The sequence below is a fragment of the Euprymna scolopes genome, chromosome 43 (assembly GCF_053919585.1).
Source record: "Euprymna scolopes isolate OS-2025 chromosome 43, ASM5391958v1, whole genome shotgun sequence".
NCBI lineage: Eukaryota > Metazoa > Mollusca > Cephalopoda > Sepiida > Sepiolidae > Euprymna > Euprymna scolopes.
This window is the reverse complement of record NC_136524.1, coordinates 48106892-48346891: the sequence shown is the minus strand read 5'-3', so window position 1 is coordinate 48346891 and position 240000 is coordinate 48106892. Positions and strand designations below refer to the sequence as shown.

Genomic DNA, 240000 nt, shown 5'->3' with positions numbered 1-240000 from the left:
TTTGTTGCTGGCTATCTTGCTCTTGCTTGTTGCTGGATCTCAACATTTTGAACCGAGAGAGATATTTAGCTGTCGTACAAAGCTAAGACTCTGTAACATCATCTGTGTATAGATACTTCCTCAGGCATTTGTCGATAAAAATAGTCCTGTGGCGATGGAAAACTTGTGACGTGTGGAGGCTTGAAATGCTGGAAGCATGTAATAATTAATCTCGATGACCGTCTTCAGTGTCATGCCTGCTTAAACGTGTGAATTCACCGGTGGGACTAAAAAAAAAGTCATTTTTGGGCTCACGGATTTAAGTGTTTGAGGGAGTTGCACTCGTCTGACAAGACGTTGCAATCATCATATATATATATGTATATAATATATATATATATAATGTGTGTGTGCATTCTTTTTTTAATAATGTCCTATCTAAAATCTTTTTATTAATGATTCCTATATCTGAAATACAAGGATTAATCTAATTGTAGGGTTATATTATATGTGATATTTTAAAGTGTATGTACATATATATATATATATATATATATGTACATACACTATTATTATTATGCTATATGTGATATTTTAAAATTACAATTAGATTAATCTCTCCTTGTATTTCAGATATAGGAATCATTAATAAAATATATATATATATATATATATATATATAATGTGTACCATCTATATATATAAAAGTGAAAATGTATATATGTATGTTTGTGTGTTTGCTAAAAACTTTCGACAGACAGAACGAAAATTCACAAACTCGGTATCATATTGAAGCTCCATCCTTCGCCCGAAAAATTGGCCAAAAAGTCAATTTTTTCACCCCAGAAATCAACAATTTTCTACAGGGGAGGGGGTCAACAAAAACCGTCCTCTCATGACGACGACCGGTTCTACGCATGTGTCAGATGACGTCATGACCTGATTTAGTTTAAATAGTTGAAGAACTGACTAAATTTCATGTACGTCGTGTTAGTTCAGTTTGTTAGCACGTTGGTTCATTATCTAAACGTTTTGGGTTCGAATCGTGGTGTGAGATATCTTTTTTTTTTTCGATCTTTGTTAATTTAAATATTGAACCAGTGTTATTTAAGCCATTTTTCATGTAACGTTCGTTTTTCTGGGGTTTTTTTTTACTTCGCTTATTCTTAGGTTTTCATTAACACCCCCCCCCCCCCAACCGACCACACACACCCAAAAACACCCGGGTACCCACCGATTTTTTAAATTTTAATATCGAAACAGGCTTATCCAAGCCATTTTTCACATGTTTTTTTTTGGTTTTAACGTTCGGTTTTCTGTTTTGTTTTTTTATTTTTACATTTAACATCATTCGTTTACCTTATATTAGTTTTTTTTTGTGTTTATTTTTCGATGTTCTGATTACCCCTCCCCCCCCCCATCCGTTTTTCTGTTTTCTTTTTTTACTTCGCTTATTCTTAGGTTTTCATTAACACCCCCACCCCCTCCAAACACTCGGGCAATGCTGGGTACCCAGCTAAGCAGAGGTTTATTAACGTTCGTTTTTCTGGGTTTTTTTTACTTCGCTTATCCTTAGGTTTTCATTAACACCCCCACTATCATCACACTGCATCAAGGTTATAATCATTAATCAGAAGGGACCATATCATTGTCTTATCTGCATACCAGAAAGAGAAACTGATCGTCAAAAATAGCAGACAGTCTTGATTATAACCCACTCTTTAAATTCATCAATAAACTGAAATTTTTTTTTTTTTCTCACAGATGAAAACAAAACAAGGTTATTGTCGAGAAAAATTATTCCAAATTGAGCACGGCATTTGCCAGTTGTGTGGGTTGAATGCAGACTCACTTTTTCATGAAATAAGGTAAGTTTAATTTTTTTTTTTTTTTAAACTCATTTCAGCAGTAACGTTTATAAAAAAAAATGTTTAAGTATTATTTTTTTTTAATTAATACATATTTGGAGCTGACTATATTTTTTTTATCAATTTGTTATTAGTTAAAAAAATTAGTTTATTCAGCAAATGTATTATTCAACATTATGAATATTAAATTTTAATTTATGTTGACTGTTCAGTGTTGAGACATTATGTTGAACAGAGTGCAGTCTCGATACTGAGTGTGAAGTAATTTCCGGTAACAAAGATGGCGGCTAAGAATCAAATGCGGTTCATGACCTAGCCATCGGCGAACTGATTGAATCCAAAATTTGACAATTTTTATAGTAACTTTGGAACATTTTCATTGGTTGGTTATAAAAACTATTGTTGAAATCATTGGTGTAAAATACTCCCATTAGCAGTCAAAAACATTTTACACGCCCCCTTTTTTGATATAATGGAAAAATCCTTTCAGATTCAATTTTGGTTTGACTTGAGAAAAGGAAAAGAAAAATAAATAAAAATAAAAATAGACAAATAAATGAACAAATAAAAATAAACCAATAAAATAATTGTGTTTTTTTCGTTTTTTTTTTTTTGTTTTTTTTTGGTTTTGGGGGAATTAGTCTTTATTCTCACTGGTCAAAAAGAATTAATAATATATTGGTATAATGTGTGCAAAAAGAAGCCATTTTTTTTTTTTTTTAGCTAAATATTTCTTAGTGGCGAGAATAGTGTCGGTTTGTTTTTTAGAAAATAAACTATAATTAAACCGGAAAAATCATCACTAAGGTTCCAAACGTACCTTAGATTATTTCTCCCCCATCGAGCTGATCGGACCTGCTAAATCACAGTGCACAAGTGAGAGAATTTTCATGGCCTTTTTGTCTGGCGTTCTGCTTATATTTTTTGTCATTTTCCCCTGTGCACACACATCACAATTTGGGAGATCATCTGAAGGTACGAGTATTTTCATGCCTTCGACTACATTTTTTAATATCAGCTGTATTGCAATGTCCTAGAATTTTATGCCAGGTTTCCAAATTGTGACTGGCAGTTTTTGAGGGAACCATACTTTTTAAATAATATAGTCGGCCATTTTCTTTAATGTCAAATACAGTTCCATTGGGATATATCAATTTTGACTTGTTTTGGCCAAACTTTATATTCGCGCCTTGTTTAATGGCAGCCTGCACGGAAAATATCTCTTGCTTAAATGTAGGTATGAACAGAGCATTTTTTAGAATACAGTTACAGATTTCACCATTATTATTTTTTAGGGATATTTTAGCATCGCCTCTTTTCAAGACTATATCATTTATTTGACTACTGTTGGCAAGTTTGACAAAATGACTTTGAGGATTAAAGTTTGAATCAAAATTAATAAAATCATATTCCTTGGTGATAACGTGCGCTGTAGCACCACAATCTACAAGGAGGTTTTTACCGTTTGTGGTATTGTCAAAGTTACATGTGAATAGAAATGTATGTTCTTCCTCAAAGTTCTCAACGCTTTTTACGGAGTCCATTTTAGAGCATTTATATCGACATTGGAAACTTTTGTGGTTGGGTCATCCACAATTATAACAGATAATTTTATTCTTTTTCTTGGGAAAATTACTTTTGGGGAACACGTTGTGGTAGGGTGCATAATTTGGTGGTGTCTGTTTTCGAGAAGCATTTTGAACTTTATAATATTGCTGGAGTTATTATTGTCCACGAGCATACAATTAGTCTCTTCGTAACTGCGCAATGCCACTTTAAATTCGCTGAAATTTATGGGTTTGTTTTTTTTTTTGCGTTATAACAGTTATAAATGGTTTAAAATCGGCTGGAAGTCCCTTGAAGGTCATTGATATCAACAAGCTATCGCTTATTATTTCACCTGAGAGTTTTAAGGCATTGGTGGTTGTTTCTGCCCTTATAACGTAGTTGGTAATAGTTTCATCCTCGTTATGTTTCAGAGACGTTAGTTCTGTATATAGTGGTATAATTTTCGGTTTCCTTTTTGATAAATAATGTTCTCTTAATATGTTCAATGCTTTCCGTCCGTCATCCAAGGCGTCTCTTATAATCAGAGACAGACTTCTATCGTCTAAGCATTGAATCAGTTCTGCAAAAACAGTTGCGTTCTTTTTGAGAAATTCGGGATCGTTAGGATTCTCTGTTGGAGATTGTGTCACTTTGTGTAGTTTTCGAATCCTTAGATACCCCAGAAATTTTACCTGCCACAATTCGAATTTAGATTCCGATTTGTCAAAACAAAGACAATGGCTGGGCCCATAACCTGTTAAGTGTTGAGACATTGTGTTGAACAGAGTGCAGTCTCAACACTTTATGGTAACTGTGGAACATTTTCTCAACACAAGTAACTCAACACTTTATGGTAACTTTGGAACATTTTCATTGGTTGGTTACCACAACCGGTGGTTATAAAAACGATTGGCGAAATAATTGGTGTCATACTCCCATTAGGAGTCAAAAACATTGACTCTTGTTATTTTTCTAGTGATAATCATATTCGGTATGAGTTACTCCCCCTGAGAATTTAGGAAGAATTGTATCCCTTACAACTGAATAGTCGCCCCACAATTACGTTTTGTTCCCCTTACTGCCACACCTTGATTAACAATCCTATTTTAGCTTTCTTTTGTGTATTTTGATGAACAACTTCCTATACTTTTGTTCTGCTGATAAATTTATTTCCTCTTTTCTTTGATATTTTTTCTTCTCTTTTACTTCCTAACAGTTGGGCTGATAGTATCACAAATGCATCATCCAACATTATAAATATTAGATTTGAATTTACAGGTTTAGGAAAATCTTTTTTAAAAGCCTATGTTCGGAATGTCAAGAAGTTACAACAGATGGCCTGAAAGCAAGCTCAAGGCATTCCCGTGAATCATTTTTCGATCATTAGTATTCAAAATGCAGAGTTTTTCTTTTCAAAGTGTAGTATTGAAAAATCAAGCATTTTTAATTATTACTTTTTTTCAGTCATTACTTTTTTTCAATCATTACTTTTTTCCGTCATTATTTTTTTCAATCATTATTTTTTCAATCATTATTTTTTGTCCATCATTATTTTTTTTACATCATTACTTTTTTCAATCATTACATTTTTTCAATCATTACTTTTTTCGGTCATATTTTTTCAACCATTACTTTTTTCAATGATTATTTTTTCAACTATTTCTTTTTTTCAATCATTACTACTAGTAAGACCTGTGGGAATTCCATAACAACATCTTTCAGAATTAATATATTTTAGACCTTTTGTTAAAACTGTAAAAGTATTTATCTAAGTAATCTGGTTAATGTAGTATCAGAATATATCAGGTTATTCTCCAATATTCTTTATAGGAGTCTGTGACATATTTCCATTGGTGCAAAGTGAAAGAGATGTATTTTAAGGGACAGTTAGAATTTTAAAAAGATCTCTTGGTTGGAATGTATGAGAGAGAGAGAGATAGTGGTTGAATGTCTAGCATCCGGGAGGATACTCCATCTCCAGCTTTTTTTTCACCACTTATCAAGGCCCAGAGGCCACTCGAGGATAAGGATTAAAGAGTGTACAGTAGACAATTGGACAATAAAGTAATCATTAGTAATGGAAATTTGGTAAATTTGTTAACTTAAGTTGAATGGCTCATCAAGAACTTGTTTATGTTGGACTTGAAGACAACCATATTGTAGTCAACTGGAAAGCAGGAAAACGGAAGAAAAAAATGATGGACTTAGTCGTTTCTCTTTTTGCATGGTGCAAAACTTAAATTTACATATGTTAAGGCCTAAAACTGCACCGTTTGTTCATTTTCGCCAGGATTTGATGTCTCCTGGGAACTTTGGGAGGTAAATGGAGGGGGGGGGGGCAATGCTGAACTTAGTCATTTTTTTTATGCCTCGTTCACTGTGCACGCTTCACTTGTTTTATTTTTGTTTTGTCTGTTTTCTTAGAAATGTATCTGTAATTTGATTAGCCCCTACCCTTTCTTTGCTACCACTCTCTCAGAGATATGATGTTGCTCGTCTCAGTCTTTTCTATTATGTTGTGTTCTATCTGTCTGATCTATTCACTGCTTCATTTGACATTGGTCTTGTGGTCTCAATCAGTTTGCTGTTTTGATACCTCATTTTTAACGGGGTATTGTTTTAGACTGTCAAAGACTGGACCTATGATCTCTTGGAAAACTAAAAAGCAACAAATTGTTGCCCTTTTTTCTTGTGAAGCAGAATTGGTGGCCCTTACCCATTCTGCGCAGGAGGCAATTTTTCTGAACACCCTTCTGAAATCTATTTTAAAACCAGATCTAAGTAAAAAAAAACCTATAGTAATTCATTGTGACAACCAGAGTAGTATCTTATTAGCAAATAATTCTATGATTCATCAAAGGTCGAAGCATATTGATATCAGATATCATTTTATAAGGGATGAAATAAGTAGAAAATCTATTACTCTTAGTTATGTGACGTCTGAGAATAATATAGCCGACATTTTCACTAAACCTATCAAAAAGATAAAATTAAAATATTTTATAGCCTAACTTTTCGGAATCTAATTATGAATAAATTTCTTTTCAGAAACCCAAAAAGAGAAGCATGAACAGTTGTAAATTGTCACGGGCACGACGTTAAACTATGACCATTCCTATCTTATTAACTAAATTAACCAACTAATACCTAACATAATGTTTCCAATTTTTGTTAAACAAAAAAAAAATGTATATTTGTGTGAGTTTGTGTGCATATATGTTTATATGTATTTGAAGAGGATTCTATTTGTATGTGTATATATATATATATATATATATATATATATATATATATATATATATATATATGAAAAGTGTTTATTTTTATATGTATCAAAAAAAAAACTTAATATGATTTACAAAAAAAAAATAGCAAAAAGAAAAAAACAATTGTTATTTTATTTGTTTTATTTTTATTTTTATTTATTTATTTTTTTCCTTTTCTCAAGTCAAACCAAATTGAACTCGAAAGGATTTTTGCATTATATCATAAAAGGGTTTGTGTTTAATGTTTTTGACTCCTGATGAGGCGGGGGTGGGGGTGGGGGGTATGAGTCCAATGATTTCGACGGTCATTTTTATAACCACACGTCATGGTGAGCAACCAATGAAAAGCTTCTAAAGTTACTATAAAAGTTGTTGAATTTTGAATTCCATCTTTGTTACTGGCAATTACACTCAGGATCTGATCTGAACTGCACTGCTTCTTCGCCGCCATTTTTGTTACTGGCAATTACACTCAGGATCGTACTGCACTGCTTCTTCACCGCCATCTTTGTTCAACATAATGTCTCAACACTTAACAATAATATAGTTTCTTATTCCAGTAGCTTCTTTCCAATGTCTCTCTCACTGACGTGATGTTCCTAGTCTCAGTCTTTTTTACAACATGTGTTCTACAAAATTATCTGATCTATTTTCTGCTTCCTTTGTTCCCGTTCACTGTTTTAATGCCTCATTGTCATACAGCTTCCCATTCCAGTAGCTTCTTTCCCAGGAATGCAAGGTTGTGGAACTCTCTTCCTGCTCACTGTTTTCCTCCTATCTTGGTCTTTTCAAGACTATGTTCCTGTAGGCATTTTCTGTTTTTGTGATAATCATTTTTCATTCCTGTTAGCCCCATATATCAAGTGGCTTCACATCTTGTCTGAAGCGATTTCCATTGAAGAAAAATCTTCTTTCATTTGTTTATAGATATATTAACTGTTTTGTTTTTTTTTTAATTTTTTTTTTTTTATATATATAGGAGTCAACATGATCTAAATAAACGTGTGAAAATATTGCAGTCAAGTCAACTTAATGCATTGACAACGAAGCAAAAAGAAGCAATTATAAGGAATCCTTCTCCAGGAATGGTAAGAGAAGTTAATATTAAAACCAGAAATTAAAAAAAAACAAAAAAAAAACACCATTTCATTAATTAAAATACATCTCTATTTACATAAAGTTAACTATATATATAATATATTGTGCATATTTTTCAATGCTAAAAATGATTCTTTTATTCTTTTGGTTTTGTTTTTTTGGGGTTTTTTAACTTAATCTTATATGGTTAATAATAATGATGAAATGAAAAATATTTTTTATTATTTTCATATTTTGTAGTTTTTCTTTATTATTATTATTATTATTGTTATTATTTAATATTATTTTTATATTTGCTGTCTTTGCTGAATAATACAAGGATGTTGATGATTTTTGCTGACTTCTAATTTTGGTGTTCAGGAATCTGATGAAGAATATCATAAAGATCTTTTGTCTTGGAAACGATCGTACTTGAAACTGATATAATTTTGTTCATTTCTAAATTGTCATATAATAGCTTTGGTTTTTGCAGTATTTCCGAGTATTTAATGGTTCAAATTTGATTTCACCTTATCTCTAAGGTGTGATTAATTATTTGTCCATACATCGATACTGTCAGTTTCAAATTCTAATAAAGTGAACCTATTGTTGGTTTCCTTTACTGGAGCTATTAAACCTGATGTATTGATATGGGACTAGGAGGAGAAAGAAGCAACCTTAGTAGAAGTTAGTGTCCCCAATGATGCTGGTTAAACCGAGCTGAGAAGACAAAGATAACAGAATACCAAGGTCTTACGTACATCCTAAAAAGAAACTGGAATCTTAAGAAGATCTTCATCATTCCAGTAATTATAAAAGCAACCGGACCCAAGAAAAAGAATTTCAAAAACTATCTCGCAGTCAACCAAGTGCAAGAGAGATACAAACAATTGAACTTAAAGGGATGGTTAGAATCTTAAAAAGATATCTTGGTTGGCATGTATGAGATAGCGGATGAATATCTGATATCCAGTAGGGTGCCCCATCCTCAGCTAGAACAAAATGATCAGATAAAAAATAGATATATAATGAAATATGTATGGTATACGTTTATAAACTTATTTACAATGCAATATTTTGTAAAATAAACAAACATTTATTTGCTTAAAATTAATATTTCGACATAATACGCCATCTTCAGAATTTTCCTCGCCATAGTGGTAAATGGAAGAATACACTAGTGAGAGAATCTGAGTGTTTTTCAGTGGTGATATTTTCTAATGTCTGGAAGATTATGCTCAATATCATAAGGTGGTGAATGGAATAATCTAGGAAAAGGTAGAAGCACTTTCTTCTACATTCCAATGTAGTAACCTGACTAATCTGACAAGCAGCAAAATTCCACCCCTTCACTGTTGAAGTCCCCAAATGCCGAAAAGCCTTTAATGCTAATAGTTTCTTCTCTTGAAATGCTGGACTTTGGGATTCCCTCCCTGTTTCCTGCTTCCCTGACTGTACTAACCTGCAGAAGTTTAAACGTAATGCGAACAGACATCTCACTGCTCGTCCCTACATGCCCTTGTTAGACACGATACCAAATAGTAGCCGCTTATGGTACAAGTTTGGGGTGAAAAGGAGTTGTTTTTTTGTTTTTTTTTAAAGTAGTTAATGAAAAAGGAGACTTGACTTGGACCATTTTATTTTAAAAAAACATTTTTTTACATCTGGAATGTTTATTAAAAGTTTATAATAATCGGTTAATTAGTTTGTTTACTTAACTTTTTATAGGGAGATATTGTTTATTTTCCTTATTACATTACATTATTACATTTTTTCTTTTGTGTTTTTTTAGTTCTGGGAAGCCGATCATATCAAAGCCGTTCACAAAGGAGGTGGGCAGTGTGATATCGACAACTTCAGAACACTTTGCGTTTTGTGTCACAAGAAAGTCACGGCGGATCAAATGAAACAACGAGCAATAGAAAAGAGAAAATCGTTTGCAAGCGGAACTCGCGAAATTACAAATTTTTTCAAAATGGCTTGATTTAATTTTGCTGTGATTTCACGATTGCGTTTTACCGTCAAAGAACGATAACGCGAGTCCATAACACTATCCTGTAACAAATTATAAACTTTAGTTACTGTTCTTTCTTAGCTAACCTTTCTTTTTCTTTTTTTTTTGATGTTTATAAAAACTGTATTCTTTTTTTTATTTTTATATAAAATTTGCTATGTAGCTTAATTCTTTTTTTTTTTTTTTGATGTTTATAAAAACTATTCTTTTTTTTATATAAAATTTGCTATGTAGCTTAATTTTTTTTTTTTTTTACGGTTTTGATTTTTGAGATGAGGATTGATTATTTGTATTATTTACATTTTTTGGACTACTATTCTCATCTTGAGTGCTATTTTCACAATGTATCGGTTGATATAACCTTTGACCTTCTTCATGTGTATCTTTTAAAATGCTAGAATCTTTCTGTCAAACTTTGGGAATCTACATGAAAATTTAAACAGAACCCTATATTTAATCCACAGGAGTAGCTTGCTCTCGTCCATGTTATCATAACTTATTTGTTTTACTAAAACATCATTTAAGTACAAATAATAAATTGGGGGAGGGGATAATACAAAATCTTACTTGAAGTCAATTTTTTAAGTTATTGGGATGTGTACATAACCTGCTCATCCAGTCATTGTAAAATGATGTGGAAAGAAGTAAAATTAGAGCTTTAAATCAAGTGGAGGAAAAAGATAAAACAAACTAAAATATGTATGTTGTCATATAAATGCAGCAAGGAAAATAATAAGTTTAGCACATAGCTGTTGCTACATTCTTTCGACAGCTTACACATTACACACGCATGCTTATACATTACACACACATGCTTACACATTACCCACACATGCACACACACACACACACACACGTATATATATATATATATATATATATATATATATATATACATACATATATATACCAGTTTCTCCATTTTTCTTTGTGGCATCGATGGGTTCAGTGTCGTCTGAGGAAGTCTCATTGACTGAAACAGGTGGCTGTTTTTAGCAACCATACGTAACTGTTTACCCTCAAATGAATATATATATATATATATATATATATATATATATATATATATATATATATATATATATATATATATAGACTGATGTTGAAACGAGTAATTGGAATCAGAAGTCTGGAAAATCTGAACATTTTGCAGCATCAAAATCAGAAAATTTTGTGTCTATTTTCCGATACCAAAAATGATTCTTTTATATGTGTTTTTTGTTTTAAACTTAATTTCCTCATTCTAATGATAAAATGGTAAAGATTTATTGATTTTTAGCAATAAAACTAAAATAGATCACCCCATAAATGCATTATTTACATTTGTTATAAGATATACCCATATTAGATGGATTTTGTTTTTTGTAATCAGAAAATTTTAAAAAATTAAAAAAGAAAAAAAAATAGCTAAATATTTAGTTTAAACAGGATTTGGAATCAGTAATTGCATCGGAATCAGGAATTTACATCAGAATCGGTAATTGTATTGGAATCAGGAAAAAAAAAATATTGTAATCCTACCATCACTAGTCATAATTGAATATTTCAAATTGAAATCACATTTTTCTTGGAGACGAGGAATCATTATTATTTAATGTGTTTCTCTGGACTCTTATTAGCATTTTTAGCATTTTCAGCATTCACAATTTCATTTTTACCACTTTTTTGGCCGATGTAACCTGCAGCGTTTTTCACGTGTGATAGTACATTACAGTAAGCCAAGAACTTCATTCATAAATGCACAATACTCTTGGAAAAGTCTACAGGAGAAAATAAAAAATATCAATGCTATTAACAACACCTGATAAAAGAAATACGTTTATGTATTTTAAAACAAAAAATAATTGTCTCAGCCAAAAAATAGAAATTTGTTACAATATATACCCATATTACATGGGGTTTTATGATAATCCTGAAAAAAAACAAAAAAAAAAACGATTCTCTTGTCTGTGTTTTTCGTTTGTTTGTTTTCGTTTGTTTGTTTTAAACCTAATTTTCTCGTACTAATGATAAAATGGTAAATATTTATTGATTTTAACCTAACAATAAAATAAAAAATATAGATCACCCATGAATATAATATTTACACTTATTATAATATTTACCTATATTACATGGGATTTTATGGTAATCCGAAAATTTAGAAAACCGACTCTATAGCTAAATATTTGGAGGTTTTAAAAGAATTGGAATTAGGAATTTTGAATGGAATCGATAATTGCATCAGAATCAGAGAAAAATATTGGAATCATCTCATCACTACTACACACACTAACACATGTATACATCAATATATACTTGCACTTACAGATAAGTTTCATAAGGAAAACACAATTATCAACTAAATGTATACCCATCTCATCTAATGACACTTATCTAACTAGTTTGACTGGAAGTGTGAATACATTCGTAAGGAATATGGAAAAAACTAACATACAGAAATAAACCGACCAATTGATGTGCAACCCCACAAACTGGAAAAAAAAAAAAAATACCACTCTCAATGAAGATGAAACACAAAGAAAAGAGGCTAAATTCTACAAATTACAAACATATATAAACCTTAAAAAAAAAAAAAACAAGGACACTGAAAGTTTTGAAAATGACTTAATTAACCTAATTAAAAATATTAAATTTAAAAATAACAAAAAATATGTCACCCAAACCTTTAAAAAAACACAAATAAATTTTCTAAATACAATATCAAACACCCACCAAAATAAACTAATTGTTCCGGCAGATAAAACTAGCAACTTTTATACCATGGACTATATACAATATAAAAATCTAATATATAAGAAACTTGTTAAAAATTATAAAACAACAAATAGGTCTACACTAAACAAAATAAACAAAGAAGCAAAAAATATCTTAACTAAACTAAAATAGACAAATATACTGAAAAAACAGTACCAGGTACCTAAGATTTTCTTTAAAAGATCATAACGGTGACTTTTTAAAGAAAAATTTTTTTATTACATTTTCACCCCAAACAAGGCACATTGCCACTTTGGTGTAGGGGGCTACTATCAGGGGCAGCAACTGCTGGGGCACTATGTTGGGATTTGGGCAGCAAAATGTTGGTTCACGTTACACTTGAACTTCTGCATGTCAGTACAGTTAGGGAAGCAGGGATCTGGAATGGAATTCCAGAGTCTAGCGGTTCTGGGGAAGAAACTACTGGAGCAGAAAGATCTTTTACATCTAGGGATCTCTACTGTGTGGGGGTGGGATTTAGCTGCCTGTCGGGTTTGTCGAGGGTGTCTACGTTGTGGGGGCACAAGTGTCTGCAGTTCATCAGAGCATTCACCATTAAAATACTTGTAGAACAGGCAGAGGGATGCAACGTTTCGTCGATGGGACAGAGGCTGAAGTTTAGATGCCAGTTCAGGGCCTATCAGATTGGCGACTCTCTTTTGAACCTTGTCTAGGAGCGAGAGACTAGCAGCAGATGCACCAGCCCAAATGTGACAACAATACTCCATACATGGCGAATGGTGGCCTTATAGAGGTACAGGATACTTTCAGGTGTCAGTAGTTTTCTAGCACGATAGAGAGAGCCTACCTTTTTCGCAGCGGCCCTGGCAATGTTTTCAATATAATTGTTCCAACTCATGTTTCCTGTGAACGTTAGGCCAAGCAGTTTGAAAGATGTACTCTCAGACAGGGAGTCACTGGCCATTGCTATTGACTTTTATATAAACCTTTCAATAAAACTCATTTGCCCCTCAAAATCGCATATAGGCTTAGTAAGTAAAAATATCCACGATAGAATTATCCCTAAAATTAAATCTGTAACAAAATACCCACTATGGCAATCTTCTAGCCATGCCATTGAAGGGTTTTCTAACATGAACAAAGCTTCTTTCTTAGAACTGCACGCCTGTGGAACTCTGTTCCGTCTGCCTGCTTCCCACCGGACTACAACTTGAATATCTTCAAGTCCAATGTTAACAAATTCCTAATCAACCGCCCCCTTAAGTAAACACTTCATCAAATCTCCACACTAACGTAATGTACTTGCAATAACCCTTATCCCTGAGTGGCTTCCGGGCCTTGATTAGTGGTGATCACTGTAAAAAAAAAAAAAAAAAAAACATTCACAACAAAAAGAGTGTTAAGTTTCTTTCTTTCGGCATAGAATCATATTACCAATCTATATCACCAATCCTATTAAATAAATCTCTTTTAATGGCATGTAAAATAACAGATATAACTCCAGAAGAAACCAAACTAATACTATTGGCTAGAAAGTCTATAATAACCTTTGACAACAAATTTTGGACAAGAAACAATACCGCTGATCATTTCAACATTTTAATGGGTTCGACCATCTCAGGTCGTCAATCTAGTGGGCCTTTTGCTCTTGGGTGAAATTCATAAAATACTCCATAAACAATTCCGATTAGAGGGAGATGCACTTTTCATAACTAACTCAACAAATAAAAATTACGAAAAAGCAATTAAATCCCTACACAAACTCTTTTTAAATTATGGACTTACTATAAAACTCGACCCTAATAAAAAAAAAAAGTTGATTTCTTAGATGTAGCATTAAATCTTGCAAACTTTACTTTTTAACCTTATGATAAACCCAACGAATCTCTTCTATATGTCCATAATGAATCAAACCACTCTGTCAATATTAAAATCAATAGTCCCTAATGTTTCTTTAAGAATATCTAAATTATCTCCTAACAAATCTATATTTAACAAAAACACAAAATACTACAATGATGTCCTTAAAAACTCAGGATATAAAAACAAATATTATACCAAAATAAAACTGATAAAAATACAAATTACATTAAAAAACTACAATAATTATAATAAACCTAGCAAAAACATAACAACCTATAATATGGCCATGTCAACCCACAAAAAAATTACAAAAATAATCCAACTACAATACAAAACCAAACTAAACCACACACATCAGCCATTAACACCAATAAACCCCAACACCATGTCAAAAAACATAAAGACAAACAGAGATACCCTGTGGTTTTACCCTCCATACTCTAAGAATGTTAAAACAAACATAGCCAGAGAATTTTTCAAAATAATAGAAAATAACTTCAAACCTCCCATAAATGCAGTAAAATATTTAACAAAAACACTAAATATCTTATTCAACAATGCCAAATTGAAACTAACAAATAATTACAATAACAACAATAAAAGAAAAATTTAAGAAAATACAAATATACAAATTATGTCAAACTCTAACTGTAGAAACAAAAACACATGTCCTTTACAGGGCACCTGTAAAAGTAAAGGCGTTATTTACAGCTGCATGGGGAACAAAACTCCCAAATGTAAATTCTAATAATAACAACCATATAAATCCTTTGACACAGACTAACACCAACACACAATTAATGAATAACAACACCCCCATTAACCCATCAAACAATTTAGTACAACTAAACGTCTTGCATAACAATACCAGTATTAATCAAACTGAAAGCAACTATTACAACTCTTTTAAACAAAATGCCATATACTTTGGATCTACTTCTGGACCTATAAAACGCAGAATCTCCACACATAAAAACACTCTTTCAACAAAAGATCCTTAAGAAACCAAACAACATGAACGAAATATATTTGTCATCTCAAAGATATGAAAATCCCCTTTAACATAAAACGGAAACTACTAGGCTGTTTTAAAACGTATAAACCTGGTGAAAAATTCTGCACTCTTTGTAGATTTCAATCTCTGGCTATATTAAAATTCAATGACCATAAGTCAACATGTTTAAGCAAAACAGATGAAATATTATCAGGATGTGCATGCATAGGCGATGGATGAAATTTTACAGATTTAAACCCCCATAAAGAAATATTATTAATGTAATCATTATCGTTATAATTATTAATAATATTATTATTATTAATATAATTAGTATTATTATTATTATTTTACTATTATTGTTACTATTATTATTATTTTATTATTATTTTTATTATCACTATTATTATCATTATTTTTATATATATATATTATTAATATTATATTTTTTATTATCATAACTATTACCATCATAACATTATTTTATTATATATTTTTATATATATTATTAATATTATTATATTTTTTTATTATCATAACTATTACCATTACAATAAATAATTTATCTCTAAGATAATTACAAATATATTAAATACCAATTTAAAGTTATCTCACTTAGATAATTAAAAGATTTTTTTTATTTTATTTTTTAAAAAAATAACAGTTATGATAAAACCCTTGGATTTTAAAAATTAGCATCCACTAATAAGACAGTTTAACATCTCATCAACCCAGCATTTTTAAATTTAAAATAAACTGTAAATAATTATTTCAACCATTTGTGGCCAAAATACAGCAGCATGCCTACATATGTACTGACGGACATTTAAAACAATAAACCAATAAGGTATTCAATGAATTTTCTTTTTTCTATTTTTAATTTTCTCCTAATTTTCTATTTTAATTATCAACATAAAATTTACAACTTTTTTTCTCATGTTTTAAATATCCACCTTACTACGAAAATGCTTATTTATTTTGGAGTCTTAAACTTCTTCTCCCTCCTATTTTGTGCTGGTGAGGAGATTATATTCGAAAACAAAGAAAACAAACTCTTTGTTAATTATTGTCAATTTTAATAAAATGAATATCGTTTCCGAAAAGATCGTACACTGAATTTGATTTTGTTTGTTTTTTCTTTTGAAACTTATTCATAATTTACAATTATTAATCTTTATGCTCAATATTAATATAGCTCTAGGATAAATATACCTATTGAACTTATATATATTTACAGTAGTATGAGCACTGTTCTTTTAAAGTATTAATACATTAAAATAAACTTTGCTCTTTAGACTCCAGGTCTAATTCCCTCTCTCTCTCTCTCTCTCTCTCTCTCTCTATATATATATATATATATATATATATATATATATATATATATATATATATATTCCCCTCCCCTTCTCTCCAAGTTGAAATTTTTCTAGTAATTTTTAGATATTTATAAACAATTTAGTGTGATTATATGAATACCCTACTCATTGATTCATTGTAAAACTGTAACATGGGGGAAGAGAGAGTCTGTTTATATTGCGTGTCAGTGTTCACTTTCATGGCATATCAGCCCTTTTGAGGGGTTTATAAAAACGAAGCAGAACGTACTCCATCTTCTCTGAATCAAAGACAGACTAACTCTCGAAACAGACTCTTCCAAAATCTATACGAATCTCCTGTTCTGACTGACTACTCAAAAAAACTTACGTGTGTATCTTCCATATATATTGTGGTGGGGTGGCAAATCCAGTTAGCACAACTTGCACTCAACATGCACACACCTGCCTCGTGACCTCTTGTCAATCCTGCGATGTAATGCGTTTGCCGACCCAAGTCAACAACTTTGATATATGTCACTGATAACCCTTTGACTTCTCTGCACTTAACTTTAACACAAGCAAGTTGGTTTAAGCTTGTACTGTGTTAACCGCGTTATTGACACACAACAAAATAAATTAAGTGGAGGAAAAATATAAAACAAGTGTGAAGCTTTCAAATTTATTTTTTGGAGCTAACAAAAATATTGATTCTTGTTCAGAATTAAACCTAAATAAAAACAATACAGATAGATCTTTATGATATTCAGAACGAAAATGTCATATTCTAAAAATTATGTAAAATGATCAAGAAGTTTTATTTTTTACTAAGAAAATAAAATTTTATAATGAAGCAAAACATTGTGTTTTGATCAGCCATGTTTAATAACAGGAGAAAATTTGATTTGATTCGAACTACTGATATTTTTAAATTTACCTATACAGTATACTATAAATCACTGAAACTCATAAAAATGATTTTCTGTATTGAAAAAATTCTTGATCAATTTGCATGATTTTTGGAATATAACATTTTCATTCCATGATGGGCACATACACTTTTTTTTTTTTTTTTTTTTAATAAGGTTGAATTTTGGACTTGCACCAAAAACAAAAATAAAGAAAAATCATTGATCAAATAGTTTTATTTTTAAATAAGAAAATCAAATTTTATGAGTAACACAAGAGCAACTATCTTGTTTGCCATTTTGAAAACATTTAAAAAAAAACAAAAACAAAGGTTAGATAACTCAATAATTAAAAGTTGGTATATTTATGTTGTAATGCCTATGAATCCCCATTAATCGCTTAAAAATGATTTCCGTTATAAAAATAAAGCTACTTGATCAATTTATGTGATTTTTGGAATATGATATATTTGTCTCATCATGAGTATCTACATCATACATTTTTTATAAAAAGTTTTTTTAATTTTATTTGTTTTTTTAATATAGGGGGAATTCTGGACAAGAACCCAGAAAACATATTACTGCCTAAACACACACACACACACATGTATATGTACGTATCCACATGTGCATGCCAATATACATTAACAACTGTATTTACTCATATACTCAAATATATTTGATCTATTGTTAGCTCTAACTACATTTTTAAATAATTATACATATATATATATATATATATGTATATATATATTGATGAGAAGCATTTAATTTCGAAATGCCATGACCAAAAGAGATTTTTTTTTTACTTGCTTCTCATTTTTGTCCTTATTAATCTGATAAATAAAGTTCTATGTAACTTTTATTCCTTATCTTTGAAATTTAATTTATGAATTGCTCCTTTTAACCGGATAGATAACATCTTTTTTAGGTTCATTTATTATATATACATATATATATACGTGTGTGTGTGTATGTGTTTTATAACAACAAAAACCGTCCTCTCATGACGATGACCGGTTCTACGCATGCGTCAGATGACGTCATGATCTGATTTAGTTTAAATAGTTGAAGAACTGACTAAATTTCATGTACGTCGTGTTAGCTCAGTTGGTTAGAGCGTTGGTTCATTATCTATGTTTTGGGTTTGAATCATGGTGTGAGATGCCTTTTTTTTTGTTGTTAAATTTTTTAACTTTAAATATTGAACCAGTGATATTTAAGCCATTTTTTACGTAACGTTCATTTTTCTGTTTTGTTTTTTTTTACTTCGCTTATTCTTAAGTTTTCATTAACACCGCCACTCCCCGACCACACACCCAAAAACACCCGGCTACACACCAATTTTTTAAATTTTAGTATCGAAATAGGCTTATTTAAGCCATTTTTCACGTTTTTTTTTTCAGAAGTTTTAATGTTTGTTTTTCTGTTTTCTTTTTTGTTTTTGTTTTTTCAATTTTTACATTTAACATCGTTCGTTTGCCTTACGTTGTTTTTTTTTTATGTTTTGATTACCCCCCCCCAGGTACCCCCCCCCCCCAAGTTTTAACGTTCGTTTTTATGTTTTCTTTTTTTACTTTGCTTATTCTTAGGTTTCCATTAACAACCACACACACCTATAAACACTCGGGCAACGCCAGGTACCCCCCCCCCCGCTAGTATATATAAAAGGCAAAATAGGTGCACGCGTTTTCGTATGACCAAGAAAGGCTTTTTACGCAGGGCTTCTCAACGCGGTTACTATTTTGGAAAAGTTTCCTTACACTCTATAGATTATAATATCTACAATTTAAAGACAAACATCGTCTCTATCTTTATTTTGATCGACTTTTAAAAAATTGCCTCCTTTCCGTCCTTTCGGGTGTTTGTTTTTCATATAAAAACAAAACTAATTGAAACAAAGGCAGCAGTGCCTGGCTTTCCTGCCAGGGACGTACAGAAAGGCAATCAGCTTTGATCAATGTGGGGGAAACCCTTCATATCAGACAATTGCTATTCATTTTTGGATGCTGCCAGAGCTCCCCCCTTAAAAGGAGAGCTGGTTTTCCCCAACCTTCTTTTAACTGCAAGATATGTTAGGGGTTGGGGAGAGGTCAAGATGTTGCAACTATTAGGATTCATCATCCTGATCTTTTTCGTACATTTGTCTTTTGCTGGAATGGTTGGGGGCTTTTCAGCAGTCAGGTTGGTGATAATGTACCCAGGGACCTCTGGACTCTCCCTTCCTCCCATAGAATTGTGATTTTTTTTTTTGTTTTTAAATAGGCATCATCACTTATCAAGGCCCAGAGACCACTCGAGGACAAGGGTTATAGAGTGTACAGTAGTCAATTGGACAATATATCAATAGTTAGTAATGGAAATTCTGTAAGTTTGTTAACTTAAGTGGAACGGCTCATCAAGAACTTGTTTACGTTGGACTTGAAGACAACCCTATTGTAGTCAGCTGTAAAGCAGGCAAATGGAAGACAATTCCACAGACGTGCAGTTCTAAGAAAGAAACTTTGTGCAGTTCTAAGAAAAAAGCTTTGTTGATGAAATCTACATTTAGGTTTAGGTACAGATAAAGAGTGGGGGAAATTATTGATAGTCCCCTTTTCAGCCTGCTGCTATTGCTACAATTTCATTCTCAATACCAAGATTTCACCCATGCTGACCAAACACAATTTTTTGCACCTTTGTAATTTCAAGATATTTTTTGTTTCATTTCTCTTTAATTAAATAGCAAAAAGGCCTTACCAAAAAGGAAATAAAGTTTCAGAGAAATTACCCTCCAAAAAAGGACCTTTAATTTCCAGGAGAAAGAAAAAATCATGAGGACGAGAATGTCCTAGAAAATTCCAAGAAAGTAAATCACAAAGAAGAATCCCTTCTCAAAGAAAAAGAAGAGAGGTTAAACATCAAGAAGGGCCTTGAGAGAGAAGACAAAAAGGACATTTTCAAAGGGGTAATTCTTTTTTGGCACGCCAGCTCGCCAAAAAGTATGCCACACACCAAATTTCATTCCGTCATAAAAATAACTTTCTACAGAAAAAAAAAAACAACTTATATTTACATTATTATCTCTCGAATAAACATCAAATTATATATTAAAAACCGCGTCTATTATTTTTAAAATCAAACAACGGAGTTGAAGTCAATGTTTTCGATTTAAAACAAAACTATTTTTTTGATAAATTTCTGTGTGGCGTACTCATGAATTATTTTTTCTAAAGAATAAAATTGAATAAAGTTTATTTTAGCAAGAATGTTTAGACATTTACCTAGCAAATAAGCATAAAGATATATATGAAAAACCGCATTTATTACTTTTAAACAATCAAAATTATAGACCGGGTATGAAGTTCTTAAACGAAAGTGACTTTGTTTGATATTCATTTTTATATATATTTTTATGTTTATTCGTGGGATAAATGTATAAACATCATTGTAAGAATAAATGTTATTCAATTTTAAAAAATAATTCAGCAGTAGGCCTGTGGAGGACTGGGGGAAATATTATACATATCCTCCAGTCGTACAAAATAGGTAAAATGAATTGCTTTGAGGAAGGAACGAACAACGTGTTAAATTGAATTAAACGAATTAGGATTTATTTCGTGAAGAAACAAACGAAAAAAAGGGTACAGCACATGTTTAGTTTGGCATGCATCTCTCGCTATTAACTGGTGAGAAGGAAAGTCTATTGTTGTAGAGAGAGAGAGTGAGAAAGTCAATCCAGTTTGGCGTACGTCTCTCACTGTTAGCTGGTAAGAGGGAAAGTCTATTATTGTAGAGAGAGAGAGAGAGAGAAAGAGAAAATCAATTCAGGCCATGGAGATAGAAAGCATGTAAGGTGTACGTATTGTCTGTTGACTCTTGCCCCACACATAGTAGCAGGTGGCGTGAGGCACGCGGGCGCACATGTCCTGAAAGGGAGCAAATAATCCGTCGACTGCTCAGCTCGGGAGCTAAATCGAAAAGGGGGAAACCAAGTCAGGTCTCTTACTTTTATAGTTGTTTCCGGTGGTCTTTTGCGCATGTGTGGATTTCCTTCAAAGGGGAAGTGACGTTGCCCATGTGTGTACGTTAGTGTGTGTGTATGCACGTGAATTTGAGTGTATGTATGTGAACGTGAATATATCTACGTGTGTGTACGTGCGCACATATGTTTATGTGCGCGTATGTGTATGACAAGAAACGTGGTTTGAAATGCGAACGCGTGTTTTTGTGTGAGACTAAAAAAGGCTCGCACAGGCCAAACAATTTTATCAAACAATGTCAGTTTCGTTAAAGAAAAAAAAAACAAGTTCATACCTGGTGTATAATTCTGATTTTTTAAAAATAAAAACGCGTTTTTTCCTATATATTTTTATGTTTATTTACTCGGTAAATGTCTAAACATTCTTTTAAAAATAAACTTTATTCAATTTTTTCTTTAGAAAAAAAATTCATGAGTACGCCACACAGAGATTTATCAAAAAAAATAATTTTGTTTTAAATCGAAAACATTGACTTCAACTTCGTTGTTGGATTTTAAAAATAATAAACTCGGTTTTCAATATATAATTTTATGTTTATTCGTGAGATAAAAATGTAAAAATAAGTTGGGTTTTTTTTTCTGTAGGAAGTTGTTTTTATGACTGAATGAAATTTGGTGTGTGGCATACTTTTTGGCGAGCTGGCGTGCCAAAAAAGAATTACCGCTTTGAAAATGTCCTTCTTGTCTTCTCTCTCAAGGCCCTTCTTAATGTTTAACCTCTCTTCTTTTTCTTTAAGAAGGGATTCTTCTTTGTGAGTTACTTTCTTGGAATTTTCTAGGACTTTCTGGTCCTTATGATTCTTTCTTTCTCCTGGAAATTAAAGGTCCTTTTTTGGAGGGTAATTTCTCTGAAACTTTATTTCCTTTTTGGTAAGGCCTTTTTGCTATTTAATTAAAGAGAAATTTTTAGCATCCTGACGTACCAAAAAAGAATTACCGTTTTTAAAGCAAGATTTTGAAGAAGAAACTCTGGTCAAAAGACCCTGGGAAAGAAATTTTGTCAACCTAATCAAAAATTAATTTTTAAATGTATGTACTTTTATTTATTTATTTTTTTGGGTGGCCGTATCTTTTGACTTAGCTTTGCTGAAAAAGCCCGAAAAACTTGTAAATTGTAAAAAGAATAATTTTGTTCCATTATCATTGTGTACAACAACCTTATTTTTTAAGGACTCTTTTCTAAATTTCATTGTGTTTTTAGTTTGTGTTTTTAAAATTATTGTTATTGTTGTTGACTTCGTTAACAACAATAACTTAGGGAAATAAAAGCATTTTTTTTATGTTGATAAAGCTGAATTGAATTACAATCAAACATCCCTTTCACAGCGCTCATTTTTGTCCATATTATTTTCCTTCTTTTTTTGTTTCTTTCACCTTCATTACCTAAAAGTCGGATTTTGTTCACAACCAAAAAATTAAAACTCACTTCATCAACATCCATTATCATAATATAAACAAAAAAAAAAAACAATGGAATTGGCAGACTACGTCTCCTTCAGTACAAAAAAAAAAAAAAAAACACCAAATGACCACATCCCTATAGTTTTCCACATGTACAAAATCACAATCTTAAAAAAAAACTTTCAATAACCTACAAACTAATTCTACGATAAAGTCATCTTTAATCTTCCACTCATTAACGCAATCAAACAAACCATCCAATCTTACAGCCATTCTCACCTGCCCACGCAAACACACATAAAACACAAAAAACATGATAGTTATCAATGCAACAAACCACGATGCCCACATGTAAACACCACAACGCTGTTCAACATGCGTAAAATTAACATTCAGCTCCATCTATCACAGTTCTAAGGTAATTTGTAGCATTTTGATTAATTTTATTCATTCCATTTCATTTTTTGACAAAGAGCAGAAGACTGTTTGAAATATTGATACAAAATATAATAAATAAAAAACATCATTTTATGCTCCATACACCACCTGTAACCCGAATAAATAAATCTTGCATTAAAAATGCTTCTCATTTTCAATTATTTTTAATATTTCATTTATTCTATTTTGTCCCTAAAATCAGCAGATTAGATCATTCTGGTAATGATCTGGTCTCTGTTGATTTTGCGGTAAGATGTTACTTCTGTGCAGTTCTAGAAGGTCCAGTCTCCCAAGCCTTATCTTCTCTCTTTCAGAAGAGGTTAGTTTATTGCTAAACGCCTAAGACGCCCTTACTTGGAAATTCTGATGGGGCTGTCCAGGCACTTTTTTGCAGGTCAAAGTGCCCCTCCTCGGGGTGCTGACTTCTCAATCTAATTTTCTGAACATGGTGTCACAGTCCTTGTCAGAGGAGAGAACTAAATACCCTTTTCTGTTCATATTTGAATTAATACCAAGTAAATCCTTGTTAAATTTAACGTAAAAAATGTTAAAAAGTTTTCTTCTCAACATACATAACAGCGAATCTTATCATTAATAAGATTCGCTGTTATGTATTTTGAGAAGAAAAGTTTTTTTTGCTGTTTCTTTTATTTTATTTATTTATTTATTTTTTTAATGAAAATAAATGTTATTCACGTTAAGCAATTTTCTTCACATTTATAGGTCACACTGACCCATATTTTAATAACACCAAGATTTTTAAAAATACAAACAGAAAAATAATTTGTATTTTGGTGAGGCTAATTAATACTTGTTAGAGCTATCAATTCTATAATAATGTCGCCGCATCTGTATTCATCTCACTGAACTTGATTGAGATGCCGAAGAAGAAATAGGCTCATCAAGTTTCAGTTAAATTGAATCTTAGCTACCATAGACTCCCAAGATGTGATCCTCTCATGGACATGTGTTTTTTTCTCATGTATAGTGTAACCCGGATATAAGAGCCCCCTGGACGTATCCTTATGGCGCTCTTATATCCGAGGGTTTCTTATATCCGGATAACCCTGTAAATTAACACAGGCTCTAATTTGGGATCAGAGAAAATCTCTCTTATATTCAAGTGTTTTATATCCGTGCTACACTGTAATACTCAACGGAACGAAGATGTCCTATTAAAAAAGTCACGTAAATTGACTAAGTAGTTTTTTTATTTTACTAAGAAATTCACATTTTATGACTAAAGGAGACGTAATGTTTTACTCAACCATGATTTATAAGGGGGAGGCAACTCAATTCGAATTGTGGAGATTAAATTAAACCTTATAATGGATACAATTTCCTATTAAAATCTCTAAGAAATCGTTAAAAAAATGTGTGAAACTAAACATATTTATCAAGACTTCCAAGATGTGATTCTCTCATGTTTATCTTTTTTTCTTGTGCTCACATAACCTTTGACACTACTTGTTTTTTTGTTTTTAACTGAACGAACACTTTAAAATAAGTTAAAACAGCAAAAACCAGGTAGATAGAAAACGAACACTTATAAAAATCGATTTTATCTGTTTTAAAAAAATAGTAAATAAGTAAAAATATTTTCTAAAATTATTATGGAGAGGGGATAGTTTCTTTTGATAACAATATCTCCTTCAAGAATGCTCAAAAAATGTGTTTTCAATCGATATTTATTCAATAATGACCCACTTTTCCTACCTAGAAAAAAAAATGAATAAATCTTCCATCAACGAATTTTCCGTGGACAAATCTTCCTGGCACCACCAGTACCACATCCTATGAAAACTAGTCAAAACCAAGTGGGGAGCCACAGTACACACACTAAGATATACTGCCTTAGCCCTAAACAGCATTTCAGCTTAATCTGTAGTCCTGAATATCGCATTACAGAGTTCTCACAAGTATTACCACTGACTGTGGTGTGCAGTTTGAATCACACGTCTTCCATGAACTCTCCAAGAGTTTAGAGATCAAATGTATCCATACAGCTACATCATCCAGCTTCTAATTGGATGATAGAATGCTTCAATTACCAAGTGAAAGCCGCATTGCATTCGTATCCTGACCAACAACGATTGAGCGAGTACATATCTATTGTCCTTCTTAGCTGTCAAGCAACTATCAAAGATGACCGGGGATACTCTTTGGTCAAACATGTTTATGGACTATCTCTATTATTGCTAGGTCAGCTGCTGACCCTGATAGATTTAACGGCAACAGATGTGTAGCAGCCGCTACAAGCAGGCAGAAGCTACTTCTCACAACTTCGAGATTTGAAATCCATTTTTCCCTGGTTTGTCCAATCACAAGCTAGCTCTCAGTCACGTGACAGAGTATATAAAAGGTGAAACCTGAAACCATTAATTCTCTTTGATCCTGACCCTGCAAGCAGAACGTGAGTACAATGAGCTAGCTATGGCTCTCTTCAAACTAGCCTTTATTTCCACGTGCAGTACCCACATAAACTTTATTTATCATTCTACAGGATTACTCTTGTTGATATAACTCATACTCACACACGCCAACACATTAGTACACTGAAGACTTTGTCCTTTCTTTCTCTTTTGCCCTGGCGACTACTAGCTATAAACACACGCGCACACGAACACTGAACTATTCTTTTCTTCAACCAGCCGGCATGATATTAAATCGATCTTTAAACACATTGAACTCTTTTCTCTCTTTCAATGAACTCTCTTACTAATACTTTTCTCTCTTTTACCAAAGCTACTAATGAAAATGACAAATAAAGTTTGTTTATTAATATAGAATGAAACTCCATTTCGTTGTCTCTCATTTCTATAGATCCAGCTCTGTACATAAACAGACTGCAAGTTTACTTTGCTAAGCTCCCACCTATGCACCCTAGGGAACAGACCACTAAATGTTCGATCCCAAAAGGCATTTCATCATGGACTATTGTTTTTCTGAGAGAGGATGCTATGGAAACCTTTCTCACTCCATCTTATGTTTTTTTTTTTTTTTTCATACAAAAGAGTCACTACTTATTAAGACTCAAAGGCCACTCGAGGATAAGAGTTAATGAGTGTACAGTAGTCAATGGGATAATATCATAGTAATCGTTAATCTATAATAGTGGAAATTTGGTAAATTGGATTACTTAAGGGGACGGCTCATCAAGAATTTGTTTACATTGGACATGAAGACAACCATATTGTAGTCAGCGGGAAAGCAGGAAAACAGAAGAGAGTTCCACTGGCGTGCAGTTCTAAGAAAGAAGGAATTCCTTATGTGCTTTCATGTATCTATTGACATAAAAACACAAGAGACACATATTTCTCCTGCGTACACATTACATCAGCCCATTTTTATACAAAAAAGTGCATACACCACAAAAAGAGAATTATGTCACCACTGCACATAGTGGGCAGCGAGTACATTGGCCCCAAAGCTAGATAAGACTCTCTCTGTTTATATATATATATATAGAATGAGCTTTTTTGAGCTTTGGTACTCTTTTCTACAATTTCTACTTATCCCCACTCCCCACCTCCAAATATATATATATATATATATATATATTATTTTCACAAAATCAAGACAACAAAGGTTGGATTGATAGCAACAAGTACTGTATTTTCATTGTTTGTTACAATTGTTTCGCAACCATTCGGACAATTTCAAACCTTATATTGTTTGAAAATATTCACAAGAACGGCTTCTCATCAGACGTAGGGAAAACACTTTTTTAATGAACAATATGGAATCCATTTCACTTTTAAGGAAAACTATGCGATAAAAGATTGACCTACATTTCTTCCTTCAGAGGTTTTTCCGTTTTCTGTTTTTGTATATATATATTTGGAGGTGGGAGTGGGGATAAGCAGAAATTGTAGAAAATCAAGGAATCCATACTCAGCCATGGAAAACCCTTTATATTTATATTATTATTTATATTATACTAGCGAGGGGTACCCGGCGTTGCCCGGGTGTTTTTCGGGGTATGTGAAAAAAACCCGAAGCGTTGACGACGCGCAGTTGGAAAATAGTAAAGTGTTAAAAAAACAAACAGGTGCGCGTTTTTGATTGACGTGACGGCGATAGGTATTCAGCAGTTACGATTTTGTGTGGGACAGTTTTGAATAAATCGGTTTGTTTGTTTTTAAAAACCCGCTCCCTGTTTATTAGGAGGAGCGAAATGAAAGCTACAGTCTGATATGACGAAGTCGACATTGAACAAACGTTACTTCGCTCTCTTGAGACAAATGGCTTTCGGCCTATGGTTAGAGTCGAGTTTCGTTTTTTTTTATACCGAAAACCGAATGTAACGCGTGCCGATGCGGGAAATGTGGAATAATTAACGTTTGAAAGTCAATAAAATTAAATAGACAGGCGAGCTCCGTGGATCACTCTCAGATATTACAATTTATAGATGATATAAAACGTTTAAAAAAGTTGTGAAGCAAGCAAGTGCTTCTTTTGTGGACATCGAGGAAAAGCGAACATACATACACACATACATTTTCGCTTTTATATATATATATAGATTTTATATTATTTATTTTTATATTTATTTTATATTTGACATTTTTATTTATATTATTATTTATATTATATTTTATATTGTTTATTTTTATATTTATTTTATACTAGTGGGAGGGGGGTACCCAGCGTTGCCCGGGTGTTTTTGGGTGTGTGTGGTTGGGCGGAAGTGGAGGGGTGTTAATGACAACCTAAGAATAAGTGAAGTTTAAAACCCAGAAAAACAAACGTTGAAAAATCTGAAAAACACGTGAAAAAATGGCTTAAATAACACTGCTTCAATATTAAAATTTAAAAACCGAAAAAAAAAAAAACACATCTCACACGATTCGAACCCAAAACGTTTAGATAATGAAGCCGCGCTCTAAGCAACTGAGCTAAAATGACATCCATGAAATTAGGTCGTTTTTTTTTAATCTTTAAACTAAATCAGATTCCGACGTCATTTGCGCATGCGTAGAACCGAACTCGTCATGAGAGGATGGTTTTTGCTGACCCCCCCCCCTGTAGAAAACTACTGATTTCAGGGTGAAGGCATTAATGTTTTTGGCCAATTTTTCGATATTTGCCGGGCGAAGGTTGGAAGTTTAAAATAATACCGATCTGGCAAAAATCCGTGACCCATGTCGAATGTTTTTGCGAGACATACAAACACACATACATACATACAAACATACATACACACATTTTCGCTTTTATATATATAGATTTTATATTTTTATTTATATTATTATTTATATTATATTTTATATTATTTATTTTTATATTTATTTTATATTTTATACTAGCATGGGTGCCCGGCGTTGCCCGGGTGTTTGGAGATGTATGCTGAGCAAAAAAAAACAAACAAAACAAAACAAAAAAAACGGTCAATTTTTTTTAACTTTGACCCCTATTATGACCCCTTAACATTTATTGCTTTGGGCTCAAATCAAGTTATTAAGTTAGATCCATGTCCAAGGAAGCTATATCTAAAATTTCAAGTGTTTAGATCCAAAATTCTCGGAGAAGTTTGGTAGAGTTCTCAAAGGTCAAATCGTTGAACTTTGACAACCTTAACAGCCAAATTTCTGGCCGAACCCCGATCACTTAGATTTTCCCAAATCTCAGCACCCTGTATATCAAATTTCGAGTCTGTAGACTAAAAATTGACAAAGTTATTGCGTAGGGAGGTGTACACAGACACACAGACAGACAGACACATACACAGAGACGTTCACTTTTATAGATATATAGATCATTATTTATGTAAGAAATGGTAATTTCGTCATATTTTAAAGAGGAAAAATGTCCTCTCATGATGCCGATATCCTTCTAGAAAGAATTCTTAATATAAAGATGTTAGGGAGGCTTTGAGTTCGAGCCTACCTCCCTCCCAAAACATTTTTTTTCTCTTCTTTTACACCCGGGCAACGCCGGCACCCCCACTACTATAATAATAAATACGAAATCTGCATTAATCAAAATTTCATATTTAAGCATATTTTACGACCAGGCAATGCCAGGTGGGCTGCTAGTTTTACTAAAACTCTGAATTTTTTTGTCACTGTCTCAAATTTTAATGTCATAGCATCATTTCTAGCAAACTTAATGATTACGGCTGGAATGCTATATGTTTGGTTTCGATTCTAGCTGATAGCACTCAAGTCATATTTATTAAAAACTTTTGAAATCATTACTATATATAATGAATGGAGTATTGACTGTATAATAATAGATATGAAATCTACATGAATTAAAATCTATTTAAATATTTATTGTTTATTAAAATAAATTTTGCACTCGTCTGGTCTTTCAACTGTTAAATTTTAAGTATTGAGTGCTTCTGAAATTTTAAGTATTTTAAATTTTAAGTATTTTTAAGTATTTTAATTATTTTTAAGTATTCTTAAATTTTAAGTATTTTTAAGTATTTTTTAAAAAATTTTTTAAGTATTTTTTAAATTTTTAAAAAAATTTTAAAAGTATTTTTTAAGTATTTTTAAATTTTAAGTATTTTAAGTATTTTTAAATTTTTAGTATTTTTAAATTTTAAGTATTGAGTGCTTCTGAAATTTTAAGTATTTTTAAGTATTTTAAATATTTTTAAGTATTAAAAAATATTTTTTAAAGTATTTTTAAATTTTAAGTATTTTAAAATTTTAAGTATTGAGTGTTCCTGAAATTTTAAGTATTTTTTAAGTATTTTAAGTATTTTAAGTATTTTTAAATTTTAAGTATTTTTAAGTATTAAATAAAAATTTTTAAAAGTATTTTTAAGTATTTTTAAATTTTAAATATTTTTAAATTTTAAGTATTTTTAAATTTTAAGTATTGAGTGCTTCTGAAACAGTGGCTTTTCCTATTATTATTGATCCATGCATTCAACCAAACGTTTAACACTGTAGCTGGACATTTAGACATCTGTAGTGAAGCCAAGACTACTATTTCTCCATTACATGTCTCTTTCTCTCTACTCTTCCCTTTCCCCCTTCCTCCCTTCCTTCCTCCCTCCTTTCCTCCAAAATGTGACCAGATGTTCTAACCAATCAGGACGGAGAACAGTTCTGGTGGGAAAGACAAAAAGAGAGATACAAAAGTGTTGGAACCAAAAAGACGTAGACGTGAGTGGTTCCAGAGTCAGGGGACAAAAATGAAAATCACAAACTTTCTATAACCCGATACGACTTGTACGCTGAAATGAATATAAAACCGTTTCGTTTGGAAGTTCCATTGTTTCTTTATTATTATTCCCAGGTCGGTTTCTACTCCCGGCTTATTAATTTTGACGACTCCCCAAAAGGGGGACCCGCCGAAATGGTGACCTACCCAACAAGAATTACATTATGGTAACTGCCATACATCATTCAACCTCAACTCGTCACCTGTGAGGACATTCCGAGCGTTATCTTCACCATGACATGTAAGAAGAAAAAGAAGAAAAAAAAACTGTCTGTATTCCCTGGAGAAGAATATTGTATACTTCAAAAATTAAAGAAAAAAAAAAAAAAAAAATTCAATTTTATTTTAATAAATAGAAATGTTTATTAAAATCAATTTTGCATTCGTTCGATCTTTCAATCGCTAAATTTTAAATTCTTAATATCGAGTGCTTCTGAAACAGTGGATTTTCCTATTGTTATATTTAAGTAAAAGGGAACAGGCATTACTATATATATTGGGTGTAATACTTGGAATTGGCTCTATAGTAATAAATATGAAATCTTTATACATTAAAATATCATATTTAAGTACCTTATGACTGAATAATGTCATGCAGCCTTCTAGTAAGTACAAATGTTCGTAGTCTTCTATCAGATATCTATCACAGCTCATCAGTGCGGCTAGACAGGCACCTACCTCAAGCCAGGATCGAGACCCGACCGCTCGTACGACAGTTGAGGCTTCTCACCATTACGCTAAATGGCAGTTACTGTGCGGGTAGTGAATTAACAATGTTTTGACATCATCTGATTACCTAAGCTTGATTTGTTTACACAAAGAGCATCACTTAATATGCTAATGGCATATCATGTATCACTTCCCAAATGCTCAAGATAAGTTGAACACACTGACTGTTCCTTGTTGTGCCCACTTTTGGCATTTATAGGTGTTTAATTTCCCTTAATTCTCATGGTTATTGTTACTGGCCTGAAGGTAACGTCCTAGTATTAATAAAGGGTGGCCCCCCAAAAAAAACAAAAGCTAAATGGAGGCCATCTAGAACATATGCTGTAGAATGGAGAAAAAAGGCCGAAGACCCTAGTGTTTTAATGTGTAAAGCTGGCCAAACTTAGTACATTATTTTCTAAGAATTTGAAAACCAGTTTCAATCATTTTTTATTCGACAGTTTGCTCCCCTCCCCCCTATTATGGTGCTGCCGCGGGCAATGCCGAATTCAAACAGTTTGGACCATTCTTGAAATGGACTTTTCCCGATGACTTTAGTGTATTGTTGGTCCTGTGCAGTTCTAGGAAGTCCATTTTCTCAGGATTTGCTTACTGTCTTTGACAAGGGATTAGTCTAGTCTATTGCTAATCATCTGAAGCGCCCTTATCGGGGAATGCCGACAGAGCTACCCAGGTATTTTTTTTCCAGGCTAGACTGTTCCTCCATTGGAACGCTGACTCCTCAATCCCACTTTTACACCCCAGTGTCGCATTTCTAATATTAGGGGGTAACGTCCTAGTAAATGGAGTCAAAGGTGACTTTGTAGCTAGGTTGGAATCCTTTGACCGACAGTAATTATCACTTCCTGTACTGATAATTGTGAATGCATGATACATTAGTGTCTACAGGTGTGAAAATAAGTATTAATACAGGGTGGCCCCCCAAAAAAACAAAAGCTAAATGGAGGCCATCTAGAACATATGCTGTAGAACGGAGAAAAAAATGGCCAAAGACCCTAGTGTTTTGATGTGATGTTTTGAATATAATCAACTAGTTATGACCAAAGTTTCATTTCATTCGGACAAAGCACTAAGAAACGGGGGCCTAATTAGAGTTGGGGCCCGTTTTTTTGGTCATCCTGTATATATAATTATTTATATATTCTCGGTCATGCACCTGATATTTCTTCCCTTTTTCTCATTTTTTTTTCTCTGTCTTCTTTTAACTTTCCTACTTTTTTTTCTCTCCAGATAACCTCAATTCTTCCACCCCTTCCTCTCTACTGATTTTCTTTCTCTGCTCCTTTATTCATTTTTCTCAACTATATTTTATTTCTCCTCTTTCTCTTATTTTCTCCTTTTTGTCTAATAAATACAAAAAAAAACAAAAACAAAAAAAAACAATTGTAACTTTCTCATTTTTTTTTAAAGTCAGATGTTTAACCTGACCAGCTCTCCTCATTAGAAAAAGTCCGTAGAGGGTTGAAATAAATTTGAAATTGAGCTAAGTCTGTTTGTGTTTTTTCTTGTAACTAATATATATATATATATATATATATATATATATATATATATATATATACATATATATACATATATAAAAAAAACTTTGGAAGGATGAAATGCAGGTAAAATATTTTCCAATGTTTTTTCCACATAAGGAAAATGGATTTCATACTGTTCATTGTTAAAATGTTTTTTATTCTATGTGTCTGACGAAAGGCTGTTCCTGTGAAAATTTTCAAACGACATAATGTCTGAATTTGTTTAAATAGTCTTGAAACAATTATAACTAACGATGAAATACACTATTTGTTGCTATCAATCTATTCCTTGATTTTATTAAAACAATATATATATATATATATTGTTTTAACAAAATCAAGGAATAGATTGATATATATATATATATACACATACATACATGTGGCTGAGTTTTTTTTTCTCGGTCATCTCAAGCACGTTCATCTTCAGAGGGTAGTTTAGGTATTATTTTTTTCTCATGAGATTGTTGTTTTTTGTTTTATTTATTATTAGCCTAGGTGCCCGGATGTTTGGAGGTGTATGTTAAGCAAAAAATATTTAAAAAAAAAAAAAAAAAAAAAAAAAAGTGGTAGTAGGTACGCAGGCTTGAACCCATGCCGCGAAGGTGGAAAAGAAAGTGAAAGAAAATCTAACATCTTAGCTGATGTCTCCATGACGCGATCAGAAGTCCAAAGCGTTGAAATTAACCAAAGTCAATCCAATGGTGACGATGACTTGCTAAAATGTTGGTTGGAAAAAAAAAAAAAAAAAAAAAATCGACCCCCTTCCTTATACAAAACGGCAGAGTTTAGAGTAAAAGAATTAATGTTTTTGGACAATTTTTCGATATTTGTCGTTCAAGACGTCAAGCTTCAAAATGATACTGATCTTGTCAGGATCCGATGCTTCTGTCACAAATTTTTGTGAGACATACGAACATACATACATTTAAACAGACAGGTCAAATTTATATTATAAGCTATGATTTTCTCTAAATGTTCATCAGAGACCCGGAAACTTGCTGAAAGTAAGTACAAATGTTCATCAGATGTAACATTATGTCTGAGATGGGTATATTTATTGATATAATGCTTTTTAATAGGCACAAGGGAAAACTAATGTACACATATGTAAAGCAATGGCAGAATCATTAGAAAACAATCTCCAGTCCGTAGTGAAATGGAACCGTAAGTAGATGGTTCTATTTACTGCTACTAAGACTAAGCTGCTTTCCTTTAATGATTACAAGAAACCTTCTCTCAACCATCAATAGCCGTGATTCCTTGGCATAACATTCACTGGAACAAATATATTGAAGACATTGCGAAGGCTGTTACGAAGAAGGTAGGCTCCCTCAATCATGCTAGAAGATTACTCACACCTGAGAGTATTTTGTATTTCTACAAAGTCACCATCCACCCATGCATGGAGTATTGTTGTCGTATCTAGTTTCTCCTTCTTAGACAGGCTCCAAAGAAGAGTCTCCAATCTCATAGATCCCACACTATCAACTAATATCCAACCCCTGTCCCATCGCCAGTTTACAAATATTTTAATGGAAAGTGCTCTGACAAACTCATTGCACTTGTACCCTTTCGACATACAGACACCTGCAACAAAATCCCACCCCTTTATTGTTGAGATCCCTAGATGCTGGAAAGCCTTCTATTCTTATAGTTTTTTCTCCCTCAAACAGCTTTACTTTGGAATTCCCTTTTTGTTACCTGCTTCTTTGACTGTACTGATATGCAGAAGTTTAAATGTAACGTAAACCGATATCTCTGCATTCTCTCCTACTCAGTCCCAAATGGTATAAGGTGTAAAAGTTGCATGAAACTTTATCAAATCAGGTTAATGGTGAAAATGAAAGGAATATGGAAAAAGGACCTTTTTAGGTCATAGTATTTCAAAGTTAAATGCTTCTCATCAGAAGAGATAAACTGGCATTATAACTAGAGCTATGAACACAGCATATTCTTTTCATTGTTTTGACTCTCGAGTAGATATCCGACACAGTTAGACACAATTAATCAACCGAGGATCACATCACTCTGCATAAAAACATAAGGTATCAATGGATATATACCTGAGAATCAAAACAGGGAAAAGAATATGCTGTTGTTATAGACCTAATTATAACACTATATGGGTATACAAAGATAAAACCAACTTGAGAACATTTAGATTAGAAATGAAAAAGTTACAAAAAAAAAAAAATTGAGATGAATTAATGGAGACCATTGAAGAGGATGAGAATGAACAATCGAGGAATATTGGTAAGGGAAGGGGTAGATGATGGGGAAACTGAGAAGAATGAAAGAGCTTCGAAATGCCATGGCCTAAAGAGGTTCTTTTCCATCTTTATTGACCTGACAATTTAATAAAGTTCTGCATGGAATTTTAAACAGAGCCCTGTATTTAACCAACAGGGGTAGCATGCTCTCATTCCATCAGAGTGCCATCCTCAATGGAGGGAGAGAAGGGGGCCGAGAGCACACACTGCAACGAGATGTGCTGTCCATCTACCTTTCTTTCTTTCTCTCTCATACATGTGTCTCTTTTCTTTTACTGTTCTTTTTAAAACTGAATAGAAATCTTAAGTAATTCACAATTGTATTTTTGAGTGTTGCCCGCATTGAGAATTGAACCTTCAACCACTAGAAAAGTGTTAACTTAGAACTGAATTTTACCAAGTACTTTGCCCGTTATTCCACAGGTCCACTTAAGTAAGGTGTTTTAATCTCATTGTTAGCGAGAGGAATGAATACAATACAAACAAAATAACTGTCAAAAGTTTACTTTACTTTATAGGATAGTTAGCACATTCATGTATAAAAAATGAAAATTCATATATAAAAATATGAGTTGGTTATAAGAAGTATTTACAAAATGTTTCTTACTGAATAAAAAATAAAACTGATTGTATCCGTTCACTAGAATTTCACAGTATACTGAAAACCGAGATCGCGTTGTTTTTAATTTAATATCAGACAGTATGAGTGCAATGTTTGAAGGATGCTCCAATTTTTATGACTAAGCAACAAAATCCCACCCCTTTATTGTTGAAATCAATAGATGTTGGAAAGCCTTCCACTCTAATAGTTTCTTCCCTCAGACTGCTAGATTCTGGAATTTCTTTCCTGCTTCCCTCACTATACCGACATGGGCAAGTTTACCCTTTTTGATCTGGTTGAACTAATTTTTTCAGTCATACATAAATGAATATAACTGCATAAATAAAGTGGGAATTGATTTAAACACGCCTTGTACGTATTAGTTCAGTATCTGGGTATATGCCAGATACCTTTAGATTGCAACTGTTCATTGCTTACATTCAGTATGCCGTTATCTGTCTCACAGAGGGGAGAATTTCGTTTGTCATAAGCACTTTTCCCAAGCACTATGGATAATAATCAAAGTAAGTTTATGAAATGCAAAAATTCTCAGTGGTATTTTAACTATTGAACTTCAGAATTTTTCCAGTTTGAAGACAATCATAGTATCCTTTAAACCAACTAAAATTAACAAACATTTTTTAAATCATCTACATCATAATTCACGTCATAATACCTACTGGAGAGTACTTGAGTGCCTACAAGATGCTATCCCCGAGTGTCTAAGTTCTCTCAGCACAGAGGTTTGTCAGAATAACCTGACATGAGGATATTTTTACCTACAAGTAAACCCTGAATAAATATTCAAAATCACATTTTGTATTCGCGGCCCAAATAAGATCTCCTCACTATGGCTGACTCACATTAGCTTTTACGAGGAATGGCGCGCCTTCTCCAAGTGATGTAATCTCAAGTAACAGCACAAAGCTGGATACTCCACCAGACTAGATAAATTCTTGTCCTGGAATCCAGTAAGACCAAGAGACCAAAATTAAAGATATACTACAACGTATAAAAATGGTTAATTGGGGAGAGGAAAATTATGTTCTCAATTTCTTTACTAATTCATTGTTTGAGAGATAAAGAACTTTAATGGAACATTCGAATATCTATGTATCTCATATAGATTTCAAGTGTTATCCCCAGGTAGTGGGTCCCTTGATTTCTGAGAACTTCGACTGAAGTAAAATAAAACAAAAATGGTAAAATATAATGTGAACAGACATCTTGTTGCTCAACTCCCCTCAGCCTCCTGTTAAACACAATCCCGAATAATGTCCCCTTGCCTTCCAAGTGGTAATGTGCCTTATTTGGGGTAAAAAAAAAATAAAAAGAAAAAAACTATAAATATCTCGGAAAAATACAGATGCTGCTGAGATACGATTAATAATAAATTAAATTTTCTTTTTAATTTCTGCGTCCACTGGAAAAGTGTGTGTGTGTGTGTGTGAAGGGGGGGGGATACTTTGTTATTATATGTTTATTGTAATGTTACACAAGGGAAATTTTGAGTGACATCTAAGGGTCAGAGATGATCCCAGAATGGAAATTGCAAAACCATGTGAATTTCTGGGCAGAGATTTTCTGTTTGTTGGTCTGATCATACTTCAGGTAGAAAAAATGAGCGCTGGGGTGGGGTGGGGGGCAAGAGCGCAAAATGCAACAGGACGAGCTGTCCATCTATCTTTCTTTCTCTCTCACACATACGTGTCTCTCTCTTTTCTTTGACTGTTCTTTTTAAAACTGTTTCTTCTTTATTAAAAAGAAAAAAACAAAAACAAAAAAAAAACAGCATCCACATTATATCCAGAGACAAGGACCTGGGTTCCTGACAATGATGACATGGATGTATAATTGTTTATACATGCTTTTTAGAGAACCTGTCCTGCCATGACAAAGAACAAAACCAGTTTTAAAATCTAGTGGGCAAGTCTTTTCTCTTCCCTTACCACCTTTCTCATAGAAGAGACAGTCTTTCTCTATCGTTATTTTATGGCAGATGCTCGACTGAGCTTCAATGTATAGTCCCCTTCTGTAAAAACATTCACAATACTCGTCTAACTACAGCCATTGTTAACAATTTCCCTTACTCTATCTGTGCTTAAAACTAAATGAAAATTTGTGAGCAAAATTTCTTTCCTAGGACTGTCTGCCTGGGGAACATACTGTTTTCCAACTGACTAAAGTTGTTTTTATTTCAACTATTAACAAAATGAAAATGGCTGATTTATTTACGAAGAAACCAAAATGCAATATGATGGATTTAATCTTGTGATAGTATTCTGATTTATTTTTTATTATTTTTAAAATTTTATATAAATTTAAAAACATAAAACATTTTTTTTTTTTTGTCAAACTCAAACGCTGACAACACTTAAGTAAAATAAAATATACTTATGCAAGTATTTTGGGTAATGCAGGGTGAATTAGAACAGGAGACTCTAAGTCCGCAATGTGACAAAAAAAAAAAAAAATAAATAAATAAAAATAAAAAATCGAGGTTTGTATTACTATACACATAGATTCGAAAAAGTTGTCAAAAAACAAATATATAACAAATAAATGTTATCAAAGTTAAGATATGTTACTTTTCTACCTAACTGGGCAAGTTTTTAGTGTTTTTATTAAATGTAAAATGTGTATAAGTTTGGAAAACGAGTAATGTTGAATGCTGCTGGAGAACCAGAAAAGATATCCGCGATGGCTTTGAAGACTCTATAATCACTTCAAAATAAGAAATAAAATAAAATGATGAAACCTACCCAATAAATGTTACGGTAACATTTATGTTATATATTTGTTTTCTGACAATTTTTTCAAATCTATGTGTACAGTAAAACAAACCCAAAAATCGCAATATATATATATATATATATATACTCGGGTTTTTTTATTCAAAAGTAATGGACTAATGAATTCAACGAGGTTCTTAGATAGTGCTCAATAAAAAGAGCTGATAATACTTGTTTATTGTTATATAAACATGCTCACATCCCGCTGCTACAAATAGCCACTTGTTTCAATCAAACAACAGATATCATCAGGCAGCGACTTGAACTTTTGAATAGTCAAGTCGCTGCCTGATGATATCTGTTGTTTGATTGAAACAAGTGGCTATTTGTAGCAGCGGGATGTGAGCATGTTTATATAACAATAAACAAGTGTATATATATATATATATATATATATATATATATTGCATAAAATTAAATTTTTTTTTAATTTGTTTTTACTGTTATAAAAATATAGGTGCTAGTGCAGAGAGTGATCATCCGCGCTATTTTTTAAATCGTATTTCCAAGTTTAATTAAAGTTTTTTTTTTTTTTATTCAATTGTAAGGTTGAAGTATAGAATAGGTACAAAACACACTCCCCTCCCCATGTTAAGAATGGCTTTTTGAATAATAACATTATTTACGTCCGGATCACTCTCACTACTGCAGTGGAGTTACTGCACTGCACTAGTACCAAAATATATATATTATGAAATATTTATTAATATCTGTTATAGAAAAATAGAATTTTTTTTATCTGACACCGTTTAATGCGGATTCGAGTCGCCTGTTCTTCTGATTCACCTAATGTAGTTTCACAATATTGTTTCAAAATACATAACCGGTGCTCGTTAGTAGGTAGGTTGAAACATTGTCAAAGGGGTTGTGAGCAAATCGTGATTACCTCCCCTTGTCAGAAACTGCTCCGCAGAAAATAAGAAATTAAAAAATTATATTTTAAAAACTAAATATGTATTTTTAATATTAAAATAGCATTTAAAAAAATATATATTAATTTTCGACAGTATTTTGGGGTTGTTATTAAGATAAAAATACAAGAACAAAAATTCCCTCCAAAAACATGTTGTTACAATTTGATAATGGCGCGTCTGCAGACTAAATCCTTCTTTCTTGTTTGGAGAGACATCATGGCTGGAAGTCCCGTAAGTATGTCCTTTTCTTTCTTTTTTTTTTGTTTTTTTTTTAACAAAACAAAACGTTAAACAAAATCTTTTGGATAGGATGAAAACAAAACATTTAGGTTTGCGTTTTTTTTTAATAAATAAGTTTAAAGACGTTTTTAAAATGTGAAACAAAAAGAGCTTAGGGTGTGTCAATGAAGGAAAGAAGAACGAAAATCGTTTCTGACATTTTCTTTTTGCTTTTAATAAACTTTAAATCTAAATATCTATATTATTTATAAACAAAATAATTAAGTAATTTTGAAGGACAATAAATTTAATAAAAATTAATTTATAAACTATAATTTTGAGTTACGATTATTCCTATTTAAAAAGCAAAGTCTGAAAAATACTAATTTAGTCTATTTTTTATTTGTAGCAAACTACGTCTGACAGCAATAAAAACATGAACTAATCTATTTTAATTTTATTTCAATCATAAATATTTGATTGTTACGTTTACAAATAAACGGGCATTTTGTACTATATATACAACAAACCGAAAAAAAAAAAAATGTTAAAAAAAAAAAAAAAAAAAAATAACTAATGTTACTAAAAACAAGTTACTCTATCTTGATAAGTTTTTGGGTACCTATTTAAAATTAAATCTATTAAAAAAATACCGAAAATTTTTTATAATGTACGTAGCCGTCACATAATGAAGATGTTATATTCCAAAAATCACGTAAATTGATCCAACATTTTTTTATATAGAAAATTATTTTATGATGTTTTTAGCGATTTTTTTTAAACATTTAGATTTAAATCTAAATTGAAAAAAAATCATAACAAATTGTATCCATTACAAGGTTGATTTTGAGCTCGATAGTTCGAGTTAGGTTGTCTCCCCCCCCTATGTATAAAATATAGAAGTTCAAAATAGCGTCTGCCGTCTCGCTTAGTAATAAACTTATTTTCTTAGTTAAAATAACTACTTGATCAATTTACGTGATTTTTGGAATATGACATCTTCGTTCTGTGACAAAGATTTTTTTTCTGTATTTTGTTTAAGTGAAGTACAATTCTAAATAAGCACCGTTATTTTGTGTGTTTTAACTTATTTTAAAGCGTTTATTTAATTCGAAATAAAACTGCGGATTTGCAACAAAATGACGAACACGAGGCTGTTACTTTTGGAGTCTCGATAATGGGGGAAAAAATAAATAAAATGCTGATAAGAAATTCACTCAATAAAGGAATGTCACTGTGACATGAGTGGATTACTACCAGTATTTTCGTTTTGTTTACACTACAAAATGCCAAGTTCACTTAAAAGGAAAAAAAACGTCTAAGATATTAAATTTATGAATGATGTAGAATAAATCCTTTGGATAAACGAATACACAAATAAAGGACGCTTAAAAATAACGTAATTTAAATACAACAAATCGAATAATTACGTCTTTCGAAAACAATTTAGGGCACTATTTCCCACAGAATCCTTTTTGTTCGGTTGTTAAAAGAAAGAAAAAAAAGGGCGCCATTCGCTAGATGAAAATAAATAAATAAAAATGAAATGTACATTTCTTGTCAGTTTTACTGGTTTCAACGAAATTATATATATATAATTATTTGATCGTGGGTATTATATATATGTTTTTTACAAATTAGAAATGTTAAAAAAAGTGCGTCGATGTCAAAAATGTTTTTAGAATTTGCTATCTGCTGTTTTTTGTGTATTAAATTAAAAAATATAATTGGATTTAAAAAGTAAATGCTTCTACACAATACGGACCAAATCAAGCAGACTTTTATTAAAATCTATTACTATTCTATGCGGCTAAACATGAATTACTTCACATATAACAACAAACACGCATATACTCGCATATATAATGCATTCACAATAATTATAGTTATTTTACACAACTGATTAGAAAAAATTCAAATAGATGTCTCTTAGTTTCACTAACTTATTTCAACATTAGAAAAATATTATCACTGTTTGAAACCGATTATTTCTAAATATATATTGAATAATTTAATAGAAAATATCTTTGATGTGGAGTATGTTACCTACTTGGAGTCTTTGTTTTGCTTACTATTCGATGCTATTAATGTTTTGAATAATAATAATCAGTACATAATCGGATGAAATAAAACACATAAGTCATGTAGAAGCGAGAAACACAAATACAAGAACTGGTTATATAATTTTGATATAGAGATGAACTTTTTACAATGTTCATAAAGAATTAAAAGAATAAACAAATGTTATCAACAAGAAATATCGACTTTTACTGAAAAGGTGAGCCAGCAGAATTCAAGATTTAAAAGTGTTCATTTATCCCACCCCACAAGGACAGACACAAGGTTAGTTTTTTTTTAAGCTGAATATAATCCAGCTCCACAACAGGGGCACTAGCAGTGTCAGAAATTTTGTGAAAATAGCGAATAATTCCACCCCATCTTTCCAAGCTTATAACTCCTCGAAAAATGCAATTCAAGCCCTAATTTTTTTTTTCAATTAAAGGAGCAAGGGCCAAGATTTCATTAAAAAAAAAAAAAAAAAAAAAAGTGTGTTTTTTTTTTTAAAAAGGTTTTAAACTTCGAACTTTACAGGTAAAATTCTACGAGAACAATATGTTCTTTTTGTTTTAAATTTGAATATATTATGTATTGACCTTTTCTCTTCAATTTGTGAGTAAATAATTATGTACTTAAGCGAGTCTAAATTAATTATTATTAGACATTTACAAAATGGGAGGCGTGAATTATTCGACCCCCTGTCTTTCCAAGCTTATAACTCCTCGAAAAATGTAATTCAAGCCCTAATTTTTTTTTCAATTAAAGGAGCAAGGACCAAGGTTCCATTAAAAAAAAAAAGAAAAAACAAATAACGTGGTTTAAAAAAAAGGTTTTAAACTTCAAACTTTACAGGTAAAATTCTAAAAGAACACGATGTCTTTTTTTTTTTAAATTTGAATATATTATGTATTGACCTTTTCTCTTCAATTTGTGAGTAAATTAATTATTTACTTTCCAGGTGCTAAATTAAGTATTTACTTTTTAATAGACACTTAAAAATTGGGATGGGGGGGGGGGGTCGTAAATTAAAAAAAAAAAAAAACGTTTGTCTAAAATATTATATTCGATTTATTGGAAAGAACATAAAATTTCCCACTGACCCTGAAAATATCGTAAAAATAGAATCAATAGAAAAATTTTGATAGATTTTTAAAGTTTAAAGATTGAAAAATATTGAGTTCGGAAAATTCGTTACTGTTTAAAAAAAAAAAAAAAAAAAATATTTCTATTACTTTTAAAACAACTGTAATAGTTTATTTTGGAAGTATAATCCATAAAGAAAATAAATAACCCACTTTTAACAGAGAAATTCCGAGATTTTTATATTGTATTCGCAGTTTCGTGTTAGGGGTGTCAAAAATTCCTACAAAAATTCTGATACTGCTACAGGGGCACTGGATTGCAAATAAAAATTGTCTCAATCTAGAATCTCCTTCACTGACCGATGGCTGGCAGAACAGAGGAAGTGTAGTAGAATGTTCCAGCAAATATTGTGCAACAATTGAATTTCAAATATTTTGTTCAGAATTCAAATGGTCGTTTAAAAAGAACTTAGTGCAGTTGTAACATGAAACGATCTAATTATTAAATGGAGAATTAGTTTGTAAAAAAACAAAAACAAATCAAGATATTTTGTTTCAAACAATAATAAATTTTAATAGTTGTGCATTACTCAGGAATAGACCTTTTATTTTCACATTTGAATAAAATATAAAGTTTATCTCTCCAGAAAGAACTTTTTGGTTTAGTAAAATATTCCAAGATCTATCAAAGTTTGTTTCTAAATGCTTTTAATTTGAAGGTCAAGAAGGAATCTTCGACTTAATTTACAGTTTTTACTTTTTGAAAGATTAACATTTAAAATATTTTCTTAATAAAAAATTAAAACTGAATGGTATAAATCTCTATATTTCCAGGTTACCAGGTTGGTTAGTTGAAGACAAAGGATCCAAAGGTAAGTTGCTCATACTCGAATCTGTTTTCTATTCCAGTTACCTTGGAAAACAATGGTCTGAGAAGTTTACTATGGGAAGAAAACGAGCCATGGACTAAAATAGAAATGGTCATCTGCTAACCAAAGAAATCTGCAAATTTATATCCTTTTTTTTAAGATGAAAAGTTTTTTGTTTTTTTTTTGTGATAAGTTAGTCAAATTATCATGTTGACTCGACAATGAATTATTCCAAAAGAAAACCATATGATACGCAACTGATGATAAAAGCACAATTTATTTTCTTTTAAGCAACTACATTTAGTCTACCATAGTAGGAAGGCCTCACTAATAACAATCAATTTTCATTATTTTTAATACTGTTTTCACCAACACATTATATTGTACTGTCCTGTAATTCATTCGGATCATACACTGGATTCATTGTAAGAGCAGGTGAAATTTTACTTGCATCTTCAAATAAGGATTCCTATAAAATAAAAAATTTAAAATGTATCAGAAAATTTAAAAAAAATTTATTCACAGTAAAAAAAAAAATAATACAAATCAAAATAAGGAATTACCCCCCTCCATTTCACACAAATTTAATTGTTTAAGAAAAGCATATCATCCTTATCTCACTAGAATAAAATATAATTAAATTAAAATACATTTTATTTTCAAAATAATATGCATGATAGTTAAATTATTAGTAAAGTAAACAACAATATATAATAAAGTTTTAAAGTGTTTTTTTCTTTTATGTATAAACTTATCAGAAAAAAGATATTAGAAATTTGTATTATACCATAGAAAAGATCTGACGTCTATGAAATGTATGCATGTGTGTTTATGAGAGAGAAAATATTCTTCATGATAACAATATGTAAGTATTTGAAGCAAACAAGGTTTACTTACCTGGTTGGAAGCAAATAGCGGGTTATCAAAAGCCCGTTCATTGCTTGCTTCTCCCCCGATTTCACTGTCGTTTGTCAAGTAATCCAATTTCCCAGATTGATGCTGGTCAAAATAAAAGATTACAGGTAAGTAACTTTTTTCTTTTTATCTCTTTTTCACTCTTTTCTCTTCAACTACAATTTAAGGTTACAGAGGTTTAGTAAACCCACTTTCAGTTACAAGATCAAAACCGAATATTTATTCCGGAAATCAAATGTGAAATGTATCAACATCACCAAATTTACATAACCCCTTTAACCTTAAATTTTTATATTGTAATTTTGAATTTATTTTCCATTTCTTATATTAAAACAAACAGTAAATAAATATAAATAATCTTATTTAATTCCTTTCAGGATTCCTGACTGAAGAAACCCTCAACAGGTACTTTTTTTTTTCTTTTTTCAAACTGATTATTTTCAATAATATATACATATTTATGGATACACATATTTATTTATTTTATTTTTTTTTCAAGATCCAAAGTTATCAGATACATCTGGATATACATATTTTTTTAACATATATATATATATGTATACACATACATATGTATGTATTTTTAATATATATATATATATATATACACATACATATGTATGTATTTTTAATATATATATATATATATATACACATACATATGTATGTATTTTTAATATATATATATATATATACACATACATATGTATGTATTTTTAATATATATATATATATATATATATACATACATATGTATGTATTTTTAATATATATATATATATATATATATATATATATATGTATACACATACATATGTATGTATTTTTAATATATATATACACATACATCTGTATGTATTTTTAATATATATATACACATACATATGTATTTTTAATATATATATACACATACATATGTATGTATTTTTAATATATATATATATATATTCAGAATTCTTACTTTAAACCCTACCAAATTCTTAATTCTATATATGCGCAATTGTTTTGAGTAAATTTTAATTTTTTGATCAAATGACCGATATTGTTTCACTAAAGGGAATTATTTAGTTTGAGTTTATTATATAAATGCATACAAACCATGCATATTGGGTAAACACAAGGGAAGCAGTACTCCCAACAGATGAATAGAACTTTTCCTTGTAGAGCTACAGTTGCAGGATGTCAAAATGGCATTGGTTGGTATCACAGACCTTTTTTATGTGTACCTGGTTTTTTATTCGTCAAACCAACTAAATATTGACTAATTTTTTGTCAAGTGTGCAAGTCTAAATGGTTTGTAGGAATGTGTCACAGAAGTAGTACACTCGCTCAGTCAATTCAAAAATGATTTGGGATAAATTGTTAAGTAACAATCGGGGGTACATGAATATCTGTGACTCCAACTTCCACATGAAATCTTATGAGATTTTGCAACTGTTGATGTGTAAGAATATAAAGTCATATTTTATATCTTTTGCAAACGAACATAATTTTTGTGCAAAACTTTATTTAATTATATAACAAACTAGAAATGCTAACAATTGTTTTTTTCTTCTTTTCTTTTCTCTTTCCTCAGATTAAAATTGAAATCCAACAGAAGTGGTTTTCTTGAAATTGAGCTGTGAAAGTAAAAATAAATTCAACTTTTGTTAAAACGTCAAAAATATTAAATGATTTTAATGCTCACCAAATAAGTCTAATACCTAAAAACCTTTGTGAAAGTTTACCAGTTTAACTTCAAGAAAAATATAATTGTTTTCATTAAATACAAAATGTTGAAAAGATCAAAAAGCAAATGATCTGATAAAGAGTTCATTTACTTACAGTTGATGTTCCATACATTGGATTTTGAAAACCTCCATCATTATCAAAGTTAGCATTTGGAAGATCTTCCATTGGCACCGAATCTTGATTGACGAATCGCTTTTGGAGGTTGATAATTATTGGATTCATTCTCACATGATCAGCAAAACTAGCTCTAAAATAAATAAATAAATAAATTAATCAGGAATTATAAAAAAATCCTAAAACTACTTCCATTCTTGGTCATAAAGAAAGTGAATCAAATGTTCTTATTGATAAAAGCTTAAAAGGAATCAGCCAAATTTAAGCATCAGGTTGTAACAAACATTTTTTTTTAATTGTATGTAATTAGACTTAAACTTTACTATAAATTTATTATGAAAACATACAATTTTTAATTTACAAAGAAGTATACTTTATAAACACACACACATACGCGTAATTATAACTGATGGTCCTAAAGTAAAACACTGGTAAGTTTTTGTTTCTTTTTCTTTGAAATTATTTTAATTACTACATTTTCTTTATTATTAATGACTCAGGTTTTATTGAAAAAAAAACTAACTTAATTTGAGCTTTTATTTTTATTTTTCAGGTTATTTCATGCCGTGAAAGGAATGCAAAGCAACATCTAGACATTTTATACTTTAAGAATTTAGTAAACGTTTTTAATTTAAATTTATGCATTTTCTGTGAAGAATCATTCAATTTTCTTAAAAAAAAAAATAAATAAAAATACACTTACAGTTTTCCTCTTCTGTAAAGAATAACAACAATTATAAGCAACACTTGTAATGCCAAACCTCCCAGAATGATTTCAATGATTCCAATCTTGGTTAATCCATGAGCTGAAGTATCAAAAGAAAATGAAATGGATGTGGGAGCGGAAGGTGAAAGAAAAAATATATTTTACATCTAGTCATGAGAATGAATTTTTATGACAACAAAAATGCAATGAAAATAAATTTAAAAAGAAGCTGAAAGAAAGTTTAGAAAATCTGTATACATTTATTGAAAGTAAGTATAATTATTGCAGTGAAACAACATTGAAGAATGCATCCCTGGAAAAATGTCACCAGGTAAGATGACTTCTAACCTAAATAGATATTCAACTTTTAACAACAAAACTGGATACCTTATTAATACTGCTTTTCATTTATTTCAGATGGATTCATACTTAAAACGAGAAAAACATCACGGTAAATGATTTCTATGAATCCTAACCCAACAAATGCTTTTGATGTATTTAAGAGAATAATTATGCTTCATAATGGACTGTCTATGAAGCAAACGGTTTAGAATGAGTAAGAGACTTATATGTCTATTATTAGGAAACATCTTACAACTATCCATTGTCAATAGAACAAAAAAAAAAAAAATAATAATATCCTTTACCATAAAATAAATTTACAAAATATTTTTTTTGATAACCAAAAAAATATTAGGTCAATGTTGGTACATTTTGTGGCCTAAACCAATCGTGAACATAAAATTACATTTAGTTAATTCCTAGTTTATGGAACTTGACTTGATTTTACAATTTCTTCAAATCTGTGTACAAAACATTCGTTTCTTGTTTAGAATCCAAACATAAAAAAACAAAGATACTGAAAAATCTTCATGGAGTGAAGATGGCATCCAAAAACTGCGTAAATTGATCAATTTTTATTTATTTATTTATTTATTTTTTAACTAAAAAAATTTTATAAGTGAGCAAAAGACAAGGGCAGGTAAGTCTATAATATTTCAACTTCTTAGATCAGCCTAGTAATGCTAATGATTTTACATTAATCGCTTTAAATTGTTTAAAAATGAGTTTCTTTATTAAAAATAAAACTACTTGATCAATTTACGTGATTTTTGAAATATGACATTTCCGTTCCATGGCAAGTACATACATATATCATAAATATTTTTCTGTAGTTTTGTTTTTTAATTAGTTTAAATTCTGAATAAGAACTAAACATTCTTATGCACTTTTTTGTTTAAATAGCCATTCCCATTTGTAGCAAAAACTTCTGGATTTTGGCTTTTGCTATAATAGAACTTTAAAAATTCACTGCCTTGTACAGAGATTGAACTCAACAACTTTCTTGGTAGATAAAACTATTTTAAGATGAACAATGCTTTCAATAAAATATTTTACCAAATATCGAAACATTGATTTCTTCATTTATTTGTATAATTTACCGTTAAATATAATATTTCTCTTGCAATGTCTTTCAGGGTTTAGGGGGGGGGAAGAAATATTTTGTAAAAATGATTATTTTATTACAGAATATTGAAAGCTGTACTTAAATAGTATCTGTATTCATACTCTAAAAATAATTTTCAACTAAATATTCTTAAAATAAGATGAGTGCCACTTTGCATACCCAGAGAGCTTTGCCACATGCTTGAAAACAAAATTTCAGCCAGTCTTTCAATTGATTAGTGATGTTATCTAGTCAGTAAATTTCTTTGGTAGTCATTTTGATTTTACATGCATTAAAATTACATATATTTTTTTTTAAATCTAAAGAATAGGCTGTAAAAACTGATTAAGTCAGTGGGATGATAGGGTTCTATTTTATGACAGTTCTATTTGATTTGGGTTTTGTAAAGTCTAACAATAAAAAAAAAAAAGTAGTTGTGAAAGAGGATAATATACGGAGAAACGAATGTACGTACAAGTATATTGATACACAACAGATTAATAAAAGTAAAAAAACAAAACAAAAACATCTGAAGTTATTAAAAAAATTAATATATGCTCAACAAAAGCATAAATGAAACTAATAATTTCTTGTCTTATTAAAAATGGGCTTTTATTATTTTTCTTTCAGATTAAAAGAATATAAAAAGTGAAACCTGCTGTTGAACTAGTGCTGCTACTGCTATTGAAAGCAGTTAAATGATCTTTTGCCGTTGGTTTTGTAATCATTTTGGAAGTTGAAGTTGTTGATGTTCCAACTGAAGCACTTGTTTTTGTGTTTGTTGATGTTGATGATGGCGATGACGACGACGACGATGATGATGATGATGGTGGTAATGTAGAGATTTTGCTTTTATCATCTCCAGATATTTTTATTTCCACTTCTGAAAAAATATATTTCTGGCTGCCTCTTTTGATATCTACAAAGAAAATGTAGAGAAAATAGGAAACAATCCTGTATTACTTTTATTGTATTCAATCCATATCATGCTTGAATTCACTATTCAGACAATAAAATACTACCACATTTGTCGTCTTTATTTGTATATGGCAGCTCCAATAAGCTAATTAGTAAAGAAATCAAAACATTTTTTTCACCATGAAATGATATATTTCATTCAATTTCTTATACATTTTAGCTTATTTGAGTGTTAATAATTGTTTTGTATGCTGGTTGAATATCTTATGTTTATATCCATGTTTGAATATCTGTTGTGTGTATATGTGTGTGAGTGTATATGCATACATTTGTTGTAGACGTCAGAGTTACTATAAAAAGGTTTATTTTCAAATTGTTTAAAATACAATCCAACTAGTCATCCATAGAACTTGACGTGCAAATTAGAAACAGAATCCAAATATTTTGTATTTAATAAAACAGATTTTTAATTCTGCATATCTTTACTTTCGATTTCAACCATTGATTTATCCACATATGATGACATAGCTATACACGCTGTGAACAATATCTTGTTTTCGAAACTTCATATTAAACAAAATATATAATTTTTATTTTATTTTTGTAATTACTGTTGAAATACTTATATATATATATATATATATATGAATGAGATATTTCCACATTTCCACGTAAGTTATAGATCCTGACATAGATATGATTTACTGGAAAACCAATAAAATTTTCAGATATTTTTAATGAAAACATAAACATAACCAGTTGAGTGACTTTTGCAATCTCATATCTGTGCCCATTCGGTCAGCCTTTTTTGATAACTACCAAAGGGAAAGGAATTTTGTAACCCGACTGTCACGTGCCTATGTTAGTCACTTGTTAATATAAATGATTATACATTTTAAGATTTGCGATAAACTTTACCCATTTTTCTCGCTCAATATGTACATTTTTTTTATTTTGCTAATAAAATTAGATGAATACATCTTACCAATGATATCATTTAAATTTAAGGAAAATACACGAAATAAAAATCCTATTTCTACTAGGAGCATAAGGATGATATGTCACTTTTTCAAAACAAAAATCGATCAACTAAGCATAAACCTTTCAAATTTTAATAAACATAGCACTTTTTATTTTTATATAAAGCAAAAAATTTCTTGAACCAAAATAATTTAAAAAAAAAAAAGTGCATTTTTTAGTACTTGTACAGTTTAATCAAGACATTGAAAAATGAAAACATTGAAAAAAAAAAAAAAAAAAAAAGTTATATTGTATGTATCTGTTTTGAACTGAAGTTTTCTGGAAAAAAAAAAAAAAAATTCACTTATTTTGATCGACTATTTTTTTTTTTTTTTTTTTTTTTTCACAGCGGAAAAACATTTTTATGACAATGTGTTGAAGGTAGCTATGTTTGGATTTTTAGAACATGCCATGGGGAAATAACTGTCTAAAGCGCCGACATCTCCCGCTCCATCTTAATAGCTTTTCTTTCTAAAAATCGAAACATAACTACCTTTTGATCAGTATCATAACAAATTGTTTTTTTGCTGTAAAAAAAAAAAAAAAAAAAAAAACTACTCGATCAAATTAACTGATATATATATATATATATATTTTTTTTTTTTTTCAGAAAACATTCCTTAACGGATACATGTTTTTTTTTTGTTTTTTTTTATATTTTCATTTTTTAATGTTTTGATTAAACTGTGCAAGTATCAAATCTTTTTTTTAATCCAAGATTAGAAACGTTTCTTATAAATTTTTCCATAAAACACAGATACAGTACAATGGATAGTTATTTCAGGAATGACTAGGGTACTTACATGGAATAAGTAATCATTACTTATAGTGAAAATGTGAAAAAAATTAGTATAAAAAGAAACATGCAGAAGTAGTTTTACTGCAATCATGAAGTCTAAAAAACAGCAAACAATGCTGCAGTAGAATAACAATTTTTTTAATTCTATCCTGTAAAGTCTTGAAGAAAACGTTTATGTCTTTAGTCTCTTATAAAATGGTTTCCTAATTTAAAAAAAAAAAAAAAAAGACTGCTTTCATTATACCTTGAATATTAAACGTAGAAGTCACATATCAACATCACAATATATATCGCTGCTTGTAACTGTTTTAGACGGTGGAAGGAGGATAGTAGAAAAGATAATGAAGTAGTTGTCTGTCTGGTATACTCACTGTATCAACAAGGGTTTTGATTGGGTGAAGTAAATATAGCTTTTTTTCAGTAGCAGTAATTTAAAACTACTTTTTGTTGCAACTAACCTCTCCAACCCATTATTTATTAAATCTGACTTGTTTTTTAAAATTTAAAGCAGACTAACTTTCTTCACTTGTACCTAGTTAAGGACATTAAATGTACACACAAAAACATTGATCCAACAGGTTCCAGATCATTTAGTAGTTAGATATTTTATACTATTTGCATAAAATAACAGATTTTATATTTATTGTGATAATACACAAGCTTGCATTTGGGTGATTGAAGAGAGTGTATGTTACTCTCCCACAGATTATCAATCTAATGTCATATATTGATTTGTACATTACAGTAAGACCCAGTCAGCATAAGCAATTACTGCATTTACAATACAGATATACCAATGATGGGAGTTTGCATTTATAAATTTTATGGGTTCACTAACCCACCCCTACCTCAAATAAATGTAACAAAATAAATTCAGGGGCAATTGAAAAGAAAAAATTCACCACCCCCACATACACATGTAAAACTGAAAACACTAGGAAGTGCTCTTAATTGGGACAATATATTACAAATACATGTGAACTTGGTATCTCTATTACATAAAAAATTTTTTCTCTTTATAAACAAAAAAAAAAAAAAAAAATTTGTTGGATGATTGCTTTTTTTGCTAAAGCCATTTTCTAATAGTTACATTTTTCACCTTACACGTTTTTAATCTTTTTTTTAAAAATTTGCATAATTTTTTGATGTGTGATTTACTTAGCATATTTCCTTTTACATAAACATCTGGAATTAGGGGAAAAGCTTAATATTCTACACTATCATGCTAAACTAATGAAGATGCCTATTTAAATGATGATATGGTTAGATTCATCCAAGCACTTCTAGGATTTTCTTGTCACAATTAGATTTCAAATGGAAGGTTCACCACTAAACACAGATCGAGTGGATAGGTTCTTTTTCCTATTTATAAAAGATATATACTTCAAATGGAATAGTTGACATTACTGATTTATGGAGTTTGAAACAAAATGAATTTTTCTCTTATCTGAAAAAGTTGTTTCTAAGTGCATTCATTGTATTTACCCAAACATGGATCTGTATAGTCTTCAGAATTGTCTCGACAAATACTTTAATTTCCAATATTTGTATACATATATTCCTATCAGCCAGTTTTGTTTCTCTCTTTTAGAAGAATATATTAAATTTGCCTGTTCTTCATAATTTGATATTTTCTTTTTTATACTCATTATGTGTTTAGTGAATTTTATTTCGATTATATTTTCACTCACCCATTCATCCTTTAATCTATAGTTTTTCCCATTTAAAAGGGACGTTTTCACTTGTCTACCCATTCTTTATAAATAAGCGGGCATTTTTGTGTAGCTGTTCAGCTATTTGAAATGTTTTTTTAATTTTTTATCATTTACACCCGTTCAAAAGTATGTTTCACCTTCATGCTTTGCACCAGAATTTCTTTTTCTACAATTAAGGCTATTTTCATTCAACTTTTACTACGTGCCTGCTTACAAAGGCTATTTTCATTCAACTTTTACTACGTGCCTGCTTACAAAGGCTATTTTCATTCAACTTTTACTACGTGCCTGCTTACAAAGGCTATTTTCATTCAACTTTTACTACGTGCCTGCTTACAAAGGCTATTTACATTCAACTTTTACTACGTGCCTGCTTACAAAGGCTATTTACATTCAACTTTTACTACGTGCCTGCTTACAAAGGCTATTTTCATACATTGACATCACTTTTTTTTGTTTTTCCTTTTTATTGGTATAAAGTATATTTTCAACTGGTTGTATATGAAAAAAAATTGAACCCCTTTCATCTAGATGAATCACTTGAAATCTTATTAAGCAGGTATTTTCGTCCTGTGTGTTATTTGCATTTAACGTCTAAAATAATAATCTCATGTGTTTTCCATATTCTCACTTATCGTGCAATGCATTATTATTATTCCTGTCTTTTCCTTAAAAATACTTAAGGAGTCATTACATCCTTCTCATGTCTATACTTAGCAAAATGTATATTTTCAATCGCATTCTTTTCATTTTTAGATGCCAACACAAATTCATCTTCTGTTGTATGATGTCTGTATATTTCTTTTCTAATATGCTTATATAAAATAGTATTTTTCATACAAATTTCTCTATTTAATATGTGTATATTCTCTTTTGAATGATGTCCATATAAAAAAATTCTTGCATTCATCTTTTTCATATATTAATATATGGGTATGTTCTTATTTGAATGATGCCTTTATATAATATTTTTAAAATATCATGCACTTCTCTTTTTCATATATGATTACATTCTCTTTTGAATGATGTCCATATAAAAAATAATTCATTCACTCCCTTTTTCTACTTTAATATATGGATATATTCTCTTTTGAATGATGTCCATATATAAAAAAAAAAATCATCGATTTTCTACTTTAAAATATGGATATATTCTTTTTCGAATGATGTCCATATAAAAAAAAAATTCATTCACTCCCTTTTTTCATTTTTTAATATATGGATATATTCTCTTTTGAACGATGTCCGTATAAAAAAAATTCATTCACTCACTTGTTTCATTTTTAATATATGGATATCTCTTTTGAAGGATGTCCATATAAAAAAAATTAATTCACTCCCTTTTTTCATTTTTTAATATATGGATATATTCTTTTTCGAATGATGTCCATATAAAAAAAATTCATTTACTATTCTTTTTTGAACGATGTCCATATAAAAAAAAAATCCATTCATTCCCTTTTTTTCATTTTTTAATATATGGATATATTCTTTTTTGAATGATGTCCATATAAAAAAAAAATTCATTCACTACCTTTTTTCATATTTTAATATGGATATATTCTTTTTCGAAAGATGTCCATATCAAAAAAAAATTTCATTCACCCCCTTTTTTCATTTTTTAATATATGGATATATTCTTTTTTGAATGATGTCCATATAAAAAAAAAATTCATTCACTCCCTTTTTTCATTTTTTAATATATGGATATATTCTTTTTCGAATGATGTCCATATAAAAAAAAAATTCATTCACTCCCTTTTTTCATTTTTTAATATATGGATATATTCTTTTTCGAATGATGTCCATATAAAAAAAAAATTCATTCACTCCCTTTTTTCATTTTTTAATATATGGATATATTCTTTTTCGATGTCCATATAAAAAAAATTCATTCACTCCCTTTTTTCATTTTTTAATATCGAATGATGTCCATATAAAAAAATTCATTCACTACCTTTTTTCATATTTTAATATATGGATATATTCTTTTTCGAAAGATGTCCATATCAAAAAAAAATTTCATTCACTCCCTTTTTTCATTTTTTAATATATGGATATATTCTTTTTCAAATGATGTCTATATAAAAAAAATTCATTCACTCCCTTTTTTCATTTTTTAATATATGGATATATTCTTTTTCGAATGATGTCCATATAAAAAAAAAATTCATTCACTCCCTTTTTTCATTTTTTAATATATGGATATATTCTCTTTTGAATGATGTCCATATAAAAAAAAAATCATCGATTTTCTACTTTAATATATGGATATATTCTTTTTTGAATGATGTCCATATAAAAAAAAAAATTCATTCACTCCCTTTTTTCATTTTTTAATATATGGATATATTCTTTTTCTGAATGATGTCCATATAAAAAAAAAAATTCATTCACTCCCTTTTTTCATTTTTTAATATATGGATATATTCTTTTTCGATGTCCATATAAAAAAAATTCATTCACTCCCTTTTTTCATTTTTTAATATATGGATATATTCTTTTTTGAATGATGTCCATATAAAAAAAAAATTCATTCACTCCCTTTTTTCATTTTTTAATATATGGATATATTCTTTTTCGAATGATATCCATATAAAAAAAATTCATTCACTCCCTTTTTTCATTTTTTAATATCGAATGATGTCCATATAAAAAAATTCATTCACTACCTTTTTTCATATTTTAATATATGGATATATTCTTTTTCGAAAGATGTCCATATCAAAAAAAAATTTCATTCACTCCCTTTTTTCATTTTTTAATATATGGATATATTCTTTTTCGATGTCCATATAAAAAAAATTCATTCACTCCCTTTTTTCATTTTTTAATATATGGATATATTCTTTTTTGAATGATGTCCATATAAAAAAAATTCATTCACTCCCTTTTTTCATTTTTTAATATATGGATATATTCTTTTTTGAATGATGTCCATATAAAAAAAATTCATTCACTCCCTTTTTTCATTTTTTAATATATGGATATATTCTTTTTTGAATGATGTCCATATAAAAAAAATTCATTCACTCCCTTTTTTCATTTTTTAATATATGGATATATTCTTTTTTGAATGATGTCCATATAAAAAAAAAATTCATTCACTCCCTTTTTTCATTTTTTAATATATGGATATATTCTTTTTCGAATGATATCCATATAAAAAAAATTCATTCACTCCCTTTTTTCATTTTTTAATATATGGATATATTCTTTTTCGAATGATGTCCATATAAAAAAAAAAAATTCATTCACTCCCTTTTTTCATTTTTTCATATATGGATGTATTCTTTTTCGAATGATGTCCATATAAAAAAAATTCATTCACTATTCTTTTTCGAACGATGTCCATATATATATATATAAAAAAAAAAAATTCATTCACTCCCTTTTTTCATTTTTTAATATATGGATATATTCTTTTTCGAACGATGTCCATATAAAGAAAAAATTCATTCACTCCCACTTTTCATTTTTCCATATGTGGATATATTCTTTTTCGAATGATGTCCATATAAAAAAATTCATTCACTCCGTTTTCATTTTTTTTTAATATATGGATATATTCTTTTTCGAACGATGTCCATATAAAAAAAAAATTCATTCATTCCCTTTTTTAATATGTTGATATATTCTTTTTCGAATGATGTCCATATAAAAAAAATTCATTCACTCCCTTTTTTCATTTTTTTAATATATGGATATATTCTTTTTCGAACAATGTCCATATATATAAAAAAAATTAATTCACTCCCTTTTTTTCATTTTTTAATATGTGAATATATTCTCTTTTCAATGATGTCCATATAAAAAAAAAAAATCATTCACTCCCTTTTTTCATTTTTTAATATATGGATATATTCTTTTTCGAATGATGTCCATATATAAAAAAAATTCATTCGCTCCCTTTTTTCATTTTTTTAATATATGGATATATTCTTTTTTGAATGATGTCCTTATAAAAAAAAATTCATTCATTCTCTTTTTTCATTTTTTAATATATGGATATATTCTCTTTTCGAATGATCCATATAAAAATTCATTCACTCCCTTTTTTTATACTCTAATTTATGGATATATTCTCTTTTGAAAGATGTCCATATAAAAAAAATTTGTTCACTTCTCCTTTTCATACTTTAAATATATGTATAAATATATACTTATATATGGGTACATTCTCTTTCGAATGATGCCTATGTATATAAAAAAATCATTCTATTTTCTACTTTAATATATGGATATATTCTCTTTCGAATAGTTCCCGTATAAAAAAAAATCATGTACTTTTCTTTTTCATGCTTTAATATATGGCATGCTTTAATATATGGCATGCTTTAATATATGGCATGCTTTAATATATGGCCTGCTTTAATATATGGATATGTTCTTTTTCGAATGATGTCCATATTAAACGATTAATACATTTCTTTTTTTCCATACATTATTTAACATGTGTACGTTTTCTTGTACGATGCTTTTAGAAGTGTTTTTATACTTTATATGTGCATATACCCTTTTGTATGATGGCTGTATAAAAAAGTATTTTATACACGTCTTTTTATACTCTCATACATGTATATATTTATTGTCCTTTAACTGTTTAGATTTCCCTCTTAATCTCTTTATATTTCTTAAACTCCTTTCAAGCTTTCATATTCTTCTATTCTTCATTGTATTGCTCAACTTAAACCCTAACCTCTACACGTTTTTAGATATAATTTGATCACATTAACTATTCCTGCTTGTAGAAAAGTATATTTCATTTAGTTCTCTGTAGAGAAAATTTGTGTGCTTTTTTCCTTCCTGGATGTATAAATAGGTACTTTCTACCCGAACATATGTTGCATAGTTTTCTTGAAATGCTTAAAAATAAGGCTTTATTTCTTACCTGCATAAATGGAAGTTTTTGTTTGCTTTCATCACATTTATAAACTTAACCATATCAAATCTACCATGCTCAAAATTGCTGCCTCAGCCTTTTGGGTTTTCATTTTACGAGGTCTGCTCAGCTTTAAGCCCACCTATCTCCAGATATTTTCCCCCTATCCTATGGCCTTTCAAATTGCTAGTCTATCCATTTGCAGACGTTACTGACTCCCTATTTCATGGTGCTCTGCTTCAGTTCTTCCTAAGCTTATCTCATTCACTCTCTGCAGTTTCATACATCTTAGCAAATCATGTCTATTGTATCGTGTACCTGAACTACTTGTGTCTTTGTAGTCAAAGTAATGTTAATTATAAATAGAACTAAACACACGACCTGTTGGATCAGTATTATTTATATTGCTAGCAATGCTACACAGCATTTTGCAGTATTTTAATTTCCATAAATTACAGAAAAAAATAAAACAATGTAAAACATTTAAGATTTTAAAATCAAATCAGATTAAAAAAAAAAAATGTCCTGATTGAGATTCAAACTTAACATTTCGGTGTTCTTTCAACATCGATTAAGGCGATACTATTACCTAGGTGAACCAAGAACAGGGTTTCTTTTTTTCTCTTACAAGTGTTGGTGGATACACATAAAAAAAATTGTCCCAAATGTTTTGACATTTAAGAGTAAATATTGTTCTGTCTTCCTTTATGTATGATATATCTTGATTAAAATTAAATATTAATATAAACTTATTTTTAACAACAACAGATCCATATTTGGCATACAACTGACAAATTATCTCCCTGATAGTTTTGTATTAAAAAAGTTTATAATCACAGAAATACAAGGGGCGGGAAGGGTGCTGGTTTTATTTTATATACAATTAACTTTGACATTGGTTAACAAGGATTACACAACGTCAGAATACATTATGATATAATATTTACATCATTCCATTCCTCTCACTATTTTTTATTCACTCTTCCTCCTCCTCCTTCCACCACCATCTAAAATGGTCATGTACAGATGAAGAATACGCAAGATATCGTCCAAGAAATCTAGATACGTAGATTAAATATTGAAAAGTTCGTAAAAGGCTAGAAATGAATCCAGTGTTAATAAAAATTACAATCATAGTTGTGATGGCAAATCTATACCATTATTTAGAAGAATAATTAACCTAATTTGTCTGAATTTAATAGCCACTTATGTGTCTGACATTAATTTATTCTGAGGTTTTAAGAATAAAAAATTCCAATTCTATTAAAAATATTAAAGTTGAGTTATTTTTCCAATGTTAAAATTTTGGTGAAACAGCATTATTTTTGTATTTTATATAATATATATATATATATATATATATATATATATATATAATTATTTTTTTACTATAATAATTAAATACCTACAGACACTAGTGTTTCATCCTTTCGGGATTCTTCAGTGCAGGGTGTCACAATTACTACCAGTCGAACGATTCGAACCCCGCGACACGAGACATCTCTGGCTCGATTAGCGGAGACCGTATCCATTCGGCTACCATTAATCGTGTGAAATAGCGTTGAATTTTAAACATTTTAATTTAAATGTTCATTACGTCAGACAGACAGTGATCAAGTCGTTATACGACGATCTACGCATAAGAGCTAAATTGACCGACTTTTATTCAACAGAAAGTGCTCAACTATAAGAAACGTATTTCTTAAAGGGGCTGTCATAATTATTTTTTTACTATAATAATTAAATACCTACAGACACTAGTGTTTCATCCTTTCGGGATTCTTCAGTGCAGGGTGTCACAATTACTACCAGTCGAACGATTCGAACCCCGCGACACGAGACATCTCTGGCTCGATTAGCGGAGACCGTATCCATTCGGCTACCATTAATCGTGTGAAATAGCGTTGAATTTTAAACATTTTAATTTAAATGTTCATTACGTCAGACAGACAGTGATCAAGTCGTTATACGACGATCTACGCATAAAACATTTGTTGGTCAACATTTTAATTTTGCACTTCATATGCATAAAATCAAGCATACTGGCTTACAGCATAGCTGTGTAAAATATTTTTTCAACAATTAAAGTGCAATATTTTAGTTTCTCTAGATAATTCATAATTTCATTTTATTAGAATGTTTAAGAAGGTATCGACACATTTGTGCATTTCAATAACCATCTAATTTTTTGTTTCAGTGTTAAATATGCCAATTTAAAGCTAAAAGGGCCACACAAAAAAAATTAATGAATTACTGAAAATGGTCTCAAAGCAAAGCATTTATATAAATAACTTATTTGGTCTTCTGCTTAGTGCTAATAAAGAGTATATTTTGGAACAAGATCACTATTTGATTACAAACAATTACTAGAAAAAAAAAAGCATATATTATGTTGTGATCTGGTACACAGTAAGGGTAATATTGTGCTTTTATTTTCTTTTGCTATATGTTTTCTTTACTGACATTATCAGAGTCATAAAACATTTTATTTTTTAAGGAATTGCTAAATCTAACACATGATTAAAATGTTTACCATTATTTAAAATTGGTTTCCCGTCAACTAATGAGTTTCATCTTTTTCTAACAAAACATTTTGATGCTTATTTAGTCTTTCATCTCTTCTATTCAATTAGATCTTTTTTATAACTTGTAGCTTTTAAGCTTCAGCTCCATTTCTACATTTTCGTCTCATTTAGTTTTTTTTCCCCCTCATAGATTTCATTCCTGATTTTACTCTTTCTAATGAAGACATTCTTCATTCTCATAAACACTGATTTATGGTTATTCAAAACCTTTTATTGCATATTTTTAAAATATGCAGATTTTTCATGCTAACAGACCATTCTTTAAAAGAATGACCTTTTAGCATGACCTTTAAAGTTCTTTATGGAACTTCATAACTAGTTTTTAAAAAATGAATAGATCTTAAATATTTTTTCATCAAAATCTTTGTTTTCCTTATTCCTTCAATTTCAAACAAAATCCCCATTTTCTGAGTTATATACAATTCACGAATTGTTCTATTCTCTCTATTCACTCATTGAACCAAAGGAGATCCCTCCCCCCCTTCATTGTAAAAGGGGATTCATTTTCATCTCTCTTCAAGATCAACAGCATAGCATTTTTGGGTGTTTTAAAAGCTACAGTGTTATGTTTTTGTTGATATACAACACATGCACTTTCATGGTGCAGATCACTGATTAGTTCCTATCACAACATCCTGCTCATTTCTTATCTCTCTCAATCATCATACCTCTCTTTCCCATGTTGATAATTTATCAAGCTCTGCTTAACACACTCCCTGCTCTTTTCTGATAATTCTTTTAAAACAATACTGCTCAACTGCTTCTGTTAAAATACAACTTAGAAACAGATTTTCTTTGTAACATCATTTATTAATTGTAGCATCCACTTTCAGGAGCATGCAGTACCTGAAATATCGATTTTGTTTGGATCTCCCTTTGTATCAACTTTCAGTGATTTTTACAATAATAATCTTCAGTAACTACAGTGTAAACATAATTCTAATTTTGTTAAGCAGATTATGCAATAAGTGTATTTTTTTTTCTCATGCGAATAAAATCTTTATAAATTATTTTGAATGCTTGCAAGTTAAATTGCTAAGTGAACATAACTGATGACTGTCTCCAAATGTTAAAAGAAGAAAAAAAAAGTACTTAGAACTCTTCTCATATATTTACTATTGCTTTTGGTTTCCAAGAATTGTTATTTCAAGGAACACCAAAAGTTTTAATTAGGGGCATTTTTCTAATGATAAAATGCAATGAATACTAAGATCAAATGATTAGCATTCCTTTTCTGTTTCAAAAGCACACTACATCCTCTGCTAGTAAATGTCCTGTTTCAGTGTTTAATGTCTTTGTTGGGTATTATAGCATTTTCTTATTTCAGATCATCAAACGCCTCTGACATTTGTATCGCTTGCAATTCTATATCATCAATGGTTCTAGTCTCTAGCCATAAATAAAGAAATTGTCAAGCTGAGTTCAAGATGCAGCCGTTTTGGGGATAATGCCGATAGAAAATGTCCCAATCCTCCTGCGTATTACATAGTGTTACTTTGTTCAACTAACCCCAACACACTCTGCGTGGCAGTACATTAATTGATCAGAGGATTACATGTTTAATAAGAATCTCTCTTTAAGGGTTCACAATTTGTGTTCTTCTATTCGGCCTGCTATGTAATCACAACTATTTGATGGCCCTTCTATTGGATATCAACAGATATTTCTTATTTCCTCAACAAATTCCCTTCTCATTTTATTTCTTTTCTTACTGATTTATGCCCCCCCCCCCCGGCTCTCACAGGGTGCACTTCTCATTAGTAAATTGACCTCTCACCTCATTATGGTCATAAATTATCCGATATCTCTACATTCTTTTCGTTGCATTGATGTCCTTTTTAGATTTCACAAAGTCATTTGTCTATTTAAGCCTGCAATGTGCCATTTCTTTTTGTAAATGGTTGTCTTTGCTGGCCCCTATTTTCAGGGTTAATAATCCCACAGGTCTTTGTTTACCTATAACTCTTAATACAATTCATGCCCCCATCTCTTTTTTTGCAGGGCATCAGTCCTGTCTTTCAAGAGTTCACTATTCTATCTCTTTTAGAGCTATAAAACTCTGATACCGACCTACCACAACTAAAATAAAAAGTTGTCTTTTTTTTCTTTCCTTGCTTCTTTTTAACTTACATTTTATTTTCTTAGAACAGGTGGTCAGAGTAAGCATTCTTTTTTAAGAGGTCAATAATACCCCAACTACTATTTCTGCTGTATCATCTTTTTTGAAAAGATACAAAATCTTTCAGCATCACATGGTCCAACATTTTCCTCTCTAGAGGATTCATACTTTTGTCATTCTCTTTGGGTTAGCAGAGTCACCACTGTAATTTAACACTTTATAGAGTAAGCAGTGTTCGTGTCTCTTCTTTTGACATATCCTTTTAATTCTCACATACTCCTTTTTCTCTTAAGGATCACAAAGTCCTGTTTTCTGCAGGAGCTACATTTTAAAACAGCTTTCTCTTTTGAAAGCTCAGTGATCCATTCTTTTTAAGAAAACACTGTCGTTTGTGCTGACTTATGCACCCTTTCATGTCACCTTTTTAGGGGTCAGAGTATACCAATTTTCTTTCCTCTTTTGGAGATAAAAATGATCTGATTTCCCCTAGCTTCATGGTACTCCATGTATTGGAGTTGAATCACTATAAACCGTTTTCATCTCTTTTCACATCTCACTTTGGGTTGCAGTATCCTTTTTATAACTGCAGTATCCTCTTTCCATTTCATAAGGCCTCAGTGTCATGCCTCTTTTGGCATTTAACTTTTTTTATAGGCTTAAAGTGAACTCATTTAGAGAAATCATCACATTATGTGAACTCTTGAGTTCCAAAGCCTAACAGATCATCTTTCTATTTGGGTTTATATTGTTCCCATCTTGACTTTTCTTCTTAGTGGTCATACTGATCACACCCCCTTTTTTTTTTAAGGGTTCATTTGATCTGTCTTCAGCTCATACTGTACTCTTTGATTAAAAGAAGCACAGAAAGCTCACTTTTCTTTGGATCACACACTGCTTTATATCTATATCTTTCTACTTCACATGGGGTATCTTGTGTTTATCTTTGGATGAAGATAAAAGTACCCCTCCCCATCTCCACACATTCTTCTATAATATATCCTTTCTTTTTGGAAAGGAATCACAGTCTTTTTTTAAAGGAGTCACTTTAAATAGATATATTTGCTGTAACTCTAACCTTTCTGCTTCATGTTTCTCTATTAATGTTGAGGCAACAAACCATGACTTTTTTTATCTTTCTTTTGGGTCATTCAAATCTTCCTTTAGAGGATTTGGAATATCCCATATTTTCTTTCGCTGATGAGCTCTCCCACAAGTTTGGTGTTATCTCTATTTTTTGCTTCACTATCATAAATCTTTTCTTTCTAACAGAGCCTGAATTGCCACACGTTTAACCTTTGGCATTTTACCTCTCAGGGATGGAGCCTCCCACTCCTTCCCATACCACGATGCTCTCTTTCCTCTTGCATACTTATTGTCTTTCCTCTATATTTAGAGCTGCACTATTCAATCAAATCTATTTTTTTCGAGTTGCATCATTTTGACCACTTTTTTCACCTTTATGTGGTCATGATGCCATTTTTTTTTTTTTTTTACTTTAAAGTACCATGCCCTCCTTTGAAAGGATCATCTACTTTGTCATTTAAATTATTTCTTTTGTATTTTTTTCTGTCTCCTTTTCTTTGGATCACACACTGTTTTATATCTATTTCTTTCTACTTCGCATGGGGTATCTTGTGTTTATCTTTGGATGAAGATAAAAGTACCCCTCCCCATCTCCACACATTCTTCTATAACATATCCTTTCTTTTTGGAAAGGAATCACAGTCTTTTTGGAAAGGAGTCACTTTCTTTTTGGAAAGGAGTCACTGTAAATAGATGACTTTAGACATCTTCATACATATTCTGCCAAACTATTTTCATTTAACTCCTAATATCTCATGCAAACCTTATTCATTTGGTTTCTATTAAACCATTCTGATTCAATTGCTGCTATTCAGCATTGTACACATCTTCCAGACATTTTTTTCACTTATCTGAAATCATTTTATATTCATTGAATTCTCTCCCTTTTTTAAATCATTTTTGTAGTTTTATTCACTACAGGTTGCATTTATCAATTTTATGTATAATTTTTTTTTTTTAACTATTAGTTATAGTCATGTAATTTTCTGTATGGACTTCTAAAAATTGATGATAGTATCTCTTCCATTTTTATGAAACCATAATTTTTCTGTTTTTTTCTAGAAGTCAACAGATTAATAACTTTTTTTTTTTTACAGATTATAAGTTTTTTGATCATATCAAAACTCACTACAATTTATGTTAACTAAGTTGCCAAACACTATTAATTCTGTCAGCAATAGATAAAAAGTTGCAGCTGCACATAAATTAGATAAAAAAATGACATTTTCACCTTGAAGGCATTTTGTATCAATACCAAAGTGGTACTCATCCTATGCTAGTTAAACCGATTTCTTCCAAAGAAGGAAGTATCACAGAGGAATATTAAATTCACAAGTGGCCCCCAGTCACTTTTTATGGCCATTAATTACTGATTTGCCTAAATTAATTTTATAATAAAGCTAACTAAAATAAAACTTTTCTGCCAATCCCTGGATAAGTTTACAATTTTTTAAACACTGCTTATTCCTGGCCATTCGCAAGAAAAAAAAAAAAAGTGAAAAATCCTTAAATGTATAATTCAAATAAACTTTTTTTATAGAGAATTTCAAATCAAAAATATTTTCTTCTATTTGATGCACCTGATTGACACAAACGTTTGGCAAATCACAGAAAAACAAAAATGTATCTAATTTTAATGTACATAAGGAAATTGAAATAAATTTTTGAAAAAAAAAAAAAAAAAAAAAAAAAATGTGTTTTCTTTTATATTTTGAGATTGCATGTCCATACCTACAAGTTAAATTAATATGTAATATATATATATATATATATATATATATATATATATATATATATATACACTTTTTGTTTAAATGTAATGCTTGATTGAAGGTTACAAATTATTTTGGAAAATAAAATAAAAATTACAATTAAATTTACCAAAATGATCCAAGATGGTAAAACTAAAGTATATTATAAATATTAAAGAATTAATATTTATAAAATTATCTCAGCCAGATGTAAAAGCTCGATAAAACCAAATAGGAAATAGAGCAAATAGTTAATAAAATATGTTAAAAAACACTTTGAAATGAGTTAAAAACATATTTAATATGAAAAGGAAACACTAGATAAGTGGATTGTCCTTAATCCGCAGAGTTTCGAAGAAATACTTTCCTTCTCATCAGAGGGTAGAAATTAGCAAAATGCGGGATCGGATTTTGCATGCAGAAGTATTTGATGAAACAACAAGTCAAAGATCTTACTTGATAACAAAAAAGTGAAGCAGAGGGAATATGGTGAAGAAAAAGGTGATTACACATGAATGGATAGTCTGGTGGAAGATAAATAATCCAGTGACGGTAAAATCCAAATATATAATTTCAAGAAAGTTAATTGAATTTCCATTTACCTAGTGTTTCCTTTTCAGATTAAATATGTTTTTAACTCATTTCAAAGTGTTTTTTAACATGTTTTATTAACTGTTTGCTCGTGTATATATATATATATATATATATATATATATATATATATTTAAAACAAGATATCATTGAACAAAAAACCTTTGCTAATTTATTTATATACCATACTTTGGGGTAATTGCACCAAATCGGGGGGGGGGGGAGAGGGGAGTGTAATCGTAGCAATTAAAAGAAAAAAAAAAGTGCTCTTTATATGCATAGTTGCCAAGAGAGCACTTTTAGCTAGTTGGTACAATTACCCCCAATGTACGGTATATATTTTTTAACTGCACAAGATGTTAAGAATTTATAATAATAAACTATAATGAAAGAAAAGGTTGTTTCCTGTGGTCTATTAGCTTTTAAAACAATATTTGACATGGGAATGGGTTTGATATGCAGTTATATCTGGAGGAATTCTCTTGAAATTATCAAAAAGAAAAAAACCCTACCTGTTTGTATATCTCTGAAAATTTGCATAGCTACATCTCCACTTCGATCACCTGTCGGATCCATGAGTGTCAACTGGATCGATGTATCTATTCTTGAAACCACTAATTCAATCCCAGTCTGCAAGATTTTGAATGACAAGCACAAATGTTTTATAAGTTCATATAAAAAAAAGAAAGAAGCATTTTAATTAAATGCACAACGACACTCAAAGATTGAAAGTTATGTCAAATGTTATATTTCAAAGCGAGAACATTCATTTTATAATAAGACAATTTAAGAAAGTTCTTAAATTTAGAATTGGGCTTTTAGCAAAAGAATTTCCACATACCTCATTCTTAAGAAACTCTTGTTTAATTTGATTCACAAAAGTTTCATAGTTGAATCCACTTTCAAATTTACTTTTAATAACTGCACCTACAAAAAAATTAAAAAAATATCCTGTATAAATAAAATACTTATAATAAGAATATTAAGAGAATATATTTATTTACAACTGATTGATAATACTTAAGACTAAGTAAAGAGACTAAGTCATAATGAAATTAACTGTGTACATACCGGATAAATCCAAATAAAAGTTGTTTATGTAGGTTGGAACTACTCTACCCCTCCTCCTCCCAATCCTAGAATGACCTCTACTTTCGAGGCAATATTTCCATCAGTTCTAAAAATACTCATTGATTTTTAAAAAAGAAAATTCAAGTGATTTATTTCCCATACTGTGTTTGGTAAGCACTTAATTTTTTTAAAAACCTCATTTTACATATCTTTGAATTATTTATTAAAAAAAAAAAAAAAAAAAAAAAAAAATGGAAGACTTGTGTGTCTGTGGAAAAATCTTTTTTCTTCTTTTTTTTCATAATTTGGGAATTTCAAATTAAACATGTTATCTGTGCCTAAACCTAAACGTAGATTCCATGAACAAAGCTCCTTAGAACTGCACGCCTCTAAAATTGTCTTCCGTTTTCCAGCTGACTACAATATGTTTTGTCTTCAAGTCTAACGTAAACAAGTTCTTGATTAGACGTTCCACTTGTTAACAAATTTACTGAATTTCCATTTACTAATGATTACTATATTGTCCAATTTCTACTGTACACTCTTTAACCCTTACCCTCGAGTGGCCTTTTAGCCTTGATAAGTGGGGATGCCTATGTAAAAAAATAAATAAATAAATAAATAAAAATCTTTAATCTCTGGAAATGGACTCTTCCATATCTTAGAATATGTTGCATTAGTTATATCATTGTAATATTTTTTTTTAATGAGACAAAGAAATGGAATCACAACATCCAATCAGAATGGATTGAAAATATCTTTTGATCACTGAACATTGGGGACAGGAATATATCTACTTTGTATGTCTAAAGATGAACAGATAGGATATCTCGAATCATAGATTGCAAATGAGAAGATTTTACCCTTGAATAATGAATTGAGTGTGGTGTGCCCCCACACCTGGAAAAAAAAAAAAAAAAAAAAAATGGAGTGAGAAAACTGCATTAAACTTGAGAGGAAAGAGACTGCATTGAAGTAAACACTTTTTCAAATTTTCTGTAAAGATGAATGCAAGAACATTTCATAAAGGACATATGTACACTAGAACAAAATAGCTTTCCCCACTGCCTATCTAATCAACACTAACTAGGCTTAAAAACAAACAGCCTGGTAACAAAAAAGTCTCTTTGCTGCATCTTAGCACACCCAAGGTATTGCTGAATTATCTGAGCCAGAAGATTATTATTACCGTGTAGATTGAATTAGATTTGTTTTAAAGAGAAAATTGCAATACAAGGACAAATATGGTTACATGATGTTTTAGGAATTTAACTTAACTAGATTCTATAAACAATAACAAGGAATTTTAGATAAATAAAAACATGTTTTAAAAAAGAATGTTAAAACAAACAAAATACGTGATGAAGGTAGATCATTCAGTTTATGTCTTTGGTTACACAATGACGTAACGAAATGGAAATTAGGGGTTAGTTGGAAGTCTGGAGCGAATGAGTAGAACGGACAGACAAGTTCTCAGCTGGTTGGGAAGCATTCAGCTGGAAAGGCAGTAATATGTAATCTCTGAAAAATTAATGGCATGCAACCCCAGAACAAACAAAAAAATGTTGCAACAGAAATAAATGTAAATGTGGAAAAACAATTTGGTTGTCCGAGTAGAAAATGACTTACATTTTCAGAAGCACATCTGGAACAATACAGCAATGATTCCGACTTCTGTTGCATTGACAAACAGACAATAGTACTATTTGTCCCATTTACTGAACTATTATTGAACGTATGTTAAAAATGTACACACGCAACAAACATTACATAGATGACCATATAACACGTACATGGCTTGATCCCCTTGTTTATGCATACATATTTTATATACATTAGTTATAAACAAGTCCATGTTATACAGAAGTCTCCAGTATACAATGTCTTATGCTTTTTTAATTTTTTTTTTTATATGTCATGTCGGTGTTAGCTAGTTTATGTTGTATCACTCCAATGTGGTCTTGATATGAGATTTGTATGATTTTGCTGACTGCAGCAAAACATGAAATCTATCCTCTTATCTTATCAAGATAAGTTTTCATTACAATAACAGCCTCAAAATGTTGAGCCTCATGTGGGACCTTTTCTATCAAACTTGTGGGAATCCACTCGACATCCTTGATGATAGCTTGAAACAAGGGCAAAGACGTGAAAAGACCAGAGGGAACCATGGTAAAAACAAGCTCATCTGATATTATACCCAACACTAGAAAGTGAAGTTGATTAAAACTAAAAAACCCACACTTTTTTTTTTTTTTTTTTTTTTTTTAAATCCCTCTGTATATTAACATATTCAGTTTAATACAAAAAAGGTTCTATATAAATTGCATCTAGACATTTGAATTGCAATCATTTTAAAATAAACATAACACTGTAATCCACAATAAAATGAAAAAAAACAAAAAAAAAACACTGACATTTTATTTTCTGTTTGCAGATCTGGTGAAACATTCTCAGAAAGTTCTCATCATTCATTTTATAATTCTTAATTCAATGTTTATTAAAAAAAAAAAAAAAAAAAAAAAAAAAAATTAGTTTAGAATTGGTGATTATTCTTCAATCATATATTTCAAGACACTCTTAGTTTTGAATAGACCCAAGCCGAAAAAAGTGAAGACGAACATGTCATGTGATAAACAATTTTTTTTTTCTGTGTAATTCTGGAGAAGTAAAAAAATATTTTTCTTAGCCATTTTACAACTTTTAACACTTTTGATGATCGAAAACTTATTGCTCACCCACTCCTTATGGCTCTCCACTAATTAGCCAATCTGTAGCAGCAGTTAATCAAACCATGTGTTTTTACTAGTGTTGGGACGATTCCTAATTTTTATACGATTCCGATTCCAGGAAAATATTGATTAACGATTCCGATACCAAGTACGATTCCGATTCCTAGGGAATTATTGTTTTGAAATATACCAGGTAGTTTTATACTTATGGTCGGTAGTTCCCAAATATGTTCCCTAACTTTGGAAGAGATATTTTATGTCTACACCATCGTGTTTTGGTTTAAATAAAATTATTATATAGTAAACTAAACGGAAAAGTTAGCAAAATTTATTTTAGAGAAAATGTATTTTACTTAATTGGAATACAGAAAAAAAAAAACTCAAAGAAAATGGAATTTATCCTTCAGAGCAAAAACAAATAAAATAGAATTTATATAACAGAACAAAAACAAGAAAATTAGAGAATAAATTAACACGATTCATTATTTTGGTCCTCATAATTAACAGATTTAATGAATTAAATAAAAAAAAAAATATAGCGGAAGAGAAAGAAAATATATACTAATTAAATATAAAAAAGATAAATATTTAATTTAATAATTTATAAATGAACGTGCGCAATGAAAAAAACAATATACCACGTGACATGGCGCTGTAGATACACAATAACCCTTCCAAAGTTAACGATCATATTTGAGAAATACCATTAATCGAAATAAACATTGAAAAATTACTTATCTCTCAAATTAACGTCCAATAAAGTAGATCCAGTCTTCATACAGGAATTCGGTTATAATAAATATATCTTTCCCAAACTTAAAAATCAAATTTTTTTTTTTTTTTTTTTTTTAGAGAGAGAGAGAGTGCTTTAAAAATCGCCGGGGAATGCCACTTAAAATTTTTAAGAAATAAATTTTAAGAGTTTAGTGCCTTTCAAAGACGTTTATCATAATTTATTATCATCATTTAATTTCCTTTTTTCCTCCCCCCACACCTTTCCACGTTGTTCAGTAGTTAACAAAAAAAACTTATAGAATTTAATTTTTGAAACCAATGTATAAAAGTTTACATAATGAAATGCAAATATGCATTTTCTTTTGAATTTTTTTTTTGGTTGACTGTGTTCAATTCACACATGGTTGATGCGGTAGCAGTATCAGAATTTTTGTAGGAATTTTTGACACCCCTAACACGAAACTGCGAATACAATATAAAAATCTCGTAATTTCTCTGTTAAAAGTGGGTTATTTATTTTCTTTATGGATTATACTTCCAAAATAAACTATTACAGTTGTTTTAAAAGTAATAGAAATATTTTTTTTTTTAAAACTAATGAATTTTCCGAACTCAATATTTTTCAATTTTTAAACTTTAAAAATCTATCAAAATTTTTCTATTGATTCTATTTTTACGATATTTTCAGGGTCAATGTGAAATTTTATGTTCTTTCCAATAAACTGAATATAATATTTTAGACAAACGTTTTTTTTTAAATTCACGCCCCCCCCCCCAAAGTGTCACCCATTTTGAAATGTCTATTAAAAAGTAAATAATTAATTTATGTCGGGGAGTTTTATATATCACAAATTGAAGAGAAAAGGTCAATAAATAATATATTCAAATTTAAAACAAAAAAAAAATCGCTTTTTTAGAAATTTACCTGTAAAGTCCGAAGTTTAAAACCTTATTTTATAAGAACACATTGTTTTTTTTTTTTGTCTTTTTTGTCTTTTTTTTTTTTTTAATGAAACCTTGGTCCTTGCTCCTTTAATTGAAAAAATAATTAGGGCTTGAATTACATTTTTCGAGGAGTTATAAGCTTGGAAAGACAGGGGGTCGAATAATTCACGCCTCTCATTTTGAAATGTCTATTAAAAAGTAAATAATTAATTATGTCGGGGAGTTTTATATATCACAAATTGAAGAGAAAAGGTCAATAAATAATATATTCAAATTTAAAAAAAGAAAAAAAAAATCGCTTTAGAAATTTACCTGTAAAGTCCGAAGTTTAAAACCTTTTTTTAAAAAAAAAAAACACATTGTTGTTTTTTTTTTTTTTTTTTTTTTTTAATAAAACCTTGGTCCTTGCTCCTTTAATTGAAAAAAAAATTAGGGCTTGAATTACATTTTTCGAGGAGTTATAAGCTTGGAAAGATGGGGTGGAATTATTCACTATTTTCACGAAATTTCTGACACTGCTATTGATGCGGTTCAATATTGCTAAACTATAAGTCTTAAGTAAAATTCTATTTATAAATACTTTTTAAAATGAAATTATTTAATTAATCGTAAATATTATTTAGACATAAAAATTAATTGATTACAAAACCTTTTAAAAAATATAAATTTCTTTTTCGTTCGGCAAAAAACTGCGCCAAACACTTTTTTTTAATTTTCAATTTAAAATTCTAGAAAAAAGATTATATTATTCTGCTTTTAATATAATCAAATTCAGGGTTTTATCTTTCTGGAGAAAAAAAAAAAAAAAAATAATGGATTTTATTTCAATGAAATTAAAAAAAAAAAAAAAATAAACTTGACTGAATTGAATTAATTACCCTTAAATTAATGAAGGGGTTATTTAATAACTTTAGGTTTGGAAGAGATAGGTATGGGGTCGATTTTTTTGAAACTTCAAAAGAAACCGACTACTGTCAAAATTTTGCGAAATAATACGTGATCAATTTCATTTTAGAGATATTTCTTTCAAAAGCCTTCTTTTAAAAAAAGAAAAAAAAGTATATTGTTCTATTAAACCTTTTACTGTTTAAATAATTTGACTTTGCTCGTTTTATTTTAAGAAAATATAAGTTGAAAAAGCATTTTCATTCACTATTCGAAGATTTGTCAGTAAAAAAAACAGTCGCCCGCCAAAAAGATAAGCGTTTTTTTTTTGTTTTTTTTTTTACTCGCAATGTAGAGCCCTGCATACTTCTTTTCAAGTTAACGCTTTTGTAGTTTTGATTACAATAGATCTGAATGAATGAACCTTGTAAGGGAGGGGCACTAAGCATTGCCCTGTTAATAATGAATTTCTTTGGTTTCTTTTTATAACATGCTACATTTCTCTCTTGCGGTTAGAAATATCAGGAATTTTTTTTATTTTTTTCAACATCAGACTAAAAGAATCGTAATGAAGGAATCGGAAAATTAAGGTATTTTTTAACGATGCGATTCCGATTCCGATACCTCCGAAAATACACGATTCTTACGATTAACGATTCCGATTAATCGTCCCACCACTAGTTTTTACTATGACAGATAAATTCTGTGTGTGTGGTTTTTTTTTTTTTTTTTAATTTATTTTGATGGTGTCATGTCAGTAAAAAAAAAATTATTTCACTACCACTAACCATAAGTCTAAGTGAAAAAAAAACCTTAAAAAGAAAACTCATAAACCCTAAAATAGCCCCCCCACACACACACCTCTGCAGAATTTATCTCTCATAGTAAAATAGAAAAAAAAAAAACCCTACTGCGTTAAGTTTCACGAGAAAATTGCCTCATACGTTTCATCATCACGATTAAGGCTCTGCCACAAAAGTTATGTGCTGGTATCCCATGCTGATATTATTATAGAGAGAATTGCCGAATTGCTTGATGTTTAGCAATTTCAGTTATAAAAGAAAGCCATGGACTTAGGATAATTAAAGAGAAAAAAATGAAGTCATAACTTGTGTTGCAGATCTCAAATGTGAGTTCCAACAGATTTCAATCTCCTATCTGCCACACAGGTGTTAGCAGCAATAGCATTTTCTGTTTAGTATTGTATGTGATGAACTGAGGCACTTGTTAGAAGATCCAAGTTTGAGAGGTGCAAGATGTCATGGACAAGCATTTTCCCTTGATATAGCACAGGCAAGTGTTTGAGATAAGCTAGAGGTGGTAGCTTCCTTTTGCTATCTAGGAGACATGCTATCAAAACTACTCTGTAGAAGTTCTGTGACATGCAGCCATTACGTGTACAAAACTTTGGTCATGCTAGTGTTTGAATATATGGTAAAGTGGCAGTCATTTAAGTGGTTAAGTCATTTAGAACTGCTTTAAAGCTTTAACATTCACTCATTTTTCGACCAAATTTCAAACAATTATTACAGTTTATAGATCACATTCTCAGCTATAGTGTGAAAATAAAAATTTAAATTTTCGTTCAGTAAAACAACAATTATGATGAATTTTCTGGTGTTCAAAAATATGTAAGGAGGTGAGCAATGCTTTTTATGACTGGTTTCCATAGCAACCCTGTCGCTTCAGTGACTACTGTTGCTACTAATTCACTGTTGTCATGAAAAGAGAAGTAACTTCTTATTTGTCCCTCAGTCCTCATTTTTTTTAAATGAGTGATTTTTCGGACAAAGGGAGAAGAAAAAGCTGTTTTCTAGGTTGGCAGTATTTTTGCGAACAGTTGGCTGAGATGGCGGAAATTTTCTGTTTCTATGTCTATCCTTGTAGCCATGTCACTAGTAAGGGTGCTGGAGGTAAACGTTTTGTCTGGGCTGACGTTATCCGCCTGATAGTCAGGGACCCGAACCTTGGATTAACCACTAAGGAGGCTGTCCTATCAGCAGGTGCAAAGTACTGGGGCTGCTGTATTGCCATTTGGTGAATGGATTCTGGACCATGCAGTAGCTTCTGGTGGGGCCTCTCGATGCCATACTAGTGGGTAATTGTTACGGCTTTACCTTATCATTAACTACAAATAAAAAATAAAAAAAAATTCTTCGTTTCTTTTTCTCTCTTAATTTCCCCTCTCTGTCCTGCTCTAAGTAAATCTGTTGACCTAGTCCACAAATTCCAAAATTTCATCATGACAAGTTTCAAGAAAAAATACACGATTAAACCCGGTTCCCCAACTTCCAACGTAGACCCCTACTACCATGTCTCCTTCTCCAACATCAGGGGTCTTCGTTCTAACCTTCCAGAGGTTGAAACCCAATTACAGGAGACTAAACCAGACCTTTTATTTTTAAGTGAAACTGGCATTGGACAGGCTATTTCCCTAGATGAGTTTGCAATTTCAGGATACTCTAACTTAACTTCTAAATCTGACCCCCAAGATCGCCATGGGCATGGAATATGTGCCTATATTAAAGATAGCTTTCCATGTGGGAGGGACATCTCCAGGGAAGATCCTAACTTACCCTATATGTGCTTCCGGGTTGCTTTAGCTCACACTACTGCATTTATATTTACTCTCTATCGCCCCCACAACAGTGGAGTTACTATCTTTCAAAGCATATCTGAGAAAATTGACCAAGTCCTTTCTACTTATCCTTCAGCTAACATTCACGTATGTGGAGACTTCAATGTTCACAACGTTGAATGGTTGACCCACTCAAACAAGACCGATGATGAGGGGAGGTTCTGTCATGATTTCTCCATTGCCTATGACCTCACTCAGATTGTTCAGGAACCTACCCGTGTGCCCGATAATGATGGCCAGTATGCGAGCCTACTAGACCTTTTTCTCACAACTTGCCCTGAACTATGTTCAGTTTCTGTTCTGTCGCCTCTTGGATCTTCCGACCACTCTGTTGTATCAATTAAGATAAAAATGAAATGTAATAAGTCCCCAGATGTACCTCTTCATCGTACAGTATATCGATACACTAAGGCTGACTGGGATAGCTTCCGTACATTTATATCTGATCTACCTCTGCATTCCATGTTTAAAAAGGATGTGTCCTCTATAGTATTAGACCTAACTGAATGGTTAATTGTAGGTATTGACCATTTCATACCCTCTAAAAAGTTTCAGCAAAAACCTAACAGCCAGCCATGGTTCTCTCCAGTATGTACTGCTGCCATTGCGCACAGAAATCACTTTTTCCACTGCTTCAAACGTAATAGATGTATGGAAACTAAAGCCGTTTTCAGGACTGCCAGCAACCATTGTAAGAAAGTAATAAGGAACGCAAGAGTGTTGTATGCTCAATCTGTTAAGTCCAAAGTAGCTGAGCAGCGGCTTGGTTCCCACCAGTTTTGGCAAATAGCAAACAGAATCCTGAACAGAAGCGTGTGCTCCATCCCAACTATTATCAATGGACCTGAGGTAATCTCGTCAGCATCAGACAAAGCCAAACTCTTTGTCAAGAACTTTGCAGCAAATTCTACCCTTTGCGACCAAGACCGCCAACCCCCAATATTTCCTCCTGTATCAGAAAACACGCTATGTGATATACGTATATCTGTACGTGATGTTGCGAAGCTAATCAAAAACCTTGATTCGAGTAAAGCAACTGGCCCTGACGGTATTCCAATTATAGTACTCAAAAAACTTCAACCTGAATTAGCGCCCATACTTACAAAACTGTTTAAACGTTGTCTTAAGGAGAATAGTTTCCCATCTCCCTGGAAAACCTCATCAGTATGCCCTGTATTTAAGAATTCAGGTGATCGCTCATCCCCCTCTCAGTACAGGCCAATAAGTCTCCTGTGCGTCATGAGTAAGTTGCTAGAATCTGTGTTAAATACAGAAGTAATCAAACATCTCAACAAAAATAACCTTCTTAGTGACACTCAATATGGTTTCCGTTCTGCTAGATCTACAGCAGATGTCATTACAGTTATATCGCATAGGATTAGCAAATCTCTCGACGGTGGCAATCTTTCTAGAGCAATTGCTCTTGACATATCTAAAGCCTTTGATAGGGTATGGCATAAAGGTTTACTTCATAAGATCGCTAGCTATGGTATAGCTGGAAAAGTCTTCTCAATTATTAAATCATTTCTTTCTGATAGGTTCATAAGAGTAGTAGTTGAGGGGCAAAAATCAGAAGCTCACAGTATTAATGCCGGTGTCCCTCAGGGATCCATCCTGGGCCCAACTCTTTTCCTGATCTACATTAATGATCTTCCAAATCATATCCTTACATCATTTGTAGACATTTATGCTGACGACACTACCATTTATGGTACCACATCTAAGACAGTAAACGACCAAGTTCTCTCCAATTCTCTCTCCTCTGATCTTGAGCACGTAGTACAATGGGGAAAGGAGTGGCTGGTTACTTTTAATGCATCTAAAACCAAGCTTCTCTCTTTACATCATCAACATTCTAATCCACATTTGTCATCAATTGAAATGAATGGCTCTCGTCTTCAGGAGGCCTCAAGTTTTGACAAGCTTCTGGGCTTGACCATTACTCCTGATCTTAAATGGAACACGTATATCAAATCTGTTGCCAAGGCCGCTGGAAAAATGGTGGGATCTTTCTATCGATCCAGTAGATATCTCACTGCTGATGCTATTCTCTACCTATATAAGAGCCAGGTACGTCCAAGGATGGAATACTATTGCCACATCTGGGCAGGAGCTGCTAGAAAGGACTTGTCCTGCCTTGATAGAGTTCAAAATAGACTTCGTAGCCTCGTAGGAGATGTCCTTTTCTCCTCCTTGCAACCTCTATCTCACAGAAGAGATGTTGCGAGTTTGTCTCTGATGTATCGTTATTTTCATGGAAAGTGTTCAACTGAGCTTCAATCTTTGGTCCCCCCTCGCCAAACTTTCACAAGAAACACTCGTCTAGCTGTAAACACTATCAATAATTTCCCCCACTCTTTATCTGTGGCTAAACCTAAACGTAGATTCCATGAACAAAGCTTCTTTCTTAGAACTGCACGCCTGTGGAATTGTCTTCCGTTTTCCTGCTTTCCGGCTGACTACAATATGGTTGTGTTCAAGTCTAAAGTAAATAAGTTCTTGATGAGCCGTTCCATATAAGTTATTAAATTTACCAAATTTTCATTACTAATGATTACTATATTGACCAATTTCTACTGTACACTCTTTAACCCTTATCCTTGAGTGGCCTCTGGGCCTTGATAATGTGGTGATGCCTTTGTAAAAAAAAAAAAAAAAAAAAAAAAAAAAAAAAAACAAGTGAAACAGAGAGAATGAAAGCATGAAAGGGAGATAATTGGGGGATTTTATTGAAAGCAGACGAGTGCCGTACATTGTTATTACATATGTGTTTATGGGGGCAAGAAAATAAGACTGACATTAAACAAAGAACAAGCGAAAATCATGGATTACAATAGAAAAATGTGAGCATGGTTAAGCTTAAACATGGAAAAGTAAAGGACTAGTTGTTAAAACTGGAAAAGAAAAGAACAAGATATTCTAGTAGAAAATATAATAAATTTATAACTTAAAATATTGCAACATTAATTGATTATATAAGGTTATAAATTGTTTTTTTATAAAAATTCTTAATGCTGCAATATTTTAAGTTATAAATTTATTATATTTTTTACTAGAATATCTTGTCCTTTTCTTTTCCAGTTTTAACAACTAGTCCTTTACTTTTCCATGTTTAAGCTTAACCATGTTACTTTTCATGCTCAGATTTTTCTACTGTAATAAATCCTATATTTGCAGTGCAATGCTCTGTGAAGATGAAATCTGAGCTTTAGCCAAAACAGACCGACGACGACAGCAACAACAGCAGCAGGACAGAGATTAGACAGATTTGCAATCTACAATCAGAAGATGTGGCAATTGTATAATCACAAGATCTGCTGAACAGCTTGGCTTCATGGATATTAACAGACCAAAAAAGAAAAACATATTGTTCGTATGGACACCGTGAACACTTGGATGGTGCAAACAAGTTATTTTGAGATTTGTAAATCCCTTGTAGGTGAGAAAGAGAGACTAACCACAGTTGCTTTGGAAAGAGCTGCTGCAGAGAGTATAGGGTGGAAGCTCTTTGCAGTCTATACTCATGATAAGGATTCTTGGATATGTATAATGAGATCTGCAATGTGTGCAGCTAGCCAGCTACCTGGATGAGGGCCAACCAGCACAGTACAACAATACTTTATTTTAGAACGAACCAGGTTCCTTTACAAGTTAAGGATTGCATTAGGAGTAAGGGTTAAGGTTAGGATATGACAGTAGTACTTTACCGTAGAATGAATTGGGCTTTTTTTGAGGATTGCATTAGAAGTTAGTGTTAAGGTTAGAGTTAGGATTTGAGAGCAGCACTTTACAGAACAAATCAGGCTTTTGTATAGGTAGAGGATTACATTAGGAGTTAGGTACTTTCTGAAACGATTGAATGAGCCAACCATTTTTTTTTTTTTTTTGTTCTCCAGCAACCTTAGCAACAGATTTGAGGTGAGTCTTCCATTTCAGATCTGGAGTGAAAATCAATCCCAGAAGTGCTTACAAAAACAAGGACTTCTTCAAGAAGAGAGTCATACTTTTTGATGGGGCAAAAGAAAGAGAAGATTGGTTTGAAAAGTGTTAAAAGTAATAGACTACTCCCCCCACCCCCAATTACACCAGAAAAAGTGAGAGTCAATGTTAACAAGATCTTGATCACCAATGTTTTTCATAATTAATCATATTGTATGCATAAATGTCAACAAATGATCTCAGAATATTAGTGAGTAAATCATTAATGAAGATCACAAAGTGAATTCGGTTCAGAATAGATCCTTGATGTTTTAGACTTGACGGACACCAAAAAGTCTTATGAAAATAGACAAAATAGATTTGATGATTGTAAAGCAATTCCATAGCTAGCAAGCTTGTAAAACAACCCTTCATGCCAGCCAACCTTTGATATGCTCTAGAAATAAAGTCCCATCTTGTGATAATTATTAATCAGAAGGGACTTTTCCCAGGTATTCACCATAATGCAGAATGATCAGCTGACATAGAATGTAAACAAAGACAGGCAGAACTTTATTTTAATTCCCTTTCTTAATGTTTTCCTTATTTGTTTTATAATTTTCAAGTTATGTGTAAAATAAGTAAAATGCTGTATTTCCATTTAAGTTTTTTTGAATGTTAAGCAAGAATGCAGAGCCCGCCCCTCTCCCCGATCCCCAATATTATTGCACCTCCTTTGACCAAAATGAAACATATTTATATCAGAACATTGAATAAAGTAATTTCATAATATTGGGAAGGGATTAACAAGTGAGGTTAACAACTAGCATGTATCTTATTGTACCTATTTACTATGCCTCCCCACGAGACAGAGTTAGACACCAGGGTCGTTTTTTAACGTGGAGAAAAGGTACAAAAATAAAAATTGTCTCAGTCGTGAAGGATTTCTCCTCCACCGAAAGAGAAGAAATAGAAGTGCAGCATCTGAAGAACAGATACTACACTTTGATCTTGACCAAAAGGCCTGTATGCCAATTTTTATTTTTTAATAAACAAACAATTTTAGTTTAACCTTGTAGTGCACATGAAGAGTTATCTTTTCTTGCTCATTACTTTCAATAAGATCATTGGCGATTACTGAATTTTGTTTCAATTGTCATAAACTTATCTTCCCTTGGCTTCCGGTTAGATGTAGTTACCTCCCTTATTAGCATTCTTTAGTTTACGAATTGCTTAATGAGAAAATGCTTAATTTTGCGCATATTAAAAACGAAGACCCCCCCCTTTTTTTACTAGTAGGTTACCGCTTATCAAAGTCAGGTGCAATTTGAGGATAAAGGTTAAAGATCAATAGGATGAGGATCATCACCGATTTGGACATCAAAAAGTGCTGCAGCAACTACGATCCCGCAAAAGCTTTGCTACTTTTGTCACAGATCTCTGAAAAACAGCAACAACATCCTTCTGCTTGCATTGGTGGAATGAATTGGTCAAAGACAACAACAATGAGCCTCTGAAAAAAGACTTCTCACCAGGTTCTGAACTCCCCCAGAAAAGTGGATAACACTCAACACTATGATGACAATGAAATTCTATGATGACAATGACCACCAGAATAATGGGGTCGAAATAGGCAAAACATTAAGTTTTTTTTAGCACTTTTTTCATAATAAGAATAAACATTGAAAGTTGCAAAATTGAATTTTCATTAATATCCACTTAATTGCATGCACAGCATAATCACGTTGACACACTGGTTCTCGCCAGATCACTGAAGTTAAGCAATGTTGAGCCTGGTCAGTACCAGATAAGTGACCATTTGAGAAGGCTAGGTGCTGTATGTACCTTCTGGGAGGGTTGGGCGTGGGGCCAGCCCACTCACCCCGAAAAAAAGAACTCCTTACTACAAAAGCATCTACAAAGTTGTAGATGGCCTATGTATCTCCAGGGGTACAAGGATATGGGCTACTTAATTGCCATGTCGCAATTAATAACATTATTCCATTATTACATAAAACATACTTTCACAATTTATTGATATGCCATTATTATTAACTTAAACAAGGGAAGTAACTCAATTTGGAATTCTAATTATTATTATATAAATATAACTTGGGATTTTTTTGATAACTATTTTCATAAATAAGTAATTTTCTACTTTACTGTTTTTCGTAATTTTTGTATATTTTACTAAATTCAATATAGCAATTAAGTAGATAACATTGGTTTTAGCAGAAATTTAATTTCCTTTATTACGAAGTACCTTTTTTTAAAGATTTTTATTGATTTAAAACAAAAGTTTTTTTTGGGTTTTTTTTTCGAAAATAGTATACTATTTAAAAAAAAAAAAAAAAAAAACTAAGGGTTACAGAAAGAGAAATAAGGGAGAAACCTCTTAAGGCCATAGCATTTTGAAGTCCCTTTTAGCCATGCAAGGGTTAGAGGCTATCTTTACAGCCTTTATTGTCCATCTGCCCAAAAATGCAACCTCGTTTGAAATTACCAGGCGCTATTCTATCAATAGATATTATAATGAATAACCATAACATTGTATAGTAGTCGTCCCCCAGCAGAACTTTATAGGTAGATGTCAGGTAGTTAACATTATTTCTGTGTAGCAAAACCTGCACTTGCTGTTATTGCTGAGACCACTCATCTTAAAATTGTCAAACCTTGATCTTAATGTGTGCGTGCGTGCATGCATGCATTTAAGGAAAGAAAACACGGTCAACTTTAGTGCCAATGCAACATTTTAACTCCTTTCAATTCTTGTGTTAATTACTGGTGGCAGGATGCAAACAAGTCAAGTGTGGCTAGATTCGAATTCGAATCTCCCTATCAGTAGTAATAATCACTTTCTACACTGATGATTGTGTATAAAAATAATTTGAGTGCAGAAAGTCGAATGCTATTTTCTGGCCACTAGTGACCACAAATAAGCACAATACAATATTTGTCTCATTACTGAAACTAATGAATCAATTGTAACCATTTAAAAATAAACAATAGTCTGCATTCAGTATTAAAAAAATAGGCAATCATGAAGAAAAACGGATTCGTCTACGGGACGTAATTCTACGTTTTGCTAAGATTTTTTTTTTCATACAATAATTTGGGACGCTAATTATATAAGAAAAGAAAGGTGTGCGATTATTTTATTTTTTTTTTATTTTTTTTTTTTAAACAAAAATGTTTTCAACTATTTTATCTAATATAACAAATAAAAAAAGTAAATATCAGTGATGATGATTTATTTTATTAACATTTACTCGAATATTTTGTTTTAAGATAAAATACCTACTGGCAATCATGAAGTTTAAATCTTTGAAAAAACAAAATGTCTCATCTTAATACATTTACTTTGAAAACATACAAACATACATTTAAACAGTCAGGTGAGATTTATATTATAGATGTAGTTGAAAAAAACAAATAACATCTTGTTTGAAACAAAAAATAGTCGCATCTTTCAATTAGCGTCCCAAATTAGCGTAGGAAAAAAAAACAAACAAACAAAAAACCTAAACTCTTATCAAAGTAGAGTTACGCCCCTTAGACGAATCAGACGTTCCTTATTGCCAATAATTAAAAATAATGGATTATCCCCCTCCCTCCCCATATTGATGGTTCTAGATTTTCTTTTCGATTTATTTTTATTTTATTAATTTTCAAAATAAAATTAGCGTTTTAAAATACAGTATATACTAGGCGCTTGTTTGGGATTTGTTTTTTTCGTTTTTTTTTTCATCTAAGGGAGATAACTAGCATTTACTAAAATATTTTATTGCAAATAATTTAGGACGCTGAAATTATCTGTGAAACAAGGAAACAAATTTCTTTTTTATATACGAAAAAAAAAAAAAAAAAAAAACACAAATTTATAGAAATGTAAGATATACTGACAAATTCATTTTGACAGGAGGCTGAAATGGAACACTTAAAAATTATAAAGTTCATCTTTCAGTCAATGTTGAAAAAGTTGCCTCTGTCTAGAATGATTTCTTCATCACTAACCGAAGACTGAAGAGATGCAATGAGTAAATGATCGATTAAATGCAATACCTATCTTTTTGCAAAAAGAGACAATAAGTAAAATAAACTAATTTTTCTAATTGCAAAATATTTAATTTTAATAAAGTATTTTTCAATTTACAAAAATGAACTTTAAGAATTCTTCATTTTTAAAATTTCTTTGAAATAAAACGTTCATCATAAACGAAGTTGGGTAAACATTTCTCTTTGCCTAATCGAAAAGCAACTCCATCATTGGCTGTTCGAAATCTAGGGTTTGTTTTACTGTACACAGATTCGAAAAAGTTGTCAAAAAACAAATATAGAACAAATAAATGTTATCAAAGGCAAGGTAAGTTACTTTCTACCCAACGCGATATGTTTTTAGTATTTATATTTAATGTAACATGTTTATTCAGCTCGAAAAACATAGTGTTTATCGATGTATTAGAAAATTTAAAATGGTGGCGGCCGGCCGACTCTCTTTGAGGCGGTAAGTTTGGGAAAATGAGCTATAAATAAAAAACCAAACAAAATACTTTTAGAATCTTGCTCAATATGTTACCGTGACATAGGCTGACATATATTCGGCGGGTTTTTAACAGTATTTTGACTTTTTTTTTTTTTTTTTTATTATTTATAACTCATTTTCCCAAACTTATCAGAGAAAGAGTCGACCTCCGCCACCATTTTAAATTTTTCAATACATCGGTACGGTAAACACTGTTTTTGAAGCTGAATAAACAGGTTACATCGAATAAAAACACTAAAAACATATCCAGTTAGGTAGAAAAGTAACTTATCTTGCCCTTGATAACATTTATTTGTTCTATATTTGTTTTTTGACAACTTTTTCGAATCTATGTGTACATTTTTTCCTTAGCTTTTCACATAAAATTCAGGCTTTTATCTTTTTGGAAAAGAAAAAGTTGCCCAAGAATAATGGATTTTAATAGATTCTAATTTGTTTGATAAAAAAAACTTTTTTTTCCTTCATTTTTTGGCCTTGCCTAATTAAGACCATATCATGAACAGGCGCCATCTATTCTAGGAGCAAGTCCAGAATTCAGCCTAAAAATTTTAAATAATAAGCAGCAACTTCCCGACATTACCATGGCGCTACAATTTGGAGAGCCGTGATCGCCAGTTCGACTAGAGTTGCCTAACTCAGATTAAGACAACATTTTCGCTTCCTCATGAAATTTGATTTTCCTAGTGAAAACTCACTTTTGGAACAACATTTTCGTTTCATGATGGGTATGTAAAATGTTAAAAGCTGGGTTAAACTTTCGACTTGCATCCTATTCTGACACTATTTTCTTTTCTCTGCTAGATCAGTGAATGAGAAATCCTTCTAGACTGCGACAATTTTAATTTTTGTTCCGATTCGAAGAGTATGGGAGATGAATTTTTTACATTATTTTTAAGTGAAAATAATAAAAAAAAAAAAAAAAAAAAAAAAGAGAAAAAGAAACTTACATTTATTAAAAAGAAGTAGTCACATCTTTTTTTTTTATGAGCTGGCCTGGGCGTGGCTTATCACTTGTATTTGGCGCTGTTAGCCCCCCCACCCCCACCCCTCGTCCATTTTCTCCGTCAGATGGCAGCATGTGACGTCATTTTACGGAGAAATCCGAGCGAGTGATTAGCCACGCCCAGGCCAGCATGCACTAGTACCGAAAAATGTGACAACTTTTTTTTCCGACTATTTTTTCTTATTATATTACAAATGTTAAGATTTTAACTTACAAACAACGACAATTATTAAGCGTTTCTACTAATAGTTTGTTTACTTTTCTAAATAAGTCTACATTGAAGCAATGTGTATAAACTAAGACGTCTTGTAGTAACCTTGACGTTTGTTTCACGCAGTACGCGTTTTACATAAACACGAGTCACGTGATATATCGGTGGCCATGAAGTTTATGTTTCAACATAGAATACCTATGTGTTAACACTTAACATAACCTCCGATTGATGTAAGGCATTGATTTTATTTACTTTTTTTTTTTTGATTTATCAAATAGCGCAAGGTTAATTTCATAAAGTACCGGAATGTACTCTGATGAGTGCGTAGACCTTGTGCACACTGCACACCACACCGCACCGCCCCCTCGACGTACATACTCCACGATTAAACCGACAAGCAGCAAATCATTCCTCCTGTGCTCCCCTTACTGTTGTGATCTCTAGATAGTTTATTTCCTGTGACAGCTCGACTTTGTGTTATATTGTGAAACACAAGATCTCCATCGAGCCTATAACAATATGTAAACAATACACAGATTGCATCAGCAGGAGCGAAGACACGCAAACATCAGGAGCAGCCACTTAATATGACGACGTCAATACATAAGCGACAATGGTGACGACCTGTGCTTAACTATGATATTCGATCGATTGTTAACGACGCATTGTCAGAAACTATGTTTTTTGTACCCATCCTTTCACTACGATAGAATTATCGGGCAAAACACATCGACCAAGGAAATAGCTATGCCAAGAGAGAGAAGACCAGAAAAATTTAGACAGATGAGATACGAAAATATGTGATAAAATCTAAAAGGACTACAAGTGGCAAATTTAGTCTAAATTCATTCACAGACATACCAAATTTAAATAGAAACAAACAAATGCGAACTCCAGGAAACGAACATCCCCCCACAGGAAGGGTAATTGTGACATTGCAATTCAACAAAATGTTTCCTCTGATCGCAGCAGTAGCACAAACTGTTTTTCAACTACGTCTGCGTGTAGTATATAAGGGTTTACGTCATCAGCAGTTGGTGGAGGTTGTCGGGACGACTCACATGGATTACTCTTTCGCGTTCTAATAACGGTGGCAACAACTAACTCGAACGTCCTTGCCCTTTCTCTCTCATAGCAACAGAAGCCGTTTGCTCACCGTTGACAACAACTCTTAATGACAAAGACTTTGTTATTCTCTTCTCGGAAACTTCTAAACAACAAGAAACACTTCTAATTATTTTCACCCTAACAAACCTTGATGACAAGGACTTTGTTATTTTCTTTTTCTCGGAAACCTCTTGTCACTAAAAGATATTTTCATCTATTTCGTTTCTTAAATAAATATTTAATGCCTTATAACACCAAATACAACATTTGGAATTCTCTTCCTGTTTTCTGCTTCCCTGGCTATACTAAGCTGCAAAACGTAAGCATTACATTGTAATGTGAACAGACATTTTGCTGCCCAGAATCCTGGTTCCCTGTTAGACACGATCCACGTACAAGTTAAAATGTTCCACAAAAGATTCATACGCCATGTGAAAAGGCAGTTTGCTACGTAAAGGCACATTCGACAACCGTCGTTTATTACTGCGCGCTCGCGTGTAACGTAAACGGAAGCTGTAAAATGTCAGAAAGTAGTTTGTGGGTTCAGGGGTTAATACCATGCAAATGGTAAATTTGCCCCGGGTTTGATTATCAGATTCGTTGTTAGCGATCTCGATTACTCCTAAAAAAACAAATTAGAGTGGTCGGTGTTCTGTTGTAACGTATCTGAATATTTACCAAAAATTTTTACGGAAAATAAGGGGGATGGGGATTGCATTTTCACTAGATACAGGGAACATACTTTACTTTTTCGCCACCTTAATAGCTGGTGGGTTTCATGCTATAGCGATGGATTTTTTTAAAACTAAAAACTCAAAAGCAGTTCTACTCAATGAATTTTCGTAATTCTTAAATATTATTTTCGACATGACAAGTAAGTTGTTTTGCTTATTTAAAAAAATCGATCTGTCGACTACATCTTAACAAGTACAGATTATTTTAATATCCGCACAGAATTGTTTTCCTCGCAATGAACTCACGCCTCGATATTGTAATGGCTTTGCCGATAAAGCTTGGTAGAGTGATTAGCCAAAGATTGAACCTCAGCCCAACAACAAGGCCATCCTTGGACTGATTTTGTAGTAGTAATAATCATCTTGGAATTTGTCCCCTTGGCATCAAAAACCAACATTTCTGAAACGGAAACGGTCTTTTTCGTGTTGGTTGCGATACGATTTTGGCCCTGTGCAGTTCTAGGAGGTCCACCATCCCAGGATTTGCCTTCTCTCTTGGACAAGTTGTCAGTTTATTACTAATCGCCCGACGGAAATGGCAGGCCATGCATTTTTTTGCAGGCTGGAGGAGTGCCTCCTCCCGCCCACCTCGGCGAATGCTGACTCTTCAATCCCACTTTCCGTATCACATTTCTCAACGTTTTATTTTAGAAGCCTCAATAAGGCTTCAATATAGATAGTTTGAAGACACGAGTAATTCTAAAATACAAGAAGTAAAATCATTTTTTTCGGCTGACGTACACGAGTGACTGAGACTCCTATAGCGAAATACGCATCGGCTACGATGTTGTACGTAGTTCGATTGAGGGAGCAATTATTTTTTTTTTTTACAAGAATTTTTGCGTGTGTGGCCTAGATTTATTTATTTGGGCTTGAACTTTGCGCTTTTTCGGATTATTAGTTAAAGGCAACTTAAAAATAAGGTATTTTTTTTTTTTTTTAGATTAGGTCCACCTCCACAATTTTCTTTTAAATGACTTTTATAGGTTTTCGACTATGCTGAATACGGAAATCTTTTTATGCGCGTGCGTGCGCCATAAACAAATCTACGTGCGTAACAAAGATGGCCGCTAAAGAATACAATGCATAATACAACTTTTTATATCTCGATAACTACTTTCTGCAAAATTTCAATGCGATTTCCGTATTCAGCATAGTCGAACACCTATATAAGTCGTCAGTTAAAAGAAAATTGTGGAGGTGAACCTTATCTAAAAATTTACCAAAAATAATTATAAAAAAAAAACAAAAAAAAACAGTAGTGTTCTCGTTAAGTAGTTTTTTTTGGGGGGGGGGTTTGTATTACTGTACACATAGATTCGAAAAAGTTGTCAAAAAACAAATATAGAACAAATAAATGTTATCAAAGGCAAGATAAGTTACTTTTCTACCTAACTGGATATAATTCACGTGTTTTTATTCAATGTAACATGTTTATTCAGCTCGAAAAACATGCAATGTTTACCGATGTATTGGAAAATTCAAAATGGCAGCCGACTGTCTCTCGAAGAGGGTACGTTTAGGAAAAGGTATTATAAATAATAAACTAGACAAAATACTGTTAGAAAACAACCGAATACATGTCAACTTATGTCACGGTAACATATATTGAGCGAATTTCTAACAGTATTTTGTCTAGTTTATTATTTATAATACCTTTTCCCAAACGTACCCTCTCCGAGAGACAGTCGGCTGCCATTTTGAATTTTCCAATACATCGGTAAACATTGCATGTTTTTCGAGCTGAATAAACATGTTACACTGAATAAAAACACGTGAATTATATCCAGTTAGGTAGAAAAGTAACTTATCTTGCCTTTGATAACATTTATTTGTTCTATATTTGTTTTTTGACAACTTTTTCGAATCTATGTGTACAGTAATACAAACCCTTTTTTTTCTATAAATAATCACATTATTTAGAAAGCCATTCCTAACATGGGGACGGGAGGGTGTTGTGTACCTATTCTGTACGTTCACCTAACAATTTAAAAAACAAGCATCGTAAAACTTTAATTAAACTTGAAAATATCATTTAAAAATAATACGGATCAATAAGTGCACTAGCATCAAATAACATTTCACTGTGTTTCGATAAGTTTTTTGTTTATCGCCACCCACAAGTGCTAATCTGGACTTGCACCAATTTTCCTGTTAATAATTACCTATAACTATAACTCCCCCCCCCAATAAATAAAATAAAAAATTAAAAACAATCACAAAAAATAATTCGCAAAGTTCAAGCCAAAATAAAAAATATCCATAAAAAACAATCCGAACAAGCAAAAAAACTATGTGCTCCGTAAGTCGAACTGCGTACAACATCGGAGCCGATGCGGCGATGCGCATTTCGCTAGAGAGGTTTCACTAGTGTCTGTATGTCCGCCCATTTTTTTTTTTTTTTTTTTTTTTTTTTTTTGGTGAACCAACGTGAGATTTTTATGTGCAATAAGAAGAAAGTAAAAATAATTTTAAAGATTTCTATTAAAAGTTAAAAGTTAGGACGGGGGGGGGGAGAAAAAAGAGAGAAAGAAATGAAAAGCTAACGTTAAATTCTCACAAAAAAAAAAATAAATAAAAATTAAATTGCCTTGATAAGTTTTTAGAAAGAGATACTTTTTATAAATAGCAAAAGAAAAACAACAAAAACCGGGGGATGTATTTACGAATTAATTACTTTAAAATTTATCTTCATTTTGACTGTAAACTTAAAAAGAAAAAAGCTGAAAATAAATATGGCGGATATACGGTTGTAGATGAACCTGCAAACAAAGGGCACCTGCCGACAAGAAATTATAAAACGAATGTTATATTTATTATATCTATCTATAGATATATTGCTAAATATGAAAATATTAAGACTTATTAATATTTAAAATATATATTGTAGAAAAACACAAATAGTTTCATAAAGATTAATAAGAGCGCCAGTGTTTAAGACAATAGAACGTTACACAGTAACATTTAAGAATACGTACCTCATTTACTTTCAGCACATTTATAAAAGCACATTTGAGTTTAGGTGTGTAAATAATATCCGAAATTCATGTTATTGCCGTATTTAATCCATTTGATTTATATTTATCAAGCATATTCGTAAATTCCATGGCAAGTTGTAAAAGTCCCATCGACGTTTCACAAATCGAAAAAAAAAACTGTCCAGTGACGTCACAAGTCACATGACATGGCGAGTTTTTTGATCACGCGCATGCGCAAAAACAACTTTTAAAGTTAAAAAGAAAAGAACAAAATAAATAAATATGTGATAAAAAATAAATATGTGATAAAAAAGAAAGAAAGAAAGAAAAAAGTCCTATATCTATAGTTCCTATTTACAATGCCTCCCCACAGGACAGGTAGACACCAAGGTTTTTTTAACGTTGAGAAAAGGAACAAAAAATAAAAATTGTCTCAGTCGTGAAAGATTTCTCCTCCACTAATCTGGTTGAGGAGCCTTTATATAACGTTATCCTTGCAGGAAGACAAATAAATAGAGACTACATTTGATGCTTATTTAGAATTACATTCAATTAAAAAAAAAAAAATACAGAAAAAATGTTTATGAGCGCTTCTACAGAATTGAGACGAGATTTTGTAGTCAACGGAATTTCCAGATAAAAAAAAACAACAACGGTTTCAACGGATTTTTTTGTCAATTCTAATAAGTTACAATAGTAGCTTCGAAATTATGCAGTCGAAATTACCTGAATATTACTGAATTATTAAACAAAACGGATAAGTTACTTTTCTACCAAACTGGATATAATTTTCGTGTTTTTATTCAATTTAACATGTTTATTAAGCTCGAAAAGCATACAGTGTTTACCGATGTATTGGAAAATTCAAGATGGCGGCCGATTCTCTCTTTAACACGGTAAGTTTGGAAAAAGGTGTAATAAATAAAAAACCGGTTATAATACTGTTAAAAACTCGCTCAATATATGTTACCGTGACATAGGTTGACATATATTCGGCGGGGTTTTAATAGTATTTTGTATAGTTTTTTATTTATAACACCTTTCCCCAAACTTACCGTGTTTAAGAGAGAGTCGGCCTCCATTTTGAATTTTTCAATACATCGGTAAACACTGCATGTTTTTCGAGCTGAATAAATATGTTACATTGAATAAAAACACAAAAAATATATCCAGTTAGGTAGAAAAGTAACTTATCTTGCCTTTGATAACATTTATTTGTTATATATTTGTTTTTTCACAACTTTTTCGAATCTATGTGTACAGTAATACAAACCCGAAAAGCTAGTATTAAAGATAGGGGGGGGGGTATCAGCGCTTTAACTGGATTTATCTCCCTTTGGCGTTTCTCAACTCCAAACAAAAATTAAGAAAAAATCCAAGATGTCTATCATCAACGTGCTGTCATAAAAACGTGTTATTCAGCTGTAAAAAAAAAACAAAACAAAAAACAAAACCCCCCAAAAAACCAAAAAAACCTACTCGATAAAATTAAGGGAAATGTTTTTTCGGAGATCTTCAGTTCAGAACGAATACGTACAGTATAACCTTTTTTTTTCGATATTTTCATTTTTTTAATGTCTTGATTAATCTGTACAAGTACAAAAAAAACAAAAAAAAACAACTTTCATCGTGTTAGCAGGTGAAAAATTGCCGCCATCTTGTTTAAATCAAAGCAGAAAATTACCTCCCTTTTGAACTTTCCTGTGTCTTACGATCGTTTTCATCAAATTCTATTTTTTATTTTCTTTAATAAATAATTATCGATATCGATAGGCACTGCCAAACAAATGTGAAGAATTATGAAAAAAAGGAGCGCATGATTCCGTGACGTCAAACTTCTGTTAACTATACGAACTATGGAAAAGCAGAAGCGACTTAAAGATTTTAAAAAACCTTTGTTTATCTTCTGCAATTAATAATTAACCTTTGTTATAATTTTGTTAGGTTTTAAGATTTACACAGTTTAATGATTAATAATATTATAAACATTTGTATATTAAATATGAAATACGGTTTTACTGAATGTTCATTGTGTTAACTAACTACCGGCTTCCATACTTTTGTTCGGTAAAAAGACAAACAAATATCTGACAAGAGTCATGTTTATATTAAAACTTAATTTTAAAAAAATAAAAATTAAACACAATTAATTAAAAATCTATGTTGTAACGGAACATTTTGAAATAATGAAATTTTAATCTTTTAAAAATTAATTAATTTTAGTAAGTTTCTTTTTCTTGGCAATTCAACTGATTATAGTATATATTAATTAGAAAAAAAGAACGCTATATTAAAAAGACATAATATTATATTTATATTATTTTTTTAATTGCAACTTCAAGGTAAGTTTTTGTTCAATATGTGTATTTAAATTTTTAAACAATAAATATTTTTTACTTATTTGAACTCTTATGTTTCATAATAGAAATTTTGATAGATATAAATATATTTTGTTCAAATTTCAAAAAAAAATAAATAATGGGAGGGGCCCCGCACTAAAAAATATAATTCCCTTCGTATATTTTAGGAAATCTGCATTTTATATGTAATGTCATTCTAAAATGGACAAGTATTGAAAATTTCACAAAAATCTGATCATTGGTTGATTTTTGCTAGGTTTATTAAACACAGGTATATTTTCACGTTCGGAATGCTTACTACATGGGAACATTATTTTAAAGCGCCAATTATGTAAACACGGAACAAATCCATAAAAGGAACAGCAATCACCATTTTCAAAACCACACATAGACACAACGTCGTGAGCAAGCCACTTGCACGCATGGAATTAAGGAACTATGTTATTTTTCCACACGTAGAGATACAGCAAACTGGTTGGAATATTCGAGAACATCTCTATATAAGGATTTAACCGCTAGAATTCAAACAGTCCAGGATGTAGTTCTACAAGCAACCATCCACGCTGCCCGTGACCATCACATATACCTGGCTCCATCTATTTAGATGTAAAATTTGCTTAAAGAAACTTTTAAATAAAGTTTATTTAATTGTCAAGATGATGTTGGTATTTCACTTTAAACCAACTTTTGTACCATGCATTATAAAAAAAAAAAAATAAGTTAGGTAAATACAGTTGACTATGGAAACATGTATTGCAGCTATCCCAAAACAAAATTTTATTTTTATCATATACAGAAAACTTTACTGTAGACATATGCATCTTTGTGATCCATAAACAATGGTACCAAATTTATTTGGGTAGCTTAATAAGTCAGACTATCCAAAGTTTGTTGGAAATTAGAAATTCTCCGTGATCTGATACCTGTCTGTGGCTTGGAAATCGGGAACACTTGATTCAGAGGGAAGATCTTTTGTTATTTTTAATTTCCTACATCAAATGGTGCCAGGCTTTTTTCTGAGTGACTTCCATAGAAAAAAAAAAAATAGTCACTTAATCACCTGATCAGTCAAAATCAAAGATCGTTTGAAAATTATTATTTTTTTTTTTGTCTTCTTAATAATAAAACAACCTATAGACTGCCACAGGAGGATATGTAATCCGATTTTAAATTGTAAGTTTAAAATAAAATGGCTCTAACCTCTGTCCCCCGTTCTCTCTCTCTCTCTCTCTCTCTCTCTCTCTCTCTCTCTCTCTCTCTCTCTCTCTCTCACACACACACACACACACACACCATCACTCAAATGAATTAATTTCTTTCTTTTCATTTCATTACAGTCTTATTTTAAAGATAATAAATTTGCATCAAAATTACCAAAATGTTAATATATATATATATATATATATATATATATATATATATATATATATGAAAAACTTTGTTCAGTGTTTACCAGAAACTCATAAATATCGCTCTGTTAGTGGGGCTGTAGAATACGCTGACTGCCCCCCTGCAGAGAGTAAAAGATTGTGAAAAATGGCTTTAAAGAAATTCTCAAAACAACCCACAGCTTCAAATCTGATTGAATACAAGTTAAGCATAGCTAAATCTCATAAGGTAACTAAGGCATCTAAAAAAGAATGCTGGAAAAACTATGTCAGCAAATTGAATTTCTTGGGAATCTTTCTATTGAACTCCAAAATCTGCATGGAATTTCAGCCTAGTCCTCTATTTAATCTTGGGGGGGGGGGGTTTAGCATGTTCTCATTCTGTCAGTCATGACTGGATAAAAATCTTAAGTAATTCACAATTGTATTTTTTGAGTGTCACCCACACTTAGGATTGAACCTTTAACCTCCAAAACAATGTAAGTTTACAAGTGAATTTTACCAAGTACTTTAGCCACTATTCCTTACGAACAATTCTACTAAGAATTTTGACAGACACATTCTCAAGTTTGATAAGATATACCTGAAGAAGTTTGGAGGCTACATTGACCAAAACATTGAAAATAACATTCAAGATGAGAATAGTAGTCTAAAGAATTCAAATGATACAAATTATTAATCCTCATCTCAAAAATTTAGTAACATAATTACAAATGTTTGCAGTTTAAAATAGGCTTGCTTATGACACCTATTTAATCCATAAATGAGTTAATTTCTAAAAATAAATAAATAAAAAATAACTTTTATTCAAATTTTCTTACCACAAATGTTGCAGCAATGACCAGTTGGACGAACAGGCTGCTTGCATTGTGGCCGTTTGCACAAAGGAGAATGCATTTCACATATTTTTCTGAAAATCTGAAAAAAAAGCAAATGCATTATGACTTTGTAAATTATGGTTTTCTGTTCTCATTAAAACCATAGCAGAAATGTAAACTGTGTATACTAAATACAGGGTGTCCACAAAGTCTGGCTACATTATGTAGCCAGACTTTGTGGGCACCGTGTAGATTATGCAGCCAGACTTTGTGGGCACTGTGTAGATTATGCAGCCAGACTTTGTGGACACCGTGTAAATTATGCAGCCAGACTTTGTGGGCACTGTGTAGATTATGCAGCCAGACTTTGTGGACACCGTGTAAATTATGTAGCCAGACTTTGTAGGCACCGTGTAGATTATGCAGCCAGACTTTGTGGACACCGTGTAAATTATGTAGCCAGACTTTGTAGGCACCGTGTAGATTATGCAGCCAGACTTTGTGAACACCGTGTAAATTATGTAGCCAGACTTTGTAGGCACCGTGTAGATTATGCAGCCAGACTTTGTGGACACCGTGTAAATTATGTAGCCAGACTTTGTGGACACCGTGTAGATTATGCAGCCAGACTTTGTGGACACCGTGTAAATTATGTAGCCAGACTTTGTAGGCACCGTGTAGATTATGCAGCCAGACTTTGTGGACACCGTGTAAATTATGTAGCCAGACTTTGTGGACACCGTGTAAATTATGTAGCCAGACTTTGTGGACACCGTGTAAATTATGTAGCCAGACTTTGTGGACACCGTGTAAATTATGTAGCCAGACTTTGTAGGCACCGTGTAGATTATGCAGCCAGACTTTGTGGACACCGTGTAAATTATGTAGCCAGACTTTGTAGGCACCGTGTAGATTATGCAGCCAGACTTTGTGGACACCGTGTAAATTATGTAGCCAGACTTTGTGGACACCGTGTAAATTATGCAGCCAGACTTTGTGGACATCGTGTAAATTATGTAGCCAGACTTTGTGGACACCGTGTAGATTATGCAGCCAGACTTTGTGGACACCGTGTAAATTATGTAGCCAGACTTTGTAGGCACCGTGTAGATTATGCAGCCAGACTTTGTGGACACCGTGTAAATTATGTAGCCAGACTTTGTAGGCACCGTGTAGATTATGCAGCCAGACTTTGTGGACACCGTGTAAATTATGCAGCCAGACTTTGTGGACATCGTGTAAATTATGCAGCCAGACTTTGTGGACATCGTGTAAATTATGTAGCCAGACTTTGTAGGCACCGTGTAAATTATGTAGCCAGACTTTGTGGACACCGTGTAAATTATGTAGCCAGACTTTGTGGACATCGTGTAAATTATGCAGCCAGACTTTGTGGACATCGTGTAAATTATGTAGCCAGACTTTGTGGACATCGTGTAAATTATGTAGCCAGACTTTGTGGACATCGTGTAAATTATGTAGCCAGACTTTGTAGGCACCGTGTAAATTATGTAGCCAGACTTTGTGGACATCGTGTAAATTATGTAGCCAGACTTTGTGGACACCGTGTAAATTATGTAGCCAGACTTTGTGGACACCGTGTAAATTATGTAGCCAGACTTTGTAGGCACCGTGTAAATTATGTAGCCAGACTTTGTGGACATCGTGTAAATTATGTAGCCAGACTTTGTAGGCACCGTGTAAATTATGTAGCCAGACTTTGTGGACACCGTGTAAATTATGTAGCCAGACTTTGTGGACATCGTGTAAATTATGTAGCCAGACTTTGTGGACATCGTGTAAATTATGTAGCCAGACTTTGTAGGCACCGTGTAAATTATGTAGCCAGACTTTGTGGACACCGTGTAAATTATGTAGCCAGACTTTGTGGACATCGTGTAAATTATGTAGCCAGACTTTGTAGGCACCGTGTAAATTATGTAGCCAGACTTTGTGGACATCGTGTAAATTATGTAGCCAGACTTTGTGGACATCGTGTAAATTATGTAGCCAGACTTTGTAGGCACCGTGTAAATTATGTAGCCAGACTTTGTGGACATCGTGTAAATTATGTAGCCAGACTTTGTGGACATCGTGTAAATTATGTAGCCAGACTTTGTAGGCACCGTGTAAATTATGTAGCCAGACTTTGTGGACATCGTGTAAATTATGTAGCCAGACTTTGTGGACACCGTGTAAATTATGTAGCCAGACTTTGTGGACATCGTGTAAATTATGTAGCCAGACTTTGTAGGCACCGTGTAAATTATGTAGCCAGACTTTGTGGACATCGTGTAAATTATGTAGCCAGACTTTGTGGACACCGTGTAAATTATGTAGCCAGACTTTGTGGACACCGTGTAAATTATGTAGCCAGACTTTGTGGACATCGTGTAAATTATGTAGCGAGACTTTGTGGACATCGTGTAAATTATGTAGCCAGACTTTGTAGGCACCGTGTAAATTATGTAGCCAGACTTTGTGGACATCGTGTAAATTATGTAGCCAGACTTTGTGGACATCGTGTAAATTATGTAGCCAGACTTTGTAGGCACCGTGTAAATTATGTAGCCAGACTTTGTGGACATCGTGTAAATTATGTAGCCAGACTTTGTGGACACCGTGTAAATTATGTAGCCAGACTTTGTGGACACCGTGTAAATTATGTAGCCAGACTTTGTGGACATCGTGTAAATTATGTAGCCAGACTTTGTGGACATCGTGTAAATTATGTAGCCAGACTTTGTAGGCACCGTGTAAATTATGTAGCCAGACTTTGTGGACATCGTGTAAATTATGTAGCCAGACTTTGTGGACATCGTGTAAATTATGTAGCCAGACTTTGTAGGCACCGTGTAAATTATGTAGCCAGACTTTGTGGACATCGTGTAAATTATGTAGCCAGACTTTGTGGACATCGTGTAAATTATGTAGCCAGACTTTGTAGGCACCGTGTAAATTATGTAGCCAGACTTTGTGGACATCGTGTAAATTATGTAGCCAGACTTTGTGGACATCGTGTAAATTATGTAGCCAGACTTTGTAGGCACCGTGTAAATTATGTAGCCAGACTTTGTGGACATCGTGTAAATTATGTAGCCAGACTTTGTGGACACCGTGTAAATTATGTAGCCAGACTTTGTGGACACCGTGTAAATTATGTAGCCAGACTTTGTGGACATCGTGTAAATTATGTAGCCAGACTTTGTGGACATCGTGTAAATTATGTAGCCAGACTTTGTAGGCACCGTGTAAATTATGTAGCCAGACTTTGTGGACATCGTGTAAATTATGTAGCCAGACTTTGTGGACATCGTGTAAATTATGTAGCCAGACTTTGTAGGCACCGTGTAAATTATGTAGCCAGACTTTGTGGACACCGTGTAAATTATGTAGCCAGACTTTGTGGACATCGTGTAAATTATGTAGCCAGACTTTGTAGGCACCGTGTAAATTATGTAGCCAGACTTTGTGGACACCGTGTAAATTATGTAGCCAGACTTTGTGGACACCGTGTAAATTATGTAGCCAGACTTTGTAGGCACCGTGTAAATTATGTAGCCAGACTTTGTGGACACCGTGTAAATTATGTAGCCAGACTTTGTGGACATCGTGTAAATTATGTAGCCAGACTTTGTAGGCACCGTGTAGATTATGCAGCCAGACTTTGTGGACATCGTGTAAATTATGCAGCCAGACTTTGTGGAGATCGTGTAAATTATGCAGCCAGACTTTGTGGACATCGTGTAAATTATGCAGCCAGACTTTGTGGACACCGTGTAAATTATGCAGCCAGACTTTGTGGACATCGTGTAAATTATGCAGCCAGACTTTGTGGACACCGTGTAAATTATGCAGCCAGACTTTGTGGACATCGTGTAAATTATGTAGCCAGACTTTGTGGAGATCGTGTAAATTATGCAGCCAGACTTTGTGGACATCGTGTAAATTATGCAGCCAGACTTTGTGGACACCGTGTAAATTATGCAGCCAGACTTTGTGGACATCGTGTAAATTATGCAGCCAGACTTTGTGGACACCGTGTAAATTATGCAGCCAGACTTTGTGGACACCGTGTAAATTATGTAGCCAGACTTTGTGGACATCGTGTAAATTATGCAGCCAGACTTTGTGGACATCGTGTAAATTATGCAGCCAGACTTTGTGGACACCGTGTAAATTATGTAGCCAGACTTTGTAGGCACCGTGTAGATTATGCAGCCAGACTTTGTGAACACCGTGTAAATTATGTAGCCAGACTTTGTGGACACCGTGTAGATTATGCAGCCAGACTTTGTGGACACCGTGTAAATTATGTAGCCAGACTTTGTAGGCACCGTGTAGATTATGCAGCCAGACTTTGTGAACACCGTGTAAATTATGTAGCCAGACTTTGTAGGCACCGTGTAGATTATGCAGCCAGACTTTGTGGACACCGTGTAAATTATGTAGCCAGACTTTGTGGACACCGTGTAGATTATGCAGCCAGACTTTGTGGACACCGTGTAAATTATGTAGCCAGACTTTGTAGGCACCGTGTAGATTATGTAGCCAGACTTTGTGGACACCGTGTAAATTATGTAGCCAGACTTTGTGGACACCGTGTAAATTATGTAGCCAGACTTTGTGGACACCGTGTAAATTATGTAGCCAGACTTTGTGGACACCGTGTAAATTATGTAGCCAGACTTTGTGGACACCGTGTAAATTATGCAGCCAGACTTTGTGGACACCGTGTAAATTATGTAGCCAGACTTTGTAGGCACCGTGTAGATTATGCAGCCAGACTTTGTGAACACCGTGTAAATTATGTAGCCAGACTTTGTAGGCACCGTGTAGATTATGCAGCCAGACTTTGTGGACACCGTGTAAATTATGTAGCCAGACTTTGTAGGCACCGTGTAGATTATGCAGCCAGACTTTGTGGACACCGTGTAAATTATGTAGCCAGACTTTGTGGACACCGTGTAAATTATGCAGCCAGACTTTGTGGAGATCGTGTAAATTATGCAGCCAGACTTTGTGGACATCGTGTAAATTATGCAGCCAGACTTTGTGGACACCGTGTAAATTATGCAGCCAGACTTTGTGGACATCGTGTAAATTATGCAGCCAGACTTTGTGGACACCGTGTAAATTATGCAGCCAGACTTTGTGGACATCGTGTAAATTATGTAGCCAGACTTTGTGGAGATCGTGTAAATTATGCAGCCAGACTTTGTGGACATCGTGTAAATTATGCAGCCAGACTTTGTGGACACCGTGTAAATTATGCAGCCAGACTTTGTGGACATCGTGTAAATTATGCAGCCAGACTTTGTGGACACCGTGTAAATTATGCAGCCAGACTTTGTGGACACCGTGTAAATTATGTAGCCAGACTTTGTGGACATCGTGTAAATTATGCAGCCAGACTTTGTGGACATCGTGTAAATTATGCAGCCAGACTTTGTGGACACCGTGTAAATTATGTAGCCAGACTTTGTAGGCACCGTGTAGATTATGCAGCCAGACTTTGTGAACACCGTGTAAATTATGTAGCCAGACTTTGTGGACACCGTGTAGATTATGCAGCCAGACTTTGTGGACACCGTGTAAATTATGTAGCCAGACTTTGTAGGCACCGTGTAGATTATGCAGCCAGACTTTGTGAACACCGTGTAAATTATGTAGCCAGACTTTGTAGGCACCGTGTAGATTATGCAGCCAGACTTTGTGGACACCGTGTAAATTATGTAGCCAGACTTTGTGGACACCGTGTAGATTATGCAGCCAGACTTTGTGGACACCGTGTAAATTATGTAGCCAGACTTTGTAGGCACCGTGTAGATTATGCAGCCAGACTTTGTGGACACCGTGTAAATTATGTAGCCAGACTTTGTGGACACCGTGTAAATTATGTAGCCAGACTTTGTGGACACCGTGTAAATTATGTAGCCAGACTTTGTGGACACCGTGTAGATTATGCAGCCAGACTTTGTGGACACCGTGTAAATTATGTAGCCAGACTTTGTAGGCACCGTGTAGATTATGCAGCCAGACTTTGTGGACACCGTGTAAATTATGTAGCCAGACTTTGTGGACACCGTGTAAATTATGCAGCCAGACTTTGTGGACACCGTGTAAATTATGTAGCCAGACTTTGTGGACACCGTGTAGATTATGCAGCCAGACTTTGTGGACACCGTGTAAATTATGTAGCCAGACTTTGTAGGCACCGTGTAGATTATGCAGCCAGACTTTGTGGACACCGTGTAAATTATGTAGCCAGACTTTGTAGGCACCGTGTAGATTATGCAGCCAGACTTTGTGGACACCGTGTAAATTATGTAGCCAGACTTTGTGGACACCGTGTAAATTATGCAGCCAGACTTTGTGGACACCGTGTAAATTATGCAGCCAGACTTTGTGGACATCGTGTAAATTATGCAGCCAGACTTTGTGGAGATCGTGTAAATTATGCAGCCAGACTTTGTGGACATCGTGTAAATTATGCAGCCAGACTTTGTGGACACCGTGTAAATTATGCAGCCAGACTTTGTGGACATCGTGTAAATTATGCAGCCAGACTTTGTGGACACCGTGTAAATTATGCAGCCAGACTTTGTGGACATCGTGTAAATTATGCAGCCAGACTTTGTGGAGATCGTGTAAATTATGCAGCCAGACTTTGTGGACATCGTGTAAATTATGCAGCCAGACTTTGTGGACACCGTGTAAATTATGCAGCCAGACTTTGTGGACATCGTGTAAATTATGCAGCCAGACTTTGTGGAGATCATGTAAATTATGCAGCCAGACTTTGTGGACATCGTGTAAATTATGCAGCCAGACTTTGTGGACACCGTGTAAATTATGCAGCCAGACTTTGTGGACATCGTGTAAATTATGCAGCCAGACTTTGTGGACATCGTGTAAATTATGTAGCCAGACTTTGTGGACACCGTGTAGATTATGCAGCCAGACTTTGTGGACACCGTGTAAATTATGTAGCCAGACTTTGTAGGCACCGTGTAGATTATGCAGCCAGACTTTGTGGACACCGTGTAAATTATGTAGCCAGACTTTGTAGGCACCGTGTAGATTATGCAGCCAGACTTTGTGGACACCGTGTAAATTATGTAGCCAGACTTTGTGGACACCGTGTAGATTATGCAGCCAGACTTTGTGGACACCGTGTAAATTATGTAGCCAGACTTTGTAGGCACCGTGTAGATTATGCAGCCAGACTTTGTGGACACCGTGTAAATTATGTAGCCAGACTTTGTGGACACCGTGTAAATTATGTAGCCAGACTTTGTGGACACCGTGTAAATTATGTAGCCAGACTTTGTGGACACCGTGTAAATTATGTAGCCAGACTTTGTAGGCACCGTGTAGATTATGCAGCCAGACTTTGTGGACACCGTGTAAATTATGTAGCCAGACTTTGTAGGCACCGTGTAGATTATGCAGCCAGACTTTGTGGACACCGTGTAAATTATGTAGCCAGACTTTGTGGACACCGTGTAAATTATGCAGCCAGACTTTGTGGACATCGTGTAAATTATGTAGCCAGACTTTGTGGACACCGTGTAGATTATGCAGCCAGACTTTGTGGACACCGTGTAAATTATGTAGCCAGACTTTGTAGGCACCGTGTAGATTATGCAGCCAGACTTTGTGGACACCGTGTAAATTATGTAGCCAGACTTTGTAGGCACCGTGTAGATTATGCAGCCAGACTTTGTGGACACCGTGTAAATTATGCAGCCAGACTTTGTGGACATCGTGTAAATTATGCAGCCAGACTTTGTGGACATCGTGTAAATTATGTAGCCAGACTTTGTAGGCACCGTGTAAATTATGTAGCCAGACTTTGTGGACACCGTGTAAATTATGTAGCCAGACTTTGTGGACATCGTGTAAATTATGCAGCCAGACTTTGTGGACATCGTGTAAATTATGTAGCCAGACTTTGTGGACATCGTGTAAATTATGTAGCCAGACTTTGTGGACATCGTGTAAATTATGTAGCCAGACTTTGTGGACACCGTGTAAATTATGCAGCCAGACTTTGTGGACATCGTGTAAATTATGCAGCCAGACTTTGTGGACATCGTGTAAATTATGTAGCCAGACTTTGTGGACATCGTGTAAATTATGTAGCCAGACTTTGTGGACATCGTGTAAATTATGTAGCCAGACTTTGTAGGCACCGTGTAAATTATGTAGCCAGACTTTGTGGACATCGTGTAAATTATGTAGCCAGACTTTGTGGACACCGTGTAAATTATGTAGCCAGACTTTGTGGACACCGTGTAAATTATGTAGCCAGACTTTGTAGGCACCGTGTAAATTATGTAGCCAGACTTTGTGGACATCGTGTAAATTATGTAGCCAGACTTTGTAGGCACCGTGTAAATTATGTAGCCAGACTTTGTGGACACCGTGTAAATTATGTAGCCAGACTTTGTGGACATCGTGTAAATTATGTAGCCAGACTTTGTGGACATCGTGTAAATTATGTAGCCAGACTTTGTAGGCACCGTGTAAATTATGTAGCCAGACTTTGTGGACACCGTGTAAATTATGTAGCCAGACTTTGTGGACATCGTGTAAATTATGTAGCCAGACTTTGTAGGCACCGTGTAAATTATGTAGCCAGACTTTGTGGACATCGTGTAAATTATGTAGCCAGACTTTGTGGACATCGTGTAAATTATGTAGCCAGACTTTGTAGGCACCGTGTAAATTATGTAGCCAGACTTTGTGGACATCGTGTAAATTATGTAGCCAGACTTTGTGGACATCGTGTAAATTATGTAGCCAGACTTTGTAGGCACCGTGTAAATTATGTAGCCAGACTTTGTGGACATCGTGTAAATTATGTAGCCAGACTTTGTGGACATCGTGTAAATTATGTAGCCAGACTTTGTAGGCACCGTGTAAATTATGTAGCCAGACTTTGTGGACATCGTGTAAATTATGTAGCCAGACTTTGTGGACACCGTGTAAATTATGTAGCCAGACTTTGTGGACACCGTGTAAATTATGTAGCCAGACTTTGTGGACATCGTGTAACATATGTAGCCAGACTTTGTGGACATCGTGTAAATTATGTAGCCAGACTTTGTAGGCACCGTGTAAATTATGTAGCCAGACTTTGTGGACATCGTGTAAATTATGTAGCCAGACTTTGTGGACATCGTGTAAATTATGTAGCCAGACTTTGTAGGCACCGTGTAAATTATGTAGCCAGACTTTGTGGACATCGTGTAAATTATGTAGCCAGACTTTGTGGACATCGTGTAAATTATGTAGCCAGACTTTGTAGGCACCGTGTAAATTATGTAGCCAGACTTTGTGGACATCGTGTAAATTATGTAGCCAGACTTTGTGGACACCGTGTAAATTATGTAGCCAGACTTTGTGGACATCGTGTAAATTATGTAGCCAGACTTTGTAGGCACCGTGTAAATTATGTAGCCAGACTTTGTGGACATCGTGTAAATTATGTAGCCAGACTTTGTGGACACCGTGTAAATTATGTAGCCAGACTTTGTGGACACCGTGTAAATTATGTAGCCAGACTTTGTGGACATCGTGTAAATTATGTAGCCAGACTTTGTGGACATCGTGTAAATTATGTAGCCAGACTTTGTAGGCACCGTGTAAATTATGTAGCCAGACTTTGTGGACATCGTGTAAATTATGTAGCCAGACTTTGTGGACATCGTGTAAATTATGTAGCCAGACTTTGTAGGCACCGTGTAAATTATGTAGCCAGACTTTGTGGACATCGTGTAAATTATGTAGCCAGACTTTGTGGACACCGTGTAAATTATGTAGCCAGACTTTGTGGACACCGTGTAAATTATGTAGCCAGACTTTGTGGACATCGTGTAAATTATGTAGCCAGACTTTGTGGACATCGTGTAAATTATGTAGCCAGACTTTGTAGGCACCGTGTAAATTATGTAGCCAGACTTTGTGGACATCGTGTAAATTATGTAGCCAGACTTTGTGGACATCGTGTAAATTATGTAGCCAGACTTTGTAGGCACCGTGTAAATTATGTAGCCAGACTTTGTGGACATCGTGTAAATTATGTTGCCAGACTTTGTGGACATCGTGTAAATTATGTAGCCAGACTTTGTAGGCACCGTGTAAATTATGTAGCCAGACTTTGTGGACATCGTGTAAATTATGTAGCCAGACTTTGTGGACATCGTGTAAATTATGTAGCCAGACTTTGTAGGCACCGTGTAAATTATGTAGCCAGACTTTGTGGACATCGTGTAAATTATGTAGCCAGACTTTGTGGACACCGTGTAAATTATGTAGCCAGACTTTGTGGACACCGTGTAAATTATGTAGCCAGACTTTGTGGACATCGTGTAAATTATGTAGCCAGACTTTGTGGACATCGTGTAAATTATGTAGCCAGACTTTGTAGGCACCGTGTAAATTATGTAGCCAGACTTTGTGGACATCGTGTAAATTATGTAGCCAGACTTTGTGGACATCGTGTAAATTATGTAGCCAGACTTTGTAGGCACCGTGTAAATTATGTAGCCAGACTTTGTGGACACCGTGTAAATTATGTAGCCAGACTTTGTGGACATCGTGTAAATTATGTAGCCAGACTTTGTAGGCACCGTGTAAATTATGTAGCCAGACTTTGTGGACACCGTGTAAATTGTGTAGCCAGACTTTGTGGACACCGTGTAAATTATGTAGCCAGACTTTGTAGGCACCGTGTAAATTATGTAGCCAGACTTTGTGGACACCGTGTAAATTATGTAGCCAGACTTTGTGGACATCGTGTAAATTATGTAGCCAGACTTTGTAGGCACCGTGTAGATTATGCAGCCAGACTTTGTGGACACCGTGTAAATTATGCAGCCAGACTTTGTGGACATCGTGTAAATTATGTAGCCAGACTTTGTAGGCACCGTGTAGATTATGCAGCCAGACTTTGTGGACACCGTGTAAATTATGCAGCCAGACTTTGTGGACATCGTGTAAATTATGTAGCCAGACTTTGTAGGCACCGTGTAAATTATGCAGCCAGACTTTGTGGACACCGTGTAAATTATGCAGCCAGACTTTGTGGACATCGTGTAAATTATGCAGCCAGACTTTGTGGAGATCGTGTAAATTATGCAGCCAGACTTTGTGGACATCGTGTAAATTATGCAGCCAGACTTTGTGGACACCGTGTAAATTATGCAGCCAGACTTTGTGGACATCGTGTAAATTATGCAGCCAGACTTTGTGGACACCGTGTAAATTATGCAGCCAGACTTTGTGGACATCGTGTAAATTATGTAGCCAGACTTTGTGGAGATCGTGTAAATTATGCAGCCAGACTTTGTGGACATCGTGTAAATTATGCAGCCAGACTTTGTGGACACCGTGTAAATTATGCAGCCAGACTTTGTGGACATCGTGTAAATTATGCAGCCAGACTTTGTGGACACCGTGTAAATTATGCAGCCAGACTTTGTGGACACCGTGTAAATTATGTAGCCAGACTTTGTGGACATCGTGTAAATTATGCAGCCAGACTTTGTGGACTTCGTGTAAATTATGCAGCCAGACTTTGTGGACACCGTGTAAATTATGTAGCCAGACTTTGTAGGCACCGTGTAGATTATGCAGCCAGACTTTGTGAACACCGTGTAAATTATGTAGCCAGACTTTGTGGACACCGTGTAGATTATGCAGCCAGACTTTGTGGACACCGTGTAAATTATGTAGCCAGACTTTGTAGGCACCGTGTAGATTATGCAGCCAGACTTTGTGAACACCGTGTAAATTATGTAGCCAGACTTTGTAGGCACCGTGTAGATTATGCAGCCAGACTTTGTGGACACCGTGTAAATTATGTAGCCAGACTTTGTGGACACCGTGTAGTTTATGCAGCCAGACTTTGTGGACACCGTGTAAATTATGTAGCCAGACTTTGTAGGCACCGTGTAGATTATGCAGCCAGACTTTGTGGACACCGTGTAAATTATGTAGCCAGACTTTGTGGACACCGTGTAAATTATGTAGCCAGACTTTGTGGACACCGTGTAAATTATGTAGCCAGACTTTGTGGACACCGTGTAAATTATGTAGCCAGACTTTGTGGACACCGTGTAAATTATGCAGCCAGACTTTGTGGACACCGTGTAAATTATGTAGCCAGACTTTGTAGGCACCGTGTAGATTATGCAGCCAGACTTTGTGAACACCGTGTAAATTATGTAGCCAGACTTTGTAGGCACCGTGTAGATTATGCAGCCAGACTTTGTGGACACCGTGTAAATTATGTAGCCAGACTTTGTAGGCACCGTGTAGATTATGCAGCCAGACTTTGTGGACACCGTGTAAATTATGTAGCCAGACTTTGTGGACACCGTGTAAATTATGCAGCCAGACTTTGTGGAGATCGTGTAAATTATGCAGCCAGACTTTGTGGACATCGTGTAAATTATGCAGCCAGACTTTGTGGACACCGTGTAAATTATGCAGCCAGACTTTGTGGACATCGTGTAAATTATGCAGCCAGACTTTGTGGACACCGTGTAAATTATGCAGCCAGACTTTGTGGACATCGTGTAAATTATGCAGCCAGACTTTGTGGACACCGTGTAAATTATGCAGCCAGACTTTGTGGACACCGTGTAAATTATGTAGCCAGACTTTGTGGACATCGTGTAAATTATGCAGCCAGACTTTGTGGACATCGTGTAAATTATGCAGCCAGACTTTGTGGACACCGTGTAAATTATGTAGCCAGACTTTGTAGGCACCGTGTAGATTATGCAGCCAGACTTTGTGAACACCGTGTAAATTATGTAGCCAGACTTTGTGGACACCGTGTAGATTATGCAGCCAGACTTTGTGGACACCGTGTAAATTATGTAGCCAGACTTTGTAGGCACCGTGTAGATTATGCAGCCAGACTTTGTGAACACCGTGTAAATTATGTAGCCAGACTTTGTAGGCACCGTGTAGATTATGCAGCCAGACTTTGTGGACACCGTGTAAATTATGTAGCCAGACTTTGTGGACACCGTGTAGATTATGCAGCCAGACTTTGTGGACACCGTGTAAATTATGTAGCCAGACTTTGTAGGCACCGTGTAGATTATGCAGCCAGACTTTGTGGACACCGTGTAAATTATGTAGCCAGACTTTGTGGACACCGTGTAAATTATGTAGCCAGACTTTGTGGACACCGTGTAAATTATGTAGCCAGACTTTGTGGACACCGTGTAGATTATGCAGCCAGACTTTGTGGACACCGTGTAAATTATGTAGCCAGACTTTGTAGGCACCGTGTAGATTATGCAGCCAGACTTTGTGGACACCGTGTAAATTATGTAGCCAGACTTTGTGGACACCGTGTAAATTATGCAGCCAGACTTTGTGGACACCGTGTAAATTATGTAGCCAGACTTTGTGGACACCGTGTAGATTATGCAGCCAGACTTTGTGGACACCGTGTAAATTATGTAGCCAGACTTTGTAGGCACCGTGTAGATTATGCAGCCAGACTTTGTGGACACCGTGTAAATTATGTAGCCAGACTTTGTAGGCACCGTGTAGATTATGCAGCCAGACTTTGTGGACACCGTGTAAATTATGTAGCCAGACTTTGTGGACACCGTGTAAATTATGCAGCCAGACTTTGTGGACACCGTGTAAATTATGCAGCCAGACTTTGTGGACATCGTGTAAATTATGCAGCCAGACTTTGTGGAGATCGTGTAAATTATGCAGCCAGACTTTGTGGACATCGTGTAAATTATGCAGCCAGACTTTGTGGACACCGTGTAAATTATGCAGCCAGACTTTGTGGACATCGTGTAAATTATGCAGCCAGACTTTGTGGACACCGTGTAAATTATGCAGCCAGACTTTGTGGACATCGTGTAAATTATGCAGCCAGACTTTGTGGAGATCGTGTAAATTATGCAGCCAGACTTTGTGGACATCGTGTAAATTATGCAGCCAGACTTTGTGGACACCGTGTAAATTATGCAGCCAGACTTTGTGGACATCGTGTAAATTATGCAGCCAGACTTTGTGGAGATCGTGTAAATTATGCAGCCAGACTTTGTGGACATCGTGTAAATTATGCAGCCAGACTTTGTGGACACCGTGTAAATTATGCAGCCAGACTTTGTGGACATCGTGTAAATTATGCAGCCAGACTTTGTGGACATCGTGTAAATTATGCAGCCAGACTTTGTGGACATCGTGTAAATTATGCAGCCAGACTTTGTGGGCATCGTGTAAATTATGCAGCCAGACTTTGTGGACATCGTGTAAATTATGCAGCCAGACTTTGTGGACATCGTGTAAATTATGTAGCCAGACTTTGTGGACATCCTGTATTAGTGATAGAACGATTTTAATATTTTTTACAATTCCAATACAATTACTGTTTCCGATTCTTTATAAATCTCTAAATATTTAACAATGGAGTTGTTATTTATTCCTGATTACTGCAAAAACACACGTTGAATATGCAGATATTTTCTCAAGAGTAAAAATACACTTGTGGCAGAGGATCTATAGATTTTGGTTTTACTTGTAAATAGATTATAGATATTTATTATTTTATCATTACTACCAGCGGTGGAAGATTTTGCTTTAAACAAAATTCCCTCCCAAAAAGACAACTAAAAGAATCGTTTTTGACATCGGAAAATAGATCCAGATTTTTCTGGTTCTAATACCAATTCCGATACCCCCCCCCCCCCAAATTCTGATTTTTCCAATTCTGAATGCTGATTCTGATTAATCGTCCTAACACTGCTAAGTATAATAAAAACAATTCTGAAACAAGATATAGGGAAAACGACAAAACCACCGCAGAAATGAAAGATGTGAGAAAAGTAACAGGACAGCAATAGAAATGAAATTCGAGTAAGTACAAATGCATACAAGCTCTTGTTAGATCGCTGAAGTTAACCTGCAACTTTCTCACTTAATTCTTTAAGTGGCTTTATGATATGGAATAAGGGTGGCCTAAACCAAATGCATCTATCTGAGTCGGCACATTGTTTAATTATATGCAGAGCAATGCTACCAAAATGATAATGATAAAAAAGTGCTATAAATAAGAATTTACATTCATATTCTTGTAATGGTTGTTTCCCTTTGATTGAGTTCATTTTGCAATGGATATCAGTAATTTGTTCAGTATTAAAAATGTGTAGTCGTCGCCCTCTCCCTCTTCCTCCTCATCCTACTACTTTGAAAAAGGAGACAAACATTTTTGCATCCTCCCAGATAAAGAGAGAAGGGTGTGTGTGGAGGAAACAGAGACACAAAGAGAACGGTCTAAAGAGAGAGAGAAAAAATAGATAGATAGATAGATAGATAGATAGATAGAAAGAAAGACATAGATAGATAGATAGAAAGATACAGATAGATAGATAGAAAGAAAACAGAAAGAAAGACATAGATAGATAGATAGATAGATATAAAGATAGAAAGAAAACAGAAAGAAAGACATAGATAGATAGAAAGAAAGATATAGATAGATAGAAAGATACAGATAGATAGATAGAAAGAAAACAGAAAGAAAGGCATAGATAGATAGATAGATAGAAAGATAGAAAGAAAGACAGATAGAAAGAGGTAGATAGATAGATAGATAGATAGAAAGAAAGAAAGAGGTAGATAGATAGAAAGATAGAAAGAAAGATATAGATAGATAGAGAGATAGAAAGAAAGACAAACATAAATAAAAAGAGATAGATAGATAGATAGATAGATAGATAGATAGAAAGAGGTATATAGATAGGTAGGTAGATAGAAAGATTGATAGAAAGAGGTAGATAGATAGATAGAAAGAAAGAAAGAGATAGATATAGAGATAGATAATAGAGATAGATAGATAGATAGATAGAGAGAGAGAGAGAGAGAGAGAGGAGGGAGAAGAAAGACAGAAACACATTTTACATTGAAAACCCACAGGTAGATGATTGGCAAAATATTAACAGTGAAACTGTGGCGACCGATAACTATGAAACCACAGAACTCAACGGGGAAGAAGTATCAGAAATTGAAAACTTCACATGTATTATGAATGAGGGCAAATTAGAAACAAAATAAGTGAATAGACACCTTCCATATAGCTGAACAGGTATTATCACATGCATGAATCACTTTATGTATGCAGGGGTCATATTAGTCAGTATGAAACTTAAATAAATAAATAAATAAATATTAAAACGCCAGGATGGGCAACCAGACTTAAAACCTGGATCAGAAAACTTCAAAAAGAAGTTAAAGCTGCACATGAAATAAAAGATAACAGGAAACAACAGAAGGGAAATACGACCCACAAGGAAGAGAGACTAAATAAGAAACATGAAGAACTAGAATAAAAGGTAGCAGAAAAGGAAGGAAAGCTGAGGTGATACCGATACAAATCTGAACAGTACTAACAATATAGAACTTTTGAAAGCAATGGAAGCCAGTTTTATCAAAATGTAAACAGAACAAGAACAAGGCAACTTGATCTGACAAAAACAAAACACTGCTGAAACAAGACACAGAGAAATTGACAGGAGTACAGCAGAAGTGCAGAATGGATGAAAACATGAAAGAAGAATCCAAGGAAATTGAAAAAGGAACAGAAACCGAAATTACTGAAGAAACACTGAACACAATCCTAAGGAAAATAGCAGATTGGAAAGCACCAGGTCATGATGGAATACATGCATACTGGTTTAAAAGATTTTTCATCTTACATGAAAAGCTGACATGAAACCTAAGATGTACCCATGAAACAGACACACTAGAATGGATGACAAAAGGAACAAATATATGAATACAGATTAATAACCTGTTTACCTTGTCTTGGGGAGGCCTCAAGTTTTGACAAGCTTCTGAGCTTGACCTTTACTCCTGATCTGAAATGGAATACGTACATCAAATCTGTTGCCAAGGCCGCTGGAAAAATGGTCGGATCCTTCTATCGATCCAGTAGATATCTCACTGCTGATGCAATTCTCTATCTATATAAGAGCCAGATACGTCCAAGGATGGAATACTGTTGCCACATATGGGCAGGAGCTGCTAGAAAAGACTTGTCCTGCCTTGATAGGGTTCAAAATAGACTTCGTGGCCTGGTGGGAGATGTCCTTTTCTCTTCGCTGCAACCTCTATCTCACAGAAGAGATGTTGCGAGTTTGTCTCTGCTTTATCGTTATTTTCATGGAAAGTGTTTGACTGAGCTTCAATCTATGGTCCCCCCTCGCCAAACTTTCACAAGAAACACTAGACTAGCTGAAAACATTATCAATAATTTTCCCCACTCTTTATCTGTGCCTAAACCTAAACATAGATTCCATGATCAAAGCTTCTTTCTTAGAACTGCACACCTGTGAAATTGTCTTCCGTTTTCCTGCTTTCCAGCTGTCTATAATATGGTTGTCTTCAAGTCCAACGTGAACAAGTTTCTGATGAGCCGTTCCACTTAAGTTAACAAATTTACCGAACTTCCATTACTATCGATTACTATATTGTCCTTTTGACTACTCTACACTCTTTAACCCTTATCCTTGAGTGGCCTATCGGCCTTGATAAGTGGTGACGCCTATGTAACCCCCCCCCCAAAAAAAAAACCCTGTTTACCTGCCATATGGAAAATCTTGACATCACAAATAAGAGAATAGATCTATCACTCCCTTAAGTACTTCCTGAGGAACAAAAAGCATGCTGAGAAAGGAAAAGAGGGACGTATAACCTGTTATACCTAGATCCAAAGACCCTGAAGGAAGTAAAAAGAGAAAAGAAAAAACAGCCATGGCATGGATTGATTACAAGAAAACCTACAACAGAATCCCTCAGACAAGGATAATTGAATACTTAAGGACGTAGAAGATATCTGACATCTGACGAAAAAGCAATAGAAACATGGAGACTGGAACTAACTAATTATAATATCTGACTGAAATAAGCATACAGAGACACGTTTTCCAAGGAGACTCAGTATCACCACATCTGCTTATCATAGCCATGATGCCATTCAACAAGAGCCTCAGGAAATGTGATGCTGGATACAAGTTTACAGACACAGAAAACAGAATAAAGTACCTCATGTATATGGACGACCTAAACCTATTTGCAAAAAGCAGAAAGGAACTGAAAAATAAAAACCCAAAAAACAAAACAAAAACACTGATAAACATGCCAAGAATCTACAACCAGGACATCCAAATGGAATTTGGAATGGAAAAGTGTTCACTACTAGAGATACAAAGGGGAAAACTAGAAACAATGGGGAGCATAGAACTACCCAACCAAGAAGAAATTAAATTTCTTGGCAGACCTGATGCCTTTAAATATTTGCGAGTTCTGGAAGCAGACTATCAAATCAACAAAAATGAAAGAAATAATTGGAAAAAGAATACTTGAGAATAAAAAAACTCTTAGAAACTAAATTATATGGTAGAAATCTTGTAAAAGGAATAAAGTTTAGCAGTATCGCTAATAAGATTCTTTGGAACATCCATAGGCTAGACAAAAGAAAATCTTAGACATGTTGATTAGAAGACTAGGAAATTAATGACCACAAGCATTGTTGTACACCCAAAGGATAACTGGCCAATTCTGTTTGAAAAAGAAAGAAGTAAGAAGAATACTAGTAAATATAGAAGACTGCGTGAAAGACACATGAAAACAAATGAAAAAATATTTATCTCAGATGCTGTAAAAAAATAAAATACGGAAAGCAGTGAAGCTAGAAACAAAAAGACAAGAAAAGTATGAAGGAAAACTATTTAATAAATGATTCATATGAATGACAAGAGAAAAAAACCCACCAAAAACAAAACATGGCTATAAAAAGAATACTTGAACTGAGAAATGGAATCACTATTGACAGCTGCACAGAACAACACAATTAAAGCAATATATGGAAAGCAATATATGTAGAATGTGTGGGCAAAGAGACGAAACAGTAAATCATATGAGTTAATGCCACAAACTAACCCCAAAAGAATACAAAAATAAACAGGATTGTGTGGGAAAATAAGTACACTGGGGACTTTATAAACGACTGCATTTTAAACATGCAGAGAAATGATACAGACACAAACTGGAGATAATACTGGAAAAATGAAAACCACAAAATGTTGGATATGTAGGTGCAAACAGGCAAAATCATCCATGCAAAGAGACCGGATGTTATGATAATCAACAAGAAGAAAAGAAAGGTCAAATTGTAGATTTTGCTGTCTTAAGCAAATCACTGTAAAAATCAAGATTAAAAAAAGATGAAGTAAATATATATGGAACTTGATAGAGAACTGAAAAGAATATGGAATATGAAGAAAGATAATATAATCGTAGGAGCACTAGGAACAGTACTGAAAAAAATTAACCGCCCCACCCCCCTCACCGAAGACTAGGAAAAATTGATATAAAAGGAAAAACTAGGACTATACAATAGACGTCAACGTTAAAAACAGCTGAAATCTCCAGGGAAGTTCTTGAATGTGAAAACCAGGTCACATAAACTGTGAATGTTCCATGGAATTTGCAACAGAAACAAACAAACAAAAAAACAAACAAACAAACAAACAAACAAATAAACAAAAAATAGAAGAAACGCCAAATGAATCTGAGGGAACTGAAAAAAAACAACAACACAATCTGAAGACATCAGTCTCGGCAGATAGCACGCAAAATAAATCATGGAAGATCAAGGAGCACAAAAAGAATATGTGGAGAGTACTAGGGTCCTGAAGAGGCTTATTGCAACCCAAACTCCACTAATGGTCACTGTCAACAAGAAATCAATAGTATTCGGCTGTTGCGATAAAAGTCATTTGTCATTTGAAATAGTTATTGAAAGAAGTAGAGGATATTGGGAATCTTGGAAGACTTGCTGTCATTAGGATTCCAGGAAATACCACAGGTTATTATCAGTGAGCAACCATTCATAATGACCTGTATGAGAACTCCTAGTAAGTTGTTAATAATAATAATGCTATTTAATAAGGACTAGTCACTAATAAGTGTTATTGATCAGAGAGAGAGAGAGAGAGAGAGAGAGAGAGAGAGAGAGAGAGAGAGAGAGAGAGAGAGAGAGACAGAGACAGAGACAGAGACAGACAGACAGACAGACAGAGGGAGAGAGAGAGAGAAAGAAAGAGTAGGAGAAGGAGATAGAAAGAGGAAGGGAAAAAGGGAGGTGTAACGTTGTCCGTGGACCAACACGTTGTGCACAGTTTCAGTCGCAAAGACAAATGCTAGCAAATAACTCCAACTCGATTGTTCTTTGTAACAACATTTATTTCCTCGTTGTTACGGTCGTGACGTCACTCATTTGATTTAGAACATTCTCCACATCTCTCACGAGATCTTGAATGTTATCTTGTTTCCCCTTTTTTATAGTCCTTTTCTCCCTCCTGGTGACGTCACCTCAAATGCATTTACATCAGCGCATCTGCACTATGTTACAGAGAGAGTTGGAGGGAGAGAGAGAGGGGGGAGGAGAGAGAGGCGGGTTGAGGAGGGGGAAAAGAGGAAGAGAGGGAGAGAAAGAAGGGGAGATACAGACAGAGACATTGGTGCACTTGGGGATTGGCATGTTCAGACACGACAATGTAGAATTGAAATATTTAAATATGTGTTGAGAATCTAAATATTCTACTGTGCCGTGGTAGCCATCGTTCATATCTATTATTGCTGACACTACATGCGCGCGTCAGAAGGACAAAGGGGAGACAACTTGTATATGCATACACGTTTAACTTATAAAAAAGGAGGTCAAAAAGATGTCTACTGCATGAAAACCTCATGAGCAGGGTTTCTTTCCTAGATCCGTCCGCATGTGGAACACAATACCATGGGGTTGCTTTCTAGCTGACTATAACATAGTCGTTTTCAAGTCTAATGTAAATAAGTTCTTGTTGAGCAGTCCTCTTAAATAATTAGACCCTATCCAAGTTCCACCATTACTGTATGATCAAGATGTTGCCTACCAGTCTATCTGACACTCATTAACACTTATCCTAGAGTAGCCTCTGGGCTTTGATAAGTGGTGACCCCGAAGTAAAAAAAAAAATGATCATTGTAAGGTCATATGCCAGTCCCTAATGATTACCGACCCCAAGTTTTTTTTTATTCATTATTCAACCCAAGCAAAGCATATTGCCACTTGAATGTAAGGGACTACTGTGTGGAACCATACTTACATGGGCACTATGTAGGGAGTTGAGCAGCGAGAGTCATAATTTATGCCGTCGTTTTCGGTTTGTCTTAATTTCTTTATCAGGTCATGTTGTCCATAAGGGGTACAATGAAGTATTTCTGCTTCTGACACATGTCCATGATAGGGGAGGTTTGCTTTCTTTAGAGTCTCACACAATCAATATCTACAACAGAGAGATGAAACTTTTAGGTCATGAATGCATAAGTTCAGTCATCATAACAATGCAATTTGAAATCCCCTCTGATCCATTCGAGTGGAGTAAAAAAAGAATAGGAGGCCTTACTTTTGGAACACCCCATCATATAATTTGTCTGTTGAGACATCATTGTTGTTAGGTTGATCCGCTCATCTCATTATTTGCTCAGCCTGATCTGCTCAGCTGCTCCATCTCCAGTCTAACGTGGTTTTCTCCCATTCTTTTTATTTTACTCTTTTTCATTCCAAACAAGGAATATTGTCATTTAGAACATAAGCGACCACGATTTGGGATCATGTCTGACAGGAAACTGTGGGAAGTCGAGCAGCAAGATGTCTGTTCACATTACATTTACAAAGGAGAATGTCTCCAAGCTACCCCTGCAGATCAAAAAAAAAATTATTTGATTCAGGAATCTTAAGTAGGATGATCTCCCAGTCTGTTTGCGGTATGATGGTGAAGGTGAACTCTTGCTAAGATTAGCATAGACTAACCAAAGGTACAGTGATGATGATTACCATACTCCCTCCCCCTTCTCTACAACGTGTTGAGTGGCCTTGTGCCTAATTTTTTGTTTTGTGAAAGTTTTCATGAAATAGCAAATATATAGCTTAAAGAAAAGCTTCACATATGAAGCAGGTCAGTAAAAGTGAGGGCTAGGGTTACATTAGCGAAATGTTGTGAGAATCACAGCCACAAATGCTGACTTTAAACGTGGCCTGTACAAACACAAATGATGCTGGACGCTCATATCACTTAAAGTATGCAGTTGTCTGAGAGAGCATTAAAAGAAATCTAAAAACTTGTTTGGGCTGGTCATAAATTTAGGTTGCATGTCGGGCTAAGATCACAGTGTAATATCTGTTCTGATGCTACACTTTGTGATGAAACCTACATAATCTATTAAGTTGAAAGATTTTTCCTTCAAGGACTGACCTCATTCTTTGGGAGTCAAAACCTTAAAGGACCTTGTTAGTTTTTGTCTTTTTTAGCCCATCAGAACTATTTTATTATTAACTGTTGTTTTTCCTTTTTTTTTTTTGTTACAAATAGTTTAGTACTCAGCAGGATTTAACTAGCTGGCAGGTTCGTGTAGACTTATATACCTTTCTTAAGGTGACGGTCTCCTTGTCTCCAATTCAGCAGGTCTCTGTTTGAGTACTAGGCCAACAAGATGGACCGAGCTGCTCATTCGCCCTCTAGAGGGGACGTCAACACTATGCCCAGAGGCAATAAAGTTCCAAGGAGTTCCGAGATTGCCATGCCTGGAGGGAGTAGGGATGTTACACCCGGAGGCACCCTATATCCGTCATCTCTGTCCATTGGGGGAGGTTGTCATATGCAGTAGGACCCCATGTTTGTTGTCCGTGTCTGTTGGGGGGGGGGAGTACCACATCCGGTGGTGCCCATGTTCGGTTGCAGTGGTTTCCACATCTGGTGGTGCCCCAATTTTAGTTGCCACACCTGGAGCCAGTAGAGTTCTAGGAGGACCGTTTGCTACGCCCAGAGGCAATTTTGTACTGGGGAACACGTCTTTCAGAGGTTTCACTCGGAGACTTTCTAAACTCTTAGGCTATGCCGGGGCACATAATGGTAGCTGTAGGTCAGGAGGAGCAAAAGAAAGCATGGACAAAATGGGTAGAGAAGACTCCGAACAGTGGCCAAACTAATTGGGAAAAAGGTCAAAGGAGCTGAGATAAAAAAGATGAAGAGGAATAGGAAACCATGGTGGGTAATAGACGAGGGGAGAGACCCACCATGAAGTCCCAATCAGCAATGAATAGCCTGCAAAAATCATGTGAAGTAATTAGAAAAGTGGGCTCGTTAGTAATTAGTGTCAGATAGGTGCTTCTCAGGAGGGTCAGTGAGGACAGACGCAAAAAATAAACGTGTGGAGGAAGGACAGAAGACACAGAAAAAGGACAATCCCAGTCTCATACCCTAACACAGGAGGATAACCTCCCCCTCCCCTATTTAACACTACCATAGAGGAATCTGAAGAGGTTCCAGCAACAGAAAAAGAAGGAAAAACTCGTCACACCCCCAAGAGAGGAGAAAACTAGAAAATTCCTGTTTTGACCGGGCAAGAGGATTTATGAAGTTGATAACAGTCAGGTAATTGAAGACCTCAACAGAAGACAGAGGAGATACCTACAAAAGCCTGGAGAGCTTTGTAAAGGTGGATAGGAAGGAAGTGACGAATCCCCGGAGCTTTAAGGACACTCCAAAAATCATGTCAGGATGAATAGGGGAGGGAGAACAAAGACCCTGAGGAGGATGCTGGAAGCTGGGAAAAAAGCATTTCCCGGCCTGCAATTAGTGGGTGGAGACCACCCATTGTTAAACAACCTAGCTGCCAAATGCAAAGGGAGAGTCCCACTTTATGTTCACCCCTCTTTCTTTAGGGCATTGAAATGAACTTTTTCCCTGGACGTGGGAGGCCTATCAAGAAACAGATGGGTTACGGCTGACCTGCTCATAAGCTATCTTGGCCAGGTCTTTGACGTCCTTACTCTCAAGGACATTAAACCCATTTCTGACACTAGTTAGGTAGAGAACAACATCGAACTTGAATCTAGCTAGTTTAAACTCAAAGCAAGGTTGCTCGCATGTTAAGGGATCTCGTGGCCCTTGAGGTAGATATAGCTGCTTTCCAGGAGACCCACTTCATTTCATACGAGGATTGCAATGTGCTGACAGACGACTTTGACATCTACTCAGCATATGGCAATCTTTATAGTTGTGGGGTATCCTTGCTAGTTAGTAGCATCCTATCTGCGATAGTCAATGTAGATCCTGTGGACGCTCAGGGAAAGGCTGGTCATGGTTGATATTGTTGTTAAAAGCGGTAAAAAAAAAAAAAAGAAAAAAATACAATTGCAAATTACTTAGGACCTCTATCTAGTCATGGCTAATGGAACAGCTACTCCCATGAAGTAAATAAAGAATTCCGCTCCAAATTCCATCCAAATTCCCGAGTTCAACAGAAACACTCCCGAATTCAACAAGATACACCTGAAGAAGGTCGGAGGTTACATCAACCAAAACGTTGTGAAAATAACACTCAAGATGAGAACAGTAGTCTGAAGAATCCAAATAATACGAATTATCAATCATTATCTCAAAAGATACACCTGAAGAAGGTCGGAGGTTACATCGACCAAAACGTTGTGAAAATAACACTCAAGGTGAGAACAGTAGTCTGAAGAATCCAAATAATACGAATTATCAATCATTATCTAAAAAGATACACCTGAAGAAGGTCGGAGGTTACATCGACCAAAACGTTGTGAAAATCACACTCAAGATGAGAACAGTAGTCTGAAGAATCCAAATAATACGAATTATTAATCATTATCTCAAAAGATACACCTGAAGAAGGTCGGAGGTTACATCGACCAAAACGTTGTGAAAATAACACTCAAGATGAAAACAGTAGTCTGAAGAATCCAAATAATACGAATTATCAATCATTATCTCAAAAGATACACCTGAAGAAGGTCGGAGGTTACATCGACCAAAACGTTGTGAAAATAACACTCAAGATGAAAACAGTAGTCTGAAGAATCCAAATAATACGAATTATTAATCATTATCTCAAAAGATACACCTGAAGAAGGTCGGAGGTTACATCGAGCAAAACGTTGTGAAAATAACACTCAAGATGAAAACAGTAGTCTGAAGAATCCAAATAATACGAATTATTAATCATTATCTCAAAAGATACACCTGAAGAAGGTCGGGGGTTACATTGACCAAAACATTGTGAAAATAACACTCAAGATGAGAACAGTAGTCTGAAGAATCCAAATAATACGAATTATCAATCATTATCTCAAAAGATACACCTGAAGAAGGTCGGAGGTTACATCGAGCAAAACGTTGTGAAAATAACACTCAAGATGAGAACAGTAGTCTGAAGAATCCAAATAATACAAATTATCAATCATTATCTCAAAAGATACACCTGAAGAAGGTCGGAGGTTACATCGAGCAAAACGTTGTGAAAATAACACTCAAGATGAGAACAGTAGTCTGAAGAATCTAAATAATACGAATTATCAATCATTATCTAAAAAGATACACCTGAAGAAGGTCGGAGGTTACATCGACCAAAACGTTGTGAAAATAACACTCAAGATGAGAACAGTAATCTGAAGAATCCAAATAATACAAATTATCAATCATTATCTCAAAAGATACACCTGAAGAAGGTCGGAGGTTACATCGACCAAAACGTTGTGAAAATAACACTCAACATGAGAACAGTAGTCTGAAGAATCCAAATAATACAAATTATCAATCATTATCTTAAAAGATACACCTGAAGAAGGTCGGAGGTTACATCGACCAAAACGTTGTAAAAATAACACTCAAGATGAGAACAGTAGTCTGAAGAATCCAAATAATACAAATTATCAATCATTATCTTAAAAGATACACCTGAAGAAGGTCGGAGGTTACATCGACCAAAACGTTGTAAAAATAACACTCAAGATGAGAACAGTAGTCTGAAGAATCCAAATAATACAAATTATCAATCATTATCTCAAAAGATACACCTGAAGAAGGTCGGAGGTTACATCGAGCAAAACGTTGTGAAAATAACACTCAAGATTAGAACAGTAGTCTGAAGAATCCAAATAATACGAATTATCAATCATTATCTCAAAAGATACACCTGAAGAAGGTCGGAGGTTACATCGACCAAAACGTTGTGAAAATAACACTCAAGATGAGAACAGTAGTCTGAAGAATCCAAATAATACGAATTATCAATCATTATCTCAAAAGATACACCTGAAGAAGGTCGGAGGTTACATCGACCAAAACGTTGTGAAAATAACACTCAAGATGAGAACAGTAGTCTGAAGAATCCAAATAATACGAATTATCAATCATTATCTAAAAAGATACACCTGAAGAAGGTCGGAGGTTACATCGACCAAAACATTGTGAAAATAACACTCAAGATGAGAACAGTAATCTGAAGAATCCAAATAATACGAATTATCAATCATTATCTCAAAAGATACACCTGAAGAAGGTCGGAGGTTACATCGACCAAAACGTTGTGAAAATAACACTCAAGATGAGAACAGTAGTCTGAAGAATCCAAATAATACGAATTATCAATCATTATCTAAAAAGATACACCTGAGGACAGTCGGAGGTTACATCGACCAAAACGTTGTGAAAATAACACTCAAGATGAGAACAGTAGTCTGAAGAATCCAAATAATACAAATTATCAATCATTATCTCAAAAGATACACCTGAAGAAGGTCTGAGGTTACATCGACCAAAACGTTGTGAAAATAACAGTCAAGATGAGAACAGTAGTCTGAAGAATCCAAATAATACGAATTATCAATCATTATCTCAAAAGATACACTTGAAGAAGGTCGGAGGTTACATCGACCAAAACATTGTGAAAATAACACTCAAGATGAGAACAGTAGTCTGAAGAATCCAAATAATACGAATTATCAATCATTATCTCAAAAGATACACCTGAAGAAGGTCGGAGGTTACATCGACCAAAACGTTGTGAAAATAACACTCAAGATGAGAACAGTAGTCTGAAGAATCCAAATAATACGAATTATCAATCATTATCTCAAAAGATACACCTGAAGAAGGTCGGAGGTTACATCGACCAAAACATTGTGAAAATAACACTCAAGATGAGAACAGTAGTCTGAAGAATCCAAATAATACGAATTATCAATCATTATCTCAAAAGATACACCTGAAGAAGGTCGGAGGTTACATCGACCAAAACGTTGTGAAAATAACACTCAAGATGAGAACAGTAGTCTGAAGAATCCAAATAATACGAATTATCAATCATTATCTCAAAAGATACACCTGAAGAAGGTCGGAGGTTACATCGACCAAAACGTTGTGAAAATAACACTCAAGATGAGAACAGTAGTCTGAAGAATCCAAATAATACGAATTATCAATCATTATCTCAAAAGATACACCTGAAGAAGGTCGGAGGTTACATCGACCAAAACGTTGTGAAAATAACACTCAAGATGAGAACAGTAGTCTGAAGAATCCAAATAATACGAATTATCAATCATTATCTCATAACTAATCCTCATCTCAAAAATTCAGAAACGTCATATAATCAGGCAGATCAAAGAAATGATAAGAACATTCACATATTGCATGGACGATAGGAATCAACAACTAGCAGAACCATTAATGCATCATGAAATACCCATTATGGATCAAAGTAGCAACAGACATTTTCCATCTTAACAATAGCAAGAAGGATAGACAAAGATGTTTCGATTAAAACTTTTATTTCGGATGGGTTAGTGAGGTTGGTATTGTCCTCTGTTAATTGTCAGGATGTGCCACTGTCTGCCGAGTCGAGAGAAGTAGCCGGTTTAACGTAGATAGCAATCCTTGTTTCCGGAGTTGTTGATCGTATTGTTGATTGCTGGTGATGATGTGGCGATAGTGGTAACGTTGCTGCTTGGAAAAGAAGGTGATGGTCGCGACGGTGCTGCTGCTGATTGTTGCGGTGATGTTGATGAGGATGACTGTGCTCCTCGAGGCATGGGTACACACTGCTGCTACTGTTGGTACTGGGTTGAATTTATACTTCGCATGCAGACGTAAGTTAAGACATGAGAGCCTTGGGTGGTAGGGAGTTGTTTTTTTTTTTTTTTTATCTCAGATTTTGTTTGTTTCTGTATCTTGACTTACGGTAACGAGTTATCTGCTTAGGAGGCATGTTCACTTATCTGTTTCGGATTAATGCTGATGAATTTGTGGATATATTCAAGTAAAATTATACTCCCATAGTGTTAATTATTTGTGCCAATACACATCCTGAGAGACCCCTGAACTGTGCTGTTCACACTTCAGATTTGCTTGCTTTTAAGCCGGATAATCCTTTCTGGTATTCTTCCTGCTAAAATGAACTGTGACTAATACAGATGACATGGACACAGGAAAACAAACAGTTTTTGACACCCTCGTGTGTGTTAAATGTCTAATTAGTTTATATCGACGAACAAGGTTCCTTTCCAGTGCTGCCATTGCTGACACTATCGCTCCTCCTGCTAATTCTGTATTTTGTTGGTATTGCTATTTATGTTTTGCACATTGTAAATCTGGAAAGATTTACAATATAACAATGCTCCCAGATCTTAATCTGATTTTCATAACAAAGTCCTCTTGTTCTTCTCGCTGGGATTTTCCTGTTTTGTCAACTTGTGAGGATGGTGCACGATTCTCATCTGAGTTATGTGCAGGCTGTTGTTCGTAGTTGTTGCATGAGGTGTGGTGAGCACGGAGCCAAACATTGGATATGTACGTGGTGGATCTAGGCTGTGATGCCATTTTGTACTTGACACATCATGTTGTTTGCCATTGCGAAGTCTCCTACCCAGGGTAGGTGAGATGATTGGGCTGTAGTTGATTGTGGCTGATGGAGTAGAACTTTGCTTCCTACTTAGAGCAGGTTCTCGTAGGTGAACTGAGTTGCATCGTTCTCTATTATGGTTAGCTTTGATATTAGCCAGGGTGATACGGTGGTGAATCTGTCTTAGCAGGGCGTTGATTTTTTTTTTTTTTTTTTTACATGGAGGTCACCACCTATCAAGGCCTGGAAGCCACTCGGGAATAAGGGTTATTGTGTGTACTGTAATCAATGGGATAGTATCGTAGTAATCTTTAGTATTGGAGATTTGATAAGTGTCTTACTTAAGGGGCGATTCATCACGAATTTGTTTATGTTGGACTTGAAGACATCCAAGTTGAAGTCAGGTGGGAAACAGGCAAACGGAAGAGAGTTCCATAGGCATGCAGTTCTAAGAAAGAAGCTTTGTTCATGGAATCTACGTTTTGATTTAGACACGGATAAAGAATGGAGAAAATTACTGACAGTGGTTTCAGCTAGACGGGTGTTTTTCATGAAAGATTGGCGAAGGGGGACCAGAGATTGAAGCTCAGATGAGCACTTGCCATGGAAATAACGATAAAACAAAGACAGGCTCACAACTTCTCTTCTGTGGGAGAGAGGTTGCAGGGAAGAGAAAAGGGCATCCCCACTAAGCCATGAAGTCTATTTTGTACTCTGTCAACGTAGGATAGGCTGTTTTTAGCAGCTCCAGCCCAGATGTGGCAGCAGTACTCCATCCTTGGACGTACCTGGCTCTTATACATTATTGGCTTTTGCATGCCATATGCTCTCCTATCGTTTCTCCTGAGTATTTTATATGGAGTGTTAGTAGAATGATATTGGAGTGTGTAGAGTTGAATGTAATAAGCAAAGAAGAAAGCACCCACGTGTGTGTGCATTATGTGGTTATGCGACTTACCTTCAGATGGAATCTGAGAGAGAGACAGAGAGAGAGAGAGAGAGAGAGAGAGAGAGAGAGAGAGAGAGAGAGAGAGAGAGATTAAAGATGGCGGCCATGAATTTTTAAGGTGTAGTCTTGTAGAATCACACGAGATCTCATCGTCCACTGCACACATATGCAAACGGAATGGAGTCAATTTTCTAATAAAATGCCTGTTGGCAGAGGTGGTGGGGAGAACGCGTGCTGGAAGTTGAGAGAGAAAGTTGGCAGTGACGAAATTCTAGCTGAACTTTTGCTTGTTTTATATATATATATATATACATATATATATATATATATATATATATATATTTGTTTTGCTGTTTACCAGCTCATTTAACTGCAGAGTGACGATCAATGGTGGCATAATGCAGGGGGATACCAGTGGCCTTGTTGGTTGTGACATTCATAGATGAAACAATGGATTTGAGAACATCTGTCCATTTACAGTTTCTGTCCTTGCAAAATGCATAAAGGACATTCTTCATCGTTTGGTGTTGTCTCTCGATGTTTCCTAAGCTTTACAGACACTAAGGGTAGTAGAGTTCTTGTATAATAGATATCTGATCGCAGAATTGGCGGTAGATTTCACCTGTGAAGTGCATGATTCAGTTGAAGGATAATATGCGTGGGATCATTCTGTGCCAAAGGAAGAACTAGTATGATCCATGGGCATCGTCAATAGCATGGTCTCTTGCACATGGTTTTGAGTTGGGCAGTGTGACAAAGTCTATGAAGCCCTTCACCTGGTCAAAACGATGGACAATCATTATACCACAATTGGTATAGCATGGAAAGCACAATGATAACTGTAAAGCCTCTTGGGGTATTTTGTTCGATTTCCGATTTTTGAGTGATTATTGTCTTTCGAGATGACCGTCTGATGTCAGCTATTTTCTTTTCTTGTTCTAAATTGACACTCGACTTAGTTGTGCTTCTAACTAAATAAACGCTTTTAAAATAAGTTAAAACACCCAAAACTTATCCAGGTAGATATGAAAGTAACTTATCTTGCCTTCCGTGGCATTTAATTATATATTTACTCTTTCCTTCTTTTTTTTTTAACCACCTTTTCATTTTGATGTAACAAAAAAAAAAAAAAAAAAAAAAAAAAATGCCCATATTTTCTTACCGCAGGTTTATAGTTTCCACATTCACAACTGGCTGGATCTCTGCAAGGTCGGCGTTTAATATTCAACCGAGTCCGACTTTCATCGGAGCGATAGGATCTAAAGTACTTTCTACCATATTCCGATGTCATAAATGTTTCAAAGGAATTCGTTGAGTATGTCTACAAGGTAAAAATAAATAAATAAATAAATAAAAATAAAACAATGGCTAAAAATGAAAAAAAAAAGACATAATAATTACAAAACTAGAAATCGGAGAATTATCCAATTTTAATAAACGTCTGTCAGAATTTATTCAATATATATATATATATATATATATATATATATATATATATATATATATATATATATATATATATATATAAAAGATGACGTAAATAGCATAAGACAATTGCAACTACTCTTTTGATTTTTTTTTATTTATGTAATTATGCTCCAACTTTTTTTTCAGTTCTTTTTAAAGTTAATGAGTTATTAGTCTCTTGATGAGTTAGGGTGGAAAATATTCAAAAATGGACATCTTAATTATAAGATTGTTTCTGTGCTACGAAACAAGTGTTGTCAAGAATTGAACATTTTAACATGCTAGAAGATTACATACGGTAAGATGAACAACATCTTGGAATTCGGAATATAAAATTTCTGTCATATATATATATATATATATATATATATATATATATATATATATATATATATATATATATATATATATATATTAAAAACACCACTTTACAAGGAACAGACACTCATATTGTTGCTCATTTTTAAAAATTAAGGCTTTTATTGGTAATAACTTACATAAAATTGTTTTGGCGTAAATGTTGACATATAGGTATATGTATATATATATATATATATATATATATATATATATATATATATATAATAGTTCATTAATTATAATTTTGCACAACTGGCCAATCTCATCAGCACATAGAAAAACAATTTTCTAAAGTTTTCACATTGCATGAACAGGACTGTCTTACTAACATAGCAGGTATTCACATTATCAAAATTTATAATGAAATGCATTCACTCAATGTTTGTATGAGTAAATACGACTTAATTTGTTGCTTATTTTTGACAATGCTTCATTGATATTTTAATTTATTAAAAAAAAAAAATGGGGGGAGGGCGTTGCCCGATCGCAAAATCCGCTTAAATATAATATTTTTATTTATTAAAAAATTGGGACTTGGGTGCCATCTGTTAGAATGGAAACCGAAGGCAAAATTTGCAAACACTAAATGGAGATAGACAGATAGACAGATAGACATAGTGAGTTTTTCCGGTCATGAAATAATAAATAGAAGAAATGGAGGAGGCGTGTTGGTAAGTACACTTTAATTTGAAAAACAAAAACAACACGAAACTTGTAGCAGACGAACTTGCAACAAGCACAGTAGCAGGTTCTTGTAGCTCGAGATTTGGAATCCATTTTCTCCCTGGCTTGACCAATCACAAACCAGCTCTCAATCACGTGACCAAGTACATAAAAGGCGAAACCGCAAACCCTCTTCCTCTCTTTCTGCCTGCTCTGCTCAGCAGCACACATCGCCGGGGGAGCTTCAGCCCCCTCCAAAGTGAGTATAACAAGCCAATATGTCTCTCTTCAAACTTCCACTTATTTCCACTGCAGTACCCACAAGAACATTCTTTATCATGCTACAGAACTGGTCTCATTGATACACTGACCCCCCCCCCCCACTACAACACTACAACATGCAAATACACTGAATACCTTTCCCTTTCTTTCTTTTTTAACCGGCCTCTTTCGTTCCGACGACTACTGGCTACAAACACATGTAAACTGAACTATTCTCTTCTCACCAACCGGCAATATATTACATCTATCTTTACACAAGACCACTTCTTCCTACTAACCCGTTTCTCTATCTTGTACACGCTACTAACGAGGATAACAAATAAAGTTGTTTATTAAATGTTAAAATGAGACTTCTTTTCGTTGTCTTCATTATTAACTAATCATTATTAACTAATCATTATTAACTAAAAAATTGCTGCGTCACAGTGTAAACCGGATGAAAACACGGAAAAAAAAACCACGATTGTTGGGCAATTTAAAAAAGTTTAAAATAAACATTTTTATACTTATCGAGTTAGGATAGGATAGGAAAAAAACTTACTTATCGTGTTATTAAAAAAAAAAAATGATGTGTGCTGGGCTCAAACTCACAAAAGATAAGACCATAAGTGAGCATGTTAGCAATCAGACCAAGGCACCATTAATATTATTGCGTTGCAAATCTATCTATTTAAAAGTGAAAGTTTGAAACGTGCACGTGCATTCACACATGTGCAATTAACAAACTGCATCAAAACCAAGATTTTGACACAACCCCCTTCAAATAAAACAATGTTTCTACATGAAATAATCAAGGATTTTTTCTTTCTAATTGTTCGATATTATTTTTCCAAGAGCTTGTTTTTTTTATCGATACCAGGTATAGCTGTAACGAGGCAGTTAATGAAAGTTTTTAACGAATATATGAACACACACACAGACATTTGCCCTTTATATAATAAATGTTGCTAATGTTTGCTTGACACATCTATAATATAAATCTCACCATCTATATATATAAAAGGCAAAATGTGTGTGACATTTTGTGTATGTCTTGAAAAGGCTTCTTTTGCACGCGCTCCCGGGGTCGTTACTATCGCTTAAAACTGTGTATATAGGTCCTATATCATAATATCTAGGAATTAGGAAAGCGCGTAGCGTATAGATTTATTTACGTCGATTTTTACAAATTTATTGTTATTTTGGCTTCTCGCGTGTTGATTGGGCTTTTTAGTATAAATAAAATGAAACTAAACTCAAGCGGACGTGTTCACGGCAATGCGCCGGGAACAGACGCTTACGCTGCGTGACTTGTATTTGACCTTCTTAATTAGGTCAAATGGAAGTAGCAAAGTTAACGTTTATTACGCACACCTGTTTTTATAGTTATAGTTACATAAATAAATTCAAACACGTCTACACTGTATGTCGCGGTGGCCCGATGGTAACATCGCATGTTTTTTTTTTTCACACATTAATTTCCAACTCAAGGGTACGGGTTCGATTCTCATACTCACCTACCAAAACATTTTTTTATTATTATTTACCCCCCCCCCCCGGAGTTTTGATTTACCTCAAGACACCCGGGCATCGCCGGGTACCCCCTGCTAGTGTCTATATAAATCTATGTACGTATGTATGTATGTATGTATGTATGTATGTATGTCTGCCTAAAACTTTCGACAGAGGTGACGGATTTTCATGGGATTGGTACTGTTTTGAAGGTCGAACCTTTGGACAACAAATATCAAAAAGTTGGCTAAAACATTAATTTCTTCACCCTCAACTGGGCACTTTTCTACAGTGAGGGGGACACTTTTTCGCCGATATTTTTGAAAGTCATCCCCTCTTTTCAATTAATTAGCCTTAATTTAAACTTACGTCACTTCCGGTTTGGCGATGGGCGCAAGAGCAAAAACGCCACATTTTTTTTCCCCATTCTTTTCTTTGCGGTACGGGTTCGAGTCTGCCTCCTACTACCATTAAAAAAAATTTTTTTTTGCTCAACACACATACCTCCAAGCACCCGGGGAACGCCGGGCACCCAGGCTAGTTACATATATGTTGTGCATTAAAAAAGTGAATACGAGTGCATAGATCTGCCATGTTAATAAGAGAGCCCTGTTCATAGGATATGAAACCTTTGTTTTTTCTATGTGCTGATGAGATTGCCCAGATACGCAAAATTATAATTAATGAATTATCATATACTTATATGCCAATATTGGGACAAAACAACTGTACACAAGTTGTTACTAATAAAAAAAACCAACATTAAATTAGTATATAGAGACACTAATTTAATGTTTGTAATATTTTATCACCTTCTATTCTCCTTTTTAATATATAGGATCTCCCGATCACCAAAGATGCAATGTAAAAAACAAAACAATCAAAATAAAGCAAGTGGTGTTGCTTTTGAGCTGTATGTGAAACTAAAATATACCTTCTTTGTCTTCTAGCTAGAATCGAAGGGTAGTATCTGTTCTGTTTAAAAATGGTATAATGATATCGTGGGGTTTCCGTTCATGCTGGGCGTCCATACAATGGAAATATGTCACGGACCGTAATAACCAGACGTATTCTGAAACTACATTAACCAGATTACTTAGTTTTAACAAAAGGGCTACAATGATATTGCAAGGTTTCCATTCATATTGAGTGTCTACAGAATGCACAGCAACGATATATTACATATGAAAGATGTCACGGTGGAATTACCACAGGTCCCGCTAGTCTTTATAATTCGTGTAAACTTTCTTCAAATTAGATCCAAAAATTCAAAACCTTAGCATGCAGAGCTATCTCCACTTTTTTCCTGCCAAAATATGGCGACTTTTGTACCTGATGAAGGTCGGAGGTTACATCGACCGAAATGTGGTGCAGCTAACATTCAAGATTAGAACAATTGTCTGATTAATCTAAACAATACAAACATTCATACCTCACCTAAAAAATTTAGAACTGTAGTGTTAAGACGTTTACTGAAAAGTAACCCCTTTCCTGCTCTCTCCCCCACTCACTTTTCTACCTCCCCTCTATTTTTGTTTTTACTTAATTTCTATTGCCTTTTCCTTTTCAAATAACACAAAGGTTTTTTTATTAAATGAATTCCGTCCGAATGGATCAGAGGGGATTGCAAATTGCATTGTTATGATGACTGAACTTATGCAGCTATGACCTGAAAGTTTCATCTTTCTGTTGCAAATATTGACGATGTAAGACTCTAAAAAAGTCTGTCATGGACGTGCGTCAGAAGCTGAGATGTGCTATTGAATTCCTGGCAAATGTGCATTAAGAATGGTGGTGACTATGTAGAAAAATAAATTATGAAGCACAAAAGGTTGCTCGTTTTAATAGTACCACTCCTGACTTCGTAGCTCTTTAACTTTTTCAGTGAAAAAATAGGAGGCATTACTTTTGGAACAACCGTTGTACTAGCAGAAAAACCCGACGTTGCTCAGGATTGAATGTTCCACACTTTCAATACTTATTGTCATTGAAATCTGTGAAATCGCCTATTTTTCAATCAAATCAATGGATTGTCTGCTCCAGTCATGGATCCATGGTGGTGCACCAGGGAGAAGCTTCACATGCCTCTCTTCAGTGACTTAGTCACAGTGCATTGTAGTCTACATTGCACTGTAGAGAACCTGCTGTTGATTTTATAAAAAATATTTTTATATATAATAGTTTGAATAAAAGTTTAAAATGTAGAAGTCAAATATCATGGGTCATTTCTGCTCTAAACAGAAACATTCATTTTGAACACGCCCTTGTCTTATCAAAGAACCTACTGTCGATTTTATACACCGGCCTCATTTATTTGTGTGGTGATAAAACTTCTTAAATGCATTTGTGATGTTGGACTGTATAAGGGTGTTCTTGAATTGAAAGCCATGTTTAATTTCAGAAGAGTTTTTGATGGGTAGGTATTCTGTCCAATTCATCAAGATGAAGACTTTTCAGTGGGTAGCTGTTCTATACAGGTCCTGGACTTTATAATTTTGCAGGCAAAGAGCAAAAGATCCTTCTTGTGTTGACACAAAAAAATTATGTGCTGGAATGCTAAAAGATTTAATAATTCAGTAATTCTTATTTCTGATTGGTTGAGAACAGAGCGTAGCTTAATTTGATTCGTCACTTCCTATCGGCAGCGTTTATAAATAGGATCTCCCAACTTTCAGGAATCATATAGCTCTATTATACATAAAAAATATTGCAATAGCTGTTAACTTTGATCAAAATCGGATTGTTCCTTTTTCAATCAGATTTTTTCAATTATGGATTTCCAATACTTTTCAGAGCCATTCTGGTACAAAGCCTATTTAAGAACACTCCCAAGCACATAAAGTACATTTGTGTGAAATGAAAAAAAAATCGGCCTAGCCGTTTTGGAGTTCATGAGGACCCCCCCCCGCCTCCACACACACACACACACACACACATAAAGTGCCTTTTATATATAAGTAAAGATATGAAAGAAATATATGGTTAGGGATAGGGTTAAGAAAGAAGTATATAAAAATGCATTCCTCGTACAAAGTTAATATAAACATATATATATATTTTTTTAATCAGAATGCTGTGCACTCCTTGCTGATAGATTCTTCCCTGTGGTCGACTGCTAATGACAGAAGCTCTTTCAACTTATTCCATTCATTCCAAACTTTGACCCCTAAAACTAGCACCAGTTTCTCCCTGTGTTCCAAAGGTATTACCAAGTTAACAAAACTTTTTGGCAACTTCAACAGCTTCCCTATCACAACATACTTTGTCCGCATCTGAGTTCTCATCGATCTCCATCGTCTTACACTTTTTTTCCCAAACAGATTGATTATCCTTTATCGATCTATCAATAATTCCACAGCGCTTACCCAAATGCTTACAAGTAGTACAAGAAAGTGAATTGCTCAAAGACATGCAAATAGTTATTATAGTATATATTTTTTTATTTATGCGGATTCCAGTTCACAGTGTTATCATAGATAAGCGTCTTACTATAAAGTCATAGGGCTAGGGTTAGAGTTAAAACAACAAAAAAATAGTATGAATCGATACAAAGTACAGCAGAACCCCGGGATACGGCATTAATCCGTTCCAGGGTTGGGATCGGAAGGTGAAATCACTGTATGGTAGGGCCTAAGCAAAAATTTTTATTACATATTAAAAATTAGTAACAAAATACAGTACAGTATATAATACACATGTATATAATTAAATAACATTATAGATAACACTGTAAGATGGAGCAAATGCCATAACTGAGGGCTGGAAAAACATCGGATTCCACATTGTAACCTGAAAAAATGTATCCCGGGACCACCGTATCCTGGAGCCACTGTATCCTAGAGTTCTACTGTAGTATTAAGAAGTTTAATGAGAAGTAACCCCTCTTCCGTCCCCTCCTCTATTCACTTTTTTCTACCGGCCTCTATTTTGTTTCTTTTTGCTTTTATTTGATTTCCATTGTCTTTTCCTTCTCAAATAACACAAAGATTTTGTATTAAATGAATTCCGCACGAATGGATCAGAGGGTACTGCAAATTGTATTGTTATCATGACTGAACTTGTGCATTCATAACCTGAAAGTTTCATCTCTCTGTTGCAAGTATTGATAGTGTGAGACTTTAAGAAAGCAACCCCCCGCAATGTAATGCTAAGAACAATATGAATCGTTTACCTTTAAGAAACTGGGTGAGACGTTTGATTAAAATGCATCATGTTGTTATGTCACTGGGGTGCTACATTTATATATTGTCCGTTTAAAGATATAAAATTAGCTTTTTGTCTTTGTTATAACAGCAACATTTTGTCCACACTGCTATATGGAAATGAAACTTGGCAACTCAAAATCAACCAAGAGAAGAAATTTGATGCATTTAATTCCAAATGTCGTAGAAGGAATCTAGGAATCAAATGGAGTGATTAAACTACCAACCAAGAATTCAGAGATCGCACTAACCCACAGGTAGTATTGTAAGTAATCTGTAAACGACGTCTAGGCTGGCTCGGACATACCTTAACATTGGTCCCAGAGAGAATTGTAAATCAAATGTTCCAATGGACTTCTGATGGAAAAAGAAGACGAACAAAAATGAATTGGAAACAGACAATCGAGAGAGATTTGATTGCAACAGGAAGAAACTGGAAGGACGCTTTAAATCTACCTTCAGATAGAAAACGATGGTATACTTTGACTCTCATGCATCGCAAGATGTTGGAATTCCTAAGCCTAAGTTTGGTTATAAGCATTTTACTTACTTTTCCAAGGAATCTCATAGAATTGATTGTCAGCTCCATGTTAGTACCAAAGTCGATGAAATAGCTGTTTCCTGCTGGAAAGATCACATCATCACTAATGCAAGGGATTCTTTCGGAGTCCAAAAGAGGAATATCATTCTTACACGGACCATCTATTGAATCAACCAAGCACCAGTTTGCAGGATCAACCCATTCACGAGCATACGTTGCATTGAATTCCACCGCTGTGAAAATTAATAATAAAATTTATAATGAAATTAATGATAGAATTGAATACTTATTCATCATTTTTTTTTTATTTATTCATCATTATTGGTTATTTTTATTTATTTATACCTTAATCGGTGAAAACACCAAAGAAGACAAATTAATAATTAAAGACACAATCCCATTTCAATATCCAAACTTTTTTAATTAAAGGATTGCACCTCCTTTTTCTCCTCTTTCTAGTGAGGTCCCTGACTTTGACCATTCCTGGGTTCCAAGTGATCACTTGGTACCTACTTTTTTTTTTCTACAAAGGAGTCACCATTTATCAATGCCTGGAGGCCACTCGAGGATAAGGGTTAATGAGTGTACAGTGGTCAATGGGACAATATCGTAGTAATCGTAAGTAGTGGAAATTTGGTAAATTGGATTACTTAAGGAGATAGCTCATCAAGAACTTGTTTACATTGGACTTGAAGACGATCATCTTACAATCAGCTGGAAAGCAGGAAAACGGAAGAGAGTCCACAGGCATGCAGTTCTAAGAAAGAAGCTTTGTTTATGGAATCTACGTTTAGGTTTAGGTTTAAAGAGTGTGGGGAAATTATTGATAGTGGTTTCAGCTAACAAGTGTTTTGCGTGAAAGTTTGGTGAGAGGACACTATAGATTGGAGCTCAGACAAGCATTTGCCATGAAAATAATGATAAAGCAGAGAGAGGCGCGCAACGTCTCTTCTGTAGGAAAGAGGTTGCAGGGAAGAGAAAAGGGCATCTCCCACTAGGCTACAAAGTCTATTTTGAACTCTATCAAGGTAGGATAAGGTGCTTCTAGCAGCTCCTACCCAGATGTGGCAACAGTACTCCATCTTTGGACGTACTTGGCTTTTATACAGGTAGAGAATTGCATCAGCAGTGGGACATCAATTTGCAAAAATTTTGCCGTCTTGATGTAAATGGCAGTTCTACCTGATTGCTATGACAACAGAATATTTTTATGATTGTTCTGACTCTCGAATATATATCCGACAAAGTTAGGCACAGTTACTCAACCGAGAACCACATGACTCTATATAAAAACATATAAGATATTAACGGATGCACACTCGAGAGTCAAAACAATGAACAGAATATGCTGTTGTCCTAGCTCTAATAAATCACTAACCGAAATAGGACAATCCAATATATAACAATAACGCATTATTGAGCTATCTTAGTGAGAACTTTCTCTTTTTTATTTATATGTCATTACTAGGGCTATGACAACAGCACATTCTTAGCGTTGTTTTGACTCTCGAGTATATATCCGACACAGTTAGACACAGTTAATCAACCGAGAACCACATCATTCTATATAGAAGCATATAAGATATCAACAGATACACACTCAAGAGTCAAAACAATGAAAAGAATATGCTGTTGTCCTAGCCCTACTGATTACCACTCACTCCACTTTTGGCTGAATAAATGTCTGCCGTTGGTCATCAGAGTTATATCACTGAGGAGCAGTGGCCATTTTTATTCAAGAAAAATAAATAACAATTCAACATTTGTTCTTTTTTTGTATGAAAATAATCATTTGAATAAATGTTACAATGTTGAGTTGGGGAAGAAAAATGTATAATTGTTCTTTCTATCTTAAATGTTTTGTTTTTTTTGGTGGAGGGGGCATTGGCTTCTTAAATTTTTAAATTGTCAGCTGACCACTGTGACCCTAGCTGCAAACAATCACGACAGGATCATAAGCCACACCTGTTATTCGAATATCTATATTTCCTGTGAAATAATTATATTTATCTTTCTTTGCTATATTTAATTAATTTGTAGGTTTCTATTTTTCACTTTACAATTTCTTGACAATATCGTCACATGTAAGAATATATACTAACAAAGCCGCCCAACATTGCCCGGGGTATTAATATATCATTATAAGATTACTTTAATTTTTTTTTTTATAATGAGTCACCACTTATAAAGGTAAAAAAATAATGAAATGGATAGATTGACAATTGAATGATGAAAAATATTATGAGAGGATCAAAAATCTCTTCACACAATGCCAGAATTATATGCAAATCGATTTTTTTTGTTTGTTATAACTTCCGATAGATTTTAATAAAAATTAGTGAAAAATTATAAATTTAAGACGAAAAATATTCATTCTCAATCAAAAATAATAAATTCTTAGAGAAAAATCATAAATTTCATACACTGAAATTATATGCAAATTAATTTTTTGTTCTAACAGGCACATATGCAGAGCTAAAATTCTAACGCAAGTCACCAAGATGGCTGCCGTTTGTTTACTATTGCCCAGATTAGCTTAGAATTTCTGTACTTATTCAAATGAAAGACCGTAGGCTTGATAAAAGGGAGTTAAATGGCTAAAGGCCAGTCAGCTGGTAAAATGAAAGAAACACACATTAGCAACAATGAAGGAACTGAGGAGTATACTGTTCATCTCCTTCCTCCCAGTCCATGATAGTTTCTGGTTCAAAAGCAAGAGTACTCAGGGTTCATTCCCTCAGACCAGAGTTGTTGAAGGGATGTAAGTTCTTCAGAGCTCGGGACGTCTTCGTCACCACCGGTGATCTATCAGTCATTCCCTCATCCAGACATGTCATATCAGAAACATCAGAGTCAGGTTGCGGATCATGTGTTGGTGTGGACTCACTTTGAGTAGTGGCGCCAGTGATCGGTGGATCAGGATGGGGAGCATGAACAGGAAAGGAAGCAGAAACTGGCAAAGTATGAACTGTGACCATATCACCAGCTGACGGAAAGAACTGATGATTTGGTAATCACATTTGATGGCATCAGTCTTAGAAAGCACCCATTCTGCAATGTGGTTCAACCTGATTGAAAAATCTTCATATGATATTGGCGGTTTGGTAGCACCTCAACAATACGGCTGCCAAGCATCGTATGTCCCGCATTTGAATTGTTGTCATATAACATGCCAAGTTTCACTAATTTTTTATTAAAAACTATCGAATGACAGCCACTTTCAACTAATCTGTAGAACACAATACAATAGGGCTGCTTCCCAGCTGACTACGACATAGTCGTTTTCAAGTCCAATGGAAATAAATCCTTGTTGAGCCGCCCTCTTAAATAATTAAGCCCTACACTTAAGTTTCACCATTACTGTTCATCATGGAGTTGTTTCATCGTTTACCTAAGACTTATCAATCCTTATCCTAGAGTGGCCTTTTAGCCTTAATAATTGGTGACCCATCGCTAGTCTGTGATACAACCCTTTGATATGTCAAGGGTTATTACTAGTGTTTGACAATTTATTAGAATCAGAACAGATAACACTTTTGTGAGTATTGGAATCGATATCGGAATCCAAAAAATATTAGTGCCTAATTTCCAATGCCAAAAACGATTCTTTTAATTGTTCATTTTTTTTTTTGGCTTTATTTTGTTTAAAACTTAAATTCCCATTGCTGGTACTAAAGATGAGATGATAAAATATTTATTGATTTTAAACTGCCAGTAATATTAAAATCTATAGATTACGTTAAAAGTCTATGTTTAACATTTATTAAAATATATGCAAATATTGCATGAGTTTTAAAGGTAATCTGAAAAGAAAATAATAATATTAAAAAAATCTACAAATATATAATAAGATATTTTAAAAGCATACGCATTGAAATAATAATTGTATTGGAATCGGGGATTTAAAAATAAAATCGGTAATTGTTGTAACAAATATGTGTAAGGAAAAATTCAAGATGGCGCCCGACTCTCTCTTTAACACGGCAAGTTCAGGAAAAGATGTTATAAATGTTGCAGCAATTCAATAACCATTATACACCGGTTCTGCACGGAATCCAACAACGGTAAAATATCCTCACACGGCACGAGAAGCAACAGCCACACGATTCCCCGGCCAACTCAATCGTCGCTCTCCCACGTACCCACACAACACGCAAACACGCGGGCGCTTATCTCCTGGATGCACGTTACAATTGTATTGTTTGCAAAAGTATATGCGCATATTACATGGATTTTTACAATAATCTGAAAAGAAAGTAACTTAAAAAAAAAAAAGAAGAACTCTGCAACTATATATTAAGTTATTTTAAAAGAATGCGAATCGGAATCGGTAATTGTATTGGAATTGGGAATCTAAAAAAAAAAATTGGTAATTGTATTGGATCCGGAAAAAATATATTGGAATCGCCCCATCACTAGTGATTAGCTTAGAAACAAAGCCGCGATCGTGATTCTCTGATCCAAAGTGCTTTACAGTTAGAGCATCATTGGTTGATCTTATAACGTATACGTATCAAGTTGAACGAGTGTTAAATATCAAAGCATCAATTATCAAGCGAATGCACGTCATTATAATTGCTAATTATTATAAGGACGTGTGTGACTTCTTTGTGAATGGATGAAAACAATCCACTTATTTCACCTCAAATACTGGCTGAGAATAAAGCAGAGGTTCTAATCCTGGGTTAGTGTTGTCGTCCTAGGAAAATGTCATAAAGAAAAACGCGACCAACAGGGTTAGATAGAAAGAATACATTGTACAAAAAACATAAGTACAAAGAAAGGTTATCGATATTTCTGACTGTTAGTTAGATATTCTGTAGTCTCGCGTTAGGTTGCGATATTTTACCCCACGAGAATATTAACCTCGTGGCTTATATAATAGTTAGCGGAGTTTATTATGAGTGAATGTAACAAAAAGGTTTGGGAGTGAGGTGTTATAGGGACTTACACATTCATTGAATGTGTAAGTCCCTATTACACCTCACTCCCAAGCCTTTCCCCCCCCCCCGCAAGGGGTACTAGTACTTTTATCTTTTTTTTTTGTAATGCTTTTAGTATGAAGATTCTCTTGCTGTAGAGTAGGACGTCATCATACTTAAGAAAACCATGTTGTATTTGCTGGTATTTATTTGTGATCTTCTGTTTTGTAGCACTAACAAATGCGCGATTGTGCTTCGTGTTTAATTTCATGAAGTGAATACTTCTCAAAATACACCCCATCTGATTGGCTGAGACCAAACAAGTCTATTATTCCAGCATCCATTTCTTCATACATAAATGAATGCACAGGTATTTCTGATTTTCTGTTTTGTAACGCTAATAAATCCGCGTTTGTGCTTCGTGTTTAATTTCATGAAGTGCAACCGGACGGTTTCTGATAGTATTGCAAATCATGGTTTTAATTTCACATTTCGCTATATAAGGAAACAATTACAGAATCCTTAAGAGGTTCACTGAGATCAACCTTGAAAGTCCGTCCATATGTCTGAACTGCTTGAAGGAGAGGTACTCTAACTTAAAATTGTAACTCAGCAAAATAGTTCTCCACATCAGCAGTCTGTTAGCGTTCATTCTCCTCTAGGATCCTCCGACCACTCCGTCGTATCAGTTAAGATAAAAACGAAATGTAAGAAGTCCCCAGACGTACCCCTCCACTGTACTGTATACCGATACTCTATGGCTGACTGGGATAGCTTCCGTACATTTATATCTGATTTACCTCTACACTATATGTTTCAAAAGGAAGTGTCCTCTATAGTATCAGATCCGACCGAATGGTTAATTGTAGGCATACACCAATTCATACCATTTAAAAAATTCCAACAAAAACCTAACAGCCAGCCATGGTTCTCCCCAGAATGTGCTGCTGCTATCGCACACAGAAATCACTTTTTCCATAGCTACCATGTAATAGATGCACTGAGACTAAAGCTGCTTTCAGGACTGCCAGCAACCACTGTAAAAGAGTAATAAAAAATGCAAGAGAGCTATATGCCCAGTCTGTTAAATCCAAGGTAGCTGATCAGCGGCTTGGTTCCCACCAGTTTTGGCAAATAACAAATAGGATCCTGAACAGAAGTGTGGGTTCTATCCCAACCGTTATCAATGGACCAGGGGTCATCTCATCAGCGTCAGACAAGGCCAAACTATTTGCAAAGAACTTTGCAGCTCATTCTATCCTATGCGACGAAGGCCATCAACTCCTCATATTTCCTCCTATAACACAGAACAAGCTAGGTAACATACAAATATCCGTGCAGGAGGTCGCCAAGCTAATCAAGAACCTAGATTCCAGTAAAGCAACTGGCCCTGATGGCATCCCAATTATAGTGTTAAAAAAGCTTCAACCAGAACTTGCTCCCATACTTACGAAACTATTTAAGCGCTGCCTTAAGGAGAAGTGCTTTCCGACTCCCTGGAAGACCTCATCCCTGCCCTGTATTTAAGAATTCAGGTGATAAGTCATCTCCCTCTCAGTACAGACCAATAAGTCTCCTGTGTGTTATGAGCAACTTGCTGGAATCCATATTAAATAGAGAAATAGTCAACCACCTCAGCAGGAATAACCTTCTTAGTGACACACAATATGGTTTCCGCTCTGCAAGATCTACCACAGATGTGCTGACAGTTATATCCCACAGGATTAGTGAATCTCTTGACAAAGGCTTCCTTTCTAGGGCAATTGCTCTTGACATATCAAAGGCCTTCGACAAGGTATGGCATAAGGGTCTACTTCACAAGATTTTCAGCTACGGTATAACTGGAAATGTTTTCTCAATCATTAAATCATTTCTCTCCGATAGGCTCATAAGAGTAGTGGTAGATGGACAAAAACCGGAGCCCTGCAATATAAATGCTGGAGTCCCTCAAGGGTCAATCCTGGGCCCAACTCTCTTCCTGATCTACATCAATGACCTCCCTAAACACATACTTAAATCATTCGTTGACATCTATGCTGATGACACGACCATCTACGGCAACACATCAAAGGCTGTAAATGACAAAGTTCTCTCTGATTCTCTCTCCTCTGATCTCGAGCGCGTGGTTCAGTGGGGGAAGATGTGGCTGGTTACCTTTAATGCATCCAAAACCAAACTGCTATTCTTACATCATCAACGCTCTGATCCCCATCTGGCATCAATTGTGATGGATGGCTTTCGTCTGGGTGAGGCCCCGTGTTTTGACAAGCTTCTGGGTTTGACCTTTACTCCTGATCTGAAATGGAACACGTACATCAAGTTTGTTGCCAAGGTCGCTGGAAGGATGGTGGGATCCTTCTACCGCTCCAGAAGATATCTCACTACTGATGCAATTCTCTATCTATATAAAAGCCAAGTACGTTTAAGGATGGAATACTGTTGCCATATCTGGGTAGGAGCTGCTAAAAACAGCCTATCCTGCCTTGACAGAGTACAAAATAGACTTTGTGGCTTAGTGGGGGATGCCCTTTTCTCTACCCTGAAACCTCTCTCCCACAGAAGAGACGTTGCGAGCCTATCTTTGTTTTATCGTTATTTCCATGGCAGGTGCTCGTCTGAACTCCAATCTCTGGTCCCCCCTCGCCAATCTTTCACGAAAAACACCCGTCTAGCTGAATCCACTGTGAAAAATTTCCCCCACTCTATATCTGTGCCTAAATCAAAACGCGGATTCCATGAACAAAGTTTCTTTCTTAGAACTGCACGCCTGTGGAACTCTGTTCCGTTTGCCTGCTTCCCACCGGACTACAACTTGGATGTGTTCAAGTCCAATGTTAACAAATTCCTAATAAACCGCCCCCTTAAGTAAACACTTCATCAAATCTCCACACTAACGTAATGTACTTGCAATAACCCTTATCCCTGAGTGGCTTCCGGGCCTTGATAAGTGGTGATCACTGTGTAAAAAAAAAAAAAAAACCTTGAAAGTCCGTCCATATGTCTGAACTGCTTGAAGGAGATGTACTCTAACTTAAAATTCTAACTCAGCAAAATAGTTCTCCACCTCAGCAGTCTGTTTGCTGTGTAGACCGGTAACCTTTCTTCACCCCAGATATAGTCAATAAAGGTTTATGGTTGGTCTGCAGTATAAAAAATCGTCTGTGTAAATATTGCATTTGTGATTTTCTGTTTTGTAGCATTAATAAATTTGTTTTTGTGTTTCTAGTTTAATTTCATCATTATAATTGCTTATTATTATAAAGGTGACTTATTGGTTGATGGATGAAAAAAAAAATCTGCATATTTCAACTCAAATGCTGGCTGAGAATAGACCAGAGGTTCTAATCCTGGGTTAGGCACTTGGTTTTCTTGGGATTGTTATAGCTCAATAAGATAACTATCTAATTAAAGTAAGAATCGTCCATTTTTTAACCTCCGGCCAACCCATTCCTCTCTCTTATTTTAATGTGTTGAAAATAATGATAATGTCAGTCATTTTCTATGGCTATCCATCTATTTAAACCAATGAGGGTAACATGCTCTCGTTCTGTCAGTCATAATTGGGTAGAAGTCTTAAGTAATTCGCAGTTGTTTTTTGGGTTGTGGCTCACATTGAAGATTGAACCTTCAACCTGCAGAAGAGTGTAAATTTTACAACTGAATTTTTGCAAGTACTTTATCCACTACATCACGGATCCTTTATTATTCTGCCCTTTTCTCCGACCATCATGTAATTACAGTAAGAATTCTAGATTATTATTTTTTCAAAAACTTTTTCTTGGTTTTGTGAATTGTTTCTTTGTTTATTTTAGTTTTTAATTTTATCATTATTTTTTACTTTTATATTTTTCTTTTATTTCTTTTAAGAATTCTACATTATTGATTTGAAAAAAAAAATTCTTAGTTTTATGAATTGTTTCCTTGTTTATCTTATTTTTTTATTTTTTACTTTTATATTTTTCTTTTATTTCTTTTAAGAATTTGTTATATCGTAGATTATATGAATAACAAGTCATTACTGGGGTTGTACAGAATGGGCTTATTTAGGTAAAAAGGTACACACATTTCTAAGCGTACATTAACAGCTTAGTACTAAATTCTGTCTCCCACGTGAGGAGAGTTTGCTTGTCTTTTTATAGACGTAACAGTCCATTCATTTGAGGGGTGTTGGATCAGTCCATTATATCACCTTCCTTCCAAGCTTAATTCTTCCCTAGAATTTCGCTTCACCATTTTTTTCTTTTTTGACTTTGTCTAAAAAATTCAGTTCTTTTTCTTTTTCTTTCACTTCTCCTTAAAATTTGCGTTTGCGAATTTTTTGATTTTGGAGAGTGACTTGTATTTTCAGTTACTGGTGCTTCCTTTTTGGAGGCTCTATGTGAAAAATGTCATATAGTACTTCCATCGGTACTTCATTGTTTTTAACTATTTCAATATATCGGGGTCTGAGTTGGTTTATATGTTTTTTGTGGGAAAATGTCTGACGTTTTATAATGTAGACCATTCTTCCAATTCTTTTTGAGATTATGCCTTCTTCCCAAAAAACTCTTCCCTGCCCGATAATTGTTGAAAAAAACTTTATCCCCCTCCTTATATATCTTGCATCGTACATTATCTTTTACACTTTTTTAAAAACTTTTTTACTCGGAATTAACCGGTCAAACACAGAGCGCACTTTTCTGGCAAACATTATTTCCGCTGGGGATAACTTTGCATTTGTATTCGGATTAGGCGTTATCCTGTACACTGCTAAAAATTTCTGAAGACTTTTTTCTTCAGTGTCGATGTTATCGTTCTTTTTTAACGCTCGTTTAAAAGTATCGACAAATCTTTCAGCTTGTCCGTTAGATCGAGGGCTAAAAGTTGGTGTTGTGATATGCTCTATGGCGAGTGACTCACAGTAGATCTTAAATTCTTGACCTTTGAACATGGTGCCATTATCACTAACAATTGTTTTTGGTACGCCAAGATGCCCAAATACCTCGTCCAACGCCTTTATTGTGTTTGCCGCTGTAGGATGTTTGAATTTAAAAATTTCTGGCCATTTCGACATGCTATCTACTATTACCAGGTAATAATATCCTTTTAGAGGTCCTGCGTAATCTATATGGATCCGCGTCCATGGTATATCTGTTTTAGGCCAAGGTTGCATCTTAGTGGGCGGCGCTTTTGCTGCTAGTTGGCAACCCTTACATAATTTTATCATTTTTTCTATGTCCTGATCCATTCCAGGCCAGTACGTATATGCTCTCATTAGTGCTTTCATTCTGGAGATTCCAGGATGTCCCATGTGGAATTCTTTTAAAATTCTCTTCTGTAATACTTGAGGTATTACCACTCTATCTGCGTACATTAGAGTTTCATCGCACTTTGAAAATGGAAAAACTGTTAATCCTTTCCTCTTCTTTTCTTTTTGTCCCACTTGTTTTTTTATCTTGTTAATGTATTCATCTGTTCTTGCTGCTTTCTTTATTTCCTCAAGTGTTACCGGAAGTTCCCTAACAGTATTTATTAATATATCTGTTAGTTCATTTTCTTCTTTTAGTGTAGCTATAACAGTTTCTTCAAGTAATTCAGTTTTATTTGGGATCAACCTTGACAAACCATCTGCGTGTGCAATTTTGCTGGATGCTAGGTGTTTCATTTTAAAATTGTAGTTTAACAGAATCATGCTCCATCTTTGTAACCTATTAGCCGTATGAGTAGGAACTCCTTTTTTGGAACCAAAAATCGATAACAAAGGTTTGTGGTCCGTTTACAAGATAAAAAATCTTCCATGGATGAACCTATGAAATTTCCTCATGGCGTATACAATTGCCAGACCTTCTTTTTCTATCTGACTATAATTTTTTTCTGCAGGTAGCAAAACCCTTGAGGCATGAATAATTGGTTTAGTCGATCCATCTTTGAGTCTGCGTAGTAGCACAGCACCTAAACCGTATTCGCTCGCATCTGCTGCTACAATTAATTCTTTTTTCGGATTGTAGTGAGCTAGTGCTAAATCCGATAACAGACATTTTTTAATCTTTAGGAATGCTTCATCACATTCTTTTGTCCATTTTTTATTCTTTTTCAATAATTCGTTTAAAGATGCTCTTAGTTCATGCATATTTGGGATATAAGAATTATGATAATTTGCTAGTCCCAAAAATGACTGTAGCTGTACTATATTTTCTGGTCTAGGCATGTTTTTGATTGCTTCAGTCCTATTAGGATTAGGTTTTCTACCATTTCGATCAATCACTTGTCCCAAATATTCAATTTTGTCCATCCCAAAATTACATTTTTCGAGAGCCACTTTCAATCCATAGTTTGATATTCTCTCGAATACTTTGCCAATGTGGATCTTATGCTCTTCCACATTTTTACTTCTTATAAGGATGTCATCTAGATAAGCCATAGCAAAATCCAAACCTGCTAGCATTGTATCCATAATTTGCTGGAACAAATTTGGGGCTACTTTTAAACCAAAAGGCAAACGTTTTAGTGAAAATAGTCCTTTATGGGTATTTAATGTCAGGTACTTAGCACAATCTTCCTGGACTTTTACTTGCCAATACGCTTCAGACAAATCAATTTTTGTAAAAATTTTTCCTCCGCTTAACTTCGAAAAAATTTCCTCTGGGGTAGGAAGCGGGTATTTATGCTCCTTGAGACAATCATTTAGACCTGTCGAAAAGTCTGGGCATACCCTGATTTTATTATTTTTCTTCTTAACGTAAACCGTGGGTGAAGCTCATTCAGAGTAGTCCACTTTTTCTATTACTCCAATATCTTGAAGTCTCTTTAATTCTTTCTCTATAGTTTCTAATGCTGAATATGGAACTTTTCTTTTGGGTTTGAAAACTGGTTTAGCTTCGTCCTTTAGTTCAAATTCCACCTCCGTTTTCGTGCAGCAACCTAAACCTTCAGAGAATACCTCTTTAGAGTCTTTTTTTAATTCGTCAATAAACTTTCCTGGTAGTTTAGAATTTTCTAAACCCGCCAGACTTACTTTATTGCAAAATGAGCTTATGGGTTTTCCCCATAAATTAAAAAGAATCATTAAGTCTATACCGAACAAATTAGAATTTTTCCCCGGTACGACATATAACTTGGTTTTCACAGCATTCTCCTTTAGAGACACATCGGTAAAAAATTCACCCTTAAATTTTAGTTTATTTCCAGACACACTTCTGGCAATTTATTTTGTATTTTGTAACTTTGGAAACCCAATTTTCTTCCAAGTTACTTCGTCAATTATACTTATGTCGCTTCCCATATCTAGAAGACAGTTCACATTACAGCCATTAATTTTAATTTCAATATATTTTCTTTTATCACACCTAGACTCATTTTTAGAACCAATGGTCTTTATTTCTGCTTTTCGGTATTTTCCTTTCCTGCATACCGTTGATTTATGGCCTTTTTTATTACATTTGTTACATATTTTGTATTTAAAGTAACAATCTTTAGTGAAGTGGTTTTTTTCCCCCACATGTCTTACAGGATTTTTCGTGTGCACATTTCATCACCCTTTCCATTTTTTTTTCCCTATTTTTTTCTTCAAAATTTTTTCCTTCGATGCTTGTATTGTCCTGCTTTAAATTTAACAGTTTCTGACACTCTTCCGTAACTTTTTGTAACGTTATTTCTGTGTCTTGGTTCATAATGGATACTATCCTTGAACGAATATCCTTATCTTTAGAGGCTGTTAAACCTTGCACAAAGATTAGACTTTTAAACATATCCTCTTTGAGGTCTTTTAATTTAAAGGATTCACAATGAGCATTCACTTTCCCTGCATAAGTAATAAAATCTTCGTCCTCCTGCTTTGTGATATTTAAACATTTATAACGTGTATAGAATAGACTATCTCGTTCACTGAAAATGTTTGACAATATTTTTATTGTTTCACTAAAAGAAATCTCTTCAGGTTTCTTTGGTAGGATAAAATTCGTATACTTTGTATTTTCCTGAGATCCAAGTTTTTGAAGAAGAAGGATAATCTTCTTTTCGTCTGTCCAAGACTGATATCTCTTAGCAAAAATATTTTCGTATCTCCGAAAATATGCCGGAAAAGTTAACTCATTTGTCGGCTCGTATACAAATTCGGATAAAGAATTTGCTATTCCTTCAGGAGTGAAACGACATTCTTTCTGCTGCGTTAAAATACTCTGTAGTATTTCGCTTTGCTTCAATTGTTGTTGCTGAAGTAATTCCATTTGCCTTTGTTGTGCAAACAATGCCGATTGCATAGTTCTAGCGAATTCCGCTAATTGCTCCATGTTAAAAAAACCACACAATTAAACAAAAGATTCACTCAAATGTCCTATAAATTCAATGAATTAAAAGCACAATTTCCTTCCAAAGAGAAAAAAACAAACACTTCCAGCCGAATAAACTTGAAATGGACACTTCTTTTTTTTTTAAATGTTCTTTTCAAAAAGATGTTCGCTTCAAAATGTCAATTTCTCTCTTTTTTTTTTTTAGGACCGTAACAGACTGAAACACTTACTTTTTAAATGTTGGCTCTATCGAAGTTTTTTTTCGTCTTCCTTCTTTGGATTTCTTTTGTTTCTGCTCGTTAATCTTCTTGTGTGCTTTTTCCTTCGCTTTGTTTTTTTTAGTGAGTTTCGTTCGAATTCTTCGTTGCCAGTTGTTAAGTCATTACTGGGGTTGTACAGAATGGGTTTATTTAGGTAAAAAGGTACACACATTTCTAAGCGTACATTAACAGCTTAGTACTAAATTCTGTCTCCCACGTGAGGAGAGTTTGCTTGTCTTTTTATAGACGTAACAGTCCATTCATTTGAGGGGTGTTGGATCAGTCCATTATATCAGAATTCTACATTATTAATTTAAAAAAAAACCTTTTTCTTGGTTTTATGAATTGTTTCTTTGTTTATTTTATTTTTTTAATTTTATTTTTTAAGAATTCTACATTATTACATTATTACATTTTATATTATTTTTCAATTGTTGAAATTTATTTATTAATTTTTTTTTAAAACTTCTTTTAAGAATCCTACATTAATACATTTTTTTATATTATTTTCAAATTTAAAAAATTTATGTATTTTCTTTGGTATTTTTTATTTTTAGTTGTCAAATTTCTTATAAGAATCCTACAATATTATGTTTTTTATATTATTTTTTACATTTTTATTATTTTCATTTTAATTTTTTCTTTTATTTACTTTAATAATCTCACATTAGTACGTTTTTCTTATATTATTAATTAAAAAAATTATTTATATTTGTTTTTTATGCATTTTCTTTTTGTATTTTTTATTTTTAGTTGTCAAATTTCTTATAACAATCCTACATTATTACGTTTTTTTATATTATTTTTTAATTTTTAAATTGATTTATTTTTTAAAAAATTTATCATTATTTTCATTTTATTTTATTATTAGTTTTTTTTATAATGCATTTTTAAAATTTTTATTTCTAAAAATTTTGGTTTACTTTTAACAAGTCACTCTGCCACTTGATATAATGGACTACTATGAATAAACGGCCATACCCACACCATAAGAGAAGATGCATTTCTGCATGTGGGTACAGTCAAGGAAAAAAGAGAACACAAAGAGAATTCTAATGGTTAGCAGTTCGAGGAAAGAAGCTGTTTGAGTAGGGGAACTTTTACAGTTAAGAGGTGTAATTTTGCTACTTATTACGTTGGTCAAAAGTCAAAAGTATGTACATCGAGGGAGCACCAATGCAACTAGTTTGCTGGAACATATTCAATGGAAGCACTTGCCAAACAAGCACAGGGATGCGACATTGTGGCAATGGGGCAGTGGTTGGTGATTGGTAGAGAGTGGGCCTCCAAGAACTACCACAAGTGGTGTTATTTCAAGTTTGCTTTTTACATAAACTTAACGGTCGAGTCTACTTTATTATTTTAAATATAATTTTAGAACAAACAAACGGATTCACAAGTTTTCGAAAGATATCTGTTAAAGTGATGCGATCTAGGAACCACCATTGATGGAAGATGGCAATGGGAATCCATAGACGAACCAGGATCGCCATTTGCTTTTTTAATCTTCGAAAGAGAGAACTAAAAAAACAAAAACAAAAAAACGCCACTGCAATTAATTAGAAGAAACAAATAACGATAGAATCAACGGGATTGTCTTTGAAAATTTCTTTCCAATTTGAAGGCATGATTACCATTTCTAATTGTGATCGAGAATTAAAATTCAAACGCGGAACTTTCTCTTGAGTTCCAGATTGTAGAATTGGAATTCTAATGTCTATAAAGAGAAGGAGAAGGAGAAGGAGAAGAAGAAGAAGAAGAAGAAGAAACATTAAAAATAAAGACGCAAAAGAAGATTGAAGAGGAAGAGGCGTAAAATAATAATAATAATAATAATAATAATAATAATAATAATGTAAGGGTGCCTGTGCATGGAATTTTTGCTGCAAGAGTTGCGCAATCTCTAACCACACCTCTCCTGACTTGACATTGTTAAATACCAGTGGCAAGTAGAGGTTCAAGATGACTGGAAACAATGCCAAGATTAGCAGAGAGCACATACAAAGCCTAGAATTCCCAAACGGTCTCCCGTCTGGTACTAGCCAGGTCCAAACTTTAATAATAACTAGCAGGGTCTGTTAATCGGTGTTGCTCGGTGGAAGTATACCCCCCCCCCTAAAAATTCAAAGGCTGCAATGAAACCAGAAAAAAATTTCAGTTTTATTATTTTTCACCATTTTTATGAAACTAAATATATGACACACGAGGCCATCGTATTGCTTAAAAAATTTGGCCTTTCTAAGGTTTGACAGATTAGCTTTTTTAAGGCCAATTTTTTATTTTTATTTTTTATTTTTTACACTTTTTCATTGAACCAAGTTTTAATTAATAGTGTAGAAAATGCCAAATTTGGCCATAAAAAGGCTAATCTGTCAAACTTTAGAAAGGCCAAATTTCAAAAGCAACATAGAGCGGTCTCAAATGCCGTAAATTTAGTTGAATAAAAAATATTGAAAAAAATAATAAAACTGAATTTTTTCCTGATTTTATTTCATCGTTTGTGTCTAATAATGTGTGTTATATAAATAATTTTTTTCATAGTTTGTATGAATGTCAACAAACGAAAACAACAACAACAAAAAAACTAGCATCGTGTAATGGTTGTAAGCAGTTGACATGATAGGTAACATGATTGAAGCATAGGTAAGCGTAGGAAAATATATAAGTAACTAAAAGCGTCCACAGTAATAGTAAATATTAAAAACATATATGAAAAATATAAAAAATAAACGTCTCCCCCCAAAAAAAACAAACAAAAGCAAAAAAAGAAAAAAAAAAGCAAAAAAATAGGATTATGTAAGAGTTAAAAAGACGCCCCAAAATCGAAAAGTAAATAATGGTACACGTACATTCATTTATGTATGAAGAAATGGATTCTGGAATAATAGACTTGTTCGGTCTCAGCCAATCAGATGGGGGCGAATTTTGAGAAGTATTCACTTCAGGAAATTAAACACGAAGCACAATATCGCGCATTTGTTAGTGCTACAAAACAGAAGATCACAAATAAATACCAGCAAATACAACATGGTTTTCTTAAGTATGATGACGTCCTACTCTACAGCAAGAGAATCTTCATACTAAAAGCATTACAAAAAAAAGATAAAAGTACTAGTACCCCTTGCGGGGGGAGGGGAAAGGCTTGGGAGTGAGGTGTAATAGGGACTTACACATTCAATGAATGTGTAAGTCCCTATAACACCTCACTCCCAAACCTTTTTGTTACATTCACTCATAATAAACTCCGCTAACCATTATATAAACCACGAGGTTAATATTCTCGTGGGGTAAAATATCGCAACCTAACGCGAGACTACAGAATATCTAACTAACAGTCAGAAATATCGATAACCTTTCTTTGTACTTATGTTTTTTGTACAATGTATTCTTTCTATCTAACCCTGTTGGTCGCGTTTTTCTTTATGACATTTTCCTAGGACGACAACACTAACCCAGGATTAGAACCTCTGCTTTATTCTCAGCCAGTATTTGAGGTGAAATAAGTGGATTGTTTTCATCCATTCACAAAGAAGTCACACACGTCCTTATAATAATTAGCAATTATAATGACGTGCATTCGCTTGATAATTGATGCTTTGATATTTAACACTCGTTCAACTTGATACTTATACGTTATAAGATCAAGATGCTCTAACTGTAATAGCACTTTGGATCAGAGAATCACGATCGCGGCTTTGTTTCTAAGCTAATCAATGGGGCGATTCGAATATATTTTTTCCGGATCCAATACAATTACCAATTTTTTTTTAGATTCCCGATTCCGATACAATTACCGATTCCGATTCGCATTCTTTTAAAATAACTTAATATATAGTTGCAGAGTTCTTTTTTTAAAAATTATTTTCTTTTCAGATTATTGTAAAAATCCATGTAATATACGCATATACTTTTGCAAACACAAAATATACAGTTTTAAAATGATTTATACATTTTAATTTTATTTTAAAATTAAAAACAAATGTTATATCATTTTAACTTTAGCGATGGAAAATTGTTTTAAACAAAATAAAACCAAGAATTAAACAATTAAAAAAATCGTTATTGGCATTGGAAATTAAGCACTATTTTTTTTTCTATTCCGATACCAATTCATGTGCCAAACCGAGAATTTGAACCTCTAGTCTGTTCTCAGTCAGTATTTGAAGTGAAATAAATAGATTCTTTTCATTCATCAACCAATATGTCATTTTTTATAATAAATAGTCCATAATAATAATGAAAAAAAAAGGAAAAAAGAAAGAAAAGAAAAAAAAAAAAGAAAAGAAAAAAAAAATCCTGAATAATTCTATGAGAAAAATTTGTCTTACTTTGTCCAGAGTTGACGCAGTTGGGATCATTGGAACTGCTGGAAAAGCTGAGGATATTATTTTTTCCGAGAACGAACATACCATTTAATGGTAAAACCTAGACGTTGTAAAAGAAAAGTCACAGAAAATATATATACAAGAAATATATATACAATATATACAATATATATATATATATATATATATATATATATATATATATATATATATATATATATATATATATATATATATATATATATATAGTAAACTATAAAATATATATGGCGATTAAGCTACACAGAATATTCCGCGTTTCATCCACACTAGTGTTCTTCAGGCTTATGCTAGCGTGGATGAAACGCAGAATATTCTGTGTAGCTTAATCACCATATATATTTTATAACTTACTACCTAGCTCTACATACGTATTGAGCACTGTTGAAGTAAATACTAAAAGTTTATGCATAAATTTATACTTTCATATATTAATTTATGTGAGTAAATAAAGTATATATATATATATATATATATATATATATATATATATATATATATATATATATATATATATATATATACTAGCAGAAGTACCCGTCGTTGACTGGGTTCAAAAACAGCCTACAGAAAATGGACTGTGATTGATGAAAGTATGATAGGTTATGAAAAGGAGGGGGTTGTAAAAGAGATATGTTTTGATACTCCAAAATTTTACCCTAAGCAAAATATGATGAAAGTAAAGAAAATTTTCTCGAAAATATATTTTTTTATATCAACTTTCTTTCCATTCGTAGCCAAGAGTGACCAACAAAATGATGTTTCCTTACAAAGAGAAAATGTTATATATATAATAATATAAATATATAAGAAATAAACGTTACCATAGTCAATAAAAGTTACTTTTATGGTAGAAAAGTTCATTGTTTGCATTTTTAAGTAGCTTGTAAAAAAATTTTTTTTTTAATTCACGAACCGATTTAAAAAAAAAAAAATCAAAATGGCAGCGACTTTTAAATGGAGAGCTCTGTTTTTAATTTGAAGGAGGGGCACCTGAGCATTCTGTGTTAACAATTTAAGAGAGTTCCGTCAAGGTAAGGAATATTTATAAACATGTTTTAATGTTTTCCGTTATTTTGTGCTTGAGGAATATCCGATTATGGCATGTGTAGTTTATATAAAAATTCATTTAAGTAGTTATCGCCTCAAATTTCGTTTTAATTTCGGTTCGCTGAAATTATTTCAAGTAAAGAGCCTTTAAAACTACTTCAAAACAAAAAAAACATGAACTGAACTTTTATTGACTATGGTAACATTTATTTCTTGTATATTTATTTTTTCGGGTAGTCATTTGTTGGCTTTTCTGCTAAACACTCTTAATAAATAATATCGACGAAATATCGAAAAACAAAGAAACAAAAACAATTTTGAAAAATAATGAAGCTTTACTTACTTTAGTAAAATAATCCGAAACAGCAAAATGGGATATTAAAAAAGTAAACATGTAATTACTTTAGTTTTTTAAAGCAAAGAATCGATATGAATATGAATAAGAAGAAATGGCGTCCTTTTCAAGCAGAACAGCTTCGTTTCAGTTTTACAGTATTGAACGGTGTAGTATTGCGCCATCGGATTCAGGGTTGTACTATTGTAACGTAAAGAACATGCAGAAAGGGTTGTAATCAACTGAATTCCTTCTAGTACACTAACAAAAAAAAAGCTTAAACAGATATATAAATAAAAACAAAAAGGTTATGTAAATGTTTTTAAAAAGACACGTAATCATGTGAGCAGGATTTTTTCCTTCTTTTGACACGATAACAAGTAACGTTCTTATTTTTTACTATTTATCTATTTATCTATTTTCGAAAGAGTGCCACGTGCAAGTGGAGAAGGAAAAAACAGAGTTATGCAAAATTTGTGTCGAGAATTGTCTAAAGTTCCGACTTTTTTTTTGGCTTTCATTTTAATAAGAACGTGAATTTATGAGGTGAATTTATTCGACACAATATGATTCAACTCAAAAAAATAAATAAAAGCTAACGTGAATTAAGATTAAAGTTAAGGTGTCATTGTGGAACCTAATCCCTTTTAAAAAACCTTGTTAAACTTTGTGACATATTTACATTCTATGGAGGTCAGGCGCGAACGAACACCCAATAATTTTATTATACCATATTTCTTCAAACTGAAACATAATTATCAAAGTATACTTACGCAAATAGATATGAAAAGTCTTTGTTAAAGTTTGTGCCATATTTCCATGGAGTACAGGCGCGAACGCAGACCCCACAATTTTATTATACCATCCCTATTTAAGTTAAAACATACTTATCAAAGTATTCTTATGTACATCTATATCAAAAACCCTTGTAAACGTTTTTTTTTTTTAATTTTTTAATTTTTTATTTCCATACTTTGAGGGCCAGACGCGAACGCAGACCCCACAATTTTAATGAACCACCGTTCTGCCAGATCAAACATAACCATTCCTGTGTCTCGATACATCTTCTATCATTATATGCAATCAGTTTTTTAAAATAGTTAACCATATAGGAGCATATTCGTAACCACACACACACACACACACACAAAAACACACACACAAACACACACACACACACACACACACAGAGACGTTCAGCTTTATATATATATATATATATATATATATATATGTATATATATATATATATATATATATATATAGTGTCTTAACAAAAATCAAGACATCAAAGAACGGAGTGATAGCAATAAATAGTGTATTTCAACGTTAGTTACAATTGTTTCAAGACTATTCGGACAAATTCAAATATTAGGTCGTTTGAAAATTTTTTTCACAATAACAGCCTTTCATCAGACTTGTTGAAATATACTGAAATATACACCAATAAAAACTATATATATATATATATATATATATATATATGTATATATATATATATATATATATATAATGATTACTTCATTTTCATTTAATCACATAAATTAATATACGAAGATATAATTTTATGCATAAATTTTTCATTATTTACTTCAACATTGCTCAATACATAGGTAGCGCTAGGTAGTAAATTATGTAAATATATATGCCAATTAGGCTACACAGAATATTGCGCGTTCCATTCTCATATATATATATAAATATATATATATATTTAAAGAAAAATATAAAAGAAAAAATATATGAGAAAAATATATGAGAAAAAATTATATTAAAAATATATAATAAAAACTACATAGTATATATATATAATAAAAATATATTTAATAAAAAATATATTGAATAAAAATATATATAATAAAATATATGTAATAAAAATATATATAATAAAAACATATGTAATAAAAAATATATATAATAAAAGTATATATAAAAAAATTATTATTTATAATAAAAATATATGTAATAAAAATATATATATAATAGGATTATATTTAATAAAAATACATTTAATGAATAATATATATATAATAAAATTATATGTAATAAAAATATATATATAACAAAGATATATTTAATAAAAAATATATAGATATAATAAAAATATATGTAATAAAAATATGTATATAATAAAAATATATGTAATAAAATATATATAATAAACATATATTTTATAAAATATATATAATAAAAATATATTTAATAAAATATATATAATAAAAATACGTTTAATAAGAAATATATATATAATAAAAATATATTTAATGAATAAAATATATAAAATAAAAATATATTCGATGAAAAATATATATATATTAAAAATATATTTAATAAAAAATATACATATAATAAAAATATATGTAATAAAAAATATATATATATACAATAAAATTATATGTAATAAAAATATATATAATAAAATATATTTAATAAAAAATATTTAATAAAAATATATATGATCATAATATATTAAATAAAAAAGACATATAATAAACATATATTTAATAAAAATATATACATAATAAAAACATATTTAATAAAAATATATATACTAAAAATTTATTTAATAAAAAATATATATATAATAAAAATATGTGTAATAAAAAATATATATAATAAAAATATATGTAATAAAAAATATATATATAATAAAGATACGTGTAATATAATATATATATATATATAAATACGTGTAATAAGAATATATATAATAAAAATATATATAATAAAAATATATTTAATAAAAATATATATATGATAAAATATATTTAATAAAAAATATATATATAATAAAAATATATTTAATAAAAATATATATATAATAGAAATATATTTAATAAAAATATATAATAAAAATATATGTAATAAAAATATATATATAATAAAAATATATAATAAAAATATATGTAATAAAAATATATATATAATAAAAATATATTTAATAAAAAATATATATAATAAAAGTATATTTAATAAAAAAAATACATATAATAAAAATATATTTAATAAAAAATATATATAATAGGAACATACGAGAAATATTCATGCGATAAAAATATGAGGAAAATATGTAAAAAGGAGAAAAAATAAAATAAAAAAATATATATAATGAAACCAGGAAAATTGAGGGCTTCTGCATAAAAGGTAGTATTAGATTGTTTGGAAAATAATGATCGACTGTTTGAAGGAATTAAGAAGTTGATATTTTTGATACATCATGGCATAAGAACGCCATAGTCATTCGAGGGTAAAGGTTAAATAAATTGTCATTTTAACGAGAATTGTCATCAAGAATGGATTGGTAACAATGAGTCGAATGGACATTAGATTACTTAACAGGAATAGAATATCCAAGAGGATGACTTCAAAAGTATTTACTTATATTAGACTTGAAGACGACCATGTTCTAATCAATTGGAAAGCAATTGGTTGGGATAAAATTGAGTGGAATGTATAGAAAATTACTTCGTAAGATTCGATTATTTAAGAGGACTGATGAACAAACACTATCAATAATTCCCCCCACTCTTTATCTGTGCCTAAACCTAAACGTAGATTCCATGAACAAAGCTTCTTTCTTAGAACTGCACGCCTGTGGAATTGTCTTCCGTTTTCCTGCTTTCCGGCTGACTACAATATGGTTGTGTTCAAGTCCAAAGTAAATAAGTTCTTGATGAGCCGTTCCATATAAGTTATCAAATTTACCAAATTTTCATTACTAATGATTACTATATTGTCCAATTTCTACTGTACACTCTTTAATCCTTATCCTTGAGTGGCCTCTGGGCCTTGATAATGTGGTGATGCCTATGTAAAAAAAAAAAACAAAAAAAAAAAACAAGTATTTGTATATGTTGGACTTCAAGGTAATCATGTATTTGATTGTGCAAGAGAATGGCTCAACAAGTATTTGTGTATATTAAACTTGAAGATGGCAATGTTGTAGTTGGTTATGAAGCAATTGCTTGGCATAATAATGGGTGGAATGGACAGAAAATTACTTAAGAGTTGCTGATTATGCAAGAGGACGACTCAACATGTATTTGTTTACCTTAGATTTGAAAACGATCATGCTGCAGTCGGTTGGGAAGAAATTGGTCGGGATAACTATGGGCGGAATAGAAAGATTACTTAAGAAGAATTAATTATACAAGATGATGGCTCAACAAGTATTTGCTTACATTAGACTTGAAAAGGACCACTCTGTAGTCAGCTGTGAAGCAAGTGGTTGGGATAATAATGGGTGAAATGGACAGAAGATTACTTAAGAGGAATTGATTATCAAAAAGGAGGGCTCAATAAGTATTTGTTTATATTAGACTTGAAAATGACCATGCTGTAGTCGGTTGGGAAGAAATTGGTTAGGATAACAATGGGTGAAATGGACAGATGATTACCTAAGAGAAATTGATTATGCAAGAAAACGGCTTAACAAGTATTTGCTTACATTAGACTTAAAAAGGACCATGCTGTTGTTGATTGGGAAGAAATTGGTTGGCATAACAATGGGTGAAATCGAAAGATAATTAACTTAAGAGGAATTGATTATCCAAAAGGGCGGCTCAATAAGTATTTGTTAACATTAGACTTTAAAATGACGATGCTGTAGTCAGCTGGGTGGAAATTGGTTAGGATAACAATAGATGGAATAAAAAGAAGATTATATAAGAGGAATTGATTATCTAAGAGGACGGCTCAACAAGAATTTGTTTAAATTAGACTTGAAAAGGACCATGCTGTAGTCAGTTCGGAAACAACTGGTTGGAATAACAATGGATGGAATAGGCAAAAGATTACTTAAGAAAAATTGATTATGTAAGAGGACTGCTCAACAAGTATTTGCTTACATTAGACTTGAAGACGACAATGCTATAGTCAGTTGTGAAACAATTGGTTGCAATAACAATGGGTGGAATGGATCAAAGATTACTTAAGAGGAATTGATTATCCAAGAAGACAACTTAACAAGTATTTACCTATACTACCATTTCAGCCCGGCGTTGCCCGGGTGTTTGGATGTGTACGTTGAGCAAAAAAAAAAAAGAAAAGAAAAAACGTGGCAGTAGGAAGGCAGGCTTGAACCCATACCGCAAAGGAGGAAAAGAACAGGAAAAAAACCTAACGTCTTTGCTTTACGACCACTGCCAAACCGGAAGTGACGTAGATTTAAATTAAGGCTAGACAATCGAAAAGGGGATGACTTTTGAAAATATCGTCGAAAAAAGCGACCCCCCCCCGAAAAGTGCCCAGTTGAAGGTGAAGATATGTTTTTAGCCAATTTTTTGATATTTGTCGTCTGAAAGGTCGAACTTCAAAACGATATTGATCTTGTAAAAATCCGTCGCCTCTGTCGAAAGTTTTAAGTAGACATGCAAACATACATACATACATACATTTATATATTGGTAACTAAATATTTTCGACCCAAACCTATCTCTGAATACCCTTTTTGTAAAATTTCAAATGTTTAGACCAGAAATTGTCTGAGTAATTTGGTAGAGACTACAGAGGTCACATTTTTTAAACTTTGACCCCTATTATCGACCCCTTAATATTTATTGTTTTGGGCTCAAATCAAATTATTAAGTTAGATCCATGTCCAAAGAACCTATACCCAAAATTTCAATTGCTTATACCCAAAATTAGTGGAGGAGTTTGGTAGAGTTCTCAAAGGTCAAATCGTTGAACTTTGACCCCTTAATAGCCAAATTTCCGAAAGCGGAATACAAAGATTTTCCCAAATCTCAGTACCTTGTATATCAAATTTCGTGTCTGTACACTGAAAATTGACAGAGTTATTGCGTAGGGAAATGTACACAGACACACAAACACACAGACACACAGACACATTCACTTTTATAGATATACTAGCATGGGTGTCCGGCGTTACCCGGGTATTTGGAGATGTACGTTGAGCAAAAAAAAAAAAAAAAAGTGGTCAATTTTTTTAACTTTGACCCCTATTACCACCCCTTAAAATTTATCGTTTTGGGCTCAAATCAAGTTATTAAGTTAAATCCATGTCCAATGAACCTATATCTAAAATTTCAAGTGTTTAGACCGAAAATTGTCGGAGGAGTTTGGTAGAGTTCTCAAAGGTCAAATCATTGAACTTTGAACCCTTAACAACCAAATTTCTGGCCGGAAACCGATCACATCGATTTTCCCAAATCTCAGTATCTTGTATATCAAATTTCGAGTCTGTAGACTAAAAATTGACAGAATTATTGCGTAGGGAAATGTACACACACAGACACACAGATACACAGATACACAGACAGACACTTTCACTTTTATAGATATATAGATAGATTAGACTTTTAAAGGACTATCATGTTGTTGGTTGGGAAGAAATTTGTTAGCATAACAATGGGTGGAGCGGACAAAAGAAGGATACTTTAAAAGGATTATCATGTAGTTGGTTAGGAAGAAATTGGTTGCGATAACAATGAGGGGTGCTGACTAAGATTGATTATCCAAGAGAACAGCTTAATAAGTATTTGCTTACATTAGACTTGAAAAGAACTATGCTGTAGTCGGTTGGGAAGCAATTGCATGGAATAACAATGGATGGAATGAGCAAAAGATTACTTAAGAGTTGTTGATTAGCCAAGAGGAGAGCTTAACAAGTATTTGTTTACTTTAGACTTGAAGACGATCACATTTTAATCAGTTGGGGAAAAAACTGGTTGAGATAAAAAAGGGTGGAATGGGCTGAAGATTACGTGACAAGAATTATTATCCAAGAAGACAGCTCAACAAGTATTTTTTTTTATGTTAACTTGGAGGTGGCCATATTGTCAGCAAGTATTTGTTTACATCAGACTTTATACGAATGTGTTATAAAAAGGACTTCATTGTCTAAAAAGACGGTTTAGCAGGTATTTGTCTTTATTAGACTTGAATATTTACATAATATTTATAGGACTTTATTATCCAAATTGTCCTTTTCGTACATGCTTTCCTGATAATAACTTTTATCAGTCATTCTTATGTGAATTTTTTGCACTTTGTTTACTGACGCATGTCCTATTATTTCTTCCTATTTACTGGGTTTTTCTGATCCTGCTGTTTTAATGTTGAGATGGATTTTTCTGTGAAATCTTCAATCGATCCTCCTATTTCATAGGAAGATGCTTAACTAAAGAAATGGTGATTGGGTTGGTTTACAGCTTTCTATGTGTTTTTTTCTTTGAGTTCTTATCTTTGGTATGGCTTCGAATAAGGAGGCTCCCGATTGACTACCTTTTGGAATTGACACCTTCATTCCCTACTGTAAGTTTCAAACCAAACCTCATTATCTCCCCCCTACTGTAAGTTTCAAACCAAACCTCATTATCTCCCCCTTACTGTAAGTTTCAAACCAAACCTCATTATCTCGCCCTGATTTTCATCTATTTATGCTTCTGCCATTACTTATCATAATCATTATTTTAATCAGTATCACTGGGATGGTTCCAAGACTTCTAGACAATTCTACAGAAGAGTTAGCAATGCCTGCAAGCGTAGGGAAGATTGTGGAAACCAAAAAAATGGTTTACAGTTAAAATGTCCGTGTGTGTGTACATCATGTGGCATCAAGCTGAGTGAGGGAAGAAAGAATCAAGATGCAGTCTTGCAAAGTAATGCAAAATCTCGCTGCTCGGCCGCATAAAAGGAGGCCATGGAGAGAACGTGGACAGACGGTTACGAGAATTCTTGGAGGTGGTTGTGGGAGATTGCCTGAAGACTTGTAGAAGAATTCTTGGAGACTGTTGTAGCATGTTACTGAGTCACTTCGCTGCCTTGCCTTTTTTATTCCCTTTTTTTCTTACAGCAAGATAGCAATCTTTGAGTCTAAGTCTAGCTATTCTCAAAGGATTTGTGACTCTATCTCATCTCAAAATGTTGGATCTCATGATTTTTGAGACTCTATAATAGTATTGTTAATAATGGTAAGTCTGCTATTCATCCTCTTTTTAGGCTTTTTGCTCGTCTTTTTTTTATGGCAATTCTCCTGTTGACGATTTTGGTGCTGTTCTTTCTGAATTTTCCTTTAAAAACTGATGGTTGCTAGGGTTCTTTTTGTTTGTAATCAATCTAAGGCTTCAAGCCCTGATTCAATTTCTGTTGTTATTCTGAAATTTTCTGCCCTTGAGCTTTCTATCCTTCTTCTAGAGTAAATGTTTGCTTCTGAAATCAATCATCACGAATATTCAAAATAAATTTTTTAAACTGCACCTCCAAAATATGTATTCTTTGTGGAAAGTATAAAAGAAATGTATAGGCCACTTAATGTCAGTATAGCAAAAAGTCCAATCACCTACAGGGAAGTGGCATGGCGCAAAAATCTTTATAAATGCGTATTGAATGAGTTGCACGAATAAATGTTTGTTTGTGATATCGATCATAACTTTATGATATATCTTTCTTTAGATAATCATAACACAGGACATTCACTTTGGCTTAATACAAAGGTTTAGTTACAAAGGGGATGCAAGGCGAGAGTCTGTCTCGCTCAGCGTCTTGGGACTCTCTGATTCCCGGAGGAGTATATCTACATTGTCTGTATATTATTATACGGAGGGGTGCTAGGTCATTCCATTATAGCACTTTACAAACAATCTAGTGCCCACAGAACTTTAGATAAAACTTTAAAAAGTTTCAACACGATAAATTCTGAAACCATGTAAATTTTTTAAAATTCCGCTAGAGAAAATTTAGATTGTAAATAACTAGTGTTAACGAAAACGTGCTTCCAGTGCAGAATGTCATAAAAAAAAAGCGTAGGGTATCAATATTTCAACAAAAATACGACCATCCGAAGCAAAGAAATGTAGAAAGTGGATACTAGGGATTTCTTTCGGCAGCGCCGTATCTTTCGCTTTCTTTATTCTGTCTTTTAATCATCGCATTCCATGAGCAACTAGCCTGAGTGCCAGGCGCTGCCCGGGTGTTTGGAGGTGTGTGTTGAGCAAAAAAAAAAAGTGGCAGTAGGCAGGAAGGCTCGAACCCGTGACACGAAGGCAGAAAACAAAGTGAAAGAAAATCTGATGTCCTAACGCTACTCCATGACGTGACCAGAAGTTCTGAACGTTAAAATTACGCAAAGTCAATCCAACCGATACAATGACTTGCAAAAATGGCTTGCAAAAAATCGACCCCTTCTTATCAAAAACTGCCCAGTTGAGAGTGAAGGAATTAATATTTTTGGCCAATTTTTCGATATTTGTTGTTCGAGACGTCAGGCTTCAAAATGATATCAATTTCGTGAAAATCCGTCGCCTCTGTCGAAAGTTTTAGGCAGATATACAAACATACATACATACATACAAAAATTTAAACAGACATAGGAGGTTTATATTATAGATGTTTCTGACAAAGGGAGAGGAATTGCTGTTTTCTGGGTTAGAATCTATCCATTTAAGACTTATTGTTGGTTAGTTTTTTTAACCTTTCATTTTTGTTAGCTCCTTACATCAAGTGGTTTCATGCCTTGTCTGGGGGCGATTTCCATAAAAGAAAAGATTGGTGAGGCTTGATAAACGCGTCTTGCTTAATGAATTAGTGTTTGTTTCCGAAATTGGTAATCATTTTTCAGATTCGTTTTACACTCATCCACTTAGTTATAAATATATCGATGGAAACACGTTAAAAATCAGTTATTCATGTATAGCCGAATTTCAATAAAAAAAAAAAAAAGACTATGAAAAACATAAAAAGACGTTATTAAATGAACATAATTAAAATAATTTTTAGCATAAGTACTTTTTTTTTTTACATAGGTGTCACCACTTATCAAGGCCCAGAGACCACTCGAGGATAAGGTTTAAAGAGTTTACAGTAGTAAATGGGACACTCTCATAGGAATCGTTAGTAGTGTAAATTTGGTAAATTGGATTACTTAAGGGGAATGGCTCATCAAAAACTTGTTTACGTTGGACTTGAAGATGACCATATTATAGTTAGCTGGAAAGTAGGCAAACGAAAGACAGTTCGACAGGTGTGTAGTTCTAAGAAAAAAGCCTTGCTCATGGAATGTACGTTTCGGTTTAGACACAGATAAAGAGTGGGGGAAATTATTGCTAGTGTTTTCAGCTAGACAAGTTTTTCTTGTGAAAGTTTGGTGAGGGGAACCATAGATTGGAGCTCAGACGAGCACTTGCCATGAAAATAACAATATAGCAGAGACAGGCTTGCAACGTCTCTTCTGTAGAGAAGAGAAAAGGGATTCCCCTACGAGGTTACAAAGTCTTTTTTGAACTGTCAAGGCAGGATAAGGTGCTTCTAGCAGCTCCTGTCCAGATGTGGCCACAATACTCCATCCTTGGACATACCTGGCTCTTGTAAAGGTAAAGAATTGCATCAGCAGTGAGATATCTACTGGATCGATAGAAGGATCCCACCATTTTCTCAGCGACTTTGCCAATGGATTATAAAATAACAGTTTGCAAAACTGAACTCAATATTATTGAAACAACAACAACAGCAGCAGAAGCAGCAGCAGCAACAGCAGCAGTAGCAACAACAACAATAACAACAACAACAACTGTTATTCTTCCCACAAACAAGGGATATTGCCATTTGAAACGTAAGGGGCTACCAATTGGGATATTGTCTAACAGGGACACAAGTAGGGAGTTGAGCAGCGGGACGTATGTCCACATTATTTTAAACTTCTACATGTTAGTACATTTAGGAAAGTAGGAGACAGGGAGGGGATTCCAAAGTCTACCATCCAAGGAAAGAAATTATTAGAATAGAAGGCTTCTGGCATATAGGGACCTCAGCAGTAAAGACGTAGGATTTAGCTTCTTGTCGCATTAGTCGAAAGTGTATACGCCTTTTGTTTTAGTCGTTTTCTTGCCAAACAAGACATACTGCCACTTGAAACGTAAAGAGCTACTATTTGGTATCGTGTCTAACAGGGAACTGTGGGGAGTTAAGCAGCAAGATGTTTGTTCGCATTACATTTAAAGTTCAGCAGGTTAGTACAGTCAAGAAAATGGGAAGAAATTCCAAAGTCTAGCAGTGTAAGGGGAAAATCTATTTGAGTAGAAAGTTTTCCAACATCTAAGGATCTCAACGTTTTGTTGCTTGTCGGATTAATCAGGAGTATGCACATCAAGATGGTACAAGTGCTATGAGTTCGTTGGAACACATTCCACTAAAGTACTTGTAAAATAGGTGCAAGACCAACCTTGCCAACCCTATCTTCATAACTTTCTTAAACATTAAATGTAAGTGTTGTACGTCTTCATCAAACTACTTCTAAAAATTGAAAATATGAACCCAAATGTCAAAATGAAAGGCGCTTCTACACTATTAGGACGAAATTTTGTAGTCAATAAGTGGAGTTTTCAGATAAAAAAACATAAATGGTTTGTATTGATTTGTTTCATCAATTCTATTAAGTTACAATGGTAGCTTCCAAATTATGCAGTCGAAATTACCTGAATATTACCGAATTATTTAAAAAAAAAACAACTTTAATTGTGTTAGCAGGTGAAAAATTGCGGCCATTTTGTTTGAATCAAAACGGAAAATTACCTCCCTTTTGAACTCTCCTGCATCTTACGATCGTTTTAATAAAATTCTGTGTTTTTTCTACCTTATCGATTTTCGTAATTTTTGGATATAATCATCTTAAAAATATGAGGAATACATAGATACCATTGTTTTCATGTGAAATTTAGTATTACAATTTCCAAAATTTCGTCCGGATAGTGTAGAAGCGCCAAATAAAAAAAAATACTGACTCTCCATTAGGTTCTATCAGTCAAGCGTATATATATATATATATATATATATATATATATATATATATATATATATAGAGAGAGAGAGAGAGAGAGAGAGAGAGAGAGAATAAATGACAAAAAGTTATATTCCAAAATTCATGACCATCTTATAATTTATTCCTTTAATTCAGTTGACTTATACAATTCTTGACATATGACATGGTCAACATCATGAATTTTGGAATATAACTTTTTGTCATTTATTCTCTATAAAGGGTCAAAGTTCAACGATTTGACCATTGAAAACTCTACCAAACGCCTCTGACAATTTTGGGCCTAAACACTTGACATTTTAGATGTAGGTTACCTGGACATGAGTCAAACTTTTTAATATATATATATATATATATATATATATATATATATATATATATATATATATATATATATATATATATATATGCACATAAAGTTATGAACAGTACATAGGGCCTGAGCAAAGCCGGGTTGAACTGCTAGTATATATATTAACCAGAGACCTTCCAAAAAAAATAAAAATAAAAATAATATTCAAAACCCCACCTTGAATAGTCTTGATATCACCTCCCTATACAATGAAGTACCTATTAAAAATGTCTAAATCTTCTATAAAAACGCATAAAGAAATCAAATTATCTTCTCTCCTAAAAATCTACAATAGCACACGATAGATAGAAAATTAATAATGTAAATAGTTTATGAAGAAAATCAGCTAAAATTGATTCTGCTAGAAAAAAATTTAATTTATCATGAATCAATTATGAAAAACGATGGGGTGGAAACTTAATTATTAATGAAAACAGTTTTCGAAGACAATTAGCGAAAATTCAATTTTGCTAATAATATAAAAAAAATAAATAAACAGGAAAGTTCCAGTCGTAATAAAGGTGATTATTTTCTGAAAACTGAAAATCTTAGAAAACTAAATCTTCACTAATTGTCTTTGAAAACTGTTTTCATTAATAATTAATTTTTTACCGTATCGTTTTTCATAATTTTTTTTTTATTACTGCAATTAAATCATTTCTCTCTGATAAGTTCATAAGAGTAGTGGTTGATGAGCAGAAATCAGAAGCTCACAGTATTAATGTTGGAGTCCCTCAGGGGTCCATACTGACCCCCAACTCTCTTCCTGATCTACATTAATGGTCTTCCAAATCACATCTTTACATTATTTGTAGACATTTATGCTGACGACACTACAATCTATGGTAGCACATCAAAAACTGTAAACGACCAAGTTCTCTCCAATTTTCTCTCCTCTGATCTTGAGCATGTGGTACAATGGGGAAAGAGGTGGATGGTTACTTTTAATGCATCTAAAAACCAAGCTTCTATCTTTACATCATCAACGTTCAGATCCCCATCTGGCATCAATTGAAATGAATGGTCTTGGAGAAGCTTCATGTTTTGACAAGCTTTTGGGCTTGACCTTTATTCCTAATCTGAAATGGAACACGTACATCAAATCTGTTGCCAAAGTCGCTGAAAAAATGGTGGGATCCTTCTATCGATCCAGTAGATATCTCACTGCTGATGCAATTCTCTGTCTATATAACAACCCGGTACGTCCAAGGATGGAGTACTTTTGCCACATCTGGGCAGAAGCTGCTAGAAAGGACTTATCCTGCCTTGACAGAGTTCAAAATAGACTTTGCAGCCTAGTAGGGGATGCTCTTTTCTGTGGAACTGTCTTCTGTTTGCCTGCTTTCCAGCTGACTACAATATGGTTGTCTTCAAGTCCAATGTAAACAAGTTCTTGATGAGCCGTTCCACTTAAGTTAACAAATTTACCAAATTTCCATTACTAACAATTACTATATTGTCCAATTGACTACTGTACACTCTTAACCCTTATCCTCGAGTGGACTCTGGGCCTTGATAAGTGGTGTAGCTATGTAAAAAAAAGAAGAAAAATGACAATTAAGGAGATACCATTGGTTTTACTTGAAATTCCCAATTTCGATTTTCGAATTTCGATCTAATAATGAAGAAGTAATATTTATTATTTTTAAAAAATATTTTAATTTTTTAAATGTTTATCACAGGTTTAAATTTTTTCTTCCCTCGATAATTAGGATTGTCTTACTGATCCCATGAATATTGTAGAAATATTGGGGTTTGTATTACTGTACACATAGATTCGAAAAAGTTGTCAAAAAAAACAAATATATAACAAATAAATGTTATCAAAGGCAAGATAAGTTACTTTTCTACCAAACTGGATATATTTTTCGTGTTTTTATTCAAGGTAACATGTTTATTCAGCTCGAAAAACATACAGTGTTTACCGATGTATTGGAAAATTAAAAATGGCGCCCGACACTCTCTTTAACACAGTAAGTTCAGGAAAAGATGTTATAAATTATAAACTAGACAAAATACTGTTAGAAATTCGCTCATTATATGTTACCGTGACATAAGTTGACATATATTCGGTGTTTTTTAAATAGTATTTTATCTAGTTTATAATTTATAACACGTTTTCCCAAACTTACCATGTTAAAGAGAGTGTCGGGCGCCATTTTGAATTTTCCAATACATCGGTAAACACTGCATGTTTTTCGAGCTGAATAAACATGTTACATTGAACAACTTTTTCGAATCTATGTGTATAATAATACAAACCCAAATATTCATACGGCATTAACCAAAGTAAATTGTCAACACCAGGACAACCAGAAACTCCAAGGAATTGAATGTTGGATGACGGCGTCTTTTAACGTTGCTGTGGGATTATCGCCCATTGGCCCGTTAAACATTTGCATTTTAACAAAACGCTTATATATATTGGATGAATAACTTTGCCTTAGGCATTAAGCCAAATCTTCAATAAGATTAGAAAAACAATTTGTGAAAGAATGAAAATAATAGAGGGAAAAGGTGATACACATTATATATATATATATATATATATATATATATATATATATATATAGTAATTTATAAAATATATATGGCGATTAAGCTACACTGAATATTCGGCGTTTCATCTACTCTAGGATGAAACGCCGAATATTCAGTGTAGCTTAATCGCCATATATATTTTATAAATTACTAACTAGCTCTACCTACGTATTGAGCACTTTTGAAGTAAATACTTAAAGTTTACGCATAAATCTATACTTTCGTATATTAATTTTATGTGAGTAAATGTAGTAGTTATATATATATATATATATATATATATATACATATATATATATATATATATATATATATATATAATAAATAACAAAAAGTTATATTCAAAAATTCGTGATGTTGACCATCTTATAATTTATTCTTTCGATTCAGTTGACTAATACAATTCTTGACAGTATCTGTTTCGTAGCGCAAAATCAATCACTTAATTATTATATCAGTCAGTGAATCTATTATGCCCTTAACTCATCAGAAGAAATAGCAACAATCAATCCACCAAAAAGAAATGAAGTATGAAAACAAAATTGGAACTTTACATGTGTAAGTCGACTAAGTTATTTCTATTTTTGTGCAAGTATAAATTTATCGCTTAGTTTGACGTTATTTTTTAAAGTTTTTATATGAATACAGACTTAATTCAGACGGTAATGGACAACACTAGAGAGTTAGATACTTTGGCTTCGATTCTAGCTGATGCTGCCAAAATCAATTTAAAAAAAAAAATTTTTTTTTAAACGGTGGTCACCACTTATCAAGGCCCGGAAGCCACTCAGGGATAAGGGTTAATTCAAAGTACAGTACGTTAGTGCGGGGATTTGATGAAGTGTTTACTTAAGGGGGCGGTTCATTAGGAATTTGTTAACGTTGGACTTGAAGACATCCAAGTTGTAGTCAGTTGGGAACCAGGTAGACGGAACAGAGTTCCACAGGCATGCAGTTCTATGAAAGAAACTTTGTTCATGGAATCCACGTTTTGATTTAGGCACAGATAAAGAGTGGGGGAAACTTCTCACAGTGGATTCAGCTAGACGGGTGTGTTTCGTGAAAGATTGGCGAGGGGGGACGAGAGATTGGAGTTCAGACGAGCACCTGCCATGGAAATAATGATAAAACAAGGATAGGCTCGCAACGTCTCTTCTGTGGGAGAGAGGTTGCAGGGTAGAGAAAAGGGCATCCCCCACTAAGCCACGAAGTCTATTTTGTACTCTGTCAAGGCAGGATAGGCTGTTTTTAGCAGCTCCTGCCCAGATATGGCAACAGTATTCCATCATTGGACGTACTTGGCTTTTATATAGATAGAGAATTGCATCTGTAGTGAGATATCTTCTGGAGCGGTAGAAGGATCCCACCATCTTTCCAGCGACCTTGGTTTAAACCTTTTAGTTTTAAAATCACTGCTATATATTGGGTATATCATCATCATCATCATCATCATCATCGTCGTCGTCGTCGTCGTCGTCGTCGTCGTCGTCATACAGTCTGTCAGTCTTGACGATGACTAGTCAGGGCCTCAGTGCTTTATCCCAATGTGTTGGTGTAGTCTCACTCCATCACCATAGGACTTTCCACCTTGGATCCAAACTTGCTTGCGCAGTTTAGGTGCAATATCTGTTGTGCATCAGATAGACACCCTCTGAACCTCCAATGCTCATGTCCAGTGGAGCGAACCGTGACGGCAGCAGAGGAGGTCGCAGCTTCTGGCTGAAAGTAATCTCAACAAAGTAAACAGTCGCCCTATCATATCTGCTACTACGCCTTTTCTTTCTGGATGAGGTTCCATAGCCTTTTAAGGAAAACTGCAAGGCAGCAGTAGGATTTGAAGTCAGAGTTCCCATCTCTTAGCCTTTTGCTCTGATAAGGCCCACAAGGCAGTGGTGTTTGATTTTGGGGTTGGTTCCCCTAGTCCTTGCCCAACCAAGGGCACCCACAAGACAGTGGGGTAGGGGTTGGTAGTGTACCAGGGCATGTCCACACATTGGTGGGCCACAACGCACTACCCCTGGGTTCCCCTACTATTCCGAGATCTTCTACAAGTTTAGCCTGGGGCTGCAAGGCACCCAGTTACCGTGTATGGCAAAATACATAATAGAATATATACATAATAATCAATAGAATATTAGCTCTATAATAATACATTCTGCATGAATTAAAATATCGTTTATTTAAGTGTATTTTATGATCGGGTCATGCCGGGCAGCCATTACTAAATATTATATATAGTAATTAATCAATAACCAATAGATAATTGGCTCTACAGTAATAACTATGAAATCTACATTAATTCAAATGTCATATGTAAACATATTTTAAGACTGGGCAACGCCGGGTGGTCTTCTATAGAAAATATATGTAAAAAAATAATACTTACTAGCTGACCAATGGTTGAATTAGAATTCAGAATAATAGTTGGAGAATCATCAGGAATAATAACTTGGTCATTTCCACATGGAACTCTTGCAGCATTCCAGTTGAGGGGTGTACCGAAATTTGTATTTGGCAACCAACGTTTGTAAAAACAGGAAGCAGTTTCTAAAATCGATAAATAAATAAATAAATAAAATCAAATAAAAGAAAAAGAATGAATTGATATTTGTTTTTGGAAATCATCAGTTTTCAAATAATCTATATTTTGTGACATCTTTTCCTGCATGAACAGTTTTGAAATAATCAATATTCATAACTATTAATTAAATAGAGAAAAGATGTGACATCTTTTCCTGCATGAACAGTTTTGAAATAATCAATATTCATAACTATTAATTAAATAGGGAAAAGATGTGATATCTTTTCCTGCATGAACAGTTTTGAAATAATCAATATATATTAATAACTATAATAACTAATAATAATATAATAATATAATAACTATAATAACTAATAATATAAATATTAATAACTACATTTTATTTCAGTATTTAATTTATGTATTTCTGTTGTATTAAATGCTAGCTTTAATTTTTTTTTTTTTTTTTTTTTTTTTTTTTTCTCGTCCATAAATGTTTATCTACCAAGTTGATCTTAAATATTGTATAATCAATCCATTATATTATCATTTTCAGTCCCCCACCCCTAATTTCTGGCTCCCATCTTATCTCGCAATTACTTATAATCGTCACCAACTAACTTCGGAAGAACCCCCCCCCCCATCCGATTTTGTTTTATATCATAAGTTGCTTAAAACGTGATTAGTTAAAGTTCAGAATAAAATCACGCTTTCTCTTAACGGTTAATTTAAAAAAAAAAATCTTCTGAACGCTATTAAAAGTTAAATTCTTCACTAGTTTGGAGACGGAATGCGTTGTTGTGATAAGTGATTTTCTCTATTAATTCGCACTTTTTATTTTAAGATTCAAATATTAATAACTACATTTTATTTCAGTATTTAATTTATGTATTTCTGTTGTATTAAATGCTAGCTTTAATTTTTTTTTTTTTTTTTTTTTTTTTTTTTTCTCGTCCATAAATGTTTATCTACCAAGTTGATCTTAAATATTGTATAATCAATCCATTATATTATCATTTTCAGTCCCCCACCCCTAATTTCTGGCTCCCATCTTATCTCGCAATTACTTATAATCGTCACCAACTAACTTCGGAAGAACCCCCCCCCCCCATCCGATTTTGTTTTATATCATAAGTTGCTTAAAACGTGATTAGTTAAAGTTCAGAATAAAATCACGCTTTCTCTTAACGGTTAATTTAAAAAAAAAAATCTTCTGAACGCTATTAAAAGTTAAATTCTTCACTAGTTTGGAGACGGAATGCGTTGTTGTGATAAGTGATTTTCTCTATTAATTCGCACTTTTTATTTTAAGATTCAAATATTAATAACTACATTTTATTTCAGTATTTAATTTATGTATTTCTGTTGTATTAAATGCTAGCTTTAATTTTTTTTTTTTTTTTTTTTTTTTTTTCTCGTCCATAAATGTTTATCTACCAAGTTGATCTTAAATATTGTATAATCAATCCATTATATTATCATTTTCAGTCCCCCACCCCTAATTTCTGGCTCCCATCTTATCTCGCAATTACTTATAATCGTCACCAACTAACTTCGGAAGAACCCCCCCCCCCCCATCCGATTTTGTTTTATATCATAAGTTGCTTAAAACGTGATTAGTTAAAGTTCAGAATAAAATCACGCTTTCTCTTAACGGTTAATTTAAAAAAAAAAATCTTCTGAACGCTATTAAAAGTTAAATTCTTCACTAGTTTGGAGACGGAATGCGTTGTTATGATAAGTGATTTTCTCTATTAATTCGCACTTTTTATTTTAAGATTCAAATATTAATAACTACATTTTATTTCAGTATTTAATTTATGTATTTCTGTTGTATTAAATGCTAGCTTTAATTTTTTTTTTTTTTTTTTTTTTTTTTTTTTCTCGTCCATAAATGTTTATTTATCTACCGAGTTGATTGCAAAAATAGATTACCTAATTGTACTCATTTTTAGTTCGTGGGAGGGGAATCTATCACCATACTTTCCCTTAAACAGGTCCGTTGGACTTTTATTAAGTACAATACTTAATAGTTATTTTTTTATTTTATTTTATTTTGATTTTTTTTTTTTTTTTTTTTTTTTTTTTAATGGAGAGTAGAAAACGCATTGTGGATGCGTTATCGGCAGCTCCTGTTACTCTCGCTTCTTCTTATTTGTCCCTCAGTCCTCATTTTTAAATGAGTGATTTTTCTGACAAAGGGAGAAGAAAAAGCTGTTTTCTAGGTTGGCAGTATTTTTGCGCGAACAGTTGGCAGAGTTGGTGGAAATTTTCTGTTTCTATGTCTATCCTTGTAGCCATGTCACTAGTAAGGGTGCTGGAGGTAAACGTTTTGTCTGGGCTGACGTTATCCGCCTGATAGTCAGGGACCCGAACCTTGGATTAACCACTAAGGAGGCTGTCCTATCAGCAGGTGCAAAGTACTGGGGCTGCTGTATTGCCATTTGGTGAATGGAATCTGGACCATGCAGTAGCTTCTGGTGGGGCCTCTCGATGCCATACTCGTGGGTAATTGTTACGGCTTTACCTTATCATGTGGTACAAAAAAAAAAAAAAATTCTTCATTTCTTTTTCTCTCTTAGTTTCCCCTCTCTGTCCTGCTCTAAGTAAATCTGTCGACCTAGTCCACAAATTCCAAAATTTCATCATGACAAGTTTCAAGAAAAAATACACGATTAAACCCGGTTCTCCAACTTCCAACGTAGACCCCTACTACCATGTCTCCTTCTCCAACATCAGGGGTCTACGTTCTAACCTTCCAGAGGTTGAAACCCAATTACAGGAGACTAAACCAGACCTTTTATTTTTAAGTGAAACTGGCATTGGACAGGCTATTTCCCTTGATGAGTTTGCAATTACAGGATACTCTAACTTAACTTCTAAATCTGACCCCCAAGATCGCCATGGGCATGGAATATGTGCCTATATTAAAGATAGCTTTCCATGTGGGAGGGACATCTCCAGGGAAGATCCTAACTTACCTTATATGTGCTTCCGGGTTGCTTTAGCTCACACTACTGCATTTATATTTACTCTCTATCGCCCCCACAACAGCGGAGTTACTATCTTTCAAAGCATATCTGAGAAAATTGACCAAGTCCTTTCTACTTATCCTGCAGCTAACATTCACGTATGTGGAGACTTCAATGTTCACAACGTCGAATGGTTGACCCACTCAAACAAGACCGATGATGAGGGGAGGTTCTGTCATGATTTCTCCATTGCCTATGACCTCACTCAGATTGTTCAGGAACCTACCCGTGTGCCCGATAATGACGGCCAGTATGCGAGCCTACTAGACCTTTTTCTCACAACTTGCCCTGAACTATGTTCAGTTTCTGTTCTGTCGCCTCTTGGATCTTCCGACCACTCTGTTGTATCAATTAAGATAAAAATGAAATGTAATAAGTCCCCAGACGTACCTCTTCATCGTACAGTATATCGATACACTAAGGCTGACTGGGATAGCTTCCGTACATTTATATCTGATCTACCTCTGCATTCCATGTTTAAAAAGGATGTGTCCTCTATAGTATTAGACCTAACTGAATGGTTAATTGTAGGTATTGACCATTTCATACCCTCTAAAAAGTTTCAGCAAAAACCTAACAGCCAGCCATGGTTCTCTCCAGAATGTGCTGCTGCCATTGCGCACAGAAATCACTTTTTCCACTGCTTCAAACGTAATAGATGTATGGAAACTAAAGCCGTTTTCAGGACTGCCAGCAACCATTGTAAGAAAGTAATAAGGAACGCAAGAAAGTTGTATGCTCAATCTGTTAAGTCCAAAGTGGCTGAGCAGCGGCTTGGTTCCCACCAGTTTTGGCAAATAGCAAACAGAATCCTGAACAGAAGCGTGTGCTCCATCCCAACTATTATCAATGGATCTGAGGTAATCTCGTCAGCATCAGACAAAGCCAAACTCTTTGTCAAGAACTTTGCAGCTAATTCTACCCTTTGCGACCAAGACCGCCAACCCCCAATATTTCCTCTTGTATCAGAAAACACGCTATGTGATATACGTATATCTGTACGTGATGTTGCCAAACTAATCAAAAACCTTGATTCCAGTAAAGCAACTGGCCCTGATGGTATTCCAATCATAGTACTCAAAAAACTTCAACCTGAACTAGCGCCCATACTTACAAAACTGTTTAAACGTTGTCTTAAGGAGAATAGTTTCCCATCTCCCTGGAAAATCTCATCAGTATGCCCTGTATTTAAGAATTCAGGTGATCGCTCATCCCCCTCTCAGTACAGGCCAATAAGTCTCCTGTGCGTCATGAGTAAGTTGCTAGAATCTGTATTAAATACAGAAGTAATCAAACATCTCAACAAAAATAACCTTCTTAGTGACACTCAATATGGTTTCCGTTCTGCTAGATCTACAGCAGATGTCCTTACAGTTATATCGCATAGGATTAGCAAATCTCTCGACGGTGGCAATCTTTCTAGGGCAATTGCTCTTGACATATCTAAAGCCTTTGATAGGGTATGGCATAAAGGTTTACTTCATAAGATCGCTAGCTATGGTATAGCTGGAAAAGTCTTCTCAATTATTAAATCATTTCTTTCTGATAGATTCATAAGAGTAGTAGTTGAGGGGCAAAAATCAGAAGCTCACAATATTAATGCCGGTGTCCCTCAGGGATCCATCCTGGGCCCAACTCTTTTCCTGATCTACATTAATGATCTTCCAAATCATATCCTTACATCATTTGTAGACATTTATGCTGACGACACTACCATTTATGGTACCACATCTAAGACAGTAAACGAGCAAGTTCTCTCCAATTCTCTCTCCTCTGATCTTGAGCACGTAGTACAATGGGGAAAGGAGTGGCTGGTTACTTTTAATGCATCTAAAACCAAGCTTCTCTCTTTACATCATCAACATTCTAATCCACATTTGTCATCAATTGAAATGAATGGCTCTCGTCTTCAGGAGGCCTCAAGTTTTGACAAGCTTCTGGGCTTGACCATTACTCCTGATCTTAAATGGAACACGTATATCAAATCTGTTGCCAAGGCCGCTGGAAAAATGGTGGGATCTTTCTATCGATCCAGTAGATATCTCACTGCTGATGCTATTCTCTATCTATATAAGAGCCAGGTACGTCCAAGGATGGAATACTGTTGCCACATCTGGGCAGGAGCTGCTAGAAAGAACTTGTCCTGCCTTGATAGAGTTCAAAATAGACTTCGTAGCCTCGTAGGAGATGTCCTTTTCTCCTCCTTGCAACCTCTATCTCACAGAAGAGATGTTGCGAGTTTGTCTCTGATGTATCGTTATTTTCATGGAAAGTGTTCAACTGAGCTTCAATCTATGGTCCCCCCTCGCCAAACTTTCACAAGAAACACTCGTCTAGCTGTAAACACTATCAATAATTTCCCCCACTCTTTATCTGTGCCCAAACCTAAACGTAGATTCCATGAACAAAGCTTCTTTCTTAGAACTGCACGCCTGTGGAATTGTCTTCCGTTTTCCTGCTTTCCGGCTGACTACAATATGGTTTTGTTCAAGTCTAAAGTAAATAAGTTCTTGATGAGCCGTTCCATATAAGTTATTAAATTTACCAAATTTTCATTACTAATGATTACTATATTGACCAACTTCTACTGTACACTCTTTAACCCTTATCCTTGAGTGGCCTCTGGGCCTTGATAATGTGGTGATGCCTCTGTAAAAAAAAAAAAAAAAAAAAAAAAAAAAATCAATATTCATATCTATTAATTAAATAGAGAAAAGATGTGACATCTTTTCCTGCATGAACAGTTTTGAAATAATCAATATTCATAACTATTAATTAAATAGGGAAAAGATGTGATATCTTTTCCTGCATGAACAGTTTTGAAATAATCAATATTCATATCTATTAATTAAATAGAGAAAAGATGTGACATCTTTTCCTGCATGAACAGTTTTGAAATAATCAATATTCATAACTATTAATTAAATAGGGAAAAGATGTGACATCATTTCCTGCACCAACAGTTTTGAAATAATCAATATTTATATCTATTAATTAAATAGAGAAAAGATGTGACATCTTTTCCTGCATGAACAGTTTTGAAATAATCAATATTCATAACTATTAATTAAATAGGGAAAAGATGTGATATCTTTTCCTGCATGAACAGTTTTGAAATAATCAATATTCATAACTATTAATTAAATAGAGAAAAGATGTGACATCTTTTCCTGCATGAACAGTTTTGAAATAATCAATATTTATATCTATTAATTAAATAGAGAAAAGATGTGACATCTTTTCCTGCATGAACAGTTTTGAAATAATCAATATTTATATCTATTAATTAAATAGAGAAAAGATGTGACATCATTTCCTGCACCAACAGTTTTGAAATAATCAATATTTATATCTATTAATTAAATAGAGAAAAGATGTGACATCTTTTCCTGCATGAACAGTTTTGAAATAATCAATATTTATATCTATTAATTAAATAGAGAAAAGATGTGACATCATTTCCTGCACCAACAGTTTTGAAATAATCAATATTTATATCTATTAATTAAATAGAGAAAAGATGTGACATCTTTTCCTGCATGGACAGTTTTGAAATAATCAATATTTATATCTATTAATTAAATAGAGAAAAGATGTGACATCTTTTCCTGGATCAACAGTTTTGAAATAATCAATACACTAGTGTCATGAGTTCAGTCCTAACCTATGCTGACGACGGCTAAAAGCTAGAAACATGCATGTCCATAGGTATACCTTTTATGCATGTAAATTATATTTAACTAGCGGGACCTGTGAAAATTCCACAGGGGACTCATTCATATGTAATCTATTGATGTTGGCATTCTGTAGATGTTCAGTGTAAATGGAGACGAGCTGATATTATTGTAGTTTTTTTGTTAAAACTGCAAAAGTATTTATCTAAGCTAGCAGGGATCGCCCGGCCTCGGTAGGCCATAAAATATGCTTCAATATGATATTTTAATTCTTACAAATTTGATATATATTATTATAGAGTAAATGTTCTATCGATTTTTATATATTATAAAGTGATTTCAAAAATAGAAAAAATATATCCATCTGACTTGGGTTCATTAGCCTGAATTGAGACTGAAATAAAAAAATTTATATATATATATATATATATATATATATATATATACGCCTATATCTGGGTGTGGTAGAAACTAGAAAGTTGATTAGCTAACTAAAAACTCAGTAAACCACAAAATCCTTGCATAAGCCTGATGAATCCTAGCGTGGATGAAACACGGAATATTCTGTGTAGCTTAATTGCCATATATATTTTATAACTTACTACTTACTATATATATATATATATAGATCTCTCTCTCTCTCTCTCTCTCTCTCTCTCTCTCTCTCTCTATATATATATATATATATATATATATATATATATATATATATATATATATATATGAATAACTTGAGTTCCTTCAGTCATAATCGAAACTGAAACCAACACTTATAAAGAATTCTTGACAAAATTATTTATAAAAAAAAAACTCAGATTACTGGAATGCCATCAGTTATAATCAAAACCGAAACCAAAACTTATGAAGAATTTTTGGTAAAATTATTTACGACAATTTTAATAATTAATATAAATTGGATTAAGTATTTAAATGAAAATTTAAATATTTAATTTTAGGCTGACGAAAAATGTATCGTTTTTTTTGTTGTTCTTTTATTTTTTTCACCAAGGCAAAATGAACATGGAAGAAAAAGAGAAAGTATAGAAGAAAGAGAAAGAGAGGCGTTAAACCTATAAAGAGAGAAAGAGAGTATAGAAGAAAGAAGACATTCAGTGGGTGAATAAGCTAGCGAGTTGGCAGGTGACCCGGTCAGCGACACGCTTTCTGACCCCTGCTAGTTATTAATCTAACCAAGAAAAAAGGGGAGGGTAAGAAGAGTATTAAGAAGACAGAGGGAGAGAAAGATGGAAAGAGACATTTTGGTATAGAACATTCAGTCGACCGGCCGAACGGGGAACATTTCGTTGAGCCGTCATGCCAAGCGAGTGTGGAAAAATTTCCACCAAACGACAGAGAATGAACTGATGTCGACCCCATCAACAATGAGAGAAAAGAGATAATGCCTGGGAGACTCTCCGTATCAGCAGCGAAAGGAGGTGACGTCAGTAGCGACAAACGGCGAACTTTACGAATATGTGTTTTAATCCGTCCGAAACGAAATGAAAGGAAAGCATCTGGAACACAAGAAAAGTAGGAGCCCACGTAGAAAAATAAAATCCATATCAACAGTGAAATGGCGAACGTTACAAACATATATTCGAATTATAGACTAACGAAGGGACGGATATTGAAAACATTTACTTGCTTGAAACAAAAAAAAAAGAGAAAATAAAAATAAAAACTGTAGGTCGTCTCTCTATATACTTCTCTCTCTCTCGTATATTAAGTCAATGAGTTAATTTTGCCATTGTTTTGTTTGGAGTGATGTATTTTTTTTGTATCGATATATTTCTCGTTAGCATTTTCAGATAATAGGTCAAGATACCCCTTCCACACCCTCGTAATTTTTAAAATTTTTATTTAATCTCATCCCCTCCATACCATAGTTTATATTTTTGTAATAAAATTTATATTTTAAAGTACGCCATGTCTTCGTTACTTTCATACTCTGTTCCTTCGTCTATTGTACATTTTCCGGGTTTACGTGTTTCAATGTTCATTTATATTTCATAAATATCTTGTTATTATTTTTTGTATTTGTAATAATAATAATAATAATAATAATAATAATATATATATATATATATATATATATATATATATATATATATATGAGCAAACAGTTAATAAACATGTTAAAAACACTTTGAAAAAGAGTTAAAAACATATTTAATCTGAAAAGGAAACACTTGATAAGTGGATAGTCCTTAATTCGCGGAGTTTCGAAGAAATACTTTCCTTCTCATCAGAGGGTAGGAATTAGCAAAATGCGGGATCGGATTTTGCATACAATAGTATTCGATGAAACAACAAGTAAGTCAAAGATCTTACCTGATAACAAAAAGTGGAGCAGTGGGTATATGGTGAAGAAAACGGTGATTACATGTGAATGGATAGTCTGGTGAAAGGTAAATAATTCAATGACGGTATAATCCAAAAATATAACTCCTTATAAGGAAGTTTTTATATATATATATATATATATATATATATATATATATATATATATATATATATATATATATAAATAACTCTATTTTCGTTTCGTCAGTCCATAGAACACGTTTCCAGAATGCAACATCTTTATCAATATGACGTTTTGCAAAGGCTATATATATATATATATATATATATACAGTGATGATCATATTTATTGGCACGGTAAAATAAAAGTTAAATTTTGTCTAATAAATTCTAAAAAAGGGATTAAATTAAAGAAAATAACAAAGTATATTATGTATTTTTAACTGGCCTTTCCGATGCAGCAATCGGATTTTAGAAAAAATAAATAACAAAGGAACAACAAACATAATTGCAAAAAACCCTTGTTCAAAATTATTGGCACGATTTATTTAATAATCAATTGTATAGCCTTTGGCCTTGATTACCTTCCTCAGTCGCTTTTCATAGTTTACAACCAAGTTGTTGCACTCTTCAGTAGTAATTTTAGCCCACTCTTCCTGACAATAATCCTCCAATTGAATAAGATTCTTAGGCTTCCTTTGCATTACCCTCAATTTTAATGTTCTCCATAAATTTTCAATTGGATTAAGGTCTGGGCTTTGTGATGGCCACTCCAAAACATTAATATGATTGTCCTCAAGCCATTTCTTAGTCAGTTTAGCCGAATGCTTTGGGTCATTATCTTGCATGAACCACCAACGACGACCAAGTGAGAGCTCTTTAGCAGAGTCTTTCAGGTTTTCATCCAATATTTTAACATAATCTTCCTTTTTTATGCTACCTGTGACCTTAACAAGTCGCCCTGGTCCAGAGGCAGCAAAGGATCCCCAAAACATCAAACTGCCTCCACCGTGCTTCACTGTGGGTATGGTGTTCTTAGGCAGGAAAGTTTCGCCAGATTTTCTGTAAATATAAGACACTTTATTATGGCCAAATAACTCTATTTTCGTTTCGTCAGTCCATAGAACACGTTTCCAGAATGCAACATCTTTATCAATATGACGTTTTGCAAAGGCTAGCCTTGCTTTCAGGTGCATAGGCTTCAATAAGGGAGTCTTTCTCGGACGACATGCTTTTAAACCAGCTCTCTTCAAAACTCTACCAACTGTATGTCGAGATACATTCACTCCAGAGGTGCTCTGTTCATCAACAATCTCCCCAACAGAGATCCTTGGGTTTTGTTTTACTTGTCGAACAATTTTCCGTTCATCTCTTGGGGAAAGAATCCTTTTTCTCCCTCTACCCTCTAAACTCATAACGTGGCCTTGCGATTTGAACTTGTTTATTATGGCTCTAACAGTGGATTTGGGAAGGTTTAGCTTCTTTGAAATCTTATCATAGCCCTCCCCATTGGTATGGCATGCTACAACAAGCTTCCTGACGTCTTCGCTGTGTTCCTTAGCTTTAACCATGGCGATTGAAAATTATAATTTAGTCACTTATAATAGTTTAAATAAATCGCTATCTAAAAATTATCTGAAAAAGATTATTCACTGAATTAACGTTAAACACACATAATATGGCTATAAAAAAGTTCAGAAAGCACGTAAACCGGAAATTGATTGATATTATACTGATACTAAAAGAAAAACAAAGCCGTGCCAATAATTTTGAACAAGGGTTTTTTGCAATTATGTTTGTTGTTCCTTTGTTATTTATTTTTTCTAAAATCCGATTGCTGCATCGGAAAGGCCAGTTAAAAATACATAATATACTTTGTTATTTTCTTTAATTTAATCCCTTTTTTAGAATTTATTAGACAAAATTTAACTTTTATTTTACCGTGCCAATAAATATGATCATCACTGTATATATATATATATATATATATATATATATATATATATAACTCCAAGAAAGGTTTATATATATATATATATATATATATATATATATATATATATATATATATATATATATATATATATATACTTATTTTTTTTACTATAATAATTAAATACCTGCAGACACTAGTGTTTCATCCTTTCGGTAATCTTCAATGCAGGGTGTCACGATTAACACCAGTCGACATTCGAACCCGGCAATACGAGCCATCTCTAGCTCGATTAGCAAAGACCGTATCCATTCGGCTACCATTAATCACGTGAAATAACGTTGAATTTAAACATTTTAATTTTAAATGTCCTTTACGTCTGTCAGACAGTGATCTAATCGCTATACGATGATTTATGCATGAGCTAAATTGACCGACTTAATTCAACTGTTTTTATATTTTCCATTCTCCTGATTATCATTTTTGTGTTGGAGTCGAAATTGTTGATACAAACCCTATAAGTATTACTTGTAACATTTTTACCAGTTCTAACATCGGCGGTAGTAAGTAAGATGAAAAGTGAAAAGCTTTTAGTAGTAGTAATTGCTGCTAGATCCAGTGAGAGGCCATGGTCGGGCCAGTTGCTGAGATGACTAACTGGGTTCTTGTGGGGAGATGGGTGGATGGGATGTTACGATAAGCATTTTAAAATGTTTTTGCTTGTATTTACACTTACTGTGTTGATTGTAGGTTTAAGCATTTACTTATACATATATATATATATATATATATATATATATATATATATATACATATACATTCTAGTATATATATACACTGTATATATATATACATATATATACATTATATATATATGCTGTATATATATATATATGCATAAATATACTGTATATATACAGTATATTTATGCATATATGCATCTATGCTATATAGTATCTTTATGCTTATAGTATATTTATGCATCTATGCTATATAGTATATATATAGTATATGCATATATGCTATATGCTATATAGTATATATATAGTTTATGCATATATGCATCTATGCTATATAGTATCTATGCTTATAGTATATTTATGCATCTATGCTATATAGTATATATATAGTATATGTACTATACTATATTATATATATATATTTTCAGTATACATATATATATATATATATATATATATATACATATATATTCTAGTATTCTCAATATATACATATATATTCTAGTATTTTCAATATATACATATATATTCTAGTATTTTCAATATATACATATATATTCTAGTATTCTCAATATATACATATATATTCTAGTATTTTCAATATATACATATATATTCTAGTATTTTCAATATATACATATATATTCTAGTATTCTCAATATATACATATATATTCTAGTATTTTCATTTTTTTACATTTGTTTCATGGTGTATAATCTGTGTTTTGGGCTAAGATTTGTTTGACTTCGGAGAAGGGGGAACAATTATGTTCTTTTTGGAGATGTTGAAAGATTGCGCTAGAGACGACATTATGCATAGTTAATCAGTGGGATACAGTTGTGGTTGTGTAACCAACATATCTATTGGTTTTAAGATTATTTTAGGAGTTATACTCTCCCATGCAGCATTTAAACCTCTAGATGACGTTTTATTTTTTATTTTTTTCAAGCGGTTTGAGGTTTGTGGAAGCATTGTTTTTTTACTACTAAGTTTTGTGTCTTAAATTCTTTATGGTAGATGATAAGTCTAATTTTATTATTGTTGTCAATTGGGGATACATATCTGTGTATGACATTTCTTATAGCCTTTTCTTCTAATTTAAAGTTGAGGTGCATTTGATTGTAGCAAACATGTTAATGTAGTTAGAGCTGTGATCCTGTGGCTATTACTATGGGGTAGTTGTATTTTTTAAAGTTCTGTAGCATAGATTTTATTTGTTGGCATATGATATGATTCGATGCCTCCGTTCAGTATTGAAAGACAAAGGATACCCCTTATAGGGACAGCTGCGCATGTTATTAGGAGGCGAGGGTTGTGTAATCCTCAACCACACCTCTCCTGAATCGGGACTGCTTGAGTCCAGTGGCAAGAAGAAGTCCAGGACGACTGGAAACAAGATCCGAGATAAGCGGAGAGCACATACAGTACCTGGAAGTTCCAAATGGTCATCCATCTGGTAATGGCCAGGCTAATTGTTGCTTAACTTCGGTGTCAAACGTGATTATGCCATATTTAGAGATTTTTGTTATATTGATACATGTTTGATATTTTTTTTTTTGTTCGAAGAGTAGTGATTTTTTTATTGGAGCAGATTAATTTGGCGCGGTTAATAAGTTTTTTTTTTTTTTACGTAGCTATTTTATAGCGGTGAGGGCACTCATTCTAAAAAATTCAGAAAGCAAAAATTTAGGCTAGTAAGTTATTTTGTAACGACACATGGTAAATGTATTAACAGAGATACTAATGAGAATGTCAAGAAAGGGAATTTTTTTTTTATTCACGTTAGATTCGACCGTTAATCGAGTTCTTTTGGAAGTGAATTTGAATTTCCTCAATTAGAATTAGTACATCGGCTGCACAGCTTATGTAAATGGTGTGTGTGTGGGGGGGGGGGAGAGGGGTAAGTGTTGCCAGTGTAGCTAAATATTTTATTTTCAATATCGCTCATATTTCGACTCTCACACGAAAAAAATAAGAATTTTATTTGTTGATTTCAGTCACGCTCAGAAGGCTTAAGTTTTATTTTTTATTCCTCACATAAAAAAATCTCTTTATAAATGCAAATATATATATAACCTATCGTTGCTAGTATATATATATATTCATATATATTCATATATATATATATATTCATATATATTCATATATATATATATATATGAATATATATATATATATATGAATATATATATATATATATACATATATATATATACATATATATATATATGAAATAAAAATTACAATTAAATTTACCAAAATCATCCAAGATGGTAAAATCAATTAATTATAAATATTAAAGAATGAATATTTATAAAGTAATCTCAACCAGATGTAAAAGCTCAATAAAACCAAATAGAGCTTATAATAAAAGCGAACTGTTAATAAAACATGTTAAAAAAAACACTTTGAAAAAGAGTTAAAAACATATTGGAGTTATATATATATATATATATATATATATATATATATATATATATATATATATATATATATATATATATATATAAAGAGCAAACAGTTAATAAAACATGTTAAAAAACACTTTGAAAAAGAGTTAAAAACATATTTAATCTGAAAAGGAAACACTTGATAATTGGATAGTCCTTAATCCGCGGAGTTTCGAAGAAATACTTTCCTTCTCATCAGAGCAAAATTAGCATTAGCAAAATCCGGGATCGGATTTTGTATATTTGATGAAACTACAAGTAAGTCAAAGATCTTACTTGATAATAAAAAGCGAAACAGAGGGAATATGTTGAAGAAAAAGGTGATTACACGTGAATGGATAGTCTGGTGAAAGGTAAATAATCCAATGACGGTAAAATCCAAAAATATAACTCCAAGAAAGTTAACTGAATTTCCATTTGCACAAGTAAAATCAAAGGAAATCCCGTAATTGGAAGATGGTCTAAAATTATCCAAAAGGCCGAAATCAATGGAATAATTAACAAATATGTACAAGGAAAAGGGGAAAAATTCCAATAATATTAATAAAAGAAAAATAAGATATGCTTTTCACACGGCTGCCGTAATAAGAAAGATCAGGGAAGAAGAAAAAAAAATTAATTAAATGATGATAGAATTTAATAGAAAATAGAAAAGCAAATGTCAAAATGACCCAGACAAAATGATCTTAAAAGGCGCGAAAAATATAGGGCAAAAAATAGGTCAACTGAAATGTACAGGTTAATACTTAAGAAAATGTCAGCAAAAGTTATTAAAAGACACTAAATGGAAAAAATAAATAAATTAATAAATACATTTTAAAAAATAATATAATAAATAAAAAAAAAATAAAATATAAAATATAAAATAAAAAAATAAAATATTTTTTAGGGAGAGAGGATGGCCGGTATCTGCAAATTCCGGATAAAGCAAGTAAGTATGTAAGTAAATGCATATAGTAAAATATAAGTAAATATACATACAAGATATGAATGTGTAGGTAGATTGATATATTAGATAGATAGGAATATTTAAAGACATAAAGAGAAATTGCAGATAAAAAACCCGGCCAAGCAAAGAAGAAATAAAGAATTAAAATAAAGGATTATTAAGTTATAAATTATTAAGAAAGTATGTAGAAAAAACGATAAAGTTAAAGAAAAATTATATATCTATCTGAAAGGTTAAAATATGTTTTTAACTCTTTTTCAAAGTGTTTTTTAAACATGTTTTATTAACTGTTTGCTCTCATATATATATATATATATATATATATATATATATATATATATATATATATATATGAGAAAGAAAATTTATGCTTATGGAAGGAAGGGAAGGCTGGCAGGAATGGTAATGTAGGGTGTGTGTGTGTGTGTGTGTGTGTGTGTGTGTGTGTGTGTGTGTGTGTGTGTGTGTGTGTGTGTGTGTGTATCTTCAGCTCTCACATCCGCGATCGAGAACTTTATTTGATTTTTTAATCGCCTTCTGACATGCTATATGTGTGTGTGTGTGTGTGTGTGTGTGTGTGTGTGTGGTACTTATAAGCATTATAATGGTAAAAATAATAAAAAATATAATTTTAATATAGATTTTAATAAAAAGAATAATTAAAATAGTAATAATTGATGAAAAAAAGATAAAATAAAATTAATAATAAAAATACTAATAATGAGACATACATATAATAGTAACATTCACATTAATACAACTACTAGCTCTAGTAAAAATAACGATAATGATAATGACAACGATGTTAATGACTAGCTCGTATAATCTATGATTTAATAATATGAATACTATGTTATTAAGAGTTGTAGGGAGTAAGAAAATTAAAATCATAAAGCCATTTGGGAGAGTCAAAAATGGTGTATTAATGTAATAATTATATATAACCTATTTAAAGACCTGATTAAAAAAAACAACGATTTATCAGGCAGTTAACGTTTCAGTGGAGGCTAAGTGATTTCAAAATTGCAATACATGTATTTTGCTCATGTTTGCATTGGGAAATCAGCTCACTTTTAGTATTGATTACATTCTTGCAATAAGGAGAAGTTATTAACCTAACTGCCTCAGATAAGCAGAGGTAACAAAATTTGGAGCCAAGGGTATATGATTTAGAGTTACAGATAATATCCCAATTAATTGAGAAACGAATGTTCTTAGATTTAAGTTGTTTTATACGAGTAGTTAAAGAGGTCCCTAGTTACTATTTGGGTTTATATTATTAAATGATGATATGTGGTTAGAAATTCTCAGGTTTATCAAAGTGGAAGTGGATCCAATATATGTGTATGTTTTGGGTGCAATCTGGTTACTGTTGCTGGTGTTGTGTATTCTATAATTATTATGGTCAGGGTAAGAATTGGATGAATTATTGGGATATGGTTGTCAATATTACTATCATGGGAATTGTATTGTAAGAACAATCACTATTTATATTGTTAGTGTTATTATTTAGAAAGTTTATTAGTAGAGAGGGATGTTCAAGTTGATTGCTATTTGATTGTCGGGGGATTGATAGTTGGGAAAAATTAGTAGTGTTGATTTGGAGTAAGTTTACAGTATAGAAATAAATCACATCCTTATGTATACAGTTATTGTCAAGAGGGCAGTCACACGTTTTTTTTTAGCAATTACATTTGATTTTCTCGGATAAAGGAAAAAGCTTTGACATCTTTAATTTTCTTGTTATTAGATGCTGTAATTGTCTGGGCTAAATTAGGCATTGCAACATATGATATCATGGTAGAGTTTTTATTATATCAGTTTTTACATTAGAACTGAAAGGTGGTTAAGCCAAATATTATTTTTTTCTCCTCAAGTGGTGATTCCAATGTAAAAAAAAAAGTCTAGCCCTAGAAAAAGATCAAGGCCCAGAGGCCACTGAAGAATAAGGGTTAAAGAGTGTACAGTAGTCAATTGGACAATATAGTAATCGTTAGTAATAGAAATTCAGTAAATTTGTTAACTTAAGTGGAACGGCAGGTTAGATGGATGGTTGGTGCGATTGACGTTATTATTGTCATTACATTTAATCTGACGATTTCTTTTAGTTCAAAAAATGTTATACGTAATTAATGAGGTTAAATGGCGAGTTTCTTGGTTCTTACGGTTGTATCTTTTCTTCTCCGTATATCCTAAATTCCTCAGGGCGCTATTGTAGAACATGGAGGTTATATCAAAAGTCTTTTTATTGGCTGAGAGTCTAGAGATTCTATTATAGATTTATATATACATGCATAGATGACTGTATATTTTAAGACCCCCTTTTGGGTAGAGTACTGTCGTAAATGTATCTCACCATTAAGCCAGTGGTTAGAACTAGCAACTATCAATGCGATAGTTGTAGGTTCAAGTCCCGGCTGGAGAAAGATACTAGTCTAGCTGCACTGATTAGTTCTACTACAACAAAACAGTACTGTATGTGGATATATATATATATATATATATATATATATATATATATATATATATATATATATATATTATTATTATTATTATTATTATTATTATTATTATTCTAAGCTAGACAAAGAATGCTTTAGAAAGTTAATCTCCTTAACCTATAGGGTTTCGATGTCTACCATCTCATTTGCTAAAGTCAGTGAGACATGGAAAGTTAAAGTTTGACTTTCCATGTCTCACTGACTTTAGCAAATAGGGTGCATACCTTATAAATATTTGCTAATATTTTCTCTCCTCTGATGAGATGGTGGACATCGAAACCCTATAGGTTAAGGAGATTAACTTTCTAAAGCATTCTTTGTCTTGCTTAGAATAATAAAAATTCTTTGATATGAAATTCATTTCAATGAGAGTTTTTTGAAATTCATTGAAATACAATTTAATTTATATATATATATATATATATATATATATATATATATATATATATATATATATATATATATATATATTATTTTAAAAAGTTGAAATATATTGAACTATAGAAACAATATTTACAAAATTGCTCAATACATATGTAAAGCTATGTAGTGCGTGTGCGTGTGTGTATGCATGTATATATGTGTGTATGTGTTTATGTGTGAATGTATTATAAATATGGTTTCGGGATCAATTTTCTAAAGATTTAAAGAAACCAAATATGTGTGTTTGCGTGTTATGAGCATGTCTCTTTAGATGTGACTTCTTCGTCAGATTGTTTAAATTTCCAAACGTTTAAAAAAGGTCGCAGACAAAGAACAACAACAACAACAACAATGAAAGGGGAAGGAGAGGAGGAGGAGGAAGAAGAAACGAAGAAGAGGAAGAAGCAGAAAAAATGAAAGAAGAATGAAAGAAGAAGAACAAGATGAAGAATGAAAGGTGAAAAGAAGAGGAGGAAGAAGAAGAATCGAAGGAGAAGAAGAAGATGAAGAAAAAGAACGACAGAAGAAGAAAAATGAAGGGGGAAAGAAGACGAAGAAGAAGAAAAAGAAGAAGAAGAAGAAGAAGAAAAAGAAGAAACGGAAGAAAAAGAGAAGAAGAAGAAGAAGAAGAAAAAGAAGAAAAATGAAAGAGTGAAAGGAGGAGGAGAAAGAAGACGAAGAATCGAAGAAGAAGCAGAAAAAAATGAAAGAAGGAAAGCATGAAAGAAGATGAATGAAAATAGAAGAAGAAGAAGAAGAAGAAGAAGAAGAAGAAGAAGAAGAAGAAGAAGAAGAAGAAAATGGAGAAGAACAATGAAAATCAAAGAGGAAATCAAAGAGGAAAAAGGAGAGGAGGAAGAAGAAGAGTCGAAGAAAAGGAAGAAGCAAAAAAGAATGAAAGAAAAATGAAAGAGAAAGAAGAAGAAGAAGAAGAAGAAGAAGAAGAAATGGACATAGCCATAGAATTATCTAAGTGTAGCTGTATCCATGCCAACAACTGCGTTTGATTTGAAGTCGTTTGTTTACAGTAAATAAGTGTTTCATGGCGACATTTCATTGTTATGGCATTTAATATGAAGGAGACGAGAGATTTATTTAATTTCAACGAATAGAGAACTGTCTGAAATTATTAAAACCTACTTTGAATCTGTAAGCAATTGAAAATGCAGCCCACTAATCCAACAATACTTAACTTAATTGATAAAACAACTCGAAATGATTATAAAACCGTTTAATTGCTATAAACAGAAACAGTTGACATTGCTATAAATCTATCAAGCAGTATCGTTACACGCTAATTTATTACATATTAAATAACCAGTAAGACTTGAGGACATGCCTTGCATGAAGAGAAATGGTATGAAAATTATATGATTGATGCGAAATGTAAGTTTTAAAAACACTCTTACATCTGATGACCTCAGAGGAATATTAAATCTGGGCAGTATTGAGGGATGTGTGCAGAACAAGAAACTTTGTTGGGATGGTCACATTGAAAGAATAAATGAATTTTCTGGAGACAGCTGACGTGGAACAGCTGAAATAATAAAGTCAGTTGGCACAGGAAGAAAAAGATAGAAGGAAGTTATAAGAATGTACCGAGAGAAAGTCTGTTTGTAAAGGGCCGCGCGTTATATCTCAGCGATTGTATTTTGAAATGTTGGAACTGTGCGTTGGCAACACAAGATTAACGTCGAAGGTGTGAGTTTCATTATAGAAACGTTGATTTAATTTGAATAACATTTACAACATAGCAAGAAAGAAGAAGAGAAAAAAAAGAAAGAAAACAACACATTGAGGATAGAGTTTGGCTCCAAAATATATTTATATTATGAATTTAAAACTTGGCTTTCAAGCGCACTTGATACGTATTTAATTCTATTCAAATTAAATTAACGTTTCTATAATGGAACTCACATCCTTGGCGTTAATCTCGCGTTACCAACGCACAGTTTACAACGCACGACTCTTTACAAACAGACTTTTCTTTCTCCAAATTTACAACATGGCAAGAAAGAAGAGAAAAAAAAGGAAATAAAACAACATACTGAGGATGGAGTTTGGCTCTAAAATATATTTATATTATAAATTTCAAACAAGTAAAATATTTGTATTATTGTTCATCGGACTACTGTTCTCATCTTGAGTGTTATTTTCACAACATTTCTGTCGACATAACCTCCGACCTTCTTCAGGTGTATCGTGTCGGACTCGGGAATGTTTCTGTTGAACTTGGGAATTTAGATGGAATTTCGAGCAGAACCCTTTATTTTTTTCATGGAGGTAGAATGCTCTTGTTCCATCAGCCATGACTGGATAGCAGTCCTAAGTAATTCGCAAATGTATTTTTTCAGTCGCCTACACTAAGGATTGGACCGCAAGGACCCATGGTGCAGTGGTTAGAGTACTAGGAAAAATCAATTGTAAAAATTGATATTCTCCAGAAGGTTGAAGGTTCAATCCTCAGTGTGGGCGACCAAAAAAATACAATTGCAAATTACCTCTATCCAGCCATGGCTGACGGAACAAGAGCACGCTACCCCTGTGAAGTAAATAAAAGGTTCCGCTCGAAATTCTGTCCAAATTTCCGAGTTTGACAAAATACACCTGAAGAAGGTCGGAGGTTATATTGACCAAACGTTGTGAAAATCTCATTCAAGATGAATAATAATATGAATAACCAATCCTCATCTCAAAAATTCAGAAACGTCATGGAAAATATTCGTTTATTTTCCTAATATTACGTTGTGATTTGGTTTTCAAGCGCACTTGATGCATATGTTATTTTATTCAAATTAAATCAACGTTTCTATAATGGAACTCACACCCTTGACATATATAGACATGTTCCTTATATAGACTCCAATATGCCAACAATTACCATCATTATGATAATGTTGATGCTCCCCCCCCCCCCTCATTTCATGTGTTAGGGGAAAAAAAAGAAGTAAGTTGATGAACAGAACAAAGGTTAAAGATAATGGAGAGGATTTTGTCTAGCAAGGCAGTGCCAAGGCACACAAAAGAAAGCTGAAATAGGATTGTTAATCAAGATGTGGCAGTGATTGGGACAAAAAACCGGACAATACCAGTCTATATATTTAGAGTCAGTTTATGGACAGTTTGAAAAGTGGCAATGTATTTGCGACAGTCTTGCGTTTATTGGGTTTATTTATTGAGGACAGTTGCCAGTTTGGGACAATTGACAATTCAGAGGCTCCCTGAGAGAGATCAGAGAGATTGGGATCAAAGCTGAGCGAGAATAGATCATGTTGAGAAGTAAATCGCCGGGGACCAACGTGACCAGGCAGTTAACAGTGGACAACGTTTGGAGCTCCTTTTTCTATACTATGCAATGGTCTCTCTCTCTCTCTCTCTCTCACACACACACACACACACACACACACACACACACACACACACACACACACACACACACACACACACACACACACACCAATTAACTGATTTACATCAATTACTTGCCTTGTTTTATCATGGTCCAATCACAAAGTCGATCATCAGGCCACACCAATACACAATAAAATTCACCATTGAATAGTCACACACCTAAATACAACTCCTAACAAGCGGGCAGCTACATAAAAGACAAGTACCATCAAGCCAGATGTTGTAATATGGAATAAGCCCAAAAGAACTGCACTCATTATCGACATCACAGTTCCAAATGACTTTGGCCTTAATAAAGCTGAACGAGAAAAGATTACAAAATATCAGGACCTAAAAAATGGTCTAAAAACGGCATGGTCTCTGAAAGAAATAAACATTATACCGGTTATTATAGGAGCAACTGGCCTAATAAAAAAAGAATTTCCAGAAATACTTAGAAGCAATTTTTTTTTTAATTTTTTTTTTTTATTACATTTTCACCCCAAACAAGGCACAATGCCACTTTAATGTAGGGGGTTACTATCAGGGGAAACATCTACTGGGGTACTATGTAGGGATTAGGGCAGCGAGATGTTGGTTCACGTTGTACTTGAACTTATGCATGTCAGTACAGTTGGGGAAGCAGTGACCTGGAATGGAATTCCAAAGTCTAGCAGTTCTGGGGAAGAAACTACTGGAGTAGAAAGATCTTTTACATCTAGGGATCTCTACAGTGTGGGGGTGGGATTTTGTAGCTTGTCGGGTCTGTCGAGGGTGTTCACGTCGTGGGGGCACAAGTGCTTGCAGTTCTTCAGAGCATTCACCATTATAATACTTGTAGAACAGGCAGAGGGATGCAACGTTTCGACGATGGGACAGAGGCTGAAGTTTAGATGCCAGTTTAGGGCCTATCAGATTTGCGACTCTCTTTTGAACCCTGTCAAGGAGCGAGAGACTAGTAGCCGATGCACCGGCCCAAATATGACAGCAATACTCCATACATGGGCGAATAGTGGCCTTATAGAGGTACAGGATACTTTCGGGTGTTAGAAGTTTTCTAGCACGGTAGAGAGAGCCCACCTTCCTCGCAGCGGCCCTGGCAATGCCCTCGATGTAATTGTTCCAACTCATGTTTCCTGTGAACGTTAGGCCAAGGAGCTTGAAAGACATACTCTCAGATAAAGAGTTGTTGGCCATTGCTATAGGTGGTAGAGAAGGTTTCTTGTAATTATTGAATGAAACCAGTTTTGTCTTGGTGGCATTGAACGATACCATCCATTTTTGTCCCCATTCCACTACTGATTGGAGGTCATCCTCTAGTGTTTCTGCCATTACTTTAGATATATGTTCATTTGTTTTCCTGTCGTGCCTGCTATAGAGTGTGGTGTCATCAGCATATATACCCATCTCAGAGGCAATTTTGTCGGGGAGGTCATTTATGAATATCAGGAACAGCAGAGGACCAAGGATAGATCCCTGGGGCACTCCCGCATTTATATCATATTGTTTAGATGTACGACCGTCGAGGACAACCTGGATTTTTCTCTTATCTAAGAAGGATTTAATTATGTTAAGTATTGTACCAGTGATACCGTAAGATCTAATCTTCCTGAGGAGACCCTCATGCCATACCCTGTCAAAAGCCTTAGATATATCTAGAGCTACCGCTCTGCCCTCTCCCGCTTTGTCCAGTGAATGGTATATGCGTTCAGAGATTACAGTGAGGATGTCTGCCGTGGAATGGGCTTGTCTAAATCCATATTGATGGTCGGTCAGAAGTTTAGCATCTGTAAGGTGCTGGACTAGAGCATGGTTAATTAAGGTCTCAAATATTTTGGCAAAAAGTGGGAGGAGGCTAATAGGGTGATAATTTAATGGGTCAGTTCTTTCGCCAGAATTCTTGAATACTGGTACCACAGAAGCAGTTTTCCAACAGGTCGGAAAGCAAGATTCATTAAGGCATTTGTTGTAGAATTTGGAGAGAACTGGAGCTACTTCGGCTGAGCACTTTTTTAATAGCACAGCTGGGATGAGGTCGGGTCCACATGCTTTTGAAGTGTCAAGGTTTTTTATGATAGCATGCACCTGAGCAGGGGTGATTTCCAGACCGTCTAGTGTGGCGTCTGTCCGCTTAGGAAATTGAGGTAGGGGGTGGTTTAGAGGGTCCAGTTTGGAGTTTGAGGCAAACCGACTGGCAAGCAAGTTAGCCTTCTCGGTTGCTGAGCAAAGAACCTCGTGATTGTTGGTTAGTGGGGGAATTGTTGATTGCCCATTATTTACTACACTGTTGTAGATTTTCCAGAAGTCACGAGTTCCTAGTTTTTGTGCTTCGATGCGTTGTTTAGTGGTTTCCGTAAATTCCCTCTTAGCTGTCGCTATTTCTTTCTTAACGTTACTTCTAGCTTCTATGTACTTTTGTCTGTTTGAACTGGACTTATGTCGGTTAAACCTGCGGAATGCATGCTGCCTTTGAGCAATGGCAGTTGCGCAAGTCGAAGTAAACCATTGGGGAGAGTGGGGCTTGCTATAGAATTTCCGCATGGGAACATGTGCTTCGATTGCAGTTTTGAACCATTCAGTGGTCTCGGTTGCACACTGTTCAGCAGGAAGTGAAAAAAAATTTCCCCATGGGGCGTCTCTGATAAGATCTCTGATAGCTTCCCAGTCAGCCTTTTTATAATATCTCGTTGTTTTGAGCACTGGCTCTTCAGTTTTGGGTCTAGAGTTTAGGGCGATTTCAACCATTATCACCGCATGATCAGCGTTCCCAAGTGGGCTGTCGGCTTTCGTTACACAATCATCAGGAACTGTGGTCAAAAACAGATCTAATAGTGATGCGTGTTGTTCTTCCTGATCAGGGAAGCGAGTTGGAAAAGTAACAATTTGCAATAGGGAGTGAGATACAGAGAAGCTATGAGTTGCGCTGCCTGCTGCATCTGTGTAAGTAGAGAATCCAAGCCAGTTTTTGTGATGGACATTAAAGTCGCCAAATACATGTACTTGGGCGCTAGTGTCGAAGGAGAGTGCTGTGTCTATGCTGTCAGATACTTTGTTTATTATGGTGCAGTCTTGGGTTGAGGGAGAGCGGTAGAGAAAGTAAAAGTAGCTAATGTTGTGTTGCATGATTAGTCTAAAGCACATAAAGGCTTGATCATCCGTTTCTAGGTTTGTTTCTCTAGTCAAGGGAAGGGTATTACGAATGTAAACTCCAAGTCCGTGCATATGTCTGTCAGAGTCCTTACGACAGAGTGGGAGGTATCCAGGCATGTTAAAGTAGTTAGAGGGGATGGAGGAGTGTAAGTTAGTCTCACTTAGTGCTAAGATATCCGGGGCATTTGTTAGGAGAAATGCTTCAACATCAGCTAAATTAGTTCTAAGCCCACGGATATTTGTGAATGCAAGCCTCAAGGGAGGAGGCAAGTTGGATTTGTTTGACCCTAAGCCTGGTTTAAGCTTATTTTTTAGATTGTACTGTCATCATGTTTTTTAACGAGTTTCAGTTGAGTTAGGGGAAGCCGAACAAGAGGTTATGCAGAATATCACACATGCATCACAAGTAGACCATCAGCTGACCCTCCATCAACTAGGACTGTGGCCTCAGGAAAGCCCACTGGGGATGAGTGCAGGGTCCCTTTCCATGCGCGCCATGGCACTGCAAACATCCCGATATTATTCAACTGTTGATGTAGCAGCCGCTCTAAGCGCTACCAAAGAGTTAGGGCTCCTGTACTACCAGTCGGAAACAGCAGCCAGTAACTGTCAATCCGGTACCCTCAACCCATCAGAGGAAGGTCAACCCGGTACCCTCAACCCATCAGAGGAAGGTCAACCCAATATAATTGCTCAGGCATATGTGGTACTCAAGCATTCTCAAGTGCCCAGCTTTAGGGGTGGGGTGCGTCGGGAGTGGGGAAACGGCGTTCATTGCCCTAGACAAGAAACAAGATCTACCAATGGGTGTTTCTGTCGAATCACTGTGATAGTATCTCTGCGCCTGACTAATAGGCAAAGAAGGAGTATGGAAGCCGGGCGATAGGCAGGACCTATCTACTCCTTAAGCAATTTAGGTATTGCAAACCGGTAATTTGTTTGAGTCACCAGCTCTAGGAAGGTTGTCATCCAAGACTGAAGAGGCCTCCCTCCTCTTTGGTTTAGTTTCAGAGTTTTCCTTCTCCTAGACGGATGATCTGGAAAGATCTACTGGGTCTGTCACCACTGAGAGGGTTTGCTCCGCGCCTAGGTTCTAATCCAGGTATTTCTGCGGCCCCGCGTGGTTAGTTAATGTTATTGGGTTAGTTTGTAGAGGTTATATCTGCTAAATACTTACACCCCTCAAAGTGGATTAGGGACATTGTTATTTCATTGTTACTGGATAAAGGGGTTGAGTAGAGCTCATGCAGTGTAGGCAACTATGATTGTAAGGAGGCTTGTTAGGAGGAGATAATGTGGTTTGAGGCTTTCACTTTTGTATATATATATTTTTTATTATTTTTTCCTTTTTTTATTTTTATTTATTTATTTATTTTTTTATTCATGTGAGCTTGGGTCTAGTATAATATTAAAGTGTGAGTAGGTGTTAAGAATTGAACTACGAGTTGTGCCAAAACTATATTTTAGATGATAGCAGGGCATGAGATGCGAATGCAATATAGTACGGGTAAAACAGTAAGTTTGGAGTCATGTGTAATTTGGTAAATAGATATATGGGCTGGTTTTAGTAGGTGCGAATAAAGTTGGAGGTACAAGGTGAGTTTCTATTATTGAGAGAAGATGTTTTCAGCTTTCAAGTAAGAGTTATGGACATTTAGCATAGCAAGGAGCATTGGTTCAGTTTCGTATTAGCGTTGCAAAGCTATCTAAGAGGAGACATAGTTGTGTAATGCAGTGCGGTGTGCTTTGCTTCCGAGTACATACTTTGGCTGTTTAATACCAACTGGCATAGGAATGAACTCCAATGCATGTCTAGAGGGTAGAATTGTATAGATGTTTAGTGATGACTAAGCAGTTAGCATGTGAGAGTCAGGGGCTGGAAGTTAAAGATTCCAGTACAAAACGGAGTGAAATGTAGGAGTTAAGTGGCGGTTTGGTGGGAAGGAGCAGATTGTTAGCCTTCAAGGGATAGGGGTTATTAATTTACAAGAAACAGATCTACATTAGGATTTAGAGTGGCAGGTAAGTTTTTTTTTGTTTTTTTTTTGCGCATGCAGGCTAGACAGAGGTAATCGTCTTGGAGGTAAAATGTATATTCCTGGAAAACCAAGCTGTAAGGAAATACAGATAGCAGTCATAAAGGGAACAGTGTCTATTCTAAAAAGACCCCTCGGATATAAATTTAAATTGTAACGGAATCAAGTGTAAGCCCCAGGAGGGGGCTCTTTGATCTCTTCAAACTAACAAAATTAAAATAACTAAGTATAAAATTTGACCTCCAAATAGTGCTACACTAAACTGACAGCCAACCCTAACCCACTAAACCACTATATGTGATGTTTGGTATAAAGTGAACGAAACTTTCTAAGAAAACAAAAAAACAAAAAAATAAACACCTAATTTATTAAGCCAGGGGCTTTCCAAACTGAGGTCTGCAAGAACAAGATAGTGAGTCCAAACCAATTTGGAAAATAAATACAGATACAGACTTGCTTCAGAAGTTTGTGCAAAGTCAAGCACACCTTTCTCACTTCTGGTGTATTTAAAAAAATCCCGTGCAATTAATAATAAAACATTGTAGAGTATTATTACTGTTTTCATTTACAAAAAAAATTAATTTTTTAATAAAACAAAATTTAATTTTGTTGCATTTTGCATCAACATGGAGTATTAATTTATTTGAATATTAATGTCGAAAAATAAGCTTAAAACCTGTTTTATTGTGTTAATACAGATATTTATGTGTACATTTAATAAGCGTTTATAAGAGATCTCTAGGGAAAAACCTGAAATATAAACGGGGTCCGCAAGTCAAAAAGTTTGAAAATCCCTGATCTAGAGTACCTTTTATGTTCCCTGCAACCTCTTTCCCACAGAAGAGACAGTGTGAGCCTGTCTCTGCTTTATCGTCTGAGCTTCAATCTATAGCCCTCCCCCTTGCCAAACTTTCACGAAAAACACTCGTCTAACTAAAACCACTATCAATAATTTCCCACACTCTTTATCCCTGTCTAAACCTAAACGTAGATTCCATGAACAAAGTTTCTTTCTTAGAACAGCACGACTGTGGAACTCTCTTCCATTTGTCTGCTTTCTAGCTGACTACAATATGATTGTATTCAAGTCCAACGTAAACAAGTTCTTGATGAACCGTCCACCTAAGTAATCCAATCTACAAAATTTCTACTACTTATGTTTACTATACTATAATCACATTGACTAATGTATACCCATTAACCCTTATCCTCGAGTGGCCTCCGGGCCTTGATAAGTGGTGATTTCTGTGTAAAAAAAAAAAAAAAAAAAGAACCCATTTGGAGGAACTGGATTCATTACTTGTAACAATGGCGGCATATCTAACTTTGCTCCATTCGGAGGCCAAGTTGTTTATTCTCATATTTTATTTTATTTCCCTTTTTCTTTCATTCTTTTCTGCATGTTTTTCAATTATATTCTTATTCTCGCTTCATAATCATTACGGTATGCCATTTAGTAATATCAAATTTTATAAGCATTTATAAGGGATTTCTAGGGAAACATCTGAAATATAAAGGGTTACGAGAAAAAAGTTTTAAAATCCCCGTATTAAGCAAGCTAAGTACATTAAAAAAAAACAATTACATAACACCACACTCATTAATTCTTATTCTCAAGTGGCTGCCTGACTTTGATAAGCAGTGATTCCTTCGTAAAAAAAACAAAAAAAAAAACAACAAAAAACAAAACTAACCCTAACACTTACATAACACCACACAACATAATAACTATACCTGCTATTAACCTGTCAGTATTTAATTGTAGCGACTGAAATTTATCTTTCCGGTGTCCAAAAGGAAAGTGCTTAAACTCGTTTCTGTAAAACCAGATTCGAGCATGCATTCATCTGGTTCAATATAAAAACAAATACCAATATTTTGAACCAATTAGAAGATTTTGAAAATTTATTTAAAATGGCCCTTCTGGAGACACCTCGACTCCATATAAGGCCAAGGTTTCTTCCATAAACAGTTGAGCCAAAATCCACTACAGAGCTAAGATTTACATTGCTTAAATCCCTTCTTCTTCGCCTCTCTGTCGGGTTTGGGATTGGTTTGCTTTTATCTGCTCTCATGCATACAGTGCTAAGCATACACACACAGAAATTTATGCGCGCACACACATACACACACACACACACACGCACACACACACACACATACAGACAACTCACTAACTCTTTCAAATTATCGTCTGCACATCAAATACCAATGTATAAACGTATTCATTTAAATATTCTAAACTTTTCTCACTGAACTTTCTTTCTACAATGAAAACAGGTGAACATTGGTTCTTATTAATAACTTTTAATGAAATATAATTCGTATAAATGAGTGAGGAAGTTTTGATCACGATTTTTCAGACCTGTGGATAATTTATGGTACTTAAATTACCGACTGACTTCTTTGATATTTCAGCTAAAGAATCCAAATTGTTTTACAAGAATTCTAAAAATATTAACAAATATTCCATGCTTACATATCTATGTTAGCTTCCATTGTTAAACATATATAAAATATATATTTTTTGTGTGGATGGATGATTCATTATTTTGATTGTGCTTATCAGTTTATCATCTAACATTTCTCACGCTCTCTCCCATATTTGAGTGTAAACTCAAAAACACTTTTCACTAAAACTAACTCCCTAAAATCGGCTCACCCTAAAATATATCCCAAATACGAATCCCTAAAAATGTAAACTCCCAAATAGGAATCCCTAGAAATGTAAAATCCCAATAGGAATCCCTAAAAATGTAAACTTCAAATAATCACAGATTTACCTTTTATGCTTTCTAACCCTAATCGCTATACCTTACCTGTGATAGTCTCAATGTAATAATATAGTATAAATATGTTAGTGCTTAAGAAGGCTGTTAGCAATGCAGAATACCAGGATGGTGAAGTGATGTGACCTATGAACAAAAACAGACACACTGCAGTCGCATTTAAATTACAAATATTCACATTTCTGTTTATTTTTCAAAAATCTTTAATATATAAATAAATAAATATGGACAATAAAATATAACTGAGATGGTAAAATGCCTTTGATAATTTCGAGAAAGGCGTCTCTTTTTCAAAAAGAAAAGAAACCAAAAGTATGCCATAAAAACAGAACCGGGAATATGGTATGCAATGTCCAAATAATAGATACATAGGCGAAACAAAATCATCTTCTCAATATAGATTTAACAACCACAAACTAGTTATTATTAGACAAAACATACTAGACTTCCAAATAAACGATCGTTTCAGTCAAACACGCCATACAATCCAATGCATCAAATGTATTTTTATAGACATAATTTAAAATTTAAAAAAAAACTCCTTTCCAACCCTTAAAACATTAGAAAGAATTTTGTTATTTATAAGTTTGAAAGTAACTTCTATAATAATATTAAATATATAGCTACATTGGTTTTATGACCACTACCCTATCCCATCGCCTCACTATGCATCTTGTAAACTTTACCACAATTTACCAACATTACAAAAACATAACTAACTCCCTCTGATTTAAGGCATTCAGAAACCTCTTTAAAAATTAAAATTTATCGAAGCTATCTAAACAACCTACAATTAATAATATTGACTATAAAACCAGTAATAATATTTTAAAATGCTTAACTTAATACAATTTTATTCTGTTATGCGAATTATGGCATCATGGAATTTAAATTGTTAACGTAGTTCCTGGAACAGTGTGAAAACGTTCTCGCAACGTCTAATTTCAATCTCTCGTTTCACATCTATTTTTTTAAATTCTCTTCTTTTTCTCCAGCTTTTTTGTTCATTTTCATCTTCACCTGATGATAGTTGGACAAAGAATCGAAAACGTTCGTGATACATATGATACTTAAATATATTGTTTTTTTTTTTTTTGTTATGGCTATTTGACCTCCAAAGAATGAGTGTGCATTTTTTTTCTAAATTTTAGATATTTTTTCCAAAAGAGTCATCATTTATCAGGATCCAGAGGCCACTCGAGGGTAAGAATTAATGAGTGTACGGTAGTCAATGGGAAAATATTGTAGAAATTGTTAGTAGTGAAAATTTGGTAAATTGGATTACTTAAGAGAACGGCACATAAAGAACTTGTTTACATTGGACTTGAAGATGACCATATTGTAGTCAGCTGGAAAGCAGGCAAACAGAGGAGAGTTCCACAAGTGTTCAGTTCTATAAAAAAGAAGCTTTGTTATGGAATCCACATTTAGGTTTAGGCACAGATAAATTATTGATAGTGGCTTCAGCTAGACAAGTGTTTTCATGAAAGTTTGGCATGAAGTGGGCCATAAATTAAAGCTCAGATGAGCACTTGCCATGAAAATAATGATAACGCAGAGACTGGCTCGCAACGTTTTTTCTGTGGGAAAAAGGTTGCAAAGAAGAGAAAAGGACATCCGTTACTAGGCTACAAAGCCTATTTTGAATCTGTCAAGGCACAATAAGGTCTTCCTAACAGCTCCTGCCCAGATGTAGTATCCTTGGCTCTTACACAGGTAGAGAATTGCATCAGCAGTGAGATATCTGCTGGAACAGTAGAATGATCCCACCATTTTTCCAGTGACCTTGGCAACAAATTTGATGTATGTGTTTCATTGCAGATCAGGAGTAAAGGTCAGATCAAGAAGCTTGTTAAAACATGGCGCCTCCCGAAGATGAGAGCCGTTAATTTCAATTGATGCCAAGCAGGGATCAGAGTATTGATGATGTAAAGATAGAAGCTTGGTTTTAAATGCATTAAAATTAACCAGCCACCCCTTTTTCCATTGCACTACGTGATCAAGATCAGAGGAGAGAGAATCAGAGAGATCTTGGTCATTTACAACCTTTGAAACGTTGCTGTAGATGGTAATGTCGTTAGCATAAATGTCTATGAATGATTTTAAGATGTGATTTGAAAGATCATTGATGTAGATCAGGAAGAGGGTTGGGCTTAGGACGGACTCCTGATGGTCTCCAGCATTAACATGCAAGCTTCTGATTTCTGTCTATCACCCACTACTCTTATAAACTTATCAGAGAAAAATAATTTAATATTTAAAAAGATAGCTATAGTATAGCTGGAGATCTTGTGAAGTAGATCTTATGCCAAGCCCTATCAAAGGTCTTTGATATGTCAAGAGCAATTGCCCTAGAAACGAAGCCTTCATCAAGAGATTCACTAATTCTTTGAGATATATATCAGTTTGCACATCTGCTATAGATTTAGCAAAACGGAAACTATATTGCATGTCACTGGGGAGGTTATTTTTAGTTAGGTGGTTGACTACTTCTCTATTTAACACAGATTCCAGCAACTTACTCATGATGCACAGGTGGTTGATTGGTCCGTACAAAGAGGGAGATGACTGATCACATGAATTTTTCAATATGGGGCATATTGATGAGGTTTCTAGGGAACAGCTTTGTAAGTATGGAAGCTAGTTCTGCTTGGAGCTTTTGGAGCACTATAATTGAAATGCCATCAGGGCCAGTTGTTTTACTAGAATCAAGGTTTTTGATTAGCTGGCAACATCATGCACAGATATTTGTATGTCACATAATGTGATTTCAGACATAGGAGGAAATAGGGGGGGTTGATCACATAGGGTAGAAATAGCTGCAAAGTACTTTGCAAAGAGGTTGGCTTTGTTCAATGCTGAGAAGATTACCTCAGGTCCATTGATGATCGCTGGGATAGAGCACACGCTTCTGTTCAAGACCGTGTTTGTTATTCACCAAAACCGGTGCGACCAAGTAGAAGATTATTGAGAGAACCATGACTGGTGGTTAGATTTTTGCTGGAATTTTTTGAAGGGTATAAAGCGGTCAATACCAACAATCAACAATTCCAACAGATCTGATACTACAGAGGACATGTTCTTATAAACATGGAATGCAGAGGTATATCTAATATAAATGTATGGAAGCTATCCATAGAGTATTGATCCATAGATTTTAGTTTTACTGGTATTTTAAAATCAATAAATATTTATTATTTTAACATTACTATCGGCAGTGGAAGATTTTGTTTTAAACAAAAAAATAAAAAAGTTAATTGAAAGAATCGTTTTTGGCATCGGGAAACAAGCACAAAATTTTCTGATTCCGATACTGATTCTGATGCTCCGAAAAGTTCTGATTTTTCCCATTACCGATTATACACCCCATCACTAATACATATATATGTATAACATTCATGTTATTTTATTGCCTATGTGGTATGTCTTTTTGTCTTAAATGTTTAGATTAATGGTAACAAAACACCTCATCAGAGACCCATATAATATATATATATATATATATATATATATATATATATATATATATATATATATATATATATATATATATATATAAATGCTAATATTTAGCGTGACTACCTGATTATTGTGCTAACAGTTTTTCATTTGGTGAAGAGAATCAGCATTCTTTGAAACTCCGTGGATTAAGGATTACTTAGCACACCAGTTTTAGAGTATTCTGCCAAACTATTCGTAAATTTCTACTTTACAGCTCTGTTCTTACTATTATCTATCTATCTATCTATCTATCTATCTATCTATCTATATATATATATATATATATATATATATATATATATATATATATATTCTTCAGAATAAAATTATCTAACAATCAACTGGTATGGAAACTTGTGATTATAAGATTTACAAGATATTACTGGCAATAATATTCTATAAGTACTATCCCACATAAATAAAAATTGCTCGATATACAAGATAGAGCAAATAATCAAATTTTAGTCATTCAATAAATTTAAAAAATTATGACGTGAAATGTTTAAATTTCAAATCATAAGATTTTTATTATTCTATGTAAGACAAAGAATACATTTGAAATATTATAACTCCTTATTCTATAGGATTTCGATGTCTACCATCTCTTCAGAGGAGAAAATAGCAAATAGTTATAATGGTTTACACCTTATTTGCTAAAGTCAGTGAGATATTTTTTTTTTTTTACACAGTGATCACCACTTATCAAGGACCGGAAGCTACTCAGGGATAAGGGTTATTGCAAGTACATTACGTTAGTGTGGAGATTTGATGAAGTGTTTACTTAAGGGGGCGGTTCATTAGGAATTTGTTAACGTTGGACTTGAAGACATCCAAGTTGTAGTCCGGTGGGAAGCAGGCAGATGGAACAGAGTTCCACAGGCGTGCAGTTCTAAGAAAAAAGCTTTGTTCATGGAATCCACGTTTTGATTTAGGCACAGATATAGAGTGGGGGAAATTTTTCACAGTGGATTCAGCTAGACGGGTGTTTTTCGTGAAAGATTGGCGAGGGGGGACCAGAGATTGGAGTTCAGACGAGCACCTGCCATGGAAATAACGATAAAACAAGGATAGGCTCACAACGTCTCTTCTGTGGGAAAGAGGTTGCAGGGTAGAGAAAAGGGCATCCTCACTAAGCCACAAAGTCTTTTTTGTACTCTGTCAAGGCAGGATAGGCTGTTTTTAGCAGCTCCTGCCCAGATATGGCAACAGTATTCCATCATTGAATGTACTTGGCTTTTATATAGATAGAGAATTACATCAGTAGTGAGATATCTTCTGGAGCGGTAGAAGGATCCCACCATCTTTCCAGTGACCTTGGCAACAGACTTGATGTACGTGTTCCATTTCAGATCAGGAGTAAAGGTCAAACCCAGAAGCTTGTCAAAACACGGGGCCTCACCCAGACGAGAGCCATCCATCACAATTGATGCCAGATGGGGATCAGAGCGTTGATGATGTAAAGATAGGAATTTGGTTTTGGATGCATTAAAGGTAACCAGCCACGTCTTCCCCCACTGAACCACGCGCTCGAGATCAGAGGAGAGAGAATCAGAGAGAACTTTGTCATTTACAGCCTTTGATGTGTTGCTGTAGATGGTCGTGTCATCAGCATAGATGCCAACGAATGATTTAAGTATGTGTTTAGGGAGGTCATTGATGTAGATCAGGAAGAGAGTTGGGCCCAGGATCGACCCCTGAGGGACTCCAGCATTTATATTGCAGGCCTCCGATTTTTGTCCATCTACCACTACTCTTATGAGCCTATCGGAGAGAAATGATTTAATGATTGAGAAAACATTTCCAGTTATACCGTAGCTGGAAATCTTGTGAAGTAGACCCTTATGCCATACCTTGTCGAAGGCCTTTGATATGTCAAGAGCAATTGCCCTAGAAAGGAAGCCTTTGTCAAGAGATTCACTAATCCTGTGGGATATAACCGTCAGCACATCTGTGGTAGATCTTGCAGAATGGAAACCATATTGTGTGTCACTAAGAAGGTTGTTCCTGCTGAGGTGGTTTACTATTTCTCTATTTAATATGGATTCCAGCAACTTACTCATGACACACAGGAGACTTATTGGTCTGTACTGAGAGGGAGATGACTTATCACCTGAATTCTTAAATACAGGGCAAACTGATGAGGTCTTCCAGGGAGTCGGAAAGCACTTCTCCTTAAGGCAGCGCTTAAATAGTTTCGTAAGTATGGGAGCAATTTCTGGTTGAATCTTTTTTAACACTATAATTGGGATGCCATCAGGGCCAGTTGCTTTACTGGAATCTAGGTTCTTGATTAGCTTGGCGACCTCATGCACGTATATTTGTATGTTACCTAGCTTGTTCTGTGTTATAGGAGGAAATATGGGGAGTTGATAGCCTTCGTCGCATAGGGTAGAATTAGCTGTAAAGTTCTTTGCAAATAGTTTGGCCTTGTCTGACGCTGACGAGATGACCTCTGGTCCATTGGTAATGGTTGGGATAGAACACACACTTCTGTTCAGGATCCTATTTGTTATTTGCCAAAACTGGTGGGAACCAAGCCGCTGATCAGCTATCTTGGATTTAACAGACTGGGCATATAGCTCTCTTGCATTTTTTATTACTCTTTTACAGTGGTTGCTGGCAGTCCTGAAAGCAGCTTTAGTCTCAGTGCATCTATTACGTTGGTAGCTATGGAAAAAGTGATTTCTGTGCGCGATAGCAGCAGCACATTCTGGGGAGAACCATGTCTGGCTGTTAGGTTTTTGTTGGAATTTTTTAGATGGTATGAATTGGTCTATGCCTACAATTAACCATTCGGTCAGATCTGATACTATAGAGGACACTTCCTTTTTAAACATGGAGTGCAGAGGTAAATCAGATATGGATGTACGGAAGCTATCCCAGTCAGCCATAGAGTATCGGTATACAGTACGGTGGAGGGGTACGTCTGGGGGCTTCTTACATTTCGTTTTTATCTTAACTGAGTGGTCGGAGGATCCTAGAGGAGAATGAACGGAGCATGAACATAGCTCAGGGGAAGTTGAGAGAAAAAGGTCTAGGAGGCTTGCATATTGACCGGGTGTATCGGGCACACGGGTGGGTTTGCGAACAATCTGAGTGAGGTCATAAGCAATGGCAAAATCATGACAAAACCTCCCCTCATCGTCTGTCTTATTTGAATGGGTCAGCCATTTCACGTTATGGACGTTGAAGTCACCACAGATGTGGATGTTAGCCGAGGGATGTGAAGACAGTATGTGGTCTATTTTCTCAAATATGCTCTTAAAGATAATAACTCCGCTGTTGTGGGGCCGATAGAGGGCAAATATAAATGCAGTGGTGTTAGCAAGTGCAACCCTGAAGCACATATAGGGTAAATTAGGATCTTCTCTAGAGATATCCCTGCCACACGGGAAGCCATCCTTAATGTAGGCACATATTCCATGCCCATGGCGATCTTGGGGGTCAGATTTAGCTGTTAAGTTAGAGTATCCGTTAATTATGAACTCATCTAGGGAAGTGGTCGGCCCTTTTCCAGTTTCACTTAGAAATAATATGTCCGGTTTTTTCTCCTGTAATTGGGTTTCAACCTCTGGAAGGTTGGAACGTAGACCCCTGATGTTGGAGAAGGAGACCTGGTAGTAGGGGTCTATGTTGGAAGATGGGGTTCTAGGTTTAATCGAGTTTTTATTCTGGAGATATTTCATGTTGAGGTTTTGGGATTTGTGGAATAGGTCGGCATACTTGGTTAGAGCAGTACAGAGAGGGAAAGTAAGAGAGAAAAAGACAGGAAAATTTTTTTTTTTTTGTAGCACACGAAAACGTAAAGCCATAACAATTACCCACTAGTATGGCATCGAGAGGCCCCACCAGAGACTACTGCATGGTCCAGATCCACTCACCAAATGGCAATACAGCAGTCCCAGTACTTTGCGCCTGTTGATAGGACAGCCTCCTTAGTGGTTAATCCAAGGTTCGGGTCCCTGACTATCAGGCGGATAACGTCAGCCCAGACAAAACGTTTACCTCCAGCACCCTTACTAGTGACATGGCCACAAGGACAGACAGAGCCAGAGAAATTTCCGATATCTCAGACTACTGGTCACCAAGTACTACCGACCTTTAAGCAGCTTTTTCTTCACCCTTTGTCAGAAAAATCACTCATTGAATGAAGACTGAGGGACAAAAAAGGAAAAGCGAGTGTTACTGGAGCTGCCGATACCACATCCACTGTATTATCTACTCTCTAAGGAAAATCACAATTAAAAGTTGTTTAAGCATTTAAATGTCATAGAGTAAGGGGAGTTAATGAAAAGGGTATAAAAATTCACATTCAAAATGCATAGTAAAATCCGAAGTGAATGTCTTTAATAGCAGTGTGGTAAACTGATCCTAACTGTATTTTGAGTAATCCACATCACAAGGTAATAGTCCGAAGTAGGCATTTTCCTGGAGCATTTTTCTTTGTTTATATAATGGGTCTGTTAAAAAATTTTTATATATGTCCGGCGGATCTGTTTATTAATGAACATATAATTTAATATATTTGATATTTTTTTATAATTATAGAACATGAGCTTCAAATTCCATTCCAAAATAACTTCAAATTGTTAATAAAATAAACATAAAACCCCTTTCAGTAGACAGCCCATGCAAATTAAAAGAAACTGAACTGATAAGAAAAATGAAAAATTAAAAAAGAAAAATTTAAATTAAAAAATTAAAAATTAAAATTAAAAATAAAAATAAAATGAAAAATGAAAAGGATAAGATAAATAAATAAGTAAATAATAATATAATAAAATAAAGTAAAAGAAAGAAAAGAAAAGAAAATGCTTACGTGTAATAAAATAACGAGTATAAGAGAAGATAAAATAAATAAAATAAAGGGGAATGGAAAGAAATACATTAAGGAATAGGGAGAGATAAAATAAAATAGAAAGAGAGAGAGAGGAAGAGGAACTAAGAAAACGAAGTCAATAAACCTTTATAAAATAAAGTGACAGGCCGCGAAAATAGGCCAGAATGCGAAAGTAAGTCTAGACATATGCATGAAAGAAAAAGAAGGCAAATCAAAAATCATGCAAGGCAAATAGAAATTCCCGCTTAAATAAATTTAAATCAAGTCAACTCAAAATAATCTCATCTAATATATACAGTACAATTCTTGCTAATTTTATATGTATTGATAATATGCTTTATATGAAAATATCAAACTGAAAATTTGGAACTAAAATAATCTGTGGAAGTAATTTTCAAAACTAAATCTAGGTGTATTAATAAAACGTGTTATAAATATTATAATACTAATGATAATACTTTACTGAAAAAAATATCATAATATTAATAATAATACTTAACTGAAACCCCCCCAAAACTTTATATATATATATATATATATATATATATATATATATATATATATATATATATATATATATATATATATATATATATATATAAATTAAGGTATAATAATAATAATGGTAATAAGGTAATAATAATAATAATTATAATAATAAAAGTAATAATAATAATCAAAGTAACTACCATAATTGTTAAGTAAAACTAAGAAAATAGCATAACGGAACTACACCTATTAAAGAACGGTTTCTATAGTACCACAAAGATGACGCATTATTGAGTGTTATGTGTTCATATTCATATATGTTAATAGGGAAAATACCTTCCAGTGGGGAATGCTTACTCTATTTGTGGCTAAAAAAAAAATCAGTATCATAATTTAGTTTTTGTTAAAAAGCGATATGTTTTTACCCATTTACTCGTTTACAGAAAATCTATGTTATTTTATTTGAAGTTGGTTGTATTTAAATTTTTTTCTTGTGTTTACATCTAGATACTAGTTCGTTCTTGGCATTTATTATAGATTTAAGGAAGGTGATAATGTTAACTGCTTCAGATTACAAAATTGTCCTCTTTGTACCATTTGTACCATTTCACGTCATAAATTTTAAAATTTATTGGATGACTAAAATTTTATATATATACATATATATATATATACTAGCAAAGTATCCGTCGTTGACTGGGTTCAAAAACAGCCTACAGAAAAAAATGGACTCTGATTTATGAAAGTATGATAGGTTATGAAAAGAAAGGGTTATAAATTTGGGTTGAATTTGGGGGTATCAAAACCTAAGCAAAATATGATGAAAGTAAAAATAAAATAGATAAACCCCATAATTTATTATACCATACCTGTTCACACTGAAACACTTATCACAATATTCTGTCGATCTGTATTAAAAAACCTTGTTAAACTTTGTGACATATTTCCATTTTATGGAGGTCAGGCGCGAACAAACACCCCATAATTTTATTATACCATATTTCTTCAAACTGAAGCATAATTATCAAAGTATACTTGCGCAGATAGATATGAAAAGTCTTTATTAAAGTTTGTGCCTATTTCCATTCTATAGAGGCCAGGTGCAAACGCAGACCCCACAATTTTATTATACCATCCCTATTTAAGTTAAAACATACTTATCAAAGTATCATTATGTACATCTATATCAAAAACACTTGTAAACGTTTTTTTTTAATTTTTAAATTTTTTATTTCCATACTTTGTGGACCAGGCGCAAACGCAGACCCCACAATTTTAATGAACTACCATTCTGCCAGATCAAACATACCCATTCCTGTGTCTCGATACATCTTCTATCATTATATGTAATCAGTTTTTTAAAATAGTCAACCATATAGGAGCCTATCCGTGACCACACACACACACACACACACACACACACACACACACACACACACACACACACACACACACACACACACACACACACACACACACACACACACATTCAGCTTTATATTATATATAAATATATATATATACACACACACACATATATATATTTATATATATACAAACATTATTGGTTACATATATGCATACATGTTTCAGTGGAATCTCAATTCAAAGAGGCCACCTCATCAAACCAAAAAGCTGTCGCCCATTGAGTACTCTTTTATAATCATACGAGTTTCATTAGATTTACATCTAGAAAACCAATCTATACAACCATCATACATACATACACATATATATTTCTACAAAACCTCTGGCCTTAATAGAGGGAAGGCTAAAATTTGCTCATATGTTATATCTTCCCTTCTTTTGGAAATAGGGTAAGATTATGAATATCTCCAGTATCAAATAATCCTTATTCACTGTGAAATTTACTTTAAAGAGGGGAGATATAACATATGAGAAATATTTGGAATCAAGTCTCCGCTTGCTGTTATTTCAGATCATTTGAAACATAGCAAGTTTTAGCCCCTCTCCATTAAAGCCAGATGTTTTGAGGAAATATCATATATTTTGTAATTCATATGCAAAACTAGGAAAACAAATGACTATGAAACATTTTACGGCTGTAAAAAAAGTGCCAAAAATAAGTTTTGGATGATGATCTTAATGTACAATCTCTGCTCATGGAATTTTTATTTAGTTTTAGGCACAGACAGAAGGTAAAGAAAAGCTGCTGCTAGTTGTTGCAGCTAGTCGGGTATTTGACATGAAGGACTCACAGGAAGGGAACCATAGAGTGCAACAGAGTCGAACATGTGCCATGAAAACAACGATAGAGCAGGAAGAGACTTGCAAAGTCTCTTCTGTGAGAAAGAGGCAGCAGAAAGGAAAAAAGTCTGTTTTGTATCTTATCAAGGCACTAAAGGATGCGCTGAGCAGCTCCTTCCCAGATGTGACAACAGTAGGTCATATTTGGCTCTTATACAAGTTGAGGATTGCATATCTGCTGGAGTAATGGAATGATCCAATAATTTTTCCAATGATCTTGCCAATGGATTTGATGTATGTATTCCATTTCAGATTGGGAGTAAAGGTCAATCCCAGAACTTTATCAAAACATGGTACTTCCTCAAGACGAGAACCATTCGTTTCAGTTGGGAGCAGGTGGTGGGGTCAGAGCATTAGTGATGGAAAGTGAGAAGCTTGGTTTTAGATGCATTAAAATTAACCAGCCACCTTTTTCCCTATTGCACCACGTGTTCAAAATCAGAAGAGAGAGAGAGAGAGAGAGAGAGAGAGAGAGAGAGAGAGAGAGAGAGAGACAGACAGACAGACAGACAGGCAGGCAGACAGACAGACAGAGACAGAGACAAACAGAGACAGAGACAGACAGACAGACAGACAGACCGACAAAGAATTTGGTCACTAGCAGCCCTATAAGAGTTGCCATAGATGGTAGTGCTGTCTGTATAGATGTCTACAACTTTGCGATAATCTATTTATGACATGGATAAATTTGTGAGTCTTTTCTTATAATCTGAAGTATTGTCCTACAAATAAGCAGTTGATCTTTGGTCCTTCCACTTCCTTGCCTACATCTCTTCTATTCCAGATATTGCTAAATCTTATCTGCCAAAATGTCTGTCAGCAGTTTCCACATCAATGTAAGGCAGGTGATAAGCCGACAGTTATAGATCGCAGTGCTCTTTGATGTATCCCTCTGGGAGAACACTGTTCGTCCATGCTTGCTCCATTCGGGAATGACATCTTCTGTCAAAATTCCATCAATTTGAAATGCAATCCTTTCCATGCAAGTTGGTAAGGTTTTTTAATGTAATATCCCTGAACAGCAATTTTCCTAGATTGTTTTTGAGCTTTCTCCTTGTTCACTCTCCACCATCCTCTCTGAAGCATGCTCATACCATTTTTCATTGCATTCCAACCCTCTTTTTTTGCACAGATTCCAGTGGATCTTTCTCGTAATATTGTCATGCCGTCTCTTGTACTCTTTTGAATTATTGAATTTATAATTGAAAAACGGAGATAAGCCCTCATATATATATATATATATATATATATATATATATATATATATATATATATATATATATATATATATATATATATATATATATAACTACTTCATTTATTCACATGAAATTAATAGACGAAATTATAGATTTATGCGTAAACTTTAAGTATTTACTTCAAAAGTGCTCAATACGTAGGTAGAGCTAGTTAGTAATTTATAAAATATATATGGCGATTAAGCTACACTGAATATTCGGAGTTTCATCCACTCTAGGATTCGTCAGGCTTATGCACGAATTCTGTGGTTGTTTATCATTTTTATATGGTCCTCTTCTGTTGAGAGTTTTAGTTAGCCAATCAGCTTTCTAGTATCCACCGTGCCCCTTTCTATCAGCCAATTGAACTGTAGCAGAAGCAGCAATAACTAAATGAGGGGAAAAAGAGCTTACCTCGGGTATGTCTGTTGTGTCACCAGTTGGGGGGAAAAAGAGAATTCCAAGATGGCGTCCGGGGGTTTTTATTAGCATTTACCCCATGCAACTCTCGGAAAATCACGTTTCTGTCTCATGTGATTATGCAAATGGATAATTCCCGGCCACTATAAAAGCAGGAGGCTAGAGACGAGTCGGCAGTGTCCTGCAAACTGTGTGTGTGTGGGTGTTTCTGGCGATTGGAGTGTGTCTTCTTTTACCACGGTTATCACGGACAGGAATTCCCTCTCTTCTGGAGGTGGGCGATATTGACTATTTTGAAGTTGTACTGTTGCTGACAGAACATTTATTTATTTATTTTTTTTTGCCTACTACATTTTTGTTTCAAGCTATTCCGGCCCGAATATGGCGAAGGTGCGGATAAGCAGTGATATTATCAAGCCGTTCTCTGGCGAGGGAGACGTTGTAGCGTGGCTGAAAAAAGTGAGACTTGTCGCACAACTTCAGCAGGTGGATGACGTAGTGAGTCTGCTACCTTTATACCTGGAAGGCGATGCACTGGCCCTCTACATGGAAATGGAGGAGGACGATCAAAAGAAAATAGACCAGATTGAGGCTCGATTAAAGGAGGCATTTACTGATGACGCGTTTGCAGCATATAGAAAAATAACTATGGTTAGATGGGCTGGTGAACGTGTGGATGTGTACGCCAACAAAATCAGGCAGTTGGTTGGATTGGCCGGATTCACAGGAGAAAGCTCAGAGAGACTCACAAAATTAATTTTTGTCACTGGATTCCCTGACACCATCTCAATTGCTCTTCAACAGGTGCCGAACATCAAAGCCCTGACCATGGGGGAGCTAATGTCGAGAGCGAGAATTTTGACGACGACTGGCGAACAAAATCAGGATGTGGTTGCGGCCACACACTCACCCAACAACAGGGCCCAGAATAATCCTGTTAACGTGACCTGTTTCAAATGCAATGTTAAAGGCCACCTTGCAAGGGACTGTCGAAAACGTGGAACACGGTGTTACCGTTGCGGTGAGAGTGGACACTGGGCTCGGAACTGCTCGGAAAACGAGCAAGGGGAGGACGCATAAGCGCCAGTCTCCTTCCCAACCAAGATGTGAACACGACGCTCCCGGTGATAAGCATCCATGTTGACGGGACGCGATGTTTGGCGCTTATTGATACAGGATGCTCCAGGACAATTTTACATGCAGACCGGTGCCGGTCTTGGAGAAAAACAAACGTAAATGTCAACACAATTGGTGGAATGTCCCATGCGTGCTGCGGTGTTGGAACGGTCTCTGTATCCACTGATGAAGGTGTGTCTGGCAGAGTCAATGTGTTGGTGGTGCATGGCAAGCCACTGGGATTTGACTTGCTTCTAGGGATCGACGCCATAAAAGCTCTAGGAGGTGTCGTTGTCAAGCCTACAGGATCAGTGCGGCTGGGCGCCAGGAAAAGTATTAAATGCGCAGCCATTTCTATCGATGAACCAGATTTCACTGCTACCTTTGACCATCAAAACCGAACGTGGACCGCATCGTGGAAATGGTCTGTGGACCACCCCCCTGAAAGGCTGCATAATCGAGTGTCAGAGTACCCAGTGCCAGCAGAAATTCGTGAAGAATACACGCAGGAGCTCCACACCTGGATAGATAATGGTTGGCTCGTGCCATACCCAGAGGATAAATTGGGACCCCCCAAAGGTCTAATTCCCCTGATGGCTGTGATACAGCAGAACAAAGCCAAAGTGCGCCCGGTAATGGACTACCGGGAGCTAAATCATTACGTAGACGCATTTACGGCCAACACAGATGTTTGTGCGGCTAAGCTGCGTGAGTGGAGACAAAAAGGTGCTAACGTGTCTCTACTGGACCTCAGAAGAGCATACCTACAAGTCCGGGTCCATGAGACACTGTGGCCATACCAGACTGTGGAAATCGATGGGAAAAAATACTGTCTGACCCGTCTGGGGTTTGGTTTGAATGTGGCTCCCTTGATAATGAGAGCAATTGTCAGCGAAGTACTATCTCAGGAAGAAGTTATAAGCCGCGCAGCATCTGCTTACATTGATGACATTTTTGTCAATGAAGACGTGGTGCCCGCGACCCGTGTGAGAGAACACCTCGCGCAGTTCGGGTTGGAGTGCAAGAACCTGGAGCAGTTGAAGGACGGTGCACGGGTGCTGGGATTGGCAGTCAGGATGGAACGCAATGAACTGCGGTGGAAGCGAGGAAATGCAATTCCGGAGGCTCCCAGTATTGTTACGCGACGAACAATCTTTTCCCTGTGTGGTCGACTTGTCGGGCACTTTCCGGTGTGCGGTTGGCTTCGTGTGGCTTGCGGAATACTCAGAAGGAGAGTAAGTTCGGTAACGAAGGGCTGGGATGATGAAGCAAGGGACGCCGTACTACATCGTATGATGTTCGAAACCTTAAAATCTGCACAGCAGAACGATCCGGCACAGGGAAATTGGTGTGTGGACGGCAAAGAGCTGAATGTATGGGTCGATGCTAGCTCCCTAGCAATTGGGGCAGCCTTGGAGATGTGTGAAACTGTGCTGGAAGATGCATGTTGGCTGCGACCTGAAGATGACTCTCAACATATCAACTTGGCTGAACTGGATGCCGTATTGAAAGGCATCAATTTGGCTCTCCGGTGGCAGAGCAAGGTGCTACACATAAAGACAGATTCTGTTTGCGTATACCATTGGGTCTCGGACACGCTAACTGGAAAGGCGCGAGTACGCACCAAAGCAGCAAGCGAGATGCTTATTAGGAGGCGATTAAGCACTCTTAAAGAGCTCGTGAAAGAGTACGGGCTGACAGTGGATGTGACGCTGGTTCCATCAGCACGAAACATTGCTGACCGACTGACACGAGTGCCACAGCGGTGGTTTGAGGCAATGAAAAAGAAAAACGGTCTTGACCCAGTGATAGGCGCGGTCCACACAGACGAGCTGGATGAGAGTCAAATCATGGCTATTCACAAAAATAGTGGACATCCGGGGGTGCGACGCACTACCTACTTTGTCAGGAGAAGATGTCCAACCACGACAAAAGCAACTGTCAGAACGGTCATACAGAAATGCGAGGAATGTCAGTCCATTGACCCAGCGCCAGCCAGGTGGGAAAAGGGAAAGCTGGAAGTTAATGAGAATTGGCAGAGAATTGGAATGGATATCACGCATTATGGCACCTTCCATTTTTTAACTTTAACAGACTGTGGTCCATCGCGTTTCTCCATTTGGAGGAAATTGGCAAGGCAGGACTCGGCAAGCGTGATTCATCAGTTGGAGGCAGTGTTCCTCGAGCGTGGCGCGCTGCATAAACTCCTTTTAGACAATGGCACAGCTTTCTGCAGCAATATGTTCCAAGCATTTGCATGTAAATGGGGAGTTCACTTGCGATTCCGCTGTGCATACGCTCCAGCCGGGAATGGCATAGCGGAGCGATGTCATCATACAGTGAAACGAATAGCGGCTAGAATGTGTTGTCCCATACAGGAGGCTGTCTACTGGTATAACATCACACCAAGAGACGACACATCTCCCTCCACTGCGCCTGCCAATAGGATTTATCAATACGAAGTTCGAGTAAAGGAGACCAATCTCGCAACTGCGTCCCCAGGTCCCAAGAACAGCTTTTACCAGGTTGGAGATCGCGTATGGGTCAGAAGACCGCAAAATCGATGTACCACGAGGTTCGGCAAGGGTGAGGTGACCAAGGTGATCAGCCCTCAGTCAATTTTGGTGGACGGTGTGCCTCGTCACGTGAAGGATTTGCGCCCTCGCCATTATGTTGTTACATCGGAGGAAGAGGGAGACTCAGACAGTATGATGTCTTCTGAAAAGACAGAGAGTATGATGCAGGACGACGAAGAGGATTTTGAGCCATATAATGTACATACTGAAGAAGCGGAGGAAGGACCACTCGTCTTGCCTCTACGAAGGAGTACCCGACAGAAACGAATACTGCCCCCCTGCCCTGATTGTGAAACACCGCCTATGGAGCAGACTGGTGGCAATAATGGCGATGAGGAGGATGGCAGGGAGGAAGTGCTGCCTCCGGTTCTTCGGAGAAGTACCAGACAGAGACGACTGCCCCCCTGCCCCATTTGTGATCATGAGATCAGGGGGGAGTGTAGCAGAAGCAGCAATAACTAAATGAGGGGAAAAAGAGCTTACCTCGGGTATGTCTGTTGTGTCACCAGTTGGGGGGAAAAAGAGAATTCCAAGATGGTGTCCGGGGGTTTTTATTAGCATTTACCCCATGCAACTCTCGGAAAATCACGTTTCTGTCTCATGTGATTATGCAAATGGATAATTCCCGGCCACTATAAAAGCAGGAGGCTAGAGACGAGTCGGCAGTGTCCTGCAAACTGTGTGTGTGTGGGTGTTTCTGGCGATTGGAGTGTGTCTTCTTTTACCACGGTTATCACGGACAGGAATTCCCTCTCTTCTGGAGGTGGGCGATATTGACTATTTTGAAGTTGTACTGTTGCTGACAGAACATTTATTTATTTATTTTTTTTTTGCCTACTACATTTTTGTTTCATGAACTAACAAAAACAATAGAAAATAAACAAATAAATAAATTAAATAAACATGAATATACATAAACGATCACACATATATGTATGTATATATGTATTTATATATATGTGCATATATGTATGTACACATATGTATATTTATATATATATATATAAAAAAAAAAGAAAACGTCTGCCTTAAACCACAAAACTAGTTTTAAAACAGATCTTTTGTTCGATAAAATGCATGCCCATTGGCTGATAGGAAGGGGCGCGGTGGATACTAGAAAGCTGATTGGCTAACTAAAATCCTCAACAGAAGAGGACCATATAAAAACGATAAACAACCACAGAATTCGTACATAAGCCTAACGAATCCTAGAGTGGATGAAGCGCCGAATATTCAGTGTAGCTTAATCACCATATATATTTTATAAATTACTATATATATATATATATATATATATATATATATATATATATATATATATATATATATATGTATAAAAAATAAAAATTACAATAAGTTTACCAAGGTAATCAAAATGGTAAACTTAAAAATATATATATAAATATTAAAGAGTTAATATTTACAAGTAAAGTAATCTCAACCCTTTACCCTTTACCCTTCACCGGACTATCCATTCATGTGAAATCTTTTTATCATTTTTCTTTTACCCCCTATTCCCCTTACCTCACCCTTTTTTTTAACCAAGTAAGATCTGTGACTTACTTGTAGTTTCATTAAATACTTTTATATGCAAAATCCGATCCTGCATTTTGCTAATTCCTGCCCTCTGATGAGAAGGAGAGTATTTCTTCGAAACTCTGCGGATTAAGGACTATCCACTTATCTTGTGCTTCCTTTTTTAAAATTAAATATGTTTTTAACTCTTTTTCAAGATGTTTTTAACATGTTTTATTAATTATTTGTTCATATATATATATATATATATATATATATATATATATATATATATATACTAGCTGTACCCTGCCATGCATTGCTGTGGCTCAAATTGGCGCAATGGAAAAAGTTCCAAAATGAGAAAAAGCATGTTTCTTATAGGTTTAATTTTCCATTTTGCATGGGTACACAGTTTTTGTTGTTCCATTTTCTTAGCTGATATAGAGATTTTTCGGTTTGGTGACTCTTGAATACGTAACATAAATTGTCCATGTGAAAAAACAGTCAGTGTGTAACTGTAAGGCCCACAATTGTAAAGATTGTTCCCTGTGCTTTGTTAGTGGTTATTGCAAATGACAATAAAATTGGAAAGTGCAATTTCCTAAAGTGTAATGATGTATCCGGTGGGATCATAGGAATGCATGGAATGAAGATATATTCATCTGTGAAAGGTCCTATTAAGATTGTTGTTTCTATGATATTTTTGTTAATTTTTTTTTACTGCAAGCTATGTGCCATTGCAAAGATTGGATTGGTTTATATTTCACAACATGATAATTAGTACACCAAATTTCAGTTGCAATACATGTGGTGGCATCCCTGGCAAATATAGCTGTTGGATAATTAACCACTTTATATGCTTTCACAACAGTGTCGATGGATTTGTATTTGACTACCTCACTTGGAATTTTACATTGAATAATAGCGTTAACTTCATGGGCATCTTTGTATTGACCTGCAAGAATAGCTCATTCACTCAGTCAAATGGAATTCTTATAATTTGAATATCTGCAAAAACCTTTTAAACTAACTATTCTTTTGATGAAATAAAATTACAGAAATTACAGAAGTTAAAAGTCAAAGAATTTTGCCCTTAACTCTGATCAGCTGGCACTTTTTCGTACCCAATTTCCCACAAGTGATGCAAAAGTTTTTGTGCGGATCGAACAGTCTGCAACTGGATATGCATATTTTGAGTTAAGTTTAATGTCTTCACATGAAACAAAAAAGTAGAGTATTTGAGGCAAGCATTTATTTCATCTGCTGGTGTTGATTAAAGAATAACAGGTAACATTTGTCTGAAATCTCCTGCAAGCATTCCCAAATGGTCTGACATTGCCACACAAATCTTGCAAGGACCGACCAAGAGCCTCAAATGATTTTTTGCGTACCATTGTGCATTCATCCTAAACAATAAGTTTGCATTTCTGCAATATTTTTCCCCATATTGGATGTTTTGGAAATGTCGAAGATGAGATTTTTGAAAAATTGAATGTTTTAAAGTAGAATAAATAATTCTTCTACTTGGCAGCAAGGTCGCAGGTATTCCTCATGCAGCAAGGGCTAAGGCTATGTCATTTTGTTATCAAATGGCTGCCAAAATAAATTTAATTAGAAAGGTTTTACCAATTACTTCTGGTGCTGTTCAAGGTAGCAGTAATTTCCAAATAACTTCTATTCTCACAGTCAGTAAATTAGGTGACTAAAATAGGATTTATCCATGTTTTGACAATGCCTTATTCACTGTAATTAATTTAGGAGACTAAAATAGAATGAGGGATTAGAGATGGACAGATAGAGAGCAAGATATATAGATAGAAAAGAGAAAGTGAGAGGAAAATAGAGAAAGAGAAGGAGATAGAGAGATAAAGGGATTGATAGATAAACAGAGAGAGGGGGAGAGTTAGAAACAGAGAGGGATGAGACAGAGGAAATGAGAGAGATAGAGGGAGTTAGAGAGAGAAAGGTGCTTAAAGAGAGATGGAGAGGGTGATATAGAGAGAAAGATAGATTGAGAGAGGGAAAGGGAGAGATGGATAGAGAGAGATATTAAGAGATGAAGAGAGAGGGGGAGAGAAACAGAAGGTGAACTACACCGTTTGTTTCCTCGTTCAGTAGAGAAGAAATCTTTCGAGACTGAGGCAATTTTAATGTTTTGTTATTATCCAGAGTAACCCTTTTTTTTGGGGGGGGGGGCTAGATTTTCCACGCATTAGAAACCAACCGGGTTATTTGTATTTTCACTTAAATTAATAAAAGAAAAACATATTGTAAAATTTGAATTTAACATGAAAATACTATTTTAAAAAATAGCACGATAACATAAGTGCATAAGTGCCACTTTAGGTACTCCTTGGGCGTTGAGTTCCATGGCGACCAGCATAATTATTTAATGGTCACTCCCTTAGCCCCCCCCAGTCAAGGCTAATGCATGCGCACGTAACATTTTTTTTATTTACTGACGTTGGCTTAGTAACTAAATGATTTATTGATAATTTCGTAACCCTTAAACGCATGCTGGAAGATTTAAATTGGTTCATTATTGTTGTAATGAAAAAAAAAAAGTTTCATTCAACACAAAACCAAAAACACATATTAATGATAAATGATTTATTATTCTATTCATTGAAATTTACTAATTTTTAAATAAAAAAGTAAAAAAAAAAGTTAATAAAAAAAATAGTTGCTTATGTGCGCATAAAAAACTTGTTTTTTTATTTTTTTTTATTTTAGATTAGGTCCACCTTATAATCACCCCCCACCCTCCTCATCTTAAGAACAGCTTCCGGAATAAACACCACTTTTGGATGGGGGGGCTATTTGCAAAATTTAACTGATATTTGTTGTCAGCATACCCACCCGAAATACTATAAAAAAAAAAAAGGAGGGTTTCAGTGCCCGTGGCAGAGAAGTAGATTTATTTATCAATAAAAGTTGCGGAGAAGTAAATTTATTCATCAATAAAAGTCATCATTTAAAAAAGAAAATCGTGGAGGTGGACCTAAATGTAAATATTTACCCAAAAAATTATCCCGAAGTTTATTACAAAAACGTTTTGTTTTCGCACTATTCAACAATTTGTTCATCCGCGCATGTAAATTAAAAAATATTTGTAAAAGTGAGAAGTTATCAGTAAATGATTTAGTTTTTTTTTTTAATTTATTTATTTTTTTACATTAGGTCCACCTCCACAAATGTTAAGAACGGCTTTCAGAATAAACACCCTCAACCTCTCCATGTTAACAACGGATTTCGGAATAAACACCATTTGGGGGGGTATTTAAAAAAAATCGATAAAAGTCGTCATTTAAAAAGAAATTTAAAATCAAATCTTTGTAAAGGTGAGAAATTATTAATAAATGTTTAGTAACATTTTTCGGTGCTAATGCAGAGAGTGATCCGCGCTATTTTTTAAATCGTATTTCCACGTTTAATTAAAGTTTTAGGATATGTTTTTTTTTATTCAATTGCAAGGTTAAAGTACAGAATAGGTACAAAACACCCTCCCCTCCCCATGTTAAGAATGGCTTTTTAAATAATAACGTTATTATTTCAGCATGGATCACTCTCTGCATGAGTACCCATTTTTCTTTTAATATTCATAAAAAGTAAAACTTTTTTCAAAATAAATAAATAAGTAAATGTTTGTAAATGTGACAAATAATCGTTTAGTTACGGCAACGTCAGTAAATAAAATATGTTACGTGCAGGGTGGGGTGGGGGACTAAGGGAGCGACTATTATTTTTTTCTGCTGGTCGCCATGGAACTCAACGCCCAAAGAGTACCAAAATGTAATTTTTTTTGTCAAATAAATAAATTTCAAGCAATTTTTGCAATAAATAATAGATAGCAACTTTGTTAATTTTACGACTCGCCCCAGCATATTATAAACACCCTAACTTCCCCATGTTAAAACGGCTTTCGGAATGAACACCCCCAACCTCCCCATATTAAGAACGGCTTTCGAGGTTTATGGACGGGCGTTTTTTTTTTATTAACATGAGGAGGTTAGGGTGTTTATAATACGTTGAGGCATGTCGTAAAAATGAAACAGTTTAGAAAAAGTTAAAACAAACTTTTTTATGTAAACAATGCTGTGAAAAGAAACTAAACAATTAAAACGTAATGTTTCATGAGTGAAAAACCTTAACATTAAAAGAATTTAAAATTAAAAAATTGGTAAGTACATAAATGAATTTAAATTTTTAAAATATGGGATTATTATTTTTTTTGTGCACTAATGCAGAGAGTGATCCGCGCTATTTTTTTTAAATCGTATTTCCACGTTTAATTAAAGTTTTATGATATGTTTTTATTCAATTGTAAGGTTAAAGTACAGAATAGGTACAAAACACCCTCCCTTCCCCATGTTAAGAATGGCTTTTTAAATAATAACGTTATTATTTCAGCACGGATCACTCTCTGCATGAGTAAGTTTTTTTGTTTTTTTTTTACTTATCTGGTAATTCGAGAGTAGTTGAAACGGAAGTTACCAGAAATAAAACCGGGCAAGTCTCGCAGAAACGACTTCGAAAAATATTTATATTTTATTTAATATTTTAATAATTCGCAAGGTAAATTTATTTTAATGACATAAAAACATCCCTCGACTCTAAAGATGGGTTGTCTGAAAATTTCAAATAAATTGGTAACGTAGAAATATGGGTTTATTCACTTTTAACGAACCAAATTTACATTTTTATATATATAGATATAACTACTTCATTAACTCACATAAATTAATATACGAAAGTATAAATTTACGCGTAAACATTAAGTATTTACTTCAGCAGTGCTCAATATGTAGGTAGAGCTAGGTAGTAAGTTATAAAATATATATGGCAATTAAGCTACACTGAATATTCCGCATTTCATCCACTCTAGGATTCTTCTGAAGAATGGATGGAACGTGGAATATTCAGTGTAGCTTAATCGCCATATATATTTTATATTTTATAACTTACTATACACACACACACACACACTCACGCACACACACACACACACACGCACACACACACACACACACACACACACACATATATATATATATATATATATATATATATATATATATATATATATAATCCTTATTTCCTCTGGAGTATATGATTTGTTTGGATTAGATCTGCTCTCTATTGTGAGTTTGCTTAAACTGTATCACTTTCACTCTACTGTTTGTTGTTTGAACTGTCTTATTCTATATGATACATATGCAATATCTATCTATCTCTTTCTCTCTTTCTCTCTCTCCCTCTTTCTCTCTCTATCTCTCTCTCTCTATATATATATATAACAAATGGCTTAATGGAAACATATAAAAGGTATTTGCAGCTTCTCTTCCAATTTTTGGATTTTTACTCACGTCAAATCACACTTTATTTCCTTTTGACGGATCGATCGTTGGTATTTCTTCAGATGAGTTAAGGGCATAATAGATTCACTGATTGATATAATAATTAAGTGATTGATTTTGCGCTGTGAAACAGATACTGCCAAGAATTGTAAATGTCAACTGAATTAAAGGAATAAATTATAAAATGGTCAACTTCAGGAATTTTTTAATATAGCCTTTTGTTATATATATATATATATATATATAATAAAAATTTGGATTTTGCTTGTGCAAATGGAAACTCAATTAACTTTCTTGGAGTTATATTTTTGGATTATACTGTCATTGGATTATTTACCTTTCACGAGACTATCCATTCACGTGAAATCACCTTTTTCTTCATCATATTCCCTCAGCTCCACTTTTTGTTATCAAGTAAGATCTTTGACTTACTTGTTGTTTCATCAAATACTTTTGTATGCAAAATCCGATCCCGCATTTTGCTAATTCCTACCCTCTGATGAGAAGGTAAGTATTTCTTCGAAACTCCGCGGATTAAGGACTATCCACTTATCAAGCGTTTCCTTTTCAGATTAAATATGTTTTTAACTCTTTTTCAAAGTGTTTTTTAACATGTTTTACTAACTGTTTGCTCCTATATATATATATATATATATATATATATATATATATATATATATATATATAATCTGCACTTGTCATCTTCTAAAAAACCGCAAATTTAAGCCAAATTGAATGAAACTGTTTAAACAGCCTATACCTCATTTGATTCGCTTTTTATTCCTATATAATTTTATCTGCTCATATTTGACTTTTAATTGAAGTATCCTAGTGATCACATCAATTTAAAAAAATTATTTCAAATTGAGAAGGGAAAAGAAACTCTGCACAATGAAACATTGTTATGTAACTTTAGAACATTAATGCAACAGAAATACAACAGGAACGCAATAGACTAGATAATATTTAGTAGCATAGCTTTTCTGCAATTTGACAGACTGCAATCTTTTCAACATTCCTTGAATTAGTCTGCCGCAATACTCCAGTGAAATGGCACCTCACTTTCCTTTAATTTTTGCCCTAAGTTCTTCCAGATTCAAAAAACTTTTGATTGCTTGATGTAATGCCATACATTTTCAATAGGATTGAGGTCTAGAGATTGTGTAGGCCAATCCAAACACGGAATACCATGCTCTTAAAGGAACCTCTTGACATTGTCAGCTGTGTGAATTGCGGCATTATATCCTGCATAAAAATGGGATTATCAACATTTTTTTAACATGCATGTACGTAGATTACTGTTTTAAAAATAAATAAATAAATAAATTATTTGTTTACGTCAAAAATGGGCAATATCTAAAAAATACATCCGATCTTCAAGATGAAGACGCTAACCTCAATATCGTTTAAAAAAATCAACAACAAAAAAACTATATAAATATATAAACGATAAAAACTAAACAGTAAATCATCTATGGTATCATAGCGTAATGGATAAGATGCTGGACTGAAATACATAAGGTCCAGGGTTCGAGTCCTAATAACAGTCAAGCTATGCTGAAGAGGAGTAGGGCCACGAAACATGCATGTACGTAGATTACTGTTTTGAAAATAAATAAATAAAAATATTATTTGTTTACGTCCAAAATAAAAAATGGGCAATTTTTAAAAAATACATCCGATCTTCAATGTGAATACGCTAACCTCAATATCGTTTAAAAAAATCAACAACAAAAAAACTACGTATATATATATATATATATATATATATATATATATATATATATATAAAGCTGAACGTCTGTGTGTGTGTCTGGTCACGAATAAGCTCCTATATGGTTAACTATTATAGAAAACTGATCACCTATAATGATAGAAGATGTATCGAGACACAGGAATGGGTATGTTTGATCTAGCATAATGGTGATTCATTAAAATTGTGGGGTCTGCGTACGCACCTGGTCCACAAAGTATGGAAAAAAATAAAAAAGAAAACGTTTACAAGTGTTTTTGATATGGATGTACATAATAATACTTTGATAAGTATGTTTTAACTTAAATAGGGATGGTATAATAAAATTGTGGGGTCTGCGTTCGCACCTGGCCTCAGTAGAATGGAAATAGGCACAACCTTTAATAAAGACTTTTCATATCTATCTGCGTAAGTATACTTTGATAATTATGTTTCAGTTTGAAGAAATATGGTATAATAAAATTATGGGGTGTTCTTTCGCACCTGACCTCCATAGAATGTAAATATGTCACAAAGTTTAACAAGGTTTTTTAATATAGATCCACAGAATATTGTGATAAGTGTTTCAGTGTGAACAGGTATGGTATAATAAATTATGGGGTTTATCTATTTTATTTTTACTTTCATCATATTTTGCTTTGGTTTTGATACCCCCAAATTCGAAACTATCTCTTTACAACCCTTCCTTTTCATAACCTATCATACTTTCATAAATCAGAGTCCATTTTTTTCTGTAGGCTGTTTTTGAACCCAGTCAACGACGGGCACTTTTGCTAGTATATATATATATATATATATATATATATATATATATATATATATATATATATATATATATATATATATATATATTCTGAAACTACAGCATATTTGGAGAATTGCATATCATTTTGAGTAACGAAGAGGAGATGCAATTAAGTTGTTGGCTTTGCGTTCGTGCATGATATCCGTAAAAAAGAAAGATGGCGTTTTGCTTTCTTTGATTCATAACTTGAAAATTGTTGAAATTAAAAAAAAAAAGTTAAATAGATGCAACGTAAACAAGAGGTTCATAGCTCATCGATTCCACTGGTGCGTGGTGCGCCTCGAGGAAGTTAGAAACTAGGAATTTATTTCAATAAATTTCACTTTACTTACAGCCCTTCCTCATTCATAATCAAAGGGTCCCACTCTATAAATTTAATATTATAAAATGTGAAAAATAAGAAGTAGCAAAAAGGCTAATATGGTATTACTGGCTGATTACTGGCAAAGGACACAGGTTTCTTCGTTCATCCTTGGGTAACATTTAAACATTAGACACAGGGCCGATTGCTAGTGTAAGTGAAAATCCAACTTCCCAAAGTAGGTCCACTGTAAATTGGAAACAAGCACACAAATATAATGAAAATAGCATCAATTGAAGCGAACCTCTTTTCCTCTGACTACAAACAGCTACTACACTTTGAATTATTTATGTGGAAAAAGTATTTGTAAAAATTACATTTAAAACAAAGTAGGCACAAGGCCATGAAATGTGTAGGGAAAATCATTGTCGTTTCTCATCCTTTGTCTAAGTCGATAAAAAATGTCTATCCTACTCTTAGCTAGAATCATATCAGTCACCACAATACCACATTTACTCTAGGGCCTACCCTATGTAAGGTAACTCCAAATTGGTTGAAAATTTTATTGTTCATAAATATACACACATACACTTGATCTTAGTCCAAAATCCAGACAGTCTTTATGAAGTCTCTATCGCCTCCCCACGAGGTCAGAGTTAGACATAGAACCAGTTATTAATATGAGAAAAATCCAGCGCATTTAAAAAAAAAATCACTCTAGATTAAAAATAATAAATTGACAGTGGAGAAAGATTTCTTCTTCTCTTTCTCCTCCTCCTTCTACTTAAGAACAGAAACAGATACTACACTTCAAATTATTCATTTACTATACTGTAAAGTGTTTTATAGTGTGAAAGATTAGGCACAAAGCCATCAAAAGTTTAGAGAAATGAAGGTTGTTGGTGTTAAACAATGACTTTATACATCCTACACTTAGCTAGAGTCATGATAAAGTCGCCAAAATACCACATTCACTATAGGGGTTATCTTACTTAAGTTATACACAAGTTAGGTGGAGATTTTTTTTTTTTCATACATATTTTATTTTATCATTTTATTTTTATTACATTTTCACCCCGAACAGGGCACATTGCCACTTTGATGTAGGGGGCTACTATCAGGGGCCTTAGTTGCAGGGGCACTATGTAGGGAATTTAACAGCAAGATGCCTGTTCACATTACGCTTGAACTTTTGCATGTCAGTACAGTTGGGGAAGCAGGAAACCGGAAGAGAATTCCAAAGTCTAGTAGTTCTGGGGAAGAAACTATTAGAGTAGAAGGCCTTCCTACATCTAGGGATCTCTATTGTGTAGAAGTGGGATTTTGCTGCTTGTCGGGAGGGGGGGTATTTACGTCGAGGGGGCACAAGGGCTTGTAGTTCGTCAGAGCATCCACCATTAAAATACTTGTAAAACAGGCAGAGGGATGCAACATTTCGTCGATGAGACAGGGGCTGAAACTTAGATAACAGTTCAGGACCTATCAGGTTAGCAACTCTCTTTTGAACCCTGTCCAGGAGCGAGAGTCAAGTAGCAGACGCATCAGCCCAAATGTGACAACAGTACTCCATACATGGGCGAATGGTGGTTTTGTAGAGGTACAGGATACTTTCAGGTGTAAGTAACTTTCTAGTACAGTAGAGAGAGCCCACCTTCTCCGCAGCAGCCTTGGCAATGATCTTGATGTATCTGTTCCAACTCATGTTTCCTGTGAACGTTAAGCCAAGGAGTTTGAACGAAGTACTTTCAGGTAATTTATCTTTAGTCATAGCTATTGGTGGTTGGTAAGGTTTCATGTAATTATTAAAGGAAACGAGCTTTGTCTTGGCAGCGTTGAACGTTACCATCCATTCTTGACCCCATATTTATACACATATTTTTTATGCACAAACAAGAGATGGAACGATTCCTATATCCCCCCTCTCATTCTTATACAATTACCAATTCTATGTTAAATTCCTGAATCCGATACAACTACTGATTCCGATTCTTTTAACATCTTTAAATATTTAACTATATAATTGTGTTGTTGTTGTTATTATTATTATTATTATTATTATTATTATTATTATTATTATTATTATTATTCAGATTACCATAAAAACCTATGTAATAGGTGCATATAATCTGGCAAACGTAAAAATACACTTATATGGTGATCGATAATAGATTTTAGTTTTACTAGTAGTTTAAAATCAATACATATTTATCATTTTATATTTAGTGTCAGTATAAATGAAGTGTAAATAAAATTAAGTATAAAAAAGAACGAAAGAATCGTTTTTGTCATCGGAAAATAGGCACGCTTTTTCCGATTCCAATACTTCTCTCAAAACTTCCGATTTTTACGATTCCGATTTCGATGAATCGTCCCAACACTAATCCTAACCCAAAAGGTCAGGAATGGTGCAGTTCCACAGGACCTCTGGTGCACATGGGTTGGCACCGACCAAGCTGTTATATAAAAGTTTAAAAAGGAAATATGAAATTGATTCAACTTACCAACGATAAAGATTAGGAGCATTAAATTGCTTTGGAATTTCATTGTTTCTTTCTCGGCTTAGAAATGGTAAATTCTTGGACGGTGAGGAGGAACAAGATTATGAGAAAGATCCTTTAAAATACAGCGAAAAACAAAACAAAACAAAAACTTTCGCCAGGTTAATAGTTAAACCAGTGCAGTAAAAACGAATTCGCAATTAAAGTTAGATCCAATTTTTCCCCCTCGACTTTTTCTCATAGGTACTGCCTGCTAGCCTCTGGCTTTTGAAACAGATTGAAAAGAAGTCGTTGGCAATGACCTAAATGTACCTCCATCCCCACCTTCGAACCAGAGAACACCATACCCCTCCACACACACACACACACACACACACACACACACACACACACACTGATATATATATATACACACACACACACGCATATATATATATATATATATATATATATATATATATATATATATATATATATATATATATATATATAGTATGCCTACAGGCACACACATATATGCATGTATATATATATATATATATATATATATATACATATATATATATATATAATTATTATATAACTAAAATTATTCCTACACACACATATATTGTGTAGTATATATATGTATATATATATATATATATATATATATATATATAGATATAGATATATATATAGATATATACTATACGATATATATATATATATATGTATATATATATATATATATATATATATATAGGCACGTATGTAGTTATATACATACATATACACATGCGTATGTATGTATGTATGTATGTATGTATGTATGTATGTATGTATGTATGTATGTATTAATGCGTTCATTTAACACGGATTTAGTGTGACTGTTGATATTCCAGCATTGCAATTAATTACCCTTATACAGGCTGGTGCGTTCGCCAGAGATGTCATATGATTCCGGTATTGTTGTTCCCCAAGGCAAGTTACCACCAGGTACCATTGATACACTTGTGTCCAGTTATTTATTTATTTATTCATTTATCATTTCACTGGGGGGGGGGGGGTCTTCTCCATTTTCTTCTTCCTCCTCTAATGTTATTCTCTTAATTTATTTTTACACCTTCAGTTTTCTGACATTAAAAAAAGATAAAATGGAAGAGACAAAAAGGTGGTTTTCTTCCGCACACACTGTTTCGTTTTTTTTTTTTGTTTTTTTTTTTAAGCACAAAACAAGAACACTAATAAAAACATCAGTAACCGCAACAAGTGGATGCCTCCGTTCAGTCTCGAAAGACAATGGATATTCCCTGTAAAGGTAGCTGCGCGTAAAATTGTGAGGCAAGTGTTGCGCAAAGGGTAACCCCCCAACCATACCTCTCCCGAATCGGCACTCCTTGAGTCTAGTGCCAAGGGTAGTCAAGGACGACTGGAAATAATGTTGAGATAAGTGGAGAGCGTATAACAGTACCTGAAATACCCAAATGGTCACTCATTTTAGTATTGACCTGGCTCAACGTTGTTTAACTTCAATGATCTAACGGGAACCGATGTGCCAACCTGCTTATGCCGTATACAATAGCAACAACAACAACAACAACAACAACAATAACAACAAGTACAAGAACAATAACAACAACAATAACCACAACAACAATAACAACAATAGCAACAACAACAATAACAACAACAAGAACAACAACAACAACAACAACAACAACAACGATAACAACTACAATGACAAAAATAACAATGACAAAAATAACAACAATAACAACAACAGCAATAACAACAATAATAACAACAAGAACAAGAGCAATAACAACAACAATAACAACAATAACCACAACAACAATAACCACAACAACAATAACAACGATAGCAACAACAATAACAACAACAATAAAAACACTATTAACACCAAACTAATAACAACAACAATAATTATAATAGTACTAATATTAATACCAACAAAACTACTACTATTACTACTACCATCACTACTACTACTAACACCACCACCAATAGTAATAATAATAATAATAATAATAATAATAATAACACTAATGAGAACACTAATAACATTAATAAAAACAATAGTATTAACACCAAACTAAGCACACCATCAAATCAACAGAAATGAAAGGGAAAATTGGAAAAGAATATCTAAGAAAAACAACTCATAGAAACTCGTGAGTAATAACAACAAAAACAACAATAATAATGATCACTAATAAAAAGGGCCCAAGATCATGCGATTAGAACCAACTATATCAAAGCAAAGATTGACAAATAAAAAAAAGCAGTAAATGCAGACTCTGTGGACAAAGAGACAAAACAATAACACACATAATAAGTGAATGCAACAAACTAGCACAAAATGTATATAAGAATAGACATGACCAGGTGGGGAAAGCAGTACACTATGCAAACAACTGAATCTTGAACACCCAAACAAATCGTAGCCAGAATGATGATACGGACGTTGCGGCTGCATGAAAACCGTGGAGTTGAATCTATTGCTAATCAGAATCTTTTTTTTTTTTTTTTTTTTAATATTCAATTTTCACCCCAAACAAGGCACAGTGCCACTTTGAAGCAGGGGGCTACTATTAGGGAATTAATTAGCGGGGTCATTATGAAGGGAGAAGAGTAGAAAGATGTTTGTTAACATTACACTTGAACTTCTGCATATCATTGCAGTTGGGAAAGCAGAATCCCGGAAGGGAGTTCCAAAGACCCGCAGTTCTGGGGAAGAAACTATTGGAGTAAAAGGCTTTCTTGCACCTAGGGATCTCCACTGTAAAGGGATGAGACTTAGTAGCTTGTCGGGTTTGTCGGGGGTAGTTACGTCGGGGAGGTACAAGTGTTTGCAGTTCGTCAGAGCATTCACCATTAAAGTATTTGTAGAACAGGCAGAGGGATGCAACATCTCGTCGATGGGACAGAGGTTGAAGCCTAGATGACAGTTCAGGACCTATCAGGTTGGCGACTCTTTTTTGAACCCTGTCCAGGAGCGAGAGACAAGCAGCAGATGCACCAACCCAGATGTGACAACAGTACTCCATACATGGGCGAATGGTTGCCTTATAGAGGTATAGGATACTGGCAGGCGTAAGTAGTTTTCTAGCACGGTAGAGGGAGCCAACCTTCCTTGCAGCAGCCTTGGCAATGCTCTCAATGTATCTATTCCAGTTCATATTCCCTGTAAACGTTAGGCCGAGGAGTTTAAAAGAAGTACTTTCAGGCAATGTGTTCATTGGCCATTGCTATTGGTGGTAGAGAAGGTTTCTTGTAGTTATTGAAGGAAACAAGCTTAGTCTTAGCAGCATTGAATGAGACCAACCATTTTTGTCCCCATTCCACTACGGATTGGAGGTCATCCTCTAGTGTTTCTGCCATTTTCTTGGATATGTGTTCATTTGTTTTCCCCTCATATCTGTTATAGAGAGTGGTGTCATCGGCAAATATACCCATCTCCGAAACAATATTATCAGGGAGGTCGTTTATGAATATCAGGAACAATAGAGGTCCAAGGATAGACCCCTGAGGCACTCCCGCATTTATGTCATATTGTTTGGATGTACATCCGTCGAGGACAACTTTGATTTTTCTATTACTTAAGAAGGATTTAATTACGTTATGAATTCTTCCAGTGATTCCATATGATCTAATTTTCCTTAGAAGACCATCGTGCCATACCCTGTCGAAAGCCTTAGATATATCAAGGGCCACCGCTCTACCCTCCCCTGTTTTATCCAATGAACGGTATATACGTTCAGAAACTATAGTTAAGATATCTGCTGTTGAACGGGCTTGCCTGAATCCATATTGTTTGTCAGTCAGGAGTTTAGCAGCTGTTAGGTGCTGGACTAGGACTTGATTAACTAAGGACTCAAATATTTTGGCGAAAAGCGGGAGGAGGCTAATGGGGCGATAATTTAGTGGGTCAGTTCTTTCACCAGAATTCTTGAAGACTGGTACCACAGAGGCGGTTTTCCAGCAGTCGGGAAAACAAGATTCGTTAAGGCATTTATTGTAAAGTTTGGACAGAACTGGAGCAACCTCGGCAGAGCATTTTTTTAATAGCACAGCCGGGATGAGATCTGGTCCACATGCTTTTGAGGTGTCTAGGTTTTTTATAATAGCATGTACCTGAGAAGGGGTGATTTTCAAATCGTCAAGTGTTGCGTCTGTTCACAGAGGAAAATCAGGGAGTGAGTGGTGTACCGAGTTCAGTGTGGAGTTTGAGGCAAACCGACTGGCAAGCAGATTAGCCTTGTCAGTTGCTGTGCAAGCAACCTCATGATTGTTTGTTAGTGGGGGAATAATTGACTGTCCATTATTAACTACGCTGTTGTAGATTTTCCAAAAATCCCGGTTCCTAATTTCTGTGCTTCGATGCGCTTTCTGGTGGTTTCAGAGTAATCTGACTTAGCTGTGTCTATCACTCTCTTACAATTATTTCCAGCTTCTATAAACTTCTGTTTATTTGAGCTGGACTTATGTCGGTTGAATCTGCGGAACGCATGCTGCCTTTGACAAATGGCAGCTGCACAAGCAGAAGTAAACCATTGGGGGGAGTGGGGCTTGCTATAGTATTTCCGTGCGGGAACATGTGCTTCAATAGCAGTTTTGAACCATTCAGTTGTCTCATTTGCACACTGTTCCGCTGGAAGAGTAAAGATATTTTGCCATGGGGCATCTCTGATGAGCTCCCTGATGGCTTCCCAATCAGCCTTTTTGTAATACCTCGTTGTTTTGAGTAGTGGGTCTTCAGTTTTAGGGCGAGAATTTAGGCTGATTTCTACCATTATCACAGCGTGATCAGCATTCCCGAGTGGGCTGTGGGATCTGATCCCCTTCTTCAAGCACCAGCTGAAGGTAAAGATCAGATGTGACGGGAAACGATTACATCCCGCTGCCTGTGACAGAAGATGGATTAAAATAGCGAGCTTGTGCGTATGTAGAGGTGCCAAGTTGGAATCTGTGTTCCCCACCTGAGTATGGTGTGCACAGTTCCAGGTCCTGTCGAACACCAGCCCCTTTAAGTCTCTAGATAAGGTGTCTTAGCTAGCAGAGTGAATGCCCCCTTCCATCCCGATAGGTAACCTCCAAGATGTCCACACCCTCATTCCCCCCCCCCCCACTCGACCACTCCAATAATTGATCTTGTCAATATAATATACACCCCCCTCCCATTTTTCTTTGAACCCATCTAGAATTCAGCCCTATTTAGAGACTGACCTGCTTGTTTTCGGGGCGGGGGGGGGGGGAGGCTATCAAGTCGGAAAACAGTAGACAGTCTACCATCTAAAGAGGATTGGGAGGGACCTACTAAAATTTTTTGTTTACTTTTTGGACTTCCCCCCACCCCATTCATCAAACGACTATAAAATCTTAGTTTTACTTAAATTCTAGATATACATGTTATTATTTATTTATTTTAAAAGAAAAGCAAACAAGCAAAAAAAAAAAAACGACTTGATTCAGGAATCTGAAGTAGGACCCCCCCTCCGCCCCCAGTGTGTTTTCAGTATTACTAGCGAGGAGTACCCGGCGCTGCCCGGGTGTTTGGAGGTGTGTGTGTGTGGGAAGGGGTTTAAAAAAAGTAAGTATGAGGATCGAACCCGAACCCTTGAGGCAAAGTTGTAAATTAAAGTGTGAAAAAAAAAAAAGTGCGACGTTAACGATTGCCCCACCGCGACATGCTAACGGAAACACATTTGAATTTATTTAATTACTTGGATTTAGCAGGTGCCCGTTTTAATGACTTAGTGAGGTCAAGTTTGACTGTGGGATTTCATTTACTGCTGAACGCTCCCCCCCCCCAAGATGTTATAGGAAAAAGACTAACCCACATGCGGCGAGCGACAAATGTTGAATATTTATCTTCCCGAAATCGAGCAAATTAAATAGACAGGCGAGCTTCGTTGTTAACTGTGAGATATTACGATCTATATGTGATATAAAAAGTTTTAAAAAGTTTTGAAGCGAGCGACCGCTTCTCTGAAAAAAGCCTTTTGTAGACATACAGAAAAAGCGAACACACATACATACATACATACATACATACATACATACATACATACATACATACATTTTCGCTTTTATATTTATATAGATGGTGAATGAAAACTTGACTACCTAATATTAGCATTGACTACCTGTTAAAGGGTTGGAAAGAAAAACGGAACGTCAAAATAAAGTAGCAACATGTATTGCAAAGCATACAATAGATGGGTTGTTCATCGTAGCTGACGACCGACTTAGGTTGGTCCAACAGATATCGACTGATATCTATTTGCTTACCCACGAAACAAAATGTGACACAAGGTCGTTTTTAATGTGGGAGAAAACCAGCTTCCCCAAAAGATGGCACTCTGGCAGTTTACAAAAATAAAATTGCCTTAGTATAAAAGAGTTTTCCCCTCCATTGACTAAGAAAAATTTAATTTGAGTGAAGCGTCTTTGAGTGAAGGTGTATATTATATTGACAAGATCAATTATCGGAGTGGTCGAGTGGGGGGGGGGGGGGAATGAGGGTGTGGGCATCTTGGAGGTTACCTATCGGGATGGACGGGGGCATTCGCTCTGCTAGCTAAGACACCTTATCTAGAGACTTAAGGGGGCTGGTGTTCGACGCTTCAGCCACTAGTCCAGTACGAGTACCGGATTGCGACTAACACCTAACGGCTTAGTCTCCCGGTATTTATTGAGATAGGAATAGTCTATTAGAAAGTAACATAGGGTAGTTCCACCACAACACTACCCAGGGTAGAGTGACGAAGATGACGAAAGTTCTTCTCTCCCCAATTTTTGAGTGACTTGTAATTAATTTTTTGTTTTTCTGTTTTGTTCTCGTACATTTCATGAAAATAAAAAATATATAACTCATAGAGACAGAGAAGCAGAGCAAATACATAGAACTGGCCAAAGTGCTGAAAGGTATATGGAAGATGAAGAAAGTTAAGATAACACTGATAATAGTAGGAGCACTAGGAACAATCCTGAAAAACTTCGAAAAAAAAAAAAAAAAAAAAAAGAATGAGAGAGATAAAAATCAGAAAAGATACAACCGATAAAATTAATGAAAATAACTGAAATATTAAGGAAAACCCTTGAATGTGGAGACCAATACACATGAGCTACAAGCTCCAACTGACCATATAAAAACTGTAACAGAAGTAAAACAAAAGATAGAGAACCAAGAAAACTGAAACTGTATAATCGTGTTAACATCACCCCCCCCCCAAAAAAAATGTAGTGTCATTATCAACAAGCACCACACCAAAGAGTCGAGCAGGATCAAGAAGGATGGAAAGACCGAAGAGAGAAAGCACTAATCAGAGAAACCAAGGAAACTTAAACTATAAATCGCAAGTAAACTCTCCTCACTCCCTCCAAAAATAGTGTAATGTCGGCATCAACTGGGACCAAACCAAATAGTTGAGGAGGATGAAAAACCTAGCAAGTGAAAGCAAATCCAAATGGTCATTGCCAGCGAGAAGTCAGTGACAAGCGACTGTTATGCTGATGCAAATTCATTTGCAAGTTTTATCGAAAATGGTGGACAGTACTCGAAATCTGGGTAGACTTGTCCCTATGATTCCAAGGAAAACCACAGATTGTTCTCAAAGAGAATTCTTTGATAATGGCCTGTGTGAAAACTCCTAGTGACTACTACTACTACTACTACTACTAATAATAATAATAATAATAATTAATAATAATAATAATAATAAATGAAGAAAAGATTTAGGAAAACATTTTTACAGTTGCAAAATTAAAAAAAAAGTTAGTTGCGGGTCAGTTTCTGATAAATGAAACTGAGGATATTCAAAAACTAAAGCGACCCCCCCCAAAACAACAACAACAACAACAACAACAACAACAACAACAACAACAACATTAGCAACAACAACAAAAACAACAATCACAGCAGTAACAACAATAATAGCAACAACAATAACAACAACAACAACAACAAAAATAACAGAAACAACAACAACAGCAACAACAAAAAAAATAACAGAAGCAGCAAGAACAGTAGCAGCAGAAACAACAATGGCAGCAACAATAACAATCACAACAGTAGCAACAACAAAAATAACAGAAGCAACAACAGCAGCAGCAACGACAACAGCAGCAGTAACAACAACAACAACAACAACAACAACAAAAATAACAGAAGCAACAACAGCAGCAGCAACAAAAACAATAACAGCAGAAACAACAACAGCAACAACAACACCAGCTGCAACAACAATTTATTTATTAACCGTCTTGAATTCTAACTTCAGATAGTTTAAGTTTCAATAAGTAGATGCTTTGCATATTTCTGACAGTTACCGGCCCGAACGCGACTTTAACAATGATTTGCCTCCTCGTCTTCCAGGTACATGTTTGCGCAGCAGCTTAGCCTCCAAACGTTTTGTTCATTTTTTCCTCATGTCACGACAAGTGAATGACCCCTTGTAGTTGAGTGCCGTGAATTAATTGTTTTCCTATTCTGAGTTCAAACTAAATAAGTAAGTAAATAAATAAATAAAAACTTTACGTCGATTGCTTTTTCTAAACTTTTTCCCCAACTCATCACACCTCCTTTCTGATTGAATATATAGAATAAAAAAAAAAACAGAAAAGAAAAGTTGACGTCACTTGCGTATTTCTGTTATTTTGACAGTATTTTTTTGTTTTAAATTTCATTCATAACAAGGGGAGAAAATTCAAGAAGACCTAAAGTTTTTCAAAAGATTTCTCTGAAACTGAATGCGAATACATTGAATATGATCGATATCCCTTATTTTTTTTATTTTATTTTATTTTTTTCACTTTGGACCAAAAACAAAAACAAAAAACTATCGCCTGTTATCTTCCACCGAGTCGTGTATCTGCAGAGAAGTTTCAATATTACTTTTATTTTAATTCAATACATATTCAGATAATTAATGTTTTATTTTGTATTTTTTTATTACTGTATTTTTTGTTTTGTTTCTAATTAAAAGTTACGGAGAAACTTTGAAATTATTGATTTTCTTTCTGATTTATCCCCCATTGTTATGAAAGGAGTTATTAAAAAATGGAAAAACAAAAAAATAAATAAAATAAAATAAATATGTCCAAAACTATTTGCCAAGAACTTTACAGCTAATTCTACCCTATGCGACGAAGGCCATCAACTCCCCATATTTCCTCCTATAACACAGAACACGCTAGGTAACATACAAATATCTGTGCATGAGGTCGTTAAGCTAATCAAGAACCTTGATTCCAGTAAAGCAACTGGCCCTGACGGCATCCCAATTATAGTGTTAAAAAAGCTTCAAACAGAACTTGCTCCCATACTTACGAAACTGTTTAAGCATTGCCTTAAGGAGAAGTGCTTTCTGACTCCCTGGAAAACCTCATCAGTTTGCCCTGTATTTAAGAATTCAGGTGATAAGTCATCTCCCTCTCAGTACAGACCAATAAGTCTCCTGTGTGTCATGAGTAAGTTGCTGGAATCCATATTAAATAGAGAAATAGTAAACCACCTCAGCAGAAACAATCTTCTTAGTGACACACAATGTGGTTTCCGTTCTGCAAGATCTACCACAGATGTGCTAACTGTTATATCTCACAGGATTAGTGAATCTCTTGACAAAAGCTTCCTTTCTAGGGCAATTGCTCTTGACATATCAAAGGCCTTCGACAAGGTATGGCATAAGGGCCTACTTCACAAGATTTCCAGCTACAGTATAACTGGAAATGTTTTCTCAATCATTAAATCATTTCTCTCCGATAGGCTCATAAGATTAGTGGTCGATGGACAAAAATCAGAGGCCTGCAGTATTAATGCTGGAGTCCCTCAAGGGTCAATCCTAGGCCCAACTCTCTTCCTGATCTACATCAATGACCTCCCTAAACACATACTTAAATCATTCGTTGACATCTATGCTGATGACACGACCATCTACGGCAACACATCAAAGGCTGTAAATGACAAAGTTCTCTCTGATTCTCTCTCCTCTGATCTCGAGCACGTGGTTCAGTGGGGGAAGACATGGCTGGTTACTTTTGATGCATCTAAAACCAAATTCCTATCTTTACATCATCAACGCTCTGATCCCCATCTGGCATCAATTGAAATGAATGGCTCTCGTCTAGGAGAAGCCCCATGTTTTGACAAACTCCTGGGTTTGTCCTTTACTCCTGATCTGAAATGGAACATATACATCAAGTCTGTTGCCAAGATCGCTGGAAACATGGTGGGATCCTTCTACTGCTCCAGAAGATATCTCACTACTGATGCAATTCTCTATCTATATAAAAGCCAAGTACGTCTAGGGATGGAATACTGCTGCCATATCTGGGCAGGAGCTTTTTTTTTTTTTTTTTTTTTTTTACATAGGCGTCACCACTTATGAAGGCCGATAGGCCACTCAAGGATAAGGGTTAAAGAGTGTAGAGTAGTCAAAAGGACAATATAGTAATCGATAGTAATGGAAGTTCGGTAAATTTGTTAACTTAAGTGGAACGGCTCATCAGAAACTTGTTCACGTTGGACTTGAAGACAACCATATTATAGACAGCTGGAAAGCAGGAAAACGGAAGACAATTCCACAGGCGTGCAGTTCTAAGAAAGAAGCTTTGATCATGGAATCTATGTTTAGGTTTAGGCACAGATAAAGAGTGGGGAAAATTATTGATAATGTTTTCAGTTAGTCTAGTGTTTCTTGTGAAAGTTTGGCGAGGGGGTACCATAGATTGAAGCTCAGTCGAACACTTTCCATTAAATAACGATAAAGCAGAGACAAACTCGCAACATCTCTTCTGTGAGATAGAGGTTGCAGCGAGGAGAAAAGGACATCTCCCACCAGGCCACGAAGTCTATTTTGAACCCTATCAAGGCAGGACAAGTCTTTTCTAGCAGCTCCTGCCCATATGTGGCAACAGTATTCCATCCTTAGACGTACTTGGCTCTTATATAGATAGAGAATTGCATCAGTAGTGAGATATCTACTGGATCGATAGAAGGATCCAACCATTTTTCCAGCGGCCTTGGCAACAGATTTGATGTACGTATTCCATTTAAGATCAGGAGTAAAGGTCAAGCCCAGAAGCCTGTCAAAACTTGAGGCCTCCCCAAGACGAGAGCCATTCATTTTAATTGATGCCAGATGGGGATCAGAACGTTGATGATGTAAAGATAGAAGCTTGGTTTTAGATGCATTAAAAGTAACCAGCCACTCCTTTCCCCATTGTACAACGTGATCAAGATCAGAGGAGAGAGAATCGGAGAGAACTTGGTCGTTTACTGTCTTAGATGTGCTACCATAGATGGTAGTGTCGTCAGCAAAAATGTCTACGAATGATGTAAGGATGTGATTTGGAAGATCATTAATGTAGATCAGGAAGAGTTGGGTCCAGGATGGACCCCTGAGGGACTCCAGCATTTATACTGTGAGCTTCTGATTTTTGCCAATCAACTGCTAAAAACAGTCCATCCTGCCTTTGCAGAGTACAAAATAGACTTCGTGGCTTAGTGGGGAATGCCCTTTTCTCTACCCTGCAACCTCTCTCCCACAGAAGAGATGCTGCGAGCCTATCTTTGTTTTATCGTTATTTCCATGGCAGGTGCTCATCTGAACTCCAATCTCTGGTCCCCCCTTGCCAATCTTTCACGAAAAACACCTGTCTAGCTGAATCCACTGTGAAAAATTTCCCCCCACTCTTTATCTGTGCCTAAATCAAAACGTGGATTCCATGAACAAAGCTTCTTTCTTAGAACTGCACGCCTGTGGAACTCTGTTCCGTCTGCCTACTTCCCACCTGACTACAACTTGGATGTCTTCAAGTCCAGCGTTAACAAATTCCTAATGAACTGCCCCCTTAAGTAAACACTTCATCAAATCTCCACACTAACGTACTGTACTTGCAATAACCCTTATCCCTGAGTGGCTTCCGGGCCTTAATAAGTGGTGACCACCGTATAAAAAAAATTTTTTTAAAAAGTAACAGAAATGCACAAGTGTCAAGTGGACAAGCCACAAAATACAAAAAACAAAAAAACAAAACCAAAACGAACAAAACAAAATTTAAAAAAAACACACACACAACTAAAACACTTTGCTTCCTTTTATTGACAGAAACTTCATCAGAGTAACTATGGAATTATTAAGGAGTCACTAATGGGGTGCCCTGTGATTGGATAAAAAACAACCAATCACAGACCTCCCTTTTTAGATTCCTCCTAACCCATCGTGTGCGATTATTTCGAATTCTTTTCCTCTTTTGCTTGTTGAAGCCTAGAAAACACGTGTTTTTCCTCCGCCATTCATACAGGACATGTGGAAGAAGTTTCAACAGCAATCGCAGCACTAGGTGTATCAGAATTGTTGTAGGAATTTTTGAGACCCCTAACACGAAACTGCGAATAAAATATAAAAATCTCGTAATTTCTCCGTTAAAAGTGGGTTGTTTATTTTCTTTATGGATTATACTTCCAAAATAAACTATTAAAGTTGTTTTAAAAGTAATAGAAATATTTTTTTTTTTAAACAGTAATGAATTTTCCGAACTCAATATTTTTCAATTTTTAAACTTTAAAAATCTATCAAAATTTTTCTATTGATTCTATTTTTACGATATTTTCAGGGTCAATATGAGATTTTATGTTCTTTCCAATAAACCGAATATAATATTTTAGACAAACGTTTTTTTTTTTAAATTCACGCCCACCCCCCATTTT

General features: G+C 34.0%; 2 protein-coding genes and 1 long non-coding RNA gene across 5 annotated transcripts in view; 2 read left to right on the top strand and 1 right to left on the bottom strand.

The window, feature by feature from the left end:
- LOC145268327 (DNA annealing helicase and endonuclease ZRANB3-like) overlaps positions 1-9920 on the top strand; it is a 90136-nt gene extending 80216 nt beyond the window's left edge. The window contains exons 18-20 of the mRNA XM_080123817.1: positions 1744-1847; positions 7641-7749; positions 9531-9920. Coding sequence (XP_079979943.1) covers positions 1744-1847; positions 7641-7749; positions 9531-9722 — 405 coding nt within the window. The 3' untranslated portion in view covers positions 9723-9920. The remainder of the gene's footprint in view (positions 1-1743; positions 1848-7640; positions 7750-9530) is intronic.
- A 29625-nt stretch (positions 9921-39545) lies between these two features.
- LOC145268326 (uncharacterized) lies at positions 39546-49591 on the top strand. 3 transcript variants are annotated; one of them, XR_013864875.1, is made up of 4 exons: positions 39546-39653; positions 43616-44970; positions 46142-47567; positions 49194-49591. It is a non-coding gene; the product is annotated as an uncharacterized LOC145268326 (long non-coding RNA). The 3 variants fall into 3 exon arrangements; XR_013864877.1 differs by having other exon boundaries at positions 46142-47672; XR_013864876.1 differs by having other exon boundaries at positions 39591-39657.
- On the bottom strand, positions 43909-227601 carry LOC145268325 (protein amnionless-like). The gene is made up of 13 exons (XM_080123816.1): positions 227289-227601; positions 169100-169260; positions 150628-150724; positions 132860-133083; positions 125007-125165; positions 94099-94195; positions 66868-66953; positions 66539-66656; positions 49219-49482; positions 47114-47216; positions 46390-46543; positions 44548-44649; positions 43909-44119 (listed from the first exon to the last, which is right to left on the bottom strand). The coding sequence occupies exons 1-13, from the start codon at positions 227329-227331 to the stop codon at positions 44027-44029; spliced, it is 1701 nt and encodes a 566-aa protein (XP_079979942.1). The 5' UTR covers positions 227332-227601; the 3' UTR covers positions 43909-44026.
- Positions 227602-240000: the final 12399 nt, after the last annotated feature.

Coding starts and splice junctions, on each gene's coding strand:
- LOC145268325 (XM_080123816.1), bottom strand. CDS start 227,331: ATGAAATTCCAAAGCAATTTAATGCTCCTAATCTTTATCGTTG. Junction 66,657..66,867: donor AAGAGTTTCTTAAGAATGAG/GTATGTGGAAAT, acceptor AAAATCTTGCAG/ACTGGGATTGAATTAGTGGT. Junction 44,120..44,547: donor CGCTATTTGCTTCCAACCAG/GTAAGTAAACCT, acceptor TTTATTTTATAG/GAATCCTTATTTGAAGATGC.